We start from the raw sequence: 288,358 nt of genomic DNA, 5'->3' as shown, positions 1-288,358 counted from the left end.
GGCCCCTAATATACACACACCCACATGGGAAAGCATGTGCATGCAGGTTGAGTACAGCGTCCCATTCATCTCAACACACAGGAAGCAATGCCCGGAGACACTACAGGACTGAGTGGACCTAGGGGAGACATTGATGTGTTGCTAAGATTTTGCAGAACAGCAACATGAAGACAAAAGAAATAAACAGAACTGCTGACAGAGTAAGGGTGCTGCTATTATCAGAAATAAAACTTGGCAAGAACATTACAGAAAATTATCTGCTGAAGTACATCTGATCTGAGTGATTAATGGGAGAGCAATTCTGCATAACTTCATACTGTGCTGTTTCTAACCAGTTCCAAGTAGACCCGTGCAAATACTAGAGATGACAAAGTGACAACAAATGATTTCACTGCAAATATATGTATAAACGATATATATATATATATATATATATATATATATATATATATATATATATATATATATATATACATATACAAACACACACACACACGACACAGAGCCACAGAGAGAGATCACAATAAATAACTTACCGAGCAGAAGTGGATTTCACTTACAGATGACACATAACTATTTTATACGCCGCTGAGTTTTTTGGCCTTCTATTTACTAAAGATGGAAGGTTTTTTCTGTACACCGAGCAAGGTCACAGAAAGTGAGATTCACCCAAGAAATTGGCAGGAAAGAAGCAGGGCTGCAAAAAGAGAGTAGACAAACTATCTGGAGATGCTAAAAGATAGATGCTGTCGATTGAGTGTAATGAATATTTTACTTGCTCTTTTTCCATTAGAGCTTTTCAACAGCATTTTTCTATATAAAAAGAGGGGAAAGTTAAAAAATAAAAACACAAACATATAAAAAATAGATTCTATTTTCCACCACCGAGGTGGTCCATATGGTCAGGGGTTCAGAAAATGGCTTGGGCAAGCTGTCTGCCATTTTAGTAGTGACTGGGTGATCGCCTCCTCCCTGCCCCCTCCTCTGCGTTATCTCGCTCAAAGCAGTGCCATCCCTCCATTGTAATAATGCCGCTTCCCAGCAGCCCTTGGAATGACCTTTCTTTAATTAACTGCATTTTGATGAGCAGATCTACATAGAATGTGAAGGTTAATTAATGAAGTATCACTGCTTAGTCTTAAAACCATCACCTAACGGATGACAGCCAGCCCACCACTCTCAATTTTACCCCCCGATCTCATTAGCAATGGAAGACCAATGGACAGCTCAGCTCTGGACACTGGATCTCAAGTAAATTGTATCAAAGACAAGCCCTTTGATATCTCTCATATGGCTACGTAAGACCATATTCTGACTCTACACTTTGAATAATATATGAGGAACGCTCACAAATACATACACACACACGATTTTGCATCACATAATGTGTCTATGTTTTTCTCTAAGGTATGAATCTAGCCAGAACGTACATCAATAATTCAAATGAAGGTAAAATAATATTTCAATTAAGTCCATGTAATCTGTTTCCTGCAAACAAATACTTGACGGATAATTGTTGTATTATTGCACAGTTTCATCTTGATAAGCTTTCGGTTTCCGTCTGATTTTATTTCAGGGCACGTTTTTAGTATTGCTTATCGTTGCAATTGGAGAAAGAAGATCTACATTAGCGAATGTTGACTGACTGCTAGAAAGTGGCTTTGTGTGGCAGCTGAAGCTGGTAAAAGATGGAACAATAAAGATCCCGGGTCTACGGTTACTGTGCGTTTCCTAAAATTGCCTGAACTCACGCAGCAGCCTGTCTGTCCGTGATGGGTCCCTGTGCCGGATGAGAGGAGCTTTCACCTAAGCGTGCTCAACACTTAGTGCACAAAATCCATCACCCTGGAAGTTGTTTTTGTTGCCTCTGATTGCAAAGGTTTCTCTCCTGGGTCCTGTTGGCCGGGAGAGCCACCTGGGCTCATTTACCTCCCAGCCGGGCCGGGACATTGGAAAATTGAACTGAAAGTAACTGTTGAGTAACGTCTGATTTATTTTTTTAACACAACCATTCAAACAGACAAAAGTACAAAATAATCATCTTCAGGCAAATTAAATCAATAAAATAATTTAAAATTAATAAAAACTAAAAAATAGCTAAAAATTAAAATAATCTTAAAGTAAATTCAAGTACTTTAATAAATAATAAAATAAATAAAATAATAACAGAATAAAAAAAATAAATTAAGCACAAGTAGCACAAAATGTCAAGCCTTTGTACTTTTCTTTTTTAACCAGCAGAACTAGAACAAACATGAACTCATAGAAACTCTGTGTGTGTTTGAGTCTGTGTAAATGTGACAAAACATGCATGTAACATTTTTCCCAAAGAATCACCCAGTGATGTCATGAGATTGACGCGTACGTGGATAAAAGGGATAAAAGAAAAGTAACAGTTCAACGTAGCCTAATGTAGCGGAGTAAGAGGAACAGTTTCTTCTTCACAAATCTACTCAAGTAAAAGTAAAAAGTACAGTGATTCAAAACTACTCCTAAAAGTACAACATTTCCCAAAACTTACTCAAGTAAATGTAACGGAGTAAATGTAACACGTTACTACCATACTCTGCTTCTGAGCTGAGTTTTCAGGCTCTTTTACAGCTGATTGAGAGACCAAGTCAGAACATGATAATCGTACAGTTTTTATCCGGGTTTGTGTAAGATTCAGCAGTTTAGGATTCAGCACTTCGGTCATTACGCTTCTTTAAATGTGTCATTTTGCATAATACTGTAGGCACTTGTACTCAGAGCGAAAAATTAATCTGCCTGCCTGTGCACGCGTGCCGCTGAAGAGTACACACGGTAGATTTGCATGTAAATCTCCATCAGGAGGGTCTCCACACTAAAATATGACGGGGCTTCTCGGTGTAATCTTGTTCTGGCTGTAAAGTCATAAGGATTAATGCAAGTTGTGGTAGTACTGGCTTGCAACAAGAGGCCCCGGAACAACTTTTATAGGACGGCAGAGTTTGTCACCCCCTGTTTTATCCTTTTTATCCAATATCTGCTGAACAAAGAATACAGTATGACAGATATGGCTGGCCCATTTGGTTCCAGAAAAAACCCACAAGCACGCTACCAGTCTCTATTTGGGTCTATTAGCACTACAAAGTTATTGATTTTTACTGTTTACCAGTACAACATTCTGACAGCAGAAACAAGCACGTATGTTAAAAGTGACGTGGCTGCCTCCATAACAAGCTAACAAAGAATGATACCCTTACTGTCTCATCGCTGTCAGTGCTGTTATAGAACAACGTACGGGGGAATAAAACCTGTGTTGTACCTTTTTACCTCATCTGTATCTCCACTTCCATTTCTATGCCTTATTCGTGGATCAAGTTGTACGGAAAGACAAAGTAAAACTCCATTTTGTTTCTCATAAATTGTTAAGATGGTGCCAGGGTAAACTAAATCCCTAATTGGTGTAGCGATTTCTGCAACCAGCGGTACGGTGTCACACCTTCAGTGACGACTGTCAGGTTAACTTTCTATACAGAGGTATTTCTCCGTGGAAGCGTCTATCTGATTTCCCTTTCAGCACCTCCAAGTGACACCCCACTAAAAGCTGGCACACATGCTTCCCCGCACACAACGCTGTCACCAAAGACGACTCGGGGAGAAGCCGGGCTTTTTTTTAACAGTTGGAAACAAAATAGCTGGTGCAGCATTTCACCGTTTCCGTCTGAAATTCTCGACACCAGAGGATTTGCAGTGACTGTGTTTCCATGCATCAATAACCCTTTTAAAACCTGAATATTGGCAATAACCCGAATTTGCACGGCCATGTAAACACCAATAACCCCTTTGAATAACCAGAATTTGCTCATACCCTTGGGTTACTCTTTTTAAAACCCGACTATTCGATCATGTAAACGCCAAACGGAATATCCCCATCAAACGGAACATGAATCTGTTTTCTGCACATGCTCTGTTCACAAGGAATCCTGGTCTTTTGAGTCCAGGAAGTTCTTATAAACACGGAGAAACCAAGACCAGGAGGAGACTAATCACTTCATAAATGTAATGAAGGATATGAACATTTCTGCATTTGTAGACGCTAGAAAGTACCGGGATAGAAGATTTACAAGAAGGTGAGAGAAAAGTTGCGTGAAGCAGCATTTGTTTTGAATTTGGATACAGGAAGAAGAAGCAGAAATGACGGGAATTGCGTCATGATGTTCTCCGTGCGTCGCTGGTTTGATCCAGATATCCCAAATGATTAATTACCATGTAAACAGGGATAACTACGGTGGCCGAGACCCGCCATTGCTGCAAATTAAAGAAACGCTGCAAATAAAAACAAACGCTGCTGCAAATATAAAGAAACGACGCAAATAAAAAAGCCACAACGGAAGTGAATTACCGGGGACTGTTTTTGCTGATGCACCGGTGTTTTTTACGTGAGAGGAGAAGAAGAAGACGAAGAGGACGTAAGTGAAAAGGAAGAAATAAGAAGAGCAAGGAATAAGAAGAACAACGAACGAGAAAATAAGTGAAAAGGTTAGTGTTCAACGTCGCTACGTGTCATTTTTAATGTGCAACACCGGTGCGTCGGCAAAAATAGTCCCCGGTAATTCACTTCTGTTGTGGCTTTTTTATTTGCGTCGTTTTTATATTTTATTTGCAGCAGCGTTTATTTTATTTGCAGCGTTTCTTTTATTTGCAGCAGCGTTTGTTTCTGTTTGCAGCGTTTCTTTTATTTGCAGCAATGGCGGGTCTCGGCCACCATAGATAACCCTGTTTGCTCACGCATGTAAACAGATTATTCTGAATGTTTCAGTAACCGGAATATTAGCAATAACCCGGATTGTGACTGCATGAACGTAGTGAGTGAGGTGGAGGGAGCCGGTGCTCCCGTACGGAACAAGCTACGGGGCTTATTTAGCAGGTGTAGAGTAGAGTAGGGACCGCGCTACGATGGTGACAGAGTTCCTCCCTGTAAGCGCGTGGTTTTTTCCCATTAGGTCCTTACCGGCTCTCTTGCCCTCCAGACCCGCAGAGTGAGGGAGATTTAAGTGGCCAGTCAAGTGAGATCCCCAAGGTTTGGCAGGTGTGAGGTCTGGCTTCATTATCTACAGACACCTCTGTCCAATTATGAGCCCTGCTCCCTCCCTGACGTTGATGATGCTCTGTGTGTAGGTGGGCAGGTGTGTGTGTGTGTGTGTGTGTGTGTGTGTGTGTGTGTGTGTGTGTGTGTGTGGAGGGCATGTAAAAGCAAGCCCCATAGTTATCTAACTATCAAGATTTCAACCTTTTGACATCACTGACGATTTCACAGAAAAAGAAAAAAAATTCACATTCAAACTTCACACATGCACCCCGACACGCACGTGTCTTTAGTTTAGATTTATCTCTTTAGATCTCATGTCTTTAGTTTAGATTTATCTCTTTAGATCTGCCCCACGCCCCCAAATACCCAGACCAGGTCGGGGTAATTCCCTTCTGTTTCATCCGGTGGAAGAAATCCACTCCTATAGTTAACCCTGGTACTGTGTTTGGGTCAAAATCACCTCATTCTCCTGTTCCTTCTTTCCTCCTGCTCTCTCCTTCCTTCTTCCTTCCTCCTTCCTTCCTTCCTTCCTTCCTTCCTTCCTTCCTTCCTTCCTTCCTTCCTTCCTTCCTTCCTTCCTTCCTTCCTTCCTTCCTTCCTTCCTTCCTTCCTTCCTTCCTTCCTTCCTTCCTTCCTTCCTTCCTCTTTCCTTCCTTCCTCCCTTCTTTCCTCCTGCTCTCTCCTTCCTTCCTTCCTTCCTTCCTTCCTTCCTTCCTTCCTTCCTTCCTTCCTTCCTTCCTTCCTTCCTTCTTTCTTTTTTCCTCTTTCCTTCCTTCCTTCCTTCCTTCCTTCCTTCCTTCCTTCCTTCCTTCCTTCCTTCCTTCCTTCCTTCCTTCCTTCCTTCTTTCTTTTTTCCTCTTTCCTTCCTTCCTTCCTTCCTTCCTTCCTTTTTTTCTCCCTTCCTTCTTTTCTCCCTTCCTTCCTTCCTTCTTTCTTTCCTTCTTTTCATTCTTCCTTCCTCCCTTCCTTCTTTCTTTCCTCCCTTCTTCTCTTCCTCCTCCAGCACATGGGTTAAGGCAACAATAATGAGGATTCCCGGTGAAGAAAAAGCCAGACTTTTGTAATAAATATCTCCTAACAATCCTGTGATCCAGCGTCTCCCTGGCTCTGATTTCTCTGATATCTCTGATATCTCTCTGATATCTCTGATATCTCTGATATCTCTGATTTCTCTGATGTCTCTGATTTCTCTGCGTGGCGTCTCTGTTTTGCTGACCCACTGGTTCCAAAATGTCAGCTCCACAAACTGGAGCAGTGGTTTGAGAACAGGGGCTGCTGTAGGACACCCCCTGCTGACGCTCCGGCAAAACACACCTCACACAAGGAAACCTCACTAAAAATGGGTTTTTGATCAAAAAAATATTATTTTAAATTGTAGAGAACAAAGTCCAGTCGTTCGGTGTTGACACACACAACCATGGAGCCACTAACATTCATGCATTAGTCCATGTTCCAGACCAGATATCAGACCACTCAAGGTGACCAAACTTACTTATGATTTCTGAAAAGATCCACGTCTATAGATGATATTCTGGTATGATAACCTTCCTGAGTGGCAGCTGGATCAGAGTTATCAGCTCATGAAGTTAAAACCCCCTTCAGGTTCATTGATGATTCTAAATTGGGTTTATTATACATTTTCTGAATCCTTATGGTCCTGTGAGTATTCCAGTTTCTGTATTTTTATTTTTTTTGTATTTTTTGTATTTTGTGTTCTAATGTTGTTTATAAAACTAAGCTGGTTCCTTATCTCATTGTTATGTCCTTTATGTCGTGTATTTGCAGATAAAGACCAGTTTGTGACATTAGTGGCTGTTATAGTTTCATAGGAGCCTAATGATGCTCTTCTAGTTTAAAGCTCACAATGACCTGCAACAATGATATTTTATAAGTGTATTATACATTTCCTGAATCCTTATGGTCCTTTGAGTATTCCAGTTTTTGTATTTTGTTTATTAGTTTTTGTCTCTGTTGTTCCTAGATGACACAGGGATAAAAGATAGTTTATCATTTAGGCAAAAATGGTGTAAAATGTGTGTTGTTTATAGTTTAAAGAGCTGCAGTGACCTCTATGTTGGTCAGAAAGATTCACATCTTAGCTTCAATGAATGCTTAAAAGGTCTCCTTTAAAATGATACCAAAGACAATATAGTGAAACATTAACAGATTTCCTGAACATGAGTCTAAACCAGGATATGCAGCAGCATCTAAAATGTAATTTTCTGAACTTCATGAGCTGATAACTCTGATCCAGCTGTCACTCAGGAAGGTTATCATACCAGAATATCATCTCATATATACCATTTCATCTGTTGAGAAACCGACCCTGGTGATTGGAGACTCTATTGTGAGACATGTGAAGCCGACTCCAGAGACCTTAGTTAGGTGTATCCCGGGGGCCAGAGCGGGCGACATAGAAGCAAATTTGAAGCTACTGGCAAAGGGTAATCGTAAATATGGTAAAGTTATCATCAATGTCGGAGCTAACGACTCCCGTCTTCGCCAGTCGGAAGTAACCAGAATGAATATTGTCTCGGTGTGTAACTACGCCAAGACCATGTCGGACTCCGTAGGTTTTTCTGGCCCCCTCCCCAATCTGACCAGCGATGACATGTTTAGTCGCATGCTCTCGCTCCGCCGCTGGTTGTCTCAGTGGTGTTCAGAAAACGACGTGGACTTTATTGACAACTGGGAGACATTCTGGGGAAAGCCTGGTCTGATTAGAAGGGACGGCATTCATCCCACCCGGGATGGTGCAGCTCTTATGTCTAGAAATCTGGCCAATGTTATTAGACACTCCCCCTGACAATGCAGGGTCCAGGCCAGGATGCAGAGCTGTAGTTTAACACACTTCTCTGCTGCTTCTCGAGGACCAACGCCTGCCAACAAAACTATAGGATTGCATTATGTAATTAGCGACTCTAAAACTGTAGGATTACATGATATTGGCGACTCTGGCCAGGTGCCTAGCAAAATAGAAGTGGTTGCAGTTCCCCGCCCTCCAAAAGTTCACCAGGTGCAGCGTTATAGAGGCGTTAACCAAGATAACCTTGTAAAAATTAAAACCAATGTACATTTGGTACCAATTACAGACCGAAAAATTAGATGCGGACTACTAAATATACGATCATTAAGCTCCAAGTCTCTGTTAGTAAATGATATAATTACAGAGAGCAGGAGTGATATTTTCTGCTTAACAGAAACATGGTTACAGGAGGAAGAGTATGTTAGTTTGAATGAATCAACTCCGCCCGGCTACTTTAATCATCACATTCCTAGAAGCACGGGCCGAGGCGGAGGAGTCGCAGCAATTTATAACTCCGGTCTCCAAACAAAAATTGAACCTAAGTGCAACTATAATACATTTGAAAGCCTCATGCTTGGTCTGAAATTTCCGAGCTGGAAATCAGAGAAGCCAGTTATGTTAGTGGTAGTGTACCAGCCCCCTGCTGGTGCGTATCTAGAGTTTTTGTCTGAATTTTCAGATTTCCTTTCTGGATTATTGATCAGCACAGATAAATTCATCATAGTGGGTGATTTTAACATTCATATGGATGTTGAAAGCGATAATCTTAAATTAGCCTTCGATTCTCTTCTAGAATCAATGGGTATCTCACAAAAAGTGGATAAACCGACGCACTGTTTTAATCATACTCTCGATCTCGTTCTCACCTACGGTGTTGAAACTGATGGTCTGTTGGTGTCACCTGTAAACTCCCTTTTATCCGACCATTACTTAATAACGTTTGAATTTAATTTTGTTGATGTTGAAGTGCAAAATAGGAGGTATTTTTTTAGCAGATGTTTGTCTGATGAAGTTATTGTTAAATTTAGGGAGGCCATTGCTTATCTTACGACAGTGCGAAATAGTGATGTAGTCGAGGCCAGTGACCTGGGTTCTACCTCTGCAGATGTTGATTTCCTTGCTAGTAACACTGCTGATTTGTTGCATTCAGCTTTAGATGAAGTTGCTCCTTTGAAAAGGAGGGTTTCTAGCCACAGGAGCTTAACTCCCTGGTATAATTCAGATATCCGCATGTTGAAACAAAACGTGCGTAAAATGGAAAGGAAGTGGTACTCTTGTAGGTCTGTAGACTCTTATCGTGAATGGAAAGATATTCTAATAGTATATAAAAAAGCCATTCGCAAAGCCAGAACAGCTTATTATTCAACGTTGATAGAGGATAACAAAAGTAACCCACGTTTTCTGTTCAGCACTGTAGCCAGGCTGACAAAGAGTCACAACTCTGTTGAGCCGTGCATTCCTGCAGCTCTCAGTAGTGAGGACTTTATGAGCTTCTTCAACAGTAAAATCGCGAGAATTAGAGAAGAAATCAACCAGCCGGTTGTGGGCGTTTCTTCAGCTTTAGCGACTTCCCTACGCTCTGACTTGCCTCTAGACTGTTTTGATCCTATAGACCTCCCTGAGCTGACCTCACTCGTCAATAGAGCTAAGTCAACCACATGTATGTTAGACCCCATCCCGACTCGACTATTCAAGCATATTTTTTCTCTTATTGGTACGACAATACTGGACCAAATTAACCTATCCCTAAGTTTAGGATATGTACCACAGGTTTTCAAAGTGGCAGTAATTAAACCTTTACTTAAAAAACCTTCTCTTGACCCAGACACCTTAGCTAATTATAGACCAATTTCCAACCTTCCATTTGTGTCTACAATTCTGGAAAAGGCAGTTTCAAGCCAGTTATGTGACTATTTGTATAGAAATGATCTGTTTGAAGTCTTTCAGTCAGGGTTCAGAATGCATCATAGCACAGAGACAGCACTGGTTCGAGTCACGAATGACCTCCTTATGGCCTCAGATAAGGGATTAGTGTCCATACTGGTTCTACTGGACCTCAGTGCTGCTTTTGACACTATAGATCATGGCATTTTACTGCACAGGTTAGAGCATGTTGTTGGGATTAAGGAAATTAAATTAAAGGGACAGCTCTATGTTGGTTTAAATCATACCTATCTGACAGGTTCCAGTTTGTTCATGTACATGAGGTTTCTTCAGAACAGTCAAGGGTCTGTTATGGTGTTCCGCAGGGTTCAGTGCTAGGGCCAATCTTGTTCAGTTTATACATGCAGCCGTTGGGAAGTATAATCCAGAATCACGGCATACACTTTCATTGTTATGCTGATGATACGCAGCTCTACTTGTCTATGAAGCCGGATGAAACAGAACCGTTAGTTAAACTTCAGGCATGTCTTAGGGACATCAAGGACTGGATGTCCAGAAATTTCCTGCTTCTAAATTCAGATAAAACAGAGGTTATCATTCTTGGTCCAGAGCATCTTAGGAAGGGATTAGATGGTGTTGCGATGGCTTCCAGTGCAACTGTGAGAAACCTTGGTGTTATTTTCGATCAGGATTTGTCGTTTAAACCATATGTCAATCAGGTTTGTAAAATAGCCTTTTTCCATCTCCGTAATATTGCAAAGATTAGGAAAATCCTCTCGCAGAGTGATGCAGAAAAACTAGTTCATGCGTTTGTATCTTCTAGACTAGATTACTGTAATGTGTTGTTAGCAGGATGTCCAAGTGATTTGCTGAATAGGCTCCAGCTGATCCAAAATGCAGCAGCACGAGTACTGACAGGAATTAGCAGGAGAGACCACGTCTCTCCAGTGTTAGCGTCGCTCCATTGGTTACCCGTAAAATTCAGAATCCAGTTTAAAATTCTATTACTTGCGTATAAAGCCCAAAACGGCTTAGCTCCGCATTATTTGCAAGACCTGATAGTGCCTTATGTTCCTGTCAGAGCTCTCCGTTCTCAGAGTGCAGGTTTACTCGTAGTTCCTAGAGTATCTAAATGTAGATTTGGAGGGCGGGTGTTCTGCTATCAGGCACCACTACTATGGAACCAACTTCCAATCTGGGTTAAGGAGGCTGACACCACCTCCACCTTTAAAACTAAACTTAAAACATTTCTGTTTAGTAAAGCCTATAGTTAGTGTTTAGTAAACCTCTAGCTGGTGTTGGTAAATCTCTAGGTAGTGTAAACTTTAGTGTGTCAGAGTCGCTCCTGTAGTTTCTTGTGCTGGCCCCCCCTTCTCCTCCCTTTTCTCTCTTTTGTCCATGTTGCAGCATCCTTTGCCGGACACCGGAACCTGCAGGTGGTCGTGGGTGGCTTGTAGCTTGCATTACGGAGCACAAGTCTTTCCCTGACCCTGCACCCCAAACTGGGACTTGCTGATTGGGCCGGAGCTTCGGGAGCTGCATGCTGGCCTGCGGTCCCCACCCCTGGTCATCCCGTTGCTGGCCCCCCCTTCTCCTCCCTTTTCCCTCTTTTGTCCTGCAGGTGGTTGTGGGTGGCTTGTAGCTTGCATTACGGAGCACAAGTCTTTCCCCGACCCTGCACCCCAACCTGGGACTTGCTGATTGGGCCGGAGCTTCGGGAGCTGCGTGCTGGCCTGCGGTCCCCACCCCTGGTCATCCCGTTGCTGGCCCCCCCTTCTCCTCCCTTTTCTCTCTTTTGTCCTGCAGGTGGTTGTGGGTGGCTTGTAGCTTGCATTACGGAGCACAAGTCTTTCCCTGACCCTGCACCCCAACCTGGGACTTGCTGATTGGGCCGGAGCTTCGGGAGCTGCGTGCTGGCCTGCGGTCCCCACCCCTGGTCATCCCGTTGCTGCTTCCACCTGCCTGCTGTGCTGTTGCCGTCCCTGACCCACCAGTCTGGCCCTCGGCAGGAGGGTCCCCCCTGATGAGCCTGGTCCTGCTCAAGGTTTCTTCCTCCTAAAGGGGAGTATTTCCTTGCCACTGTTTGGCTTAAGGTTTTTCTCCCACTAGGGGAGTTTTTACCTGCCATTGTTTATGTAATAACTGCTCGGGGGTCATGTTCTGGGTATGGGTCTCTGTAAAGCGTCTAGAGACAACTCTGTTGTATTAGACGCTATATAAATAAAATTGAATTGAATTGAATTGAATCTACAGACGTGGATCTTTTCAAAAATCATAAGTAAGTTTGGTCTCCTTGAGTGGTGCTGACCAGTGAAATGTTGGGCTCTGGCCCCTGGACTAATGTGGGTCAAAACGATGCATAAGATCAGGTGGGACATAAAAAAAAGAGTTAAAGAAAGAAATAATTCAAATGTGTTAATTTCTCCATCGGCATGCGTGTGTGTTTAGACGGAACACTCTCCTCCTGAGGCGGGGGTTTGTTTTAGTCTCTAAACCACATGTACCCTCTCTCTGGTTAGCCTGTCCTCATCTGCAGCCTCGTCATCTGCATCACTTAGCAGATACAAAGAACAACGCGGAGATTGGCGTGTGAGCATGTGAGCATGCTTTGTGTGCAGAACGGCTGCACTTGCTGCTTTGCACGTGCACGACCGTGTGTGTGTGTGTGCACTTGTGTTCAGTTTCTCTTTCATATGATAAAGTGGGAGTGTCAGAGGCATCTGACGGTTTCCGGGTTTTGGCTCTTTTTTTGTCTGATGCTGAGACAGCAGCTGTTGACCAAAGGAATTCATGCATGTGTGTATAATTTGTACTGTGGCTCCAAACAAATAAGGGACATCTTTTACTCATTCAGTCTGGTATGGCACAAACAAACGCTGCACTGTATCTGGTTCCTGAGTCGGATGCAATTTCAGGACTATATCTATAAATAGATTGATCACACGTGTAAGCGTCTAACATGTATTTTATTATAACTACACAGTATTGAAGCTTAAATAGTCCCGGATAAGGGAGGTCAGAGCTGTGAACACACTGATTTACTTTGTCTTAATAATCATAGCCTTTGTGGTGACTGTGGTGGAATTAGCCCCTCTTGAACTGCAAAGGCAGTTTATATGTGTGTACAAATATATATAGAAATACTCAACTATGGGTATGTTTGTAATAATAATAATACATTTTATTTGTATAGCGCTTTTTGTAGGCACTCAAAGACGCTTTACATGAGTAAAAATCATAAAAGCAGTACACATAGGACAATTACATGACACAGGACATTGATTGTATGCATGTATAAGTATGTGTGTGAGTATAATTACAGTATATAATAATATTAATAATACTGTTATTTAGCAGTGTGAGTACAGTGTGTGAATATTTATAAATACAGGTTAAATGATCAGTGAATGGGGGTAGGACTAAATAAGTTTACACTTCTTCCTACTCCTTTTTTGGCACATGTAAATCAAGATAGCAAGTTTAAAAGATGAAATTCTTTGTTTTGTTGTTTTGCTTTCTTAACCCTTGTGCTGTCTTTAGGTCAAGAGAGGGTGAAGGGAGGAAAGAAGGAATGAAGGAAAGAAGGAAGTAAGGAAGAAAGGAGAAAAGAAGGAAATAAGGAAGGGAGGAAGGAATGGAGAAAAGGAAAGAAAGAAGGGAGGGAAGAAGGAAGGAATGGATAAAATAAGGAAAGAAGGAAGGAAAAGCAAAGAAGGTAATAAAGGAACGAATGACGAAAGGGAGGTAGGAAGAAAAAGGAGTAAAGGAGGGTAAAAAAGGAGGAAAAGAGGAAAGGAAGAAGGAAGGAGAGAGCATGGCAGGAGGAAAGAAGGATAGAAGAATTGGGTCATTTTGACCCAAAGACAGTACAAGGGTTAAACTTCTCATGAAAAATAAAATAAATCAAATCAAAGAAAGAAAGAAAGAAAGAAAGAAAGGAAGAAAGAAAGAAAGAAAGAAAGAAAGAAAGAAAGAAAGAAAGAAAGAAAGAAAGAAAGAAAGAAAGAAAGAAAGAAAGAAAGAAAGAAAGAAAGAAAGAAAGAAAACATGAATTTATTATGAGCAAATGTACTGAAACTGCACCCAGTGACCTGCAGAGAACCAACATTTGATTTGTTGGTCCTGATTCTGAAGTCTGACAATCCGGCCCAGATCATTGCAGCACTTCCATTAAGCCCAGAGGAGACCTGGACCTGGACCTGGACCTGGACCTGGAACCTGGACCTGGAACCTGGACCTGGAACCTGGACGTGTCTCTGGTCTGGACCCAGACGAGAGCCTTGTTTCCTGCAGCAGCAGAGTTGGGAGGTTCTGCCAGGGTTCTGCAGGGCCGTGAGCAGACGGCGTTGTTTGACGGTGCTGTTTGACGGTGCTGTTTGACGGTGTTGTTGGGGTGCCCTCAGGTGGAAGGCTGCTATAATTGCTGTTGACAACCTACAAGTCATTGTGCAATTAAAGCATCTGCCGCTCCTGCGTGGCAGCGGGCCGTGATGCCTTGTGACAGCCCGGAGCCATTAAGCAACTGTAAGCAGCTGGCGAGCCTCGGTGGGGGAAAATAATGTGACAGAGGCAACTCCCCCCTATTGTTGCCCTTGTCTCGTTGGGGAAAAGAGGGACATTGCATCACTCACTGAATACACACATGTCTCAATGAATGGGAAATGGGCATGTCTACAAATTAGGGATCGCACAACAGGACGTCCAAATGATACCTTCTTTCTGAGTGTACGAGTACGACTGAAAAAGATCAGATTGCTTTTTAAGCAGAGGAAAGCCTGCTGGGGGAAAAAAACAGAGAAAAACACTGATCTGCAGATTTTAAAATCAGCAAATATAGTAGAATTTTGATAATAAAGTTAATTAGAAATAAAAAACTTATTGAAAAAATGTAAGAGTAAATTAACAAAAATAATGGCAAAACTATTTTGAGAATGCATAACTTTTTTTTGCAATAACTGCAAACTGCAAAACTGAATGTATAACTTTTTTTTTGTGCAATAACTGCAAACTACAAAACTGAATGTATAACTTTTTTTTTTTGCAATAACTGCAAACTACAAAACTGACTCCTGCTTTTTTTGTGTGACAAATTGTATCTTTTTCTTGTCACGGGTAATTAAACATCATTAGAGTTTAATAAAAAAAAGTATTTTGGATAGCGTAAATGCTATTTTGGGAAGTTGTGATGAAAATGCATAAACACTTTAGATATTCCAGAATCAGACGTTTAGTCCAGTTATTGTAAAGTTAATATTTGGTGACCTTAAGTTTTAAGGTTTTCTCCCCTGGGTGAAAACCTGTCGTAGTTTATGTAATAACTGATCTGGGGTCAAGCTAGATGAACAAAACTGAATTGAACTGAATGAATCTGTAAATAATGAGTGATTGTTATTTTTAGCTGCAGCTGGACTGGATATTTTAAACCATGCAAGCTACTTTAGGTGCAGAAGTTCCTCACACAGTAGATAGTCATTACAAGAAAAAGGAAATCCTAAAGTTAAAGTTATTTTTTTTAAACCACAGATACAGTTTACAAAAGCTGTATAAGTAAAGTTTAAATGAGACAAATCCCATCCAGAACTCCTCTCTGGTGGTAAAGAGGGCGGGGATGGGGTTGATATCCTGAGTTTGAGGGGGATTTGCGTGCATAAGATTATCAGTCTGTGGTCAGTCCTAATTATTTATTTAATTAGCCCCTCATGCTTCTGTGTCATCACATTTTAAAAAAAGCCAAAGGGAGACTGACTTTCTTATTAATATCACCTACACGTTAACCACTAAAGTATCTGAATAAACACGGTGCTATCCTGACAAAATCTGCTTCAAAACAGCAATAATCAACTTGTCACATTAATGTAGGCGGACCATGAAACGTACTGCAACTGTGTGTGTGTGTGTGTGTGTGTGTGTGTGTGCGTGCGTGCGTGCGTGCGTGCGTGCGTGCGTGCGTGCGTGTGCGTGTGTGTGTGTGTGTGTGTGTGTGTGTGTGTCCTGTCTATCTCAGGATATGCTGTTTCAGCAGGGAAGGAATCAGTCCTGTGCCTTTGCCACGCAGGAAAGTGGGAGTAAGGAGATTCCTGAGCTTCACCGTGGCAATCAGGCAGTTAAGGAGCTGCCAGTGAACATGGAGCTGTACGTCACTCACGTTCATGGCTTATTCACGCTGGTCCGACTCCTCTGGCATAACCAGAGGCATTCTTATTCACTCACCCCCACAACCCGGGAAATTGCCCTTCCTTGAAAAGGCTTGAGTTTGTACGTTTCTGTGCCCTACAACAGAACTCTTTTACCTCCAACAGGAAAGTACAGGACTGTCTCAGAAAATTAGAATATTGTGATAAAGTACTTTATTTTCTGTAATGCAATTTCATTTATTCTTTATTTCATTCAAAAAAATAAAACAATCCAATACAAATACAAATGTTCTTAAATTGTGAATGAAAAGGGAGCAGAAAGAAGAAGAATCTTATCTGATCCTTTTTCCAAGAAATAACTTCACAAATAACATGAATTAAAAATTTAAAAAAAAACAACAACTAAGTGAATAAAAAAGTAAAATAAAATAAAATTACCGCTGTCTATGGGTATGTCAATCAAACTTAACTAACATATTTCATTATATTTACTTAACATACAGGCTTTAATTGTTCTTTTGAATGTAATGTTTGATTTGGATTCTTTGTTTTCTTTATTCAGATTGTTCCATAAACTGATTCATTTCAAAAATGTCATACATTCTGGATTCACTACAAATCAACTGAAATATTGCAAGCCTTTTATTATTTTAATATTGCTGATCATGGTTTACAGCTTAAGAAAACTCAAATATCCTATCTCAAAAAATTAGAATATTCTAGGAATCTTAATCTTAAACTGTAAGCCATAATCAGCAATATTAAAATAATAAAAGGCTTGCAATATTTCAGTTGATTTGTAATGAATCCAGAATGTATGACATTTTGGTTTTTTTAATTGCATTACAGAAAATAAAGAACTTTATCATAATATTCTAATTTTCTGAGACAGTCCTGTATAATACTCTAAAATTCCATGATATAGCAGAGCAGAAAACTGTTGTATTTGCCTTTAAAGCCCAGCAGAAACTGCTTCCAAACTACATTCAGGAATTATTCCAAATAAAAGAAACCCGCTCTGATCTGAGGGGGAAACTCATGTTTGAGACGACGACAGTAAGAACTAATATTAAAAAGAGATGGACATCAATTAAGGCTAGAGAAATATGGAATAGTTGTGACAACGACCTAAAAATGTGCAGTTCTATCTTCAAGTTTAAGGAAATGTTTAAAGAAAATATTGTAAATAAATAAAATAAAAAATGGGGGGACTGCCAATGGGAATTAGCCAATAGGCTACATTTGGGTGCATCTGCTTTTATTTTGTAAATGCATAATGATGTGCACTGTCCCTCCTTACCAAATAAATAAAATTGAAATTGAAATATAAAACATTATAATTATAAAGTATATTATCAAAAACATTCTAGAATGTGAAACGTCAATTTTATATTTTGTCTTATTTATTTTTGTCTTCGTTTCTTTCCACAGAGTAAAGCTAATGTCTCATAATTAAGCTGATCTTAAGATAAAAAGCATAGGCACTATAAGCTACAGCTTCAGCTACACCTTTACGGCTAAAGAAATGTTTATTTTACCTTTTCATCTTGTTTTGTAAAAAAGTGTGTACAAGCTGAAATAAAGATTCATTCATTCATTCATTCATTCATTCATTCTTTCTTTCTTTCTTTCTTTCTTTCTTTCTTTCTTTCTTTCTTTCTTTCTTTCTTTCTTTCTTTCTTTCTTTCTTTCTTTCTTTCTTTCATTCATTCATTCATTCATTCATTCATAAATTCATTCATTCATTCATTCAAAGTGTGCTGTTTTAAGTCATAACAATCACACAAAGTGATAAGGCTATATTTTAGCAAACAATACAACCGTTTACTTTTGGACTGTCTGTTCATAATTGAATACTAAATATTCAATTCCATGTATTTATTTGATGACAGGGGCTGTACATGTTGATGAACACATGCATGGTTTTAGCCATAGACTGATTTCCACCATTCGTCCCTGCGGCAAATCAATGCCAAACATGAAACATAAAATCAGACACCAGCAAACAAGGAAGACAAGATATAGCGACGAAAGACAACATTTAAAAACACGACTTAGCTAGATAAAATCAATAAGAAATAATAACATGTTACAATTGATACCAGTAATTGACCGTCATGTTTAAAGTGCTAAGTGCTTAAGTGCAAGACATTTAAAGTGTTAATGCAGATTACACATCCTCCCTTATTTCTTTAAAGTGCTCTTAAATATGAAATATCTTTCCACAATCAAGCAGTGTTAGTTTGCATTTTCAGGAGGATTTGACATTGCAATTCACATTCAATTATTACATGTTTTTGGATGTACAGGACTGTCTCAGAAAATTAGAATATTGTGATAAAGTTCTTTATTTTCTGTAATGCAATTAAAAAAACAAAAATGTCATACATTCTGGATTCATTACAAATCAACTGAAATATTGCAAGCCTTTTATTATTTTAATATTGCTGATCATGTCTTACAGTTTAAGATTAAGATTCCCAGAATATTCTAATTTTTTGAGATAGGATATTTGAGTTTTCTTAAGCTGTAAGCCATGATCAGCAATATTAAAATAATAAAATATTTCCTGTTTGAAAGGGTGTAGGATGAAGTTTCAAAAAACTTTTCTAGTCCTACCCCTTCTAATGTTCTGTTTTTACAGTTTCTTCATTTCACAGAACTCCAAAAGAAAAGTATAAAAGAGAAAGAAAAGGTGGTTCAGCTGAGCAAGGCACTTTGGTAGCTCACATTAAATGTACTTAAAGCAGCACAATGTAACTTTCAGCTTTTGTTGAGTTTGGCGTCTCCTTTGGACAAAAGCGGTAGTGCTTTACCAGTAGTGTGGAAGGGTTCCTACCATGCTCCTCAAAGTTACATAGTGCCAGTGAAGGCGATACAGACCCCTCAGACCATGACAGAGGTTCATTAAACCTGTTGGAAGTTGATGTTCCATCACAATGATGATGATCAAATATTAGATTAAGCTGGAAAAGTTACATAGTGCTGCTTTAAGTATCAAAAGTATCTTGTGAAAAAATATATTCAAGTATCAAAAGTAAAAGTACAAGTATTTTATAGTATGCATGAAAATAAGCAACACGACCAAAAATGATCCTTTCCTTGTTTTTTTTTATTTCACTTTGAGGTGAATGAAATGTGGTATAGAATACAACACCAAAAATAAACTCTTTCTTGCTAAATATAATTCTTTGATTATTTTAATTTGTAATGAGTAACAAGGTGGCAAATGTCAAAGTAATGAAGTAAAAGTATATTTTTTAACTTTTAAATGTAGTGAAGTAAAACTAAAAGTCCTGATTAAAAAAAAAATGCAAGTAAAGTACAAATCCTCAAAAAAAACTACTTAAGTAGTGTAACGAAGTACATCTACTTTGTTACTATACACCTCTGATTAAGAGTATTGATTTAAAAGATTTGTTTAAACTTACTCGGTGATTTGCATGATTTCATTCATTTTTGCAGTTGTTCCACAGATTAACTCCCATCACTGAGACACTATGGGTTGGGATATTTGTTCCTACATGCCGTTTTTTTAAATGACATATTCCCCTGAGATTGTGTTTATTTTCTTTTATTTGAAACAACTTCTGGATGTCTTGTGGCAACTGATGCTGATTCTCTTTGTGCATGATTTGTATAGTTTTGAAGTCGACCAAATCCTTAAATTTGAGAGAGTTCTCAGTTTGATGAAGAGTGGGTTTGTTGATTCTCTAAAGGCCGCTTTATTTACAATTCTTATTGCTATTTTTGGAAGTTTGAATATTGTATCCGTGTTTGTTTTATACGTGTCCCCCCACATGTCCACACAGTAGCTCATATATGGAAGTATGAAGGAGCAGTAGGTGTATAGTGATGATTGATTAATAAGGTGTTTGACTTTGTGTAATATTACAATGTATTTGGATGTTTTAGCTTTAATGTGCTGTATATGTGGCTATTGAGCTATGAGTCTATTATGACTTCAAGAAATGTTATTTAATTTACTCTCTATTTCTATGTCATTTATCATAACCCCAGTTAAAGTACACAAGGAGCCACTCATTGGACGATTGAATGAATAAATGGTCTCATTCAGATAACTCTATCATCCTCTTCTACACTATCATCCTCTTCTACATGCTTTTTAAGCAGAGAGGAAAGTCTGCTGGGAAAAAAAACAGAGAAAAACACTGATATGCAAAATTAAGCAAATATAGAAAAATTTTGATAATAAAGTTCATTAGAAATAAAAAACTTATTGAAAAAAATAATAAATAATGAATAAAAATAAAAATAATGGCAAAACAATTTTTGAGAATGTAAACAATTTTTTTTTGCAAGAAAACTGCAAACTGCAAAACTGAATGTATAACTTTTTTAGCAATAACTGCAAACTGCAAAACTGAATGTATAACTTTTTTTACAATAAATTCTTGTCACGGGTAATTAAACATCATTAGAGTTTAATAAAGAAAAGTATTTTGGATAGCGTAAATGCTATTTTGGGAAGTTGTGATGAAAATGCATAAACACTTTAGATATTCCAGAATCCGACGTTTAGTCCAGTTATTGTAAAGTTAATATTTGTTGACCTTAAGTTTTAAGGTTTTCTCCCCCTGGGTGAAAACCTGTCGTAGTTTATGTAATAACTGATCTGGGGTCAAGCTATATGAACAAAATTGAATTGAACTGAATAAATCTGTAAATAATCAGTGAATGTTATTTTTAGCTGAAGCTGGACTGGATATTTTAAACCATGCATGCTACTTTTGGTGCAGAAGTTCCTCACACAGTAGATAGTCATTACAAGAAAAAGGAAATCCTAAGGTTAAAGTTATTTCTTTTAAACCACAGATACAGTTTACAAAAGCTGTAAAAGTAAAGTTTAAAGAAGCAAATCCCATCCAGAACTCCTCTCTGGTGGTAAAGAGGGCGGGATGGGGTTGATATCCTGAGTTTGAGGGGGATTTTCCCCCGTCTACATTTGTTAAACTGCAATTGAAGGTTTGCTTGGTTTCACAAACTTGTACGATACTTTTTAGTTAACTAATACTGCTAATGGACTGTTCTCTGAGTGTTCTACTGTGTTCATGTAGTTTGGAAACCATTTTCAAGGCCTTTTCTTCTTTTCACAGGTTTGTGCTATTTGTAGCATGGTTGGTTTAAAAATGTGGCGTTCTCTTTGAACACAGAAATGCTCACTTGACTCATCAAACATACTGCCAGTGAATCAGTACTTATCACCAGTAGAGTGGGGATGAGGGGGGATGAGGGGGGATGAGGGGGGACGGCATCCCCCCCTGAAATAAAAACGGTCCAAATCATCCCCCCTGTAAAACTGCCATCCCTCCTTTCCATCCCTTATGTCATTTCATCAATGAATGTGGTTTTACTGCTATTTCAACATTTAGAGTCATCACCAGAAAAATAACACCAGAAAAATAACTTATTTGACCATTTTTACCTGTTTCAAGTACATTTTCACTTGAAATAAGTAGGAAAATCTACCAGTGGGACAAGATTTATCTTCTCATTACAAGCAAAAAAATCTTGTTCCACTGGCAGATTTTTCTACTTATTTTAAGTGAAAATCTACTTGAAACAGGTGAAAATTGTAGTTTTTTCCAGTGATGAGTCTTATTTTAAGTGTAATGAGATTTTTTTTTACTAAATGAGACATTTTAACTAGAAATAAGACAAATATTCTTGTTAAGATTGTGAGTTTTTGCAGTGATCCATTTTACTTATCCTGTGAAGGACAGAGTCATATTGATAAGTTCAGAAAAGTGTTTTTTATTGTTGTGTTTTGATGTATTTGATGTAAGCCCAGTGGATATTTAAAGCTTACAGAAGGCTGCATTTAACTGCTGCTATGTCATTCCTGCAGTATTTCTGCAGGTGTTTTGGTCACTGCTATTATTTGTAATATATTATATTATTTGTAATCAGCACAAATTATCTGTCCCCATATGATCAAATCCACCATCCCTCCTGATTCTTTTTTACAACTCGAGTACTGCTTATGGTGATAAAGCCGTAACATTCTAACTTAACGTAACTTTTCTTTCCTGATCATTCATTACAAGCGGTCCTGCCATCAAAACTACTAGAGACTTTAGTCCTCTATTCTGGTCAGAACATGGATAATTGTTGTCAGGTCACATGAACGTATAAAGTTTGGACCTTGGTTTCAATCTTTCCAAAAGGATTTTAGTTTTTTCAAGAATGTTTGAACTGAATCATTTTAATTTATGGGGGGTTTAAGATTATCCAGATTATACAGCCATCGGGCCAGGTTTTCCCATGTGTAAGTTTGGTGATTAAATGTATATGTTTTTGTGGTCCTTTAGCAACTGTTTTTTTTTTTTACAGCTATTTGTAGCAGAGTTTTGATACATTTACACTCTTACTTGCTTAGTGCATTTAGTCAAAAAAAAAATTTAATTACTTATTTTAATAGATTTAACACCAGTTTGGAGCCATGTCGCATTTTTTAATGAGTGCTTGGTCAACTATAAAAATAGTTTTTTTATATTTGTATTTTGTCTATTGAAAATTGAATAGATGTCGAAATGAATGTGTTTAAACATAACAACGGGGATTGTAAAGTTGAATGAACAAAGTTAACACGAACACTTGGTTGTCATGCAAGGCAAGTTTATTTGTATAGCACAATTCAACACAAGATAATTCAAAGTGCTTTTGATCAACATTAAAAGCATGAAATGAAATAAAATGATAAGAAAAGAGGTAAAATAATAGAAAGCACAAGTTGTTAAAAAGTAAGGGCAGTAGAGTCCAGCAGGTACACAGTGATTTGCAGAATCACCTGCTGAATTTATTTTTATTTTTTTTTATTCTTTATTTAAATCTTTAAATACAATGAAAAATTAAGAACAAGGGTAACTTACAAATACAGAGATTCGAACACCATATTGAAAAGAAATAAAAAAAAGAATAGATAAAGGACAAGACAGTTGAATGTAAATTAAAAGGATAAATAAAAATAAAAACAACATAATGTGCGAGAGTAGGTTTCATGTAGACAAATTGAGCGATTTACAGATGCCGATGGTCTTTTGTGCCTCTGTGTTTTTTGATGAGTAAATTGTCCTTATACAGGACTGTCTCAGAAAATTGTGAAGTTCTTTATTTTCTGTAATGCAATTAAAAAAACAAAAATTTCATACATTCTAGATTCATTACAAATCAACTGAAATATTGCAAGGGTTTTATTATTTTAATATTGCTGATTATGGTTTACAGTTTAAGATTAAGATTCCCAGAATATTCTAATTTTTTGAGATAGGATATTTGAGTTTTCTTAAACTGTAAGCCATGATCAGCAATATTAAAATAATTAAAGGCTTGCAATATTTCAGTTGATTTGTAATGAATCCAGAATGTATGACATTTTTGCATTACAGAAAATAAAGAACCTTATCACAATATTCTAATTTTCTGAGACAGTCCTGTATATTGATCAAGTTATTTTTTTAATACAAGGAGTTCAGGCTTTTACCGCTACCGAATTTTCCTATGACCATAAACGCATCATGTGACGTCATTGTTTACTCCTGCCGTAAACGGGAACAGGTTGCCGTAAAGCCCTCCTGCGCTGGTGCAGTCAGGAGTGAACTGTTTCTGAAACTGATCAGTGAAATGTGCTTCATTTCCCACGCTGAAGTGAGGGATTGGTCTCCTGGCTCCATTTGTGATTCATCGAGCGTAGTCTAACGCCAAATGTGGACGTGATGTGCACACAGAGGAGCTGAGAATGAGCTGATCCCCAGCAGAAGCAGCTCGGACATGGCAGCGATGGAGGGTAAGGTGGACATGGCCGGACCCGGGTCTCCCTGGGGCTGTCCTGTGGTCTGTCCTGTGGTCTGTCCTGTGGTCTGTCCTGTGGTCTGTGTTGATCCCACTGAGCTGCTGTGTTGGTGTGTCCCCCCCCCCAGGGCTGGAGCTGAGCCCGGAGCAGAGCCCGGATCAGAGCCCGGACCTGCACATCTGCGGGTTCTGCCGGCAGCAGTTCCACCAGTACCAGCTGTTCCTGCAGCACAAGCAGGGCCGCTGCTGCGGCCCCAAGGCCCCCGCCCCGCCGGCGGGGCCGCCGGGGCTGCCGGGCCCCCCCGAGGCCCCCCCGGGACCCCCGCCGGCCAACCTCGCGGGTACGCGAATCTACGGTGGCCGAGACCCGCCATTGCTGAAAATAAAAGTAACGCTGCAAACAGAAACAAACGCCGCTGCAAATAAAAGAAACGCTGAAAATATAAAGAAACCCCGCTGCAAATAAAATAAAAACACGACGCAAATGAAAAAGCCACAACGGAAGTGAATTACCGGGGACTATTTTTGCCGATGCACCGGTGTTTTTATGAGACGGTGCGTCTGAAATGCCATACTAAACAGTATATACTAAAAAGTATACTTAAGTTCGGCACACTTTTGAGTAAATATCAGTAGTGTGCATTAATTTGGACGTACTATTAAGAGCGCACACGTCACTTCCTGCCGTTGGGAGGAAGTGACGTGTCACAGCAGCAGTAGCAGATCCGCTCCGCTCTTTCCCGTTTATCCTGGCCGAATAAAGATGATATTATATAATATTATAATATTAATATTGTATAATAATATTATTATACTTATTATACTTTTGACATATGTATATGTCATATCCCTTAGCAACCAAACACCGCTGCATTGCATTGTGGGAAGTTTCTGCTTAGCTAGTGTCCATCAATCCACACTAAAAAATGTCTCCAGAATCAGTATGGATAGTACATACTATTCAGTACGTACTAATGTTTCAGACGCACTAAAAAATCTTGCACACTCATTAGGGTGGAAGTATGCCGTTTCAGACGCAGCCAGAGTGTTACAAGTAACACTAACACTAACCTTTTCACTTATTTTCTCGTTCGTTGTTCTTCTTATTCCTCGCTTTTCTTATTTCTTCCTTTTCACTTACGTCCTCTTCGTCTTCTTCTTCTCCTCTCACGTAAAAAACACCGGTGCATCAGCAAAAATAGTCCCCGGTAATTCACTTCCGTTGTGGCTTTTTTTATTTGCGTCGTTTTTTTTTAAATTTGCAGCGGCGTTTATTTTATTTGCAGCGGGGTTTCTTTATATTTGGAGCCTTTTTTTTATTTGCAGCGTTTATTTTATTTGCAGCGGCATTTGTTTTTTATTTGCAGCGTTTATTTTATTTGCAGCAGCGTTTGTTTCTGTTTGAATCGTTACTTTTATTTTCAGCAATGGCGGGTCTCGGCCACCGTTACAGTCAGGTCCAGTGATCGGAGCAGACACTAACCTCCCTCTCTCTCTCCAGAGTCCAGTGCCGGGGTGGTGTTGGAGGACCAGGGCTGCGTGGGGGGGGCCACCATGAGGGGCCCCAAGAGGGGCCTGAGCAAGGCCCAGAGAGCCCCCCCCAGGAGGGCCCGGCCCGCGCCGCCCTCCAAGAGACACTCCTGCTGCTTTTCAGGTGCAACACTGCCCCAACCCCCAAACCCCCAAACCCTAAACCCCCAAACCTCCAACCTCCAACCTCATCATTCCGTCAACTTATGGCACTTTTCCACTAGTACAGGGGTCGGCAACCCAAAATGTTGAAAGAGCCATATTGGACCAAAAACACAAAAAACTAATATGTCTGGAGCCGCAAAAAATGAAAAGTTTTTTTTTTTTCATTATGGACTTCGAGAAAAATGTCGAGAAAAAGTATAAATTTCGAGAAAAAAGTCGAAATGTCAAGATTAATGTTGAAGTACAATCTTGAGAAAAAAGTCGAAATGTCGAGAAAAAAGTCCAAATTTTGAGGAAAAAGTCGAAATGTCGAGAAAAAATTCGAAATGTCGAGAAAAAAGTTGAAATGTTGAGAAAAAAGTCGAAATGTTGAGAAAAAAGTTGAAATGTCGAGATTAAAAAGGAAAGGAAAAAGGAAGGAAAAAAGAGAAAAAAACAAAAAAAAGAAGGAAAAAAAGGGGGAAAAAAGTTCAAGCATTTTTGAAAATGCTCCATGAGCCACTAGGGCGGCGCTAAAGAGCCGCATGCGGCTCTAGAGCCGCGGGTTGCCGACCCCTGCACTAGTACCTACTCAGCCCGACTCGACTCGTCCTCGTTTCTTTTCAACACCCAGATCAGAAGTAGGAGGTTGGAGAAGCTGCTGTGACGTATTTGATTGTGAATCTAAAGGAAGAAGACAACACTAAAGATGTAGAACCTGGAGGAGATGATAGATGTGCTGCTGGGTCTGTGGCTTTTGTTCGATATAAAGTTAAAAAATTAGAGTGAGAGAAGATTCAAGCGGGGACAGTTTTTTTTTGTTAGGTTGTCTCTGCGCTGCTGAAAAGTCAGCTGGAGCCGTGAGTAGCTATGAAGAGACAGAGCTCCTGGTAGATCTGGTCGTTCCTTATCACCGTCTAGATCCCTTTTTAATTCTCTCCTCAGCACCAGGTTTATGAACATCTGACCCTCAGAGTTGGATCATGAAACAGACTTTTGCTGCCGTTGCCTGTTGAATAAATTGAACCAGAATCCGTCAGAGTCTCTTTCTCTGATTTCCTCCTCCTGACTCAGACTTCTGACTCCAACCCCCCGACCAATCGGTGGTCTGTAGTGTGATGATGTCAGATACAGCCGACTCAGCCGCTTAGAACCTCCGCAGAATAGTTACAGAAAAGTATCTACTCGGCACGTTAGACCCCTAGTGGAGAAGCGCAAAGTCGAGTCGAGCTGAGTAGATACTGGTGTAAAAACGCCATTAGAATCAGCCTTTCCACAAAAAGCACTTTGTCAAAAATGTCTCTCTTCATCTTCAGGTTGCACTTTTAAGACGCAGTATGGCCAGAAACACATGGAGAGGCATCTCAAAACTCACACCGGTACGACACACACACACACACACACACACACACACACACACACACACACACACACACACACACACACACACACACACACACACACAGCTTGTGTGTAGGATAAAAGCAAAACAGGATGCAGTGATTTGCAATAAGATGTTGAAAGTGAAACATTTAGCCTTTTTCATGAAAAATCTTGTCCCATGTTTTAATGTGACGACGGCAACACATCAGAAAGAAGGGTGGGGCTAGCGCAGCGTTGACCACCATGTAGCACCTCTCCTAGTAGAGGGTCTGCATTGACGTCACTTCCCCACTGGACCAGCCCCTTTACTCTCACTGAGTGGTAAAACATCAGCAACTAGTGGAGAAGACAGGATAACAGCTAATTATCAGCTTAAATTAAAGTCAGTTGGACTTGACAGTGACCCGTACAGTTACCCCAAGAACCAGTGGTCCATGGACATTAATATTTGGTACAGTTACCAAGAACCAGTGGTCCATGGACATTAATATTTGGTACAGTTACCCCAAGAACCAGTGGTCCATGGACATTAATATTTGGTACAGTTACCCCATGAACTAGTGGTCCATGGACATTAATATTTGGTACAGTTACCAAGAACCAGTGGTCCATGGACATTAATATTTGGTACAGTTACCAAGAACCAGTGGTCCATGGACATTAATATTTGGTACAGTTACCAAGAACCAGTGGTCCATGGACATTAATATTTGGTACAGTTACCCCAAGAACCAGTGGTCCATGGACATTAATATTTGGTACAGTTACCAAGAACCAGTGGTCCATGGATATTAATATTTGGTACAGTTACCAAGAACCAGTGGTCCAGGGATATTAATATTTGGTACAGTTACCCCAAGAACCAGTGGTCCATGGACATTAATATTTGGTACAGTTACCAAGAACCAGTGGTCCAGGGATATTAATATTTGGTACAGTTACCAAGAACCAGTGGTCCATGGACATTAATATTTGGTACAGTTACCAAGAACCAGTGGTCCATGGACATTAATATTTGGTACAGTTACCAACAACCAGTGGTCCATGCACATTAATATTTGGTACAGTTACCAAGAACCAGTGGTCCATGGACATTAATATTTGGTACAGTTACCAACAACCAGTGGTCCATGGACATTAATATTTGGTACAGTTACCCCAAGAACCAGTGGTCCATGGACATTAATATTTGGTACAGTTACCCCAAGAACCAGTGGTCCATGGACATTAATATTTGGTACAGTTACCAAGAACCAGTGGTCCATGGACATTAATATTTGGTACAGTTACCCCAAGAACCAGTGGTCCATGGACATTAATATTTGGTACAGTTACCAAGAACCAGTGGTCCATGGACATTAATATTTGGTACAGTTACCAACAACCAGTGGTCCATGCACATTAATATTTGGTACAGTTACCAAGAACCAGTGGTCCATGGACATTAATATTTGGTACAGTTACCAACAACCAGTGGTCCATGGACATTAATATTTGGTACAGTTACCAAGAACCAGTGGTCCATGGACATTAATATTTGGTACAGTTACCAAGAACCAGTGGTCCATGGACATTAATATTTGGTACAGTTACCCCAAGAACCAGTGGTCCATGGACATTAATATTTGGTACAGTTACCAAGAACCAGTGGTCCATGGACATTCATATTTGGTACAGTTACCCAGAACCAGTGGTCCATGGACATTAATATTTGGTACAGTTACCAAGAACCAGTGGTCCATGGACATTAATATTTGTCCCGATTTCCATGAGAGTCTGCTCCCTGCATTTCCATTCTGGTAAGTTAAAGATAGTGTACGGTTATCTTTTTATACATTGTCTCTCCTTCAACCGTGACACCACACACACACATAGCAGCGCGCACACGTACAGAAAGTCACAAGGCTAACACTATGTATTACATAGACGTGACACTCCTAATCATGACATGGCACCTGTAATGACTCTTTGATTTCTTACATGTCATGATGTAAGTTAGATAGTGTTAGCCTTGTGACTGCCTTTACGTGTGTTTGTGTGCGCGCTGCTATGTGTGTGTGTGGTGTCACGGTTGAAGGAGAGACAATGTATAAAAAGATAACCGTACACTATCTTTAACTTACCAGAATGGAAATGCAGGGAGCAGACTCTCATCGACATCGGGGTACTGTGGAAGGTTATGTTTGGTTGTCTTACAGCCGCGATCCAAGCGCAGACGACTCTTTTACTCTTTTACTCTGTTATCTCAGATACTTGGCCGGCCTCCGTGGTTCTGACTCCGAGCAGGAAAGCGGTGAAAAGTTACACCATTAGCGATCTTTTCCGTTAATTATCACTATTTTCTCCAAATACCGGTCCCTGGCTTCCTTGTTTAAGGTATCCCGGTAAATACCAGCTCCTTTCCGACATTTTAACATTTCTTTTTTTTGCGTTGCGTGCTACCACACTGCTACTACACTGCTGTGTGTTTACACTCGCGAGGCATCGGAAATGGCCGCCGCGTCCCAGAATGCACCTTGGTGACCAAGCCCTATTAACAGAACTGTTTTCCTCTCCACTGACCAGGCGAGAAGCCGTTTGAGTGTGAGCTGTGCCACAAGCGCTTCAGCCGCCGGGACAAGCTGAACGTGCACAGCCGCTCCCACACGGGGGAGAGGCCGCACAAGTGCAAGCACTGCCCGTACGCCGCCGCCGACAGCAGCAGCCTGAAGAAGCACCTGCGCATCCACTACGACGAGCGGCCGTTCAAGTGTCAGATCTGCCCCTACGCCAGCCGCAACTCCAGCCAGCTCACCGTGCACCTGCGCTCGCACACCGGTAACTAAAGACGCTTTTACACCAGTACCTGCTCACTAGGGGTGTAACGATACACTAATCTCACGATACGGTACGATACACGATATTGAGGTCACGATAACGATACGATATTATAGCAGTATTTTTTTAACAACCTTGAATGAGGAACATATGACTGAAAAAAAATGTCTTATTTGAAAGACACAAAATACAAAACAATACTGCGCATTTGCACTATTGTTACAGTTTGTAATTCTTTATAACTGTTTAAGTTTTAAAGAGAAAGCCAGGCCAACCATTTTCCACAAACTGAACTAAAAGTAAATGTCAGGTTTGCATTATGATCTTCAGTTTCATACAAGTACAAATATTTAGACACAAACTGAATAGTTTCTCTCATGTATGATTTGACTTTTTTCTTTTCCAGAAATTTTACAACTAAAATTAAATAAATAAATGAAAGTAAATAAATACATACAATTTGACATCATAAAAAAGATTGATTCATGCTCACCTTATAAGTGTAAGAGGAGATTTATTTTAGTTAAGAAGGTTATTTTGGTAATTCAGGGTTGATTATTTTATAAATATATTCTTTATATTGTGATGTAAATCAGGGACTATAATGACACTAGTCAGTTTATCTGTAGTGATTAGTCTGTTTTAGATTGGGCGGAGTGATACGCCACAGTACGGCACTAGGTGCTGTGTTGATGTTCTAAAATCCTACACTGTTGAGGGACATTAAAGTACACTGGAACTCAGCAGAAGTTTCCCCGTGTTTATCCTACTCACCACCCCAAAAAGGTTTAATTTAATAAGGTAAGGCTTAACTCTACACCAGCCTTACATCAGTAAAAGTTCAGAGCTCTAAACCCTGCAAGAGTCCCGTGATCGGGACCAAAACGGTACTAGTTTCTTCTGAGGAGGAAGATTTTGATCCGCGGGTCGAGGCGCGGTCGTTACTAGTCAACACAATAGATTAATATTAATAACCCAATATCACGATACAGTTTGTCACCTCCACGACACGTATCGTGACGTTTTTGTATCGAGAAATTTTGTGGCACGATATATTGTAAGCCTCGAGTCTCTCTTTCTCTGATGTCACATCCTGACTCAGACGTCTGACTCCAACCCCCCGACCAATCAGTAGCATGTATTGTGATGATGTCAGATACAGCCGACTCAGCAGCTTAGAACCTCGGCAGAATAGATACAGAAAAGTATCTACTCTGCACGTTAGACCCCTAGAGGAGAAGAACCAAACCGAGGCGAGTTGGGCTGAGTAGGTACTAGTGGAAAAGCACCATAACCCTCCAGCGTTGGTTGTATTCTGCATTGTCTGCATTGAGAACCCTGTCCTCCTCTCCTGAGTTGTTCTGTTCCTCCTCTCCCCAGGAGACGCACCGTTCCAGTGCCAGCAGTGCGACGCCAAGTTCAAGATCAACTCGGACCTGAAGCGGCACGTCCGGATCCACTCCGGGGAGAAGCCGTACAAGTGCGACTTCTGCGAGTACCGCTGCGCCATGAAGGGCAACCTGAAGTCCCACGTGCAGATCAAGCACAGCACGGAGAACTCCCTCCCGTGCGGCCAATGCGACTTCCGCTGCGCCAGCAAGACGGCGCTGCGGCAGCACCAGCGCCAGCACCAGCCGGCCCAGCCCATCCAGTGCTCCAGCTGCACCTACTCCTGCTCCAGCAAGGGGGCGCTCAAGGTGCACGAGCGCATCCACTCGGAGGAACGGCCCTTCAAGTGCGACTTCTGCAGCTTCTCCTCCAAGCAGCTCAGCAACCTGGTCATCCACAAGAAGAAGAGCCACTCGGACAGGCCGGAGAAGAGCGGCGGGGGCGGGGGCAGGAAGGGCCGGGGCGGGAGGAAGCCCGCGGGGGGCGACCCCCCCAAACCGCTCAGCTCCCGGTACCGGGCCAAGCTGGACGCGGCCCGGGCGTTCTGCTGCGACTCCTGCGACGCCTCGTTCGTGCGGGAGGACTCGCTGCGGAGCCACAGGAAGCAGCACCGGGACACGCAGGGCGTCCTGCAGCTGCAGCTCAGCCCGGGGGAGCCCGGCGTCAGCGTGCTTCCCCTCGCCGTTGCCCCCGGCAACGCCCAGCTGGAGCTTCCCGTTCCCTCGGGCTCCGTGGCTCCGTACGGGAACGCCCAGCTCAAGATCATCGTGTCTCACCCGCTGGGCCAGCGCAGCGGGCTGCTCCCTGGGGGGGACGGGGGGAAGAGCAGCGTGCTGCTGCTCAGCGCAGAGAACCAGGACATGGTGGTGAACTCCGTCCTGCAGCAGGTGAACCTGCTGGCCCCCCCGGCCCCCCTGGAGCCCCACACGGTGCTGCTGACGCAGCTCAGCCCCGGGGACGACGGCACCCCCGGGGGCACCACCTTCATCACCACCTGCTCCGACCTGGACGGCATCAGCAGCCTGATCCAGGGGGGGGGCGCGGAGGTGACGGTGGTGACGGAGGGGGAGCCGGCCCTGGCGGGGGGGCCGGGGGGGGAGCCGGGGGGCCTGCAGGGCCGGGACGGAGCTCTGCTGCTGCCCAACATCAGCCTGGGCAGCCAGAACCTGCTGATCCACGGGGTTCCCCTCCTCGTGTCGGCCCAGCCCCCCCCCAGCGCCGGGGAGCAGCTCCCCCCTCACACACTCTACTCACACACACTAGCAGGACTCCCGCCCTGACGGGGCTGGGACTGGACACATTCAGCTGCAGCTAGAACATATTTCTCTAGCAGAAACAACCTGGTGACGTGAAGGAAGACTCATGGAACAAGGACTACGTTTACATGCAGTCAAAACTCGGGTTATTGCTAGTGATGCACCGATTGTTCAGTAACCGAAATTGTTCGGCCGAAAATGGCAAAAAAACACTTTCGGTGTTCGGTGGAATAAGTGGGAAAAAAACCGAACAATTAATAACGGCGTTGTAAAATAAGGAAATAGACTGGCCGCTCCGTAACGTTTGCACCACAAACATAAATCGTTGACCAACCAAAAACTAACCCCATAAGAATTTTACCAACATTCACCAGGAGGTGGAACCAAAACAACGTAATGCTGGAAATTAAAAAATTTTCATTTTTTTATGTTCAATAAATATTTTCTACTTTGTAATTTTGTAAAAGATTTTTTTCTTTGAAAAGCCTAAATCAAATGTATTTGATTTATGCAATGGTGAAAAAATTGGCAAAATAAATGAAAAACTGCTGAAGAACCATGTTCAGTATTGTTCGGTATTCGGCCAAGTGTTTATTATTATTTTCAGTTTCGGCCACAAATTTTCATTTCGGTGCATCACTAGTTATTGCTAATATTCCGGTTACTGAAACATTCAGAATATTCCGTTTACATGGTAATTAATCATTCAGGATATCTGGATCAAACCAGCGACGCACGGAGAACGTGATGACACAATTCCCATCATTTCTGCTTCTTCTTCCTGTATCCAAATTCAAAACAAATGCTGCTTAGCGTAACTTTTCTCTCTCCTTCTTGTAAATCTTCTATCCCGGTACTTTCTAGCGTCTACAAATGCAGAAATGTTCATATCCTTCATTCCATTTATGAAGTGATTAGTCTCCTCCTGGTCTTGGTTTCTCCGTGTTTATAAGAACTTCCTGGACTCAAAAGACCAGGATTCCTTGTGAACAGAACATGAGCAGAAAACAAATTCCTGTTCCGTTTGATGGGGATATTCCGTTTGGTGTTTACATGACCCAATATTCAGGTTTTAAAAGGAGTAACCCAGGGGTCATATTTGGGTTTTAAAAACCGGAATATGAGCAAATTCGGGTTATTCAAAGGGGTAATTGGTGTTTACATGGCCGTGCAAAACCGGGTTATTGCTAATATTCGGGTTTTAAAAGGGTTATTGATGCTGGAAACGCAGTCCATGCTATTAATCTTCATTGTTTCAGCTGTAAGATTTTGGAAGAAAAACTAATTTTTTTAGCTGCACAAGCGTTTCATCCACGGCCTCGTCATGTTCCTCAGTCATTTAAAAGCTAATCCCTGTGATATCTCTCATTCACACTGACTTATTTGTCATTTTTGATCCATCAAAATGTAATAATGAGATAAATCAAACATGGAAAGTGAGTTTTAACTTGAGCAAAAGCCTCGGAATAAGGTTTGCAAATGAACACAAGTTGAAGCTGAATGTGTGGGTCTCCTGCTTGTTCCTAGTGTTGTCCAGTAGGGGGCAGCAGCGCGCCGTGCGCGTCTACTCCCCCACATTTGGTCTGTGCAGCTTTTCAAACTTATATTTTCAAGTCTTTGCTCTGAATCTTGGAAGTAAACATCAATTTTACAGCCATTAGGTCAATTATCAACGTCTTTCTAAAAGCCGAGTTGCTCTCCAAATAGATTTTTCAATAAAGTGCCTGTTTTGCTTGTTGCCGTCTATTATTGGGGCTGTTTTTTACACACGTATCTCTGCACTTAGTATCTCCAGCGAGCGGATGCTTCACCTGGACAGGGGTCTCCGGTGAACAACTGCTCATTGATTTCTTGCTCATCTCTGTGCACTAATGGCCCTGCCGCTGCAGACGGAACATTTCCCTCTCAGCAGGACCACCACCTCAAATACTCTCCACCTCACAGTTCACTTCTCTTTGGGGGCTGGACCTTTTCAACATATTTATTGTTTGAGCCTTTTATAGTTTCCCTGAAGTGCATGTCGATAAATGCAGCTAACTTTGAGAAAGTCAAATATAGTGTGCATTGGCAGTATAAGGGTCAATGACGAATAAGGATTTTCAACAGGTCAGTTTTAAAATAATAAAAAACAGAATATCTGTTGCAGTAGTTCAAACATTAACAATATTGTGTACACATAAATTCATATAAAACTTTTAAATTAAGTGATTTTTGTCAAGCTGAATTGGCACTAGCCTTAAAAAAGTAATGTGGTGCAACCATGATTCATATTAAAAGCCTTCAGTTTTATACAAAAGTGGTTATTTTAATGGTCGCGCCACATGATATTTCATAAAATGGACATCAGTCAAACTTTGTATATTATGATGGAAATATAAATACAAATGTGTTGCAATCTTACACACTGCAAGACAGTTCTGAAATCATGCCAGATAGAAGAAGATTGATTTAAATACATTTAGAGTGATTTCAAAACCAGAGTCCTGGTCGGACGGTCGCACCACATGACATTTTGACGCTTAAAACAACAACAGCAAAATCCCAAATAACTAGTATTTTTTGTAAATTCAAGTGAGTCTATATGTGGGACAGGAAGATCATATATATGCTATTTTTTTATCCATTATAAAAATCCATGCATATCGATGCATAAAAATCTTGTTCCACTGGCAGATTTTTCTACTTATTTTAAGTGAAAATCTACTTGAAACAGGTGAAAATTGTTGTTTTTTCCAGTGATGAGTCTTGTTTTAAGTGTAATGTAATTTTGACTAAAAATGAGACATTTTAACTAGAAATAAGACAAATATTCTTGTTAAGATTTTGAGTTTTTGCAGTGTGGCTGCACCCAGGTACGGGCTGAGTTTTGGGTGGGGATGTTGGCCGTATTCAGGTACCACATACGGGTCAGAGTCGGATCAAAAGCCTCATCAGCTCTGCAGCCAGACCTGCCCCACCGAAGCACGCTGCAAAAACTCAACATCTTAAGAATATTTGTCTTATTTCTAGTTAAAATATCTCATTTTTAGTAAAAAAAAAAAAAAAATTCTTTACATTTAAAACAAGCCTCATTACCAGAAAAATAAGTGTTAGCCGCTAGTTAGCTGCTAGTTAGCCGCTAGTTAGTGCTAGTTAGCCACTAACTAGCGGCTAACTAGCAACAATTTTCACCTGTTTCAAGTAGATTTCCACTTGAAATAAGTAGAAAAATCTGCCAGTGGAACAAGATTGTTTTGCTTGTAATAAGAAGATAAATCTTGTTCCACTGGCAGATTTTTCTACTTATTTCAAGTGAAAATTTACTTGAAACAGGTGAAAATTGTCAAATAAGTTATTTTTCCGGTAATGACTCTTGTTTTAAGTGTAAGATTTTTTGACTAAAAATGAGACATTTTAACTAGAAATAAGACAAATATTCCTGGTAAGATTTAGAGTTTTTGCAGTGCAGGGCCTAATCAAGGGCACGTTCATGCGAGCTCAGCCCAACCTGCACGTTCCAACAGTTCCAGGAGCTTCACTGTCAGTGAGGCCTTTGGGATGTTGCATGTCATTTTAAGGACCAAATGATATCACCTTATGTCTTGGCAAAGTTTTTTTTGGGGGGGGGGGGGGGGGGGTCCATTATTCATGAAGCTGAGGGTTGCAGAGTAAAAGCAAGAGGTCCTCTCTGTATCTCTTTGATCTATTATCACAGACTTCCAGGCCATAATCCTGCAGGCCACGCCCCCCCAGACCGCTCTTGTTCCTCTTCCACATCTGACATCACACCCACCCGGCTTTAGAGAGGCAACCTTTTTATGGCTCAGCATCCAGGGAAGCTTTGAGCTGATGCAAGAAGCTAAAAAAAACATATTTTGTACATGCTTTTGATAGGTATTGAACAGTACTGGAGTTGAGGGGGATGAGGGGGGATGGCACCCCCCCCCTGAAATAAAAACGGTCCAAATCATCCCCCCTGAAATAAAAACGGTCCAAATCATCCCCCTGTAAAACTGCCATCCCCCCTTTCCATCCCTTATGTCATTTCATCAATGAATGTGGTTTTACTGCTATTTCAACATTTAGAGTCATCACCAGAAAAATAACACCAGAAAAATAACTTATTTGACCATTTTCACCTGTTTCAAGTACATTTTCACTTGAAATAAGTAGAAAAATCTGCCAGTGGGACAAGATTTATCTTCTCATTACAAGCAAAAAAATCTTGTTCCACTGGCAGATTTTTCTACTTATTTTAAGTGAAAATCTACTTGAAACAGGTGAAAATTGTTGTTTTTTCCAGTGATGAGTCTTGTTTTAAGTGTAATGAATTTTTTTTACTAAAATCAGACATTTTAACGAGAAATAAGACAAATATTCTTGTTAAGATTGTGAGTTTTTGCAGTGATCCATGTTACTTATCCTGTGAAGGACAGAGTCATATTGATAGTTCAGAAAAGTGTTTTTTATTGTTGTGTTTTGATGTATTTGATGAAAGTCCAGTGGATATTTAAAGCTTACAGAAGGCTGCATTTAACTGCTTTTAACTGCTGCTATGTCATTCCTGCAGTATTTCTGCAGGTGTTTTGGTCACTGCTATTATTTGTAATATATTATATTATTTGTAATCAGCACAAATTATCTGTCCCCATATGATCAAATCCACCATCCCCCTGATGTTTCTTTACAACTCGAGTACTGGTATTGAATATTGGTGAGGAAAAAGCGCCACCTGATGTACTCTGGTTGCTTTGTAGATGGAGGACAGAAAAGGTGCCTCAATGAAGTCTTCATAAATAGAAACATTTTCCTCCCGTTAAAGATGGTCTCCTTAGAAGGCTAGCGGGAGTCTGAAACAAACGTCCGTACGCTGTATGGCCCTCCTCAGTTCCTTCCTTCCTGTGTTTGAGATGTCAGCCTTTGAATGGGGTCATAAATGTCTCCCCAAAAAGCAATTTCCACTCACAGCTGCTTAAAGAAGTGGCAACTTGTGATGCACTCCCTTTTAGACCTGAGACGGTCCTGTAGAGGACGAGGGGACGGAAGGACGTCAACCACTTACATGATATATGAGTATACAGGACTGTCTCAGAAAATTAGAATATTGTGATAAAGTTCTTTATTTTCTGTAATGCAATTAAAAAAACAAAAATGTCATACATTCTGGATTCATTACAAATCAACTGAAATATTGCAAGCCTTTTATTATTTTAATATTGCTGATCATGGTTTACAGTTTAAGATTAAGATTCCCAGAATATTCTAATTTTTTGAGATAGGATATTTGAGCAATATTAAAATAATAAAAGGCTTGCAATATTTCAGTTGATTTGTAATGAATCCAGAATGTATGACTTTTTTGCATTACAGAAAATAAAGGACTTTATCACAATATTCTAATTTTCTGAGACAGTCCTGTATATCACAATGGTAATACACAAATACTCACAATCATGTACAGCTAAATGTAAAGCATTACCAGAAAACTTACAACACATGTTTACTTTCAGTTCAAATAATGAAGATAGTCGTAGAAAATGTAATTTTAAACATCTATTTGTCCTAACAACTTTAAAGCAGATGAGTGTTTCTGTTGTTGGAATTAAGTTATGGAATTCATTACATTATGATTTAAAGGGCTGTATAAACATATTTCAGTTTAAAAAGAAATTTAAAGAGAAAAAAATAGCAATGTATGGATGAAATAGTTAAAATGTATAATATATGCGTATGGAGACAGACAATCTATCTTTGATTTTTTTGTTTTTCTTTCTTTGTGATGTTAACTAAGTAATTGTGCAGACCATCGGTTATTATTGTTCAATTTAGTTTTGAGGGAGGGGCAGGTAGAATAAGATTTTCTTCTTCCTGCTCCTTTCTGGTTATGGAATAAGCTTTTGATTGTGTTGTCATTTTAGTTGTATTGTTTTTTTTTGTTTGCATATTTCCATGATCGGAATAAATCAAAAATGAAATGAAATATATTACTATAGCAATCCCAGGGTTTCCAGCAGTCTGGATGTTGATTTCTGTTTATCCATGGGTGAATAAATCATCTACAGAGTACTAACATATTTTCACACTGCACTCCTCCAGGTACAATCTGCTACTCTTTACGCTTTAACAACACATTTCTGACCTTTGCTTTGTTTGCACACAATTTGTCTATCCCATCAGTAAATGGCATTGAATGCCTTAATGAAATTAACTGATTGGTGAAGTATTGATATGCATCTGTTTTTCCGATGCAGGCATCTTTTCGGTGTGACACTATTGACATCTTAAGTGAGTTTTGATTTGTCAGTGCTTTGGAGGCTTTTATCTTGTCTCTGGTCCATTCTTTTTGGGCGTGTGATAGAAATTCAAGATGATAGAGCTGTTTCATCAGCGGAGTGAAGAAAAGACGATGCCTTTTACCTTCCTGAATGAATGGGATTCTCGGCTGAGGCATTATTACAGGACTGTCTCAGAAAATTAGAATATTGTCATAAAGTTCTTTATTTTCTGTAATGCAATTAAAAAAAAAAAAAAATGTCATACATTCTGGATTCATTACAAATAAACTGAAATATTGCAAGCCTTTTATTATTTTTATATTGCTGATCATGGTTTACAGCTTAAGAAAACTCAAATATCCTATCTCAAAAAATTAGAATATTCTGGGAATCTTAATCTTAAACTGTAAACCATAATCAGCAATATTAAAATAATAAAAGGCTTGCGATATTTCAGTTGATTTTGTAATGAATCCAGAAAGACATTTTTGTTTTTTTAATTGCATTACAGAAAATAAAGAACTTTATCACATTATTCAAATTTTCTGAGCTGGACTCTCTCTCACCAGAGTATATATTCAAATTAAAAGAGATAGGATATTTGAGTTTTCTTAAGCTGTAAACCATAATCAGCAATATTGAAATAATAAAAGGCTTGCAATATTTCAGGTGATTTGTAATGAATCCAGAATGTATGACTTTTTTGTTTTTTAATTGCATTACAGAAAATAAAGAACTTTATCACAATATTCTCATTTTCTGAGACAGTCCTGTATGCAAAGTATGGGTCAAGATAACTATGCCCCGGTCTTTTCTTTGACTTTTCTTGTTCTTTTATTAATGAAAGCTGACAAATTTGATGCTCTTTTTTATGATTTTTCTGCAGCACTTGTCCCTTTTGTGTCACTTAGGTGTTTTGTGTGTGTGTGTGTTTATTTAGGTGATGTTTTTGTGTATGTTAGGTTGTCAGGAAGTGTTATCTGACCGGCTCTTTTGTTGTTATTTCTTTAAGAGTGAAGTGCAGTTTACAGCAGGCCTGTTAGAGGGGGACGGGGGAGGATGGGGGGGGGGATAGTATGTATAGTTTTTGTGGCACAGCTGCAAGTGAGAACACCAAAACCAGATCTTTGGTGGATGCAAGAATGCTACAGTTCCTCCTGTCCCCCGTCACGGCGCTGCTGCCTTTTATTCCTCGATGACAATGTGGGTTTCACTGTTTTGCAGCGAGTGTGATGTTGTGAATGCAAATAACCAGCTATCAGCTTTTGTGGTCCAGTAACAAAGACATTTGCTCATTGTTTTCCTCGTCTTGTTTCTGTGCCACTAACCCTAAACAAATGAATGTTTCGCCTGGTTTGGGCCGTGCACGCCGTGCCATGCATGGGGACACAAACAATCACTCAATTGTTTTCATTATTCCATATTTAGTGGCATGCAAATGATGTGTGGAACTCTAGCTAAGTGTTCATCTTGGGCCGTCAGGTTTGGCTCTGCTACGATGAGGGATTTGTGTTTTTTTTATGCCTGGTTTTGTCACCACCTCTGATCGTTCTCTCACGTCAGCACAGTGCTTTGTGTTTCCTCTACGCTCGTTCTCATAGTTTGCAGAGCAGGACAGTCACTTTTTGTGTGGTTCATCATTTGTTTTCATCACTCTGCTTTTGTAGAGACATTAGATTTTTTTGTAGAGACATTGGGGGAGAACTGACGTAATAAATGCAAACATAGTACAACAGCAATAAGAACAAATACAAAGGGCAGATGTTTATCTGTTTCAGGAGTAAAACTGTGGAACTCATTAGATAACGACCTTAAACTAGCAAACTCAATAAAAGCATACAAGATATTCTTCAAAGCAAAGGTAATGGACACATATATAGGAGCACAATAAGCAAACAAAGAAGAATGTACACATGCATGAGATAAAATGACAACTTAAATTGGTTTTGTCGGTTTCCTTAGTATCTTTTCACTTTCTGTTTTCAGAGCTATTATTATTATTAAGATCATTATTATTACTTTTATTATTATTATTTTATTATTAATACTATTATTACAGTTATTTAAGCTATTATTATTATTATTATTATTATTACTATTATTATTATTATTATTGTTATTATTGTTATTATTATTATTATTATTATTGTTGTTGTTATTATTATTACTATTATTATTATTATTATTATTATTATTATTATTACTATTATTATTATTATTATTATTATTATTATTATTATTGTTATTATTATTATTACTATTATTATTATTGTTGTCATTATTGTTATTATTATTATTATTATTATTATTATTATTATTATTATTTTTGTCGTTGTTATTATTATTACTATTATTATTATTATTATTACTATTATTATTATTATTATTATTGTTATTATTATTACTATTATTATTATTATTGTTATTATTATTATTATTATTGTTATTATTATTATTATTATTACTACTATTATTATTATTATTATTATTATTATTATTATTACTACTATTATTTTGTATAGCCTTATGATAATTTATTTGTTCTTTTTGTATATTCTATTCTGTTAAAAGGTGGGTAGATAATCTTTATGCTTCAAGCCCAGACCTTTTCAGTAAAAATAATCACAATGTTGACCAGGGAAAAACCTGTTATCTTGTTTGTTGATTTTTATGTTTGTGATTGACCGAAATAAATATTAACTAACTAACTAACTAACTAACTAACTAACTAACTAACTAACTAACTAACTAACTAACTAACTAACTAACTAACTAACTAACTAACTAACTAACTAACTAACTAACTAACTTAGGGTGAGTATGAAGCATCATAAGCTCCTTGTAGGAATCATCAAGTACTGATTGAGCTTTGATATGAATCCTCACTCAGAAAGTCAGCGTTAGCTCGTGTGTCCCAGTAAAGCCAGTTCCCAAACCACACAAACCTCCAATTTTAGAAATTCCACAGGTTTCAACAGATGTCTGTGAGTAAGCAAAAAAAAAAGTTTTCTTTGTTCACACATGCCTTATCCTAAAAAAACAAACATGCTGGAAATCTGATCTTTACACATACGGGCCATTGTTGTGTGTGAGTGTGTATGTGTGAGTGTGTATGTGTGAGTGTGTATGTGTGCAAGTGCATGTGCACAAATGCGTGTGTATCTGCTTAACTCTGTGTTTACCTTGCTGGCTTTCAAAGGGCTTAATGCACACACATACTGCTGCCACATTAATGCTTTTACAATGTGGAGAGATAAAAATGGGGTCAGAAAGCAGTTTAACACATCTACACACAAATTACACACACACCCATATATATATATGTATATATGTGTATATATATATATATATATATATATATATATATATATATATATATATATATATATATATATATATATATATATATATATATATATATATACTTTTCTTTTTTAACCAGGCAGAACTAGAACAAGCCCATGAACTCATAAACTCATAGAAAAATAAATTAAAATTAATAAAAAATAAAAAATAGCTTAAATTAAAATAATCTTAAAGTAAATTCAAGTACTTTAATAAATAATAAAATAAATAAAATAATAACAGAATAAAAAAATAAATTATGCACAAGTAGCGCAACATTTCAAGCCTTTGTACTTTTCTTTTTTTAACTCTGTGTGTGTTTGAGTCTGTGTAAATGTGACAAAACATGCAAAAACAAACATTTTTCCCAAAGAATCACCAGTGATGTCATGAGATTGACGCGTACGCTGATAAAAGGGATAAAAGAAAAGTAACAGCTCAACGTAGCCTAATGTAGCGGAGTAAGAGGAACAGTTTCTTCTTCACAAATCTACTCAAGTAAAAGTAAAAAGTATAGTGATTCAAACCTACTCCTAAAAGTACAACATTTCCCAAAACTTACTCAAGTAAATGTAACGGAGTAAATGTAACTCGTTACTACCACCTCTATATATATATATATATATATATATATATATATATATATATATATATATATATATATATTTAATCTTGAAAGAGTTACTTCCATCATAGTTATATAGTGGTTACCGGAGGACTTACTTCTTTTTTCACTTTACCAGTGTAAAACTAAAACCCTCAACTATAAACTCCATCTTTAAATGAAGTTCTCTTTCTGCCACGACGATGTCCACTCAACCTCATGATCCAAGTCCTGGCCTGTCCATATTTGCTGTTTGTTTGACCCCATAAGGGCATGAACCCTGGCTGATCCTTCATCTGAGGACAAAGCTTATGTTTGCAGTGACATCATAAATGCCTGCGCAGAGACAACAATGGCTGATGAATTTAGCGGGAGCCGGGCACAGTGGACGGCAGAGACGTGGCCCAAAAAACTTTTTAGTGTTGTGAAAAGTTTGTTGCAGACGAGGCCTAAACCCACGCCTTGGCCAAACAATGCTGAGTATCTCCCAGAAAGAGAGGTGGGATTGCCAGGGCTGCTTTAGAGACAGTGGCAGGGAGGGACAGAGCATTGCTGGGATCATCAGCTTATAACACTAAATGTCTCTATGAAGCTTTGTGACTGCTGGAGACAGTCAGAGACAGGGCACTGCTCCTTGGGGATGAAAGACGCTTTGTTTTTATAGGGTGCCTGGAATGTGTTGAGGACTGTGGACATCTGCTTTATTAGCATACGTGAATCCACCTCAAGCTATGAATCTGCTGGAGGTCTGATAATGTATCATAATGCTACTGATATCGACAAGTACAGACAATTGGGATGGCTGTATTTTATTTTATTTCATTTCATTTCATTTCATTTCATTTCATTTTATTTTATTTTATTTTATTTTATTTTATTTCATTTCATTTCATTTTATTTGGTTTTATTTTATTTCATTTTATTTTATTGTATTTTATTTTATTTTATTTTATTTTATTTTATTTTATTTTATTTTATTTTATTTTACTTTACTCTACTTTACTGTACTTTACTTTACTTTACTTTATTTTATTTTATTTTATTTTATTTTGAATGAATGAATGAATGAATGAATGAATGAATGAATTTTTATTTCGAACATGTATATAAAATGAAAGTAAAAATAAAAATAAAAAGATAAACATTTACATCTTCATATTCACATATGTTCGAAAAAAAGGAGTAGGAAGAAGTGTACACTTTTTCCTAGTTCCTACCCCTTTATAAGTCTATGGATTTACATTATTGCTATTTTATTTTATTTCATTTCATTTCAATTTTATTTTATTTTATTTTATTTTATTTTATTTTATTTTATTTTATTTTATTTTATTTTATTTTATTTTAATTAATTTAATTTAATTTAATTTAATTTAAAGCCTTCTTACCAATGCATTGTGGTTGAGGATTGCATTTCTTAAATGTCAGCAAGTTACCAGCTAAGGAAGGAAGGAAGGGAACTGTGAAATGCATGTTTTTGAATGCAAAATGTTTTGTTTTTTCAGTTGCACTAGCCCAAGATGACGAGTTGCTGTTTTAGTCTGGCTCTCCTGCAGCTTATTGGTGTGAAAATACCTCCGGAGCATTCTCAGCCATTCTCAGGTCGTTACAGATTCATCCCACCCATGCACTCATACTGGTTCTGTATTACCATTTTCTTTGTGAGGCTAATTGCATTATTGTGGCAAAAAAAAAAAAAAGAAGAAGAAATGGTGGGGGGCATGTGAGACTATGAATGCATGTATAACTTATGGATGGGTTTATTTTTTTCTTCAAATGTAAATTGAATAGTGAGTTTTAACTGGATCCTCAGCATTTTTCTCACTTTTACCGTCTTGGACAAACTCTTGGTTTAAAATAAATAAAATGTTGCAGATTTCTATTGCAATTATAATAATTGTGAACTGGATTGGAGCTGACCTGCATCACAAAGCCCCTGGGTGCCTCCTGTTATCACGTCTTTGTGTCAGAAAATTAATTATTCTATGAATTATGCTCCATTTCTCAAAATTTGAGTGACAAAACTCAAGTGCCAAAGTCCCCTCAGACAGACATCCTCTATTAAGTAAACCAGGCTCGTGTAACCCAACACCTTGGAGGGGAATGCACTCAATCAAAGCCATTGTTTCTGCTCACATACAGTTCCCTCTGTGAGATAAGTATGGCCTGGTCAGAGTGATAACAACAATGCCTTAAAAGCACAGATGAAACGTTGAGTGACAACACCTCGCTTTGTGAGCTTCCCACCAAGATTCATGTGCAGGCGAGCAGCTCAGACGAGCAGCTGCGGCCATCAAAGTTGGAGATAATTTACATTATAAATAACAGTGACTATGGAAAGTGGCCTGCCACTAAGGCTTTGTTTGTAATATCGCATGATTCCAGACTAATATTCTGCTGTTGGTCAGGATGTGATGAGCGGAGCTGGGGGGGGTACCGGTGGCATGTGTAAGGCAGTTTGATGAGAGCAGCTTTGGAATCGGCCACATAAATATGACGGTGCAGAGGATGTGAGTCAGGACGGAGAATCCAGTTCACTGGGCCATTACGGGAGTTGAAAGAGAGAAGAGGAAGTTAGTTTTAAGATTTGTCACCATCAGATCTCTGTTTTAGAAAGGGGGTTGGTTTTGCAGAGCAAAGGAATGTAAGGATGACCCCCCCCCCCCATATGTAACAACAGTCACCAAATCCATTGTGTTCAGATCAATTTTTGAAGACAACACAAGTCGTACTTTTAATTTGTGACTGTAGTTTTTTTGTTTTTACCTTAAGTGATCACGGTCAGAGGTGTCTTCAGTATTCACATTCATTACTCAGGTAGAAGTATAGATACTAGAGTTTAAAAATACTCCTGTAGAAGTTGAAGTATCAACTCAAGTTTTTTACTCAAGTAAAAGTATTAAAGTACTGGTTTCAAAACTACTTAAAGTATAAAACTAAAAGTAATGTAAGGGGGGAAAAGCCATTGAAAATGAATGCATCTTAGTATAATGCAAATATATTAAAGAAGCATATATGTGTACTATTGAGCATTAACATGTGTTTCAGAGAGCAGCAGATATGATGACTAGTATTGTAGTATTGTAATGGTGCAAAAAGTCAAACTTCAGAGGCATGTTATCATTTATCCTAACCTTTATTGGAATGTACATCCAAGTTTAGTTGCAGGAATCTGAGGGAACGGATGTAAGAACAAAACTGGACAAGAACATCTGAAACAACCACAACCAAATTCACTCTATCCGGATGGAGCAATTTAACTGGATAGTTTTTATTAAAGGCCCAAATGAAATAGAGTAACGAGGCTGTTTTTAAAATGTAAGGAGTAAAAAGTACAGATAATTGTGTGAAAATGTAAGGAGTAAAAGTAAAAAGTCCAGAAAAATAATTACTCCAGTGAAGTATAAATAACCAAAACTTCTAACAAAGTAACGAAGTATATGTACTTTGTTACTTGACACCTCTGGTCACGGTTTACTTTGTGTTGGGTGTTTATAATTCTACTTGTTCAAAGATCCATGTTGCAGTTATGAATAAAATACATTATTTCTGACCAAACTTGTAGTTGAATGAATCTTGTACGTCTTGAACAGCAGGTTTTGCCAGAAATCTGCAGAGCAGCCGGTAAATCAGAAACTGACCCTAACTCTTTCATCCTGTTGGTTTCCTTGTTATTTCATTTATCTCTTTATCATCAGAGGTGGAAGCCTGATAAATCCATCTGTGCCTGCGAGGGAGCTCTAATCCCCGACTATCCATTCCTTTACTGCTTGTTTGATACAATAGGGCCCCCTCCTTTGTCCTTGATTTTTTTTCTTTTTAATTAGCCCCTTGGCCGGGGGCTGGGGTCGCAAACATAAGACTGAACTGACTCAATAGGATTGACAAAATCACATGAGCATGATACCCCAGGCATGAAAATAAGAGACATGTTTTAAAAAGCAGGGAGTCATAAAAGTGATAAAAGCACAGATATGGAATCACTACAGCTTTTCAAAGGGCAGCCGAGGACTGGACATCATTGTGAAAGTGCACGAGTTAACTTTGGGACAGTACTCTTGTTTAACAATCCTACAAAAAAAAAGAAAAGAAAAGATTTCAACATTTAAGACAATGAGCTCCCAAAACATTTTTTCACTTGCAGCACTTGTTGCAAAACCTTAAAACCTGTTTTGCCTGCTGACCAAACAAACGCAGCGTGGTCTGTGTGAGTGTGTGGACATGCATGTGGAATGGACGCATGTCTGACACCAGACTGGCAGTACGGACCAGTACGGACCAGTCACACGTCCCAGCACACTGAAGAAAATAAGTCTAAGCACATGTAAATGTAACATATCTAAATCTGTGATATTAACAATTAAAAATGAAGTTTGTTGCTTTACGTGAATAAATCTAGTTTTGAACTTAATCTGCATTTGTTCAAAAAACAAGACATTGTGTATTTTTTCCTTAACAATCAGTATTTATGTGAATCCCAGGCAATCTTTTCATTTACACACAAACAACAAGCAATGATCTTGTTCTATTTACTTTTCCTTTAACAATTTTAATCTATTGGGCAGATTGACCAACGTTTACATGAAACATGCTTTATTTGTTTAAGTAGAAACCACAGTAAAAATATCTTGCTTGATCTACTTTTGCATGAGATTTTTATGTAGATCCAGAAAGACTAGTCTTTGTATAAACTACTTAATTTTTAGTATGTCCAAAATCATTCAATTCATTTTCAATTAAAGTCAACTTAATTTTTGCAAGTAAAGTCAACTTAATTTTGATAAATAAAGTAAATTTAACACAATAAGGTTGACTGTACTTGCTAAATGTATTATTTACATACAAAAAATTAAGTAGTTTATAAAAAAGATAGGGTTTTCTGGATCTACATAATAATCTCATGCAAAAAGTTGACTTATTTTTTTTTAAGTAGATCAAGCACAATATTTGTATCAGTGCAGCCACCCAGCTCTGCCAACAAGAGGTGACTGGTGCCAAAGTCTTGACATGTGACCTCTAAAATACTGCTATAATCCAATATACACTCACTTTCTATTGGGAAGTTAGTTCAAGGAATATCTGTGGAATGCCATCCAAAGCATTAGCATCAGTTCTGGATAAGCAGAAGAAGTGATTTTCAGATAACTGAACAGGGGATTTCAACGGAAAGCAAACTATGATTGGCTATTTATGTAAATGCTCACCCCCCCCTTCCAAATTCTCCTCTCCCAAGTCAAATACCCATCCCCCTCCTGCTCTCCTCCTCCCCTCGCCCCATGGGAGGAGGGGTGGTGGAGAGGCAGAGAGATCCCAAACCATCTGAATCTCTTTTAACTAAGTGGCCAGAGAGGAGTAAGGGCAATTATTCCACCATGACGCATTCCTTTTCAAAAGCGGATACCGTCACTGTTCAGCACATGGAATGCAAACGGTGCTGTGGGCACTGCAGGCACGACAGCCTCCCTCATGAAAACCTGCATTTGTGTTTGCAACAGAAAAGAGCGGAGCAGGTGCTCGCAAAGGTCTCCAGTTCTGTGTGGCTGGTGCAGGGGTCGGAAACCCAACATGTTTTAGAGCCTTATTGGACCAAAAACACAAAAAACTAATCTGTCTGGAGCCGCAAAAAATAAAAAAGTCTTGTGTAAAAAGTCTTGTATCAGCCTTAGAATGAAGACAGCACATGCTGCATGTTTCTATATTAGTTATAAATGGGGGAAGATAATTTTTTTCATTATGCACTTCAAGAAAAAAGTGGAAATGTTGAGAAAAAAGTGGAAATGTTGAGAAAAAAGTTGAAATGTCGAGAAAAATGTCAAAATATTGAGAAAAAAGTCAAAATTTCGTGAAGGGTCAAAATGTCGAGATTATAAAGGAAAGGAAAAAGGAAGAAAAAAGAGAAAATAAGGAAAAAAGAAGAAAAAAGAAAAAAGAAAAAGAGAAGAAAAAAAGGAAAAAAAAAAAAAAGGAGAAATAAAGGAAAAAAAGGTCAAAATTTTTGGAAAAAGCTCCAGGAGCCACTAGGGCGGCGCTACAGAGCCGCATGCCGACCCCTGGGCTAGTGGGAGGTAAACGTACGCAAAAGTGTGCTAAACAAGAATCACATTAAAAACAATGTTTTACTAAAGTACATGCAGTGTAAATGCGAGTGTATTTAAAATTTACTCACTTTAATCACTAAAAGTTTTTCTTCAATGGGATGATTTGAGTTGATGCTCAGCCATTTAATCTTGTAGTGGACTAAATTAACATGAAATTAAGAGATTACCATATGCGTATGTGGAACGCCTAAAGTTACCACCAATTACATTTAAATGGCATGGGGCAAAATTAGCATGGAGCCTTTTACTTGGAGAATGAAGCGGTAACAGGACAGAGTCTTCACAACTGCACGTTTGTAAGTGTTCTGTACGTTCAATAGGATGATAATTAAGGCCACGTTTACACATAGCCGGGTATTTACAAAAACTGATATTTTCCCCTCTACGTTTTCAAAAATATCCTCGCAAGCCCGCATGAAAACGCTGTTAAGGTGCAATGAGCAGCCAAACCTACAGGGGGCAGTGTAACGACAAGCGTAAAGTCATGCTAGCCAATCGGAATCCTGGAAAAAAACATCAACAAATGACACGTGTGAAGCCTGAATAATATGGTTCCGCGTTAAATCTACGGCGTAGCCTACGTACGGTGTGCGTCGCCGCGTACCCTACGCCGTAGGCTCTGCGTTGGTGTAACGCGGAACCATAAATCAGCCTGGACTGCCAGTTACTTCCAAGATGGAACGAGAGTCTTTGGTTTGGAGTGACAGTGAGAAGTGGAGTTACTTTTAAGTGTGACTTTAGAATATAAAACAGGTAAAATAAAAGAAAATATTGACGGTGGCCAAGCATATTGTAAACACAGGTCGCACAAATGATGCTGGTGACGTTTCTGTTGCATAATGAGCCTAAATCTCCGTTTTCCTCCGTTTTCCTCTGTTTTCCTCTGTTTCTCTCCGTTTACAAGCAAACGTAAAAACTGAGTTTTTGAAAATCTCCACTTTGGCCGGAGTTTTCAGAAATGATCGTTTTTGGGGGCTTTGAGCTCCGTTTTCGTGTAAACGAACGGCCAAAACGCATGAAAACACCTCGGTTTTTGCTCCGTGTAAACGGGGCCTGAGACACACAACAGGGCAGAAATACAACTTTCTGTTGCATCTAATCCCAAGTCAAATTTACTTGATTTAATTTATTCTTTTAAATGACTTTTTAATTGGTTTAATTGATTTAGTTTATGTTTCTTTTCATTTTTGAGCAGATAACCAGTATCTATGTTAAATACGTTCTATAGGGTATTCTGCTCTCCTCTGGTACTGAGCAGAGGCCGTTACTTTACTTATCTCTCACTTATATTGTAGGCCAGTTTCCTGCCACTATAAACACAGGCTTAATGATGAAAAATACAGCTGTGGACATTTGAATGAAATAGCCTACAATTAAGTAAGATGAATCACGGCGTGCTGTAATGGAGCCGCTCCTTCCCTCAGGCAACGCTCTGTGAGAACAACTCTGTTTGTTTGTTTTCACGTTTCATAGTCATGCTGATTATAAGAAATGATGGCAACTTAGCATTCTTGTCTGACCAGAATTTGAGACTATTTTTGTGTTTTCTCCCTGTCACCTTGTATTATCTGGAAGAACCAAAGGCGTGCTGGTTGCATGCACATGTCCAAAATCAATCCCTTTACCTTTCTATTCTTCATGTATCATGAAGCTGCTTGTGTTTATTAACTACAATGACATAATAACATTAATGAGTACATCATTCATCTCCCTGTACTTTCTAATGAGCAAAGATGTGTGATTTTAGCAGAGCTGGGTAGTAAAAAGTTACATTTACTCCGTTACATTTACTTGAGTAAGTTTTGGGAAATGTTGTACTTTTAGGAGTAGTTTTGAATCACTATACTTTTTACTTTTACTTGAGTAGATTTGTGAAGAAGAAACTGTTCCTCTTCCTCCGCTACATTAGGCTACGTTGAGCTGTTACTTTTCTTTTAACCCTTTTATCCACGTACGCGTCAATCTCATGACATCACTGGGTGATTCTTTGGGAAAAATGTTTGTTTTTGCATGTTTTGTCACATTTACACACACTTAGGCCCCGTTTCCACATAGCCGGGTATTTACAAAAACGGATATTTCCCCCTCTACGTTTTGAAAAATTCCATCGTTTACACAAGATCGTTTTCAAAATCTCTTCGTTTACACGAATCCGCATAAATAGGCTGTTAACGTCATGCCAGCCAATCAGAATCCTGGAAAAAACATCAACAAATGACACGTGACGTGTAACTTCCAGTTAAGGCTGATTTATGGTTCCGCGTTACACCAACGCAGAGCTACGGCGTAGGGTACGCGGCGACGCACACCGTACGGCGCGCAAGACGGAACGAGAGTCTTTGGTTTGGAGTGACAGAGAAGTGGAGTTACTTTTAAGTGTGACGTTGGAATTTAAAACAGGTAAAATACAAGAAAATATTGACGGTGGCCAAACTAATTGTAAGCACAGGTCGCACTCATGACGCTGGTGACGTTTCTGTTGCATAATGTGACGTTCTGAAGCCTAAATCTCTGTTTTCCTCCGTTTAGACGCAAACGTGAAAACAGAGTTTTTGAAAATCTCCACTTTGGCCGGAGTTTTCAGAAATTATGGTTTTTGGAGACTTTGAGCTCCGTTTTCGTGTAAACGAACGACCCAAACGCATGAAAACGCCTCAGTTTTTGCTCCGTGTAAACGGGGCCTCAAACACACACAGAGTTTCTATGAGTTCATGTTTGTTCTAGTTCTGTCTGGTTAAAAAAGAAAAGTACAAAGGCTTGAAATTTTGTGCTACTTGTGCTTAATTTAATTTTTTATTCTGTTATTATTTTATTATTTATTAAAGTACTTGAATTTACTTTAAGATTATTTTAATTTAAGCTATTTTTTATTAATTTTAATTTAATTTTATTGGTTTAATTTGCCTGAATGTGATTATTTTGTACTTTTGTCTGTTTGAATAGTTGTGTTAAAAAAATTAATCAGACGTTACTCAACAGTTACTCAGTACTTGAGTAGATTTTCACCAAGTAATTATTTGGATGACTACTTTTTACTTGTACTTGAGTCCTATTATCCTGAAGTAACAGTACTTTTACTTGAGTACTCCCCCCCCCACCTCCTCCCACCTGTAGATGGTCCAGTATTGATTGCTCAACAGAACTAAGGTTCCGTTCCTCAGCGTGTTTAATGGACCTCATCGTTCTCTACTAATTCTCTCACCATTTCCTCTGAAACTGGACACTGCTGCCATGTATCATCCAGCAGCACCTTTCTTAGGAAGTGAGTGGAGCATGGGACGGGAGCTTTAACACTTCTTTTAAAGAGTAAGACAAAGAAGACGAGACACATTTCCAGCTGAGCAGCTGTGTGGAGGAAAGCACTTGCCTTTGTCCGGCTCTTCCCACAGCGGCATACGGGCTGTCATATGCTCTGCATTTGTTCAACTCTTTCTGAATGGGTGTTTGATTGCATGTGGGGTGAAACCACACACATTTGTAGACCTGTGAAAGTCACAGGATATAAAAGTGGATGTGAAAAAGCTTGCTCCTACTTATTCTTCTACTTAATCTCTACCAGAGACAAAGTGCATCAGCACTAACACTCATCATACTACCACTCATTGTTTTTAACGCACTCATTTTAATGCCAATCAATTCATTTCTCATACAGGACTGTCTCAGAAAATTTGAATATTGTGATAAAGTCCTTTATTTTCTATAATGCAATTAAAAAAACTGTCATCCATTCTGGATTCATTACAAATCAACTGAAATATTGCAAGCCTTTTATTATTTTAATATTGCTGATTATGGTTTACAGTTTAAAATTAAGATTCCCAGAATATTCTAATTTTTTGAGATAGGATATTTGAGTTTTCTTAAGCTGTAAACCATGATCAGCAATATTAAAATAATAAAAGGCTTGCAATATTTCAGTTGATTTGTAATGAATCCAGAATGTATGACATTTTTGCATTACAGAAAATAAAGGACTTTATCACAATATTCAAATTTTCTGAGACAGTCCTGTATTCTTCTACTTAATCTCTACCAGAGACAAAGTGCATCAGCACTAACACTCATCATACTATCACTCATTGTTTTTAACGCATTCATTTTGATGCCAATCAATTCATTTCTCATATTTGTTATTTTAAAACAAAATGCTGTTAAATTTTCTAAGATACAAGCAGTGAAAGTAGCGAGTGTTACTGTGTCAAAACTGGTTAAAAGTGTGGTAAATTCTTCCTTTGTAAGGATAACTAATTGGCATGTTCCATACTGTTTGATCTGCACAAAAGACAGTGTTCCTTTAAACTGAGGATTATGAGCCTGAACGAATGAGCTGCTGCTAAAGCCTCATATTCACCATCATATACACACGGAAGCATTTAAAATACATCTGTAAAGTTGAATAAAGTCTTAAAGCTGCTCCAGTCCCATTCTCAAAGTTGAATCAGGAGACAGCTGCTAGAAATCCTGGAGCTTTGTGTGACACATAGTGTAGTTTAGTTTAATTTAGCTTAGTTTAGTTTAGTTTAGTTTAGTTTAGTTTAGTTTAGTTGACTTTAGTTTAGTTTAGTTTAGTTTAGTTTAGTTTAGTTTAGTTTAGTTTAGTTTATTGGTCCTTCTCAATTCCCAGTACAGCTGCAATTCGTCGGTGCCATAAAAAAAAAACATATATAATTTTTGGTGTATACATACATATATATATATATATATATATATATATATATATATATATATATATATATATATATATATATACAATCTTTATACAATTCTAGCTAATCACCAAGGACCAGCGGCGTAGACAGAAGCCTAAGCTTATGACGCCTGCCCTTTTCACAAAAAAAGTTAGTTTTATAAACTAGTACAGTGTCATACATTATTTGTATAATCAATAATACAATAGTACATACACATACACACATACACATGTCCATAGGTTCATGCCCATGTGTATTATCCCTTTTTTTTAATATTTAATAATCATTTTGTATTTATAGGTGATTTTGAATTGTAATAACTGTATTTTCATTTCTGTATTTAAACTGTTCCACAGATGAACTCCTGTCACTGAGATCATCGTTGTTTAACGTTGGTTCTTGTTTTCCTGAACATAAATGTTCCCCTGACTTCATATTTCTAACTCTGCTTTGGAAGAGCTGCTGAATACTGTCAGGAAGGGTTTTATTGTTGATTTTGAACCTAAATGGTGCTGTTTTAAGGTCCACTAGATCTCTGAATGTACATATAATCGTCCCCGTGCCTGCAGCGTTGGCAGGTTCTCTGCTGCGTCACGCAGACGGCACTCAGATAAACGCATGTGAGATAAGTCCAAGTCTTTCATCCTGGGGACGTTTGGACGGAGACACAGGCAGGTCAGGGTTAATGACAGGCTGTCATTGCACCTTTAATGTACTAAGTGTTGAGTAAAGGCCGCTCACTCATCCGCACACGGATAATGGTTTTCCACAGACAACAGAAAAGTCCCAGCATATTCAGCTGTAGATTTTGATATTCAGAAAAGAATGATACACTAAAATGTATTTCTTGATGTACACCACCAAATGAAGGTCATATTCTGTATAAACTGTCATCGCTCCTGAACAACATTCCCTTTAAAGTTTAAAGGAATGTTGAGTGTAAAGGAATAGTTGTTTAAAAGAGAAGAATGTGCTTTAATTTGTCAAGAAGATCTGAGTTGACAACTTTAGTAAAGTCCACTATAACAACCTTCCAGGGCCCCTGACCTAGGGAGGGATGACCCCTGACCTTATTTGGGCCTCTTTTATGAGGATTTTTTTAGGCTCTGGCCAGATGGCTAAACTATCAAAGGCTTTTTTATGAGAAAAATCTGCAGGCAAGAGGCCACTGGTATATTTATCTCATTGTGCCTCTGTAACTTCCGATTAGGTGGATCATGAAAGGACAGATATACAGAAGAGAGTCCCCCTCATCGCCGCTAAACATGTACACACAGGCTAAACATGTACACACAGGCTAAACATGTACACACAGGCACTTTATTCACATGTTCATTGTACGTCTTGATCAGATTTTAAGTCTAGATGCTGATTTATTAAACACACCTGAAACACAATCAATTCCATGCTGTCCAACCACAGCCACAGAAATGAAATAAAAAGGAAAGGAAAAAGGAAGAAAAAAGAGAAAAAAAGGAAAAAAGAAAAAAAGGAAAAAAGAAGGAAAAAATAAGAAAGAGAAAAAAAGGAAAAAAGAAGAAAAAAGAAAAAAAGGAAAAAAAGAAAGAAAGAAAAAATAGAAGAAAAAAAGAGAAAAAAAGGAAAAAAGAAAAATACAAGAAAAAGATAGAAGAAAAAAATAATCAAGAAAAAAAATCATTTTCAGAATGATTTGAATCAGCAGAGTATCCCTCAAAAATTAAAGCTGCAAGCAGCGATGAACAGGCCCTCGCGCGTGCAATTTGCACCAATTAAGGTCAAGGACTCAAAACTAAGTCCGATGACACCACCCATGAGTCTTTATGTCAAACATTCAAAAGTTATAGCAGAAAATAGGGACAACCAATCACGATTAATTCAAAATGGCCGACTTCCTGTTGGGTTTCGGCCATGGCGCCAGGAGACTTTTCTTTAAGTTGCGACATGATACACGTGTGTAGTGATTTTCGTGCATGTACGTCAAACCGTATTGTGGGGATTGAGGCACAAAGTTTTCTAGGGGGCGCTGTTGAGCCATTAGGACACGCCCATTAATGCAAACCATGAAATATCACATTTTTCGCCAGGCCTGGCTTGGTGCAAAATTTGGTGACTTTTGGGGCACGTTTAGGGGGAAAAAATGCCCTCATTTCGTCAGAAGAAAGAAAGAATAAAGAATGAAGAAAGAATAATTCCTACAGAGACAATAGGGCCTTCGCACTGTAAGTGCTCGGACCCTAAAAATGTGGATTCATTACAAATCTACTGAAATATTGCAAGCCTTTTATTATTTTAATATTGCTGATTATGGTTTACAGTTTAAGATTAAGATTCCCAGAATATTCTAATTTTTTTAGATAGGATATTTGACTTTTATTAAGCTGTAAGCCATGATCAGCAATATTAAAATAATAAAAGGCTTGCAATATTTCAGTTGATTTGTAATGAATCCAGAATGTATGACATTTTTGTTTTTTTAATTGCATTACAGAAAATAAAGAACTTTATCACAATATTCTGATTTTCTGAGACAGTCCTGTACAGTATCAGTACATAAGAAATAAATAAAAACCAGATGTTGGTTTTGTGACTGAGCAACTCAACACAGCGGGAGTAAATCCCGGTAGAAATGAGTGACAGCTCTCTGGTTTCAGGCATGACAGCCATGTTTATTGGTAATGTAAAAGCTGTGTATGAGCAGAGTTTGTGAAGGCTGCACTGGACCTGTCAATGCTGGAGATAAAGTCAGTGCAGCTCAGTGGGATTTGTGTGTTTGGGAAGAGAAGAGTAGTGTGTCCCAGGGTGCACCATAACCGCTCTGCTCACATCAGTCATGTGTTGCGTTTATGAGGGATGCTCGCTTGTGTCCCACTGAGTTTCTGGCAAAACATTTAGGGCTTCACCACGATGTGCAACACAAGAATGAGACATCAAGTGTTTGGTGTATGTTTGATGCACAGAGCAAATATTTACACATGTTTTTACATTCATTAATTACAGAGGTGGTAGTAATGAGTTACATTTACTCCGTTACATTTATTTTTTGCATGTTTTTGCATGTTTTATCACATTTACACAGACTCAAACACACACAGAGTTTTTATGAGTTCATGTTTGTTCTAGTTCTGCCTGGTTAAAAAAGAAAAGTACAAAGGCTGGAAATGTTGTGCTACTTGTGCTTAATTTATTTTTTTTATTCTGTTATTATTTTATTTATTTTATTATAAATTAAAGTACTTGAATTTACTTTAAGATTATTTTAATTTAAGCTATTTTTTATTAATTTTAATTTATTTTATTGATTTAATTAGCCTGAAGATGATTATTTTGTACTTTTGTCTGTTTGAATGGTTGTGTTAAAAAAATAAATCAGATGTTACTCAACAGTTAATCAGTACTTGAGTAGTTTTTTCACCAAGTACTTTTTTACTTTTACTCAAGTAATTATTTGGATGACTACTTTTTACTTCTACTTGAGTCATATTATTCTGAAGTAACAGTACTTTTACTTGAGTACAATTTTTGGTTACTCTACCCAGCTCTGATTAATTAATTACTAAAAAATATATATTTTGTCATAAAGATAACCATTTACAGAGTCATGCTAGTAGAAAGAAACCCGGTTTGTTTGTTTCCTGTTATATGAGCAGCCCCAGCTGCTGGAAGTATTAATGTTTTGTGTCAGACACCACTTCTCCCTCGGAGCCCACTCATCATACAACTTCCGAACAGGAGCAAAATAATTCCCAGCCATGTTTTCCAAACGACTAGGAAGAGGATGCAATAAAGCTTTGGGCTTGTTACGGTAGCATATACATCATGCACATGCATGTAAAGTCTGAAGGCTTGAAATGATTCATATCTTTTTGGATTCATAACCATGACAGATGCAAACAGAGAGCAGTGTCCAACCTTAGCTGTTGTTTTAAGCGAGTGGCCAGTCCTTCCCCTGATTGCCCTCCGAGGCTGAGGGAGATCTGAAGTAACTGGAAGCAGTTAAAATAATAGCAGCTTACCATGTGTTTGAGGTTAGAAGTAGAGCAGGAATGGCAGTCACTGTGGAGACGGTTGCATCTTGGTTTATCAATTTTTAAATATAGCTGTAACAGTAAAAGGGAATATGTAGGTGTAAATAATAGATGAATTGTAAGAATAGTCAAATGTGTTATAAAAATGATTGGCCTGTATGTAATGTTTTTTTTTAATTTAAATGAAAAGTTGTTTTAGAGTTTAAGTTTATTAATAACCTCTATGTATTTGAATTTTGAAAACAGATGCAGCAGGTGGGGTTCAAGAAAAAAAACTAAAACCATACCAATACCAAAACAGCAAAAACACGGTAGAAAAACATACTAATAACAATAATAATAATAATAATAATAATAATAATAATAATAATAATAATAATAATAATGACAATAATGATAACAACAACAACAATAATAATAATGATAATAATATGGTTAATAATAATGACAATAATGATAACAACAACAACAACAACAACAACAACAACAATAATAATAATAATAATAATAATAATAATAATAATAATAATAATATTATTGTTAATAATAATAACAATAATAATAATATCAATAATAATAATAATAATGACAATAATGATAACAACAATAATAATAATATTGTTAATAATAATAATAATAATAGTATTGTTAATAATAATAACAAAAACAATAATAATAATAATAATAATGACAATAATAATAATAACAACAACAACAACAACAATAATAATAATAATAATAATAATAATAATAATAACACTAATAATAATAATAATAATAATGACACTAATAATAATAATAATAATAATAATAATAATAATAATAATAATAATAATAATAATAATAATAATAATAATAATAATAATAATAATAATAATTTGTATTGCTATATTTCTGGGCACTACAGGGCAACTGCTCAGCACATGGACAGATGCGAGCACACGCCCACTTGCATTTAAAACCCTGATCTGCTCACATGCACCTTCCGTGCATCCGTCTCCACCCACTTTCATTCACAAAGAGAAATGGAGTGAGGGAGGTGGAGCCACTGTTTTTCTACATTTTTGTGTCACCGCTGGAAAAGGCGAAACAGTTACTGGGACACCTCTTTGTGACGTTGAGGTGGAAATTCATGTGACTAAAATATTCACAGTGACAGAAAGTGTTTCATTTGTGTTTTCTTTTCTTTGTCCTGTCATTTCAGCTTCACAGCTTGATTTGTGTGCCTTGCAAATGAGCTAGAACTGGAATTATGAGGGGGATCATTCACCTTAAGACTTTGTTTTCTCTAGTTTTACTCCTAAATCTCCTGAAGTTTAGAGCACAAAGAGCCCTGGGCACTGGCCGGGCCACCCTGCAGATGGCCGGAGGATCACAGGTTGTCAGCACGCTTAGACGAGCCAAGAGTCCAGGCTGCAGCCCTGCAGGGGAGGACGGGGCTTGAATGGGTGTTTCCACCAGCCTCTATAGCCTCCCACTGGGCATTTGTAAAATGATTTGTGGCAAATTTGTATAATCAATATGGATACGGGGGTTTGGATCCCCTGAAGCCGGAGGTCTTTCTTCAGCCTCTCTTTAAACACCTCAGTGGTCACGACACTCTAGGACGACCCAGTGTCCAAGTACAGGTTTGAACTGAAGCATACCTGACAGAAGGGACTTATTGATCAGGACTGGTCTTTCCAAACAGCTCAGGGGCTCAAACAAGTGCTGCAGGTTTCCCCTCATGGCAAAGAGTCGCTCCCTGAAACATCTAGTGCATGTGGGCTCTGAAGGAGGAATCAGAAGATAGAATTTATAGTTTATAGTTTTATTTGGATCCCCATTAGCTGCAGCAAAACTGCAGCTATTCTTCCTGGGGTCCCACACATAATATACAATACAAGACAAAAATTAAAAGCAAACCTAAAGAGGTAGTAAAGGAAAAGAAAAGAAACATAGAAAAGAAAAAAGTAAAAAAAAAAAAAGGAAATTCTACTACAAAATATCAGTCAAACAAGACCAGTGCTCCTTTTTACACTCACATTAAGGTTACAGTCATTCCGTTAAACATTTAGATATAATGCATTACAATACAAAATCATACCTTCTTTAAATAACATCAACCAATTCAAACAATGTTTAGTCATCGACAATGCGTTTAAGTTATAATCACTTATCATAACTTGAACCCATGACCATTTTTAGTAAAACAATAGCCATTTAATAATAATTAAATAAGTTGTATATGTATTTATTTAAGAGATGTTTCTTTACTAATAATTTGAATTATTTCATGCTAATAGTTCGCTCAAAGTGTTTGGGAAGTTAGTTCCATTCATACATACAGTAGCTCTGTACATCACCGTTCTTACTATAGTTTGTCCTTGTTTTTGGCAGCTTGTCTCGTGCTATAGATTTTCTGATTTTCCAAAGAAGAGGCTCTTACTAAACTCTTTTTATCTGAAATAAGGGTGTCTAATATTCTTTGCATATCTCAAAGTGCTTTGAATTAATTAATCTATTAATTAATTCTAATTAATAGAACGATATTTTGGAGGGAAAGGTTTGTTTTGAGATCTTGAAAATGAGATTAAAGAAGGCCCTTGGGAATGTTTGGCACGTAATCCATTAAAAAGCAAATCCTCCATGTATGGAGCTTTGCAGACGTGCAGGTGGTTCAGCTCAATCCGTCCACGGGGAGGGAATCAGAGACAAAGGCTCCGTAGGGTTTCTGATCCTAGTCCAGCTTGAGATTTACAGTTACCTCTCTCTATCCATCTCTTTTTCTGTCTCTCTCTTTATTACACACACTTAAACCTTTGCACATAAAATAAAAGAGACTGTGGTCATATTTACCTTCCTTTGAAAAAATTAATTCAAAACATTTTGTTGAGCAAAACTATTTGGGTCAGCAAATCATCCATCATTCATAAAATCCTGGTTCCTGCACAGTTTTTATTCAGTTGGATGTTCTGGACCTGCCTCTGCCAGGATAACAGAACTTTAGTTCAGCATCATAATCTTCAATACAGGACTGTCTCAGAAAATTAGAATATTGTGATAAAGTCCTTTATTTTCTGTAATGCAAAAATGTCATACATTCTGGATTCATTACAAATCAACTGAAATATTGCAAGTCTTTTATTATTTTTAATATTGCTGATCATGGCTTACAGCTTAAGAAAACTCAAATATCCTATCTCAAAAAATTAGAATATTCTGGGAATCTTAATCTTAAACTGTAAACCATAATCAGCTATCAGTTTTTTTGATTGCATTACAGAAAATAAAGAACTTTATCACAATATTCTAATTTTCTGAGACAGTCCTGTAATCTGTATTTCTCTAAACTAGTCGAAGGAACACATTTTACATTCACTTACACTGAATGTAAGCAGCAATAACTATTGTCCTGCGTGACATTATCAGTTATCAGAATCTTAATCTTAAACTATAAACCATGATCAGCAATATTAAAATAATAAAAGGCTTGCAATATTTCAGTTGATTTGTGATGAATCCAGAATGTATGACATTTTTGTTTTTTTTAATTGCATTACAGAAAATAAAGAACTTTATCACAAAAACAATTTTCTGAGACAGTCCTGTACATTCAGGAAGTATTATTCCTACTTTTTTTAAGTTGGGTGGCTGGACAGATGTTGGCAGGATTCTTCTCTCAGCCTGTCTGTCAGCTCTGAAAGGACAAGCCGGACAGAAAATAATCAGCAGAACATCCCATAATAAGTGTGATTGTGGGAGCAGCAGATGTGGGTGTTGAGATGAGGGGGTTGATACCGGGCCTTCCCCTAAAGCCCGTCCGACTATTGTTCAACACTGGAGCCATTTCTGTGGTCGCCATGACAACCATAATACACTTCTATCCACGTCTCAGCAAAGTGCTCATATAGCGGTATATGATGCTTTGAACTGTAGAAATAAGAAGAATCAATACTTCAAAAATAAAACAAATCAGGAGTTGAATGATTAAAAACATGTTTCAAAGAGGAAAAAGGTAAGAATGGATCCATCTGGTGAAAAATGTGAGATTTTAAGTAGTGAGTTTGGTTGAATACAGTGGAAGAGGGGATTAGGGGTTTCTTTCAGAGCTTGCAGGGGCGGTCAATAGCTGGGAGGTCGGCGGGCGGCGTCGTCAATGCCTGCTGTAAACTATTGAAATCCTGCAAACCCAACAGGTGTCTCTTAGCCTTTCAGTCCCACATGAACGAGCGCATTCACTGTCAAGTGCTACGCTGCGTGTTCCCTTTGTGCTCAGGGATGTTGCCCTCTTTAAACGGATACTATTGAAAGCTTTCAGCTGATGCTTGATTAATTATTTAAACGTTCCACTGCAGTTAATTGAATCATAGACTCACTATCTCACAACAAAAATTCTCTGCTCTTCATTCACACGCTGCTATCGTGTGTAAATAAATGGGTTTTGAAAAAGATGAGTTAAATGATCTGAGGTGACTTTCTCCTTTACTGCATGAAGTGAAAGGCCGGTGTGTATCCGCATGAGATGATGTTAACATGGGAGTGTTACACTCATTAGTTTTTCATCATTCTTTGCTTTAGTCATTTTGCCATCTGGCTGCTCGCCACACAACCTAATCCATCAATGTGAAGAAGAATGATTCTAACATGTGTTCACGCGTCATCAATCAACTACATCTCATTCAAAACATAACTAACAAAATCAAGTCAAATGCATTGATAAAAAAAGACACATTTAATGCTTCAGATGCCACTAACATTGTTTGGAGGATAAATAAAGAGAACGTAACACTCTTTAGTTTTAGGCTCATGTCTTATGAAAGCTGAAGACACAAATCCTTTCTTTTCTTAAACTTTATCAAAGAGGAAGAGGTTTAGCGGCTTTTAGGGGACGGCAGAATATATATATATACATATATATATATATATATATATATATATATATATATATATATATATATATATATATATATATATATATATATATATATATATATATATATATATACATACATATATGCGTGTGTACAAATATATAGAAATATTCAACTATGTGTATGTATGTATGCATGTATAAGTATGTGTGTGAGTATAATTACAGTATAATAATAATAATAATAATAATAATAATAATAATAATAATAATAATAATAATAATAATAATAATAATAATAATAATAATAATAATAAATAATAATAATAATAATAATAATAATAATAATAATAATAATAATACTGTTATTTGGTGTGTGAGTATTTATAAATACAGGTTAAATGATCAGTGAATGAGGGTAGGACTAAATAAGTTTACACTTCTTCCTACTCCTTTTTTGGCACATGTAAATCAAGATAGCAAGTTTTAAAGGATGAAATTCTTTGTTTTCTTGTTTTGTTTTCTTAAACTTCTCATGAAGTGTTGTTTCTTTTTTTTTTACATGTACAAAAATAAAATAAATCAAATAAAAAATAAAAAAAACAACTAAATCCAGTTTGTTAAAAGTGCTAAATCAGCCCCCAGTTAAAGATGAATGTGTGGAGACAACACGAGCAGGAACTACAGTTCCATTCACATAGATAATTAGCAGTGGGAGCACTGATATCCTGCTCCTCTCTGCTCAGCACTTCCCACCCTGTAAATGTTTATGGGCCTGACCCAGATTGCATGTGAAGATTTGAGGGATTGGCCCCCTGTTGACTCACAGCTGGATGGTGACTGCCAAGCTCTCGCTACTTCTTTGTTTATTGTGTCTTGAATTCTTCAAGTTTTACCTCCTCATCTCCCAAACTGCAATTACCTCTGATAAGAGACGTGTGCAAATGAATAACAGCTACAAGACTGTCTCAGAAAATTAGAATATTGTGATAAAAAGTCCTTTATTTTCTGTCATACATTCTGAATTCATTACAAATCAACTGGAATATTGCAAGCCTTTTATTATTTTAATATTGCTGATCATGGCTTACAGCTTAAGAAAACTCAAATATCCTATCTCAAAAAATTTGAATATTCTGGGAATCTTAATCTTAAACTGTAAACCATAATCAGCAATATTAAAATAATAAAAGGCTTGCAATATTTCAGTTGATTTGTAATGAATCCAGAATGTATGACATTTTAGTTTTTTTAATTGCATTACAGAAAATAAAGAACTTTATCACAATATTCTAATTTTCTGAGACAGTCCTGTAAACAGCAGCAGCATTTTCTGTCTAATATCTCTAGAACTGCCTTTCAGAGGAATGACTTGTCGTGTTTTAGGATACTTTCTCTCTCATGTGTGGTTTCATTATTGCGTAGCCTCATCACACACTTATCCAGTGCATGGCTGATTCCAACTGAGAGTGAGAAGTGGACACAGTGGGGTTCTCTTCATACAGTGAGTCCTTGTTTCCCCCAACACTCTTGTTTATTGATGGAGGTAGTTGTCATAGCCATGCAATAACAAAAGCTTGACTATTGCTGTGTTTACCTCTGCACAGGAACTACTGGGCAATTCTCCATTAAATTACAGCCATGTGTGGGCCGGTGATCTGGCCCCTCACCCGCCGGCCACTCCACCACAGACATTCATGGCCATCACACACTCGCAGAGCAGGATATTAGACTGTTACCACGGCCGTAAAGTTAGATGCAAAAGAAAGCACAACTAATCAGTAACTTTCTTTTGTCTCGCTGCCACTTGCAAGGGAATGTTACAAAAAGAAAAGCAAATAAATGACTACAATTTTGTCAATAATTACAATCCCCAAACTAGTGCAGAATTCATGATCGGTGCAGAAGTTGATGGTTGGACTTCGCTGGCGCATAATTTCCTGCAGCATCAAAGCCCAGCCCCTCAGGCAGTGGTGTGAGACAAATAAGTACTCATCTTAGCTCAGGCACAATCCTCTACACTTCCTGTTTTCACCCAGGTGTTACTGCCATTCCGGTTAGATTCTTTACACGTTAATGCTTCTGTTCAAATTGATCAAGCCTGAGTTTCCTGCAGTCACGTTTATGCTTAATGAGCCTTCTCTAAATACAATGATTGCAACAGGCAGTGTACTTTGCTTGGTCTAGATCAGGGGTCGGAAACCCAAAATGTTTTAGAGCCATATTGGACCAAAAACACAAAAAACTAATATGTCTGGAGCCGCAAAAAATGAAAAGTCTTGTATCAGCCTTAGAATGAAGACAACACATGCTGCATGTTTCTATATTAGTTAGAACTGGGGGGAGATTTTTTTTTTTTCATTATGCACAACTTTTTTAGAAAAAAGTCGAAATGTTGAGAAAAATGTCGAGAAAAAAGTCAAAGAATTCGAGAAAAAAGTCGAAATGTCGAGAAAAAAGTCACATTTTTTTAGAAAAAAGTTGAAATGTTGAGAAAAATGTCGAAATGTCGAGAAAAAAAGTCAAAAAATTTGAGAAAAAAGTCGAAATGTCGAGATTAAAAAGGAATGGAAAAAAGAAGAAAAAAAGAAAAAAAGAAAAAGGAAAAAAGAAAAAAGGAAAAAAAGAAAAAAAAAGAGGAAAAAAATAGAAAAAAGGAAAAAAAAGAAAAAAGAAGAAAAAAAGAAGAAAAAAGAAAAAAAAGAGAAAAAAAGAAGAAAAAAGGAAAGAAAAGGTCAAACATTTTTGAAAAAGCTCCAGGAGCCACTAGGGCGGCTCTAGAGCCGCGGGTTGCCGACCCCCGGTCTATTGCTAGATTATCCTTTTAAAAATATTCAGTTACATTGGCATCATCTCACCGATGTCCCAGCATTCTTTCTTTCTAAAGTTCAGCTGATTCATCTGCATCTAAAGAATTTACATGCGTCTTACTACGATCAAATGTGTGTTCTCAGTGTACGTGCACGGGCTATTTCCAGATTTTACATGATGCAAATGGCTACACGACTGAAGCTGAGGATGAGGCTTGATCTTGGAGAAACTCCCCCCCCTTCAGCAGATGAACATTAAAACAACCATTTACAATTCAACATTTGCATCTGTACCTTCCTGCCCTGCGAAGATCATGTGTCCACATCACAGGGAAAACAACGCACTTTTAGAGCAGAAGGAAACTGAAAAAGATTGAATTTTGTAAAAGAAAATGCTCTGTATATGTTATATGCACCTTTTGTGAGCGGGGGTTTAGTTTCTGTACGTGCCAGTCTGTAAGCCATTTACATAATGTTTTTCAAAAGAGAAACGTTCAGTGGGGATGAACAATATTGGAAGAGCAGACAAGCATCCAATACCTTTCACCTCTCTGCCCTCGGTCTTTATTCTAGGCCGATGCTGCAGGACAAAAGAACTAAATACACATGTTCATGAAAAGGAGGACATTATAAAGGGTGTTTGTGGATCAATAATAAAAACCGTCTGACACTATAGTAATTGCAGTGAGCTGCTATACTTGTATTTTCTAGATAATACCATGTTTAGAAAATTGAAAAGCAACAATGGCATGGAAGATTTCTGTATAGTTTGAATGTGCGTTCATAGAAAAAGGCTCATTGATTGTCGATCAAAGCTCATGTTGAGATATGAGTAATATGAATTGGAAGAAAAAACTAAAATGAAAAAAAAACACAGAACGGCGATGATTCAAGTAACGACAAAGGTCAGTGGACCTGTTTTCATTTCTGCACAGGGCCGTTTCTATGGGAATCAAGTCTGGATGAAAAGAAAAAAAAACTTTTCCCATTGTCCTTTGTGTAAGTTTAATGACGTTATTTATGACTACAAGGGAGGAAATGTCTTAAGGGGCACCTGAAAAAAGCCAGGAGAGGATAAAATAATAAAACTGGATCTGGGAAATACACTCATAACAAACCCTGATGTCAGAGAATGAGAAACCTTTCAACCATAAAAACACTATTTGTGATATTGACGTCAATGACGAATGATACCTTTTTTTTGGGGGGGGGGGGGGGGGGGGGGGGGTTGCAAAGACGTTAAGACTGTTAAGCTATTTGCAGTGTTACATGTTATGTTTGTGATGCAAGGGGAGCACAGAAATCTATTCAGTTATCATTGTAAATGCTGGTAAATGTTTAAAAAACATGCAACTTTAAGAAAATATCTGTGTATATATATATATATATATATATATATATATATATATATATATATATATATATATATACACAGGACTGTCTCAGAAAATTTGAATATTGTGATGAAGTCCTTTATTTTCTGTAATGCAATTTTAAAAAAAATGTCATACATTCTGGATTCATTACAAATCAACTGAAATATTGTAAGCCTTTTATTATTTTAATATTGCTGATCATGGTTTACAGTTTAAGATTAAGATTCCCAGAATATTCAAATTTTTTGAGATAGGATATTTGAGTTTTCTTAAGCTGTAAGCCATGATCAGCAATATTAAAATAATAAAAGGCTTGCAATATTTCAGTTGATTTGTAATGAATCCAGAATGTATGACATTTTTGCATTAAAGAGAATAAAGGACTTTATCACAATATTCTAATTTTCTGAGACAGTCCTGTATATATCAGAAAGAAAGAATCATAATCAAAGATCACCGCCATTAATGTCAACCATGTCAAGATACAGGATTGCTTTATTTTCAATAAAGTCATTGCCATCAACACAGAACGTATTATGAGGTAATTTCCAAACTATTCAAGATCCATCACTGTTTTAAGAAAGTTTACTCCCAATTTACAAGACATGATTCAAGACAGTAATGGATTAATCCTGGTGTGAACCAGTTCACCCTAAAGCCATGCACTATTCAGAGAAATAATAAAATAATCATTTAAAAAAGGAGCTGCTTCTCAGCCCCTACAAACATTGGTTACCATGTGGAATGTTGATGTTCATGACAGTGCAATTAGAAAAAGACTTCAAGTGTGGCTGGTATAGAAGCGCTGCAGGGAAAAAGCTTCTGTAAAGAAAGGAAATGACGCATAGCTTAGGTTTGCAAATCAGCGTCTGAACAAACAACAAGCCTTTTGGTACAATGTCCTTTCGGCAGAAAGGGGCACAGAGGAATCGTTAGGAAAAACCAAACAGCATTTCAGAACAAACACCTCATAGCCACTGAAGCACGGCGGTGGAGGGGTGATGGTGTGGGGCCAATCCCAATACACCCCCACTTTCTACCACTACCCCTAAAATTCAAGCCACAAATTTTAGGGTCCTTGTAATCTTCCCAGGGCCCTGTCCCTCTCCCTACTTTTCAGCACCACCCCTAAATTTAGCTTGCTACGTCACTGCGTGGTTTACGTTGGGGTACGTAAGCGACTGCGTAGTTACGTTTGCACATACGTCACACCATATCAGGAAGCCCAGAGCTAAAAGCTGTTTTAATTTCAGCTGTAGCGCTGTTAATATGCCACTTTATTAAGTTTTAATACTTTTTCAGGCGTAAAAGTAACCTTTAAGATCCCCAACCTGGGCTCAGTTTATCCAAATAATGCCTGTTAAGAAATTTGATCTGATGTTTTCAGAGATGAGAAGAGCCGACGGCTCGGGAGCTGATTTATGGTTCTGCGTTAAATCAACGCAGAGCCTACGGCGTAGGGTACGGTGTAGGGTACGGCGTAGGGTACGGCGTAGGGTACGGTGTAGGGTACGGCGTAGGGTACGGCGTAGGGTACGGCGTAGGGTACGGCGTAGGGTACGGCGTAGGGTACGGTGTACGGTACGGCGTAGGGTACGGCGTAGGGTACGGCGTAGGGTACGGCGTAGGGTACGGCGTAGGGTACGGCGTAGGGTACGGTGTACGGTACGGCGTAGGGTACGGCGTAGGGTACGGCGTAGGGTACGGCGTAGGGTACGGTGTACGGTACGGCGTAGGGTACGGCGTAGGGTACGGCGTAGGGTACGGCGTAGGGTACGGCGTAGGGTACGGTGTACGGTACGGCGTAGGGTACGGCGTAGGGTACGGCGTAGGGTACGGCGTAGGGTACGGCGTAGGGTACGGCGTAGGGTACGGCGTAGGGTACGGCGTATGGCGTGCGTCGCCGCGTAACCTACGCTGTAGGCTCTGCGTTGGTGTAACGCGGAACCATAAATCAGCCTTTATTCTGGCGGGGTCTGAAAAAGACTTTGCAACAACGAGCAAGCGAGTGATTATGTACATTCACTGAGTGAATATTATGAAAGTAAAATATATATTTCTCGCTAGAAATGTAATCAAAACACATTTTTATGCAGAAACTAACTCAAAATATTGATTTTATTCACTAAAAATTAGAAATTGCCATGTTTTTTTTTATTCAGTCCGCAAATGATGACGTAAAGCATTCTGGGAAAATTTTCTAGCCCTAGATCAGCTAGGGTGCATCTGAAAACTCTCGCTCTGTAGGGCTAGATTCATACCCCCTAACACTCATTTTCTTCACTCCCCCTAGATGAAAAGAAGAATTGAGACACCACTACCCTCACGGGAACGCGCAAAATGTAGGGGTAGGGATGAAAAGTAGGACTAGGGGGGGATTGGAACTGGGCCTTGGACTGGTTTTGCAGTCACAGGACTTTAGGCCTCTTGCAGTCACTGACTACGCTTACAAGCACAGTTTGGTCCAGCAATAGCTATGGGTCAGTCACAACTAGGGCCGTTTAACTGGACTCCTTTCTTTCTCCCACTATGCATGCACATGAAGGAATCCGTTTATTAGCTGGACATCAAAAGCACGATCTGGGGGTGTTTGTCCAACTATGCCAAATGGGTTTGCATGCATGTTAAAACTACGATTTCAATCAGACTAATACAATGATTCAGTTACTTTGTAACATCATGTAAACACACAGATTGACCATAAACTTTTCCGTGTACCTACCAGAGCATTGGAATGTCCAATCTGAAGCCAGCTGTCAAACATCTAAACTTTGGCTGAAATTGTGTCTTGCAATGAGATAGTGATCCTGACACGCCAGCAAACCTGTAACACGATGGTGAAGGAGAAAAGAATCACGGTGTCGGTCCATTCAAGGTTCAGGGACCTTAAAAGACCTGGGCATAAATGAATAACCGGAAACCTCAGTAAACGGAAGGAATGTTGCAAAGAAGAGTGACCTAAAGTCCTCCACAACAATGTGGGAGACTGATAGTCACGCAGGAAAATAAAAATAATAATAAATTATTGCTGCTTACATTCAGTGTAAGTGAATGTAAAATGTGTTCCTTCGACTAGTTTAGAGAAATACTGATTATAACAAAAGTGTAATGGAGTGTTTCAGTTTATTCTGGTAGATTATTTTATTACAGGACTGTCTCAGAAAATTTGAATATTGTGATAAAGTTCTTTATTTTCTGTAATGCAATTACAAAAACAAAAATGTCATACATTCTGGATTCATTACAAATCAACTGAAATATTGCAAGCCTTTTATTATTTTAATATTGCTGATTATGGTTTAAAGTTTAAGATTAAGATTCCCAGAATATTCTATTTTTTTTAGATAGGATATTTGAGTTTTCTTAAGCTGTAAGCCACGATCAGCAATATTAAAATAATAAAAGGCTTGCAATATTTGAGTTGATTTGTAATGAATCCAGAATGTTTGACATTTTTGTTTTTCTAATTGCATTACAGAAAATCACAATATTCTAATTTTCTGAGACAGTCCTGTATATAAAATTCAAATGTCTTCTGTTCTTGTATCGTATTCTAGTTATTCAGGATCAGGATTTAGAGGCTCTCTCCCCTGATCATCTCTACTATTGAAAACACAAGAACAAGAGAAGCTAAAACTTTCACAAAAATGTGGCTTGTCTTGACTCCAGCGCTGAATGTCACGTTGATGTGAAACTGCTCATCGTTCCCAGGTCGGCTTCTGCCTTTCATCTTTTATTGAGTCCTAAAAAACACATGTTCAATTCACAATTCCAGAGCAAGTGTTGGGCTGTTATTGTTTGTCCACTGGCAGGTCCTCGTAAAGCCCGACACGCCGACACATCTGAGGAGCTTCACGTCTTTCCTCTGCACGTGAAACCTCCAAACACAGAATTAAAATGACACCGAGATACAGAAAATAATGGCTAATGAGTTTCCAGAGGCTGCTCTCAGTCGGCCTTACAGGCGCCTGGAGACTGAAACATCTGCAACTTAGATCCACCAGCGTCAGCCACATCACCTGCTTAGAGACTATTACATTACTGATAATGACCATCGTAAAATGATGGAAATGGATGTACTTGCCAAATACGACTTACAGCGATAATTGCACATGAGATGTAACACTTTTGTCTTTTTTTCTCCTCTTCTGCTCTCATGTTGTTCTTTGTCATAATTCACTGGTTATTATTCTGTATACAGGACTGTCTCAGAAAATTAGAATATTGTGATAAAGTTCTTCATTTTCTGTAATGCAAAAATGTCATGAATTCTGGATTCATTACAAATCAACTGAAATATTGCAAGCCTTTTATTATTTTAATATTGCTGATCATGGTTTACAGCTTAAGAAAACTCAAATATCCTATCTCAAAAAAATTGAATATTCTGTGAATCTTAATCTTAAACTGTAAGCCATAATCAGCAATATTAAAATAATAAAAGGCTTGCAATATTTCTGTTGATTTGTAATGAATCCAGAATGTATAACATTTTTGTTTTTTTTAATTGCATTACAGAAAATAAAGAACTTTATCACAATATTCTGATTTTCTGAGACAGTCCTGTATTTGATATAGTCAGGTCTGTAATTGGTGTGTAAGCCCTTTTTTCCGTGTTATCCATTTTTCCAAACAGGGGTACACCCTATAGTTGACGTCCCTTCTGGTTCCCACAACTGCAGTTTTACAACGTGCACAGTTTGAGTTGTTTAGACTGAACGCAGAAGCAACAGTGTATTCAAGTATGGTTCTTATTGGGGCCGTAAAGCGTCTAGACAGCACTCCCCTCTCTTTTACCTTCAGCTCGGCCTTTAAGGGCATTTGTTTATCTGAATGTATTGGCGAGTCTTTGTCTCCTGTTATCAGCTGTGGTATTATATAACACATGCTGAGGCGTTCCAGCCTGAGAGAGAATAGTGAGGCCGAGCTCACGTATGAGCGGGGTCAGCGACGCATACGGCTCTGCTGCCATGAACACTCTCGTCAACGGGCCCTTTAAATCACACATTTTAGTCCCTTAAACTTCCCCCCAAACAAAACAGTTTTTAAATTAAAGATACTATTGAAATTCCGTCTCCTAAGGCAAAGGTGCGTCGTCAAACACTCATATTTTACATTCAGTTAAAAAAAAAAGCCAAAGCATTTTCAGCTTTAACTCTTGTACTGTGTTTGGGTCAAAATGACCCAATTCTCCTATCCTTCTTTCCTCCTACTCTCTCCTTCCTTCCTTCCTTCCTTCCTTCCTTCCTTCCTTCCTTCCTTCCTTCCTTCCTTCCTTCCTTCCTTCCTTCCTTCCTTCCTTCCTTCCTTCCTTCCTTCCTTCCTTCCTTCCTTCCTTCCTTCCTTCCTTCCTTCCTTCCTTCCTTCCTTCCTTCTTTCCTTCCTTCCTTCTTTTCTCCATTCCTTCCTTCTTTTTCCCTATCTTCCTTCCTTCCTTCCTTCCTTTTTTCCTTCCTTCCTTCCTTCCTTCCTTCCTTCCTTCCTTCCTTCCTTCCTTCCTTCCTTCCTTCCTTCCTTCCTTCCTTCCTTCCTTCCTTCCTTCCTTCCTTCCTTCCTTCCTTCCTTCCTTCCTTCCTTCCTTCCTCCCTTGCATCCTTCTTTTCTCCCTTCCTTCCTTCCTTCTTTTCTCCCTTCCTTCTTTTCTTTCTTCCTTCCTTCCTTCTTCCCTCCCTTCCTTCCTTTTTTTCTTCCTTCCTTCTTTCCTCCTCCCTTGACCCAATGACAGCACAATGGTTAAAAAGCATAAAAGAAAAGGAAATGATGTGATTCTCCAGTTAGGAGACGGATGAGAATCTTAGCGGGCCGCTGTTCTCTGGCGTTTATTTTGATAACTCCTTTTATTGTTTCCTTATAGAAACTTTATTCATTCTTTTAAAGTTTGTCTTCATTTCATATTAATGTTTAAATGTCTGTCAAGCACTTTGATGTGTGAACCGTTCTGTACAAATAAATCTGCAGAATACATTTCTGTTCTGCTCGCATGGACACTTTTCCCCCTCTGTACTCTTCACACTCCTCTGACTTCAGCGTGCGTGTTGTCTTTCTCTAAACCCTAGGAGTTGCTTATTTTTCATAGAGAAAAAAAGTCTCCTGCTCTATCCTACATATCATACATATATGCTCTTTATTCCTCTCTAGCTTTTGTCCAAAATACACATTTCTGGCACTTCTATGATCTTTCCTGAACCCTCGGTGTCTGAACAGCAGCATTTCAACAGCTTGGTATGTCTGTGGTATGGCATGTTCCAAAAATAAATCCACGTCTGCATGGGGTTATCAGCAAATGAGAAAAAGGTAGAGATGAGACAGAGATTACAACCTACTGCAACTCCTGCACACGTGCAATATTCTATAGCATTGTTTTTCTGAACAGAATCATGCAACGCTGAACACACTGGGATTTTTATGGTGTGTGTCTGTGCTGCAGTTGTTGTGAGGTACATGCATGAGGTGCTGCATTGATAAAGGATTTTGCCTTTGTTAATTCACACAAGTGATGTTCAGTGAACTTCCTGGAATGTTTTATGCACACCAACTGAGCCAACAATGTGAACGTTAACATGAAGCCAGCACAATTATTCCAGCATCTTCTACTGAGCCCGACAATGTTTTTAACGCAGGAACACAGCGATACATTGAACATTTTTCTCATAAACAAGCAACCGTAATAAGAAACTGCAAATGGATTATCTTGCAACCGACAAGAAACCATTCTGTAGTGCCTTACAATTCTCTAATTTTTCCATAAATCCGCCATAGTTGAATGGTTTTATTCTCATGAAGGAAGGAGAGACGTGAGCCGCCCCTTTCAGTGGCAAGACAATAGAAAAAGTGTGCATGCTTTGTTTTCTTCTTCACTGAAACATACCAGGTGTCACATTCTCATCATGCTTGAAACTGCTCGTCCTGTCTGAAGTTTATGTAACATTCCAAAAAATCACAGAGCTCTAACTTTTCCCCTTCAGCCTGATTGAGAGGAGCATTTGTGCTCCTGCTGACAAATGACTGACACCATCTTTGTGTAGCGGGAGCGTGAGTGTTTTACCTCAAGCGGCAGTTTTCCTTTCCCCACAGCTCCGTGTTTGCCAGGGCAGCACGAGGACTTCCCTGGAAAGCTACAGGCCGTGAGTGAGCCCATAAATAAACAAAATTCCACAGAGCACATTGAGGTTTCTATTTAAGCCCACTTGGTAATATAATACTAACAGGGGGGATTCTGAAAACTGACTTTGGGAAGTCATCATTTTCCTGTATTGCAATGACTCAATGGAAAACTCTGCCAACAGACATGATTTCATGTACAAGTACAAGTGTGTCGGGGGGAAACCTAGCTTTAAATCTGAGGTGCCAACATCTGACAGATCCCATGCTCTGTTCAATCTGCTTCCATGTTTTTTTATTTATCTATTGTCTCTTTGCTTTGTTCTGCTCTTTTACTTATTTTTTCTTTTTCTACACTCATTTTTATGTAGTATCAACCTGCCCAGGGAACTACAGGTGGAAAATAGCAAGCTGCTGCAACCTGGCACAAATGTAAATGTACTTTATTTATATACTGTAGCACTTAGGCCCCGTTTACACATAGCCGGGTATTTACAAAAACAGATATTTCCCCCTCTACGTTTTGAAAAATTCCATCGTTTACACAAGATCGTTTTCAAAATCTCTTCGTTTACACGAACCCGCATAAATAGGCTGTTAACGTCATGCCAGCCAATCAGAATCCTGGAAAAAACATCAACAAATGACACGTGTAACTTCCAGTTAAGGCTGATTTATGGTTCTGCGTTACACCAACGCAGAGCCTACGGCGTAGGGTACGCGGCGACGCACACCGTACGGCGCGCATCGCCGCGTACCCTACGCCGTAGGCTCTGCGTAGATTTAACGCGGGACCATAATTCAGGCTTTACTTCCAAGACGGAACGAGAGTCTTTGGTTTGGAGTGACAGAGAAGTGGAGTTACTTTTAAGTGTGACTTTAGAATTTAAAACAGGTAAAATACAAGAAAATATTGACGGTGGCCAAACTAATTGTAACCACAGGTCACACACATGACGCTGGTGACGTTTCTGTTGCATAATGTGACGTTCTGAAGCCTAAATGTCCGTTTTCCTCCGTTTAGACGCAAACGTGAAGACAGAGTTTTTGAAAATCTCCACTTTGGCCGGAGTTTTCAGAAACTATGGTTTTTGGAGACTTTGAGCTCCGTTTTCGTGTAAACGAACGACCAAAACGCATGAAAACACCTCCGTTTTTGCTCCGTGTAAACGGGGCCTTACATCCATCCACCCACGGGTGAACCAAAGTGCTTTACATAATAAACATACAATCAAGACAAAAAGTGCTTGCAGAATAAAACAAGAATAAAACATACCATCAAGACCAAAGTATAAAAAGTGTCACCACACTACTGGGTATTAAAAGCCACCATGAATAAATAAGTTTTCTGTTTAGAAAAGGCCCAGGGGCCTGTACTACGAAGCAAGTTCACCATACCCAGGATATCTTTTCCTTATCCAGATTCACTAACCCGGACAATTGCAATCACGCTAAGCGGTCACACGACGGTGGTTATCAACTCGGTATATCAACCCAGGTTTCTCCAATCTGGATATGAGCGCGTGCACATAAAAGGGGCGGTGTTTTCAGCGCATGACCAATCGCAAGCATGGAGAAGTCCGCTGTCAGAGCCGCTTATTTCAGTAGCGAAGAGCAAACAATAATTTTACGGAAATATGATGAGTATAGGCATATAATACAGGCAAAAAGCAACACAGTTGCAGCTGCAAAATGCAGGAAAGACAGCTGGCAAAAGATCGCTGACTGTATAAATGCGTAAGTTCATAGGGATATAAACATCACTGCCCCATCATTAGGGCATAAGTAGATCTGACTATAATTACAGTTGTCTATTCTGTTAAATGCATGTGTTGCTTAGATGTATTCGTATGGCGTGTATGACAATTGTAGCCTCATTCCTTCAGCTGCAACCCCAGCGGAGTGAAACGCACATGGGAGCAAATAAAAAATAAATATAAAAACATAATTCAAAGCGGTAAGTAGGCTCACTTTCATATCTTAGAAGTACAACAAGTACAAGGCTTTAGTGTTTCTATGACTCTCTGTTTTAGGATGATATCAGTATACAAAAGCACAATGAAATAGCATTGACATTACTTGCAGCAAACAGAACAAAAAATGACAAGAAGAAGATCGGAGGGATCCTCTCACGATCCGCGCACCAAGCTCCACTGGATTCTCTTCGAAAGGGCATGCCATTTTCCAAGAGAGCTGATTGGTCAGTGGGCGGTGCTTTTACACCCGGCGATCTGTATCTCAAACATAACCTGCTCCGGAGCAGGTTAGCTGTTCAGCATAAGTTACCATGGCGATGTACCCCGGTAAGAAGTGAACCACCGTCGTAGTCCTGAAAACCCAGGGTTAAACCTGAAGTTACCTCGCTAACCCCAAATCCCGCTTCGTAGTACAGGCCCCAGGTCAGAGATCGCACGTAAGTCACAGGGGAGCTTAGGCACAAGGCATATTCTTTTGTACAAGATTAATGTCTTATTGTGCAGTGTCCCTGTTTTGAAATAAATAAATAAATACATTAAAATGTGGCATGCATTGTGACGTAGAATTGTCAAATTGGTTTGATTCACCGTATGAATTGTTACAGATTACTTTTGTAATACTGTATTTGACCCAGTCTTTGTAGGTTTTGACCGTATAGAAACGTAATTCTTGCCATTGTAAGAATGAGATGAACCTGCTGTATCTACTGCCCTTACTTTTTAACAACTTTTTATTATTTTACCTCTTTTCTTATAATTTAATTTCATTTTATTTGTTATTTATGTTTTAAGTGTGTCTTGCTGCTTTTAATGTTGATGTAAAGCACTTTGAATTACCTTTGTTGAAATGTGCTATATAAATAAACTTTTGCCTTGCCTAAAATTAAATTGGGTTTAACATTTTAAACATGGCATAAGTTTGAAGAACAAACAAAATGTATTTTGGACGAGTCAAGCTGTCTTGTTTTACAGTACAATTTTTCAGGGACTATATATACTTATTAAAGCCTGATTTATGGTTCCGCGTTACACCAACGCAGAACCTACGGCGTAGGGTACGCGGCGACGCGCACCGTACGGTGTGCGTCGCCGCCCACCCTACGCCGTCGATTTAACGCGGGACCATAAATCAGGCTTTCCCCTGCCTCCGACCCGCGGCCGGCCAGTGGCTGCGCCTGCGCGCATGCGTACCGCCCCCCCGGGGGCGCGCCCCCGAGGGGCGGGCGCAGGCGCATCAATAGGGAGCCCCATTTGAATAATGTGTGAGCGCTTTGGACTGGAGCCAATCAGCTGTCAGAGGCCTGCGATAAATCGCAATGCATTATTGATAATAATAATTACGTTGACATGCGCATTTCTAACTCGTAGGGTTCTAATTTCCAGAGCCCTGTAAGAATTAGTTGAAGAAGGGGTTGGGGAAAAATTAGTCTGTGACTGTTTTTGCTCCCGATGGTTGCAGCATGTCGAGGCGCAAGCAAGCCAAGCCGCAGCACCTCCACTCCGACCCCGAGCAGCCCGGCTCCGGCCAGCCCGGCTCCGGCCAGCCCGGCTCCGCGCACGGCGGTGAGTGTTACAGCCTCGCGTACTCCGCTCACACCGGCCAAACTTATCTCTCTTTCACTTCCAACTCTTCACTGCACTTTTTTGATCATTGCCTTTATTATTTGAGGGTCCGACGCGCAGAGCCTCGCGTCCCTTTTGACTCTGCTGGGAATAAACTCAGCATTCCTTGGAATTAACATGCTGAAAAATGATTCTCACCACATACAGGTGCTCGGCACAGTCCGCTTTGAAAAAAAAAAAATGCAACACTGGACGCTTTTTTTCTTCTCCCCAGAGGCTTATATTTAACTCTTTGTGTTATTTAAACGTTGATCTCAACCGATTTCTATTGAGTTTGTAAGCTTTTTGATTTGGTGGTCGTCTCGTGTACTTTATTTTTACTCAGTTTTAGATATTTTTAAATCCGTTTGTTTCAATTGGAGCTCTTTTCCTGGCCTGGCAAGTTGTGTAGTTTAATCTTAACCATTTATTTGATTGATTAATAAAATGGAACTAACATTTTATTTTGGGGGGGAGTGATTTAGTTCAGTTTATTCAGTTTAAAAAGTTATTCCACACGTCTGACTGGCCCCAAACGGGCATTGTTGCATTTCCCACTTATCACTTTATTGTATTGTAATATTTCCCCTCGTTTGGCTCTCACCTTTTTTTTTTTTTTTTTTTTGGTTTAATGGCTGATAATCATTGAGTTTTCTCCTCTCTTCTGTTCTGTGTTGCGCCTCCCTCACCCAAAATGAAAGGTCTCAAACAAAAGGTGTCCCAAAAAACAGTATGAAATGTGACTCTGGGGTAAGCTGACCCAAAGGCAATAAATCCCCCAGTTTAATGCATGACTGTTTCCTTTAGTAGCTGCGTGGCCCTGCCTGCGTGCAGGAGGGTGGGGGATGGAGCCCTGGAGCCCTGGCCTTTCTGTGCACACTGGGTGGGGGGGAGCTCAGGTCCTGCCATATGGAAGCTCCATGCAGGAGCAGGAGAGGACCTCACCTTTAGATGGGTGGATGAAGCTGTCTGGTGTCAGGGGCCAGTCCTGCAGGCCTGGGCCAGGGACGCGGCTGGAGCGCATTTATTCATTATTGGCTCTAACCTCGTGCCATATTGTAGTAAAGGTGATCAGTCATGCGCCTTCAAGTGGTAAGGGTGTGATCTGCATCTGCCCTTTTGGATGTGTTTAATGGACAAGCTTGAGCTCTGGGCTCCGGTGCGTGTGCGTTTTTGCTGCAACCACTTGTTGCGGTTTTATGGTTCTGCGTTAGACCGACGCAGAGCCTACGGCGTAGGGTACGCGGCGACGCACAACGTACGGTGTGCGTCGCCGCGCACCCTACGCCGTAGGCTTAACGCGGAGCCATAAAGCTCTGGAGACAAACCCTCCTGCGTGCGTTTCCGTGGGGATCGGGGCTGTAATGTAGATTTCTGCGTCGGTTCCTCCTTGGTGAGAGCAATTAACAAGGCCAAACGTTTCCTTTGGGCAAATGCAAACAGGTGGTCTGCCCCCTCTCTCTTTCTCTCTCTCCCTCCTCGGCATTTGCATTTAACAATACACCCAGTTGTGAAATGGCCCCTTGGTTGGCAAACAAATTAAAATGCACACTGGGAGCACTCATCAAGCTTTCACAGGCTGTAAAGATGCGTCAAGCTGCTGGCCTTGTAAATGGAGACATCAGAATGAGTCCTAAAAAGTTAATGCTATTCACAGATTTAGTAAAGATTTCTCACATTTGTTGTCAGTTCTAGTTTTAAACCACACTATGACCTCCCGGAACTCTTAATTTGACAAGTAGCTGGTTTTGATAATTTCTTGAAAGATGTATGTGTGACCCTTTCTCTTTGTGGACATTATAGTAAGTGATGTTAAAGGTATATGATTGCCCTCTGCTGGCCCTGAGGACACCGCAGATGTGACCGCATTTACCCTTAATAATGGCAGTAAAGACTACAAATGGAAATCTGAGTTCATTGTCAGGAATAATCGAACATGCCACAATACATTTTTAGTGGGTATTGTATTAAATAGTTATTTGGAGTTTGCATGTTCTCCCCGTGCTTGCGTGGGTTTCCTCCCACAGTCCAAAAACATGCATATTAGGTTAATTGATCATTCTAAATTGCCCGTAGGTGTGAGTGTGAGGCCACGTTTACACGTAGCCGGGTATTTACAAAAACTGATATTTTCCCCTCTACGTTTTTAAAAATATCCTCATTTACACGAACCCCCCGCATGAAAACGCTGTTAACGTCATGCCAGCCAATCAGAATCCTGGAAAAAACATCAACAAATGACACATAAATCAGGCTTTACTTCCAAGACGGAACGAGAGTCTTTGGTTTGGAGTGACAGAGAAGTGGAGTTACTTTTAAGTGTGACTTTAGAATATAAAACAGGTAAAATACAAGAAAATATTGACGGTGGCCAAACTAATTGTAAACACAGGTCGCACAAATGATGCTGGTGATGTTTCTGTTGCATAATGTGACGTTCTGAAGCCTAAATGTCCGTTTTCCTCTGTTTACAAGCAAACGTGAAAACTGAGTTTTTGAAAATCTCCACTTTGGCCGGAGTTTTTAGAAATGATGGTTTTTGGGGGCTTTGAGCTCCGTTTTCGTGTAAACGAACGGCCAAAACGCATGAAAACGCCTCCGTTTTTGCTACGTGGAAACGGGGCCTCATGTGTCTGGTGGTTTGTGGGGACTGCGGGTGGAAACTAGCAATTCTGCTAAAACCTGGTGTATTTACACTGCTTAATGTAGTGTACATGAATATGCATTGTCCTGTCTAAATAAACTTTGAAACTTAGATTTGACTGCTGCTGTTGTTTAACGGGCTTGTTAACACATCACAAAAAAGTTTATTTTAAAAGGTCCCAATTTATCTGTTAAAAGTGTGTGACAGTAACCAGTATATTGATGCTCATCTTGCATTTTCCTTTATTCCAGGAATTCCTCGAGATGACCCAGCGGACGAGGCTGGAAACGCCATAAAGAGGTTCAGGATGGACGAAACCAGAATCTGCAACAAGTGCTGCGCCGAATACTTTGATGAAGCAGAGTTTCTGGAGCATGAAAAAAACTGCACTAAAAGTCAGCAAGTGGTCATCATGAAAGAGGGAGATGGCAACGAAGTGCCAGAAGAATATTCCCAGGGTTCTCCCGACGAGGGCCTGAACAGCGACCAGGACGACGGCCAGTCCAGCGATCACTCCAACACGGAGAGGACAGAGAGGACGGAGGAGGAGGAGTCCGGTCTGAACGCGGAGGATTTCAGACACCGGGATCACAGTCCTGACATCGCTTTCCACCCTTCGCCCAAAATGCAAGATTCAAATGTGACTCCTGAAAGCGTACGTGAAGCTAAAGTGTCCGTCTCCCATCGTTCTTTGGTGTCCTCCCTGTCGTCGCCGCAGGAGGCGCTGCAGGCCATCCCGGCCATCCTGGAACAGCTGGTGTGTCTGCAGCAGCAGCAGCTGCAGCAGATCCAGCTCACAGAACAGATCAGGATTCAGGTGGCCATGATGACCACGCAGGGTCTGCAGTCGTCGGTGGGGGCGGCCATGGACCCCCTGAAAGCCCTGGGTGCTCATCTCTCCCAACAGCTCTCTGCTGCAGCGGCTCTCATAGGAAAGAGGACTGGTAGTCAGAGTCTTTCCATGGAGACGATAAAGCAAGGTAAACTCCCTCTGCCCGCCGGCGTCCCCACGTCTCTGACCGCAGGACTGGGATCGGCCGCTTCTAAATCTGTTCCAGATCTGGCCGGCCGTTTGCCGTCACTCCTCCCCCAATCCCCGGGTGTCCTGGGGTTCCCCGGCACCTTCAACGGAATCCAGGCCGGGATAGAGTCGTCCAAAAAACTCAAGGCCAAGATGCTGAGCCTCGGCTCGGAATCAAAGAGCGTGGAGTCGTTGTACAAGCACAAGTGTAAATACTGCGGGAAGACCTTCGGGAACGACAGCGCCCTGCAGATCCACCTGCGCTCTCACACCGGGGAGAGGCCCTTCAAGTGCAACATCTGCGGCAACCGCTTCACCACCAAAGGAAACCTCAAGGTGCATTTCCAGAGGCACAGAGACAAGTATCCAAACATCGGCATGAATCCTCATCCCGTACCCGAGCACCTGGACAACATTCCCACCAGCAGCGGCATTCCCTTCGGCATGTCTATCCCCATGGAGGAGTCTAATCTGACTGAAATGAAGCCTATCCTAACTCACCCACCTCCCGGGTTCAACACGTCCTCCATGCCGGGGTTCAAAACCTCTTTTGACGGCTTTGGGGCCGACCCCTTCTCCCATCGTCCGTCTCCGTCGACGGGCGACGGCTCCCCGTCCGTGTCCTCCGCCATCGGCCAAGAGACGGGCCCGGAGAGTCAGAAGGATGCCAAGGAGCTGCTGGGAGTGCTGCATCACATGAACGGCGGCGGTGGTCCTCTACCGGGCGATCAGACCTCCGGAACGGCAAAGCTTCAGCAGATGGTGGACGGCCTGGAGAAGAGAACCAACGACCCCAACGAGTGTGTGATCTGCCACCGGGTGCTGAGCTGCCAGAGCTCGCTCAAGATGCATTACCGCACGCACACGGGCGAACGGCCCTACAAGTGCAAGATCTGCGGCCGTGCGTTCTCCACCAAAGGCAACCTGAAGGCCCACTACGGCGTGCACAGAGCTAACACGCCCCTTAAGATGCAGCACTCGTGCCCCATCTGCCAGAAGAAGTTCACCAACGCCGTGGTTCTGCAGCAGCACATCCGCATGCACATGGGGGGGCAGATCCCCAACACCCCCATGCCGGAAACCCAGTTTGAAGCGGCAGAAACCATGGCGTCCTCGCCGCCGCACGAGATGTCTCTGGATTCCAACGGTTTTGAGGCGAGCATGGACGACCACGAGCCGGAGCTGAGCTCTCACAAGCTGAACGATGCGTCCAATTCCCTCCCACTCCCGCTCCCGCTCCCGCCCCCGCCGGCCTCCGAGGAGCCGCTAAAGAACACGCCCCCCGGGGGGTTCTCAAGCCTGGACGTTCTGAAGAACCTCACCTCCGCTCTGGCTCTGAAGCGGCAGAGCAGCACGGCGTCAGACAGCGAGGGGACGGCTAAGGAATCCCCGCCGGCTCAGGGAGAGCAGGAGTATCAGAACGGCCGCAGTCCTCCCGTCTCTGACTCGGCCGTGTCGTTTCATTCGTCTTCTCCGGTAAACACCGGTACCAGGTCGCCTCAGTCGGCTGGTGATGAAGTCTGCCGTAACGGAACCAAACAGGAACCGTTTGACGGCACGCAGGACGTTAGTGAGTCCGGGGGAGCCCTGGACCTCACGGCCGCCAGCAGCTTCACCCCCAGAGTGATTAAAGAAGAACCAGGCATGCCCTTCACAAACGGAGACTATGGTAAAGATGGATTGCAATCATTCCTTTTTTTTTCAAATGTTTGACGGTGTCATAGTAAATGTATATCTAATTTTCAAACATTTGTATCAATAGTTATTGGAAACCTGCCTTTTCTGAAGATCTCCTCCAGTCTGGGTAGTCTGGACATGAAGATTCCTGCAGAGAATCCCCTGGGTCCTCCCGGGCTGTTCAGCTCCCACCTGCCCCAGGGGACGGCCCTGTCCTCGTCCCTGTCCTCGTCCCTGTCCTCGTCCCTGTCCTCGTCCCTGTCCTCTGCACCGCGCCGCTCCACCAAGCAGCACGTGTGCACGGCCTGTGGGAAGAACTTCTCGTCGGCCAGCGCGCTGCAGATCCACGAGCGCACGCACACGGGGGAGAAGCCGTTCGCCTGCAACATCTGTGGCCGGGCCTTCACCACCAAAGGAAACCTCAAGGTGAGTCTGCACACGTGTGTCAGCGCGGTTACATGGGACGTTTAATTCCTCTTCAATTCAGAATTAAAATTAAATCTGATTTAAAATGACCATGTAAACACCTAATTCCAAATGAAATTGGTCATTCTGAATTAAACTTAATTCTGAAGTAAGTGGCTGGTTTATTCTGATTTTAAATCCTGAAGAAGAATAATTCTCATTCCTCTTTAAATTAATTCCGGTCTTTCTTTCTGCTCGTTCCCTCTTTTGCGATGACACTTATATTCTGCGCTGGGCTTGTTTTCAAACAAAGATTACGTTTCCATGCAGTCAAAATTCAGGTTATTGCTAATATTCCGGTTACTGAAACATTCAGAATATTCCGTTTACATGGTAATTAATCATTCAGGATATCTGGATCAAACCAGCGACGCACGGAGAACGTGATGACGCAATTCCCGTCATTTCCGCTTCTTCTTCCTGTATCCAAATTCAAAACAAACTTTTATCTCACCTTCTTGTAAATCTGGCTATCCCGGTACTAGGGCTGGGCGATATGGACCAAAAGTCATATCTCGATATTTTCTAGCTGAATGGCGATACTCGATATATATCTCGATATTTTTTCTGTGCCATAATTGGGGTTTCCCCCAAAGCATTATAGCATAGCATCTTTGTTAGCATCTCTGTTAGCATCTCTGTTAGCATCTCTGTTAGCTTCTTTTTTTTCTGAGGCAAACCCTTAAAAAAACGGTCAGTTTTAATACAAAGCCTCGTGTCAAACGTCACACAGGTACCTTTATTAACAGAGGTCTGCACAATATCAACATGTATAAAACAAATGAAATAAAAATAAACTGCCTGCATATAGAATAAAAATGCTTCTTGAATAAAATAAAACAAATATCCCTTTCCTGCATAACAAGTAAATTAAAATACACTGTAATTAATACAATGTAGACAGTAACAGGCAGACTTTTCCACTGAGGTTGACAGTTGTGCAAATCTCAAATAAAACATTCAAGTCAATTTGTCACAAAATAAGCTATATCAAAATTAAAAAAAAAAAAAAATATATATATATATTTTTTTTTTAAATTGATATAAACGATATTGTCTCGTACCATATCGCGTTTGAAAATATATCGATATATATTAAAATCTCCATATATATATATCGCCCAGCCCTACCCGGTACTTTCTACCGTCTACAAAAACACCGTGTTTAGAAGAACTTCCTGGACTCAAAAGACCAGGATTCCTTGTGAACAGAGCATGAGCAGAAAACTAATTCATGTTCCGTTTTATGGGGATATTCCGTTTGGCGTTTACATGACCCAATATTCAGGTTTTAAAATGAGTAACCCAGGGGTCATATTGGGGTTTTTAAAAACCGGAATATGAGCAAATTCTGGTTATTCAAAGGGGTTATTGGTGTTTACATGGCCGTGCAAATTCGGGTTATTGCCAATATTCTGGTTTTAAAAGGGTTATTGATGCATGGAAACACAGTCAAAGTTTCAAGATGCAGCAGCAGTAAACGCTGGTCAAGAGCAGAGAACATTTATTTAATAAATAGCTTGGACGACCTGGAAATAATTCAAAGAACAGATGGCAAGAAACATAAATAATAAATTGTGAGCTTTTCAAAGTTGTAGCGGCTAAGTTAGTTTTTCTTCCGGTAGTTTAACTTCCGGTCCGCCCCCTATCCAATCAGAACCTTCCCAACCCCCAGACCTGGAGAGGAATTGGAAAAAGACCATCAAACGTGGTTTCCATGTAAACCCCAATTCAGAATTACTATTTCCATGTAAACGCAAAGGAAAATACAGGACTGTCTCAGAAAATTAGAATATTGTGATAAAGTCCTTTATTTTCTGTAATGCAAAAATGTCATACATTCTGGATTCATTACAAATCAACTGAAATATTGCAAGCCTTTTATTTTAATATTGCTGATCATGGCTTACAGTTTAAGAAAACTCAAACATCCTATCTCAAAAAATTTGAATATTCTGTGAATCTTAATCTTAAACTGTAAGCCATGATCAGCAATATTAAAATAATAAAAGGCTTGCAATATTTCAATTGATTTGTAATGCATCCAGAATATATGACATTTTAGTTTTTTAATTGCATTACAGAAAATAAAGAACTTTATCACAATATTCTAATTTTCTGAGACAGTCCTGTAGTTTAATTCTGAATTATTTAATTGGGAATAATTAATTCTGAATTAAAAACCATCCTGTAATCGTGGCCTATGTTGGCTCCACCTTAGACAAGTGTGGCAGATAACAGTTTACACTTTACTTGGTTTGTAATGTAATTTTGTTCCCTGTGTTTTTGCAGGTGCACATCGGTACTCACATGTGGAACAACTCGTCGCGGCGCGGCCAGCGTCTGTCCCTGGACAACCCCATGGCGCTGATGGCCATGAGCTCCGAGGCCAAGCTGCTGCCGGAGATGATCCCGGCGCCCAAGGAGCTGCAGGGCGCGCCGCAGATGAACTTTGACCCGTCTCTGTGGAACCAGTACGCCGCCGCGGCCGCCTTCAGCGGCGGCCTGACTATGAAGACCAACGAGATCTCGGTGATCCAGGGGGGCGGGATCCCCCTGCCCGGGAGCCCCGCCGGGGGGCCCCTGATCGGCTCCACCGGGGGCCACGCCGGGGGGCCCCTGATGGGCTCCACCGGGGGCCTGGTGAAGACGGACGGAGCTCACCACAGCCTGCCCGGCACCATGGCGGAGATAGAGAAGAGCGGCTCTGAAAGCGTGCCAAAGTCCCAGTTCCCGCATTTCATGGAGGAGGGTAAAATTGCAGTTAATTAATTTTTTAAAAATATATATTTAAAAACATCAGAAAATCATCTCCCTCTGTGAATGTTTATTTCCAATGAGGTACAATCAATTTTTTCAAAGAACCGTGTAGAATTTCACTTTGCATTTCCCCAGTAACTCCACTGAAACTCCCCTTCCCGATCGTACTGATTGTCAAGTGTTACGTTTAGTTGAGCTCGATTGTAACTACTGTAGTTGTATTTTATTTTATATGAATATATATGCGGGTATTTTTCGACTTTTTTTTTTTTTTTTTTTTTTTTTTGCTGTCTAATCCAGAAGTTTTGAATGTATAACTTACTTGAAAGTGCTTTAATTCAGATTGTCTCCTTGATAACCTTGAAGGATTTTTGACTTTGCGGGGAAAAGTTTTTCAGGGCATGATTTTTAACGACGCGCGTCTGACTGATCAGGACGTAGTCTTGGTGTTCACAAATAATGTTGTAGTTAACTGTGTTTCTATCGACTACTCTCCCTCCTGATGTGTGCCATAGGTTTTATAACATTGATGTTTATTTGTAGTGGTAAATGTCATTAGGTTTTTCTCAATATAAAGTGGCTTATGACCAGTTTATTAATTGTCATCTGAAATAAAAGTGCTACAGTTCAGTTGGTTTTAAGATCAAGTGAATCCTAACAACATCTTTATTTCATTGGTACCAAGATAGTGCAGTAAATGATACAAGTGCCTACTACGACTGAGTGCTGCTGTTTGCATTTCACGGCACCGCTGGGGTGTCCCCCCTCCGTCAGACTGAAACATCTCTGTGCTCCTCCATACACTTTAGTGTGAATTTCAGATTTTCATCAGTGTGTTCTAGTTTGTCAGTTTTTTCCACCGATATTTATCTTTCAAACTTGCATTAAGTTGGCTGAGCTCAGACGGCGAGCTAACGCCTCCTGTTCTCATGCCTGCACTTTATTTCATGTTTCAGTTGCATTTACATTTCACTGCTTTTATACCGACACCTGGAGTGCACATCAACAGTTGTCTTTTTTTTTTTTCTTTTTTTTTTCTTCGTTTAATCTCAAAAATAACAGTTTGCCATTTTTTTTTTTTTTTTTTAATTTTCTAAATCCATGTTTTCTTAGTTGGTTTATGAACTTGTAGCAGCATTTATTTATTTATAATACACGAAATGCTTGAGTTTAAGGGGTTAGTTCTACCTCATTTAGATCTGAATAGTTTCCTTCTTAACCCCTTACATTCAAGATGATGTTCTGGACGTTTTCTCTGCTATTTCTACACCCTCATCTCCTGCTTGTCGTCAGTTTGCTTTGAATTGTCACTCTCAACCTGCTGAGTTGAACGGTAATGAATGTATCACTGGACACTTTGCACAACTCAGACTGGTCCGAGGACTTTGTAAACTCCTGCTGTTCATTCCTTATCAATATGCATTTGCCAAGCTGTGCCTTTCTTTAGCAAATCATGTCAAAACTGCTTTCAACTTGTCTCCATAGCTCAAGTAATGTTGGGTCAGTTTGATCTGTTTACAGTGTAAATGTGTTCTTTGGTTTTTTTCAAAGGTTTCCTCCGGCTAAATGTTTTCTGATTTTTGAAAAATAAAATCAGGGTGATCTTTTTTTTCCAACACTTTTTTTCTGTCTTTTCTTCACCATCAGTGTCAATTATTTTAGCAAAGAGTGGATGCTTTAAAAAAAAAAAATACAGGACTGTCTCAGAAAATTAAAATATTGTGATAAAGTTCTTTATTTTCTTTAATGCAATTTAAAAAAAAAAAAAAAAAAAAGTCATACAGTCTGGATTCATCACAAATCAACTGAAATATTGCAAGCCTTTTATTATTTTAATATTGCTGATCATGGTTTACAGCTTAAGAAAACTCAAATATCCTATCTCAAAAAATTAGAATATTCTGGGAATCTTAATTTTAAACTGTAAACCATGATCAGCAATATTAAAATAATAAAAGGCTTGCAATATTTCAGTTGATTTGTGATGAATCCAGACTGTATGACTTTTTTTTTTTTTTTTTTTAAAGTCATACAGTTAAAATTAAGATTCCCAGAATATTCTAATTTTTTGAGATAGGATATTTGAGTTTTCTTAAGCTGTAAGCCATGATCAGCAATAATAAAAGGCTTGCAATATTTCAGTTGATTTGTAATGAATCCAGAATGTATGACGTTTTTGCATTACAGAAAATAAAGAACTTTATCACAATATTCTAGTTTTCTGAGACAGTCCTGTATTTGTTTCCCTCTCTTTCTTCCAGGTTAATGATGCTTCATCCCCGGCCAGTCTGTACATGGAAATCTTAATTTAAATTAATTCACCTTCAGATGGCTGTAGTGTAATCCTTCTATTTTCATTTTCCACCATGGAGCTTTTACTTCTGTGGCATTTTGCATTGTCAATGTAAAAAAATTTGCATCCACAACTGAACATCCTGTCAAATCGTGTCCACAATCCATTTCAGCTCAACTGTATATTGGTTGCTTTCTCTGCAATTTTGCCTTGATGTGCTACTTTGCATAATTGTTGTGATAAGACTTAAGGTAGTCCTACAGGGAAACAGTACTTAAGACAACGCCACCAGGTTGGGTTGAGGTTTTTCTGGTTCAGTGGTACGTTTTTAGGGATGACTGTTTTAATTTCTTTCAAAAATAAAAACGTAGGCTCTGGACATATAAAGCACGCACACACAAAGGATCAGAGTTTATGTACAGGACTGTCTCGGAAAATTAGAATATTGTGATAAAGTTCTTTATTTTCTGTAATGCAATTTTAAAAAAAACAAAAAAGTCATACATTCTGGATTCATTACAAATCAACTGAAATATTGCAAATCTTATTTTAATATTGCTGATTATGGTTTAAGAATATTCAAATTTTTTGAGATAGGATATTTTAGTTTTCTTAAGCTGTAAGCCATGATCAGCAATATTAAAATAATAAAAGGCTTGCAATATTTCAGTTGATTTGTAATGAATCCAGAATGTATGACATTTTTGCATTACAGAAAATAAAGGACTTTATCACAATATTAAAATTTTCGGAGACAGTCCTGTATGTTTGAAACAGGGCACCAAATAGAATCGTGAAAGTCAATACTTATTTTCATCGGCCAAATCCTAACAAAAGCCTCAGTGTTCCTCTGCCAATGTCACACACTGAGGTCAAAGTTGTGGCATGCAAATTAAATTATTGTAAGCTCAACAAAGAAAAACCCACAATGGTAATTTAAATAACTTAAAACTGATGAAAGTGTTCATTTACCGAGGAATGGAAATTAGAGTTTGTGATTGAATTATTGTTCAACAGACATTTCAAATATTAAATAAAATAACATATTGAGCTGGCCTGGATAATAAAAATAATGGGACCCTCCTATTGTGTTGCCCAATCTTTTGAGGCAGTCGCTGCAATCAAGGGATTTCCACTTTGCCTCCAACAGTAACCGATGGTGACACTGTACCGCGACCTTAGAGTTCACCTTGGATCTCTTTGGAAGTTGTTCTTAGCTTTTGGTTACAGTTTGGTACTGGGCTCTTCTGGGTTGTAATATAGTTAATATCTCGTGGCCACGAGTTATTAATGCATGGCCCAGCATTATTTTTTTTTTTTCAAATGTCACCAGAGGGGCTCCGTACATTTGAACACTTTTTTTGGATTGAAAATATTCTTTTCGATTTGAAGTGATTTTTTTTAATTGAAAATATATTTTTTGATTGAAGCAATCTTTTTTTTATTGAATAATTAAGACACAAATCTACCTCCATAAACACGGGCCTTTCTGTGTGGAGTTTGAATGTTTTGCCAGTGTTTGTGTGGATTTTCTCTTGGTACTGTGGCTTCCAAAAACCAGTATGCCAGGTTATTTGATGGTTCTAAAGTGCCCGTAGGACTGAGTGTGAATGCGTGGTTTATTGGTGTATGTGTCTCTGTGACGGACTAGTGACCGTCCAGGATGTCCCCTTGCTTTTCACCTGAAGAGAGCTGAGAGAGGCTCCAGCAGACCCCTGACCAGAAATAAGGAAAAGCCTGTCTGTAGATAATGAACTGTTTGGATTATTCATCTCTTCAATTTGTCCATTTTCTTCTTGCAGCCACGCCCACAGAGGCTTAGGACATTTGGAGCCGTAGTCTCAGGAGACCACAGTCCCGTGGAGAAATGATGAAATTAGACAACTCAAAAGAAATTGCAGGAAAACAAACTGTCAAAAAATGATTCAATTCTACAAGGACAACTGAAAATCTACAACACTGAAGGCAAGAAAAAACTTTGGTAAACATTGGTAAACTAATAGCTGAAAATAAAAATAACCCCAAAGTCATATTTTCTACTACTGATAATCTAATCAACCCTGATTTTAATAAACACAGGCATTGTACGAATGACCTCTTATGCCATGAATTTGCAGACCACTTCAAGAGTAAAATTGATCAGAAGCAGCATTTTACGTGACCAAAAAACAGTTTTTACTCAAACTGAGGGTTTGCTTTTACCTGGAGAAACACTGGACAGTTGTCTTGGTTGATTCTAAGATCCCTGGCAGTCCTTTCCCGAGTAACTCCCACTACCTGCCTTTTAGGTCAAATCCCCACTCTGCTTTTAAAAACTTTACATTGAGGGTGAACTTTTAAATATTGTGAATTGCTCTCTTCAGACAGATATTTTTCCTATCTTTCCTGCCTTTAAAATAGCATTGGTGAAAAAACATCCTGAAGAAATGTAATCGGTATCCTGATGTTTTTAATAACTTTCCAATTTGCCAGTTTTAAGCAAAAATTTTGAGAAATTTGCTTTCATTCAGTTTAATAATTCTTTAAATCAAAAATAATGTTTGTCAGATATTTCAAACATGTTTTAGGATTAACCATAGCATAGAGACAGCCTTATTTAATATATTAAAAATCATCAATGATCTTAGATGCAACTTAAACTCACACAAGGTTTTATTCCTGGTACTACTGGATCTAAGTGGGTTGGAGAAAGGATCTTTCTGTGTGGAGTTTGCATGTTCTCCCCGTGTTCCCTTGGGTAGCTAATGTCAGCTACCCTCACAAAAACATGCAGCAGTCCTGGGCTCTACTGCCCCCTCTGGCCAACCGGGGAACAGATGGGGTGGGGAGAAACCCCACCCTGTCTGGTGAAAAGATGCGGCCTGCTCACTCCTCAGGTTAAGGAGGAGACCTGAGCTCAGTGCAGGAACTCCCGGGGTTGGTAGAGGATGGCAATGCACAGGACTGTTAGGTAGGAGCACTGGGTGATGAAATGGGGGAAAAAACCGGGATAAAAAAAAAAAAAGGGGACCTATTACGGGATCTAATACCTATTTTAAACAGGCCTTGAATGTCAAATAAAAACAAGCTTTTGATAGTTTTTGCTAAATAAATTAAAAATTCAGCCTCTGAGCCCTGTCTTTATGTAGCCATTCTTTAACCTCATTATCTATGCGGGATTCTGAGTGGGCGGGGCTATGATAATGAGGCTCTGTGCTGATTGGCTGCCTGAATGACGCGATACACCGCTACGAAAAATGGCGGAAGCTCCGGCCGTTGATTAGATTAATTAATTACACTGCTAATTAACGCGTTATGAAAATTAGTGCAATTAATTAGTGGCAAAATGCCCCATTGAGGGACCCGTAGCTCACTTGGCAGTGGCAGGTCACTTCCCTCCTGCCGCTAGTCAAACTAACAAAGCAGTGACAGACCTGGACGACTCAGGGGAGCGACTCAGAAAATCTTTGCTAGGGCCTTTGAACGGCAAGTTTGGCCCTGTCCCAATACTCCCCTTTCCCCTACTTTTCAACCCTACTCCTAAATTGTGCGTGTTCCCGTGAGGGTAGTGGTGTCCCAATTCCTCTTTGCATCTAGGGGTAGTGAAGAAAACTAGTGTAGTGGCTATGAATCTGTCCCTACGGATCGAGGGATTTCCGATGCTCACTAGTTTGATCTAGGGACAGAAAAATTTCCCAGAATGCTTTTCGTCGTCATTTGCGGACTGAATCCAAAAAAAAAACATGGCGGACATTTCTTATTTTTTAGTGAATAAAATCAATATTTTGAGTTAGTTTCTGCATAAAAATGCGTTTTGATTACATTTCTAGCGAGAAATATATATTTTACTTTCATAATATTCACTCAGTGAATGTACATAATCACTCGTTTGCCCGTTTGCCGAAGATCACGGCAGAATAAAGGCTGATTTATGGTTCCGCGTTACACCAACGCAGAGCCTACGGTGTAGGTTACGTACCCTACGCCGTACCCTACACCGTAGGCTCTGCGTCGATTTAACGCGGAACCATAAATCAGCTCCGGAGCCGGCAGGCAGAAATCTCGAAATTTTCGGAGCAAATTTCTTAACAGGCGTAGCTACAATTGTTAGATTTCATCTGTTAAACCAACATTTATCTTCCTAAATGATTTATTTCAGCCAGCGGTAATTCTCCACAGAGCTGCAGGTTTCTCCCCGGGACGACGGCGCAGGTTGACCCGGGGATCACGTCTGTACTCCGGCTGCTGCTGCTCCGAGCCGGCGGCTCTTATCATCTCTGAAAACATCGGGTCAAATTTCTTAACGCCTGAAAAAATATTAAAACTTAATAAAGTGGCATATTAACAGCGCTACAGCTGAAATTAAAACAGCTTTTGGCTCTCAGCTTCCTGATTTTAGGGGTGGTGCTGAAAGTAGGGGTAGGGGGAGTATTGGGACTGACCTGGGAAGATTTCAAGTGCCCTAAAATCTGTCCCTTCTTTTTTAGGGGTAGTGGTAGAAAGTAGGGCTAGTGAAGAAAAGTAGGGGGTGTATTGGGATTGGGCCTAAGTTTGCTGATGTGCTTGACCTTTTTCTTTTGAAATTCATTTATGAAACACACTTCGCCAATAAAAATGGATTCAAATAGTGTATCCAATTGATTAGTCATGCACTGCAATTTTTTAATATCCTAGAATTTGACATTTTTATTTGGGGATCTCTGGCAGATATGAAATTAAAATGCGATTAATTAGATTAATTCATTATAAATCCTGTAATTAATTACATACATTTTTTTTAATCGCCTGACAGCACTAGTTCAAATCCTACTTCACAGATAGAAGGTTTCTGGTAAGTATGGATACATGCTCCTCAGGGATCCATGAAATCAAATGCGTGGCTCAATTCTAGACCAAATTCTTTTTCATTTATACTCAGTTCCACTTGGGGATGTCAATGGGAGACCTGGCATTGATTTTCACAGCAATGTTGATGACACCCAGTTTTCATTGCCATTTGGCAAACTTTTTAATTGTATTTTAAATATTAAAACATAGATGGCAAAAAACTTCCTGCACCTCAATGACAAAATTGAAGTTTTAGTTGTCGGTCATAAGACTAAGAGAGAAACATTCAGCAAAAGGACATGCACTGTCTTTAAAGACATCTGATCAAGTAAAGATCCTGGACGTCATTCTTGATTCTAAGCTTAGTTTTGTTCCATATATTGACCATCTGGTCAAAACAGGTTTTTATCATCTTAAGAATATGTCCAGAATCTACACGTTTCTCTCTGGAGACATGCATTCATTTAAAGTTGCATTGATTACTGTAATGCCCTGCTGTCTGTACCTCCCCTTCCAAAAAACCCCCAAACCTTTCACACCTTCAGCTTTTTCAGAACTGCTGCTGATGAGATCCAGAAACTGGGCTCACATTACATCGCATTAAATCACTGCATTGGCTCCCTGTGTCTTTTAGGATCGCTTTTAAGGTACTTTTAATGGTTTTTAAAAGTCTTAATGGTCTTGCGCCTTCTCAATTTATTGATTTGCTTCTACCTTTCTCTGAACCCCCGTAGACCCTCAGGTCCTCCGGCACTAGCCTTCTTAATATTCCCATTGTTAAAATGAGGCTCCTTTCCAATACTATGCCACATGTTTATGGAACAGCTTACTGGAGAACCTGAGAGCATGTTAATGTTATTAAAACCAGGCTCAAGACCTGCCTTTTTAATTTTAACTAATGTCCCATTTTTTTAAATCCTGTTTTATACTTTCCATCTTACATTTTCTGTTCAGGGACATGGTGGGGTGCAGCAGGGACATGGTGGGGAGCAGCAGGGACATGGTGGGGTGGAGCAGGGACATGGTGGGGTGGAGCAGGGACATGGTGGGGTGGAGCAGGGACATGGTGGGGTGGAGCAGGGGCATGGTGGGGTGGAGCAGGGGCATGGTGGGGTGGAGCAGGGACATGGTGGGGTGGAGCAGGGACATGGTGGGGTGGAGCAGGGGCATGGTGGGGAGGTGGGTGAAAACGACAGCGTCATTGTTTTTGCTCTCCCTGGAGGCTTTGGGTCTGCCAGGCGCCAGAAGGGAGACTCTTCCTGCGGCCAACACAGCATTGTTTCCTCCCGTTGGAAGTACTCAAGAAGAGTAATCCTCTCTCCTGCTGGGTCCATGCTGGCTGGTCCATTCTGTCACCATTGGGGTGTAGGAGATGGGAGATGCAGGAGATGAAAGCGACAGGAGTCCCAAAAAATGTGATTTATTGACACAAAAAACATTGTTGAGCAGGATACAAAACAAAGAGGCTAAAAGCATGACGACAAACATGAGGATGAGAAGAGACTTCTGCGGAGCTGTTGACTCCGGGTGCTGTAGTGTTGGTTGGAGACCTGCTCTTCCCTGGGTTATGGTAGGGTCCATACGGCCGTCCTACAGAGGTGGTGTTTGGCACTCTACCCCACCTGGGGGTGGGGTGTGGCTCTCTGCATATCATCTTCAGCTAAATCTGTCCAAGGCTGAGCTTATTGTCTGTCCAGCCAGTCATCCCTTACCTCCTCAGATAAGCAGTTGGATTCCACCACACTTTTTATGGACAGGATTTCTAGGCCCAGCCAGGGGCCGGAGGGGATCCGGTTTGGAAACCACAGGATTTCGTCTCTGCTTTTTGCGGACGACGTTGTCCTGTTGGCTTCATCGGACCGGGACCTTCAGCATGTGCTGGGGCGGTTTGAGGCCGAGTGCGACGCGGCAGGGATGAGAATCAGCACCTCCAAAACTGAGGCCATGGTTCTCCACCGGGAAAGGGTGGCGTGCCTTCTCCGGGTGGGTGGAGAAGTCCTGCCTCAGGTGGAGGAGTTCAAGTATCTCGGGATCTTGTTCACGAGTGAGGGAACGATGGAGCGGGAGATTGACAGACGGATCGGTGCAGCATCCGCAGTTATGCGGTCGATGTACCGGACCGTCGTGGTGAAGAAGGAGCTGAGTCGAAAGGCGAAGCTCTCGATTTACCGGTCAATCTACGCACCTACCCTCACCTATGGTCACGAACCTTGGGTAGTGACAGAAAGGACAAGATCGCGGATACAAGCGGCCGAGATGGGTTTCCTCCGCAGGGTGGCTGGACGCTCCCTTAGAGATGAGTTTCCTCCGCAGGGTGGCTGGACGCTCCCTTAGAGATAGGGTGAGGAGTTCGGTCACCCGGGAGGAGCTCGGAGTCGAGCCGCTGCTCCTTCACATTGAGAGGAGTCAGCTGAGAGGGCTTGGACATCTGTACCGGATCGTCCTGGACGCCTCCCTAGGGAGGTGTTCCAGGCAGGTCCCTCCTCCCTAGGGAGGTGTTCCAGGCATGTCCCTCCTCCCTAAGGAGGAGTTCCAGGCATGTCCCTCCTCCCTAGGGAGGTGTTCCAGGCATGTCCCTCCTCCCTAGGGAGGTGTTCCAGGCATGTCCCTCCTCCCTAGGGAGGTGTTCCAGGCATGTCCCACTGGGAGGAGACCCCGGGGAAGACCCAGGACACGCTGGAGAGACTATGTCTCTCGGCTGGCCTGGGAACGCCTTGGACTCCCCTCGGAAGAGCTGGAGGAAGAGCTGGAGGAAGTGTCTGGGGTGAAGGAAGTCTGGGCATCTCTGCTGAGGCTGTTGCCCCCGCGACCCGGGAACGGATAATGGATGGATGGATGGATGTTTGCTGGTTGTCTGTCAATGCATCTGATATATAAACGTTTTGTGCAAAGTACATAACGGATATAGTTCAAATTCATTTCAATTGCTTGCAATCACTGGAAGCGTCTAGTCTAATTCCAATGATGCACTAATACCTGTAAACCAGTTACATCAACTATTACATCACTATCCTACTGGATCTTACAGGCCAGCACGCAGCTCCCGAAGCTCCGGCCTGCAAACATGCACAAAAGAGAAAAAAGGGGGGCCGGCACAAGAAACTACAGGAGTGATGGACAAAAATGATAGCTATGAGATATTTATAATAAATAAAAATGGAACTGGAGAAGAGAGGAAGGGAAGAGGAGAGGAGAAGAAGGGTGAGAGGCACCGCCCAGTGGATCATGTCGGTGCCCCCTTGCAGCATAGGCCTATAGCAGCATATCTACTACATAGCTATGTTTGAGACTAACTATTATAGTCTTGTTCTATAGCTGCAACTATGACTACTGACTCTAACACACTAGAGTTTACACTACCAAGAGATTTACCAACACCAGCTAGAGGTTTACTAAACACTAACTATAGGCTTTACTAAACAGAAAGGTTTTAAAGAGCATATTGCAGGTTAGAATTTTTTCAAAAATGATACCTGACCTTATGTGAAAATGACTATGTGAGAAGTTAATGTAGGATTTAATATGTTTTACAAGACATAAGGGCACTTATTCAGAGGAAAAAGTGGCTGATTTTAGCAAAGCTCCTACAAATGCTTTTTTTTTCGACCACCGCGTCATATGACGTAGCACCAGGGAGACGTCTCCACAGCTGCCCCATCTGACTGCCCAGACTCCGTACACACGTAGCCGGGTATCTGCTAAACCGAAGATATTTTCCTACGTTTGGACCTGTCATCCACATGAAAACGCAAACAAACGAATGTTTAAAAAAACTCCAGGCAAAGGGAAGATTTTTGAAAACTCTGTTTATGTAGATGCATCTAGACCTGGTGTAGACAGAGACAACCGGAGTTTTGCGTTTTTCGAACGTCACATTATGCTCCAAAACAACAACAAATCTGCTCTGAGTCTGACGTCTAACGTGCGACCCAGAACTATGGATGATCCACCATCTGTCCTCCAAGCTATTTATTAAATAAATGGTCTCTGCTCTTGACACTGTTACACCGACGCGGAGCCTACGCCGTAGGGTACGCGGCGACACGCAGCCCGGCTGCAGCAGGGCTGCGTCGGTTTAACACGGCAGCTCCGCGGCGGACACGGGGAAACTCCAGCTTGTTACCCGAGGAGGAGGCGTGGATCCCGGGGAAGCAGCGCAGCTTCCCCAGGGCTGCAGCAGTGCTGCGTCGATTAACGCGGCAGCTCCGCGGCGGACACGGGGAAACTCCAGCTCGTTATCCGAGGAGGAGGCGCGGATCCCGGGGAGCCGGCGCAGCAGAGGCGGCCCGGAGGCTGGAAGACCAGATGATCTACAGGTTTGGAATGCTTATGAAAGTGGTCGAAAACGCATATCTTCGGTTCTGTGTGGAAGGTTTTTTTTTTTAACAACGATGTAATTATTTTATAAACGAAGGGGGGGAAGTATTCGGTTTTAAAAATATCCGGCTATTTCGGATGCTTTAATCAGGAAAAAGAGAAGATAATAAGCTTGTTTTCTGTTTAGAAAGTACAAACGTAGACAGATTACAAGTACTCACCTATTTTTAAGGAGTTATTTTCTGAGTTTCTTTCAGGAGCACGGGCGGGTGCTGTAGTGAATAAAGGCTGATTTATGGTTCCGCGTAAAATCGACGGCGTAGCCTACGCCGTAGGTTACGCGGCGCACGCAGCGTTCTGTGCGTCGCCGCGTAACCTACGCCGTAGGGCTGCGTTGGTGTAACGCGGACACATAAATCAGCCTTTTAAAAAGCGAGTTTCAGCTGTCAATCAAAAGAATGTGGGGGGACTAACGGGTAAGGTAATTATAAGGCTGTGGCCTGTCATATTGGTGTGAATACACATTCACAACCTCTTCAGTGTCACAAATAACATTAAGATCCATTATTTTTCCTATTGTTGAATTCACCGCGCTCCCCTATGCCACGTCACTTCCGGTTCAACTTTTTCAGATGCGGAAGTAAAATACTCTCACAAAAACAACTCCGGAGGTCACTGTAGTATATATTTATGCATATTTCAATGAAAATTCAGTTCCTACATATTTTCCTACACATTGATTCACAGGGGTCTCCTACCTGCAATATGCTCTTTAAGTTTAGTTTTAAAGGTGGAGGTGGTGTCAGCCTCCTTAACCCAGATTGGAAGTTGGTTCCATAGTAGTGGTGCCTGATAGCAGAACGCCCGCCCTCCAAATCTACATTTGGATACTCTAGGAACTACGAGTAAACCTGCACTCGGAGAACGGAGAGCTCTGCCAGGAACATAAGGCACTATCAGGTCTTGCAAATAATGCGGAGCTAAGCCGTTTTGGGCTTTATATGCAAGTAATAAAATTTTAAATTGGATTCTGAATTTTATGGGTAGCCAATGGAGCGACACTAACACTGGAGAGACTCCAGTGTTAGAGAGACTCCTGCTGATTCCTGTCAGTACTCGCGCTGCTGCATTCTGGATCAGCTGGAGCCTATTCAGCAAATTACTTGGACATCCTGCTAATAACACATTACAGTAATCTAGTCTAGAATATACAATCGCATGAACTAGTTTTTCTGCATCACTCTGGGAGAGGATTTTCCTAATTTTTTGCAATATTACGGAGATGGAAAAACGCTATTTTACAAACCTGATTAACATATGGTTTAACGACAAATCCTTATCGAAAACAACACCAAGGTTTCTCACAGTTGCACTGGAAGCCATCGCAACACCATCTAATCCCTTCCTAAAATGCTCTGGACCAAGAATGATAAATGCAGTCTTCTGTAAGCTTTAAATATCCACTGGGCTTACATCAAATACATCAAAACACAACAATAAAAAACACTTTTCTGAACTTATCAATATGACTCTGTCCTTCACAGGATAAGTAAAATGGATCACTGCAAAAACTCAAAATCTTAACAAGAATATTTGTCTTATTTCTAGTTAAAATGTCTCATTTTAGTAAAAAAAATCTCATTACACTTAAAACAAGACTCATCACTGGAAAAAAACAACAATTTTCACCTGTTTCAAGTAGATTTTCACTTGAAATAAGTAGAAAAATCTGCCAGTGGAACAAGATTTTTTTGCTTGTAATAAGAACATAAAGCTTGTGGAAATGACATAAGGGATGGAAAGGGGGGATGGCAGTATTACAGGGGGGGTCTTGGACTCCAGGCAGCCAATGGGAAAATCTCTAGCCTAATAGGTAAATTAGCAGCTATTTATTATTAATATTTATGTTTAATTCATAATAGAGGTAACAAAGGGGCAGGGTTAAATACGTTTTACTTCTACCTGCTCCTTTTCAGACACTGTTTTTTTTCCCCTGTTTGTATTACGTGTTTGTTGCTGTTGCTTTTTTTCTGTATGTTTTGAATTTGTTTTAAAATTTTATATTTTTCCCTTATGTGTTCGAAATAAACAATTCAATCAATCAATCAATCAATCAATCAATCAATCAATCAATCAATCAATCAATCAATCAATCAATCAATCAATCAATCAATCAATCAACTCCAGTACTGCTGACAGCCAGAAGCCCCGCCCACACCGTGTGACTGACAGCCCGAAGCCCCGCCCACGCCGTGTAACTGCCAGCCAGAAGCCCCGCCCACACAGTGTGACTGACAGCACTGGCCCCGCCCCCCAGCTGGCCCTAGCTCCACCACCAACCAGAGGACCCGCCCCCGCCGTGTGAGTGACAGCCCTGGCCCCACCCCTGGCCCCGCCCCCCAGCTGGCCCTAGCTCCACCACCGACCAGGGGCTGCAGGAATGACCGACAACATTCCCCTCCAGCCCGTCAGGCGACAGAAAAGACACGACGGCCAGCACAGGAATGGGTAAGGAAAGGACAAAGGGACGCCCACGGCACCGACATGCTTTTATTTGGGGCTCGGTCCGTCGGCTTTTGCTGTCTGTCGCCATAGTAGCCGTTCACTTCTGTACAGGAGCGAGTAGCCATCGTTTCAAAACCTTCTGGTGTTTTAGTGTTGGAATAATAATACCAATGGTAATAACAACAACACTCCTGACAGACAGGGCCATGTGAATAAAGATGACGAGGCTGTGCTGGTTCCGGGAGCTGCTGGATCACGGCAGTTAACGCCCTGCCAGTGTTTGCTCGGGTTCATCAGCCCAAGCACGATTTATGGTTCCGCGTTAGAGCCTACGGCGTAGGGTACGGGGCGACGCACACGGTACGGTGTGCGTCGCCGCGTACCCTACGCCGTCGATATAACGCAGAACCATAAATCAGCCTTCAGTCCCTCACAAAGAGCAAACAGCACCACGTCCCGTGTCCACACACCACCCACATCATTGGCTGTGTGATTGTTTTTGAGCAGCACATCAGAAAGCTCGAACCACAGCCGACATGATGGAGATGCAATGCTACTGTAGCAGCAGGTTGCTCAAGCCTGATTTATGGTTCTGCGTTAAATCGACGCAGAGCGTACGGCGTAGGGTACGCGGCGAGGCGCACGGTACGCCGTAGCCTCTAACGCAGAACTATAAATCAGCCTTCAGCCTTGACGGGGACTCAGGAATAAAAACAAAGTACCAATTCTTGGCAGCTGCAGACCAGCTATGCTAATTAGTCCATGTTCCAGACCAGATATCAGCACCACTCAAGGTGACCAAACTTACTTATAATTTTTGAAAATATCCACATCTATAGATGATATTTTGGTATGATAACCTTCCTGAGTGGCAGCTGGATCGTAGTTATCAGCTCATGAAGTTACACCCCCTTTAGGTTAATTGATGATTCTAAATTGGGTATATAATACATTTCCTGAATCTTTATGGTCCTGTGAGTATTCCAGTTTTTGTACTTTGTGTCTCTGTTGTTCCTAGATGACACAGGGTTAAAATATAGTATATCATTTAGGCGAAAATGGTGTAAAAATGTGTGTTGTTTATAGTTTAAAGAGCTGCAGTGACCTCTATGTTGGTCAGAAAGATTCACATCTTAGCTTGAATGAATGCTTAAAAGGTTCCCTTTAAAATGATACCAAAGACAATATAGTGAAACATTAACAGATATCCTGTACATGAGTCTAAACCAGGATATGCAGCAGCATCTAAAATGTAATTTTCTGAAGGGGGTGGTAACTTCATGAACTGATAACTGATCCAGCTGCCACTCAGGAAGGTTATCATACCAGAATATCATCTATAGACATGGATATTTTAAAAATTATAAGTAAGTTTGGTCACCTTGAGTGGTGCTGACCAGTGAAATTTTGGACTCTGGCCCGTGGACTCAATGCAGAAACTACTGTACATGAATCAATGACTGAATTGCAGAAAGCAGTGTGACATATAAAAGTAATAATAGCACTAATATATAAGACAGCTATGGTGAGAGTCACCAGACCCAGAGTTCACCTGGAATGCAGGTGTTTATTTGGATTAGTTGCAGCAAATATGCAGTAGCTATTCTTCCTGGGGTCCTAATATTACATTTTCAAACAATATTTTCATCTTAAGACACATATTACAGACAATACACTTCCATAACATTCATACTAACAATCCTGTCATACAGCAGCTCTATTATTTACTTCTTGGTTGAAGAAAAATAAACCAATACTTAAATAAAAATACAAGGAAAAAAAAAGTGGAGAGACAAAACAAAACTCTCCTTACCTTTTGGGATCTCAGATAACTCAACTCAATTCACCAGAAAGAAGCACTTAACATAATTGTCTTCAAAGTAGGGCTGGGCGATTTTGGACAAAAAAAAAATCCCGATTTTTTTTCTCTGAAAACCCGATTTTCGATTTCGATTTCGATTTTTTTGGTAAAACTACAAAAGACAATGGAATAAATTGTTTCAAATATTTTATCTTTATTATTTTATTCCCTATTGGGAATGAAGTGCAATTGAAAGATACTGTAAATCCTCCTTGAGTTTAGTAAAGTGACAACATTTACAATTTTCTTGACCAAACAAAGATGACTAGACGAGCTCTGTCTGTAATGCAGCCAGCTGCAAAAAAGGAAAATCCATTTTCCGATTTTCCTTTTTTTTAACATCGTCTTGATTAATAAATCCAATTTAGATTTAAAATCGATTAATCGCACAGCCCTACTTCAAAGTATCCCATATGTAAACCAATACATTTTCAATTTCTTGTTAAAGCAACTGGTGTAGGAATCCTTGTCCTATGATTACGTAGAACTGGGCTGTACCAGGGTCTGATACGGAAGGGTCCCAGTTTGTGACAGTAGATTGTCAAAATATATAAGGAAAGGCAACCAAACCTTTTTAAATCTGTCCATTATCACCAGAGTGAATTTGATCTTCTCCAATTTGAGATGAAATATAATGTTTGTAATCCACCTGACATGTGAGGGAGGTTTTGAGCTCTTCCAATTCAATAGTATTTGAAAAGTTCCATAATTTAGGGGGGACTTAGGCCCCGTCTACATGTAGCAAAAACGCTGGCGCTTTCATGCGTTTTGGCCGTTCGTTTACACGAAAACGAAGCGTAAAGTCTCCAAAAACCATCATTTCTGAAAACTCACATTATGCCACAGAAACGTCACCACACTGCAAAAAAATCAAAATCTCAACGAGAATATTTGTCTTATTTCTAGTTAAAATGTTTCATCGTTAAAAATCTCATTACACTTAAAACAAGACTCATCACTGGAAAAAAGTGAAAATTTACTTGAAACAGGTGAAAATTGTCAAATAAGTTATTTATCTGGTGATGACTCTTGTTTTAAGTGTAATGAGATTTTTTGACTAAAAATGAGACGTTTTAACTAGAAATAGACAAATATTCCTGGTAAGATTTTGAGTTTTTGCAGTGCAGCGTCATGTGTGCGACCTGTGTTTTGTGGCGTCGGGCCAGCGAGGTAGTAAAGGCCACCACATTATACATGTTTAATGGCCAGTCGCAGTCCTCAGGTTTTACTCCAAATTAGGGCTGGGCGATTTTGGACAAAAATCAAAATCCCGATTTTTTTCTCTGAAAACCCGATTTTCGATTTCGATTTCGATTTTTTTTGGTAAAACTACAAAAGACAATGGAATAAATTGTTTCAAATATTTTATCTTTATTTTTAAAGAAAAATAGCAAACAAATTTCCCTATTGGGAATGAAGTGCAATTGAAAGATACTGTAAATCCTCCTTTAGTTTAGTAAAGTGACAACATTTACAATTTTCTTGACCAAACAAAGATGACTAGACGGGCTCTGTCTGTAATGCAGCCAGCTGCAAAAAAGGAAAATCCATTTTCCGATTTTCCCTTTTTTAACATCGATTGTGATTAATAAATCTGATTTAGATTTAAAATCGATTAATTGCACAGCCCTACTCCAAATACAGATATCAGAGGATGCGGATCAATGATCGTATTGAAAACATCGCTCAAGGAGTTAAATATTGCAAGCTGGAATGTGCCAAGAGTGGGACGTGTCCACAACACGTGTATTAAAGTAGCCGGAGCGTGCTTGCACCGATCACATGTAGGATCAATATTTGGGTAAACTTTGGCCAGTTTGACTTTGGTACAGTGGATACGATGAACAATTTAAAATTGTTTGAGGCCATATCTGGAACATGAAGAGGATGAGTGTAAAACGGCTTTCCACAACTCATCAGAAAGAGGTGTACATGATCGTCCTCCCAGAGAGTTCTAAGAGAGGATCTAACGGTGTCTCTAGGGGTCATTCGGGAAAGGGGTGGTAACCTTTTCGTACAAAGTCCCTGATCTGAAAAAAACGGAAGTGATGCGTCCAGTTGAGCGAATGAGGCAAATAATCCCCTCAAGCACAGACAAATCTCATCTCAACACACACTCTTCAGAACAGCTTTTAATGTGCGATTTCCTTTATCCTATCTTTTTAGCTCAATGTTTTATCTTTTATATCTGTAAAGTGTCTTTGAGATCTTTTAAAAGCGCTTTATAAATAAAATGGATTATTGTTATTATTATTATTATTATTATTATTATTATTATTATTATTATTATTATTATTATTACATAATCAGGCCTGGCGCATCCAATACAAGATGTTTGTCTCAGTGAGGCAAGTAAGAGGAGAGTTTACATGTACAATCCCTTCACTACTTTTGAACAAAAGTATTTGTGTGCAAAACTATTAAAAAAAATAAATAAAAAAAAAATAAAACTCAAGACAGTGACTACGTTTACATGCAGTCAAAATTCAGGTAATTGCTAATATTCCGGTTACTGAAACATTGGGAATATTCCGTTTACATGGTAATTAATCATTCAGGATATCTGGATCAAACCAGCGACGCACGGAGAACATCATGACGCAATTCCCGTCATTTCTGCTTCTTCTTCCTGTATCCAAATTCAAAACAAATGCTGCTTCGCGCAACTTTTCTCTCTCCTTCTTGTAAATCTTCTATCCCGGTACTTTCTACCGTCTACAAATGCAGAAATGTTCATATCCTTCATTACATTTATGAAGTGATTAGTCTCCTCCTGGTCTTGGTTTCTCCGTGTTTATAAGAACTTCCTGGACTCAAAAGACCAGGATTCCTTGTGAACAGAGCATGTGCAGAAAACAAATTCCTGTTCCGTTTGATGGGGATATTCCGTTTGGCGTTTACATGACCCAATATTCAGGTTTTAAAAGGAGTAACCCAGGGCTCATATTGGGGTTTTTAAAAACTGGAATATGAGCAAATTCTGGTTATTCAAAGGGGTTATTGGTGTTTACATGGCCGTGCAAATTTGGGTTATTGCCAATATTCTGGTTTTAAAAGTGTTATTGATGAATGGAAACGCAGTCAGTGTAGAGTGTCTGCTCCTACAGATCCAGCTGAGGAGGTTGGGGGTTCTGGTTAAGATGCTGAAGGCGTTTTCAGGCGTTTCAGGCGTGTCCAGCTGAGGGGAGGCCCGGGGGCAGAGCCAGGACACACTGGGGTGATTATATCTCTCAGCTGGCTAGGGAACGCTCCAGCGTTGCCCCAGAGGAGCTGGACGAGGTGGTGGGGAGACGGAGGGTTAGGATTCTGCCCCCACAACCTGCAATCACATGTGTGGAAGTAAACGGACTGACAGACCGACCACCATGTGGGCCTGCACAATATTAGGATATTATGATTCACTTATGATAATACAGTTGGCAATATTATAGGTGAAAATTGCAATCAAGATATGACTTACAATATATAAACAAATATATACAAATATTTTTGTTTATTTATACTTACAGGACTGTCTCAGAAAATTAGAATATTGTGATTTTCTGTAATGCCATTGTAAAAACAAAAATGTTATACATTCTGGATTCATTACAAATCAACTGAAATATTGCAAGCCTTTTATTATTTTAATATTGCTGATCATGGATTACAGCTTAAGAAAACTCAAATATCCTATCTCAAAAAAATTTGAATATTCTGGGAATCTTAATCTCAAACTGTAAACCATAATCCGCAATATTAAAATAATAAAAGGATTGCAATATTTCAGTTGATTGTAATGAATCCAGAATGTATGACACTTTTGTTTTTTTAATTGCATTACAGAAAATAAAGAACTTTATCACAATATTCTAATTTTCTGAGACAGTTCTGTATGTATATAGATTTTTTACAGATTTCTATTTGAAGTCCTCTGTTTTATTTTATTTTTCTGTCAGTTTCATTGCATCCTAAAAGGGAGAAGTCATCCAATGTTTCATTGTACGCTGCTGATAATAAAGCTTTCTATTCTATTCTATTCTATTCTATTCTATTCTAGTATTTGGACTTAGCATATTTTTTATTTGCACCTAAAATTGATTTCTGACAACTTTGCTTAAGTCTTTCTCACTTGTCTCTTTCCCTTCTGTCATCACAATGCTTGCAACATTCTCTGTGTAAGTTAGCATCTAAATGAGCATAAGGCACTGAGGTTTAATCTGAATATATTACTTTAGAGTGTGAATGCATGGGATTTTAGAACGAATAGAACACCATTTATTACGATATATTTTCTTTTTGCGACGCTGATATTGTGAAGATAATAAAAAGGTTTGCCAGTGTGCTTATGGGGTCATGTCAGGTTCTACTTAAGTACATTAAGACTGTCTGGTCTGGGCTTGGGACCTCACCATTGACCTGCTGAAATTCCTCTAGCGTTTCTCAAATGTTCTTGATATTATTCACTGTAGGACAAATACCCAAATCCTTCAGGATTTTTATGAGGAGTTTGTTTTTAGAAAAATTTAATTGTAGTCTTTTTCATTTATTATGTTTAGAAAATATAATTAAAAAAAGAATGAAAAGCCAAAGTGAATGGAAGGATACCTGCATTTGGTTTATTCTAAATTTACATTTCACACATTGTCCCAACAATTTCTGAGTTAAGGGTTGTATTTTCTGTTTTTAAAAAAATACGTCAGGCATTGCGGCTTTTGAATAGTGAAGAATGGTCAGAGTTGGGTAGAGTAGTCAAAAATTGTACTCAAGTAAAAGTACTGTTACTTCAGAATAATATGACTCAAGTAGAAGTAAAAAGTATTCATCCAAATAATTACTTGAGTAAAAGTAAAAAAGTACTTGGTGAAAAAACTGCTGAAGTACTGAGTAACTGAGTAATGTCTGATTTATTTTTCTAACGCAACCATTCAAACAGACAAAAGTTCAAAATAATCATCTTCAGGCAAATTAAATCAATAAAATAATAAAATTAATTAAAACGAATAAAAAATAAAAAATAGCTTAAATTAAAATAATCTTAAAGTCAATTAAAGTACTTTAATACATAATAAGATAAATAAAATAATAACAGAATAAAAAAATAAATTAAGCACAAGTAGCACACAATTTCAAACCTTTGTACTTTTCTTTTTTAACCAGTCAGAACTAGAACAAACATGAACTCATAGAAACTCTGTGTGTTTTGTTTTTGCATGTTTTGTCACATATACACAGACTCAAACAAAGAATCACCAGTGATGTCATGAGATTGACGCGTACGCGGATAAAAGGGATAAAAGAAAAGTAACAGCTCAACGTAGCCTAATGTAGCGGAGGAAGAGGAACAGTTTCTTCTTCACAAATCTACTCAAGTAAAAGTAAAAAGTATAGTGATTCAAAACTACTCCTAAAAGTACAACATTTCCCAAAACCTCCTCAAGTAAATGTAACAGAGTAAATGTAACTCGTTACTACCACCTCTGAGAATGGTGACATACAGAGAACTGAGTCATTTGTGTTGAAAGTCACATTTTGACAGACGGCATTCTTCCAAAATAGATGACATAATAACACAAGACAAGACAGCAGAGCAGATGCCTTGGTGTATTTAAATGAAACGTTTTGTTTTGATAGAGCGAAGGGAGGTCCTTCCTTCTCCAGGTAAGGTTAATGTTTATGAAAAGCAACACTTTAACAAAGTGTTCAACAGAGCAAGACACTGCAAAACACTTTATGTGAATGAATATGTATTTATCTTCTTTGCGTTTTTTCAACACAAATTTCCCTGAAACAATCAGTATGATATATCTTATTATTCCTTTGCCTCTTCCGTCAGGTGCTGTCCGTGGTCGGGATGCTGTGGCATGGGGGACTTCCGTCCCCGCACCGTGTGGCTCGGCCACCCAGAAAAGAGGGAGCAGAGGTACCCGAAGAATGTTATTAACAACCAGAAGTACAACTTCTTCACCTTCCTCCCTGGAGTAAGTGTCAGTGAAAGGTTCACCTATTCACCTTCCCTCTGTTTAACCCGCCCCCCCAAATAAGCAACACCCACCTCAATGAGGTATGACACCCTATAATGTAATAATTTCCTGAAAATGTAATTACCGCCTGAAAATGTAATACAATTTGCACTTAACTCAATCGAAAATGTAATAAAATCCAATAATGTAATAACTTCACCAATAATGTAATAAAATATCCTGACTGATATTGTAATAACATTTTTACCGATAATGTAATACCGTATTACATTATTGGGAATTTATTACATTTTCATGTGGGTCTTTTTTTTTCTTACAAAACTGATAATGTAATACTTGACAAATAATGTAATATATATGTTCATTTTCAGTCCAGAGTTCTACATTTTGTGTTTTAAGTATCTAAGAATGTTATATACGCTGGATTTGAAACAACTGAATGACTATTGGGTTAAATTGCAGACTTTGAGTACCATGTAATAAATTCCCAATAATGTAATAAGGTGTTAAATTATTGGTAAAAATGTTATTACAATATCCGTGAGGATATTTTATTACATTGTTGGTGAAGTTATTAAATTATTGGATTCTATTACATTTTCTATTGAGTTAAGTGCAAATTTTATTACATTTTCAGGAAATTATTACATTATGGGATGCTACAAGGCTGGCCTGAAATATGTAGCTGCATCCTGGGCACATTTGCCCAGAGTGCTAGTCCTAGAAGTTAGCTTTTTATTTGGTCTTCCTTCCTGCTGGATGTTTTTCTTGTAGTTATAGAGGCACTGATGCTTATTTAATGCTTATTAGCAATGTAACTTCTGTAAGAGTGGTGGGGACCAGAGAACTCAATGCTCAAACTGAGATTCTTTTTTTTTTCTTTCCCAAATGAGCTGTTTAGGCAAACGTTTATGCTAAATTGATCAGTAAGTAAAAAAGGAAATCTAGTTTCAACTACCATAAACTCAAAAAGCTGTCTACAAATCACTTGTCTCATGTATTTGAATGAATGAATGAAGTTTATTCAGTCATGACAACACAAAAACAACACAACACCAAAAACAACACAACACCAAAAAAACATTTTGCACAGCATTAACATTTCACACAAAACCAATAATCATGCGTTGAACAATGACTGAAAAGGCATAGGCTGAAGAAAACTGCTTATAAAAGCCTATCCTTTATTACCAACTTTCTTTTTTTGGCTACCGACCTCCAGAAAACCAAAAAGAGAATAGAAAAGCAAAGAAACAACAGAAAAGCAAAGAAACAACAGAAAAGCAAAGAAACATTAACAGATAGTCAATTGCACTTATAAGCTTCAAAACTAGCTTTACATTTCCTTTATTTCTATATTAATGTGTCATTTATTACAGCCACAAACTCACAGAATAGATGGGACTGGGCGTCAAGTCTACAAAGAAAGAGTTTGTACAGTTTAGGATAAAAAAAAATAATAATAAAAACAGAGAAAAGTCAAAAATAGTTGAATGTTATGAGATACATGAAATTGTTTATGCAACTGAGATGAAGTGTCCCACGCCAATAATCTTTTATTAAACTCTGTCAAATAATTCAGTATTAATATGAAAAATGTCTGATCCAGTCACCTCAAGATGTTTTTATGTTTGTATTATAAATACTATATTTCAGTGTCCCATTTTTAAATGAAGATCACTAAATTATAATAGTAAATTACCGTCTAATTGATTTCAATAGCAGTTGAATGTAAACCTTATTTCTAGGTTTTTATAGTAGGAAAAAAAAAAACAACTAAAAAAATCCCCCTATGCATGTTTATTTGATGAACTGGTGAGGTAAGATCAGCCACATATGGACATGAGTGCTTGCACATCCCCTACTAAGCTGTGTTTTTGATTATAGCATTTTCCCTGCCTTATTTACATATGCATTTGCTTTCTGGGCATCCAGTTGTCTTAAGAACTTCTTTTTGTTTATGCAGACAGACATTGAAAGTAGCTCAGATTTGTTTGGGAAGCAAAAGACAAGAGCAAGGACTTTTTGCATTGCAAATTGGGATGCTGTTTATTTACTTTGGTTAGTTTCAAGAAGTTCTTCTCTTTAGGGCATTAAGCAGGTTTTGTGCTTCTACGTCTTCTACTCAGGTCGCCACCAGTCAAAGGTTTTGGCATTGATATAGCAATGTGAAGACAAATATTTTCTGCGGGTAGTAATCTTGCACAATAGTGGTAATGAAACTGAGCAAAGCTTTAGTATGTGTGTTAAATGTAAGAGTGACACTGGAAAATGAAGAGCAGTTACGGGAATTTGCACATTACTCCGTGTCTATCTTTTCATAAAAACTGGAAAAAATGGGAAAGTTTAGAATAAGGGTAAGTAGTATTGATGCAAATAGACCACAAAAGGCTTTATAAAAGTTAAAGTAGGAGAACAGGCTGGCCAAATGCACCAGAACACTGTCTATCAGGCATATTTGATGATAATTCAACTGATAGTCTGTTCAAGTTGAAGTATAGCGATACATTCAAAGGAAAGTAGTATTGTCAAGAAAACTTTTAAAGCTATTTTACAAAAACTTGTGAAATTGTGAATCAAAATTCTGTGTGCTGTGTATATCAGACGTTAGTCAGAAAGGCCTAAACAGCTTCCTGTGCACAACCCACAAGGACATCAGTTATGTTAAATATCCTTTATTTGACTAAATGAAGTACACTGGAGTTGTACATGTTGGGTATAGTTCTAAGGCAGGGATCAGCAACCCGCGGCTCTAGAATGTGGCTCTTTAGCGCCGCCCTGGCAGCTCCTGGAGCTTTTTCAAAAATGTTTGACCTTTTTTCTTTTTTTTCTTTCTTTTTGTTCCTTTTTTTCTTTTTTTCTCCTTTTTTCTTTTTTTTCTTCTTTTTTTCCTTTTTTTCTCCTTTTTTTCTTTTTTCTTCTTTTTCTTTTTTTTCTCTTTTTTTCTTCCCTTTTCCTTTCCTTTTTAAACTCTACATTTCGACTTCTTCCTCGACATTTTGACTTTTTTCTCGACATTTTTACTTTTTTCTCGACATTTTTACTTTTTTCTCGAAATTGTACTTCAACATTAATCTCGACATTTCCACTTTTTTCTCGAAGTGCATAATGAAAAAAAAATATTCCCCCAGTTCTAACTAATATAGAAACATGCAGCATGTGTTGTCTTCATTCTAAGGCTGATACAAGACTTTTCATTTTTTGCGGCTCCAGACATATTGGTTTTTTGTGTTTTTGGTCCAATATGACTCTTTCAACATTTTGGGTTGCCAACCAACCCCTGTTCTAAGGGAATGCACTTGCCACAAAGTAAATATTTCATACTCTTCCTCTTTTTTGTGTTTTCAGGTGCTTTTCAATCAGTTCAAGTACTTCTTCAACTTGTACTTCCTGCTTCTGGCCTGCTCCCAGTTTGTGGAGGAGCTGCGCTTAGGTGCCCTCTACACCTACTGGGTGCCTTTGGTATGTTGCACTCCACTAATTGTTAATCATTACGGTTTGTCCGCTTCATTTTACCCACTGTATTTAGAATGGTGTCTGCCATGCATTTTTTAAAAATGGATATGGGTCAATGACGTGATGCCTATATTTTCTGAAAAACAGTTTTTTTTTTCAATTCAAAAAAGGTTTAAATGGATAAAAAAATACCAGATATATGACCTTCCTGTCCCAAATATGGACTCACTTGAATTTGACAAAAAATACTAGTTATTTGGGATTTTGTTGTTGTTTTTAGGCGTCATAATGTCATGTGGTGCCACCGTCCGACCAGGACTCTTGTTTTGAAATCACTATAAATGTATTTAAATCAATCTTCTGCCCTATCTGGCATGATTTCTGAACTGTCTTGTAGTGTGTAAGATTGAAACACATTTGTATTTATATTTCCATCATAATATACAAACAAAGTTTGACTGATGTCCATTTTATGACCATTAAAAAAACAACCATTTTTGTATAATACTGAAAACTTGTAAAACAAAAGATGTCATAATGTTAAGGAAATTAATTTATTTTAATATGAATCATGGTTGCACCACATGACTTTTTTTTTAAGGCTAGTGCCAATTCATCTCGACAAAAAAATAAATTTAAAATTTGTATATGAATTTATTATTTATTATTATTTATTTACACAACATTCTTAATGTTTGAACTACTGCAAATAGATATTCTTTTTTTTTATTATTTTAAAATTGACCTGTTGAAAATCCTTATTCGTCATTGACCCATGTGCAGTTTTGGCTATCTGTTTAAACACATACTGGTGTATCATCCGCATGAATTATCTACTTTGTTGAAAATGACTTTTCTTTTCATCTGTGACATTTCACTCTAGGCTCTCGTTTTGATTATAACCATCATGAGAGAGGCCATTGAAGAAATAAGATGCTACGTTCGAGACAAAGAAGTGAATTCTCAGATTTACAGCAAGCTTTCAACTAGAGGTGAGAACTGGAAATTTGAACAGGATCGGACGTTTTTGCCAGTGTTGTTCTTTATGTGTTACTTATCCGTGTCACTTCTATCTCTGGATCAGTGTCTGTTAGTGGTTGGAGGTTGGTCTTATTAAAACTTATTGGGGCAAGGGGAAATGGTGGGTAATTCAAAGCAGAGATGTAAGAGTGTACATAAGAGGCCTCGGTATAAAGTGCTACCAGCAATAAAAAGCAGGGGACCTCTTGTGGTTTCCATCACTCTGCTCCTTTGATGTGGCAGCTTGTTTTACCCATAAACACAATGACTGGTTGCCTCCATGATAGTGACCCCTCTGTATATTTTGTGGCTTAATTTAAACTTTATGGTGTCGGTACTTAGAAGCTGCTTGCCTTTTTTGTTTTTTGAGCCTTGTTAAATTCCATGTTTATCATGTTTAGTTTAATGTAATTCTCTTTAAGCAGAATTGAAGGAATGTTGGGGAGAGTTAAGCCTTTTTCTCTCATTCCACTTGGAAAGAACAGGCAAAATTGTCGGGAAGAGATCACTGATCCTTGAACTGCGTTGTAAAACAGAAAAAAAAAAAAAGTGAAAACATTATAGTTGGTTAAATTTTATTTCAGAAAGCTGTGACATAATGCTGCACTGAATGGCTTTGTATCCGTCTCTTTATAAAACAATGCCTAAAATGTTATTGCATTAATGAAACAGAACACTCATGTGCAGTCCCGTGAAGCCTAACACATAACAATATTAATGTGCTTTAATGTCTTACATATGCAAAGCCGAGAGGTCACAACACAGTTCAAGGGTCAGTGATCTCTTCCAAACAATTTTGCTCGTTCATTCTGAGTGGAATGAGAGAAAAGGCTCAACTCCCCCAGCATTCTTTCAAATCTGCTTTTAGAGCTACTTTCCCAAATACACAAAAGTGACTGGTTAGGCACAAAACAATCACCCCAGGAATGTAAACTGCTAAGATATCTTACATTCAAAATTATGTTTAGCAATTTATGACCAAAATACAAACATTACATTTCAAAGTTGCATTTTAACGTTTGCCATCTACATTCTGGATTCAAGCTTCAAACTCAACAGATCCAAATATATAGCTATATGTTTAATCGACAAACAGTATAAAGACTTCATTAATTTGACATTTTGTTTTGCATTTCAGGCACAGTGAAGGTTAAAAGCAGCGGCATTCAAGTGGGCGATCTTATAATTGTGGAAAAGGTTGGTGAAAGATCATTTCTTAAAGGTTTGATGAACATCTGTAAATAGTTTTGCATTTTTAGGACTGTCAAAGTAGCTTTTATATGACAGCAGATAATGAGAGGGTTGTTAATCATCTCTGCTCCACTGGTGTCTGAGGTGGAGGGAGTTAGTAAAGATTTTGTAATCTTGTGATCAATGCTGAGCTTCAGCCCGTCAAACTCAATACACACACAACAGATGGAAAACTAAGGTGGCTTTAATGAGATTTTTAACATAAATTCAATTTAGCAGGATTGTTTTTTTGAGTACCAATTGTGGTTAGAAGTTTAATACCTCTAAGCTCAAGTTTTCCCAGGGATCAGCTGAATTGGTCCCCTCCGTGTTTTTCGCACATTAAATGTGAAAAGTGAGTTCTGTTCATTGGGGCTTAATTAGCCTCCAGATTAAGAGTGATTTAATGTTATTCAACTACAGACCAACTACTGAGCAGTAATCCATTTAGAGGTTCAGTCTTAGGAAAACTGCAGATGATTTGTAAGGGGTGTTTGTCTCGTGAAGAGGAAGGAGTGCAAAAGCTGACTGAGGTTTCTGTTCCGGCAACACCACAATGATTTACTGGAGGGCATATTATTCTGACTGACTCATTGTTGGTAATGTGACACATGAAAAGCCAGAAGTTTTACTTTTCCCCATTTTAAAGAGAAGTGGAGGAGAGAGGAAAAGTGCACAATCATAAAGCAATGTTGAAGTCAGTTTTTCTTTCTGCCTCTCTTTGTAGAACCAGCGTGTTCCTGCTGACATGATCTTTCTAAGGACCTCTGAAAGAAATGGTAAACATCTGCTGGTCATTCATCCAGATATGCACAACAGGCTGGCCGGGGAAATGACTTGTTTAAAAAGGCGCTGAGGTGCAGGGATTAACCCTGAGCCAAGACAGGAAGCCCTCCAATGTATAAATGTTAACTGGGTCCACTAGTAAATAATGACTCCCAATGTTGTGTGGTGGGAAGTTTGTCCATGCAGGGAAAACATTGCTGTTTCTTGATCTTTGCGTATGTCCAATTTTGTCTTTCAAATGAGAAGATAATTAAAAAACAAAATCAAGGGACACATGAGATTAAATGCACAGACAAAACATGATCCCCCATCTGAATAATCAAATGTGGATAAGGGAAGCAATCTGTCTGCAGCGACACATGCAGGACTCAGAATTTTCTGAGACAGTCCTGTACTTGGTGAACTGCACTGTACATTTTAAACAACCACTGCTGTGGCTAAACAAAAATCTTCATCAAACGCAGCTTTTTATATTTTCAGTCTCTAGTATCACAAATGTGACCCTGTGAGAAATGCAAGATGCCCATTTTGTTGTGTCTTCCTGCTGGAGGAAACTAAAAAACAAAATAAAACAATGTTGTTTTACTGGAAATAGGTCTTGGTTATCTCTTCCATGTGGGGGCCATTAGGTCAATTATGATGATTGGGAGGTTTGGCAGGATGACTCATGTGTACGGGGGTGGGGGTGGGCTGATACGCAGCTCAGCCCCATTAATGACCCCACACTGGAGTCCTTTTATGTCCCCTTTTCAGATACCAGATTTTCTGGACTATAAGCCGCTACTTTTTTCATAGGTTTTGAAACGTGCAGCTTATACGAAGGTGCGGCTATTCTGTGGATTTTTCTTCCACCGCTCGGGGCGCTCTAACCGGAATTAGAATCAAAACTAAGACAAAATAAATGCAAAGAAGAATACGCTACTTCTTCTTTAGCAGGTAGAAGTAGGTAGAAGCAGATTTCAAACAGATAAATACAGGACTGTCTCAGAAAATTAGAATATTGTGATAAAGTTCTTTATTTTCTGTAATGCAATTAAAAAAAACATAAATGTCATACATTCTGGATTCATTACAAATCAACTGAAATATTGCAAGCCTTTTATTATTTTAATATTGCTGATTATGGCTTACAGTTTAAGATTAAGATTCCCAGAATATTATAATTTTTTGAGATAGGATATTTGAGTTTTCTTAAGCTGTAAGCCATAATCAGCAATATTAAAATAATAAAAGGCTTGCAATATTTCAGTTGATTTGTAATGAATCCAGAATGTATGACATTTTTGCATTACAGAAAATAATGGACTTTATCACAATATTCAAATTTTTTGAGACAGTCCTGTAGATAAATAAATACTGGTTATTTTTTCTCTTGGTTTTGTCCTGTTTTAATCAGCAAAGTTGCTGCCGTGTTAAAAGACACTGTTAGGAAAGGATCTATTTAGGTACAAACATGTACATCATTTACAGTTCAAAATCCTTCTGTACATGTAGTAAATATCTAATCTAACAACATAAATATCTGCGGCTAAATATCTTTTTTTTTTAAAAATAGAGCGGGTGCGGCTTGTATGCAGGTGCAGGTTATAGTCCAGAAAATACAGTATATATTTTTTTATATTAGTAACTTGTAAATAAGTGTTTTTATAATAACCTTCAGTATGAAATATAACTTTTGTGATGTGTAGTGCTGAAGAAGAGGTTTTCAGGAGTCCTTTTCTTTTTATTTCTATTCTCTTTATTCAACTAAAAGCCTATCTATTGTTGCCCTCTAGAGGTAAATGCATTTTCGTCTCTGGCATTAAAAGCATTTGATGACTTTCCCAGGCTCGTGTTTCCTCCGAACGGACCAGCTGGACGGAGAGACGGACTGGAAACTACGCCTCCCTGTGGCCTGCACGCAGAGGCTGCCCACCGCCGCCGTGAGTCACCACACGCTGAAAAGTTGATAATTACACCCATTGTTGGCTCTCATCCTTTGTTAACTGATGAACACAGGAGTAATTGTGGATAGAGATTCTGTTCTCAGAGAAGCAAGTCTTTCATCAAGACAAAATGGTCATTAAAGTCAAGTGTAGGGTGGCCAGCACTTCAAAGAATGTCCTAACTAACAGGTTGGACAGTCACGTCAGGCATTTGCTTTTACAACCGTTTGCAGAGTTTGACCAGTTTGACTCAAGCTCATATATATATATATATATATATATATATATATATATATATATATATACGTTTCTTTGATGTATAAAACTGAGATAAACTCAGTTTTCAGTAAGAGTCAGTTACGATGGATATTAATATGTTAGTGTATGTTACTTCATAGTAATTTGTAAATGACTTACTCTTTACCTTCATTTTAATTTTAGCTGTCATCTATGCTTTGACATGATGGTTAGGGGTAAACTACTGGACTGTCTCAGAAAATTTGAATATTGTGATAAAGTTCTTTATTTTCTGTAATGCAATTAAAAAAACAAAAATGTCATACATTCTGGATTCATTACAAGTCAACTGAAATATTGCAAGCCTTTTATTATTTTAATATTGCTGATTATGGCTTACAGTTTAAGATTAAGATTCACAGAATATTCTAATTTTTTGAGATAGGATATTTGAGTTTTCTTGAAAATCACAATTTTCTAATTTTCTGAGACAGTCCTGTATGTGATCTGCAGGTTGAGTAATGAACTTGTAGATATCGTAACAATTGAAAGAATGATTTTCACATTCTTGCACATGGATGGAATAGTAAAAGGCTGATGTATATCGCTGTAGATAAGTAAACACTTTTTTAGTTGATTAGTCAGGTTGCCCATGAATAAAAATCTTATTGCCAACTGTTGTTTAGCTTAAGTAAGTCTAAGCTTAAGTAGAAATGATCCAAATTTACTTTTAAAATGTGAATATTTGCTTATTTTCATATTTCTCTATGCTAATAGATTGAATATGTTCGTGGGTTTTTCTTTGGTCATGAAAAAAAAAGAAAACTGCAATTAAGTTTTTGTCTGTCAACGTCTCATTCAAGTTTAATTTAGTTAAATGTAAACACATTCTTGTACCGAAAGGTTTCTGGCACGTCTGGGTCAAGTAGATCTTAAAATTTGGATGCTTTTAATTTGGCAACTTTTACAAATGTTAATAAACATTGTGTGAAGGGGGTGTAAAGCTTTTTCTTTTTTGTGTTTGACCGTAATCCTTGTTTTCAATTTCTCCCAGGACCTTCTTCAAATCAGGTCTTATGTGTATGCTGAAGAACCAAACATCGATATCCATAATTTTATTGGAACTTTCACCAGGGTGAGTAATCCGATTACATTTCTGCTGAACTCTGAGCTTTTGTCAGACACAGAGCTCTTTATGCTCCACTGACAAGCACATTTGTTTCTTTAAGTTATGGTAACAGACTTGGTCATATTTCTGAAACAAGTAATGAGTATATACTGCCAGATAAATGTCAGGCCAGAAAATATCAACACAAGGTAAAGACTTGCTTGTCTTACCGTACCTCGGCTGCTTCAAACAATAAATGGAAAAAAAAACAACTGAAGATGGAAAAAAAATAAAAACATAACAGTCTAATGGTTAGAATGAAACACTTAGAGAGCCACTGTTAAAGCCTGCATATACTAAGTCAGGGGGTCGGCAACCCGCGGCTCCAGAGCCGCATGTGGCTCTTTAGCGCCGCCCTAGTGGCTCCTGGAGCTTTTTCAAAAATGTTTGACCTTTTTTGTCCTTTTTTTCTTCTTTTTTTTTTTTTTCTTTTTCATTTTTTCCCTCTTTTTTTCTTCCTTTTTCCTTTCCTTTTTAATCTCGACATTTCGACTTTTTTCTTGAAATTTTGCCTTTTTTTCTCTCTCGACATTTCAATTTTTTTCACAAAGTTTTGACTATATCCTCAACATTTCAACTTTTTTCTCGACATTTTCACTTTTTTCTCGGCATTTTGATTTTTTTTCACAAAATTTTGACTATTTCCTCGACATTTTTACTTTTTTCTCGACATTTCGACTTTTTTCTAGACTTTTTTCTCGACATTTCGACTTTCTTCTCGACTTTTTTCTCGACATTTCGACTTTTTTCTTGAAGTGCATAATGAAAAAAAAAATCTTCCCCCAGTTCTAACTAATATAGATACATGCAGCATGTACTGCCTTCATTCTAAGGCTTATACTTTTCATAGACTTTTCATTTTTTGCAGTTCCAGACAAATTTGTTTTTTGTGTTTTTGGTCCAATATGGCTCTTTCAAAATTTTGGTTTGCAGACCCCTGTACTAAGTGATGATGATCCAAAATGATAAAGATTTCTGATGGGAGTGTCCTGTTCTCAGAGTACTGTTCTTAAATATAGCTTATTTAAATACAGCTACAACCAGCTTATTTCAATAATATGTGAAACGTAACAGGAGCAGTGTATGTTAGAGACTTGTTAATGATGAGGCGCAGCTGCTTTTTGGTACAAGACTATGAAGGATGAACTTGTTTACTGAGTAGTTAAAACATTTACAATAGGATATCAAGTTATGTCTTTCAAAAGACAAAAATCAAAGGGACTTTTTGAAATATACTTTAATATTTAAACTCCTTCATGGGTGTCATCGGAGGTCACTGTTCGGCTTTACTTCATTCACATTAGGTTTGATCTCTTTTACAGTTCAGAACTGGACGGCCCAACTGAATTTAAATGCTTATTTTGTCAGGTTTTATAGATAAGCTGGCAGAGTATTCAAATAATAAATAAAAGTCTGTCATCATTGCTTTCATTGTGTTTCAAATCTTAAATTAAGACGTAAATAACTTTTCTCCCACTAGGGGAGTTTTTACTGCCATTGTTTATGTAATAATTGTTTGGGGGTTTATGTTCTGGGTCTCTGGAAAGATCTTAGAGACAACTTTTGTTGTATTAGACGCTATATAAATAAAATTTAATTGAATAGAATAACTGAACATGTTTTAAAATGCACAAGTGAACCATAGTTGGATTCTAATAATGATAATAATGGCAATGTTCTTCTCCTTGACCATCATATTTTAAAATCAGAACACGGTTTTCTCGTTTAATTTCATAGGATTTTGCTTTTTTCCTTTTTGTTTCTTTACCATACACTGGGTGTCAAAAGTGAGAGGAGTTTTAACAGATGGGAACATTAACTGAGGTGGTTTTCTGTGTATCTGCTGCAGGAGGATGGAGACCCACCGGTCAATGAAAGTCTCAGCATTGAGAACACGCTGTGGGCCAGCACTGTCGTTGCCTCTGGTAAATATCTGCCTTTGCTGTACTAAGCCATCATTTCCTATGCAATCTAATCCTACACCAAAATTTATAGTCTAACCCAATTATGCAAAAAGCATTTGGATAGGTAACCATAATCGTGTAGGGGAAAAAAAAAAAAAAGCTGTGTTTCTTCTGAAGAAGACTTAATCGTCTTTAACATGTGTTACCCATTATGCAATTGGAATTGTGACATTCTTCATCTCAAACCTCTATTTGTGTCAGGATTACTAGTCTGGGAAACATCATTGTGACATACTGTGGTTTATGTTGTAGCTGTATTATTGTGAGCTAAGGCAGTTTTTGGTGTTTTTGCCACCCTCCAGGCACGGTGGTGGGGGTTGTGATTTACACCGGCAAGGAGCTGCGCAGCGTCATGAACACCTCCAACCCCAGACACAAGGTACAGTAGCGGAGCAGCAACACACCTCACCTTTAGAATCACATTCATGTTTAGTAGCTTTCTGTATACTTTGTCCTCATTTCATCATTTGATACATTTTAAAATTATGTTACAAATGAATTGATATTTGATTTGATTTGATTTATTTTATTTTTGTACATGTAAAAAAAAAAAGAAACACTTCATGAGAAGTTTATGAAAACAAAACAACAAAAGATTTCGTCTTTTAAAACTTGCTATCTTGATTTACATGTGCCAAAAAAGGAGTAGGAAGAAGTGTAAACTTATTTAGTCCTACCCCCATTCACTGATCATTTAACCTGTATTTATAAATATTCACACACTGTACTCACACTGCTAAATAACAGTATTATTATTATTATTATTATTATTATTATTATTATTATTATTATTATTATTATTATTATTATTATTATTATTATTATTATTATTATTATTATTATATACTGTAATTATACTCACACACATACTTATACATGCATACATACATACACATAGTTGAATATTTCTATATATTTGTACACACATGCCCATATAAATATTTATATAAATATACTTATTTACACTATACTGTATCCGCTCTATATCTATGTATATATCTACTTACACACATAATCACATATATATATATATATACACACATACATACACACACATATAATTAGCTGCCCGTTTCTGTACATAAATATACACAGATCTACCCATTCACCAATAGTGTTACATCAGGCCCCTAAAAGCCGCTAAACCCCTTCCTCTTTGTACCTCGTGAGAATCATGTTTTTACATTTGTTTTTAAACTATTGCCTTTCTTAGAACTATTTCTCCTGTGTTTTGTGTTTAGTTCATTTGTCTCCTGTTTGCTTGTGTGTCTCCTGACAGGTTGGCTTGTTTGACCTGGAAGTGAACTGTTTGACAAAGATCTTGTTTGGAGCGCTGGTCGTGGTGTCTCTGGTCATGGTGGCCCTGCAGCACTTCGCTGGCCGTTGGTATCTCCAAATCTTCCGTTTCCTGCTTCTCTTTTCTCACATTGTGCCCATCAGGTTTGAGTTTAGATGTTCTTGTACGCATTCTACTTTCTTTTTTTGTTTTTTTTTATGTAACTTTAAAAAAATCTTTTCTGCAGTTTGCGTGTCAATCTGGATATGGGAAAGATGGTTTTCAGTTGGATGATCAAGAAAGATTCCAAAATCCCCGGGACGGTGGTGAGGGCCAGCACCATCCCTGAACAGCTCGGACGCATCTCCTACCTGCTGACGGACAAAACAGGTTCCACCGCAAACCCTTTCTTGTTCTGAAGCCAGCAAGTTGAGCACAGAAATAAAAGTCATAGTACTCAGTACTGGAGTTGAGGGGGGATGAGGGGGGACGGCATCCCCCCCGAAATAAAAACGGTCCAAATCATCCCCCCTGAAATAAAAACGGTCCAAATCATCCCCCCTGAAATAAAAACGGTCCAAATCATCCCCCCTGAAATAAAAACGGTCCAAATCATCCCCCCTGAAATAAAAATGGTCCAAATCATCCCCCCTGTAAAACTGCCATCCCTCCTTTCCATCCCTTATGTCATTTCATCAATGAATGTGGTTTTACTGCTATTTCAACATTTAGAGTTATCACCAGAAAAATAACACCAGAAAAATAACTTATTTGACAATTTTCACCTGTTTCAAGTAAATTTTCACTTGAAATAAGTAGAAAAATCTGCCAGTGGGACAAGATTTATCTTCTTATTACAAGCAAAAAAATCTTGTTCCACTGGCACATTTTTCTACTTATTTCAAGTGAAAATCTACTTGAAACAGGTGAAAATTGTTGTTTTTTCCAGTGATGAGTCTTGTTTTAAGTGTAATGAGATTTATTTTTAACTAAAATTAGACATTTTAACTAGAAATAAGACAAATATTCTTGTTAAGATTGTGAGTTTTTGCAGTGATCCATGTTACTTATCCTGTGAAGGACAGAGTCATATTGATAAGTTCAGAAAAGTGTTTTTTATTGTTGTGTTTTGATGTATTTGATGTAAGCCCAGTGGATATTTAAAGCTTACAGAAGGCTGCATTTAACTGCTGCTATGTCATTCCTGCAGTATTTCTGCAGCTGTTTTGGTCACTGCTATTATTTGTAATATATTATATTATTTGTAATCAGCACAAATTATCTGTCCCCATATGATAAAATCCACCATCCCCCCTGATTGTTTTTACAACTCCAGTACTGATAGTACTGAATATAGTGGGGTGTTTGCTCTGTGAAGTGGTTTCTGCTTCCAGGGAGCTGCTACTTATTAGATCCTTTCATCATAAAAAAACTCAAAAGTCCCTCATCCATACACGCATTTAGAGCATAACAACTCTAGCACTGCACTTCCTCAGGTGTGAAGTGTTACACCTCAGATTTACAGCCCTCATGCCCAATAAATGATCAGCCATTTCCCCATCCAGAGTGGGATTAGTCCAGTGAGTCTGCAGGTCGGGCTAATGTACGGGTGCAGCAGCGGAAGTGCTTTTGATTTACTGGCATGAAATGCTTTTAAAGTTAGTGTGAGGATGCAGAGGTTGTGTGTCGTGTCAAAGGCTCCCGGATGTCTTTACAGTGTTTCCAAGCCGCCATATGTGACATACACGCTGTTCCAAATAACTCGTTAAAATCCCAGACTACGTAAGCTAAACGTGTATGTGTGAATGTGAGAATAGTTTAACATCCACTATGAACCATGAAATAAGTGTCACATGTAAAATAGGCTGGTGCTGCTTTAACCCTGGTGCTGGGTGAAGGAAGGAGGGAGAGAAGAAGGGAGGAAGGAAGGAAGGAAGAATGAAAAGGAGGAAAGAAAGAAGGAAGGCAAGGGAGAAAAGAAGGAAGGAAGGGAGGAAAGAAGGAAGGAAGGGAAAAAAGAAGGAAGGAAGGAAGGGAGGAAAGAAGGAAGGAAGGGAAAAAAGAAGGAAGGAAGGAAAGAAGGGAGGGAAGAAGGAAGGAAGGGAAAAAGGAAGGGAGGAAGGAAGGGATGAAAGAAGGAAGGAAGGGAAAAAGAAGGAAGGGAGGGAGGAAGGAAGGAATTAAAGAAGGAAGGAAGGGAAAAAGAAGGAAGGGAGGGAGGAAGGAAGGAATTAAAGAAGGAAGGAAGGGAGAAAAGAAGGGAGGAAGGAAAGAAGGGAGGAAAGAAGGAAGGAAGGGAAAAAAGAAGGAAGGAAGGGAAAAAAGAAGGAAGGAAGGGAGAAAAGAAAGAAGGAAGGAAGGGAGAAAAGAGGAAGGGAGAAGGAAGGAGAGAGCAGGAGGAAAGAAGGAACAGGAGAATTAGGTCATTTTGACCCAAAGACAGTACAAGGGTTAAAAATAACGTCAATTTCATAACTTTTTTATCATTTTGTTTTGTAATTTTACTATTACTATTTCCATGTTTTAAATGTCTACCGTGTGATTTCCACCAGGAACCCTGACCCAGAATGAGATGGTGTTCAGACGGCTCCATCTGGGAACCGTTGCGTATGGAATGGACTCCATGGATGAAGTTCAGAGCCACGTGTTCAGCGCTTACACGCAGGTGAACAACACGAAAAACCCTTCACTTTAACATGACACAATAAACACATACAAGCACAGTTCTAAATAACAGAAAGGTTAGTGGTTTCTGTTTGTTTAAATGCTTCCTGACCTCATATGACACTCTTTGTTCCCCCTTGACACCAGAGGTTAGTGAAGCAGGAAATAGGATCAGCCCACAAGCGAAGCTCTGACAGGACTTCTTTAATGACTCCACCATTAACCCTGGAAACACACAGCCTTCTAAAAATAGCAAAGCCCCCGATGCAAAAGCCAAGCATTCATATTTACGCTACACATCTGGTTATGTTTAGACGGCACCATGGCAACAATGGCTGAAAGATCACTACTGTTTTTGGTTGCAGCAGGGAGATTCTTTTAGTAAAGAAAGACTGTCCCTCCATATCCTTATTTTGATCCCCGTACCTTCTGTTTCTATGTTCAGCCCACCCACGACCTCCCGGCCTCCAGGGCTCCGGCGGCCACTAAAGTCCGAAAGACCATCAGCAGCCGGGTTCACGAGGCCGTGAAGGCCATCGCCCTGGTGCACAACGTGACGCCCGTTTACGAGGCCAACGGTGTGACGGACCAGGCCGAGGCCGAGCAGCACTACGAAGACACGTGTAGGGTCTACCAGGCCTCCAGCCCCGATGAGGTACGAGCCGTTACAAACAACCACTGAAATACACACACACACACACACACACACACACACACACACACACACACACACACACACACACACACACACACACACACACACACACACACACACACACACACACACAATCCTCATGGAAACTATGACTGTGTTTCCATGCATCAATAACCCTTTCAAAACCCGAATATTGGCACTAACCCAAATTTGCACGGCCATGTAAACACCAATAACCCCTTTGAATAACCAGAATTTGCTCATATTCTGGTTTTTAAAAACCCCAATATGAGCCCTGGGTTACTCCTTTTAAAACCTGAATATTGGGTCATGTAAACGCCAAACAGAATATCCCCATCAAACGGAACAGGAATTTGTTTTCTGCACATGCTCTGTTCACAAGGAATCCTGGTCTTTTGAGTCCAGGAAGTTCTTATAAACACGGAGAAACCAACACCAGGAGGAGACTAATCACTTCATAAATGTAATGAAGGATATGAACATTTCTGCATTTGTAGACGGTAGAAAGTACCGGGATAGAAGATTTACAAGAAGGTGAGAGAAAATTTGCGCCAAGCAGCATTTGTTTTGAATTTGGATACAGGAAGAAGAAGCAGAAATGACGGGAATTGCGTCATCACGTTCTCCGTGCGTCGCTGGTTTGATCCAGATGTCCCGAATGATTAATTACCATGTAAACGGAATATATATATCCTTTATTTAACCAGGTAAAAAACTAATTGAGATTAAAACCTCTTTTTCAAGAGTGACCTGGCCAAAATGGCAGCATAAAAAGAATACAACAATACATACAAACACAGACAGTCAGTCACACATTCCGGGGAAACAATAGTAAAACAATGGTAAAATTTACACAACGGGGCAGTCAGGGGCAGTCAGAATATTCTGAATGTTTCAGTAACCGGAATATTAGCAATAACCTGAATTTTGACTGCATGTAAACGTAGTCTATATGACATACAGAACTTAAGCCATTTGAAAGTCTGCTCTAAGGGATGTTTTTATTAGTTCTACTTCAACTTAAATGTTTAGATTTCAGCTAAATTGTAACATGTGCATGAATACGGAGTGGACTCAAAATCAGAATTTCTAATTAGTTCAAATCTAATTAATTAGTTCAAACGTCAACATTTAGATTTTGATGTTCTAACTGGATGGCTAAAGTCAAATACAAGACAAAAAGGTGCAGTGAGATCATTATAAATATGGTGGTGTCCTGCAGCATCTGTTCAGCCTTTAGGTCATTGTAATTATACATGTATAGATATATCCATTAGTCGATAGACTGATTAAGCGGTTAATTCATTAATCTGCCTATATACAGATATTTCAGCTTTGCATGCTGGACTACTCATTCATCTTTAAGATGGGAACACATGTGATCAGTTGTGGCACTTATCTTTAGTGTTTTTATTTCTTGAAGTGGTTGCTTTTCAGAGTTATGTCCTTGAGGGATCAGGATGAAGCCAGCAGAATTAATGTGGGTCCATTTCCTGCAGTATAAATACGGACTTCCTTCATTTTCTCTTAATTCCATTGCACTTACCCTTTTGATTTTCTTCTTTGATTGCACACTTCAAACAACCCAGGACTATAGATTATTTTTAAAGAACAAGGCCATAAAGGGATATTTTCCTGATGTCCTGATGTTTTGCCTCACATTGCATGATAAGTACTACTTTTTTTGGGGCTAACTCTTTCTTTGTTCTTGAAACTGAAACGTTTTGTAGGTTTTACTCATCCCAGAGAGCTTCAGTTGGTCGTACTACATTTGCCAGGAAGAATTAATATAGATCTGGTTTTGACTGTGAGGGCAATGAGAATAATTCCATTCACTGTTGTATATAAAGCTGTTACTACTGTAATAAAAACTGGAATTGTATCCCTTTCTTCAAGAAAATTTCAAATTAGGGTGTTTTTGCCATTATTTATTAATTTCAAAACATTCTTGGTCACCAGTCCAATTTACCAGTTGATGTTTTGAACCATAAAACTTGTTGTCGTTTGGTTAGAAAGGAGCAGCAAAAAAAACTTAAAAGTCTCTCAAATTTTCCTGTCAGTGTTTGAGCATCATTATACAGGACTGTCTCCGTTAAATTAGAATATTGTGATAAAGTTCTTTATTTTCTGTAATGCAATTTAAAAAAAAAAAAAAAAAAAATGTCATACATTCTGGATTCATTACAAATCAACTGAAATATTGCAAGCCTTTTATTATTTTAATATTGCTGATTATGGTTTACAGTTTGAGATTAAGATTCCCAGAATATTCTAATTTTTTGAGATAGGATATTTGAGTTTTCTTAAGCTGTAAGCCATGATCAGCAATATTAAAATAATAAAAGGCTTGTAATATTTCAGTTGATTTGTAATGAATCCAGAATGTATGACATTTTTGCATTACAGAAAATAAAGAACTTTATCACAATATTCTAATTTTCTGAGACGGTCCTGTAAACGTTCCAGCCTGGCTGAAAAGTGTGATGTTGGTCATAACTTTTCTTACATTTAAGTGCTCTTGGCTGTGCATTGTCAGGCTGCATGGCACATATTTACAAAGTAAGGGACTTTCAAATGAGTGTTGAACAAGGCAGCCATTCTTGTTGTTCTCATGTGTGTCCAGACGGCTGCTCTGTTGTTTCTCCTGTCAGGACTTGGTGATGAATTGAGTATGTTTATCAAGCTTCTGGTCTGGCAATTATTTGGCAACTTCATCTCCACTCTACTTCTACACACACACACACACACACACACACACACACACACACACACACACACACACACACACACACACACACACACACACACACACACACACACAACCTACACTACTATTCTATAAATGGATGTCATCTGTTGTGTCCTTCAGAAAGAATCAAGCGAAAACAAAATTTTTCATTTTAGAAAAGGACATCCTTCCCATTTATCAATCAATAGTCTTAAGTGCTGAAAATACTGAGTTATTGATTAAGGCTTGTATAGTCACTGTCCTTTCTGACAAGCCATTCTCTTTCTGCAAATTGAACTTGGCTGTTCTTTGGGAGGGGGGTTCTTTTTTATTTCATTATGCCAATATGATGTTCCATTTATTTGAAAATTCAGATAAATGGAACATCATATTGGCATCAGGGTTCAATAAAAATGATTATAATTATTATAATTATCATCAAAAAACTGGGCACTTTTACTCCCACGTTTTAGAGTTATCATCAAAAATAAATAAGTACCAGCTGTTAAATAATTATTACAGCCCAGCTTTTAGTTTTTTGTTTATCTGACTGCAGTGTTAGTAGTTTATTGGAATGATCCTCTAAGCCCTTCCCCTGTGGTGTGGTAGGTGTCGCTGGTGCAGTGGACTGAGAGCGTTGGGCTGACTCTGGTGGGCAGAGACCAGTCCTCCATGCAGCTAAGGACCCCTACTGGACAAATACTGAACTTCACCATCCTGCAGATATTCCCCTTCACCTACGAGAGCAAGAGGATGGGCATCATCGTGCGAGTGAGTGTCCAAATGAATTTGTTATACAGGATTGTCTCAGAAAACTAGAATATTGTGATAAAGTCCTTTATTTTCTGTAATGCAAAAATGTCATACATTCTGGATTCATTACAAATCAACTGAAATATTGCAAGCCTTTTATTATTTTAATATTGCTGATCATGGCTTACAGCTTAAGAAAACTCAAATATCCTATCTCAAAAAATTAGAATATTCTGGGAATCTTAATCTTAAACTGTAAACCATAATCAGCAATATTAATATAATAAAAGGCTTGCAATATTTCAGTTGATTTGTAATGAATCCAGAATGGATGACATTTTTTTTTTTAATTGCATTACAGAAAATAAAGAACTTTGTCACAATAATCTCATTTTCTGAGACAGTCCTGTAAGTTACCACTTTTCCACTTGTAGCAGGTTACATTGTCAATTTTGCTTTTATAGGTGTTTAAAACAATTGTGCACAATTTAGTAATTTCCTCATGACTTAAATGTGATCACATTGTGATACATGGTTCATATATACACTGTTGCCCATAAAGTTACATTTTTATTTTCTTTCCAGAAACATTCCTCTTTTTGTTTACAATTTTTTCATTAGAAGATGTAAAACATTTTTTATTCCAGCAACAGAACAACAGAAGTCCCTTGTGAGCGAAAGGTATTTAATGTAGCATACGTATATAAACACTATTTTCTAGGATGAATCAACAGGAGAGATCACCTTCTACATGAAAGGTGCTGATGTGGTGATGGCAGGCATCGTCCAGTACAATGACTGGCTGGAAGAGGAGGTACATTTCCCTTTTTTACAGAACATAATGCTAATATACCTATATTTTCACTGGAAGTAACTTCTGGACTAATTGATTTTGTAAATTGCTGAATCCAAATATGTTTTCCTTTGTTCCTAGTGTGGCAACATGGCAAGAGAAGGTCTGAGGGTCCTTGTGGTGTCAAAGAAGTCGCTGACGGAGGAACAATATCAAGATTTTGAGGTAAATACCTCACTTTAATATCCTGAGAACTTCCATTACAAGAGGCCACACTGCAAAAACTCAAAATCTTAACAAGAATATTTGTCTTATTTTTAGTTAAAATGTCTCATTTTTAGTAAAAAGAAATCTCATTACACTTAAAACAAGACTCATCACTGGAAAAACAACAATTTTCACCTGTTTCAAGTAGATTTTCTACTTATTTCAAGTGAAAATCTACTTGAAACAGGTGAAAATTGTCAAATAACAAGCAATTTTTCTGGTACTCTTTTTTTTTTAAGCGTAATGAGATTTTTTGACTAAAAATTAGACATTTTAACTAGAAATAAGACAAATATTCCTGGTAAGATTTTGAGTTTTTGCAGTGCAGCTCTCTTTGCATTTGTTCACTCCTGGCATTAAAGTCCGTACCAAAATGTGTATTGGGTGATCAGATCTGATTTTACCATGCTGTATGCACATGGAATCCACTACAAACAGAAAGAAAAAGTCTAGTGATTGTGGCGTTTCATGTGCAAAACCAGGTGAATGGTTGCCCAAGCTGCTGACGTTAGTTTGTAAGGTGGTCCCTCTAATCATTCAGACGACAAGGAGAATGTGGACGCGGGTCCCAAACCACCTTCACATGTGTCGTGAGGGATCGGATTTGAATCCGTTTTCAAACTTAGCGTTAGCATTGGCCACTTGTGTTTATATTTCCTACCGTGCATTTTAATACAGGGTCTGAAAGGGGTCCAGGTGAAGGGCTGGATCTCAGATTTATTATCTACACTGCAAAAACTCAAAATCTTACCACGAATATTTGTCTAATTTCTAGTTAAAATGTTGCATTTTTAGTCAGAAATCTCATTACACTTAAAACAAGACTCATCACTTGAAAAAACATCAATTTTCACTTGATTCAAGTATCATTTTCACTTGAAATAAGTAGAAAAATCTGCCAGTGGAACAAGATTTTTTTGCTTGTAATAAGAAGATAAATCTTGTCCTACTGGCAGATTTTTCTACCTATTTTAAGTGAAAATCTACTTGAAACAGGTGAAAATTGTCAAATAACAAGTTATTTTTCTGGTAATGACTCTTTTTTTATAAGCGAAATGAGATTTTTTGACTAAAAATGAGAAATTTTAACTAGAAATAAGACAAATATTCCTGGTAAGATTTTGAGTTTTTGCAGTTCAGCATCAGAAGAAAGAGTTGTATAAACTATGTCTAATAAACCAGAAAAAGAAAAACATTAACATTATGATAGATATCTTTCAAACTGCAATGACATAAATATCTGTTATCGGGTGATCAGTGTAAATGCTGGTTGATATTTAGGAAGTCAAGCATGAATGTCGGAGTGTGCTCCCTGGTAATCAGCTCTGACCCGTCCCCCGTCCCCCCGTCCCCCCGTCCCCCCGTCCCCCCGTCCCCCGCCCTCCCACACACAAAGCTCTCCCTCATTGTTCCAGCAGGGCTGGGCCTCCTCCCTGCAGTTGTCAGCCTCAGGCGCATTACTGGAGTGTATAATTGAGTGAGCAGAGATGGTTGGCAGCACTGAGTCACAAACTGAGTCACACACAGTTTGTGTTCCTGTATGAGTCATACTCAGATTGTTTTTGCTTTATCTCACTTTGCAATTTGCCCCAGAGCTGAAGTTGCTAAGATGGGCGTTAACTGTTTGTCTGTGTCTGTTATGCAGGGACAGCGTGGAAAACAGGAGGTTTCACTGCGACATGAAAACAAATCCCTTAAATATACATTCTTCCTGGAACTTAATTCTATTACCATAACAAAGTTGGATGATTATGAATTTAAGATAAATCAATTGAGAAGTGATCACTGTTGGCTTTAAGTTTTAGTTTGACAGGTTTATTAATATGGCATTCACCATTTAGGAATTATAGTTATTTTAAGAAAAGTACCTCCATTTTCGAGGGTTCAAATTTGACAAGGTGATGTAATCGTAGATGTGACCATATTTTTATAATACTCGGATGACAGTCTGAAGTTCGGAGCCCAGACTGACCCAAATATAAGACAAGGTTTTTCCCTTTGAATATATTGGAAAGCTAGACGGTTCCAGCCACATCAGCTGGTGTCCCGGTGCCAGAAACCTGTAGTTGGAGCTTTAAATGTAGCGTCATAACAGCTCCAGGGCTTTGAGAGATGCAGACAGACTCAAACGTCGGGTGAGTGAGGAAACTAATGATGCCAACATTAAGATAATGGTGATATAGCTGCAGAGTTGTCAGACACAGACACCACCAAGTTTAAAACCTGATGAATGCAGCAGCGGAATGGACTGAGTTTGCGGTTTGGGATCAAGGATTTTTCGTAGCAAGGGGGCCATGAAGGAGAAACATTTCTCAGCCCAACATCTTTGCACACTATTTCATTTTGGTGGTGTGTATACAGGACTGTCTCAGAAAATTAAAATATTGTGATAAAGTTCTTTATTTTCTGTAATGCAATTAAAAAAACTAAAATGTCATACATTCTGGATTCATTACAAATCAACTGAAATATTGCAAGCCTTTTATTATTTTAATATTACTGATTATGGTTTACAGTTTAAGATTAAGATCCCCAGAATATTCTAATTTTTGAGATAGGATATTTTAGTTTTCTTAAGCTGTAAGCTTCTGAGACAGTCCTGCACATTTTAACAGACGGACCATGTTTTTTTTTATATAATTACATTTTATGTGATTAAAAAAGAAAAGAGCAATACATCCTTGTACCATTATTAGATCAATTGTTACAGTGTATATACAAAATACTTTTCAAACACACACAGACACTTTCCCTCAGATTTTGGAGAGAAGCCGCTGGCTCTTCATCACTATGACATTGATTTATTGACAGAACTCATTTCGATCAAAAAATTGACTGAATTGATTGAAATTCTTTATTCAGTCACATCACACTAAACACATTAAACACAAACATTATCGAAAAATAGTGAGTGAAAAGCCACAGGCAGAAGCATAGTGCTTATATTAATGCCTGTCCTACATACAAACAAACAATAGCAAAACTAAACCAGAAAGGGAGGACCAATAAGGTTTACATATATAATAGTAAAGACATTTTTTTTCTTTTTTTATATATAAATGTCAGAGAACAGCAGCAAACAAAAACAAATAAATATTAACCTTTGTAGCTTTGAAAGATTGCTCTACAAATCTTTTTTTGTAAACCGAAAATGAGCACATTGGTAAATCTAAGTTAGCGTCATTCCATAGTTTAACTCCCACAACAGATATACGTCTCCTTTCAGTCTCTTTTCTAGCTTTTTGTACAACAAATTTACAAACATCACGCAAATTATATTTTGACTCATGTATTGAGAAAAACCGTTGTACACAGACAGGGAGTAACTTTAATCTTATACATTATTTGCATAATTTTTTATAAGAATTTAAAAAAAAGTCCTCTCTCTTTCTCTCATATGTACGTTCTTTGATCTTATTTATTTATTTATTTGCACAATGATAACACAGTTATTTTAACATACAAAGACAAATAAATTGTGCAGGAGAGGAAAAGAAGCCCGAAGGGCTTATAAAAAAATCCTCCCCCTCAATACAAAATCACCAAAACAAATCAATCAATAGGAAAAGAAAATCTTGCATCCTGCATTAGTTTTCCTCTGTGTATTCTAATTTCATAAGCTTTGCTGCTCCCCAGGCGAGGTACACGCAGGCCAAACTCAGCGTCCACGACCGCTCCCTGAAGGTTGCCACGGTGATAGAGAGTCTGGAGATGGAGATGGAGCTGCTTTGTCTCACGGGGGTGGAGGACCAACTGCAGACGGACGTCAGACCCACCCTGGAGATCCTCCGCAACGCAGGCATCAAGGTACGGGAGGGGGGAGGAATAATAAACATCTGGAACAGATACTCTCCCAGGACTTACATTCAATTAAATCAATCAGTTGGAAGTTAAACACATTTTATTTTAACAACTCAAAAAATATCTAAAATATTGAATAAAAGTCTTGTAATTATTGACATTTTTTTCAGAGCAAGTTGATGAAAAAAACAATAGATTAAATGATAAAGAATAAGTTGTGGAATGACCTCGTATTTCTAAAATCAATACCGGCACAATTATAAATATGCAAATATTTAATTAATAATAATAATAATAATAATAATATAATGCAATAATTAATATAATTAATTGTAATCTATTTAAAAGCTTCCGTACTTTGGTGTTTCCCAGCAACTTTTGAACAGTTGTGAATAAATTCTGGAAAGTTACATTTTTGCTGCATCTTAAACCTTTGTGCGCCGTGAATTGCAGAAATGAAATTCATCACCACTGAATTTGGTTGAGATTTTAACGTGCCAAATTGAATACAGAAATCCCTGGCTATTACATGGTTCACCTTTCACGTCTCGCTGCTTCACAGATTTGCATTGTGCATCGTGTTATGCATTCTGATTGGCTAAACAGTCTCCCCCGCCACAGTTCTCAGATATAATCCATGGTGCATGTCGGTTTATAAGAATCTTTTTGCCCAGAAGAAAAAAGAACAACGACGACGACCCATAACTATGTTCTTCTCTGGAAAAAACACCCCTGCACCGCGGCTTTAGGAGAGAAAGACGCTACAGAGCGAGTCAGGATGCAGCGAGTCACAATTTGTCCTACTGGACTTATTGTATTTTTTTTCATAATAATTTTTTATTTTCTCCCGTTCAGATCCAATTACTCGGGTCGCGGTTGGGCGGGGCTGATCTCCCCAATCTGAAGCCTTGTATAATCACACTTGTTAAATTAAACTGTAAATACTTTTATGATAAAGGACAGTAATGAATGATCAAGTCACGCCCACCAAATGCTCTGCTGGGATGGATCCCAATCCCCCCCTACTTTCTACCACTAGCCCTAAAAATGAAGCCACAGGCGTAGGGCCCTTGTGATGTTCCCTAGGGATTGGGACACCACTTGCTACGTCACTGCGTGGTTTACATTTGGGTACGTAAGCGACTGCGTAGTTACGTTTGCACATACGTCACACCATATCAGGAAGCCCAGAGCTAAAAGCTGTTTTAATTTCAGCTGTAGCGCTGTTAATATGCCACTTTATTAAGTTTTAATATTTTTTTCAGGCGTAAAAGTAACCGTTAAGATCCCCAACCTGGGCTCAGTTTATCCAAATAACGCCTGTTAAGAAATTTGATCCGATTTTTTTTGGGATGAGAAGAGCCTGCTGGCTCAGGAGCTGATTTATGGTTCTGCTTTAAATCAACGCAGAGCATACGACGTAGGGTTCATTATTGGTGTAATGCAGAACCATAAATCAGGCTTTATTCTGGCGACATCTGAACATACAACGGGCAAGCGAGTGATTATGTACATTCACTGAGTGAATATTATGAAAGTAAAATATATATTTCTCGCTGGAAATGTAATCAAAACGCATTTTTATGCAGAAACTAACTCAAAATATTGATTTTATTCACTAAAACTTCTTTGTTTGATTCAGTCTGCAAATGATGACGTAAAGCATTCTGGGAAATTTTTCTGGCCCTCGGTCGCGATGAAAGAAAATCACTAAATTGATTAAGTGCCTCATATCAATCCTACCCTATCTTAGGTATATGTGTAATATTTTATTTTCTATTTGTTTTTATTTCTAGGTGTGGATGCTGACAGGAGATAAGCTTGAAACTGCCACGTGTACTGCTAAGAATGCGCATCTCATCACCCGCAGTCAGGACATCCACATCTTCAGACCAGTAAGTGGAGGATGAGGAACCATCTTCTTCTTTTATGCACGGGAAATGTGGAATAGTTGTTTAACCAGAGCTGGTAGAGTAGCAAAAAATTGTACTCAAGTAAAAGTACTGTTACTTCAGAATAATATGACTCAAGTAGAAGTAAAAAGTAGTAGTAGTAGTAGTAGTCATCCAAATAATTACCTTAGTAAAAGTAAAAAAGTACTTGGTGAAAAAACTACTCAAGTACTGAGTAACTGTTGAGTAAAGTCTGATTTATTTTTTTAACACAACCATTCCAACAGACAAAAGTACAAAATAATCATCTTCAGGAAAATTGAATCAATAAAATAATAAAATAAATTAAAATAAATAAAAAATAAAAAATTGCTTAAATTAAAATAATCTTAAAGTAAATTCAAGTACTTTAATAAATAATAAAATAAATAAAATAATAACAGAATAAAAAATAAATTAAGCACAAGTAGCACAACATTTCAAGCCTTTGTACTTTTCTTTTTTTAACCAGGCAGAACTAGAACAAACATGAACTCATAGAAACTCTGTGTGTGTTTGAGTCTGTGTAAATGTGACAAAACATGCAAAAACAAACATTTTTCCCAAAGAATCACTCAGTGATGTCATGAGATTGACGCGTACGTGGATAAAAGGGATAAAAGAAAAGTAACAGCTCAACGTAGCCTAATGTAGCGGAGGAAGAGAAACGGTTTCTTCTTCACAAATCTACTCAAGTAAAAGTAAAAAGTATAGTGATTCAAAACTACTCCTAAAAGTACAACATTCTCCAAAACTTACTCAAGTAAATGTAACGGAGTAAATGTAACTCGTTACTCCCCACCTCTGTGTTTAACCATGAAGGTCATTTCAGTCCGGTGAAGCCCTGACGGCTTCCTGACACTGTCAACCATTGGGCATCCGTGTTCACCAATCAAAGTCTCTTGGCCGGTGGTCACACAGCCCCAACACAACTATGCATGTTGCCCAAGCCAGCGTCCACAGCTGAATAAATCACCTCCCACTAGTAAAAACATCCAAGCCGCTGTCACAGAGAACAAACAGCCCCTTCACTCACACAGAAAGGAGAAACCAGCTGAACCACTCCCAGAGGGAACATGCAAAGGGCTCACTTCCTAATTTGTTTTGCACGTTTCAGGCTCTCTCGCTGCTTTAAAAGTCCCCCACTGCCTTCCCCTCTGGAGCCGCGCCAGATCAGAAGGAGCGCCTGCCATGTAGGAAGGTTACAACTTGCGTACAACTGTGGTTACTGGAAGGGAATAACAATGGTTGGCAGGAGTTAAAAACCTCCGTCCCAGCGGACAGGGGAGTGCTGACTGGGCCTGCAGCAAACACATCTGGATTAGTTTCCTGGTGGACACCGACGCTCTGATCTGGATTGACGTATGAATAGTCAGCAGTTGAAGGATATTCATACCAGAGCAGAGCTCTCGGTGACAGATTAACGCCGTGCCCCTGTCTCTGCTGCATTTTAAAAGTGTTTTTAATACTATAATTGAACCTGACATGGATGTTAGGAATTCATATAGCGGTATGGTTTCCTGCAGTTTCCCTTTCCCAATCACATTTTAACCCTTTAATACCTCACATCAAATTGTACACAAATCCTATTTTTATTATTAAAAGTGTTTATTATATATTAATACACTCGGTGATTTTATGCACTTTATATACAGGACTGTCTCAGAAAATTAGAATATTGTGATAAAGTCCTTTATTTTCTGTAATGCAAAAATGTCATACATTTTGGATTCATTACAAATCAACTGAAATATTGCAAGCCTTTTATTATTTTAATATTGCTGATCATGGCTTACAGTTTAAGAAAACTCAAATATCCTATCTCAAAAAATTAGAATATTCTGGGAATCTTAATCTTAAACTGTAAACCATAATCAGCAATATTAAAATAATAAAAGGCTTGCAATATTTCAGTTGATTTGTAATGAATCCAGAATGTATGACATTTTTGTTTTTTTAATTGCATTACAGAAAATAAAGAACTTTATCACAATATTCAAATTTTCTGAGACAGTCCTGTATTTGTTTATTTTTTTACCGTATAAAATACTTCTTTTGGTTTATTTTGATTACGGGGATGGTAGAGAAGTCTCAGACATTCATTTATCAATTATGAAGCATCTGGGATTGTAGGGTTAGCTAATTATTTGTCACTGGTTCTAGTTTTCTGTAAGCTTTCTATAGGATGTAGTATATTTATAAAAAAACATATTATTATATTATTGTTTGTGTATATCCCAGTCTTCTAAAAGTACTTAAGTAGGGAAAAAATAATTCAGCAGAATATTAATCATGACTGCAGTGAATTTGAAATACAAGATTAAATCAAAGTGTAGACTTTCACCTTTCGTTCGTTTGTTAAACCAACATCAAAACACATACAGTATTTCAGTTACATGTTGGAAAAGGAGTGAGGGGAAGTATAAACCTATTTAATCCAACCCCCTTTCCACAACTAAACATAAATTATATGTCTGTATTTACTTTTTATACTATACACTAATTTGTATAAATATATATCATTTTTACAAAAATAACCTGTTTAATACAAGATGTAAGCTCTATCATAAATATAATATAACTATGATATAAATATAATATGACTATGATATAAATATAATACGTACATCTATACAAACATACAGAGTGAACATGACTAAATGCAAAAAAAAGTCAAAATGTTGAGATTAATGTTGAAGTACAATTTCAAGAAAAAAGTCAAAATGTTGAGAAAAAAGTCAAAACTTTGTGAATAAAGTTGAAATGTTGAGAAAAAAGGCAAAACTTCAACTTTAGTCACGAAAATTTCGATTTTATTCTTGAAATTGTATTTCAACATTAATCTCGACATTTCGACTTTTTTCTCGAAGTGCACAATAAAAAAAAATCTTCCCCTCTCAAATATTTTTTCTCCTGCCTGGCCCTAATACTCTTCCATATTTAGTAGATGTTATGAAGCTGAAAATAAAGTCCAAGGAGACTTCAGTGTAAGTTAAAGAGACTGTCATTAGGCTTAAAAAAAACATAAAGAGATGGCAAACATGTGATCAAATCAATTTTCTGAAGATTTTTAAGAGGAAAGAAAGCACTGATGAGATCAACAACATGGATAACAGAACATGAATAATGAATACAGTCTATTGTCACAGAATTATACAGTTGAGCTCAGGAAAGCCAAAAAGAAAAAAAAGAGGCTCCCATGTCCTGGTATCAGATTCTCTGGACAGATGAAACCAAGATAAACTTCTATCAGAACAATGGGGCCAGTCTGGAGAAGGAGAGGAACAGCTCATCATCCAAAGCTTTCCACATCAAGTGTCAAACGTCTCCTGGCGTGGACATGCAGGCTGCACAGGGAACAGGCTCGCCGGGGTTTAATGCTGATATGAGTCTTGACACGAGGAGCTAGTTGGTGTGTAGGGCCAAACTCTACTCACATTCACTCATATCATCAACCTTTATTTGAATTTGGAGAAATCATTGAGAGCAAGCCCTCATTTACAATGATGTCGAATGTACAACAACCATATAAAAAGAATAATACAATAAAAATAAAAGAGAAACATTAAAAACAATTACAAACATGAGATATGAATTGACCAAGCTGCACAAACGTTTCCAACTTCAATGCATGTTGCAATATGTTCCAACTGTGAGCCGCGCAGTAGCTAAATGCAGTTTTTCCCAATTCGGTCCGTGGACATGACACTTCCAGCATAAGAAAATCAGAGGAGCGGGTTGAGTATCTGCCATTATGCCACCTCAGTAAGGAGCTAAGGTAATGAGGAAGCTTCCAATTAGGGCTTTAGAAACAAAGAGAAACCAATGCCTGTCACGTCTGACAGAAAGGGGAGTCCACCAAAGTTTTTCGTATAAGATGCAGTGATGAGTAGAATAACTGTCACCAGTGATGAGTAGAATAACCATCACCAGTGATGAATCAGAGCTGAGTTATAAACAGCATCAAGTGGTTTTTAAGGTGGAAGCAGATGCGTGTTGATGAATAACATCACCATAATCCAGAACTGACAGGAAGATTTGCCTCAATAACCCGCTTTCTGCAGGACATAGGAACATTTCCCTGTATTTATAAAAATACCCAATTTTCTTACGCAGCTTTGTAACAGGTACGGTGATATGATGCTTGAAAGTGAGTTTTTGATCCAGCCAAATACCAAGATATTTATATTCTGGAACCCTTTCAATATTTTGACCCTGCTGGGTCCTGATGCCCAGCGGCGTGTCCATGTCAACATCCTTTCTGGAAAAAAACATACATTTAGTCTTGTTTGTATTCAGTAATAATTTTAACTTGAAAAGTGTATCTTGTAGGCCGTCAAAAGCTATTTGAAGGGTTTCAATAGTCAACTGAGCAGTATCAGCAGAACAGTATAGAATTGTATCATCTGCATAGAGATGAGCGCTACTGCTCGCCAAAGCAGATGTAATATTGTTTATAAAGATTGAAAACAGAATAGGTCCCAGGATAGACCCTTGAGGAACCCCTGTTGAGGCCAAAATTGATGTTGGTTAGTTTAAATATACTTTATTTACTTAATCCTTTATTTGAAAGGTGTATATGAATTGGTTTTGTGGGGACATGGTATTGTTTGTGTTAAGGACAGATAAGTTCAGAAAGAATCATTTTTTGTTGGTTTGTTGCGTTGTCTTCGCCCCCCTCCTTTGCATCTGCAGTGATTTAATGCGTGATTATTGACACCTGCAGATGAAAGCCAGAGTGTGAGAGTGGGAAGCGGGACAGTTTTTTGACTGCAAAGGGCAGATCGCAGAAATAAATTAAGAAGCTTTTTTTTGCCTTTTTGATGGATACTTTTTGTAAAAGTTATAATCTGGACTATCATTAAATTGCATCAACTTGGAGGTGACGCTGGATCCGCGTCCGTCTTTTGTTTTGACTGTGTTGACCCGCTCAGAAGCGGCTCACAAAAGTTTTGATAGAGAAGCCGCAACAACCCCTTTTGACAGTGGCAGGAACATTGAACGCTCATTTCCCAAGATCACACATTGTTGTCTATGCTACAAAATGGACAAGATGGAGATTCCCAGTGTAGATGTGTCAAGATCCTAAAGACTCAAAAGCAACTCAAAACTTTAGGAAGATATAGAAGTGGAATATTCTTCCGGGTTGGTGCCTGATGGAAACCCAAAGGAGCTCAGAGTAAACTTTGATCATATCTTCATTGTTTTATTGCAAATCCACTGTGGTGCTTATAGTAAATATAAATAAATGATACACAGTGATACATGTTAATATGAATGATTTAGTATATCAAAAATACTTTGGGTACATTTCTTCAGGTTAGGGTCAAATGCTCATTTGTACTCACGGATGATTAGATGTGACATCTCAGTGTCCTTCTTAAGCACCTTTTTGGACCTTCATTCAGAGCTACAGCTGAGTAAAGCCGGATTCACACTGAACAACAAACCCAGTACCGTTAGATCTTTGTCCTCCAACTTCTGCATTCAGTCATTCTGCATCATATGAATGAAGTAGTTTTAGGAATTATCAGCATAAACGTGACACGGGGATGGAGACGCTTATTTCTTAATGAGTGTGCTGAGCTTAGGGCTGCAAGAATCGGCACCATGCCATAATAAGTTTAGAAAACATGCGTTTACCGATCAAACCGTGGCACGTGCAGACACTCGAGCAGGGTTCATTTCTCTGAGAAATTTTAAATCTAAATTGAAAATACTTGAGGCCGACTCCATTACATGTACCTGTTTTTTGTTATTTGCTTGCTTTTTTAATTTTATTTGAATTGTATTTTATCTGTTGGTGTTTTCCGTCATTTATAACTATATGTTGTAATTTATTGTTGTTATTTTAATATTCGTGTAATTCTAATAAAGTAGTCACTAGTGTTTGCTTGCACTGTGGCTGAAGTGAGTCACACGGAATAACTAAAAGCAACAAACATACAATGGCTGATTGATTGCCATCTCTGATAAGTGTTGAGTGTTTTCTCTTCTTTCCTTTTTTTATCTGTGCTTGCATACGTGTTCACTTCTAAATGTGGTTGTCTTTACCCTAGGTGACAACGCGAGGGGAGGCCCACCTGGAGCTCAACGCCTTCAGGAGAAAACACGACTGCGCTCTGGTCATATCGGGGGACTCGCTGGAAGTAAGTCTGTGTGCTCGGCCCTCACACTTATCTGCAGTACTCCAGTTGTAAAAAAACATCAGGGGGGATGGTGGATTTGATCATATGGGGACAGATAATTTGTGCTGATTACAAATAATATAATATATTACAAATAATAGCAGTGACCAAAACACCTGCAGAAATACTGCAGGAATGACATAGCAGCAGTTAAATGCAGCCTTCTGTAAGCTTTAAATATCCACTGGGCTTACATCAAATACATCAAAACACAACAATAAAAAACACTTTTCTGAACTTATCAATATGACTCTGTCCTTCACAGGATAAGTAACATGGATCACTGCAAAAACTCAAAATCTTAACAAGAATATTTGTCTAATTTCTAGTTAAAATGTCTCATTTTAGTAAAAAAAAATCTCATTACACTTAAAACAAGACTCATCACTGGAAAAAACAACAATTTTCACCTGTTTCAAGTAGATTTTCACTTGAAATAAGTAGAAAAATCTGCCAGTGGAACAAGATTTTTTTGCTTGTAATGAGAAGATAAATCTTGTCCCACTGGCAGATTTTTCTACTTATTTCAAGTGAAAATTAACTTGAAACAAGTGAAAATTGTCAAATAAGTTATTTTTCTGGTGATGACTCTAAATGTTGAAATAGCAGTAAAACCACATTCATTGATGAAATGACATAAGGGATGGAAAGGAGGGATGGCAGTTTTACAGGGGGATGATTTTGACCGTTTTTATTTCAGGGGGGGATGATTTTGACCGTTTTTATTTCGGGGGGGATGATTTTGACCGTTTTTATTTCAGGGGGGGATGCCATCCCCCCTCATCACCCCTCATCCCCCCTCATCCCCCCTCAACTCCAGTACTGCTTATCTATCTCTATGAAACCTTCACGTTTTCTGTGCGATGCATGATAATATCAGATCTGGAAGCGTCTGTGGTTAGAGTCACTTTCTAAACCACGTTAGCGTTAAACTGTAACACCGAAGCATTTAGGAACCACAGCTAAAATCGGTTAAATGTTGTGGGCCCAAATTGCTTATCTGTGCATTTTGTTGGGGTTTTTCCAGGTTTGTCTGAAGTATTATGAGTATGAGTTCATGGAGCTGGCGTGCCAGTGTCCCGCCGTGGTTTGCTGCCGATGTACACCCACTCAGAAGGCTCAGATAGTCCGGCTGCTGCAGGAGCGCACCGGCAAGCTCACCTGCGCCGTAGGTGAGTGGAAAAGAGGAGCCGCCCAACCGCTGCACCACTGGGAAATTTTAGTCTGTGCACTTTCAGTTTTACAGTGCGAAGGCCCTATTGTATCTGTAGGAATTTTTATTTTTTCTTTCTTATTTTTCTGATGAAATGAGGGCCTTTTTTCCCCCTAAACGTGCCCCAAAAGTCACCAAATTTTGCATGCAAGCCAGGCCTGGTGATAAATGTGATATTTCATGGTTTGCATTAATGGGCGTGGCCTAATGGCTCAACAGCGCCCCCTAGAAAACTTTGTGCCTCAAGCCCCACAATACGGTTTGACGTACATGCACGAAAACGTACCTGTATCATGTCGCAACTTGACACCATGGCTGAAACCGAACAGGAAGTCGGCCATTTTGAATTAATCTTTTAATTTTGGCGAAATTTATGCCATTCCTTCGGCAGTTAATACGGCCCGAACCGTAACGTGCACCCAGGTGTGTTATACATCAAAATGTGCGTCTCCATCCTGCGATGACGCGCATTACTTTTCTCATTCAAAAGCGTTACCGTGGCGACGATAGACGCCAAAAAGCGCGCCCCCCTTCATCTGATTGGTCCATATTTGATAGTTCCTACTTTCCATAACTTTTGAATGGTTTGATACAGAGAGTCGTGGGTGGTTTCATCCACTAAATGTCCAGGTCTGAAGAATCTACATCAAGTCATACTGTACAAGCTTCCACTGCAGCCTGAACGTGCACAAGGGTGGAGGACCGTTCATCACTGCTTGCAGCTTTAATTTTATCTTGCATTTGTCACTGCTTTCCTACATCTGTGTCAATGTCAACTGTGAACGGCACATCTGTTTCAGCATAAAAGAGCCATAATCATCCAACCAGCACTCCCAGCAAGCAGACCCCTCAATTCATCTTAATTAGACCTATTATGTTTATATAATTGTCAGGTTGAAAATATTCTTTGGTAACACATTTCTTTTATACGGCAAATTCTAAACAGACACATGATTTTCTGATAGCACTGGTTCGTTAATCAGAACATCAGAACAAATGAAAGTCGGGGTTAAAGTCATGCAGTGTTGTGCAAGTTGCATAGTTGAGTCACCGCTGTGAATCCTGACACCTCCGTGGCTTTTGTACTCTCTTAGGGGACGGAGGAAACGATGTCAGCATGATCCAGGAAGCAGACTGTGGCGTGGGAGTGGAGGGAAAAGTAAGACTGGCTGCATCTCACAGCCTCACATTGACGTGACACTCACAGACGTGCGCTTTGTATTTCCTGTTAAGATCTCCATCACATTCAGAGAGCAGAGAAGACAAAGACACACACGATTTGTTTTATGAGAATCCAGTGTCTGAGTAATGAAAACACAGGAAGATTTTGTGTTGAGTAAAAGTAAAACGCTCTCATTATTCTGCCAATTTTACTTCATGGTTCTGCATATATCCCTGCCCTGTTCCCTTATCATTTTGGAAAGAGTCTAAGTGTTTCCCAAATTCCTTCAGTGTTAAGAGACGGCCATTGGCCGGACAAAGATCCATGTTGTATCAGGCTACACCTATGGCATACCCACAAGTTGTACCTAATTCAAAACTTCCTGCATAGAGTCGGCATGTTTCTACGGAAGAGTATTAGGGCCAGGCAGGAGAAAAATAAAAATAATATTTTAGAGGAGGAAGATTTTTTTTTTCATTATGCACTTCGAGAAAAAAGTCGAAATGTCGTGAATAAAGTCGAAATGTTGAGAAAAAAGTCGAAATGTCGAGAAAAAAGGCCAAATTTCGACTTTATTAACGAAATTTTTACTTTTTTCTCTAAATTGTATTTCAACATTAATCTCAACATTTCAACATTAATCTCAACATTTCAACATTAATCTCGACATTTCGTCTTTTTTCTCGAAGTGCACAATAAAAAAAAATCTTCCACTCTCAAATTTTTTTTCTCTTGCCTGGCCCTAATACTCTTCCGTATGTTTCTGGATTTTCCTTGCACTTTTTAAACTGAAAGTACAACATACTTCATGGGAGTGGGGATTGAAAGATGCAGAGGACTTCAGGTACAGACTGGCAGTAAACCAAAATACCTTGGGGACTGGATTGTTTGTGGGAGAAAAAAACATCAAGTTGTTTTGGCTGTGATGATTGGTATTTTCTGTTTTTAATAGCAGAGCCGATCGGAAGATAAGAAGATGATTCAACATAGTGATGTTGTAACACTGGCTTTTGTGAAACACATGTGGCCCTTCAGGGGATTCTGTGACTACGTTTACATGCAGGGAAAATTCAGGTTATTGCTAATATTCCGGTTACTGAGACATTCAGAATATTCCGTTTACATGGTGATTAATCATTCAGGATATCTGGATCAAACCAGCGACACACGGAGAACATCATGACGTAATTCCCGTAATTTCTGCTTCTTCTTCCTGTATCCAAATTCAAAACAAATGCTGCTTCGCGCAACTTTTCTCTCACCTTCTTGTAAACCTTCTATCCCGGTACTTTCTACCGTCTACAAATGCAGAAATGTTCATATCCTTCATTACATTTATGAAGTGATTAGTCTCCTCCTGGTCTTGGTTTCTCCGTGTTTATAAGAACTTCCTGGACTCAAAAGACCAGGATTCCTTGTGAACAGAGCATGTGCAGAAAACAACTTCCTGTTCCGTTTGATGGGGATATTCTGTTTGGCGTTTACATGACCCAATATTCGGGTTTTAAAAGGAGTAACCCAGGGGTCATATTGGGGTTTTTAAAAACCGGAATACGAGCAAATTCTGGTTATTTAAAGGGGTTATTGGTGTTTACATGCCCGTGCAAAACCGGGTAATTGCCAATATTCGGGTTTTAAAAGGGTTATTGATGCATGGAAACGCAGTCACAGTCTATAGAATGAATTCCTATTACACCGTATGATTTATTTTCATTGTAATGATCCCCAGTCTGTTTTTGTGTTCCCAAATAATTGAACTTTGTCAATCATAACACGTCCTCATCTGTCCTGCAGCGTGTCCTCAGTGTCCTCAGTGTCCTCTGCTCTGTTCTGGACAGGAAGGAAAGCAGGCCTCTCTGGCAGCCGACTTCTCTGTGACTCAGTTCAAACATCTAGGCCGTCTCCTCATGGTCCACGGTCGCAACAGCTACAAGAGATCTGCAGCTCTCAGCCAGTTCGTCATCCACAGGAGCCTGTGCATCAGCACCATGCAGGTACACTGACACTCACACGTTTACGTCAAAATAACTTACAAAATAATATACTCCTTATTTTGAACTGAAAATGTTACCATACTAAATGCCAAAACTTAAATACTGAAAGCTACAACCATAATGTAATGCACAGAAAATAAATTATAACCTCAAACCCTTTTCCATCTGTACTCTATGGAAGAGTATTATGGCCATGCAGGAGAAAAAATATTTGACAGGGGAAGATTTTTTTTTATTGTGCACTTCGAGAAAAAAAGTCGAAATGTCGAGATTCATGTTGAAATACAATTTAAAGAATAAAGTCGAAATTTCAACTTTTTTCTCGACATTTCGGCTTTTTTCTCGAAGTGCATAACAAAAAAAAATCTTCCTCCTCTAAAATATTATTTTTATTTTTCTCCTGCTGGTCCTAATACTCTTCTGCACTACTCCCTTACATGCGTCATGCATGCCTACCTTGGTAAAAAAAAAAAATTAAAAATGACATGTTAGGAATCATTTAATCCAATTATGTGATGTGTATTTATAAGCATTGATTGATTTGTCCTGGTATGAAGTAACTGTGGGATGAAAATGTATTGTGTGATCAACTCGTTTGCATTCACTGCAAAAACTCAAAATCTTAACAAGAATATTTGTCTTATTTCTAGTTAAAATGTCTAATTTTTAGTCAGAAAATCTCATTACACTTAAAACAAGAGTCATTACCAGAAAAATAACTTATTTGACAATTTCCACCTGTTTCAAGTACATTTTCACTTGAAATAAGTAGAAAAATCTGCCAGTGGAACAAGATTTATCTTCTCATTACAAGCAAAAAATCTTGTTCCACTGATTTTTTTCTACTTATTTCAAGTGAAACTGTACTTGAAACAGGTGAAAATTGTCAAATAACAAGTTATTTTTCTGGTAATAACTCTTGTTTTAAGTTAATGAGATTTTTTGACTAAAAATGAGACATTCTAACTAGAAATAAGACAAATATTTTTGTTAAGATTTTGACTTTTTGCAGTGTTTTGGTTTTCAAGAACAGCTTTTAGAAATAAGAATATAGCCCGTCTGTTTGGCCCTTTTGCTATTGTGAATCTATTTAAGCCAAAATCGAAAATATACAACAAAATATCCCATAAAGAGGGGTTGATATTTTTAACAGTTACTCCCTGCACATAAAAGTCCACATGCGAGGGGGAAATGAATTGTTGAGGGCTGAGGGAAGTCTCCGGGAGGATGATGGAATGGCGGGGTGCAGATGACTCAGAGGAGGTTCAGGAGCAGCCGTGACTCACGGCAGCGTGGGCTCGGGGGTTTTACCGGGATCCTCCTCCACACGGCTCAGACCAACTACAGCCGGGACCCGTCTGCTCTGGACCCGTCTGCTCATGACCGGTGTGCTTGGTCGGCTGCAAAAACTCAAAAATCTTTGTCTTATTAGGGCCCGAGCACTGACAGTGCGAAGGCCCTATTGTATCTGTAGGAATTTTTATTATTATTCTTCTGACGAAAGGAGGGCCTTTTTCACCCCTAAACGTGCCCCAAAAGTCACCAAATTTTACACGCCATCCAGGCCTGGCGAAAAAATTGATATTTAATGGTTTGCATTAATGGGCGTGGCCTAACGGCTCAACAGCGCCCCCTAGAAAACTTTTCTCTGTTATAACTTTTGAATGGTTTGACATAAAGACTCGTGGGTGGTGTCATCGGACATGTATTGAGTCCTTGACCTTCATTGGTGTAAATTAGCCCTGCCCCTTCTTCTGATTTGTCGATATTTCATAGTTCCTATTTTCTGCCATAACTTTTGAATGGTCTGACATGGAGAGTCGTGGGTGGTGTCATTTCTGATATGCTTATGGGGGGCGGTGGCCGTGAGTGTGAGGGCCCGTTCATCGCTGCTTGCAGCTTTAATTTCTAGTTGTCTCATTTTCAGTCAAAAAATCTCATTATTTTCACCTGTTTCAAGTAGATTTTCACTTGAAATAAGTAGAAAAATCTGCCAGTGGAACAAGATTTTTTTGCTTGTAAAATAAGTAGAAAATAAGTAGAAAAATCTGCCAGTGGAACAAGATTTATCTTCTCATTACAAGCAAAAAAATCTTGTTCCACTGGCAGATTTTTCTACTTAAATTCTACTTATTTTTACCAGTTATTTTTTTGGTAATGACTCTTGTTTTAAGTATAATGAGAATAATGAGAAATTAGAAATTTTAACTAGAAATAAGACAAATATTCTTGTTAAGATTTTGAGTTTTTGTAGTGTATACGGTCGAAACGTGCAAAGACCGGGTCAAATACAGTATTACAAAAGTAATCTGTAACAATTCGTACGGTGAATTAAACCAATTTGACAATATCATTCAGGTACTGAATAAAAAGAAAATAATTAAAATGGGATGATTGAGTTTTTCCTGCTTTCTCTTTTTCTGCAGGCAGTTTTCTCGTCCGTGTTCTACTTTGCTTCGGTCCCTCTCTACCAAGGATTCCTGATTATTGGGTGAGACACAAGCTCTGAATGGTGATGACTTATCAGCCCAGTATTTGGCTGCCTTATTTCCCTGGAATTTCCTCTGTGTTCAGGCGTTGTAGAAGGGTTAGGGGTTGGGGAAACTAGGAAATTGTGCTGAATCTTGTACACATGCCACCTAATCTTTTTACTTGTTCTGTCTTTGTCTACAGTTATTCCACCATGTACACCATGTTCCCCGTCTTCTCTCTGGTGTTGGATAAAGATGTGAAGTCAGAGGTTGCCATGCTGTACCCAGAACTCTATAAAGATCTGTTAAAGGTATTGATGATTGTTGTGGAGCCGCACACACGCTGTTTGTTACACAAAGAAATATGATGTGATTCTGTGTTTGTTCCTTTCACAGGGGCGGCCACTATCTTTCAAGACATTTCTAATTTGGGTCTTAATAAGTATTTATCAAGGTAAGGGAGAGTTCATTAATGTCATTTCATCAATGAATGTGGTTTTACTGCTATTTCAACATTTAGAGTCATCACCAGAAAAATAACACCAGAAAAATAACTTATTTGACAATTTTCACCTGTTTCAGGTAAGTTTTCACTTGAAATAAGTAGAAAAATCTGCCAGTGGGACAAGATTTATCTTCTTATTACAAGCAAAAAAATCTTGTTCCACTGGCAGATTTTCTACTTATTTATTTAAGTGTAATGAGATTTTTTTTACTAAAATGAGACATTCTAACTAGAAATAAGACAAATATTCTTGTTAAGATTGTGAGTTTTTGCAGTGATCCATGTTACTTATCCTGTGAAGGACAGAGTCATATTGATAAGTTCAGAAAAGTGTTTTTTATTGTTGTGTTTTGATGTATTTGATGTAAGCCCAGTGGATATTTAAAGCTTACAGAAGGCTGCATTTAACTGCTGCTATGTCATTCCTGCAGTATTTCTGCAGGTGTTTTGGTCACTGCTATTATTTGTAATATATTATATTATTTGTAATCAGCACAAATTATCTGTCCCCATATGATAAAATCCACCACCCCCCTGATTTATTTTTACACCTGGAGTACTGGTAGACGCAGTGATGATGCTCCAGCAGACGGAGGGTTAATCCTCTCGTACAGTAAAGAGAAACTGATAATGCGGTTTGGCATCAGTCTTTAACAGCCCACACAGTTTGTCAGAAACGTGAGTGAATTTTCCAACATGGACCGTTTACAATGAAAGGCAGTTTACTAAGTAACACCCTGAAACCTTTAGTTCATATTTCTCATCTTTCCATTTTTAAAACCATCTTAAGCTATTGTATATTGTCAAGTAGCGAGGCTTTGCAAACCCTCCCTGTTTGTTTATGACTTTTCCACTAATCTGTATCTTCAACGACGTCCAGTAGCCCACGAGATTGTTACGACACCGTGCAGCACAGAAACAGAAACAGACTTGTGGGTGTATTTGGTTCGGCATATGACACAAAACATGTTGAACAGGAGGATTTGGGGAGGCAGACGTTTCATCTGAACACCCTGAAAGTGCTGCAGGCAGTCAAAGGGACGTAGAGAAGTTCAGACGCTCAACAAAATACTCTTAATAAGTGTTGCAAATTATTTGAATTGAGGACAGAGAAGAATGATAACATTTCACTCTTAACAAACAAACTTTTTTTTTCTAATTCTTTACACAATAATGAGCAGTCTAACTTTCAACCTACTGTTTAAATCATTGCGTGCCAGCGTTTGACTTTCAAATAACCAGAGCTGGTAGAGGAGCCAAAGATTGTACTCAAGTACAAGTACTGTTACTTCAGAATAATATGACTCAAGTAGGAGTAAAAAGTAGTCATCCAAATAATTACTTGAGTAAAAGTAAAAAAGTACTTGGTGAAAAAACTACTCAAGTACTGAGTAACTGTTGAGTAACGTCTGATTTATTTTTTTAACACAACCATTCAAACAGACAAAAGTAATAAATAATCATCTTCAGGCAAATTAAATCAATAAAATAATAAGATAAATTAAAATTAATAAAAAATAGCTTAAATTAAAATAATCTTAAAGTAAATTCAAGTACTTTAATAAATAATAAAATAAATAAAATAATAACAGAATAAAAAAATAAATTACGCACAAGTAGCACAAAATTTCCAGCCTTTGTACTTTTCTTTTTTAACCAGGCAGAACTAGAACAAACATGAACTCATAGAAACTCTGTGTGTGTTTGAGTCTGTGTAAATGTGACAAAACATGCAAAAACAAACATTTTTCCCAAAGAATCACCCAGTGATGTCATGAGATTGACGCGTACGTGGATAAAAGGGATAAAAGAAAAGTAACAGCTCAACGTAGCCTAATGTAGCGGAGTAAGAGGAACAGTTTCTTCTTCACAAATCTACTCAAGTAAAAGTAAAAAGTATAGTGATTCAAAACTACTCCTAAAAGTACAACATTTCCCAAAACTTACTCAAGTAAATGTAACGGAGTAAATGTATCTCGTTACTACACAGCTCTGCAAATAACAAATATCCAGTTGCTGCTCTGTATACTGCCATTGCATTGCAACTCTTTTGCTCAACTGTTACCGTGGGGGAACGGATAATAAAGCTAAAATAAAGCTATTGTTTTTCAACTTTTGGCCTTTTCCATTTGCAGACCAGCAGCTCTACAGTTTTTAGCTTGATATACAAGTCACCAAGCTCACTGATAGGAATCTCTGATCGGGAGCAAACTGGCAAACCATCAGCACTTTCAGTTGTGGACTCAGAGCCAGGGGACGGGGTGAGGGGTGAGGGGTGAGGGGTGAGGTCGCTGCCTAGACGGTAACCCACGAAGGAAGAGGGAGACATTGGTCGTTTTCTAAACCATACACTACGTACTTCATGAACAGTTGTGTATACGGTACGTGCTGTAAAGCGGCTCGGCGGCTGCCAGTAGTATGTGGGTTTCCATGATAAAAGAAGTACATGTATGCCACAGCACAATGAGATGAGACCGCCAAGTGGTGCATTGCATTATGGGATATACCAGGGGTCAGCAAACCAAAATGTTGAAAGAGCCATATTGGACCAAAAACACAAAAAACAAATATGTCTGGAGCCGCAAAAAATGAAAAGTCTTGTATCAGCCTTAGAATGAAGGCAACACATGCTGCATGTTTCTATATTAGTTAGAACCGGGGGAAGATTTTTCTTTTCATTATGCACTTCGAGAAAAAAGTTAAAATGTCGAGGAAAAAGTCGAAATGTCAAGATTAATGTTGAAGTACAATCTTGAGACAAAAGTCGAAATGTCGAGAAAAAAGTCAAAATTTCGAGAAAAAAGTCAAAATATCGAGATTAAAAAGGAAGAAAAAAAGAAGAAAAAGAAAAAAGAAGAAAAAAAGAGAAAGGAGAAAAGAAAAAAAAGGTCAAACATTTTTGAAAAAGCTCCAGGAGCCACTAGGGCGGCGCTAAAGAGCCGCGGGTTGCCGACCCCTGGGATATACCATGCAAGATAGATTATTCAGATGAGCGTTTTTCCTTAAAGTAACAAACCACCCTGGCATTTCTTGCATACTGAAGCGTGTGAAATAGTTTGCATTTTGCATACCGGTACTTTGTCCTCCAAACTCCGACTCCACTGAGAGTCTCATGCAGTTTCTAAAGGTGTGATTGAACGGGCCCTGCTGCCGGCGTGGGCCTATCTGTTCCTTTACCCGTGTTCTTTGCCTCTTCCTTTTTTCGCTCGTGTTTTGAACACATCAGCGTCCAGAGCTTGCATTACTCGTTTTTTCCTTGGTCCACTTTCAAGTAAACAACTCTCGTTTCATGCCGGCTCTCACATCCTTTCCTGTGCAGCTCTTAGTGGGGCATTTTCTTTTGTTGGCAAATCCTGGTTTTGGTGCTGAGCGACTGTTGCTCCCGGTCCAAACTGGTCATAGTCCTGAGTTAAGTGACAGGAGTCAGATTGAGAATGAAGGAGAGGTCAGATCTTCTTAAATACCTCATTTAAAACAAATGGTGTTAAAGTAATATGTAAGTATTTTTTAAATGCTCACACTTTCTCCTTCCTAAAATGTTACACAAACAGGTTTTGTGTCTGAACAGAGTATCACAAAGTGCAGTTCATCCTTGTATACAAAAGTATACAAATTCCATGATCAAAAATATAGTAATACAATGCAGCTAGAACTTAACTTTGTTATTTATTTGTTTATATCTGTATTCATCAAACAGCAGTACAAAGACATTTATTTTCATTGTCTTCTCTGACAGACTTTATTCTACTCAGAAAAATTCAACAGATCTCAAATTTGATGACACTAAAAAATTGGAAGAAGAAAAAAAGGATGAGGAGGAAAGTTTTTGTTGCACGTAATAAAACATTTCTGGCAGTGGGCTCTGTAAGTCAAAACTCTGCCATTAAAAACAAGATCCAGAAACACAGCTGCCTCCTCTAAGCTGGAGATCACGTTACACCGAGGAGAGGGGGAATATTTTAGTTTGGTCTGGAAAAATCTGAAATTCTCTGTGGATCCTGCATCCTTCAGTTTTCAGTCTGGCTTCCTTTTATCGCTGCACATGGTTCGGATCAATTACTCATTTTAGCATGAAGCTCATATTCATGTTTTTATATTAATAAACTTTAGAACAAAGTCAGTGATAAAGGTAAAGACTTTCCCTCTAAATGTGTTTAGTGGTTGTAAAGGAGAACTTCTCGATTCAGAAACAGAATGCTGAGCAACATTTTCCAAACGTCCCAGCAGCATCTCTTCATACTAACGCAGCCCAGTGTCCAACCGGCCAACAATCAGTCCAATTTCAGAGTTTCATATATTTATTGTTTCATTTTAAATGCAGATTTAGGTTATTTGCAAACAGTTGTATACTGTTTCTGTTGACATTTTACTCTACTTTCCAACTGTTTGAGTACAATGATGATGATGATTATTTTTATTATCAGTTATTCGCTTTTATTATCAGTTACACACACCCCATTTGCAGTCATTTGCACCACATTATAATTGACAGCTCCAGGTCACGTCTATGTTTAGTTTAGTTTAGTTTATTTCGGTCACAAACATCACATCACAGAAAAAGAATAAAAATGACAACAAGGAAATGAATACTCTGTTCAAAGAAAACATTACAAAAAAGTTTCCAAAATACAAATAACATCTAGACCGAAAAAGGTGTCGGCTGAAGCAAAGCTTATTCATTGCCTACCCTCAAAAAAGTTACTTAGAGTAATGAAATAAAAGCAAGAAGTAAGAGATCAGACTGCCAGTAAAACAAATTGCCTCCGTGGGGATAACAAAGATTCCTCGAGAAATAAAAAAAAAAAAAAAAAAAAAAGTAAAAGGTGCAGTCTACATGTTTCCTTCCTCCTTAAATAATCAAATCAAATCACCAATTAAATGAATACCCAAATCAACATAGCAAGCATCACCACTCATTAATTTGATAAAGAGAAATCATCCTTCTTTTCAATGTTTTTTTAAATAAGGTTAAGGTTCTACATAATTTCAATTCCTCCATATCCCGTCCTGGTGTGTCGTGTCTCATAGATGTTCTGAATTTTTTAAAAGAAACAGATTTTTGCAAACAAGTTAATAAAGTTATTAGTTCATCCATTCATTTGAACTGTTTTTTGGGGATGATTTATCCCTGTATAAGACTGTGGTTTACCTCCGAATGAATGTGCATTTGTCATTAATCAAAACAAGATTACAGGACTGTCTCAGAAAATTAGAATATTGTGATAAAGTTCTTTATTTTCTGTAATGCAATTTAAAAAAAAAAAAAAAAAAAAAAAAAAAAAATGAAATATTGTAAGCCTTTTATTATTTTAATATTGCTGATTATGGTTTACAGTTTAAGATTAAGATTCCCACAATATTCAAATTTTTTGAGATAGGATATTTGAGTTTTTTGTTTTTACAGAAAATAAAGGACTTTATCACAATATTCTAATTTTCTGAGACAGTCCTGTATATAACTAAATGCCTTCAGTAATTCCTCGTCTTTCCCAGTGAAGTCACACATGAAGACGTGGTTCTTTGGTCTCTTTCTTCCCCAGGGAGCATCATCATGTACGGAGCGCTGCTGCTCTTCGAGTCAGAGTTCGTCCACATCGTGGCCATTTCCTTCACGTCTCTGATCCTGACGGAGCTGCTGATGGTGGCCCTCACCATCCAGACCTGGCACTGGCTCATGATCGTCGGAGAACTGCTCAGCCTGGCCTGTTACGTCGCCTCTCTCGTCTTCTTGCATGAATTTATAGGTAAGTGAACATAAACATAATGTAAACACTGACTACGTTTACATTCAGTCAAAATTCAGGTTATTGCTAATATTCCGGTTACTGAAACATTGGGAATATTCCGTTTACATGGTAATTAATCATTCAGGATATCTGGATCAAACCAGTGATGCACGGAGAACATCATGACACAATTCCCGTCATTTCCACTTCTTCTTCCTGTATCCAAATTCAAAACAAATGCTGCTTCACGCAACTTTTCTCTCACCTTCTTGTAAATCTTCTATCCCGGTACTTTCTACCGTCTACAAATGCAGAAATGTTCATATCCTTCATTACATTTATGAAGTGATTAGTCTCCTCCTGGTCTTGGTTTCTCCGTGTTTAGAAGAACTTCCTGGAAGGAGTAACCCAGGGCTCATATTCAGGTTTTTAAAAACCGGAATATGAGCAAATTCTGGTTATTCAAAGGGGTTATTGGTGTTTACATGGCCGTGCAAAACCGGGTTATTGCCAATATTCGGGTTTTAAAAGGGTTATTGATGCATGGAAACGCAGTCACTATTTCCGCCACACAAAAGGTCGACTTATCCAGTCCGAGTACGTTTTATTGAGACAAAATGAAAATGTCTGCATTCATTTTAGAGCAGGCTGAAAAATGTTATTGTGTTGTGAACGGCCTTGAAATAGTACGTCAGCATTTAGCAGTAGGGGGGACCTGCTCGTCCACGGCCAGTCTCCGGTGGACAATAAGCTGTGGCATGCTGGGTATCAGGAAGTCTAAAGGTGAGTGTAGTCACAAACTGGAGCTCAGGAATGTTTTAGTTTCAAAGAGGAAATGCCAACAGTTTGGTTAGTTTCCTGTGACCTGCGGAGGTTGATGTAAAGCAAAAAAGGTTTTTAGTGAAAGCAAAAATACACACAAGAACAGAGCTGTCCCCAGAGAGGGAGAGGGATGTTCCTTTACAGCGGAATACAAAGTCAGGTAGGTCAATGACGTGACGGCTATATTTTCTGAAAAACAGATTTTTTTTCAATTCAAAAAAGGTTTAAATGGATAAAAAAATACCATATATATGACCTTCCTGTCCCACATATGGACTCACTTGAATTTTACAAAAAATACTAGTTATTTGGGATTTTGTTGTTGTTTTAAGCGTCATAATGTCATGTGGTGCGACCGTCCCACCAGGACTCTGGTTTTGAAAACTTTTTTTTGAAATCCCTCTAAATGTTTTTAAATCAATCTTCTGCCCTATCTGGCATGATTTCAGAAGTGTCTTGTAGTGTGTAAGATTGCAACACATTTGTATTTATATTTCAATCATAATATACAGGACTGTCTCAGAAACTTAGAATATTGTGATTTTCTGTAATGCAATTACAAAAACAAAAATGTCATCCATTCTGGATTCATTACAAATCAACTGAAATATTGCAAGGCTTTTATTATTTTAATATTGCTGATCATGGCTTACAGTTTAAGAAAACTCAAATATCCTATCTCAAAAAATTAGAATATTCTGGGAATCTTAATCTTAAAGTTTAAGCCATAATCAGCAATATTAAAATAATAAAATGCTTGCAATATTTCAATTGATTTGTAATGAATCCAGAATGTATGACATTTTTGTTTATTTTCTGTAATGCAATTAAAAAAAGAACTTTATCACAATATTCTAATTTTCTGAGACGGTCCTTTAAACAAAGTTTGACTGACGTCCATTTTATGAATTATCATGTGGCGCGACAGTTAAAAAAAACAACTATTTTTGTAAAAAAAAAAAAAAGATGTCAAGATGTTAAGGAAATTGATATATATATATATATATATATATATATATATATATATATATATATATATATATATGCCAATTCATCTTGACAAAAAACTAAATTTTTATATGAATTTATGTGTACACAACATTCTTAATGTTTGAACTACTGCTATAGATATTCTTTTTTTTATTATTTTAAAATTGACCTGTTGAAAATCCTTATTCGTCATTGACCCATGTATTTTTGGTTGTTCTTTTTTCTCCGTTTCACTACGTTTGTCGCTTGGTTTTTTGGACATCTATTTACTTTGACAAATATAAGTGGTTTATACTCCTGCCATATTAAGACTCATGACATGCACAATAGTGTGACCAAGAGCACTCAGGTCTTTATTTTCAGCTTTATGTTGGGTGTGGACTTCCATTTTCAGCCTGCAATCTCCACCACTTACAATCATGACTGGCATGTGGTCAAGTGTAACCTTTTTGGACGTTTTTCTCCCTTTTGCAGCGAGACAGGAATAGACGTTTGAGGCTATTCTGCTGCATGAGCACTTAACATGTTTGGTTGGACATTTGACAAGGTCTTGTTTTTTTGTGTGTGGCATCTAAAAGTGTCTGGAACAATATCACTCCCCCTCAGAAAAACTTAACCTGAGAGGAATTCTCCTGGAATAAACACTTCTGTTGTTGTTCACTTTAGTTTGCTAAGATATGCACTGCAAAAAAAATATTTTCCTCCTTCTCGCCTGTCACAACTTGACCAAGCAGATATGCGTTCTTATATCTCAGGGAATGTCTTTTCCTAGAGAAAGAAAGAAAATAGTTACCCCAACCTAGCCTGAAGGCTATTTATTTTATAAAATGCTTATACACTGCAAAATCTTAACAACAATATTTGTCTTATTTCTGGTTAAAATGTCTAATTTTTAGTCAAAAAAATCTCAATACACTTAAAACAAGACTCATCACTGGAAAAAACAACAATTTTCACCTGTTTCAAGTAAATTTTCACTTGAAATAAGTAGAAAAAAATCTGCCAAAAATTTTTTTACTTGTAATTAGAAGATAAATCTTGTTCCACTGGCAGATTTTTTTCTACTTATTTCAAGTGAAAATGTACTTGAAAAGAGTATGCACTTTTATCATTTCAAATGTGCTAAGAGCTACAGGAGTTACAGGAGCCTCAACTCTTAAGTGACTTGGTTCATAGTGCAGTAGATGTGATGAAGCCTAAAACATTTACTCAGAAATGTAAATTGACACCAAGAAATGTACTGTTACACTGCAAAAACTCAAAATATTACCAGGAATATTTGTCTTATTTCTAGTTAAAATGTCTCATTTTTAGTCAAAAAATCTCATTACACTTAAAACAATAGTCATCACCAGAAAAATAACTTATTTGACAATTTTCACCTGTTTCAAGTAGATTTTCACCTGAAATAAGTAGAAAAATCTGCCAGTGGAACAAGATTTATCTTCTCTTTACAAGCAAAAAAATCTTGTTCCACTGGCAGATTTTTCTATTTATTTCAGGTGAAAATCTACTTGAAACAGGTGAAAATTGTCAAATAAGTTATTTTTCTGTAAAACAAGACTCATCACTGGAAAAAACAACAATTTTCACCTGTTTCAAATAGATTTTCACTTAAAATAAGTAGAAAAATCTGCCAGTGGAACAAGATTGTTTTGCTTGTAATAAGAAGATAAATCTTATTCCAATGGCAGATTTTCCTACTTATTTTAAGTGAAAATCTACTTGAAACAGGTGAAGATTGTCATTTTTTCCAGTGAGGAGTCTTGTTTTAAGTGTAATGAGACATTTTAACTAGAAATAAGACAAATATTGTTAAGATTTTGCAGTGTATATGCATTTTATAAATGTATTTTCTTCATCATTGTGATTCCTATCTTCTTGTCTTTTGCAGACGTCTACTTCATCACCACGGTCTCCTTCCTCTGGAAGGTGACGGCCATCACGCTGGTGAGCTGTCTGCCACTCTACATCCTCAAGTACCTGCGCAGACGCTTCTCTCCCCCCAATTACTCCAAGCTGACCTCCTAAAGACTCGTCTCCGGGCTCCTTTATTATCGGAAAAAAACAAAGATTTTTCTGCCTTCATTTTGCAAAAAAAGCCTGCACCAGGGCCAGAGAATCTCTAGATTTACTCCCTTTACTTTCCTCTGCAAAGCTGTTTGACTGGGCCAGGTTGTTTATTGCGGCTGCAGAGTTTTTGTCAGTGAAAAAGCAGCGTATATTGGTTTGTGTGTTGGATGCAATGAGTGACAGATGATTTCTGACCTGCAGGAACTGTGGTCTGGATTAAACTGACCAGATTCAACCGGTTCTAAGATGCATCTTTATCATTTGTGGTCTTGTTAAGAGCTTCTAAACATCATAAACACAAATGTAAACCCGTCACGCACTGTTTTACCCTGGATGGGATAAAAGAAAATAGCTCAGTAAATGATGCTGCCCCAAATTGTTGAATAATGTGAAAACCACATTAGGCAGACGACTATTAAGAGCTGAAGTTCAGCATTTTTTGTTGTTGAATGTAAACTGATATTTCTCCTATTTCCATCCCAGACTGTAGCTATTTTTATTCTGAAAAGGTGAGTTTGACGTAGGATTCTCTCTCAGAACTTGATTCATATTCTCCTCGTAGAGGGATTTCTAAAAGCAGTTGAGGATTATACAGTTAAAAAGGGTTTATTGGCTAGACTTTTTATAAGACTGCGAGTTTGTGTGTTTGTTGAGTCACCTTAAAGCTACAGCTCAGCACAGCAGAGGCGGTGTGGCCGTTTATTTTAGCACGACTCCTGGCGTCTGACGTTAAATCCGTCCTCGTCTCTTTGTAGGGACCCTGAGTTGTTAGTATTTGGTCAAAACGCCGTTGGTCATTTGCAGCAGAAGCCAGCGGCGGGGCTGCTGGTGAGCTCCGCCAGCCTCTCATGTGGTCACGCAGGCCGGCCGGCGCGGCCAAGCGTTCACCAGCGCATGATGACGCACTGTAACAGTGACCTAAAGCCATAACTGAAAATACCCCGGTGACTGCCGTTCCCCCGCCTCATTTCCCCCGCCTCATTTCTGGCTGCACACTCCACCATCCCCCACACTCCTTACACATTTAACCATTAGAAACAAAAGGGATTGTAGCACCCTATAATGTCATAATTTCCTGAAAATGTAACAAAATTTGCACTTAACTCATTCGAAAATGTAATAAAGTCCAATAATGTAATAACTTCACCAATAATGTAATAAAATATCCTGACGGATATTGTAATAACATTTTTACTGATAATGTAATACCTTATTACATTATTGGGAATTTATTACATTTTCAGGTGGGTCTTTTTTTTTCTTTTCCAAAACTGATAATGTAATACTTGACAAATAATGTAATATATATGTTCATTTTCAGTCCAGAGTTCTACATTTTGTGTTTTAAGTATCTAAGAATGTTATATACGCTGGATTTGAAACACCAGAATGACTATTGGGTTAAATTGCAAACTTTGAGTACCATGTAATAAATTTCCAATAATGTACTAAGGTATTACATTATCGGTAAAAATGTTATTACAATGTCAGTCAGGATATTATATTACATTATTGGGGAAGTTATTACATTATTGGGTTTTATTACATTTTCGATTGAGTTAAGTGCAAATTTTATTACATTTTCAGGAAATTATTACATTATAGGGTGCTACAGGGATCAAACTGATCAATACGTAAATACCATGTGGATATTGTCAATAGCAAGTATTACTGCTGCACAACAGGGAAAAAGATCACACGGTGTTGCACTGCAATTTAATTTCACCAGTAAATACGGCGGTCTAACTTGCAACCTACTAGAATAAGATGTTCACAATTCACTTCATTCAAATAGTTTCAGCTTTTAAAAAGTGATAACTCTAACAACGAGACAATGAACTCAATGCTTCAGTTTGTCCAGGGTGTCATACAATTCATCTCTTTACACTGGATCTTTCATTTTTCCTAAAAAAAACTAAATAATTAAGCTGTTTACACAAAATGTTGTTTTGTGCAGCTATTGAGTGTACTTTTTTATGTTGCAATGGGAATGAAAAGCATAAATGATGCTAAAATGGTTTGCATGGGTGTAAATAACTTATTTTTATTTAACATGTCTATTTAATTTGTTGATTGCACTTAAATGAGCAGAACAAAAAGGGAGAATTGTGCTGATGTCAGTGTTGTGTTAATAAATAACGTGCTTTTTTCTTATCGGTTTTTCTTGTCTTTTTTTAATGTGTGCAGCACTGAAATGATAGATAAATGTCATTTGAACTATAAAACAAGAGTGGCATCATTCTTAGACTTTATCCTTTTGAAGGTTTTTTTTGCAATAGAAATATCTCCTACCTGAATTATTAAAATGTTAAGAATCAAGTCAATGTTAAAAGTTGACTCGTTTTTTTAAAGGTTTCATTGATGTAACTGGCGAAATGGTTGCACAACATTTGTCAACAAAATTTAATTGGGATAAATTCTGTTAGATGTTTAACATGCATTAGTATCAAGGACAAATAAACAAGAGTTCCTGTGAATCCAGGTTGAATGTGAGGCCTGCTATGAAAATCTTGGAAAATCAGATTATCCAAACTATTTTATTAAAAATGATAAACAAACTGCAACCACATCTAAAGAAACAGCAAATGAATGTAATGACTATTTTGTAAATGTAGGCTTTAATTTAGCAAAGGATATTGCTGATCCCTCACTAAGGGACGGGGTAGAGCTGGATATTATTATCACTAGAAACACAAACACCATTTTTCTGAAAAAAGTAGAGGAGAATGAGTTAGTAGATCTGGTTCGCAAGTTTAGAAATAAAAAAAATCCACCGACAGCACTGATATTGACATGGCACTAGTAAAAGATATTATAGAATACAAAGCTAAACCACTTACACATATTTGTAATCAATCATTTTTAACTGGTACTTTTTCCAACTCAATGAAAATAGCCAAGGCCTATCTAAAAAAAATAGAATATTCTGGGAATCTTAAGCCATAATCAGCAATATTAAAATAATAAAAGGCTTGCAATATTTCAGTTGATTTGTAAGGAATCCAGAATGTATGACATTTTTGTTTTTTTAATTGCATTACAGAAAATAAAGAACTTTATCCAGGGGCGTCGCCAGGTGTAATCCCTTATGGGTTCTGAGCCCAAAGGGGCCCCCGCGTAGCGTAGGCCTAAACTGCGTGCGCGCGCAACGCGCGCGCAAAATTTTTGGGATCTTACAGGTCGGATCGGTTAACTTTACATGACTTTAAGTCGTTTAGAAACAGATTGACAGCCACAAGCAGCTTCAATGATTATAACAAAAAAGACCATTCCAGATCAGCAGACGAATGCATAGCACAGGATAATAATAACTGCAGGGTGGTGAATAGTGCAACAGGGCAAAGCTCTGTGTATTCCCCTATTCAATTTTAGACAATATAAGGAGTAAAAACTGAATGAGAAACGAGAAAGCCAAAGAAAGTGTCATGACAACAATTATAATTATTATCCTCCTCATTTTATTGCTGCATTCAGCAAAATACCAATGACCTCCAAGTTCCAACTCACTGCATCATATAGGGCTAAACAAACATCCATCTCAGACTGGTATTTTATACAAAATGGCAAAATAAATAAATACAATAAATAAGAAAAAACACATGACTGACCAACATAGCAGCATATAAATAAAATTCACATTAAACATTTCCAACTCAGTCCCAATACAAAGACATACTCGAATAAAATTACAATAAAACAACTTAAGGTGCCATTACAATGGCTTTTTCTATCTTTTCGTTTCGCACAGATTTCTTCTGTTTTGTTTTAGCCTCCGCCAGTGGCAGAGCGTGGGTTTCAGCACAGAGGGGGCGGAGCATTCTCAATGGGCCCTTATGATCATTATTTTACTATTCAACAACTTAAAGATAACGGACACCTCATCATGCCCAGCAAACAACACAAATGCTCACGTTTACTGAGCCAAGCAAGCCTAGGTGCCTCAGAAAGCCACAAACCAGTTCACACACACACACACACACACACACGCAGCCTGACAGCCGTCAATCTGAGAGCTGTCCTTGGTGCTGGTGTGACCGTGACTCACAGGGTCTGAGCCAAACCATCTTTAATATAACTTAAAATGTAAACTACAATTACACAATCTATTCAGATAGAATATAGACACAATTGTCTATAAGCCATTAATGAGATCTATAAATAGAAAATAGACACGGCGGTCTAAACACAACAAAACGCATAAATGTATCAACTGCACACAATATGCATTCAATAGACTCGGCGGTCTATTACAGTTGACAACAACACAAGGTACATTAAGGTGGTCAAGGCGATAACAACATTCTGATCATTATTTATGTGCTCACCGATTGCTGTATCTGCGCTTGTTGCCGCTGCACCAATTCACAGACTCCGAACTCCAGAACATCATCCTCGGCTCGAACAATATATTCCAAGTAACGTGGAAAACAATGTAACGGCCGCTACAGCTAACACTAGCCTCCTCATCAGCCACCGGCGCCGTTGCAAAATATGAGGAGAGCGGCGGACAGGAAGCAACTAGCCTCTCCTTTCTCTCTTTTACCTTTCTTTTTAACGATCCAGACTGGTGCTTTTTCTTCTCCATTTTTCCTCTTTCAAAGTTCCCTCCAAAATGCCGCAGTTGTTTTATTATAGATCCATGAGTCTCACATACAAGACGAGTTAGTTCAAATGTAAAAAAACGAAACAAGTTAAGTTCCAGCCAATCAGGTTGGCTCACAGCCCTGATGCGTTCAGGACAGTAGTAAAGTAAGAATTAACCTACACTGGCCGCACAATGCACATTTTATCGTTATTATAACCTACAAATTTTACGATTATATATGAACGTATCACACAAAACGGGGCCCTCTCATTGGGCCCCCCTGAACGTGTGGGCCCTGGGGCGACCGCCCCCTTGCCCCCCCTCTGGCTCCGCTACAGGCCTCAGCTGCAGGCACAGAGAGCACGTAATGCCAAAATAAAAGCCTCGAGCGAGTCGAGCCTCGTCGTGAGGGGAGGCGGCGGCGGCCCCTTAGGGCAGAGGGGGGGCCCTCTACTTTGAAATGTTGTTGACATTGGGTTTTTATAACCCGGAAACCCGCGCCAGCGTCGCTAGTGACTTTATCACAATATTCTAATTTTCTGAGCTGGACTCTCTCTCACCAGAGGAGGGAGTCGCTGGTTTCTGCAACATGCCGTTGGGTTTTACATTCACGGCCTCAACCTCCATGTTTTTGGTTCTACATTGTTTACTGCTTTTCTTTTAAACATATCCAGAAAACCACAAACGCAAAAGACTATCTGACTTAATCAGAAATGTAATCTGTTCTTCACAAAGTCCCAACTCCATGGAAAACATTATACACAGGGCTGCACATAAGTGGGCCGCCAGAGCGCATGCGCCGTCAAAATCCACAGTGCGCTGTCAATCTTGTGCTGCAAAGCGCTTTTGCGTACCAACAGCTGGGGCTCATATTATTGGTTGTGGCCAGACCAGAATACTAATATTAAAAAATCTATTGGGAGAGCTTTTCCCCAGAACTGCCACTCAAAGTTGGTACTGGGCTGGCCAATCACAGCGCGTCCGTTGCTGCTGTGGGTTGCGCAGGAAGAGAGGTAAGCTTCAGCTTTACTGAACAAACTCCGACACGTCTCGTCAAAATGTCCAAGAAGCAAGCGCCATTAAGTAATTATTTTGGCGTTCCACCACCACCAACTACAAAGAGACGCCAAACTGAACCACTACCCGTGGATAGAAACAGAAAACGTGTGTTTGCCGAGAAGTGGCTGCATGATGTTACACGGCGACGCGCACCGTATGTTCGCGCTTCCGCGTATCCTACCCCGTAAGCTCTGCGTTGGTGCAACGCAGAACCATAAATCAGCCAGTGTTCGTCACTGCGTGCAGCAGTTACCTGCAAGACGCTGCTCTGATTATGGCTCAAAGTTTATGAAAACCCCAAATAAAAAATTAATTAGAGAATATTTTATGAAATCAATAAACAATTCCATCATAAAAATTATAACAAATAAAGGTTTAACATATCTTGCTTTGCATGTAATAAGACTAGGTAATATATTAGTTTCACCTTTTAAGTTGAATTATTGAAATAGATTAACTTTTACAACATATTCTAGTTGAATTATTGAAATAAATTAACTTTTACACCATATTCTAGTTGAATTATTGAAATAAATTAACTTTTACACCATATTCTAGTTGAATTATTGAAATAAATTAACTTTTACAACATATTCTAGTTGAATTATTGAAATAAATTAACTTTTACACCATATTCTAGTTGAATTATTGAAATAAATTAACTTTTACACCATATTCTAGTTGAATTATTGAAATAAATTAACTTTTACACCATTTTCTAGTTGAATTATTGAAATAAATTAACTTTGTAAAGGACCATATTGAGCCATTCATCTTTATAAGTGAATAAATATCGTTTTGCCTATAACTTATTCCTGCATCCCTCTTTTATCGATCCGGCGAGACGGGTCACCGCGTTTTTGGAGGCCCAAGTCACATATCCAGGGGCTCCTCTGAGCACCAGACCAAAATAATTATGTGCAGCCCTGATTATACATGATTCTTTTAAAGTTAAAAAATGAAAGGTGGAGTTATAGAAAAGACTAATTCTACCATTACAATGAAAGATACAAGATGTTGAGATTAAATTCAACTTTCCGCTGTAACAAGCAGCTTAGTACCGTGTTTGGACTGAAACTAAAACTGCACATTTTCTTTTCTTGTTCCATTGCCCAAATGTGGAAGTTAGGCCATTAAAAGAAGCCGTTTAACTAAATCAGCCCTATGAAAATTGAAATTCCACTCCAGGATCAACAGAGCTGATGGCTAACCTCAACTCCGTCCTCTGTGGAGCTGCTGCTGCTTCACTGCAAAGTCAAAGCATATGTTAAACATTGCTTTCTGTATTACGAAGTTGGGATCAAAAGGGGGGGGAAGGCCGTTTATAGCTGTCATACATTATCCAGCCGGACTGTTTCATCCTCAGTGGATTGTTTCCTGCTTGATTACATCCTATATATGACTCCAGATTAGGACAGATTTGGTTAGTTACAGCTCGAGAGGAGTAAGGCCAACCTGGGAACTCTCAAACCCCTATAAATAATATTAACCCTAACCCTAACCCACTAACTAAATACTTACATCATCCATTTTCTACCCCCACTTAATCCTGTACAGGTCCCGGGGTCTGCTGGAGCCTTTGACCGTATAGAAACGTCATTCTCGTTAGTTGTGTGAAATAAGACCTGGAAACAGGGATTGTGGCATAGAATTGTCTACCTGTAAAATTCAGAATCCAATTTAAAATTTTATTACTTGCATATAAAGCTCAAAACGGCTTAGCTCCACATTATTGGCAAGACCTGATAGTGCCTTATGTTCCTGGCAGAGCTCAGAGTGCAGGTTTACTCGTAACTCCCACTAGGGGAGTTTTTACCTGCCATTGTTTATGTAATAATTGCTCGGGGGTTTATGTTCTGGTCTCTGGAAAGTGTCTAGAGACAACATCTGTTGTATTAGTCGCTATACAAATAAGACTGAATTGAATTGTCAAATTGGTTTAATTCACCGTACGAATTGTTACAGATTACTTTTGTAATACTGTATTTGGCCCGGTCTTTGTACATTTTGACCGTATAGAAACGTAATTCTTGCAATTTTAAGAATGAAATGATTATTAAACTTGTTTAATTATAAACTTGTACTTTTTATTATTTTACCTCTTTTTTTCATCATTTTATTTCATTTTCTTTGTTATTTACTGTTTAATTGTGTCTTGTCGCTTGTAATGTTGATGTAGCCACTGAGCCACCATGCTGCCCATACATTCACTATCAGAGGTGTCTTCAGTATTCACATCCATTACTCAGGTAGAAGTATAGATACTAGAGTTTAAAAATACTCCTGTACAAGTTGAAGTATCAACTCAAGTTTTTTACTCAAGTAAAAGTATAAAAGTACTGGTTTCAAAACTACTTAAAGTATAAAAGTAAAAGTAATGTAAGGGGGAAAAAGCCATTAAGGACAAAAGCCATTGAAAATGAATGCATCTTAGTATAATGCAAATATATTAAAGAAGCATATATGTGTACTATTGAGCATTAACATGTGTTTCAGAGAGCAGCAGATATGATGACTAGTTGCCTATAAGTATTGTAATGGTGCAAAAAGTCAAACTTCAGAGGCATGTTATCATTTATCCTAACCTTTATTGGAATGTACATCCAAGTTTAGTTGCAGGAATCTGAGGGAACGGATGTAAGAACAAAACTGGACAAGAACATCTGAAACAACCACAACCAAATTCACTCTATCTGGATGGAGCAATTTAACTGGATAGTTTTTATTTAAAGGCCGAAATGAAATAGAGTAACGAGGCTGTTTTTAAAACGTAAGGAGTAAAAAGTACAGATAATTGCGTGAAAATGTAAGGAGTAAAAGTAAAAAGTCCAGAAAAATAGTTATTCCAGTGAAGTATAGATAACCAAAATTTCTACTTAAGTAATGTAACAAAGTAATTGTACTTCGTTACTTGACACCTCTGTTCACTATTACATACATAGATAACAGTCAATTAATATAGTATAGCAAAGTTATGAAAATGTGCACTCGTCAGAGTAAATACCAGCCTCATAATACAAGTCAGTGATACTGACTTTTATTTTATTTCTTTTTTTGGACATGTTTTATGTGGTCTATGTTTTTGCAACAGGAGTAAAGCAGAACAAATGGCATCTTCAGTCTGAATGTGAAATGCTAACTCAGCACAGGCAGCTCCAGGGAGGAGAAGGTAAAGACATACAAAAGCCACAACACTATGCAGCAGTTCCACTAACAGCCCGTCCGTACAGAAGCAGAAAAAGCTGCTCTGAAACAACAGAAACCAACGGATAATGAACAAGCCATTGCAAATGAATTGTTTACTACTTAGTGTTACTGCTCTGTGTAAACTCTGGATTTTGGCAGTGACAAGCCTTTACAGAAACACACACCCTACTCCAGCCTATTTATAGATGTGTGGCTCAGGAATGCTTTCATTTGCCTTTAGACCCAAAACTGTTAAAGTAGGAGCATGAATGTGTTGCCCTGCCTCTCCCCTGGTCCTTAATGACGCTGGGTAATTCCTCCAAAACCAACCTCACCAAAACACCCACATCACTTTAAGACTCGCTGGATTAGACACAGGTTTTCCCTTCTGTGTAAGAAAGAAAGAGGGACTGGTGCAACGAGTGATTACTTGTGATTGTGGAGGCGGAAATGCAGTTGGTTGTTGTTATGGATATAGTTGGAATGGGAGGAGTGAGTTTTTCTTTCAGCTGAAATGCTGAATAGGGTTATTCTCGTTTGTTTTGACTACCAAATTTAGCCTTTGTTGCATCCATTCTGTGCAGATTATAGATACAGAGATGCTGGAGTTGTGAAATGCATGTGGGACTGAACTGAAACCCAGATGAGCCAGAAATAGTGTTGACAAGGGGAGGCCATACTACTTTATATCTCATACTGAGGTGGAGGAAAGGAGGAAAAGCCCCACTTTTCCACTGGAGTGAACTCTCTTGAATTTGATTTCAGACATTCGGGTATTGATGGAACAAATTAGATCATTTACACAACTGTTGAGCAAAAGGTTGAAAGATCAATTCCTGCAAAAATGGCCAAGTGAACTCTATAGGACGAACATCATGTGATATTTATGTAGAGATTAAGCAAGAGTTTAACCTAGAACAGTACTTATTATGTCAAAATCTAAAGTATATACAGGCCATTTGTATTTTTAGGATGAATAACAGTATAATACCAAAAGTGACTGGAAGGTTTAAAGGTTATTATTATTATAAAGGTCTGGATAGAAGTCAGAGATTCTGTAACGTCAACCGTATTGAAGATGAGTTTCATATTTTGTTTGAATGTAAAAATGTAAATATAATGAATCTCAGACAAAAATACTTACCAAAGTATTATACAAACCCACCATCTATGTTTAAATTGATTTTGTTATTTCAATCTAATAAGTTAAATGTTATTTATAAATTAGGCGCCTTTTTGAAGAATGTCCTTCCTCTGTTTCAATTATTTTTATTTTTTTCTTTGCCAAATTGAGTATTTTAGTTGAACATGTACAGCCTGCCACTTAATACAAATTTACAAATGTTTGTGAGTTGAAATAAAATATGATTGATGATTGATTGACAAATTGAAGTTTCCCAGAGATTCTGAGTAGTGGGAGAAAGAATCTCAGACGTTATTCCCCGCGGCCGGGGCCGGGGCCGGGGCCGGGGCCGGGGCCGGGGCCGGGGCCGGGGCCGGGGCCGGGGCCGGGGCCGGGGCCGGGGCCGGGGCCGGGGCCGGGGCCGGGGCCGGGGCCGGGGCCGGGGCCGGGGCCGGGGCCGGGGCCGGGGCCGGGGTCGGGGTCGGGGCCGGGGCCGGGGCCGGGGGTCGGCCTTCACCTCGGGTGCCTACAGGACAGTTGCACTGATGATGTCGCTGATTCAGGACAGTCAGGACAAGACAGGATAATAAAATCATTTGTATCATTATTTTATAGCTTCATTTTAATGATTAAAACCTGTAGAAGCGTGCCTGTTGCAGCTGAATCCTCCTTGTCGTCATCCTGACTGAGTCAGCCCCCTCTGGTCTCAGCTAAATACCTGGGGACTCCTTTCCCATTTCCTGTACGACACAAACGCATCACTACTACAAATCCCACTGCACATCCTGTACAGTACGCGTAGTCGCCGGTAAAGTTGGAATAATTGAGATTTCAGAAACATCCCTCATCTTATTCATCTTTTCATTTACAATCATGAAATGAGAAAAGTTCCAACCTCATGAGTGACCATCTATACACAATTCTTCAGGGATTTCCATCGTCCATGTTCAGCCTTATTTACGTGCAAATTCAAAAGACTTTATTAATGCCTGAAGGGAAATGCATGCATGCAGGCAGAGTATGATTAACATGAATAATGCTTATTTTCAGAAAACGGGGGTTGGATATTAAAAAATAAAAAAGACAATCGTGTAAAGTATTTTCCTCAATGCAATTTGAGAGCTGAGATCTACGGTTGCCGACAAGGGCCAAACGCACTGCAACGGCCTAATGCGTCTCAGTTAAGGAAAACGGCTTTAAGTACAGAAACGATTCAAATTCACAAACTCAAAACGAGGAACAAAAAGAGGAACGTGGTGGAAATGAAAAAACCTGCTGCAAAAAACAAAGACAAATGCAGCATCATCAAACGCTGCAAATAGAGAAACGATGCAAAGCACAAAACGATATAAAACAAGAAACCATGTTCAAAAGAAAAACGCTTCATAACCGGTCACTACAACAGGAAGTGCTCCAAACCTGCAGGGGGCGCCGCTGACTGAACCACAGTGTTTACATCCATGGTTTAAACATACAGCAGGAACGGTAATGTGATTTTTATCTGACTATATTTATATACGATGTTTATATCACTGTACAACGCTGCACATTACGAGACGTTTCTTTATTATATTTTAACGTTACAGTCAGCTGTTCGGTCTCTCTCTACATCCCGTGTGTCTGTCCATTGAGCTGTTACGCCGAGAGAGAGCGCCCCCTGCAGGTTTGGAGCACTTCCTGTTGTAGTGACCGGTTATGAAGTGTTTTTCTTTTGAAGATGGTTTCTTGTTTTATATGGTTTTGTGCTTTGCATCGTTTCTCTATTTGCAGCGTTTGATGATGCTGCATTTGTCTTTGTTTTTTGCAGCACGTTTTATCATTTGCACCACGTTCCTCTTTTTGTACCTCGTTTTGAGTTTGTGAATTGGAATCGTTTCTGTACTTGAAGCCGTTTTCCTTAACTGAGACACATTAGGCCGTTGCATGGCGTTTGGCCCTCGTCGCCCACCGTAGAGATCTCACTCCAAATACATCAGTTTCAAATAACGGCAAATGTATTTTAAAAGGTGTGTTCTTCAGCACGTTTGATCTTTTAAATCCTTTTGTTACAGGAATATCGACCCATTTTAATAACCTTTGTTTTTAATTTTTTTCACAGCTAGTTACAGTCTGTCCCAGTGGAGTCAAAGATCCACGCTTTCGTTGCATTTTAAAATTTCTTTGACAATTTTTCCCTTCGATTAAATACTTTCTATCATTTCCATGTGAAAAAAAACTCAGCTGCTTGGATTTAAAAGATAAATTACATGTTACAGTTGGAAAAGTCAAACATGGCAGTAGTCTTCTCTCTAACTCAGGCCAGTCTGCCCCGATGAGCTGTTTCACACTGACGGAAAATACTGCAAGAACTTGGAAAAAGACTCTGTGAAAGAAAATAAGAATAATCAGAGGAGCAAACTGCCGTCTGGACACAAGTGGTTTTCCTTTCTTACGCATGTGCTGGATTCTTAATATGCGTTACATAACAGCTGAGTAATTGTGGAGGAATTTGCATCTGGTAGACAATGCTGCTCGACGGTTGCCCCCGACGACGAACGACGGCCCGGTCGCAGCCGTTTAGAGACTCGTTGCAGTCAGTCACCTTGTTCACACAACCATCGCTGGCTCTGTCACCCAGACCAAGCCATGCTGTAATCCAATAAAGAGTCTGTGCACGCACATTTTCCTCTGGATGGACCGACAGCACCGATGTGAGCGCAGGATCAGTCACTGAGGTCACACTTTGGTTAACCAGAGAAAATGGACTGCAGAAGAATTAAGGCCATAATGACACAAATGGCTTTCACCTTCACTTGAACTGAGTTGCTTTTATTTCTGCGTTATTATGATGATGTCGTATGAATCCATCCATTTTCTTTACGTCATCTTGTTCAGTTGTAATGGTGCAAAATAAGTTTACACTGAGAGCCGTCCCTACACTCGTCTGTCGGGGCAGCCATCAGTTCTTGGCAGAGCTGGGTAGTAACGAGTTACATTTACTCCATTACATTTACTGGAGTACGTTTTGGGAAATGTTGTACTTTTAGGAGTAGTTTTGAATCACTATACTTTTTACTTTTACTTGAGTAGATTTGTGAAGAAGAAACTGTTCCTCTTCCTCCGCTACATTAGGCTACGTTGAGCTGTTACTTTTCTTTTATCCCTTTTATCCACGTACGCGTCAATCTCATGACATCACTGAGTGATTCTTTGGGAAAAATGTTTGTTTTTGCATGTTTTGTCACATTTACACAGACTCAAACACACACAGAGTTTCTATGAGTTCATGTTTGTTCTAGTTCTGCTGGTTAAAAAAGAAAAGTACAAAGGCCGGACATTTTGTAATACTTGTGCTTAATTTATTTTTTTATTCTGCTATTTTATTTATTTTATTATTTATTAAAAGTACTTGAATTTACTTTAAGCTTATTTTAATTTAAGCTATTTTTTATTTTTTATTAATTTTAATTTATTTTATTATTTTATTGATTTAATTTGCCTGAAGATTATTATTTTGTACTTTTGTCTGTTTGAATGGTTGTGTTCAAAAAATTAATCAGACGTTACTCAACAGTTACTCAGTACTTGAGTAGTTTTTTCACCAAGTACTTTTTTACTTTTACTCAAGTAATTATTTGGATGACTACTTTTTACTTCTACTTCTACATATTATTCTGAAGTAACAGTACTTTTACTTGAGTACATTTCTGGCTCCTCTACCAGCTCTGGTTCTTGGCACTGGAGCAGAAATGTTTAACTTGGCTCCTGACGGCTGAACTTCCCTCCTGGGCATTATGTAAACCTGTTAACATGAAATGAGCTTAATGCATTTGCAATTCCATGTTTCTTAACTCTGCCTTATTATATTATACCGCCTTGATTGTGAAACAGCAGACGTGTTTTAACAGTATTACAACTTTCGCTGGTCTCAGTTAAGATTGATTGACAAAGTTGTTAGTATGTGTTAAAAGATGTGGAACCTGAGCAGGAGGATATTAGAGCTCCTTTCCTCTAATTCTTCTTGAAGTGAAAGCACAAACATGGAGATGTGACTCATACATACGTACACACTGAACACAGCAAGCATGGACGGGATTTAAAAGCAAAAGGGGCAGTTAATTGATAAATGCTACTGTGAGAAACAGCAGCTGAAGTCATTCCCAACTGATTCGTTCGAAGACAATCCAAAATAAATTAAATAATTAGTCTGCTGACCTCAACTCCCTGCTCACGACCCTGGCAGGAGATGAAGTGCCTTCAAAAGTCTGTCTTTTCACCAAAAAAAGCAAAACCCAAAGTGTCAATACCACCCCCCATGTCTTGCCATCACCTATTTGAATAAAATATGTTGCAAATCTTTGTTACAGGATGGAGATTTATACTTCCCCCAGAGGAAACAGTGGAATTCCTTTTGTTCTGGTTTTAAAAAAAGCTCTTTCACGTCACAGAAATAACATTTTAGTGCTATGTGAGCTTCCACATGAACACATTCGAGGAGGAGAATCCAGCAAACTGTGTTAAGATCATTTAACGCACCGCATATGATTAAGGTTGAAAAGGGTTTTTCTTTTTCCTCCTGCTCTCCTACACGGTCCTACAGTCATTTCTTCATCCCCACAATGAAGTTCTTGTGTGCTACTGTCTGAGAGAAGCCGCAGAAATGCCTTGGCCCGGGAGCCGGAGACGTCATGGATTCCTGAGTGTGGGGCTTTGCAGGAAAGCCCTGAGTCTCCGACATGGACGCGCTCCAGGTTTCCATGGCAAAGGCGCACAAACAGGAGGAAACACTGAGGGAATCCCGTTATTTTACAGCATTGGAGCATTATAAACACCCAGACCGGGGGAAGGAAGCCGCTCTTGATGCTCAAGTAATATAGAGCTCAAGGAAAGGGGGACTTCATACAGAACTGGAGCTGGACTTGATGCTGCCACATGTTTTTTGAACTGAAAGGGATTTTTACGCGCAGCTGTTGAAGTTTCTGAGCTTGTACAGACTTACTTTTTTTCTTTTTCTTTTCCTCTCTCCTTCCAGTCTTACTGAGGACACTTTCCTCTGCTATGCACCTTTGGAGAGGAGTGATTTAAAACAGATTACTTTTTTCATTTTTTTTTGTCTATTTATTTTTGATCGCTTTCTTGTCCAGATGTTCAGAGAGACTTGGCGGCTGGCGCAGTACCACATGATGAGGTCCATGGATCAAGGTACTGCTGAAGTGTTGTGATTATCTGGTAATCAACCCATTTGATTTTTTAAATGATAAACTATAGCGTTAACGTCTGTGTTTGTCCGACTAAAAATGGTGGAATGTCATTTAATTGATGAGTTGTAAGCCATTGGTTTGGTGTGAGATGCTGCGCGTTTTTCTCAGATCAGTGTCTGAATCAGCGGAATCCCATCAGAAACGGGGCGAGAAAAAGGAGCGGGTCGGACGCATTTTACGCACAATTAAGTGCGTAAAAGGGAAAAAAAAGTGAGAAAAAAAACTAAACAATCTGCATTACATTGTTTTTATCGATTGATAATGAATGAATAAGTAAAAGTAGGGGACTCCTCCACCTCTTGTATGTGTGTGTGCAGCCAGCACCCAGATGTGTCAGACATTTGCGTCGTGCGTAAAGCTGGGATACCCTGAGGAGAACCTGCGCGTTTCCGTCAGGGAGGAGGGCGTTACCGGGGAATCCGAGCCGGGGCTGACAGAGGGTTTGCCTGTCAGACAAACCCCCCCCTCCCTGGATGGAGGACAGAGATACACAGATACACAGATGTGCATGTTTGTGGTTTGTCGTCGCTGCGACGCGCCAGACACCCGGGGGCAGCAGCAGGCTGCTGTCACCGCCGTCACACCCAGCCAGCCCTGCACTCATGCACGCTGTTGTTTCACGGTGGGTGGGTGGATGGGTGGAGGGCGTGATCAGACCCACTGATGCACTCGACAAACTCAGTTGTAAATAGACCCGCCTTCCTTCAGCCCCGAGAATAACCGAAACAGGAAACCATCGCGCGGCGCAGGTCTCTCTCCAGCTCCCCGATGCGCGAGCTGACGCTCGAAAACGCTCGGAAACGCGTCTCCAGCTCCAGCAGCAGCCCGGAGGACAAGATAGGACCCGGTTACGCAGATGAGCTCCTTCTATGAGGACGCGGAGCTGCAGGGGGAGCTGCAGGGGGAGCTGGGGGCAGCTCCCGAGGAGGACCTGCAGTTTGAGTACCTGTTTGAGTATGAGCCGCCCTGCAGCAGCTTTGCTGGGGGACATCAAGGTTGGTCCGATGCGTCTAGTGCGACCTGAGCTGGCCCCATCCTCCTCTCTGGGTTATCTGTTTACTCATCATTAACATATGGCCTGTAAAATGTGTTCATATGAATGAAAAACATCAAACTTAGGAAGCACAGTTGATAAGCTTCTTATAAGACTCTGATATGAAGACACATAAGACAAAACAGTTATTGAGAAGTTTTCTCTAATGTGAAAAATACATTTATACTGAAAATCAACTGAAGGTCAACTTGAAATTTGATAAGTAGACAGTCGGAATGGAAAATTGTAAACTTGTTATTGAGGTTTTAAATGGTAAATGTGGTTATTTTAGGGAGTATGGAAACATCTCTGTCTGTGATGATGTTAAATCTGTTTCTGTCTCCTCATCTTTGTTCCAGATGACCCCAACCTTGCGTCTCACAAAGTGCACAGTCCTGACTCTGAGCAGGCCTTCCCCCTGGACGAGAGCTCGCCCTACAAGAGCAAGTCCTGCAGCCCCCCCTTCACTGGGTACGACCACCCGGAGGCCCAGAGCTACCTGGAGAACATCCGGCCGGCGGGCCTGGCCCTGAGCCCCCGCATCGAGATCACGCCGTCCCGGGAGCACTACAGCCATGGCCGGGACAGCCTGCAGAACCAGCAGGTGAACATCAGCCCCCGGCCCACCCTGACCGTGCCCGGCCAGGACGGCCCGGCCTACCGGGAGCCCCAGTGCCTGAGCCCGGCCAGCAGCAACTCCTCGGCCAGCTGGCACTCGGAGAGCTTCTCCCCCTGGGCGTCCCCCTGCGTGTCCCCCGGCAGCGGCGGCCACAACCCCGGTGACCTCTGCCCCCGGCTGCAGAACATCCACACGGGCTCCCCCCGCACCTCCCCGGGGGCGTCCCCCCGCGCCAGCCTGGCCGAGGACGGCTGCCTGGGCCCCCGGTCCCCGTCCCCCCGGGCCGGCTCCCGCTCCGCCTCCCCGCAGGGGAAACGCACCTACCAGATGTACAGGAACCCAGCGCTGGTATCCGGGCACCGCTCCCGCAGCCCGTCCCCTCACGGCGGCCACGAGGACCCGCTGGAACACCACTACCCCCACGGCCTGGCCGACGGCCTCAACGGCTACGGCCACGGCCAGCCGGGCCTGCTGCCCACCAAGATAGTCAAGACTTCCAACCAGGTCTACACTCTGTACCAGGAGAACCACGGGGACGGGAACTACCTGATGTCCTGTGAGCAGGACGGGAAAGCCAAACCTTCTGCCGAGCCGTTCTTCGTCATCCCCCCAATCTGGCCCAAGCCACTGGTCTCCAGTATCTGCAGGTGAGTTGGCAAGAAAGCACCAAACAAGATACACTGCCTTCCTTCCATGTGTACTGGAGCTAGGGATGGGTTATGGACTAAAAAATGTATCACGATCATTTCTGGCATTTATCCCGATAATGATAAAAATGATGATAGAAAAAATACCAATTCAACTCCACCTTTGTAACTATAAATCTATCACCACATTCAGTCTTTGGAGCCAAAACACTGCTCTAAAAGATACTAAATGCTACTAAACTACACCAATTACATTGAATTACCGTATTTTCCGCACTATAAGGCGCACCTAAAAGCCTTTCATTTTCTCAAAAACCGGCAGTGCGCCTTATAATGCAGTGCGCCTTATAAATGATCATTACGGTAATTTCTGTTACTGTAGTCAGGGGGATTGTGGGTAATGTAGTCAGGGGGATTGTGGGTAATGTAGTTGGTGTCGCTGAAGTAATGGTGCTAAAAACGTCAGGAATCGTCACAGACGTTCAAGACAACAGCAGCGACGCTGACTCTCATAATGGCGACTTTGACGAGATGGAGCAAAGCTGGTTTTTATTTTGTTAATAAAGTTTGACATACGGTACTTTTCCTTTTGTTGTTTTTTTCTTGCATTTGCTGTAGGATTTTGTAGCATTTCCTGTAGCAGCTCCATCAGGTAGATACGTAACTCAACCCCAGCCACTATAGTACGGGATTTTACCAGATATTTAGTGCGCCTTATAAGTTTAAGTTTAAGTTTCAAAGTTTATTTAGACGGGACAATGGATATTAATGCACACTACATTAAGCAGTGTAAATACACCGGGTTTAGCAGAAATGCTAGTTTCCACCCGCAGTCCCCACAAACAACCAGACACACTCACGCTCACACCTACGGGCAATTTTACAATCATCAATTAACCTAATATGCATGTTTTTGGACTGTGGGAGGAAACCGGAGTACCCGGAGGAAACCCACGCAAGCACGGGGAGAACATGCAAACTTATAATGCGGTGCGCCTTATAGTGCGGAAAATAGGGTAATAAAAAACAATTAAATGAGACCACCTGTACTGCAAAACTGTAATGACTCAAATGAAACAAGTTTGAAATGTAAGAACAGATTCAACATTTATTCAAACTGCATGGCTTAAACAGTGGGATAACAGTGCAAACAGTAAAAGTACCAATAAAAAAAATAAATAAAAGCCATCCTTTGCACTCACTGTTTTTTTGCAGACTCTGCATATAATAGATGGTGTTTGCTCCTCGTCTCTTTTTAAATCCAAACCAGTTCCAGATAACGGAGCTGGAGCCTCGTTTAACAACGAGCTCCTCGCTCTCAGATCCGCCTTCAAACATGTTTGTTAAGGCTGATTTATGGTTCTGCGTTAAATCCACGCAGAACCTACGGCGTAGATTTAACACAGAACCATAATTCAGGCTTCACACAAAAACGTCATCAACGGGAATTTATCGTTTTTACCACGAGATGACAAATTCTTACCGTGGGGAATTTTTTTGACGGTTTATCGTGAACGGTAAAATATCGCCCATTCCTAACTGAAGCCCTAACCTTCTGGAATGTGATGGTTTTTCATACCGTATGTTCTTCTTGACCTGTCGCCCTGCAGCATCCCGGTGGCCTCGCTGCCCCCTCTGGAGTGGCCCATTCCCAGTAGCATCAACCAGTACGAGCTCCGCATTGAAATGCAGCCCAAGCCGCACCACAGAGCTCACTATGAGACGGAGGGAAGCAGGGGAGCAGTCAAGGCCCCCACGGGGGGCCACCCCGTCGTGCAGGTACGTTAGAGGCCAGGGGACGCTCAACAAGCACTGCAATGGGAACTTGATGAACCCGTAAAGCAGTACTCGAATTGTAAAAAACATCAGGGGGGATGGTGGATTTGATCATATGGGGACAGATAATTTGTGCTGATTTAGAAATAATATAATATATTACAAATAATAGCAGTGACCAAAACACCTGCAGAAATACTGCAGGAATGACATAGCAGCAGTTAAATGCAGCCTTCTGTAAGCTTTAAATATCCACTGGGCTTACATCAAATACATCAAAACACAACAATAAAAAACACTTTTCTGAACTTATCAATATGACTCTGTCCTTCACAGGATAAGTAACATGGATCACTGCAAAAACTCACAATCTTAACAAGAATATTTGTCTTATTTCTAGTTAAAATGTCTCATTTTAGTAAAAGAAATCTCATTACACTTAAAACAAGACTCATCACTGGAAAAAACAACAATTTTCACCTGTTTCAAGTAGATTTTCACTTGAAATAAGTAGAAAAATCTGCCAGTGGAACAAGATTTTTTTGCTTGTAATAAGAAGATAAATCTTGTCCCACTGGCAGATTTTTCTACTTATTTCAAGTGAAAATTTACTTGAAACAGGTGAAAATTGTCAAATAAGTAATTTTTCTGGTGTTATTTTTCTGGTGATGACTCTAAATGTTGAAATAGCAGTAAAACCACATTCATTGATGAAATGCCATAAAAGATGGAAAGGAGGGATGGCAGTTTTACAGGGGGGATGATTTGGACCGTTTTTATTTCAGGGGGGATGCCATCCCCCCTCAACTCCAGTACTGCCGTAAAGACACGTTGGGTTTGTTTGTGTGGTGCTCCCCTCTCCGCAGGGCTAAGCCAAACCCTGGCTGACACCAGGGTTTGGCTTCCAACGCTTTGTCCTCCATGCGCTGCCCTCAGTGCTCGTGAGCGGTTGAACTATGACTGATATGGCACTTCTCAAATCCGTGTGTAATCACGTCCACGTGGCAGCGCGGCATCGGCCTGCAGTCTCAGGACGGCACACACGTCTGTGTGCTTTCAGCCACACACGCTAAAGTTAATGCACTTCTCAGTTCCTCTTACACAATACTGTGTTTACTCTTTAAATACGAAGCTGACTCGAGGAAACAGCGCTGAAAAACTTGTCTCGGACAGATGGGAAGGCTGTCATTTGATGAAAGGAGAAACATTGTTTGCTTCTTGTTTTTTTACTTCTGTAGCTTTGGCGTCGGAGCAGACGCTGTCAAACAGAACCGTGACACAGTTCCAGCTGGCTGTAGTATCCATAAATAGATTCCACTTCCCTCTCTACGTGTTGCCGTGGCAACCGTTCAATGCTGTTGTTGTTGATGATAGTAGGAGCTTTGTGGAAGTCCGACTTCTAGTGCTCCTTTTCCATTTTCTGCCCATCCCAGAAGCCTCAGCCTGAGGTCAGGTCTGCCCGGGTTTGCAGGCCAATCAGACGCTCAGACCTGGTTAGCTGTGGCTCCACTCCATCTCATCTTTCCTTTCCTCCACCTCTGTTTTTCCTTTCTCCTCTCCCCCTCTCCCTGCCTCTGTCTGAGCCTCGCGCTGTCCACTTTACTTTTCCAACATTGCTGTCTGTCATGACTCACTGCTCCTACGGCTGCCATGACGACCGGCCGGCTGCTCACATGGCTTGTTCAGTGTTTGCGCTGCAGCTTCCTCTCTATTCACATTGTGTGTCATCTACCTGGATACGAGGGGGCGCGTGCTCGTTGGTGTTGCCATAGTTTCTGCTCACTGTGAGCAGCTGCTGCCAAATGTGTTACATCTACTTGGATAACGAGTGACACAAACAGCAGAAACATATCCAACGTTAGCAGCACACACTGGTGCCATCTTGGAAACTACTGGTGGCTTGATGAATGTTTATTCTACTATTTTCTTTCCTTTTCTTTTTCTTTACCATCCGACACGAAGCGGAGGGCGGTTTGCCTCCGCGAAGTCCATATATTTATGTTAATGGCACCTCGAAGGGCATTACCCCGCTTATACCACGGTCACTTACCAAAAAACATAAATATTAAATCAGTGACTACGTTTACATGCAGTCAAAATTGGGGTTATTGCTAATATTCCGGTTACTGAAACATTGGGAATATTCCGTTCACATGGTAATTAATCATTCAGGATATCTGGATCAAACCAGCGACGCACGGAGAACATCATGACGCAATTACCGTCATTTCTGCTTCTTCTTCCTGTATCCAAATTCAAAACAAATGCTGCTTCAATTGGCAATTGGCAGGTACTTACCTTGTAGTTACTTGCCCAGTAATTCTATTTCCTAAGTATTTACCCAATAAGTACAGAAATTTTTACCTGGCTTTTATTCAGTAATTAAAGTGAAACTGGACTGTAAAAGAAAGCGTGTGTTGTTTCCATAATATTACCTGGTAATTGTAGATTCTAATTATAAAGATTTGAACAATTGGCAAAACGTCTGATAATTACCTCCCCTTTACCCCGCAATTAGAAAGTTGGACCACACCCCCTCACATATACCTCCTCACACACACCCCCTCACATATACCTCCTCACACACACCCCCTCACACACACCCCCTCACATATACCTCCTCACACACACCCCCTCACACACACCCCCTCACACACACCCCCTCACACACACCCCCTCACATATACCTCCTCACACACACCCCCTCACACACACCCCCTCACATATACCTCCTCACACACACCCCCTCACACATACCTCCTCACACACACACCCTCACATATACCCCCTCACACACACCCCCTCACATATACCCCCTCACACACACCCCCTCACACACACACCCTCACATATACCCCCTCACACACACCCCCTCACACACACCTCCTCACACACACACCCTCACACACACCCCCTCACATATACCCCCTCACACACACCCCCTCACATATACCCCCTCACACACACACCCTCACATATACCTCCTCACACATCACCTCCTCACACACACCCCCTCACACACACCCCCTCACATATACCTCCTCACACACACCCCCTCACATATACCCCCTCACACACACCCCCTCACACACACCCCCTCACATATACCCCCTCACACACACCCCCTCACATATACCCCCTCACACACACCCCCTCACATATACCCCCTCACATATACCTCCTCACACACACACCCTCACACACACCCCCTCACACACACCCCCTCACATATACCCCCTCACACACACCCCCTCACATATACCCCCTCACATATACCTCCTCACACACACACCCTCACACACACCCCCTCACACACACACCCTCACATATACCCCCTCACACACACCCCCTCACATATACCCCCTCACACACACCCCCTCACACACCACCACCCCCTCACATATACCTCCTCACACACACCCCCTCACATATACCCCCTCACACACACCCCCTCACACACCACCACCCCCTCACATACACCCCCTCACACACACCCCCTCACACACACCCCCTCACACACCACCACCCCCTCACATACACCCCCTCACATATACCCCCTCACACACACCCCCTCACACACACCCCCTCACACACACCCCCTCACACACCACCACCCCCTCACACACACCCCCTCACATATACCCCCTCACACACACCCCCTCACACACCACCACCCCCTCACATATACCTCCTCACACACACCCCCTCACATATACCCCCTCACACACACCCCCTCACACACCACCACCCCCTCACACACACCCCCTCACACACACCCCCTCACACACCACCACCCCCTCACATACACCTCCTCACACACACCCCCTCACACACACCCCCTCACATATACCTCCTCACACACACACCCTCACACACACCCCCTCACACACACCCCCTCACATATACCCCCTCACACACACCCCCTCACATATACCCCCTCACATACACCTCCTCACACACACCCCCTCACACACACCCCCTCACATATACCCCCTCACATATACCTCCTCACACACACACCCTCACACACACCCCCTCACACACACACCCTCACATATACCCCCTCACACACACCCCCTCACATATACCCCCTCACACACACCCCCTCACACACCACCACCCCCTCACATATACCTCCTCACACACACCCCCTCACATATACCCCCTCACATACACCTCCTCACACACACCCCCTCACATATACCTCCTCACACACACCCCCTCACACACACCCCCTCACACACACCCCCTCACATATACCCCCTCACACACACCCCCTCACACACCACCACCCCCTCACATATACCTCCTCACACACACCCCCTCACATATACCCCCTCACATACACCTCCTCACACACACCCCCTCACATACACCCCCTCACATACACCCCCTCACACACCACCACCTTGTAACAAATACGCCAAAACAGGTGATCTGTCAAAGAGTTTTTTTTTCTTCAAAAGGATAAAGAAAAAAATACAAAGTTCTGTATAAAAACATATTGTACAGTGTAAAACATATTGCATAGTTTAAAACATAAAACTAGGCAGTGTTGAAAATATAGGCACATTCAGTCAATCAATGCAACAAATAAAAAATACAGTGCATTCAATAACGATATAACAACATATTTAGATCTCAAACTGGCATGTCAAGGACCCCAGTATTATCTGCATTTGGCCATCACCCTTAATCTCAATTTTTTATTCCAGAGACCCTCACAGAAGCAAAGATTTGACACATGTAAACAACAAAAACACGGGGCGAACCACAATAAAATAACTTTTCATAAGTTTCAACACAAAATATACAAGTACATTTGTTTGCATATTTTACCAACTCTGGAGCAGCGTTAGCATGCTCAGACGGGAACAGGAAGTTAAGCTTCATCAATAACGGAAGTAACAGAGGAAGAACGGTGCTCTTCAAAATAAAAGCATAAAAATAAAACGTAAAATGACAGAAGTGCTTAATTCACTCTGCACGTAATCTGCTGCCATTTACACGCACCACCAGCTGAAAAATAGCAGATCTACCGTCTACAAATGCAGAAATGTTCATATCCTTCATTACATTTATGAAGTGATTAGTCTCCTCCTGGTCTTGGTTTCTCCGTGTTTATAAGAACTTCCTGGACTCAAAAGACCAGGATTCCTTGTGAACAGAGCATGTGCAGAAAACAAATTCCTGTTCCGTTTGATGGGGATATTCCGTTTGGTGTTTACATGACCCAAATATTCGGGTTTTAAACCCAGTAACCCAGGGCTCATATTCGGGTTTTTAAAAACCAGAATATGAGCAAATTGGGGTTATTCAAAGGAGTTATTGGTGTTTACATGGCCGTGCAAAACCGGGTTATTGCCAATATTGGGGTTTTAAAAGGGTTATTGATGCATGGAAACACAGTCAGTGATGTACCTGATAGCTGCAACCGGTGATAAAACGCAAAGCACAATCATACACAGTATCTAATTTCTTTAAATACTGCTCAGGAGCGTTCACCTTCAGAGAGAACCTCGTGTGTGTTTGAGCAGAACAAAGTCCAATCTCCCTGTTTCCTGTCTCTGCAGCTACACGGCTACAGAGGGAAGGAGCCGCTGGGCCTGCAGATCTTCATCGGTACGGCGGACGAACGCGTCCTCAAGCCTCACGCCTTCTATCAGGTCCACCGGATCACCGGCAAGACCGTCACCACCACCAGCTTTGAGAAGGTCGTCAACGGCACCAAAGTCCTGGAAATCCCACTGGAGCCAAAGAATAACATGAAAGCAATGTGAGGGAGGAGGGGGGGACTTTTATATTTCTCTTCATGTTTTAGTATTTCTCACCAAACTTTACGTTTTGAATTTTAACTTGACATTGTGCTTGCACATGTTTGTTTTTTTATATTTTTTTCTTCGTCACACAGAATTGACTGTGCTGGAATTCTGAAGCTCCGGAACGCTGACATCGAGCTGAGGAAGGGCGAGACGGATGTTGGTCGGAAAAACACCAGAGTTCGTCTGGTGTTCCGCGTGCATGTCCCTCAGCCTGGAGGACAGCACATGTCCCTGCAGGTCGCCTCGCATCCCATCGAGTGCTGTAAGCAGCAAACACTTTTGATACGCTTTATTTTATTCATACATACATTTAAAAAAAAACTATTTTATTTTGTTTTTATTTTTAATGTATTAATGAATTAATTATTTTACAAATGGCTTTGTTTGTGTCCTGTAAGCAGTACTCGAGTTGTAAAAAAAAAAATCAGGGGGGATGGTGGATTTTATCATATGGGGACAGATCATTTGTGCTGATTACAAATAATATAATATATTACAAATAATAGCAGTGACCAAAACAGCTGCAGAAATACTGCAGGAATGACATAGCAGCAGTTAAATGCAGCCTTCTGTAAGCTTTAAATATCCACTGGACTTACATCAAATACATCAAAACACAACAATAAAAAACACTTTTCTGAACTTATCAATATGACTCTGTCCTTCACAGGATAAGTAAAATGGATCACTGCAAAAACTCACAATCTTAACAAGAATATTTGTCTTCTTTCTAGTTAAAATGTCTCATTTTAGTAAAAAAATCTCATTACACTTAAAACAAGACTCATCACTGGAAAAAACAACAATTTTCACCTGTTTCAAGTAGATTTTCAATTGAAATAAGTAGAAAAATCTGCCAGTGGAACAAGATTTTTTTGCTTGTAATAAGAAGATAAATCTTGTCCCACTGGCAGATTTTTCTACTTATTCCAAGTGAAAATTTACTTGAAACAGATGAAAATTGTCAAATAAGTTATTTTTCTGGTGTTATTTTTCTGGTGATGACTCTAAATGTTGAAATAGCAGTAAAACCACATTCATTGATGAAATGACATAAGGGATGGAAAGGAGGGATGGCAGTTTTACAGGGGGGATGATTTGGACCGTTTTTATTTCAGGGGGGGATGCCGTCCCCCTCATCCCCCCTCATCCCTCCTCATCCCTCCTCATCCCCCTCATCCCCCCTCACCCCCCCTCATCCCCCCTCATCCCCCCTCAACTCCAGTACTGCCTGTAGGTGCCATAAAGTTAGTCAACAGCTGACAAATGTTTATATAAACAAATGGTTAAAAAATAGGAAGATTCAGAGAAGTCCAAATCCAAACACCTTTGCATAAAGACTTCTTTATGAAAGCAGGACTTCCATCCTGGTGGGAGCTGCATGTTTCCGTGTCTTTGTTTGTCTGTGCACAGTAGTAACGTGTGTGTTTGGGCACATCAGCGTGTACACGTGTACACAGCGTTATTAAAGCGTTCAGCGTAGTCCCCACTCCAACAGAAAGGCCCTTTGTCTTTGATCAACACCTCGTAAAGTGTCACTCTGACCACATGCAATATTAAAACCAGGAAAAATCATGACGCCAAATAAAAGATCGCTTCATAACTGTTGTATCTGCTCACCGTCACCGAGAGGACGGAGCCGTAGCTATAGCCTGTGTTTTGTAGGATGATCTTCAGAAAAACAGCAGTGAGGAGCAGTGAAGCGGAGACGGGTCAGAGATCCAAGGACAAAAAATCTCATTACACTTAAAACAAGACTCATTACCAGAAAAATAACTTGTTATTTGACAATTTTCACCTGTTTCAAGTAAATTTTCACTTGAAATAAGTAGAAAAATCTGCTAATGGGACAAGATTTATCTTCTCATTACAAGCAAAAAAATCTTGTTCCATTGGCAGATTTTTCTACTTATTTTAAGTGAAAATCTACTTGAAACAGGTGAAAATTGTTGTTTTTTCCAGTGATGAGTCTTGTTTTAAGTGTAATGATATTTTTTTGACTAAAAATGAGACATTTTAACTAGAAATAAGACAGATATTCTTGTTAAATTTTTGCAGTGTATCATAATGTTAATGTTAATGTTTTTCTTTTTCTGATTTATTAGACATAGTTTATACAACTCTTTCTTCTGATGCTGCACTGCAAAAACTCAAAATCTTGCCAGGAATATTTGTCTTATTTCTAGTTAAAATGTCTCATTTTTAGTCAAAAAATCTCATTACACTTAAAACAAGACTCATTACCAGAAGAATAACTGGTTATTTGACAATTTTCACCTGTTTCAAGTAGATTTTCACTTGAAATAAGTAGAAAAATCTGCCAGTGGGACTGTTGTTTTTTCCAGTGATGAGTCTTGTTCTAAGTGTAATGAGATTTTTTTGACTAAAAATGAGACATTTTGACTAGAAATAAGACAAATATTCTTGTTAAGATTGTGAGTTTTTGAAGTGACAGGAGTCAGACATCCGTCAGGCGGGAATGATGGCGGGAGTGATGGTGAGCTGTACGACCCTGCTAGTACCATCCTCTCTTTAGAGGCTACAACGCTTTTTCACCCATTATTCTCTTGTTAGGACTCAGGACCCACTTCATTCCAATTCACCGAACTGCTGCTTTAGGATTTCCAGCCTCCTGATGTGCACAATATTTGACTGACTTAATTTGACAAAAATCTTAAAATCAACCTTCATGTATGAGGCTTTGCTATTCTTCTTTCTTCTTCCTCCCTTTACATGACTTTACTGTGGAGAGACCAAAGCTGCTGTGTTGTTATTTGACTCATAATAAATGCTTATCAAAACTGAGAGTGATAGTTGGGATTACGGAATGACTCAGCGGCATAAATGTATTGTAAAGCATTGTCACTTCTTGGTAATAAGTTGTTGTGTACTTGTAAGAAATCTGTGGCCGGGTCGATGTTTCCAAAGTTTAGTTTATGTGTTGAAATCATTTTATTTTTGAATGAATTGGCAGAAGAACTGCAATGTCAAATTAAAACATCCGTAAACTCCTTTAGTCGGGACGTCTCGGGACGTCTTGTTTTATCTGTACGTCATCTTAAAAATGCCCCTTTGATAAAATATATATCAGTAGACATCTCATAACCCCCAGGTAGATCTGTTGGGGTTCTCAGGTAATATACAGGACTGTCTCAGAAAATTAGAATATTGTGATAAAGTTCTTTATTTTCTGTAATGCAATTAAAAAAACAAAAATGTCATACATTCTGGATTCATTACAAATCAACTGAAATATTGCAAGCCTTTTATTATTTTAATATAGCTGATTATGGCTTACAGTTTAAGATTAAGATTCCCAGAATATTCTAATTTTTTGAGATAGGATATTTGAGTTTTCTTAAGCTGTAAGCCATGATCAGTGTTTTCTTATGAGAAAAACATTGAGAAGTTACATTTTGAGAATTCCACATGGGCTTTTAAGGACCTACACTGCAAAAACTCAAGATCTTACCAGGAATATTTGTCTTGTTTCTAGTTAAAATGTCTCATTTTTAGTCAAACATGTCATTACACTTAAAACAAGAGTCGTTACCAGAAAAATTACTTGTTATTTGACAATTTTCACCTGTTTCAAGTACATTTTCACTTGAAATAAGTAGAAAAATCTGCCAGTGGAACAATATTTATCTTCTCATTACAAGCAAAAAAATCTTTCTACTTATTTTAAGTGAAAATCTACTTGAAACAGGTGAAAATTGGTGTTTTTTTCCAGTGATGAGTCTTGTTTTAAGTGTAATGAGATTTTTTTGACAAAAAATGAGATTTTAACTAGATATAAGACAAATATTCTTGTTAAGATTTTGAGTTTTTGCAGTGTAGCTGCTCAAGAGGGACTTCAAACATGAAATGATGAAAAACAGAAAATGCTCCCACTGGACAAAGTGATACCAGTAGACGGGTAAAGCGTTACCCACCCGCCCTGTGTGTCTCCCTGCAGCCCAGCGCTCAGCACACGAGCTTCCCATGGTGGAGAAGCAGGACATGGACGGCTGCTCTGTCCTGGGCGGCCAGCAGATGATCCTGACCGGGCAGAACTTCAGCTCCGACTCTAAGGTGGTTTTTCTGGAGAAAACCCAAGGTGAGTTCCACTGAATCATAATAATAATAATAATAATAATAATAATAATAATAATAATAATAATAATAATAATAATAATAATACCTTTATTTATAAAGCGCTTTTCAAAAACAAGTCACAAAGTGCTTTACATGCAATTAAAAACAGGAAACAAACAATTAGTACAATATTAAGATAAGACACAATTGAGAGATCATAAAAACAGACAAATAATACAGTCAGTTAAACGCAAGTCTAAAATAGTGAGTTTTTAAAAGTGACTTAAAAGAAGACAGTGTGTTATCTCCCTGATCTCCTCCGGCAGGTCCTTCCATCAGCGAGGGCTAAAACAGACAAGGCCCGGTCACCCTTGGTCTTTAAGTTAGACCAAGGAATGGCCAGGAATGAGCCACCAGAGGATCTCAGGGTGAGGTCAGGCTCGTATGAGGTCAGGAGGTCAGCTATGGAATGAGAGGGGACCAAGATGGGAAGCAATATGATTTTGCGATGAGTCTGGACCTATGATGAGGATTTCTGTATTCTCTGAGTTAAGTTGTAAAAAGTTTGATGCCATCCAGTTATTGATATCTGCAATGCACATGTGGAGGTTATTTAGTTGATTGGAGTTGCTATTATCAAAGGAAAGGTATAATTGTGTATCATCGGCATAGAAATGGTATTTAATATTGTTTTGTAATAATATGACCTAAAGGAAGCATGTAAATGGAGAACAGTAATGGACCGAGGACAGAACCTTGAGGAACTCCATAATGTAATGGTGATGAAGATGCCTGAAAATTACTAATTTCTACACAGAAAGACCTTTGGGACAGATAAGAACGGAACCAATCCAAAACCAACCCTGAAATGCCCACCCAATTTTTAAGACGCTCAATTAAAATATTAAGATCAACAGTGTGAAAAGCCGCAGATAGATCCAACAGGAGTAGAACAGAGAGTTGACCACGATCAGCTGCTAAAAGAAGGTCATTTAAAACCTTAAGAAGTGCAGTTTCTGTTCTAAAACCTGCTCTAAAACCCGACTGAAATCTCTCGAAGAGGTCATTACTGTTCATAAAAGAAATAATTTGATCTTCCACTACTTTTTCTAAAACCTTAGCGATAAATGTTAGTTTTGAGATTGGCCGGAAGTTATTGAGGATATCTGGGTCTAGTGAGGGTTTTTTAAGGAGAGGTTGTATGACTGCCATTTTGAAATAATCAGGAACAAAACCAGATGAGAGTGATGAGTTGAATAGTTCCATCAGAATTGGACAGGTTATGGCAAGGGTTTCTTTTAGGAAGTGGGTAGGAATGACATCGAGAGACCAAGTTGAGTTTTTCATTTTGGAAATGTTTTCAGTGATATTTTCTGTTGTAAGCAGGTCAAAGAAATGGACCTGCTCATCATCTGAGAAGCAGATCTGTGACTGAGGCTGTCAAAGGTTTTATGGCCACTTAGCATGTACGATCTGGTATTACACGAGATGCTATCACAGTGACACCACAGTGCTGCGTTTCTGTTCAGTTCTCCACGTTTCTTTCATAACATTGTTTCCACGCCAGTCATTTGCATGATTTGGAGGATAATGCTGCCGCCCGACTTCCTCCTGCCCTTCTCTGCTGTGCTGGCTTCCATGATGTCTTATCACTCAAAGGGGCCTTTTGTGACCTTGTTAATGGTTTTGTCCGTCACGTGTAAAGTTGTTTTAAGTTGGTGACCCAGGTTTCATCTGTTAGCAGGTCTGGATTCATGTGAATGCTTAACACAAGAACAGTGTCCTGTTTTCAACACGGTGATGTCATTATGGTCGGATGTTCTTTGTGTGTCTTGTATTAGGTCAGAGTTTTGTGCGGTTATCCTGATTACAACTGAGCGTTTGTCTGTTTGTTGGTTTGTTTCATTTATCTTTTTGTTTGTTTTGGAGATTGTCCTCAGCTCACATAAACTTTAATGCGCACATATAATAATAATAATAATAATAAACTTTATTTCTATAGCACCTTTCATAGGAAAATCGCAGCTCAAAGTGCTTCACAGTAACAGTACAAACATGTCAAGAACAATGAGAAATAGAGAAACAACAACAGCAAATAAAACAAAAAACACAAAAATTTATAGGTACAGTGATATAATACATAACACTGACAAAATTCAGTTCCAAATTCCTCCACAGAACAACTACTAAGATAGGATAAAAGCAATGTTGATTAAAAAAAGGTAAAAATACTGCAGTCGTAGGCAAATGAAAAGTAAAAAGATAAAAAATCAACAAATAAGAGTACAAGATAAAAATTATCATATAAAAACATTTAAAAGTATAAAAGTAATGCAGACAGTAAAAAACAATGATATATAGATAAAAGGAAAGTGGCAACTAAGGCGCGGTTATCTCATGCTTAAATGCTTGAGTGAAGAGAGAGGTTTTAAGGGTCAATCCCAACACACCCCCTACTTTCTACCACTACCCCTAAAAAAAGAAGCCACAGATTCTAGGGCACTTGAAATCACTTGAAACCAGGGCCCTGTCCCAATACTCCCACTACCCCTACTTTTCAGCACCACCCCTAAATTTAGCTTGCTACGTGGTTTACGTTCGGGTACGTAAGCGACTGCGTAGTTATGTTTGCACATACGTCACACCATATCAGGAATTTCAGCTGTAGCGCTGTTAATATGCCACTTTATTAAGTTTTAATATTTTTTCAGGCGTAAAAGATCCCCAACCTGGGCTCAGTTTATCCAAATAACGCCTGTTAAGAAATTTGATCCGATGTTTTCGGAGAAGAGCCGCCGGCTCGGGAGCTGATTTATGGTTCTGCGTTAAATCGACGCAGAGCCTACGGTGTAGGGTACGGCCCGCGTCGCTGCGTAACCTACGCCGTAGGCTCTGCGTTGGTGTAACCCGGAACCATAAATCAGCCTTTATTCTGGCGAGGTTTGAAAAAGACTTCGCAACAATGGGCAAACAAGTGATTATGTACATTCACTGAGTGAATATTATGAAATATTATGATGGCCCTGCCCCTTCTCAACCTTTCCCCGACCCCGAACCTAACCTTGGACTTGATGATTGGGCCGGAGCTTCGGGAGCTGCATGCTGGCCTGCGGTCCCCACCCCCGGTCATCCCGTTGCTGCTTCCACCTGCCTGCTGTGCTGTTGCCGTCCCTGACCCACCAGTCTGGCCTTCGGCAGGAGGGTCCCCCCTTATGAGCCTGGTCCTGCTCAAGGTTTCTTCCCTCCTAAAGGGGAGTTTTTCCTTGCCACTGTTTGGCTTAAGGTTTTTCTCCCACTAGGGGAGTTTTTACCTGCCATTGTTTATGTAGTAATTGCTCGGGGGTCATGTTCTGGGTATGGGTCTCTGGAAAGCGTCTAGAGACAACTTTTGTTGTATTGGACGCTATATAAATAAAATTGAATTGAATTGAATTGAAAGTAAAATATATATTTCTCGCTAGAAATGTAATCAAAACGCATTTTTATGCAGAAACTAACTCAAAATATTGATTTTATTCACGAAAAAATTAGAAGTGTCCGCCATGTTTTTTTTTTAGATTCAGTCCGCAAATGACGACGAAAAGCATTCTGGGAAATTTTTCTGGCCCTCGGTCATCTGGGGTGCATCTGAAATCCCTCGCTCTGAAGGGCCAGATTCATAAGCACTAGCCCTCGTTTTCAGCACTCCCCCTAGATGAAAAGAGGAATTGGGACACCACTACCCTCACGGGAACGCGCAAAATTTAGGGGTAGGGCTGAAAAGTAGGGGAAGTCGGTGTATTGGGACAGGGCTTTAGTTGTCTTTTGAAGATTTCTACCGACTCGGCTTCCCTGATGTTTTTGGGCCGTGTGTTCCATAGTTTTGGGGCGTAGTTGACAAACGCTGCATCACCGATCTTCTTATGACTGTTTCAAGGAGCTTCTAAATATGGCTATTTCCTCCCCTCCATCTGGGGTTTCCTTGCTATGTTAGTCCATGCACTAAGACAGAAGAAGAAAGCTTCCAGAAGGACTGTTCTTGTATTTATCCCAGAGTTCTGGAGCAGTGGGGAGTGTGAAATCCCTCCCAATGAGAGACAGCTGTGTCTGAACGGTGCTCCCCTCAATCTAGTTGTACGGAGGGAAGGAAAGATTTTCGGGCCAAGCCAAACGGCTCAGGCTCTTTGCCCAGCTCCACCATCTCCCCCCCTTCCATCTATACTCACAATTATCTCCGGAGGGACAAGTCAGGGGTATCCCTTAGAGAAGGATTACAACAAAATGCAAACAATTACAAACTCCAACAAAGCAGTAGTCATCACATTTTGTCGGAAAAGTGGAGGGAGTTAATCATAAAAATAAAATCAAGAAAAAAAGTTGGCATTGCGTGTGGAATCCCCCTTCCTCCTGCTGAGTCATTTAGGCCATGTGGTTTTAATTTGCTGTTTGACAAAGGGTTTCCCACCTCGAGCAGCGCTGCAACGGGGCTCCCTGCAGCACGTCTGGTGTTTGGCCATGTGCAGCCTGCATTCAGGGACCTCAATGGAAGCTTAAGTGTTACCTGATGAGGTGTAATGTGACATAAATCATCAGCACATGGAGGTAGTGCTAATGTCTCCAGATGTCATCATCTCTTTGTTAATGTTCCCAATCAGTCAGCGCAGCGTGCAGGAGCATGTGGGTCTTCTTCGCCACTTGTTATTGTGACTGATGGACAGCTGATAAATGTGCCAGGACTGAACCTGCACGACCTCTGCCTTCATGCACGCTGTTGTTGTTGCAGGAAGTGGTCTAAACGTTTTACATACAGAACCAACTGTTGCTACATGCTTTTAGTTAATCTAGCTAACTCGGTTTGGTTTCATCCTTTATTGAATGCAAAGGCTAAAGTTCAATTCAATTCAATTCAATTTTATTTGTATAGCATCTAATACAACATATGTTGTCTCTAGACGCTTTCCAGAGACCCTGAACATGAACAATGGCAGGTAAAAACTCCCCTAGTGGGAGAAAGCAGGGATTAAAGCAAAAAAAAATTCCAGGACGGAAAGTTTTCAGACCCCCCCCGCCCCCCCGTTGCGATTGAAAACGTAAATTTATAATGAGAGTTCATTTTTTAATCCAGTGGCAATATCCGTGCTAGTAGATACTTTTTATGTAATAATGACAGGGGGTTCTAAACGAGGCACTGCACTACAGACTCGCTACATAACTTTGAACAAAGCATCTGAAATTAAAATGCAGATATACAAGCTCACAGCGCGTCACATTCTTAATGCAACGTAGGCTTGTAGCTCCGCAGTGTTTACATTGCGGCACACCGACATGCGACGAGGTCTAGCGCTGAGTTATGGTTCTGCGTCGATTTAACGCAGAACCATAATTCAGGCTTCACTCACTGCCGCAACGTGTTGCCTCCAGTCATTTCAATGAGAAGCACACGCAAACACTGCATTGCATATTCAGCCCCGCAGAGGCTCCCAAATGGAAATGATTTTTGATTTCTGAATGAATGGATAGATACGTCGCTTATTTTTTGCATATTATGTTTTTCTTTTCTGGCCTGGCGCATCGCGTTTTCGAGTCCGTTGTTTGGGGATTTTTTTTTTTTTTTTTTTTTTCCCGTTCCGCAGAATTTTTTTGCTGAGACCAAAATCCGCGGAAGATTCTGATGCCTGGTGTCAGGTTACGTGCATCTAAAACCAGAGGAGAACTTTACTGTGTGTGCACAGCCAACAGCTGATTGACTGCAGTGGGCGCCGTTCGAGAAGTCACCGCGGCGCTACAGACACCCCGGTGTTCATATTTTTTGTTGGATTTGCGCTGATCTCATAAAAAAATATCCCCAAAAAATCCCCAGGATGGAAATCCGTACCCAGTACGGAGAACTTTAATCCCTGGGGAGAAAGGCAGGTGGAAGCAGCAACGGGATGACCAGAGGGGGGGAGGGGCGCAGGCAGGTGGAAGCAGCAACGGGATGACCGGGGGTGGGGGGATCGCAGGCCAGCACGCAGCTCCCGAAGCTCCGGCCTGCAAACATGCACAAAAGAGAAAAAAAAGAAAAAAAAGTTTACCACGGTGTGTTTTATTTCTAGATGGACAGCAAATCTGGGAAGTGGAGGCAACGGTGGACAAAGACAAGAGCCAACCTGTACGTCTTATCCAAATGACTGATCCTGTCCCACCTGTAAAATATGTCCTCTTTAGCTGCTCAGCTCACACGCAATCATCCTTTTCAGCACATAATAGAGCGCTGTTTTGCAGAACATGCTGTTTCTGGAGGTACCGTCTTACCGGGATGCATCTGTTTGCCATTCTGTCAAAGTCAACTTCTACGTCATCAATGGCAAGCGAAAGCGCAGCCAGCCTCAGCATTTCACCTACACTCCTCTGGCATGTAAGCCCCCCCTCACACTCTCACTCATGTACATAGGAAACTGTAGAATTTCAATCATTTTCACATTTATCTCTTTGTTGACATCTTTTTTCAGCTCCATCCATCAAGACTGAACCTATAGACGAGTATGAGTCGGAGCACATGGGCTTCCCAGTGCCGCAGATCTTTGGCTTACCGCCCCATTCTTACTACCAAAGCCCTCACGGCGTCCTGCACTCGGACAATGGCCTGATCTCTGGCATGGCTTCCTGCCAGCGTCTCGGCTCCAGCCTCCCGGGCCAAGACGCGCGTTTCCGGCAGCAGAGCTCGGCTATCATCTACTCGCGGGGTGGAAAGAACCCGGGCTGCGGCCCTGGCGTCTGGCAGACTGGAGGGGTAATACCTGAAGCTCACTGCTCCGTCCTGGTGCACACGGGCTCACCGGCTCAGGCTGGGGGTCCCGTCGGTGCAGGTCAACACCCCTCCATCATCCAGTTTTCTCCCACTAACCAGCAGCTGCTGCGTGCAGGAGACGCTCAGACTCTCCCTCCCTCCCAGCCTGCTACCCAGCAGGTTCTCTACTGTGATGAATATCCCCCGCAGGGCGCGGCCACTGCCACACACCTGCAGGCGCAGGCTGCAGCCGCTGCCGCTGCCGCCACACACCTGCAGGCCCAGGCTGCAGCCGCCGCCGCCACACACCTGCAGGTTCAGGCTGCAGCCGCCTCCACACACCTGCAGGCTGCAGCCGCCTCCACACACCTGCAGGCTCAGGCTGCAGCCGCCGCCACACACCTGCAGGCTCAGGCAGCGCCGGCCCACCCGCAGCCCTGTCCCACTGTCATCCAGCAGCAGCCCTATGTTCAGAAGGAGCCGCAGAAGGGCCGGGCCGTGCCTGGGGCCGAGCACGTGGAGGCCCCAGGAGACGGACAGAGGACGGTGACGGTCAAAGAGGAGAATTTGGACCAGGCTTACCTCGATGATGGTGAGTGTAAGTTGCTACTTTTACACTTTGAGTGACATACCAAGTTATGCTTTTCCTTTTGGTTCAGTGTAACACTGACTATGTTTACATGCAGTCAAAATTCGGGTTATTGCTAATATTCCGGTTACCGAAACATTCGGAATATTCCGTTTACATGGTAATTAATCATTCGGGATATCTGGATTCAATTTCAATTCAATTTTATTTATATAGCGTCTAATACAACAAAAGTTGTATTAGTTGTGACGCTTTCCAGAGACCCAGAACATAAACCCCCGAGCAATTATTACATAAACAATGGCAGGTAAAAACTCCCCTAGTGGGAGAAAAGTCTTAAGCCAAACAGTGGCAAGAAAAACTCCCCTTTAGAAGGGAAGAAACCTGGACCAGGACCTGGATCATAAGGGGGGACCCTCCTGCCGAGGGCCAGACTGGGGGGTCGGGGACGTCAACAGCACACAGCAGGCAGGTGGAAGCAGCAACGGGATGACCAGGGGTGGGGACCACAGGCCAGCACGCAGCTCCCGAAGCTCCGGCCCAATCAGCAAGCCCCAGGTTAGGTTCAAGGTCGGGGAAAAGTTGAGAAGGGGCAGGGCCAGGGAGAGGAGTCTTGACGGACAAATCTCTCCCCCGCCTGACCGGGCCGTTACCCTCAGCATATCTACCACGAAGCTGATTTGAGACTATTATAGTCTTGTTCTATAGCTGCAACTATGACTACTGACTCTAACACACTAGAGTTTACACTACCTAGAGATTTACCAACACCAGCTAGAGGTTTACTAACACTAACTAGAGGTTTACTAAACACTAACTATAGGCTTTACTAAACAGAAAGGTTTTAAGTTTAGTTTTAAAGGTGGAGGTGGTGTCAGCCTCCTTAACCCAGATTGGAAGTTGGTTCAATAGTAACGGTTCCTGATAGCAGAACGCCCGCCCTCCAAACGCCCTCCCCTACATTTGGATACTCTAGGAACTACGAGTAAACCTGTACCCCGAGAATGGAGAGCTCTGCCAGGAACATAAGGCACTATCAGGTCTTGCAAATAATGCGGAGCTAAGCCGTTTTGGGCTTTATATGCAAGAAATAAAATTTTAAATTGGATTCTGAATTTAACAGGTAGCCAATGGAGCTACGCTAACACTGGAGAGACGTGGTCTCTCCTGCTGATTCCTGTCAGCACTCGGGCTGCGCAACTTTTCGCTCACCTTCTTTTAAATCTGGCTATCCCGGTACTTTCTACCGTCTACAAATGCCAAAATGTTAATTCATTCATTACATTTATGAAATGATTAGTATCCTCCTGGTCTTGCATTTCTCCGTGTTTAGAAGAACTTCCTGGACTCAAAAGACCAGGATTCCTTGTGAACAGAGCATGTGCAGAAAACAAATTCCTGTTCCTTTTGATGGGGATATTCCGTTTGGCGTTTACATGACCCAATATTCAGGTTTTAAAAGGAGTAACCCAGGGCTCATATTGGGGTTTTTAAAAACCCCAATATGAGCAAATTCGGGTTATTCAAAGGGGTTATTGGTGTTTACAAAAGGGTTATTGACTGCATGGAAACGCAGTCTGTGTGTTTGATTGAAAAAATGCTTAGCGAGTGATCAATATCAATTTAATTTTGTGGAATTAACAGACGCTAAGGTGCTGCAGCTAAAATATGAGCTTGTCTTAGAACAATAGGAGGATATTGTCCTTACTATCAATATCTCCTTTTCACACACTCCGGTACGATCCATGCAGTGTAGTATCTGTTTAAACAGTCCTCGCTAAGGAGGTGCAGCTACTGTACGTTCCATTCAAGGTGGAAATAACAGTTGTGCGTAATATGTTTATAGTTAAGCTTGTCAGCCCCGTTACCCTCTGACAGAATTAATGTCAGGCTGCATTCAAAGCAAGCAGGAGGTTGAACCGCTTTTTATTTCTTATTTAGGAGTTAAAGGTTGTCAAAAAGATATTATTCCTTACAGTGAAATAACGGGCTCTTAAAAAGTAAATTTCTTGTCTTGACCACGTTTTATTTCATTTTATATTTTGTAATCTACATGTAGAAGAGTATTAGGGCCATGCAGGAGAAAAAATATTTTGAGAGGGGAAGATTTTTTTTATTATGCACTTCGAGATAAAAAGTCGAAATGTCGAGAATAAAGTCGAAATTTCACCTTTTTTCTCAACATTTCGACTTTTGTCTCGAAATTGTACTTCAACATTAATCTCGACATTTTGACTTTTTTCTCGACATTTCGACTTTTTTCTCGAAGTGCACAATGAAAAAAAAATCTTCCTCCTCTAAAATATATGGCAGGATTTTTTATCTACATTTCTTTTATTTCTCTCACAGTAAAGACAAAGCAGGAGTTAGAAAAAAGTGCCGCTGCTGACCAGTTGGACATGTTGACACTGTTATGAAGTGAAAAACAACATCCATGGCAACCATTGTCAAACAATGGAACGTGCTGCCTGGGAGAACTGGGGAAAGCCTCTTTGTTTGTTGTAGTTGGCCAGAATTTCTCCTTGGCCTTACGCCCCTCGATTTCTGTGGGGGAGCCCACCGGAGGATTAGCTTTTTTTCCGACTACAGTTCTCTGCCAATCTGGCACAAGAAAGTCCTATTTGCAGCTGCTGCCCTGCAGAAATGCAGCCTGATCCCTGTAAGATAGCAGGAGGGTTGAAGGTAGTTCACAGGAAAAGGGAAGGAGCGCTGTGTATCAGTGTGTTTAAATGGAAAAAAGCGGCTAGCATTGGAATTTGTGTTTTTTGGACGGGCCTACAGGCCAGGGCTTCCTTCCACTATAAACAGCAACAGGACTGTGGACTGGTGGCTTAACAAGCTGGAAACAGCCAAACGGGGTCTTCTTTCATCCTCCCGTCTCCAAAACATGGTGGCAGCCTGCCATTTTCCCAGTTTACCTCAGCATTAGTTTGTCTATAAAGTCAAATAATTTTCACACTTTTCATATAAACCTCATGAAAACCATTCATGGGATTAGAAACCACTCGTTTGAAATAGTGCTCTATTTTTCAAATCTGGAAAGTGTGGATTTTACGACAATCTATAATACAGGACTGTCTCAGAAAATTAGAATATTGTGATAAAGTCCTTTATTTTCTGTAATGCAAAAATGTCATACATTCTGGATTCATTACAAATCAACTGAAATATATCAAGCCTTTTATTATTTTAATATTGCTGATCATGGCTTACAGCTTAAGAAAACTCAAATATCCTATCTAAAAAAATTAGAATATTCTGGGAATCTTAATCTTAAACTGTAAACCATAATCAGCAATATTAAAATATTAAAAGGCTTGCAATATTTCAGTTGATTTGTAATGAATCCAGAATGTATGACATTTTTGTTTTTTTAATTGCATTACAGAAAATAAAGAACTTTTTTCTGAGACGGTCCTGTATATAATCCCCATACATAATGCATTAACGATTAAGGGTGGATTGCATAATTATTGTCTTATTACTTGAACAATGATAACTCACCTACTTAAGGCATCATTGCTGCTTTGATGAGAAAAAAGCAGGGACTTCCCACAACTCAAAGCATTTTAGGGGTTTGAAAATATAACTGAGGTTAAAAAAAATCCCTGTTAGTATGAAAGAAGGCTGTTGGAGTCTGATTCTGCCCACAAAACAATCATTTAGGTTAAAAGCATCAAAGGCATCTTAACCCAAGTGAGATTATTAATGTTAGTCATCAAGATGTGTTGCACTTTGTAGTCATTTTTGAAAGAAACTGAGATGCCACATCCTGGTATCATCACAGTTTTGTGGTCCAAAACTGTGACATCTTGTAGGAGTGAAAATTGTAACTTTAGAGACAAGTGCAGTCATGTATTTCATTTGAATCGAAAGTTTCTCAAAAATGTTCTCACCAGAGCTTGTATTGTCAGCCCTCACGTATGTTCCTGTATCTCCTGTAGCTGCTCAGAAAAGATTTCTATTTAGGTGCGTCTGTTGGCTCATTTTATTTAGTCAACCAAACAGAAGAAAAACAATCCTGTACTCCTGACTTACCCTTTAAATGAAATCAAGGATGACTGGCATGGCTCCTTGCATGCAGCAGTTTGAAAAAAAGGGGCAACTGGCAAAGCCTACGAAGTCTGAGAGTGACAGATTTAGTTGTGGTGGAATAAAGCCCGGAGGCAGCGGAGCAGGTGAAATTGTTCCAGCAAGTGGAGATCGGGGCAGGAAAGATAAAGCACACAGCAGCGGCTCGGTGGACGCACATTAGTCTCAGCTCACTTCCATCCTATTTCAGAGACTTTGTCAAGTACACTTCATAGCTGTACCGCCAGCCGTCATAGTGATACGTAAACTGGTTTCTATAACTAATTCTTCCCTCCGAGCTAACAGGCCATCTCTTTCAAAGGAAATGATACTGTAAGACAAATGTAAGTGTTGGCAAAAATCAATTTTCTATGCAACAAGACACAGCCGTGCCGGCAGACGATAGGGATCTGAGCAAACCTGAGGAAAACTCAGCAAAGTTTCTGCAAGTCAATATGAGGGAAGTGTGTTGCTCCCATCTGTCCAGTAGTTTTCACCTGAAAACAGAAATGTAACCCAATTGTAGCTCTTGAGGACAAGCATATCAGCAGGATTTGTAATCATCCCTGTGGCGACATCAGTAAAATGTAGCCTTTAATTCATTTGGGGGTAAATATGATTTAGTCAGATCAAATGCCTGTAAAGTAACTCTTGTTAGCTTGACCCCACCCCGTAGTGTTTCCAAACATAGCTATCCCTTGCAGATAAGAGAGATTGCGCCACAAAAACGTACGTATTCTCCAAAATATTGAGCAGGGAAAGAAAAAAAACATTTAAAAAAATCCAACGATATGAATTTAAACTCAAGACTACAAAAAGGGTTTGATTGGGGGAAAAACGCTCTGTGAAACTTGTGTTTTAAAAAGGTCAATAATGTGATTGGATTTAGAAACAGCACCTCAGAGAAGCTAAATCTTTCAGAAATAAAGACGTGGACTGATCAGAACTCTGTGAAAGACTGTGAAGTCTAATAGTTAATGTAATAATCATGTTTTGCAACATAATTATTTGAGGAATTTGGGGGATTTCCTCATGTACAGTACACAATATAATTAAAAGATTAGGAGAATCTGTTCAAATCTCTGTACACATGTCTGACAACCAGTACTGGATGTTGGTGATCTTCAGTCCCTGTGGTTGAGCTGCATTGAAAACAGACGAGCTCATGCAGGGGAAATCACTGCATGAGTCAAACATTGAAAGCCAGTGTTGGTGAGCACAGATTGTCGCTGCATCCACATGCATTTCCAGCATGCAAAGAAAAAGCCACACATAAATAAGATCCAGAACTGCCAACACTTCCTCTGAGCCTGAGCTCAGTTCAGGTGGACAGGTAGAGAAGAGGACTGATATGGCAGCAGGTTAACTCATTGTTTCAAGACGATACTTCACTTTGGTAAAGAAGCATGAAATTTGGCAGATACTCTCCAAGGTCTACTCTTTAGGAAAAAGGCGCATGCCACTCAAAATTCCAAGATGGCGGCCCCAAAATCTAGGCTGTCCGCCCAAAAGCGTGCTTTTTCCTTTATAACTCGAAATCCCTTGATTTTAAGCCCCATAAATATATCAAAGTTGAATATAAAGTTGGGTATTGTGGATATTTTGGTACCAAGTACATGTCTGTATCCAATACAGTTCTTGAGATACAGCACATAGAAACTTGTATATACCCGGAAAAGTGAGAATTTTGTAAGATTGATTGTTGTTATAGTACTAGTACAGCAGATTAGTGAAACGATACCTCACCTAAAAGTAAAGAAAGCAGCATGAAATTTGGCACAGATACTCTCTTAGGGCTACTCTTTTGGAAAAAGGTGCATGCCACTCAGAATTTCAAGATGTTGGCCTTTTTTTCAACCTTCAACCTGGAGGCCCAGTGCGCTGCTTTGTCTGCCTCCTCCCCTTTGACCTATCTGGCTTAGTTAAACCTGCCAGGGATATAAAGTAAAATCCCCACCGGCACAGATCTCAGGATCACTGGAGTACTCAAGCCTCTCCACCACGGCAATGTGAAGCTTACAGAGAGGAAGGGCCACTCGTTTGGAAATGAATTATGATGAATCAAGAACGTTAATTCTTTTTGGAAATTAGGGGGGCTGTATTCTCCAAACTTTAGAGAAAATGAACCACCAGCCCAGTTCTAAGTTCACAATTCAACCAGCCAGCGTCTGTGATGATATGTGTGTGGTTTAGTGCAGTGTTTCTCATCCCTGGATCTCGGGGGCCCCTGTCCTGCAGGTTTTAGATGCTACCCTGCTTCAGCACACCTGATTCTAATGAACGGTCCTCATTCTCTTATAATCAAGGTCTGCACAGCTCTCTTGATGACACAGCTACTTGTATCGTGGTGTGCTAAAGCAGGGTAGCATGTAAAACGTGCAGGACAGGCCCGGAGGACCAGGGTGGGGAAACACTGCTTTAGTGGACGTGGTATGAGTAACAAGCACATCAGAGAGGACACCGTTAATGCTGACATGTTTTGGAGTAATAATGCTGTTGTCTTCCCTATATTAACAGGATGTTTCCAAACTACTGTGCATCTATTACAATAGAGTGGCTCTGTAGTAAGAGTCCTTGAAAGGAAATCATGTAGTCTCACACAACTACCATGAAGGAAGGAACAACAACAAATCACCATCAAATTAAAAGCGTCAAAATGTCATAGAAAAGCAAAACAATTTAACAGTCTCATCCAGAAATAAAGAACAACAGCAAAATAATGTGTTGGAGAGGGAACAGGAGGAAGCAGAATGCTGATTTAGTCATGTCCCTTCCTCACAATATCATGTCATATGCCATAGAAAATATAAATAATTAAAATTAAAATTAAATAAAATAAGAAAAGAAAGAAAAGACAAAATAATAACAAAAATAAATAATTACAACACAAACACTTAAAGGTATAGTCTGTGATGGTATTCAAAAACATTTATTGTTATACTGGGTGAAATGGTCCTTCCATCCTGAGAGTAGCCAGTGGATAATGTGTTCAGGAAAAGGAAAGAAAAACATCCGACCTCTCTGACAGCTTTAATCCTGTAAAAACTCTGACCAATCTGTTTTTTGCGCTCCGAGTGGCACGGATTGGTCAGAGGACCAGAGGATTGGCAGGGGGGAAAGAACCAATCAGATGCCTTCATTTTAAGTCCCGCCCACACCCCCCTCTGTCCAATGTGCGCACTCGTCACGTCGAAAATCTTGCCGGAAAACTTCACACACTCGAGTCACGTTTGCTTAAGAATGGCGCAGAAAAGGAGAAAACGCAGCCAAAAATACCACCTCCCCAGTATGGGGGTCCGTGGGGATGGAGGGGTCTCCATCCCGGTGAGGGCGGAGAGCGCCGGTGCGGGTGGCGCTGCGCTGCGGTGCCGCGCAGGCTCTGTTGCCACGGCTACGCCGTAGGGTACGCTGTAGCCTACGGCGTAGGGTACGCGGCGACGCGTTGGTGTAACGTGGAACCATAAATCAGCCTTCAGTGTGTGCTCTGTCTGCTGTTCTGAACTTCTCTGTTGTCTCATTTTGCTGGGATGTCGGGTCCCTCCGCCGAGACACAACTTTTGCGGTATGCGTTCATTGTTGTGTCTAAAAATGATGCGCAGTGCCCACCCAATCAGAAACGGTACAGATATTCTGTGATATTTTTTAATAAAAAAATAAAGGCTCCCCATAACTTTGATTGGGTGGGCAGGATGATTGTTTGGGTGGGCACAGCCACCCCTGCCCCCCCCTAAAACCAGCCTCGCTTACAGGTGAATGAGACATGGGGTAGTTTTGTTGAAAATGTGCTGTCCAAAATGTCCTGGAAAACTGGACTCCTGCAAATGCGCGTTCCCCAAAGTTTGTAGGGGCGTGGCTTTGGACGGAGTGCTGACGGGAGGGGGAGGAGGGGTGGGGCTTAGATGAGGGGGCGGGGCTTAGAGGAGGTGCCACTTTCAAATCTTGCTAGCTCTCCAAAATCAGGGACTATACCTTTAATAAACAAAGATCAAGGCATAATGAAACTGGCCTCCTACAATATCCTTAACTCAAAAATTTAATTTCCCAGTCAGTTCTTTGATGATCCATGACCAGCCATGAATGCAGGTAGTTACATTTGTATCATATATATCAGGCGTTCTTAACCTTTCTGACCTCGAGGCCCATTTTTTTCAGTACAGAGCGGCCCAGGGCCCAAGCAAAAACCTTGTCAAATAAAATGATCATCACAGACTTTTATGAAACATGTCAATGTTAACATGCACACGTCAAGCTTGATTTATACTAGGACAAATCAATCAGTTCAGGCTTATTAATAAAAAAGATCAATAATTAGATTTTACTTAAATAAAAAAGGAAGGACTCAGAATAAAAAATATATCTACATATAAATCAATCAATGGATGGCAATAGAGCGGGTCGTACAATGATCGGAAAGTCGGCAGTTCGAATCCCGCTCCGTCCCAGTGGCTGTCATAGTGTCCTTGGGCAAGACACCTTACCCACCTTGCCCCGTGTGAATGTTTTTGAATGTTTGGTGGTGGTCGGAAGGGCTGACTGACGCTTCTGTCAGTCTGCAGGGCAGCTGTGGCTACAAACGTACCTTACCACCACCGGTGAGAATGTGTAGGAATGAATAATGGTGCTGTAAAAAGCGCTCTGGGTGTCTTGAAGGGCGCTATATAAAACCAAGCCATTATTATTAATAAAAAGTAAAATAAATACATTCAAAATAATGTTTTTAAATTAAATAAACTGTAAATAAAATTGAAATAAAGTGCAAATGAAACTATATTTGTGCATAGCAGAACCAGAAGAATCTTTATTTTCTTTCATATACATATTTAAAAAAAAAAAAATACAATTTCCTTTTTATCTGCAGCTCTTAATGAGACACTTGGGCCTCTGAGACACAATCAGGTCCAGTCTGGGAGGAATGGGGGGAAAGGCTCACTCTCAGAGTAGCATCCAGCGTTGCTCTGAGTCTGTTTCGGGCTTTGGGCTTAGTTGTGGCCACGATGGAGAATATAAAAATAAAGGATCACGCCGCGCTCGCTCTCCCCGTTGCTGGGCGCAGACCAAGTAATCAATCCCTGATACTGGCAGATCCAAGCCGACTCTGAGCGCAGACCAAGTAAACGGTCCCTTATCCTGGCGGATTTAAACCTATTTTGTGCAAAACAAAGGATTTTCTCCGTAAATACAGGCCTTAATAGTACACGTGCAGCTAGATGAGTGTCCGAGGTAAATGGAACGTGCCGCGGCATTATTCTCCTCTTTTATAGAGCTCCCCCGCTTCTTCCTCTTGGTTCCCTCCTCCACCGGCTGGCAGTCAGTAACAACTGACTAATGCATTAGCGCCACCACATGGTCGGTATGCAGTCCCGCGGCCCCCGCGGCCCAAACCTACAAAACAGAATTTTTTTCGCGGCCCACTAGGGGGCGCTCGCGGCCCAAGTGTGGGCCGCGGCCCTATGGTTAAGAATCACTGATATATATCATATATAAATATATGTTAGAAAAAAAAGAAAAATGGTATGCTTTCTTAAGACATTAAACGTGCTGTTAAAAAGAAGAGGTTCTCAGACACAGTGGTAAACGTGCCACATTCTCACTTTTCCTACTGGAAATTTGTTTCTGGTAATACATTTTGAAGAAGTATATATCTAAAGAAATCTGCTTACTATAGTGCTGAACATTTCTTTTAATTCAAGTCCCCTTTTTTGGATCTCTGGTTGTTCTTTTTTGTTCTGAAAATAAATTGAAATGTATTTTTTACTTTTTTGCAATGGTACGTGTAGAAGAGAAAACAATCTGATGGGCGAGTTCTACTCCAGCGTACACATATAAATCCTGAACACACGGCTACTAACTTTGTGGTGGATGGGTGGATAGGTGTCTGTCCAGTCTCTGTATTTTCTCCTTTCTTTATGTGCTTTTTAAATGTCTTGCTGTCTCCACAGTCCCACAGCTTCAGCTAAAGCCATACTTTAGTTACAAACACAGGAACACACAAATGCTTATATTGGGCCAGACCAGGGATCGGCAACCCGCGGCTCTAGAGCCGCATGTGGCTCTTTAGCGCTGCCCTAGTGGCTCCTGGAGCTTTTTCAGAAATGTTTGACCTTTTTTTTCCTTTTTTTCGTCTTTTTTTCTTTTTTTTTCTCTTTTTTTCCTTTTTTTCTCTTTTTTTCTTCTTTTCTTTTTCTTCTTTTCTTTTTTCCTCTTTTTTCTTTTTTCTTCTTTTTTCCTTTTTTTCTTCTTTTTCATTTCCTTTTTAATCTCAACATTTCGACTTTTTTCTCGATATTTCGACTTTTTTCTCGAAATTTCGACTTTTTTCTCGACATTTCGATTTTCGCCATTTGCCTTCATTCTAAGGCTTATACAAGACTTTTCATTTTTTGCGGCTCCAGACATATTTGTTTTTTGTGTTTTTGGTCCAATATGGCTCTTTCAACATGTTGGGTTGCCGAGCCCTGGGCCAGACAGACACACACATCGCCAGCTCGCGGGACGCAGAGCGCTGCAAACTGAGTCAGCTACTGTACAGGGTGTCCTTCTCCTCCCACCGTCGGTGGGTAAACAGTGCAGCTCATTGGTCCAGAGCTCAGGAGCCAGACGCTCACCTTCTGAACAGGCTAGTGTTCCCTCAAACGACCCATGTGTGCCAACCCTTCATTAGCATCAGCAGAGCCCTGCTGTGTGTAGCCCCTCTGTGGCGCTCCCGCTGCTTCTCTGAGCTCGCTTTATACTCAGAAAAGGTCCCGTGCCACTGCTAGGGAGATGAAAGTTTCTTTAAGGCATTAGGTGTCGGAGGGAATTCCACTACACACTAAAATAAACAGGAATGCTGACGTTGTGACGACAGCAGAGCATTCCTTCTGGCTGTTCCTGCAGTTTTTGGAGCACTCACATGCTGCCCTTTGGTAATAAAATGTGCCCAGTGTTCAGATGCTGTTTCCCATTTGCGAAGGATGAGAGAGAAACACAGACAGGAGAGATGCTAAGGGACAGAGATTGGTTTATATGGTGAAATAAATGTTCTTCCACCATATTCACTGCCTGTCATCTCCCCAGAAATGCTGCTGCAAGTTTGAGATGGTGTCTAATTTGTGTGAGTTTTAATAGCTGCACCTATTGGCTCTACGATATGTAAGTTAAGGCTTATACAGTACCATATGAGACCACAATTTTAGACTTTTCAAATGAAGTGGAAGTAGCCGCTGTTCTTCTCTCAAACCCAGTTGTTTGTTTTCTCTCACTCACTCATCTTCTCCCGCTTTATCCGTTACCGGGTCGCGGGGGCAGGGATGCAGGGATGCCCAGACTTCCCTCACCCCAGACACTTCCTCCAGCTCTTCCGGGGGGAGTCCGAGGCGTTCCCAGGCCAGCCGAGAGACATAGTCTCTCCAGCGTGTCCTGGGTCTTCCCCGGGGTCTCCTCCCGGTGGGACATGCCTGGAACACCTCCCTAGGGAGGCGTCCAGGAGGCATCCGGTACAGATGCCCAAGCCACCTCAGCTGACTCCTCTCAATGTGGAGGAGTAGCGGCTCGACTCCGAGCTCCTCTCGGGTGACCGAACTCCTCACCCTATCTCTAAGGGAGCGTCCAGCCACCCTGTGGAGGAAACTCATCTCGGCCGCTTGTATCCGCGATCTTGTCCTTTCGGTCACTACCCAAAGTTCATGACCATAGGTGAGGGTAGGGGCGTAGATTGACCGGTAAATCGAGAGCTTCGCCTTTCGACTCAGCTCCCTCTTCACCACGACGGTCCAGTACATCGACCGCATTACTGCGGACGCTGCACCGATCCGCCTGTCAATCTCACGCTCCATTGTTCCCTCACTCGTGAACAAGATCCCGAGATACTTGAACTCCTCCACCTGAGGCAGGACTTCTCCACCCACCCGGAGAAGGCATGCCACCCTTTTCCGGTCGAGAACCATGGCCTCGGTCTTGGAGGTGCTGATTCTCATCCCTGCCGCGTCGCACTCGGCCGCAAACCGCCCCAGCACATGCTGGAGGTCCCGGTCTGATGAAGCCAACAGGACAACATCATCTGCAAAAAGCAGAGATGAAATCCTGAGGTTCCCAAACCGGATCCCCTCCGGCCCCTGGCTGCGCCTAGAAATCCTGTCCATAAAAATTATGAACAGGACCGGTGACAAAGGGCAGCCCTGCCGGAGTCCAACATGCACCGGGAACAAGTCTGACTTACTGCCGGCAATGCGAACCAGACTCCTGCTTCGATCATACAGAGACCGGACAGCCCTTAGTAGAGGGCCCCGGACTCCATACTCACTCAGCACCCCCCACAGAATGGCACGAGGGACACGGTCAAATGCCTTCTCCAGATCCACAAAACACATGTAGACTGGTTGGGCAAATTCCCATGAACCCTCGAGCACCCTGTGGAGGGTATAGAGCTGGTCCAGTGTTCCACGACCGGGACGAAAACCGCATTGTTCCTCCTGAATCCGAGGTTCGACTATCGGCCGTAATCTCCTCTCCAGTACCCTGGCGTAGACTTTCCCCGGGAGGCTGAGAAGTGTGATCCCCCTGTAGTTGGAACACACTCTCCGGTCCCCCTTTTTAAACAGAGGGACCACCACCCCGGTTTGCCACCCCAGCGGTACTGTCCCCTTCCTCCATGCAATGTCGCAGAGGCCTGTCAGCCACGACAGCCCTACGACATCCAGAGACTTGAGGTACTCAGGGCGAATCTCATCCACCCCCGGTGCCCGGCCACCGAGGAGCTTACGAACCACCTCGGTGACCTCGGCTTGGGTGATGGATGAGCACGCCTCCGAGCCCCAACCCTCTGCTTCCTCAGTGGAAGGCATGTCAGTCGGGTTAAGGAGATCCTCAAAGTATTCCTTCCACCGTCCGACAATGTCCCCAGTCGAGGTCAACAGCTCCCCACCAGCACCATAAATGGTGCCGGCAGAGTACTGCTTCCCCCTTCTGAGGCGCCGAACGGTCCTCCAGAATTTCCTCGAGGCCGACCGAAAGTCCTCCTCCATGGCCTCCCCGAACTCCTCCCAGACCCGAGTTTTTGCCTCCAAGACTGCCCGAGCCGCGGCCCGCTTGGCCTGCCGGTACCTATCTACTGCGTCAGGAGTCCCACCGGCCAACATAGCCCTGTAGGACTCCTTCTTCAGTCTGACGGCATCCTGTACTTCCGGTGTCCACCACCGGGTTCTAGGATTGCCGCCACGACAGGCACCGGAGACCTTGCGTCCACAGCTTCGAGCCGCCGCGTTGACAATGGAGGCGGAGAACATGGTCCACTCGGACTCGATGTCCCCCGCCTCCCCCGGGATCCGAGAGAAGCTCTCCCGGAGGTGGGAGTTGAAGATGTCCCTGACAGAGGGCTCAGCCAGACGTTCCCAACAGACCCTCACAATCCGTTTGGGTCTGCCCGGTCTGTCCAACCTCCTCCTCCGCCAGCGCATCCAATTCACCACCAGGTGGTGATCAGTTGACAGCTCAGCCCCTCTCTTCACCCGAGTGTCCAAGACATGCGGCCGAAGGTCAGATGAAACGACAACAAAGTCGATCATTGACCTCCGGCCTAGGGTGTCCTGGTGCCACGTGCACTGATGGACACCCTTATGCTTGAACATGGTGTTCGTGATGGACAAACTGCGACTCGCACAGAAGTCCAACAACGAAACACCACTCGGGTTCAGATCGGGGATGCTGTTCCTCCCAATCACGCCTCTCCAGGTATCACTGTCATTGCCCACGTGAGCGTTGAAGTCCCCCAGTAGAACAATGGAGTCCCCAGTTGGAGCACTATCAAGTACTCCTCCCAGGGACTCCAAGAAGGCCGGGTACTCCCCACTGCTGTTCGGCCCGTAGGCACAAACAACAGTGAGAGACCTATCCCCGACCCGAAGGCGCAGGGAAGCGACCCTCTCGTTCACCGGGGTGAACTCCAACACATGGCGGCTGAGCTGGGGGGCTATAACCAAGCCCACACCAGCCCGCCGCCTCTCACCCTGGGCAACTCCAGAGTAGTGGAGGGTCCAGCCCCCTTCAAGGAGCTGGGTTCCAGAGCCCAAGCTATGTGTGGAGGTGAGCCCGACTATCTCAAGCCGGTATCTCTCAACCTCACGCACAAGCTCCGGCTCCTTCCCCCCCAGCGAGGTGACATTCCATGTCCCCACTGTGAGGGTTGATGTCCAGGGATTGGGTCGTCGAGGCACCCCGCCACGACTGCTACCCAGCCCACAATGCACCGGCCTGCCATGGTCCTTCCTGCGGGTGGTGGGCCAACTGGAAGGCGGACCCGCGTCGCCGTTTCGGGCTGAGCCCGGCCGGGTCCCACGGGCAAAGACCCGGCCACCAGGCGCTCGCCTACGAGCCCCAACCCCAGGCCTGGCTCCAGGGCGGGGCCCCGGTGACGCCGATCCGGGCGACTGTTTGTTTTCTGTCGTATTGAAGTTTAAAATTTGGCATTGTGTGCATCGCTGTCATGGTGACTACGGCTGCTGACGTCCCCCCCCTCCTGGTCATCCCGCTGCTGCTTCCACCTGCCTGCTGTGTGCTGCTGACGTCCCCGACCCCCCCAGTCTGGCCCTCGGCAGGAGGGTCCCCCCTTATGGTCCAGGTCCTGGTCCAGGTTTCTTCCCTCCTAAAGGGGAGTTTTTCTTGCCACTGTTTGGCTTAAGGTTGTTCTCCCACTAGGGGAGTTTTTACCTGTCATTGTTTATGTAATAATTGCTCGGGGGTTTATGTTTATGTTTATGTTCATGTTCATGTTCTGGATCTCTGGAAAGCGTCTAGAGACAACATCTGTTGTATTAGACGCTATATAAATAAAATTGAATTGAATTTAATTTAATTATTAGACGCATGGTCAGCTTTTGAAAAAATTTAAGGCTTTTAGGTGTGCCTTATAGTGCAGAAAATACGGTATACACTGTTTTGAGATGACTGCTGTTGAAGCATTTGTGTGCACTGAAATTGTACTCTCCAAGAAACCACAGGAATGATCAGACAGGCCCATCAGACCCAGTAACCTTTGAAATGCTCAGACCCTCAGACATCAGTAAGTCCCCTAGTGTGCACGGCGTCTGTTACGTTCCAAGTCAGCCCAAAGTTGTCCAGAGTCTTATTCAGGTTTAGTCCCTTCGTCCTGACGGCTGTTCAATTCAATTCAATTCAATTTTATTTATATAGCGTCTAATACAACAGATGTTGTCTCTAGACGCTTTCCAGAGATCCAGAACATGAACATGAACATAAACATAAACATAAACATAAACATAAACATAAACCCCCGAGCAATTATTATATAAACAATGGCAGGTAAAAACTCCCTTAGTGGGAGAAAAGCCTTAAGCCAAACAGTGGCAAGGAAAAACTCCCCTTTAGGAGGGAAGAAACCTTGAGCAGGACCAGGCTCATAAGGGGGGACCCTCCTGCCGAAGGCCAGACTGGGGGAGTCAGGGACGTCGACAGCACACAGCAGGCAGGTGGAAGCAGCAGCGGGATGACCAGAGGTGGGGGGGGGGGGGCGTCAGCAGCACACAACAGTCATGTGGAAGCAGCAGCGGGATGACCAGAGGGGGGGGGGGCGTCAGCAGCACACAACAGTCATGTGGAAGCAGCAGCGGGATGACCAGAGGGGGGGGGGGTGCAGGCAGGCGGAAGCAGCAACAGCAGACATCCACGTAGGCAGGTGGAAGAAGCAATGGGATGACCAGAGGGGGGGGAGGGCCGGGAACACAGGCCAGAACGCAGCTCCTGAGGCTCCGGCCTGCAAACATACACAAAAGAGAAAAAAGGGGGGCCGGCACAAGAAACTACAGGAACAATGGACAAAAATGATAGCTATGAGATATTTATAATAAATAAAAATGGTAATGGAGAAGAGAGGCAGGGAAAAGGAGAGGAGAAGAAGGGTGAGAGGCACCGCCCAGCGGATCATGTCGGTGCCCCCCTGCAGCATAAGCCTATAGCAGCATATCTACCGCGAAGCTATATTTGAGACTAACTATTATAGTTTTGTTCTATAGCTGCGACAATGACTACTGACTCTAACACACTAAAGTTTACACTACCTAGAGATTTACCAACACCAGCTAGAGGTTTACTTAACACTAACTATAAGCTTTACTAAACAGAAAGGTTTTAAGTTTAGTTTTAAAGGTGGAGGTGGTGTCAGCCTCCTTAACCCAGATTGGAAGTTGGTTCCAAAGTAATGGTGCCTGATAGCAGAACGCCCGCCCTCCAAATCTACATTTAGATACTCTAGGAACTACGAGTAAACCTGCACCCTGGGAGCGGAGAGCTCGGCCAGGAACATAAGGCACTATCAAATCTTGTAAATACTGCGGAGCTAAGCCGTTTTGGGCTTTATATGCAAGTAATAAAATTTTAAATTGAATTCTGAATTTTACAGGTAGCCAATGGAGCGACGCTAACACTGGAGAGACGTGGTCTCTCCTGCTAATTCCTGTCAGTACTCGTGCTGCTGCATTTTGGATCAGCTGGAGCCTATTCAGCAAATTACTTGGACATCCTGCTAACAACACATTACAGTAATCCAGTCTAGAAGATACAAACGCATGAACTAGTTTCTCTGCATCCCTCTGCGAGAGGATTTTCCTAATTTTTGCAATATTACGGAGATGGAAAAACGCTATTTTACAAACCTGATTAACATATGGTTTAAACGACAAATCCTGATCGAAAACAACACCAAGGTTTCTCACAGTTGCACTGGAAGCCATCGCAACACCATCTAATCCCTTCCTAAGATGCTCTGGACCAAGAATGATAACCTCTGTTTTATCTGAATTTAGAAGCAAGAAATTTCTGGACATCCAGTCCTTGATGTCCCTAAGACATGCCTGAAGTTTAACTAACGGTTCTGTTTCATCCGGCTTCATAGACAAGTAGAGCTGCGTATCATCAGCATAACAATGAAAGTGTATGCCGTGATTCTGGATTATACTTCCCAACGGCTGCATGTATAAACTGAACAAGACTGGCCCTAGCACTGAACCCTGCGGAACACCATAACAGACCCTCGACTGTTCTGAAGAAACCTCATGTACATGAACAAACTGGAACCTGTCAGATAGATATGATTTAAACCAACGTAGAGCTGTCCCTTTAATCCCAACAACATGCTCTAACCTGTGCAGTAAAATGCCATGATCTATAGTGTCAAAAGCAGCACTGAGGTCCAGTAGAACCAGTATGGACACTAATCCCTTATCTGAGGCCATAAGAAGGCCTCAGATAAGGCCTTCTTATGGCTGTTGTTGTTGTTGTTGTTTTTTATGTTAAAATCACCAACAATCACGGTCAAAATCAACACAGGTCGTAGCAGTTCACTGAGGTCATCAGAAAAGTCAGCCCAGTATTGAGAGGCCTGTACACATTCAGAAACAGGACTCTGGGCGAGCTCTTCAGCTGTATAACCATATATTCAAAAGAAAGCCAATGTTACGGCTGCCATTACTCAAAAGGTTTTAAATAAAATGCTTAGTGCCTCCATATCCTCCCCAACTTTAATGCAACGGCGTGTTGCGTCTGATGTCTTTGTTATTGGTTTTTTTGCGCATGCGGGTCAGTTTGAAAACACAATCAGTTCACTCTGGAATGTGATATAGACCACATTTTAAAAGGTGAAGTGATATTTCAGTCCTGTTTTAGAACAAATCATTTCAGTTGGTGTTTTGGTCCCTGGGGTTGACTGGTGAGCTGTTCACGGTGTAGCTCTCCATCTCCAATATTTACTGGCCTGCTGCCCTAGTCGTGCAAACATCATGCCAAACACGCCATGTCTAACCGTCCCCCACCCCTTGCTCTGCATGGAAATGCCTCATCGGCAGTCACAATTATCCAATGGTAATATTTTCTCTCTTGCGTGAGTTGTGATAACTATAGAATAAATGGCTACTTGCAGCTAAATGCTGAGAATACATGACTGTCTCAGAAAATTAGAATATTGTGATACAGTCCTTTATTTTCTGTAATGCAATTAAAAAAACAAAAATGTCATACATTCTGGATTCATTACAAATCAACTGAAATATTGCAAGCCTTTTATTATTTTAATATTGCTGATTATGGTTTACAGTTTAAGATTAAGATTCCCAGAATATTCAAATTTTTTGAGCCATGATCAGCAATATTAAAATAATAAAAGGCTTGCAATATTTCAGTTTATTTGTAATGAATCCAGAATGTATAACATTTTTGCATTACAGAAAATAAAGAACTTAATCACAATATTCAAATTTTCTGAGACAGTCCTGTAAATGAAAAATGTCTTGCTCAGATAATACTGTAGATTCTTAAGATGAAGCTTCATAAATCAAAGGGTTTTTCAGCAAGATATGTTTTATATCTCTCAATTATCCTTACTCTTCTCAACATGCATGAGTCACATATTGGACAGTGACCCATTTCAGGTTCTCACACAGTTGATATCGTCAAACTATAGATTGTGTTTTGTGAGGAAGTGAAAGCTAAAACATTGAAAAGAAGAAGAAGAACCATTTTTTGTAGAAAACATAAGCAGCGTAGTAAAGAAATGCAATGATGGTGGTTGCATGAGGAAGTGCTACTTGTTGGTTCTAACCATGATTTCAAATCAGGGTTGTTTTCAATAGCTTGGTCGCAGTCCAAAAGCATATTGTAGCATCTCACTGGCATACATAATTAGATGCTGGAAGCGCTGGCAGCAGTCAATAAAGTCTAAGAATACGAGTGTGCACAGACAGACACTTTGTCGCCTTGTAGACTTGTTTTCTAGACGAAGCACAAACCCGTATTGACATGTTACAGGTCCTCATCGTCCGTCTTAGCCTAATGCAAAACTACCAGACCAGGCAAAGTGACTTCAGTAGGAAGAGTTATCATTAAAAAAAAACCAAAACATTTAAAAATGTATTTTACCAGGAAAAAGTTTGACAACAATGTCTCATTTAGAAACAGAACCTTGTCAAGAACAGGAGTACAAAAAACACATCAAAGATCAGTAGATACAGAAAATAGTAATAGACGATTAAAAAGCACATGTGTAGGAATATGGGTAGAAATGACAGGAACAACAGTCGGTAACAATCAGGTGGATATCGACATGCTCGTGGTTCCACTTCCTTTTCCTGTTCAAAACCTCAAGTCATTAACATAAGGGCCACATGTTGGCAAATATAGAACATCTTATACATATTTTATCGTCTTTTATCGCCTCTTCACACTGTGCTTCTAATTTTAGAACTATGGGGTGATAAAGTTTCCACTTTATATCCTTCCTCTTTCGCTGATATGTGTAGCCTACACACATTTGTAACAGACTGACAAACATCAAATCATTGCTTGCTACATCCAGAATTTACTCAATATTAATGCAACTCTTATGTGACTTTTTAGCAAAAGTGTCATACTTGGATGTTTTTTTCAAATCAGTACTATACAGGACTGTCTCAGAAAATTAGAATATTGTGATGAAGTTCTTTATTTTCTGTAATGCAATTAAAAAAACAAACATGTCATACATTCTGGATTCATTACAAATCAACTGAAATATTGCAAGCCTTTTATTATTTTAATATTGCTGATTATGGTTTACAGTTTAAGATTAAGATTCCCAGAATATTCAAATTTTTTGAGATAGGATATTTGAGTTTTCTTAAGCTGTAAACCATGATCAGCAATATTAAAATAATAAAAGGCTTGCAATATTTCAGTTGATTTGTAATGAATCCAGAATGTATGACATTTTTGCATTACAGAAAATAAAGGACTTTATCACAATAATCTAATTTTCTGAGACAGTCCTGTAGGAATATAACAAAGTTACCTTTTTAAAGTTTTCTGAAGGCAAATGTTTTAAGAATATTTTTAAATTTGTTTATAAAACCGATTGACCCTGTCACTTTCTAATCCCCCTCTTTATTTGTATTACAGTGAATGAGATCATAAGAAAGGATCTGACAGGCGTGCAGGCCAGAGGGCAGACATAAACAACGGACATGAGGAGGAAATGACAACACGCCCCCCTACCCCCGTTACACGCAGACACACATGCACACACACAACCTGCAGCCTTCCATTCAGGTGATGCGCTTCCACTGACAATCACATCCTTTCTTTCCTTTTCTTTATGCATTGAAAAAGAAATATCAGTTCCTGACTGCTGTTTTTGCCCTGGAAGTTTTCCTGCAATACACATCTGGTAAATAGAAGGATTTATTTGACTTATAACCAGTACTGGAGTTGAGGGGGGATGAGGGGGGACGGCATCCCCCCCTGAAATAAAAACGGTCCAAATCATCCCCCTGTAAAACTGCCATCCCTCCTTTCCATCCCTTATGTCATTTCATCAATGAATGTGGTTTTACTGCTATTTCAACATTTAGAGTCATCACCAGAAAAATAACACCAGAAAAATAACTTATTTGACAATTTTCACCTGTTTCAAGTAAATTTTCACTTGAAATAAGTAGGAAAATCTGCCAGTGGAACAAGATTTATCTTCTTATTACAAGCAAAAAAATCTTGTTCCACTGGCAGATTTTTCTACTTATTTCAAGTGAAAATCTACTTGAAACAGGTGAAAATTGTTGTTTTTTCCAGTGATGAGTCTTGTTTTAATTGTAATGAGATTTTTTTACTAAAATGAGACATTTTAACTAGAAATAAGACAAATATTCTTGTTAAGATTGTGAGTTTTTGCAGTGATCCATGTTACTTATCCTGTGAAGGACAGAGTCATATTGATAAGTTCAGAAAAGTGTTTTTTATTGTTGTGTTTTGATGTATTTGATGTAAGCCCAGTGGATATTTAAAGCTTACAGAAGGCTGCATTTAACTGCTGCTATGTCATTCCTGCAGTATTTCTGCAGGTGTTTTGGTCACTGCTATTATTTGTAATATATTATATTATTTGTAATCAGCACAAATTATCTGTCCCCATATGATAAAATCCACCATCCCCCCTGATTGTTTTTTTACAACTCCAGTACTGCTTATAAGCCATCATGTTTAAAAGAGAAAAAAAAAACGAGATTGTTGTCAAACAGCAAACAAATGTGCCTTATCCTGTTCATTATCCTTTCAAGATCCGAAACAGTCTTTTACTCAAGGGAATAATGTTTGAATGGGATAAATTAATTCAGTTGCCAAAATAGCTTTATCCAGACCCTTGAAGAAACACTCGTATTTGTTCTCCTCTTTAGCAGGGAATGACAGTTGTAGCACGTACTAGTTTCACCAACTATTTCAAACGGATAACCAAAGCTGAAACCAAACGTTCAGATTCTTATTGTGCCTTTCTATTTTCTCAATTCTGCTTACACAAAGTGTTTGTCTGTGTGTAACTTTTTGTATACTGGTAGTTTGACATTAAAATATTGTCCAAAGCTTACACTCTGATCATCTCATTATAATTACAACTTCCTGACCAAAGACAAACGCACACTGCCGTAATCACATGCAAATGAACTTTTGTGACACCATTAAAATGCACTATTTTCAATAAAGGGGTGTCAATGTCGTTAGTTTTAATTTAATAACCGAGTCATGAATAAGTTTCCATTTTCCTGTTAAATCAGATTCTCGTGCCAAAGTTTCTTGACAGTGAGCTGTGATGACAGCATGGGTCTTCATTTTTATTTTATATCAGGATCTCTCAGTACAACTTCTGTTTTTCACTCTTTGATTGAAAATCAATTCAAATGTTCTGAAGTCTCGCTGTGAAATTCTTTTTTTAAAGGTTTTACTCTTTTAGGTTTTCACTTTTCTGTAAGAGGGGTCAAAACGTCTGTTGTTGTTTCCACAATCTAAAGAGCATATCCACATCTTAAACTGTGTTTTTCTGACTATACATATGCATTTTGAATCTCTCTGTAATGCAATCATTTATACCAAAAGCTGCCTATGCACAACTATCATGTTTGCAAATGTAAAAAAAAAAGTGTGAATATGTTCTGTAACTGCACCGAAATGTAACCGTAATTGATATTCTAATATAGATTATGCTTTGATTAATAAATCTCTAGTTCATGTTATTTTCACTCAATGAATTGGAGTTGATTACAACCGCCAGTTAAGTGTTATTAAAGAAAAAAGTGTGAGTATGAGGAGATAAAAACATGTCAAAGTAAAATATAAGATTGAATCACAGTGTGTAATATTTAATGTGGTCCTACTTGTTTAAAGTATGGTTATAAAATATTAGAAGAGCTAAGATTGCTCTTTGAATGATATTTTTCATTGAGCCAGTTCAGCACAAATGCATTTGACATTTCATGAATGTAATCTGTTATGATTTCCCCTTTTGTGTAAATATTAGATACAGAGTTTTTGACAAAGTCTACAGTTCTATATAGAAGCAGTCATATGTCATGTTGTCCATCATACGTCCCTGATCTGTCTCTTGTGTAAAATGTATGTTATAGTCATTATTATCTTCCGTTTTATTACAAAGTTTAAAAAAGAAAAACTGAAGGGAATTATGCTACGATTATAGTTTATAATATTATTAATTTGTTTAAAATTATTTTACTATCTCAAAATCTTTGCTAATCAATAAATACTGGGCTATTTTATTAGCTGTTTTATAGTTGTTTCTTTTTTATTCTTCGTCTGTAAAAATCTCTTGATACTATTTTTGTATCCTTAAGAGAAGCAATAAATAATAACCATACAATCTGACTGTCCTTGTAGTAATGTGTCAACTCTGCTACTCATGACAAATGTTTACATTTAATCCATTTTTATTTAAGTGTGTGAGCGTAGAGCGTAGATAGTGTTCACAGAACAACATTTCCCTGGTCAGCACCACTCAAGGTGACCAAACTTACTTATGATTTTTGAAAAGATCCATGTCTATAGATGATATTCTGGTATGAAAACCTTCAATTGTGGCAATTTCAGATTCATTACAAATCAACTGAAAAATTGCAAGCCTTTTATTATTTTAATATTGCTGATTATGGCTTACAGTTTAAGATTAAGATTCCCAGAATATTCAAATTTTTTGAGATAGGATATTTGAGTTTTCTTAAGCTGTAAGCCATGATCAGCAATATTAAAATAATAAAAGGCTTGCAATATTTCAGTTGATTTGTAATTAATCCAGAATGTAGGACATTTTTGTTTTTGTAATTGCATTACAGAAAATCACAATATTCTAATTTTATGAGACAGTCCTGTACTATATTTTATCCCTATGTTATCTAGGAACAACAGAGACACAAAATACAAAAACTGAAATACTCACAGGACCATAAGGATTCAGGAAATGTATAATATACTTATTATACTAAAATATCATTGTTGCAGGTCATTGTGAGGCTTAAACTAGAAGAGCATCATTAGGCTCCTATGAAACTATAACAGCCACTAATGTCACAAACTGGTCTTTATCTGCAAATACAGGATGATCCAGCTGCCACTCAGGAAGGTTATCATACCAAAATATCACTTACAGACATGTATATTTTCAAAAATTATAAGCTAGTTTTGTGACTTTGAGTGGAACTGATATCTGGTCTGGAACATGGACTATAAGAGACGGTAGAAAGTTCCCTCTCTGCAGAATCCTGGAAGGGGAAAATCACTAGCCCTCCAGTAGACGTGACTCATCAGTTGCTCCTCTCACGTTCTGTGCCAGAGGCCGACGGGCTCACGGGAGAGATAACTGCTTTATCATTTATACAACATAGTAATATCCAGATCTGCAACCTATGAACGTTTATTGACATCACACATTTGTATTGACATGTGATTTGGGACAGTAGACAGTAGGGTGCACAAATAGTCCTTCAAATAACAAACAAGAGGAGAAATTGCATGTCCAAGGGCTACAGTTGCCATGGGACCGGCTTGTTTGGTGCTCTGTCCTGTGTGTGTGAATGAACCTTGTGTTCAGGAAGTCTTTGGTTATGACATCAGCGTGGGTGAAATAGCATGATGTGGGCGTCTCTGCATGAGCCGTCTCCAGGCCTCGCGTCCAGATATGCCTGGTGACTCATGCAGCCTGCAGCAGTCTGTGCTGTAATTACTTTGGACGGCACACAGATTTACTGTGTGAAATCAGGCAAGAACGTAATACATGACCTTAGCATTTAATTCAGCTTTTTTTGTCATAGAAAAGAAGTATTTACTGACATCAGTATCACCATGTTGACCCACGCGGGAGGTAAACTTCATGCATTATAAGGGATATGAGGAAAAAAACACCAAAACATAAACTTGATATTTGGGATTGCCTAAGCTCAGGGCTCTGTTACATCACAGATTCAGCATCTTCATCCTTCCCTTCACTTCTGATCTTGTCCCACAGCTTCCTTGTTACATTCACTGTACCTCAGATGAGGGAACCATAGACTATAAGAAGAACTGGTCAAGCCCCCTGTGTAGTCCCCGTAGATTGCCCGAAGAGTGAAGTCCCTGTTTGCCTGCACTGCGCTGCAGAAATGGGCAGAATTAACAAACTGGCAGGAACGTGGCCACCTTATATCAGTCACTGTTATTTTGCTTAGCTGACTTAGCTTATGCTAACCAATGATGCTGATTAATATTACTTTACATTATTAAATATGTTGTATGTGTATGTATGTTTTTTTTTTTTTACCTTGTCTGCACACATATTAATGGTTAATACCATGCTGGTATAAACCTAAGGCATATATATGTGCATTATTACTATATTTAATATATATATATACATATATATGCATACATGCGCATACACAAACATATATATACACATACAAACACACGTCGAGCACTGGAAATCTGAGCTCCGATCCGATCACAATCTGAGCTAAACTACCGCTAACTAACCCCAAAACTACAGAGCAAGCATGCAGGTGAACAAGCCAATGTATTTGTGTGTGTGTGTGTGTGTGTGTGTGTGCGTGCGTGTGTGTGTGTGTGTGTGTGTGTGTGTGTGTCTGTGTGTGTGTGTGTGTGTGTGTGTCTGTGTGTGTGTGTGTGTGTGTGTGTGTGTGTGTGTGTGTGTGTGTGTGTGTGTGTGTGTGTGTGTGTGTATATGTATGTGTGGCTATGTGTGTGTGTGTGTGTGTGTGTGTGTGTGTGTGTGTGTATATATATGTGTGGCTATGTGTATGTCTATGTGTGTGTGTGCGTGTGTATGTATATGTCTGTGTGGCTATGTGTGTGTGTGTGTGTGTGTGTGTGTGTGTGTGTGTGTGTGTGTGTGTGTGTGTGTGTGTGTGTGTGTGTGTGTGTGTGTGTGTGTGTGTGTGTACATACATATACATACACATAGCCACACAGATATATACACACACACACACACACACACACACACACTCACACACACACACACACACACACACACACACACACACACACACACACATACATATACACACACACACACACACACACACACACACACACACACACACACGTGTGTGTGTGTGTGTGTGTACGTGAGTGTCATCCCCATTTCAAATGTCACTACCAAATGGAAAAGGGCCTGGCAGAGCTCTGCTGGTTACACAGCCTGCTGCTACTGGGGAAGCAGAATAATAGACCACAGGCCGCAGCAGACTTCTGCTGGGAAGGTCCTGAAATGAGTCGCCAAAAAAAAAACTGGGTTTGTATGTGTATATATAAGTATGTGTATGCATATGTATATGTATATATATGTATATTTATTAATGAGATAAATATAGTAACAATGCACATATATATGTTTTAGGTTCTTACCAGCATGGTATTAACCATTAATATGTGTGCAGACAAGTTAAAAAAAAAGAAAGAAAATGATTCACAGTGGCTCCCAGCTCCCTCAGCTCATTCATGCTGTGCAGCTGCCAGTGAACATCTGGAACGGGACCTCCCATTTGAAATACTGCAGTATACTAAACACTCGATTAAATATAAAGTTTCCTCTTCCTTGGGTAGATAACAAAAAAACACCAAAAGACTCTCCATTCTTACAAAGTGGACTGAATTATACTAACGCTCTCATCCTTTGCTTAAGGCATACGTCTTATTCATCCAATGAAATGGAAAGCTTCAAGGGTGTGAGCAAGATACATCGCTTTGCACTCATTCCAGGTACGGGTCTGGAATCTCCTCAACATCTAAATAAATAAATACAAACAGGAAAACTATAATCATGCTATTTTCTGGACAAACCCTGTATTGTAGGAGTTTCTGCTGATGCCCTGCAGAGGGAGACAAGAACCACGAGTAAGAATCCCAACCTGAGCCGTTCAACAGCAGTCCACAACAGTGACAAGGCAATTACTAAAGAAAGAACAAACGACACCAGAGCTACCTCGACCTCCTTCGGTAAAGTCCTGGGGACACTTCACCGCTGAGTATTTTTCAACAATTAAACTGACCAACTTGGTTATTGTGTAATTGCCATTTGAAGCGAAAGATGCATCTATGAGAATCTTAGAAAAGCTTCTTTTGACAAAACATCTGCTTGGTTCATTCAAGTCTTTTCAACCAATGTAATTGACTTAATTGCCTTTGTGTCAAAATTGTGAACCAGATGAGCTCAGGTGTGTTGAGGCTGCTGGTTCTGGTGCTGGTTCTGGTGCTGGTTCTGGTTGGGAGGAGGTGCAGGTCCCCCTGCAGGGTTCGTCAGCCCGGATTCAGAAAGCCAAGCCAAGAACTTTGGAGATGTGGGCCAAAAGCTGCAGAGGATGTAAACCAACTACCGTCAGAACTTTTGTGACTGGCATCTATGGTAACTCTGTAAGTCACAAAAATATACAGATGAGACACAAAAGCAGAAGATTCAAATTCTCATTCATTCTAAACTCCATAACACAGTTCAACAAAAGCATATTTAGGTAACGGAGCTCTAGAGCTCTGTCTTTTTCCCTCGTAGCCACAAACGGCTGGTTTAAAACTCGGCCTCAAGCCCTGGAGGAGGAGGATTGCTGCTGCTGATTCATTATGTTTTTAAATAGACATTATTACTACTTTTATTATCCTACATTACGCTGATCGTTTTATTGTATGGGTACAACCTAACTTTTGTACTTGCTGTGTTCATTACTGACCTTTCTTTTAATATCTTTTAATGTCTTTTTTATCATTCATTTGCTGTCTCCCTTTTTATATTTATATCATTAACTGCAGCCCAGGCCAAGTCTCCCTTGGGACAAATACAGTTTTTCTTGATGTTGTTTAACAATGGTGTCGTCAGCAGAAAGCAGCACAGAGAAGCCAGCTAGAGAGCCAGAGACAAGGAGGAGTCCCAGGTAAAACGCAGCAGGTGATGGTAGTCAACAGCATGTTTGCTTTAGTGCTGATCCAGGAAAGGCCCCACGACAACAATGTTTGTGCTCCCAACATGGCCATGGGTGTCAAAACTGCTGGCTGGGGGGGGTCATGCTCACTGGACGTAGGCTACTGCGGACAGGAGAGGATGCTGCCCAGCTGTCTCTTCCAATCATCTCTTTTGATTCAGCGTCATTATTGCAATGAATGAAAACACAGCACCCATCTCAGCTAGTTCCATGGTATTATTCAGTTTTGTCTGTGCAACTTGTAGAATGACACTACGTTGTTTTAAACAGATGGTCACATGTATGTATTCCAGGTTTTGTGGTGGGACTGGGTGGGGCAAACGGTAGAGGAATATCTGCTGCCATACGAGCAGAATTTGGAGCCTTTTTTTCTTACAGTGTCTAAATTCACACACTGTAATTTGTACATTTAAATATGGCATTTACTTCACATCAAGTACAGACTACATATTTCATTTTAGTTAGCCTTTTGTACAGACAAAAGTACAAAATAATCATCTTCAGGCAAATTAAATCAATAAAATAAATTAAAGCTGCAAGCAGCGATGAACGGGCCCTCGCACTCACGGCCACCGTCCCCCATAAGCATATCAGAAATGACACCACCCACGACTTCCTATGTCAAACCATTCAAAAGTTATAGCAGAAAAAAGGGACGACCAATCAGAAGAAGGGGCGGGGCTAATTCAGCCCAATAAAGGTCAAGGACTCAATACCGAGTCCCATGACACCACCCACGACTCTCTATGTCAAAACATTCAAATGTTATAGCAGGAAATAGGGACAACCAATCAGAAGAAGGGGCGGGGCTAATTTTCACCAATTATGGTCAAGGACTCAATACCGAGTCTCATGACACCACTCACGACGCTTTATGTCAAACCATTCAAAGGTTATGGCAGAGAAAAGTTTTCCGGGGGGCGCTGTTGAGCTGTTAGGCCACGCCCATTAATGCAAACCATGAAATATCAAATTTATCGCCAAGTCTGGCTTGCGTGCAAAATTTGGTGACTTTTGGAGAACTATCAAATATGGACCAATCAGATGAAGGGGAGGCGCGCGTTTTGGCGTCTAGCATCGCCACGGTAACACTTTTGAAAGAGAAAAGTAATGCGGGTAGTCGCAGGATGGAGACGCACATTTTGATGTATAACACATCTGGGTGCACATTACGTTTCGGGCCGTATTAATTCTCGAAGGAATGGCATAAATTGCGCCAAAATTACACAATTAATTCAAAATGGCTGACTTCCTGTTCGGTTTCGGTCATGGCGCCAAGAGACTTTTCTTTAAGTTGCGACATGATACAGGTGTGTAGCGATTTTCGTGCATGTACGTCAAACCGTATTGTGGGGCTTGAGGCACAAAGTTTTCCGGGGGGGCGCTGTTGAGCCAGTTTGCCACGGCCATTAATACAAACCATGAAATATCAAATTTATCGCCAGGCCTGCCTTGCATGCAAAATTTGGTGACTTTTGGGGAACTATAAAAATATGGACCAATCAGATGAAGGGGGGCGCGGTTTTTGGCGTCTAGCGTCGCCACGGTAACACTTTTGAAAGAGAAAAGTAATGCGGGTAGTCGCAGGATGGAGACGCACATTTTGATGTATAACACATCTGGGTTCACGATACGGTTCGGGCCGTATTAATTCTCGAAGGAATGGCATATATTGCTCCAAAATTACGCGATTAATTCAGAATGTTCAAAATGGCCGACTTCCTGTTCGGTTTCGGCCATGGAGCCAAGAGACTTTTCTTTAAGTTGCGACATGATACAGGTGTGTACCGATTTTCGTTCATGTACGTCAAATCGTATTATGGGGCTTGAGGCGCAAAGTTTTTTCTGTCTGAACCAACCAGATGAAGGGTGGGCGCGCTTTTTGGCATCTAGCGTCGCCACGGTAACGCTTTTGAAAGAGAAAAGTAATGCGTGGTGTCGGAGGATGGAGACGCATATTTTGATGTATAACACACTTGGGGGCACGTTACGGTTCGGGCCGTGTTAACTGCCGAAGGAATGGCATAAATTGCGCCAAAGTGACACGATTGATTCAAAATGGCTGACTTCCTGTTTGGTTTCGACCATGTCGCCAAGAGACTTTTCTTTAAGTTGTGTACTGATACAGGTGTGTAGCGATTTTCGTGCATGTACGTCAAACCGTATTGTGGGGCTTGAGGCACAAAGTTTTCCGGGGGGCGCTGTTGAGCCATTTTGCCACGCCCATTAATGTAAACCATTAAATATCTAATTTTTCGCCAGGCCTGACTTGCATGCAACATTTGGTGACTTTTTGGGCATGTTTAGGGGGGCAAAAAGGCCTTCCTTTCGTCAGAAGAAAGAAAGAAAAAAGAAAAAAGAAAAAAGAAAAATTCCTACAGATACAATAGGGCCTTCGCACTGAAGGTGCTCGGGCCCTAATTAAAATTAATAAAAAATAAAAAAAAGCTTAAATTAAAATAATCTTAAAGTAAATTCAAGTACTTTACTAAATAATAAAATAATAACTAAATAAAAAAATTAATTGAGCACAAGTAGCACAACACTTCAGGCCTTTGTACTTTTCTTTTTTTAACCAGGCAGAACTAGAACAAACATGAACTCATAGAAACTCTGTGTGTGGTTGAGTCTGTTTTAATGTGACAAAACATGCAAAAACAAACATTTTTCCCAAAGAATCACCCAGTGATGTCATGAGATTGACGCGTACGTGGATAAAAGGGATAAAAGAAAAGTAACAGCTCAACGTAGCCTAATGTAGCGGAGTAAGAGGAACAGTTTATTCTTCACAAATCTACTCAAGTAAAAGTAAAAGGTATAGTGATTCAAAACTACTCCTAAAAGTACAACATTTCCCAAAACTTACTCAAGTAAATGTAACGGAGTAAATGTAACTTGTTACTACTACTCATATCTATCTGACAGGTTCCAGTTTGTTCAAGTACATGAGGTTTCTTCAGAACAGTCAGGGTCTGTTATGGTGTTCCACAGGGTTCAGTGCTAGGGCCAATCTTGTTCAGTTTATACATGCAGCCATTGGGAAGTATAATCCAGAATCACGGCATACACTTTCATTGGTATGCTGATGATACGCAGCTCTATTTGTCTATGAAGCCGGATGAAACAGAACCGTTAGTTAAACTTCAGGCATGTCTTAGGGACATCAAGGACTGGATGTCCAGAAATGTCTTGCTTCTAAATTCAGATAAAACAGAGGTTATCATTCTTGGTCCAGAGCATTTTAGGAAGGGATTAGATGGTGTTGCAATGGCTTCCAGTGCAACTGTGAGAAACCTTGGTGTTGTTTTCGATCAGGATTTGTCGTTTAAACCATATGTTAATCAGGTTTGTAAAATAGCATTTTTCCATCACCGTAATATTGCAAAGATTAGGAAAATCCTCTCGCCCCTTCATGCGTTTGTATCTTCTAGACTAGATTACTGTAATGTGTTATTAGCAGGATGTCCAAGTAATTTGCTGAATAGGCTCCAGCTGATCCAAAATGCAGCAGCACGAGTGCTGACAGGAATCAGCAGGAGAGACCATGTCTCTCCAGTGTTAGCGTCGCTCCATTGGTTACCCGTAAAATTCAGAATCCAATTTAAAATTTTATTACTTGCATATAAAGCCCAAAACAGCTTAGCTCCGCATTATTTGCAAGACCTGATAGTGCCTTATGTTCCTGGCAGAGCTCTCCGTTCTCAGAGTGCAGGTTTACTCGTAGTTCCTAAATAGAGTATCTAAATGTAGATTTGGAGGGCGGGCGTGCTGCTATCAGGCACCATTACAATGGAACCAACTTCCAATCTGGGTTAAGGAGGCTGACACCACCTCCACCTTTAAAACTAAACTTAAAACCTTTCTGTTTAGTAAAGCCTATAGTTAGTGTTTAGTAAACTTCTAGCTGGTGTTGGTAAATCTCTAGATAGTGTAAACTCTAGTGTGTTAGAGTCGCTCCTGTAGTTTCTTGTGCTGGCCCCCCCTTCTCCTCCCTTTTCTCTCTTTTTTCTCTTTTGTACATGGTGCAGCATCCTCTGCCGTTGGCAAAGAGCATCTCTGAATGCACAACACCGGAACCTGCAGCGTGGGAGTGAGAGGGGCAGGGTAACGGCCCCTTTTGGGTGGGGGAGAAGGTTTGTCCCTCAAGACTCCTCTCCCTGGCCCCTACCCTTCTCAACCTTTCCCCGACCCTGCACCCCAACCTGGGGCTTGCTGATTGGGCCGGAGCTTCGGGAGCTGCGTGCTGGCCTGCGGTCCCCACCCCTGGTCATCCCGTTGCTGCTTCCACCTGCCTGCAGTCCCCACCCCCGGTCATCCCGTTGCTGCTTCCACCTGCCTGCAGTCCCCACCCCTGGTCATCCCGTTGCTGCTTCCACCTGCCTGCTGTGCTGTTGACGTCCCCGACCCCCAGTCTGGCCTTCGGCAGGAGGGTCCCCCTTTATGATCCTGGTCCTGCTCAAGGTTTCTTCCCTCCTAAAGGGGAGATTTTCTTGCCACTGTTTGGCTTAAGGTTTTTCTCCCACTAGGGGAGTTTTGACCTGCCATTGTTTATGTAATAATTGCTCGGGGGTTTATGGTCATGTTCTGGGTCTCTGGAAAGCGTCTAGAGATAACACCTGTTGTATTAGACGCTATATAAATACAATTGAATTGAATTGAATTGAACTACCCTCTTCTGTGTACAGTATATAACATTTACTCTTCATCCCCAAAAGTGTTTCCACTTTCAATATACAAATGTTTTCATGAAGAACAGGCTTAGTTTACAGCTGAAGAGTAAAAAAAAAAACAAGAAAAAAGTTAAGAGTTAAACAAACTCTTTGATCTGCAATATGATCAGCAGGTGATGAGATGTGCTCGAGCTCTCAGGTGAACTGTGACATCAGCTCTGGAGTGGTCCTGATGCTCATTAAATCAGAGGAAAACAGGCTGCACTGATAAATACAGCTGCCGCCCACCAACAACACCAACAACACACAATCACCACCACTGCATCCTTCACTTCTGTAGTTCCCACAGGCTCCCGGGTCAAAGGTCCGGCTTTACATAATGGTTCCTTCACACAGACAGGGGAGTAATTGGGATAATACTCATAGAAAATCTGTAGATTATATAAAAGGCAAAACTTTTCATGAAAATGTCTCATTGGTAATATTAAAGTTCAGTTATGGAGTTTTTAAAGCAATTTTACATTATGCAAGCGTTCAGCTGAAATACATCACAGGCATTACTAGATTATTCTTGTTACTTTGCCGTTGAAAATGCTTCACTTAACATGCCTCATGTTGCTTCTTCACCTTGTACTCTCATTTCCTGTGTTTCCCACACTGACGTTCTGAAACAGCCAGTGGGTGTTACTTTGTTTCTGTCAGTTAGAGCTGAGCAGATGTGTGGATGCAGGGTAGGTGTTAGGAACCTGTGAATGTGGTGCCATATTTATCATGACACCGCCTGCTCAAAACACACAGTATTCTCATGGCTCAGTTGCACTGTTTATAAAGAAATCAGAACTGCTGCAAGTATCTATGATTGATAATCACGACAAAAGTTGCTCTCTCATTATGAACAGTCTTTTTTTTGTTTGTTTGTAGTTTTTTTTCCCAGCAATGCTAATAAATCTAGGTCATACATATATACATTTTGGTCTTGCGGCAGAGCTTGTTCTTTTCTTTTTTGTGCATAGGTGTGTGTGTGAGTGTGTGTTCTTCACCAGCCCTCTTGACAGTCTATTGTATTTTATTGAAACCTAAAACCCTGATTCTGTCAAGGAGGACTAAAATCACAATGCAATTAAAAAAACTGAAATGTCATACATTCTGGATTCATTACAAATCAACTGAAATATTGCAAGCCTTTTATTATTTTAATATTGCTGATTATGGCTTACAGTTTAAGATTAAGATTCCCAGAATATTCTTATTTTATTAGACAGGATATTTGAGTTTTCTTAAGCTGTAAACCATGATCAGCAATATTAAAATAATAAAAGGCTTGCAATATTCCAGTTGATTTGTAATGAACCCAGAATGGATGACATTTTTGTTTTTGTAATTCTATTACAGAAAATCACAATATTCAAATTTTCTGAGACAGTCCTGTAAATGATTCCCTACACTAAAACAAACACATCACCAAAGAAATCGGCAGTTCACACCTACCCTCCACGATGCATGGCAATTCAACAACCAAGAATACAATGATATATTATATTTAGTTTGTAGTACAGTAATGGCATTGCCGCTGGTGTAAGGAAGGGGGGCGTCTACCATTAACTTATGAAACAAAGAGATATACAGAATACAAACAGAGACAGAGAGACAAAGAAGGAGAGGAGCACTCTGTGTTCACTTCCATAAATGTGTGTGTGCATGTGTGTGTGTGTGCGTGTGCGTGTGCGTGTGCGTGTGTGTGTGTAGGTCTTAGTGAACAGTTGAATCTGGATCTTTCCTCCTGGCCCTGATTTCCTTATCGTCCACACCTGTGTTAATCTGCTGGCAGCTGCATATAGTAAATATAGTAAACCTTCCTGCTCTTTGCCTCACCGTTCACTCCATTCAGCAATATCCTGGCCAAGTTTCAAGTGAATCTCTTGAATCTACCGCTTGTATTCTGGTTCATGATGTTATTTTTGACCCTCTACGAAGTCTGCATCAAGTCTGCCTTGCCAAGTGTCCCCCAGCCTTACGTCAGGAAAGCTGCTCTGCACCACCAGCACAGCCGCCTCTCTGGATTAAGCCACACAATCAAGCCAAAGGAAGGCCTGCAACTCCTCGCCACAAACCCAAACCTGGGAAACTGAGGACCTCCAGCTAGTAAATGGACATCTGTATTTCAGTTTTTTTTTTTACTAAAAATAAATCCATTCTGTTTTACTTGACAGCCTTCAGTCCTCTGTTGGATCCTACCTGCCAATCAGTATGGAAGAATATTAGGGCCAGGCAGGAGAAAAATAAAAATAATATTTTAGAGGAGGAAGATTTTTTTTTCATTATGCACTTTGATAAAAAAGTCGAAATGTCAAGAAAAAAGTTGAAATGTCGAGAAAAAAGTCGAAATGTTGAGATTAATGTTGAAGTACAATTTTGAGAAAAAAGTTGAAATGTATTTCAACTTTATTCTCGAAATTCCGACTTTATTCATGAAATTTCGACTTTATACACGAAATTTCGACTTTATTCTTGAAATTGTATATCAACATTGTCGACATTTCGACTTTTTTCTAGAAATTGTATTTCAACATTAATGTCGACATTTTGACTTTTTTCTAGAAATTGTATTTCAACATTAATGTCGACATTTCGACTTCTTTCTAGAAATTTTGACTTTTTTCTCGAAGTGCATAATAAAAAAAAAATCTTCCCCTCTCAAATATTTTTTCTCCTGCATGGCCCTAACACTCTTCCGTAAATCAGCCACCAATCAGAAGGGAGGAAGGAAAAACCAAAGCGATGTGACGACACCTAAAGGGCCAGGATGGCCCCTGCCCACCACCCATATGCAATATAACCGTAGCGGCAAATGGGGAGACATGACCCAGACCAAAATGCAGCACAAGGTCAACATATCAAGGAATAGCCAGCCAACACACCATCCCCCCCAAAACCCGCTCCCAGGGCCACCCCACGCACACAATCCACCAGCGGAGCCAAATCCTGGACTATCACCACAGCAGGGACTCACACTAGACAACCCAGGGCCTTAGGGCCCCCTGGTCCTTCTGGGCAGATGGCCCAAGCTCAGCTAATAGCCATCCCCCTCTCTATTCTAGCCAACTCCCCATAATAACTCTTTGTTTTTGGTCATTTTTATGCTTATTTTGTTGGTTTGTGCAGTGTGGGAGTGCATGAAAAAAACGTGGCCAGGGTGGAAAACCCCAGCATGATCCACTTTTCCACATAACTAGAATTTGTTTTTGTTCTACGTTGATTTGATTTTTTTTTTTTTTTTTCTGTAGCTGTTTGTCTACGTGTGTTAAAAAAGAAGGTGGGGTGTGCAGGGTGGACAGCCATAGCACGCCCCAGCTTTCCATGTAATGAGTGTTTTTTCTTTTTACGGTGGCCGAGACATTGCTGAAAATAAAAGAAACGCTGCAAATAAAAAGAAACGCCACTGCAACTAAAATAAACGCTGCAAATAAAAACAAACGCCACGGCAAATAAAATAAACGCTGCAAATAAAATAAACGCTGCTGTAAATAAAAAAAATACCGATGCAAATAAAAAAGCCACAACGGAAGTGAATTACCGGGGACTATTTTTGCTGATGCACCGGTGTTTTTTACGTGAGAGGAGAAGAAGAAAACGAAGAGGATGTAAGTGAAAAGGAAGAAATAAGAAGAAGAGCGAGGAATAAGAAGAACAACGAACGAGAAAATAAGTGAAAAGGTTAGTGTTCAACGTCGCTACGTGTCATTTTTAATGTGCAACACCGGTGCATCAGCAGCAACAGCAGACATCCACGTAGGCAGGTGGAAGCAGCAATGGGACGATGGACAAAAATTATAGCTATGAGATATTTTTAATAAAAAAAATGGTAATAATGGTGGCTATTAAGACATGTAGTTCTCAAAAGATAAATGTTGGTATCAATTATAACAATGTGATATAAAAAACCTTTTTGATGTCTTCGTTTTTATAAAATTTGAAAATATAATTTAACTTGTAGGTCGCCATTGTTGTTTACACCGCAATGCACTCTGGGTAGTGACGTCAGTCGGTTGCACCTGCTGGCCCCCGAACACTGTTGTGACTGTTCAACGAGATAATCCAGATGCTAAACATGTCATCTGTTCAGCCATTTCAATTTGAACCCGAGCACAAGGTCAAGGAGGAGGACAACACTGAAAACATATCTCAAAACGAGAAGGGATGAGGCGAGAGGGGGACAAAATCGAGGGCGTCTGTGCAGCAACTGCGTCTCGATGCCAACAGAGAAAGAGAGCTTTTGCTGTCAAGAGCTCATGTTTTTGTCAGCAGCTGTTCACGGTAAACTATTGTGTGATAAAACGTATTCCAATATCAATAATTTTGGAGATTATTAGCATCCACCGCTGTCCCTTTATAAATCATTAGGACAGTGGCGCCGCCAGGATTCAATTTCGTAGTATTTCGTACCTCTTTGGTTAGGGGTCAAAGGTCATTTATACTTGGCTATATGAGAATAAGAAAGAATAATTTAGTGTAATCCTTACGTATTGCTCATGTTACATTACTGCATGCCATTTTGTGCTGTGAATAGATGCTGCCAGGATAAGAAAATTAAAATACTAACATGTAGATGAAGCTAGGCAAGTTTATTTCTATAGCACAATTCAACAACAAAGAGACTCAAAGTGCTTTGCAAAGACTTTAAAACATCACATAGTAGAAATAAAAAGCATGTTTTAAAGTTGAAACAAATAAGCAATAAAATAGAACAAAACAAAAACAACATTTTTTACAAAAACGCACTCAGTATTTTAGCATTTATCTGGATCGGAAACCGAGTAACTCTAACCCAAAGAGAATCAGTAGAACTTAAGCAGTAACTGACTCCTCACCAAGGTTGCCATTATTCTTTAATAACACCTGTAAATGGCAACAAGATCTCCCACCTCCTCCAGTACAGGCGTGAACCACTAAAACTCACCTCCCACGGAAATGCACTACTTTTGTAGAAGTGCTGGCTCCAATGAATAGAATCCACTATTTGTTTCCACCTGGATATATACAGTACATTGATTTAAATGTTTGCCTGTTCCTTGCTTTTCCTGAAACTGAAATTCTACACTTCAAATGCTTTCAGTAACAAGGGTCATTTAGAGATAAGTTATCATATGATAAGTTATCTTGTCCATGTTGCAGCATCCTTTGCCGGACACCGGAACCTGCAGTGTGGGAGTGAGGGGGGCAGGGTAACGGCCCCTTTTGGGCGGGGGAGAATGTTCGTCCCTCAAGACTCCTCTCCCTGGCCCTGCCCCTTCTCAACCTTTCCCCGACCCTGCACCCCAACCTGGGACTTGATGATTGGGCCGGAGCTTCGGGAGCTGCGTGCTGGCCTGCGGTCCCCACCCCTGGTCATCCCGTTGCTGGCCCCCCCTTCTCCTCCCTTTTCTCTCTTTTGTCCTGCAGGTGGCCGTGGGTGGCTTGTAGCTTGCATTACGGAGCACAAGTCTTTTCCTGACCCTGCACCCCAACCTGGGACTTGCTGATTGGGCCGGAGCTTCGGGAGCTGTGTGCTGGCCTGCGGTCCCCACCCCCGGTCATCCCGTTGCTGCTTCCACCTGCCTGCTGTGCTGTTGCCGTCCCTGACCCACCAGTCTGGCCCTCGGCAGGAGGGTCCCCCCTGATGAGCCTGGTCCTGCTCAAGGTTTCTTCCCTCCTAAAGGGGAGTTTTTCCTTGCCACTGTTTGGCTTAAGGTTTTTCTCCCACTAGGGGAGTTTTTACCTGCCATTGTTTATGTAATAACTGCTCGGGGGTCATGTTCTGGGTATGGGTCTCTGTAAAGCGTCTAGAGACAACTCTGTTGTATTAGACGCTATATAAATAAAATTGAATTGAATTGAATTGAATCATATCCAGACCCAGCAAGAGTTTTGGGAGTGGAGAGGGTGACTTGTGGAGCAACAGTTGATTCAATTCCCTCCATTTCTTACACACCTTTCTCGACTTCTTTTCCTTTCAACTGTCCCTTCAAGGATCACCACAGGAAATCATCAGAATCAGAATCAGAAAGGGGGTTTATTGCCAAGTTTGTTAACACACACAAGGAATTTGTTGTGGTGATTGGTGCAATACAGTAAAAATAAAAATAAAAATATAAAAGAGGGGGGATCGGGGCCTTGTTGACGAGGACAGCTGCAGACGGGAAAAAACTGTTTTTATGGCGTGAGGTTTTGGTCCTGATGGACCGCAGCCTCCTGCCAGAGGGAAGAGTCTGAAACAGTTTGTGTCCGGGGTGGGAGGGATCTGCTGCAATCTTTCCTGCACGCTTCAGGGTCCTGGAGGCGTGCAGGTCCTGGAGAGATGGGAGATTGCAGCCAATCACCTTCTCTGCAGAGCGGGTGATACGCTGCAGCTGCTCCTGTCCTTCACAGTGGCAGCAGCGTACCAGACGGTGATGGAGGAGGTGAGGATGGACTCAATGATGGCCGTGTAAAACTGCACCATCATTGTCTTTGGCAGGTTGAATTTCTTCAGCTGCCGCAGGAAGTACATCCTCTGCTCTGCTTTTTTGGTGAGGGAGGTGATGTTCAGCTCCCACTTGAGGTCCTGGGTGATGATGGTCCCCAGGAAGCGGTAGGACTCCACCGTGTCTGCTGGGGAGTCACACAGGGTGATGGGGGCCGGTGGGGCTGCGTTCCTCCTGTAGTCCACTATCATCTCCACTGTCTTTAGAGAGTTGAGCTCTAGATTGTTCTGACCGCACCAGGTCACCAGCTGGTCCACCTCCCACCTGTAGGCGGACTCATCCCCATCAGAGATGAGTCCAATGAGGGTGGTGTCGTCCGCAAACTTCAGTTATGACAGACTGATGACTGGAGGTGCAGCTGTTGGTGTACAGGGAGAAGAGTAGAGGAGAGAGAACGCAGCCTTGAGGGGATCCGGTGCTGATGGTCCGAGGGTCAGAGACATGTTTCCCCAGCTTCACCCACTGCTTCCTGTCAGACAGGCAGACCTCTCATCTCATTCATCTCATGAGCATAGCTCATGAACATCAGAGCAACTGCTCCTGCAAACTTGTTTCCATCTTTTCTGGTGTCATTGATCAAAGACACTTGTAACAAAGTGAGGCTCGGCAGAAGAGAAAAATGCTCAGGTGTGCTTGTGCATCTCCACCAGGATGTGCATGGTGCTAGATATGTCTCTCTAACGTGCCCTCACTTTGCAACAATATGGACAAGCTAACCCTAACTGCTGAACAAACAGAGACCTTTTCTACGTCTTGTGTTTTGTGCTTCACAGAAACATGGCTCTGTGGACTGATAACAGCCTCTGCACTGCTTTTTTTTGTTTTGTTTTTTTTGTTTTTTACCTTGTCTGCACACATATTAATGATTGATACCATGACGGTAGAAACCAAAGGCATATATATGTGCATTATTACTATATTTAATATACTGTATATACATATATATATGCATACATATGCATACACATACATAAATATACACATACAAACCCAGTGATTTTTTTTTTTTTTTAGTAGTTAGTAGTGCCTCTGCACTACTTACTCTACAGAACAGACGTATACACAAAGCTGTTTGTCAAAACAAAAGGTGGTGAAATCTGTTTTTATATCAACACTGGCTGGTGTAACAGCATCGCAGTTACCTGGACCTGGAGGCTTCATTATGTTTTTTTCCCTTGTCTGCACACACACACATATATATATATATATATATATATATATATATATATATATATATATATATATATATATATATATATATATATATATATATATATATATATATATTAATACCAAGTTTGGTAAAACCTAAGCATATATTGTATATGTATTTTAATATATAGTCTAATCTATGATGCTTTTTTTTTTTAAATAATTTTTTCATAATTAATATAAACATATGTCGGGGGGGGGGGGGGGGTGAGGGGTGGCATCCGCTGCTAGTCTGAAATGAGACAACACAGTCTCACTCCGCAGGCGTCGGATTCCGACGAACGGTCAAGAGCCATTGGCGCCATCTACTGACGCAAAAGGTACCCTTCTGCGTCTCTTTCAGACGCAAGTAGGCTCCAATTGACTCCAATGTAATCCCGTCTGCGGCTATATCTGACGCTCAGAGCAGCTGATCACCGCGTCCTCATTCCTCTTTTAAAATGCAAATACGTTTGGTGCAGATCGGACCTGTACTTTTCGATGGGCGGGGCTTTGAAACGTCACCTTTTCCAACATTCGAACGGACACTGTTGCCACAAAATTTGACCAAACCAAGTAAAACTTGATCTGTGGCCTCCATATGGGGCCTAGATTGGGCTTGCCAAGTCTCAACTCTGTGAACCCTCTGCAATGCCAACTAGCTCTGTGGAAGTCGTACAGCCACGGGACCAAAAGATCCTAGCAAAGGGCCTTCTGCATTGCAACATAGTCAAAAATCAGCTTCCCAGCTCAAAGCGTTAGTGAATTATTCAAAAAACATTTCAAAGGCCCGAAAAAGGCACCACACACGGTGACCTTTGGCACTTCCGAAGGTCGCATGGGTCTGCACCTGGGCACAGTGGATGAGAGTCACCTCCTGATACAGAGTCTAGAATTTCAGCCTCTTAGCTCAAAGCATTAGTTAACTATGCAAAAAAAGACACGAAATAGTCTTTGCAGACCGAAAAGCGTGACCTTTGACACTTCCGAAGGTCACACAGATCTGAAAATCCGCACAGTGGATGAAAGTCACCTCCTGATACAGAGTCTAGAATTTCAGCCTCGTAGCTCAAAGCATTAGTGAACTGTTCAAAAATAGACACGAAATGCTGCTGACGCCCCCCCCCGCCCCCCTGATCATCCTGTTGCTGCTTCCACCTGCCTGCTGTGCTGCTGACGTCCCCGACTCCCCCAGTCTGGCCTTCGGCAGGAGGGTCCCCCCTTATGAGCCTGGTCCTGCTCAAGGTTTCTTCCCTCCTAAAGGGGAGTTTTCCTTGCCACTGTTTGGCTTAAGGCTTTTCTCCCACTATGGGAGTTTTTACCTGCCATTGTTTATGTAATAATTGCTCGGGGGTTTATGTTTATGTTTATGTTCATGTTCTGGATCTCTGGAAAGCGTCTAGAGACAACATCTGTTGTATTAGACGCTATACAAATAAAATGTAATTGAATTTAATTGAAATAGGCCTCCTAACAATACATAACACACCTCCTGTGGCTACTGAGCATTAATAACAAGTCATAATCGAAGGAGAACTAATTAAAACGGATGTCCTTAACATGAACCTATTGTATTATTGAATTATCAAGGACACTTTCGTGTTTTTGTGTTTATAAATGTAAAAATAGTTATATATAAATAATAATAAATAATAATAATAATAATAATAATAATAATAATAATAATAATAATAATAATAATAATAATAATAATAATAATAATTATAATTATAATTATAATAATAAATGTAATATTCTAAAGTCACACTTAAAAGTAACTCCACTTCTCTGTCACTCCAAACGAAAGACTCGTTCCGTCTTGGAAGTAAAGCCTGAATTATGGTCCCGCGTTAAATCGACGCAGAACCTACGGCGTAGGGTACGCGGCGATGCGCGCCGTACGGTGTGCGTCTCCGCGTACCCTACACCGTAGGCTCTGCGTTGGTGTAACGGGGGACCATAATTCAGCCTTAACCTGAAGTTACACGTGTCATTTGTTGATGTTTTTCCAGGATTCTGATTGGCTGGCATGATCCGGGTCCCTACCTACTAACAACCAGCCCCGTGATTGGCTGAGACTTACCAAGCGTACAAATCATTACTGGGCTACTCAAACAATTTGTTTCAGTTATCCATAACTGAAACAAATGGCCGGTAACTACTAGCAGGTTAATAGCCCCCCACTAGCCACCTTATGGGACTAAATAAAGCCTCATTCCATGGCCTGATACCAGTCAACGGCACACGATCTGTCACGTTTTTTTTCTTTTTTTTTTTTTTTTTTTTCACGATCTGTCACGTGTCCAGGACCCCCCTCCTCACTATGACGTAGAGGGAATTCCCAGAGGGGGTTCCCAAATCTTGAAAGTCCGTGACTTGGTCGCAAAAGGAATAGTCAGAAAAATGTATTTATACAATTCAAGGGCTATTATTGTAATCCCTCTACGTTTTTGTACTTTGGAACAAGTAGGCAGGGTACGTTTTTATGTGAGAGGAGTCGGGAGTGTAGTGTTTGGTTGTCATGGTGATTTGGTGATTACTTGCCCTGCGCGTCAAGTAGTGCCGCAGCGTAAGCGTCCTTGTGGGACGCATCGGGGGAGGATATAAAGCGAGACGACGGCTACTAGTCCCCTATTTAAGTTTTTAAAATATATATACATCTCCCAAAAATGTCAGACAACTAGTAGGCTACAGCCACATACTATATGGGAATCATAAACGCATGCATGCAATGCATTAAACTAAAAATATATTTTTCAAAAAGGCTGCTGTCGTTTGTTGGTGCCCAATTCCATCCGCATTTCACTCTGGTCAAAGTGGAAAAATGCTTCTTAATAACTGATAAACCATGCATGATACTCACTGAACAGAGATTGTGGGATAAACATTTTTAAATTGAAGTATTTGCATTTTAAAAGAGGAATGAGGACGCGGTGATCAGCTGCTCTGAGCGTCAGATATAGCCGCAGACGGGATTACATTGGAGTCAATTGGAGCCTACTTGCGTCTGAAAGAGACGCAGAAGGGTACCTTTTGCGTCAGTAGATGGCGCCAATGGCTCTTGACCGTTCGTCGGAATCCGACGCCTCCGGAGTGAGACTGTGTTGAATGAGAGAAACACAGGGAAACACACAACGGGCACACAAGCCTTTGGAATATGCAAGAGAGAAAACAAACAAACAAACAGACACGAGAACAGACAGTAAGCAGAACCCGCCAGCAAGCCCCGCCCCCTCCCAGCGGCGACAGAGGGAAGCCCCGGGCGGGACCCCCATGACCAGGGGAGGAGGCAGCCAGGAAGCCCACGGTGATGGACCAGAACCCAGCCGAGCACCAGCCGCCCGGCATGAGCCGATGATGCGGCCAGAAGGTCAACACCGTCCAGGCCCACGACCCCCACTCGTCGAGAGGCCAGCCTGCCCGGAGAGACGGGGCCACCCCGAATGTTGGAGTTTCCAGATTATTGATATTCGAATGATCTATAATATTAATTATTCTACGAATATTAGTAGAAGAATGTCTACCCTAATAAAGCCTGTTTGATACTCGCTCCTTGAGTTCTGTTCACTCCTGCTCGTCGGTGTTTAGGTCCTGTTGCAAGGCAATGTGAGCAAAGCGAAGCGCGCACCGCCTGACGAGATACTGGGTGTGAAAGGGGTTAAACCCGGATCCACTTACAGGGGTGGGAGTGACACTAAATAAGTCTGTAATTAATGAATCGCAATTAACGCACTAATTTGACACCCCTATAAAATAACTTTATAGATTTCATCTTACCAACATGATAGATTATGTTCTACAGTAGATTAATTCAATTAAGTCACACATTCCAGTCTTAAAGTTTCTCATGGAGTTGGGGCTGCTGAAGACCAAGTCGGGTTCTTCTCAAAGTGACAATTTTACGACTGTAGAGTCCTTTGTTCCTTTTTATGCCAGGCTCTGATAGGCCTCCCCCGAATACTTCTCTGGTAGTGCTTTCGACAGGCGATTCCTCCCAGGGTCTAACTTATTCATGGATAGGTTGATGTGGATTCTACTAGTCCTGCTTTGAAGGACTCTCCCAAATTCTTCCTTGGTTTGTTTATGGATAAGATGTGTATCTTTTTGGAGGTAAAGTGTATTTCACTCTCTTTGGATTTGGGGAAAGTGTGTCTGTGACTTGAGGTGTCGTAAACCAGGCCTGGATCACTACATATTCATTACAGCTATGAATTCTATGAAGTCTGCACCAATCCCTACTGTCATCTCTAGCGATACTGTCCGTCACTCCAGACTTTCTCCTTCTTTTTATTTGTATTTATCCTTTATTTATCCAGGAAAGTCCCATTGAGATACAATATCTCTTCTGCCAGGGAGTCTTGGTCAAGATGGCAGCAGAAAAATACATTCAGTTTCATATAAAAGAAAATACATACAAGGACAAGTAACTTTACAAAAAAAATAAAAACGTATCAAAACAAGAAACAAACAAACATAAAACATACAAGGATCAGAAAGCTAAAAATAATTCATGACAAATAATGGCACTCGAGCAGCACGGTGGCTTAGTGGTTAGCACTGTTGCCTGACAGCAAGAAGGTTCCCGGTTCCACTCCCAGGCCAGGCAGGGTCTTTCTGTGTGGAGTTTGCATGTTCTCCCCGTGCTTGCGTGGGTTCTCTCCGGGTACTCCGGCTTCCTCCCACAGTCCAAAAACATGCATATTAGGTTCATTGGTGATTCTAAATTGCCCGTAGGTGTGAGCGTGAGTGTGGTTGTGAGCATGGTTTATGTCTATATGTGGCCCTGTGATGGACTGGTGACCTGTCCAGGGTGTAACCCCTGCCTCTCACCTGAAATGAGCTGGGATAGACTCCAGCAGACCCCCGTGACCCCGCAAGGGATAAAGCGGGTATAGATGATGGATGGATGGATAATGGCACTTGATTAAAAACAATGACATTGTTCTGTGAAAACTGATTTTAACATATGTTTGAACATGTTGAGAGGGTAAATATTTCAAGTTGAGTATGTGTCGTAGCTCATTCCAAGCTTGCGGTGCATAAAAGGAAAAAAAGGCCGATTTACCAACTCTATTCCAGTGCTTGGGACCATGAGGAGAATTGTCTCTGATGATCTAGTGTTTTAGCTACTAGAGTCATATTTTAATAAATTGGATACCCGGTATGTACAGCGGTAGTTTACCCAGTAATGCTTTTGCAATAAATATTAACATATGTGTTTTTCTCCTTAGACTCAGTGAAGTCCATTCAACCATTTGATACAAATTACAATGATGTGTCCGTGCACTTGAACCAGTTACAAACCTCAAGGCAGCATGATAGACTACATCCAGTTTTTCAAAAGAAATGAAGATGTATGCATGTAAATTACATCACCATAGTCTAATACTGACAAAAAGGTACTTTGTACCAATCTTTTTCTAGCAGCAAAAGGAAAACATTTTTTTGCACGAAAATAAAAACCTGAGCTTTTTTTAGGAGGCTTCTTGTCTAAAGCACACCCCACCTGTAAAGCATAACTCCTAACAATGTTGGAAATCACACCTTCAGTTTCTAGCTTCAGACTCACTCTGTCTGACACTCTTCTCACCTCCAGAACATTCCTAACGAGGTCCTCCTTCAAGATGAATCCACTCAATTTATTTTCCCATTCACACCGTGATGAAAACAGCTTGAGCCCTGCTGCTAAGCTGTTGCTAGGTACCTTTCCATCTGGTCTCCTGAACACACAGAATACATACCTTCCTCCTCTGCATCAGATCAGCCCTCGTCTATTGCTTTTCCTCTTTCTATACCTACGTACAATGGGGCAAAAAAGTATTCAGTCAGACAACAGTTGTGCAAGTTCTCCCACTTAAGATAAGAGGTCTGTAATATTCATCACATCTCAACTATGAGACAAAATGGGGGAAAAAAAAAAAAAATCCAGAAAAATCCCATTGTCTGATTTTTAAATACTTTATTTACAGATTACCGGGAAAATAAGTATTTGGTCAATAACAAAAGTTCACCTCAATACTTTGTGTGTCCAAGCAGTACACAAAGAAATAACACCTTTTAATTATGACAATGGTGTTTAAGTGTCCAAACCTCCCATGGATTGGTAAATCATGAGTTTTATTCATATAAATGGTTATTTAGCTTTTGAGATGGTGACAAGAACAACATTGCATTTATATATTTTGACAAACAGGTAAACAATGCTACACTGACTTGAAGAATGTGAAGAGAACAGCAGTAAATGACTGATGATGATTCAATAAACCAGGCAGCTTGAGTAAAGGATCTTGTTATCAATAAGAAAACTAGACACTATCAGAGAAACATCAAAGATACAAAAGCCACCATAAAATAGAACGTTGCTGAGCAGAAAGAGAGTGGCCTGCACCGGTTGGAGATTCTAGGAAAGGAGCTGTTATTTTGCACAGCTATAATCAACGCTCTAGTAATCAACAGGCCTACTGTGTCACAAGCTGACATCTCCTTTATACTGACAGCAGATGCTACAGTAACTCCTCACTCTTCAAGACATACCGAGCAAGAGAGCAAGAAAGCCTGTGGGAGAAAAAAAACAACATATTTGTATTTTCTCTCTCTGTAATCACCATATTTCTCTGAAGTTTAATCACAGAAACAAAAAGGCTTCAGAGAATAAAAGGAGAGGAAATTCTGGAACCAGTCTTTGAAATAATGAAGCCTGACTAATTAGCTATTCAGATTATTTAAGCCCTGTGACAAACAGGTCAGGTTCAGAATTCACTTTAAAGGAAATGGTTGATCCTCATTAATGACTTTAGTCTAATTAGACCTCACATATAAGGTGTGAAATATTTGCAGTAAAACAAGCAATGTATATATAAATAAGTAGAGAAAAATAAATAAATGATAAATATGATCCTCAAATCGTCTGTATTGTGGCAGCAGTTACATCGGGTGTCGTCATGAATGTCTCAACAACTGATTTTTCAAAGGAACTTCTCAGGTATTTTTCAAACGACTATAGTTTGTAGTATCAGTAGTATCAGTTGCCAGACTGACCTTTCATGGCATTTTCAAAAGTGATTATACAATACATGTTTCTCTTTTTCACAACTGCCTCAGTGAGCCGATGACAGTTTCTCAACGAGAGCTCAATGAGAGCTCATAAAATATACATTCGCTATATAAGCTTTGCAAGACGTTTCTCATCTGATAACCGCAACTGTAGGCTATTTTTTTCCTTCTATAAATGAAGTGTGAATATTTAGTTTTTACCTGATTTCTTCTACATCCAAGAGGCTTTTTGAGTTTGGGAAACCACAGAGCTGTATATTAATTTATGATGCGGGATAAGTGTTAAAGGTTACAAAAACATGTGTGTTCTTATGTCTCTTTCTTCCTCCTCCCTTCCTTTTGGTTCCTGAGTCTCCCCCGTCCCTCTGGAGTGACGGTGACTGAACAAATGTGTAGGCGGCCCACCTGGCTGAGTTTGTGACACAACTGAGCCTCATAATGAATCACGTGCTGAAGCTTAAAAACTCGGGTCCTGAGTTGCCACAGAGTGTTCTTGGTGTGTTTTGTCATTTTTGTGTCGAAGTAAACTTTGAAAGTTTTTTTTTTTTTAACTCCAGACATTTATTAGCTTTTTGAATTTCCCTTTGTTCCATTCCCACCTTGCTGTGGACTGTTTTTTGGAGTTCCTTGGAAACGCATGAATAACATTTTCCTCAAAGGTACATCAGAAATTGTCAGAGGAGTCAGGAGAGGAAGGGAGGAGAGGTCAGAGGAGCCATCCCCACGTATGTATGTATGTATGTATGTATGTATGTATGTATGTATGTATGTATGTATGTATGTATGTATGTATGTATGTATGTATGTATGTATGTATGTATGTATGTATGTATGTATGTATGTATGTATGTATGTATGTATGTATGTATGTATGTATGTATGTATGTATGTATGTATGTATGTATGTATGTATGTATGTATGTATGTATGTATGTATGTATGTATGTATGTATGTATGTATGTATGTATGTATGTATGTATGTATGTATGTATGTATGTATGTATGTATGTATGTATGTATGTATGTATGTCTGTCTGTCTGTCTGTCTGTCTGTCTGTCTGTCTGTCTGTCTGTCTGTCTGTCTGTGTGTGTGTGTGTGTGTGTGTGTGTGTGTGTGTGTGTGTGTGTGTGTGTATGTATGTATGTATGTATGTATGTATTTATGTATGTATGTATGTGTATATATATATATATATATACACATTATATGATACCCCCTTATGTAAGCTACCCATACTCCAGGAGACCTCTATGTGCCCAATGTTCTTAATGTATGATTTGAGGAAAGAATAGGGGTGTAACGATACACTAATCTCACGATACGGTACGATACACGATATTGAGGTCACGATAACGATACGATACGATATTATAGCAGTATTTTTTATCAACCTTGAATGAGGAACATATGACTGGAAAAAATAGTCTTTTTTTGAAAGACACAAAATAAAAAACAATGCTGTGCGTTTGCCCTATTGTTACAGTTTGTAATGCTTTATAACTGTTTAAGTTTTAAAGAGCAAATATGTCACAAATATGTTTAAATACTTTCACTATGACTAAGAACCCAAACTTACAACTTATACAGTACAAAGTCTAACATCTGCTCACAGTACACAGAGAACACCCCAGATAATTATATGCATGCTTTATGGTTCTGTACACCGGTACGGAGGTTCTGGACGGAGATTTGTGAGGATTTATCCACATGGATCAACCACAGAATCCCAGTGTGCCCCACGATATGCATACTAGGTCACTTGGGAGATATTCAAATGGAATCTAACCGGATACACCTGGCTCTCACTGCTTTATGTATCGCAAAGAAAACCATTCTAGTGAATTGGAAACAAAAGTCCAGGTTATGTATTAATCACTTAAGGAACCTTTTATCAGACCATATTAGTAGTGAGATAATGTCTGCCTCCACTGAACAACATTCTGCCGAACTGCATTCTCTCTGGTCCCCGATTATAGGCTTCATTACCTAGTGGGGGCGGGGGGGGGGGTGGTGATCCCGTAGCCTTGGGGTTGGGGGTCGGCTTCGGGGGGCTGGGGCGCGGGCCTCTGGTGGCCCCGGGGGGGCAGTGGATGGGGGGGGTGGGGGTCGTCACGGTGGGGCCCTGTTGCTGCCCCGAGGGGGCCTTGGGGGTCTATGGGGGGGGGAGTCCCGGTCCGCTGCCGCGGGATCCCTGGCTGCCTCTTCCATTGGTCGTGGGGGCCCCACCCGCGGGTCCCCTCGGCTGCCGCTGGGGGGGGAGGGCCTCACTGGGGGTGGGTTGCCTCCCGCCCTCTTCTCCCTTCTGTGGGGTTGCTGGTGGCCTGGGTTCCGGGTTCTTCCTTGTCGGCCCCTGCTCTCGCGGGTGGCGGGGTTGCCTCCCCCCCTCCCCCACTATAGATACAGTTCAGGTGGAGCTTTGATAGGATTTGTACACACACAGACACACACACACACACACGCACGCACACACACATAGTCACACAGACATATACACACACACACACACACACACACACGCACGCACGCACGCACGCACACACACACACACACACACACACACACACACACACACACATAGTCACACAGACATATACATATATATATATATATATATATATATATATATATATATATATATATATATATATATATATATATATATACATACATATATATATATATATATATATATATATATATATATATATATATATATATATATATATATATATATATATATATTTAGGCAGCACGGTGGCTTAGTGGTTAGCACTGTTGCCTCAGAGCAAGAAGGTCCCCGGTTCGACTCCCAGGCCCGGCAGGGGCCTTTCTGTGTGGAGTTTGCATGTTCTCCCCGTGCTTGCGTGGGTTCTCTCCGGGTACTCCGGCTTCCTCCCACAGTCCAAAAACATGCATGCTAGGTTAATTGATTCTAAATTGTGGTTGTGAGCATGGTTTGTGTGTTTATATGTGGCCCTGTGATGGACTGGTGACCTGTCCAGGGTGTAACCCCTGCCTCTCACCTGAAATGAGCTGGCTCCAGCAGACCCCCGTGACCCCGCAAGGGATAAAGCGGGTATAGATGATGGATGGATGTATATATTACTAAGATAAATATATATGACAAAAAAAATATATCATATGTATTTTATATTACCAATGCATGGTATTAACCATTAATATGTGTGCAGACAAAAAAAAAAAAAAGTTTTAAAGAGGGCAACCATTTTCCACAAACTGAACTAAAAGTAAATGTCAGGTTTGCATTATGCATCTTCAGTTTCATACAAGTACAAATATTTTGACACAAACTGAATAGTTTCTCTCATGTATGATTTGACTTTTTTTTTTATAAATAAATTAAAGTAAATAAATAAACTATGAAAAGTCCCAAACTCAAAATGCAACATGGTATTTATCTTGTGCCAGAGCTAAGAGCTTCACATGTTCCCAGCCTGAGGCCATAAGGTGAACCCCGTTATCGTTTCATCCTCCCACCTTTGGGGACGACACAATCTTTACATCATTAAAAAGATTGATTCATGCTCACCTTAGAAGTAAAAGTTCGGAAAACTCCCCAAGAGTCTCGTGATCAGGACCGCAAAACGGTACTAGTTTCTTCTGAGCGTAGTCAGATTTTGGTCCGCGGGTCGAGGCGTGGTCGTCACGTGATCCCGCTGCACCGATAGGATGTTACTAGTAAACACAATATATTAATATTAATAACCCAATATCGCGCTACAGTTTGTCACCTCCACGACACGTATCGTAAGTTTTTGTATCGCGAAATTTCGTGGCACGATATATTGTTACACCCCTAGGAAAGAATAATAACATTGCCTATAGTGCAATGAAATTCAAGCTGCAAAAAGCATATTTATAGTTGCTGGAGCCTTATGAGTATCATGTTGAACTGTTAATGTGAAATGTGTCTTTAACCATTCAAGGGCCAGCATTACTCAAAACAAATTTGGACTTTCTACACTGCTGTGGCAAAAACACCAGCAAATACAATTCCGCAGCATTTTTCAACAATTTAAACAGCAGGCTAATAGGAAAACACACATGGGACTGGGGTTTAAAGGAAAATATTTAACAACGACAATCATATTCAGCAACAATGTGCTGGTGTCCTGAGAGTTTGCTGGCACCAGGTATGTGCCCCCAGGAATGATGAAATGTCCTCACATGAAGATCACTTACACTTTTATTCAGTCTGAAAAACGTTGCCAAGAAAGCTCCTGCTCCTTGGCAGCCTTTTATAGGACTTGTTGCTCTATTTCTGCAATGTATGTTGAGCTATTTTTCTATTTTCTATCATTCTATTCGTGGTTTCGGTGCTCGAAACATGATGTTTATATAGATCTGTCGTGAGGAGCCACCTGAAAAAACTCATAGCTGGTGCTCTGGAGCCAACAGCTTAGGTTTCGTGTCTGAAAGCTGTAGAATGAAGAAAACTTATTTTATCCTACCCCTCCCACAATATTCCATAATTACACTTTATATCCATCCGTTTTCTGAGTGTCATGAATTTATAAAAGATAAAAAACAAACATATCCACATATAAAGTAATGCAGAAAGTAATCTAATAACATTTTAATGCTAAATTTTAGCATTGTAAATTGACATTCAGAAAGACATTCACATCCAACTACACACTGATACTCCTATACACATTTAGACCCACATATACAGTGCACCCTGCAGATTCCCTCACCAAACTCCGTCACCAAAACCACCCAAGTCCAGTCTTCCCCCTCCAGCCCCACACCCAGCACCCCAAAATGACGAGAATAGACTCAAGATTCAAAATTCAAGACAACATTATTTATCCCTTGAAGGGCAATTTGATTCGGCAGCTCGCGCCCAAACACACACATAACAAACACATAATACATTCAATAAAAACACAGAGAGAAAGTTGGCAGCTGTGTGCAAAAATCTGCAATTTGTTGCATTAAAAAGTGCTGATACCAATAAATTAATTAATTAAAAACAGTCTATATAAACACCGGATGATATCATTCCTAGAAGGTACACAGTACCTAAATGCACATACCAAACAAATTCATAAGGATAAATTTAATAGCCGGACAGCAGAGGGGATAAAAGACTTGGAAAAGCGATTACCCTTACACACAGGTTGGGAATAATGACATCCTGAAGGAGCAGTGAAAATGATTTTCCTAAGACATGGCCAGAAGTTCCCAGAATACTCTGAGTCTTCCTGAAAACCTGTTGTTCCCATAGGGAGCCAAGGTCTCTCTGCTTGAGTCCAATAATCTTGGAACAGATTTTCCCCACACTGTTAAGACTGTTTCTGTCCCTGAGTGACAGGTTGTTGAACCGTCAAATAAAAGAATACGTTAAAAGGCTTTCAATGAAGGACTGATAAAAACGACAGAGAATCCCTGGACTCACAGAAAAAGAATTCAACATACGCAGGAGATGAATCCTCTGCTGTCCACGTTTGACCAGTGCTTCAGCGTTGAAATCAAATTTAAGCTGGTTGTCAAACACAGTGACCAGGGGCCTCATTTATAAAGCTCGGGTGCGCACAAAACAGGGCTTGAAAGATGCGCACGCCACCTTCTACGCAAAGGTTGGGATTTAAAAAAAAAAAGCTAACGGAAAAATGTGTGCAGGCGGTGAGGTGGTGAAATGAAGCCAGATTCATGTCATACTTTTAATGTCATCACATATCAGACTTAAAGATCCATGTACACCCAAGCCACATAGATCTATGTGTACGACGCTTCGGCGGAAGAAAAAAACCCGTCAAATCACGTTTCCACATAGATATTGGCATTTGACAGATGAAAATACCCTGTCAGATCACGCTTCCACATAGATAAATGTTGATGTCTATGTGGAAGCATATTCTGACTTCCTGCTGTTAAATTGTCTATTTGCATGAAAAAGCCTTTGAAAAAAAAGAAACTGAGATAAAAGAAACGGGGATCGTATGGTAGTATTTTCTGCCGAGGTAGGACACCTCGGCAGAACACCGGCTCGACACACGTCTCATTCATCCTGACGCACAGCAGAAACAGACTGCAGGAAGCCGCTGCGCATGCTCAGCAGGCTCATTTATATACAAATACAGTCATCATGTAGTTTGCATTGCACATACATGGTAAAAAGTGGCGTGTAGAGGGCGGGATATGAGGCGAATTCACATGCGCAAACTTCCAGCTGGAATGTGATTTATAAAGAGAACATTGTGTGCAAGTGTGCCATTTTCGGCTTTTGAGCGCACGTACACTTTTAGTATGAATCCTACGCATTCTTTTATAAATGAGGCCCCAGATATTTATTGGAGCTGACAATAGGTGCGAGAAATAAGTAACCACACCAACACAATCACCCCGACCCCTGACAGCCAACCCAGGCACCACCCACTCACCTCAGCACCCGTCAACAGCACCCCAGCACAGGCATACACCCACCAGGCAGGTAGACATCCCAGCAACGATGAAGAGCAACGAGATGCACCTGAGCCAAACCCCCGAGCATTGCCGCCAAGGGCCCAAACACCCATGGCAGCGCGGCTGGTAAGGTAAGTTGAAGGTAAGTTATCAACACGCTGCTGTTTACTACTGTATTCCATGAGAGAGAGTGAGATGAATACGTACTTTCATCAACAACCGTAACTCTGTAGTCATGGATTCATACTTATTCTCAGTGATAAGTCAGTCAGGAAGCTTTTGCTGCTCTCTTCTTTTCCTTTTCGGAAATACCTTTCATGCCCTGGCTGTACATCACAAATTCAGTGACACAGGTACGATATTACCATATCACCTATGGGCATGAACTTTGGGTAGTGACCGAAAGGACAAGATCGCGGATACAAGCGGCCGAGATGAGTTTCCTCCGCAGGGTGGCTGGACGCTCCCTTAGAGATAGGGTGAGGAGTTCGGTCACCCGGGAGGAGCTCGGAGTCGAGCCGCTGCTCCTCCACATTGAGAGGAGTCAGCTGAGGTGGCTTGGGCATCTGTACCGGATGCCTCCTGGACGCCTCCCTAGGGAGGTGTTCCAGGCATGTCCCACCGGGAGGAGACCCCGGGGAAGACCCAGGACACGCTGGAGAGACTTTGTCTCTCGGCTGGCCTGGGAACGCCTCGGACTCCCCCCGGAAGAGCTGGAGGAGGTGTCTGGGGTGAGGGAAGTCTGGGCATCCCTGCTGAGGCTGCTGCCCCCGCGACCCGGTAACGGATAAAGCGGGAGAAGATGATGATGATGATGAGGTACGATATTTGGACGATATAATAATATCGATATATGGACCAGTTTTTATATTATGTGTGTGTGATGGGTGTGAGGTTGAACCCACGAATAGGCCAGATCGAGGCCGGTGGAGCAATTCAATTTATTCTCCAAATCCCTCGTCAACCAAAAACAAACAGGATTTGAAGCATAAAGATGCACAAAACACAACTGTTAATATAATCAAAAAATCAAAAATAAATTGTCCGGTACAAGAACTGGACTTCAAACGCACAGACAACCAGTCAATGTTCAAAGAGAATGTTTGACGGACCTTTAAAGACCCTGGAGAACTAGTGATCAAAACCAAATAAAATGTTTTGTACCTGTTTGGATGAAGTAATGTCTTGTGACTATTTTCATAGCTTTCTGTGAAACTGTGTGGGTATTTTGCAGGATTTATGTTGTATTAAATATTGTTTGATTAACAGCCGTCTTGTGTTTCTTTATATTTGTGCTAGTCTGTATGTGAGTGTGAGTGGAGTCATGTCTTTTAGCCTTATCTGTTAATAGATACAACCTTCAGATTGACGAAACTCCTCTTATACCATGATCATGATTTCAGATAGAGTATAGTCTTTGTTTGTTTTTGTTTTATATTAGTTTTCTTTAATAAGTACTCCAACTTTGAGTAAGTGTAATGTAGCTGCTTTTTGTTTTTGCTGTTGAACCTACTTTGTGGACATTAGTGTCTCTACAATGCTGATTAATAAGCCACTACTTTGAGAGGAAACACTTCAGAACCAGCTTCTATTAGAAATGTCCAAACTAGTTCGCACAACAGATGGACTGAAACCTGCCAAAAGTATTTTAAAACAGATCCCCAGCAAACTATAGCTTTCAAGCGAATAATCTCACGTCTACATGAACCGAGGCTGCACATTAAACATTTCTATGTCAGTATTCCTATTACAATGTTTCATCACAATAATAACCAACGTTGTTAAAGACTTGGGTGATTTTATTCAAAACTTGGATCACACAATTTCAATGCATTTTAAATGCCTACTGGGATCTACATGCTGTTCCAAGCAATGTAATAATAGGTTTACACATTTGCTGTCAATGTGTAGTTGTTAGTAATAGATTTGTATACAGTGTGTGTGTATATGTGAATAGCTGTGACCTGGCAGCTGTCAGAAATAGGCTGAGGTCACAGACACCTCCCACGCATTCTCACAGTTACAGATCCTCTTCCAACTCTTCAGGTACACGACTGCGCCTCTTTTTTTACTCTATATTCATTCTTAGCTCAGTTGACTGCTGCACATACTCGGAGTTGGAAAATGGAACATTGACAATTATAATTCCCAATCAGCTCAGCTGTAAAGGATTATGACTGATCTCAGCCAGAATGTCACAACTGTGGGTTTTTTTGGCAGCTCAGCTTTATTTTTATATGGATTTTGATTGTCCTAAAAATGTGTATATTTCATGCCTTTATTAACAAAACAGGCCAAAGTTTTTGTTACTCATACTTTAGTTTGATTTTAACAATTTTAGCACTTATGTCATATTTCTGAGTTCATTAATGTGTAGCATTACATAGCATGTGTAGCGCTCCCAATCAACTCTATTTTATTACAGCTTGGTCATGGCAAAATCCCTTATACCTGATGACACCTCGAGCATGGGAGCTGAATTGGAGGGAGTCCACGAAAATATTAACGTTTAACTGGGTTTACTTAAACCTAGAGTGTATGACTCTGACTAGGATGCAGAGAGGCCTGGTTAGCTTATTTTATAGCTACATTGTTATTATAAACCATAATACTCCCATGCATGTACCTTCAACACACTACACCCCTGATAACACCACATCCAAATAAACATTTATGACTGCAAATACACATTTCAACAGGAAGAAGTGTTTTATTACACAAAAAGAAAAAACATAGGCTATCACCCTTTACTTTAACCTGGTGACCCTTGAGTTCATCAAAATAAAATAAAAATTAAAGCTGCAAGCAGCGATGAACGGTTCTCCACCCTTGTGCACGTTCAGGCTGCAGTGGAAGCTTGTATGACTTGATGTAGATTCTTCAGGCCTGGACATTTAGTGGATGAAACCACCCACGACTGTCTATATCAAACCATTCAAAAGTTATGGCAGAAAGTAGGAACTATCAGATATCGACCAATATGATGAAGGGGTGGGGCTAATTTATGCCAATGAAGGTCAAGTACTCAAAACCATGTCCGATGACACCACCCACGACTCTCTACGTCAAACCATTCAAAAGTTATGGCAGAAAGTAGGAACTATCAGATATGGACCAACTAGATGAAGGGGGGCACGCTTTTTGGCGTCTATCATCGTCACGGTAACTGCCGAAGGAATGGCATAAATTGCGCCAAAATTACACTGTTCCAAGCAATGTAATAATTTCTTAATTAAAAATGGCCGACTTCCTGTTGGGTTTCGGCCATGGCGCCAAGAGACTTTTCTTTAAGTTGCGACATGATACAGGTGTATACCGATTTTCGTGCATGTACGTCAAACCGTATTGTGGACCAGGAATGAGGACCACTGCTCTAGAAAAAAGAATAATATTCCTGAAACTTGTCAAATTGTCTTATCCAAAATCCTCTCGGCCAAAAGGGGTAGGAAAGATTTTCTTGACTAGAATTTTAAAAAATAGCAAATAGTCTATAAAGTGGGAATATTTTCTTGAAACCAGGCTTTTTTTTAAACTTTGTCAGATACAGTATAAGTTGTTGCAGTGTATTTGATCCCTGTGACGTTAGAGATTGTTGGTTTTCTCCAACAAGCACTGCTGCCTTCCATGCTTGTTCCACAGCAGGTCAGCCAAATAAGAAAATTAGATTATCGTTCTTATTTTTCCTCCCACTCAGTGTGGATCAGATGATTTGTCTAAATTTGCAATTCAAAAGGGGCCGTTACCCTGCCCCCCTCACTCTAAAGAGAGCACCCTGAACCTTTGTTGAACTTCAAGCAGAAGTCCTTATCAAGAATGCCATTTTGTCAAAACTGAGGCAAAATAGTGCAGCATCAATGAAAATATCATTAGCTTAAAGTCATTTGTGTAATTCATATTTCTTATATTAGTGTCACCAGTGCTGCTGTAAAACAAGCGTCAACCATACATATGCTGATCATTAAAAAGGAAGTGATTTTGGTTACTCTGATGGCAATGGTGCATTAGGGAACAGCAGCTGTTGAAATAATGTAATTATGTGACCAAAAAGCTTGTTTGCCTCTTTAAATGGAATAAAATAACTTTTTTTTTTATTATTCAAAACACAAAGTTTCCCACAAAGTATTCGCCTCCTTTCGTGTTCATTGAAACAACAGAGTCTGAAAGTGCCTGAAAGGCTTTTTGTACTCAACTCTACCGCAGTTCAGTGTTAAAATATCCGGATATTAAAGCTAAGATACATTTAAATCATTACCAGCAAGCTTGGTTAGAGAAAACCACAAGCTTTTATAAAATCAATGTCTAACTGTAAAATCTTTGTGGGTCTCTCTTTGCAATGTTATTACAAGTCTACTGCTAACAAACAGAAACGTATAAATGTTCCTGTCCTCTTCATCGCTTAACACTAAGGTTGACCAAACTGCTGGGCCACAGCTTTTTCTAACCTCAGGATAAAGCACAAGGTCATATTATTGGTCTACAGATGTTCTCTGTATAATTCATAAATTTCGAAGTGCATTGCAACTCAAAAACTCTTTCCCAATAGTTATTCTTCAGAAAAATGGGATTGCAATGGTGTAAAACTGCTCTGAAGGAACTCTGTTGTCAATTTTATATACAACAAGAACATATGTTGCAGTATTATGAATAAAACTGATGTACAGATGAATAAACATGTAACAAAAAGGGACCTGGTTCAAATTTCAGATGGACTCTTTAGTCTGAAAGATAGTTTAAGTAAATATGCCTTACACAACCACAAGCATATTGTCTCTTTTAATCATGATTTTCAAACTGTAATTAAAAGGCATGAACAGGAGGAGGGATGTCACTGAATTTGAGTAAAACCAAATAATCGCTCGCAAAGCAAATAATAATTTTGGTATGGCTGCATTTTTTTATGAAAGGGCTCAATACAACCCTCACTAACCTTATTGCTTTTCTTTTCTTGTCAGGGACGGTTTCCAAGGGCTTGGAAGTACCCAATGTTTCCAGGATTTAAAAAGGGGAAATCAATCTGACATATAACAGGTCAATCAGTATTCTACTTATACAATCAAAGGCTGCAAATCTGAACAGATAATGCATCATATAATGGTTCAAAATTTGTTTTTTCCTGTACCTACCACAGGAACATTTCTTTTCACTGAGTTATTTAGTTGTAATTTACACACAAATGCATATGATAACATTGTTTTGATTCATTTTTGCATGTCAGCAGACAGCATCAAAATAACCAGTACAGCAAGAGGGATCCCAAAAATTGTTATCTAAAAAGTTAACGCGCTTTGAGTCTGTCACGGCTCAAAGACAGGACAGAGAACCCACATGCACAACACCAGGCAGAATCAGAGTCCAAGAGGCTTTATTCGGGTCCAAGGCAGGCAGGGGTCAAAACCGGGCAGACAGGCAGATCAGGCAAACAAGTCCAAGGGGGCAGGCAAAGATCTAAAACTGGGAGTCATACCGGGAGTCATGCAGGGTTACAGGCAGGCAGGAACAGGACAGAAATCAGGAAGGCTGGAAAGCGGAGCAAAAGCACACGACATCTGGCAAACAAGAAGGTGGAAATGGGCCGGTATATGAGGGGAACTGCTGATGAGGGAAACCAGGTGTGGAGCTGGGTGGGGAAGCACAGGTGAAGGGAATGAGTGGATCTCTGGCTGATTAGGGTGGCAGGATCTGGAAAAACAGGGGAGTGAGTAAAACTAAAAAACTACACTGGGAAACCATGACAGAACCCCCCCCCTCAAGGGACAGATTCCAGATGTCCCAAAACCACCCACCCAGGGCGGGAGGAGGGGGTCCGGAGGAGGGCCCCGGCCAAAGCTCCGGGGGCCGTCCTCGGTGCCGGGCAGACCGGTGAGGCAGTTCGGGGGGTCGCCCTTGGGGCGTAACAGGCGGATCCGGGGGTCGGTCTCGGGGCTTGGCAGGCTGGTCAGGGGGTCGGTCTGGGGGCTTGGCAGGCTGGTCCGGGGGTCGGTCTGGGACTGCGGCAGGCTGGTCAGGGGGTCGGTCTGGGACTGCGGCAGGCTGGTCAGGGGGTCGGTCTGGGACTGCGGCAGGCTGGTCAGGGGGTCGGTCTGGGACTGCGGCAGGCTGGTCAGGGGGTCGGTCTGGGACTGCGGCAGACTGGTCAGGGGGTCGGTCTGGGACTGCGGCAGACTGGTCAGGGGGTCGGTCTGGGACTGCGGCAGACTGGTCAGGGGGTCGGTCTGGGACTGCGGCAGACTGGTCAGGGGGTCGGTCTGGGACTGCGGCAGACTGGTCAGGGGGTCGGTCTGGGACTGCGGCAGATCCACCCAGGATCGCCTCAGGAAGGGGAACAGAGACCACCTCCAGAACAGAGACTGGCTGCGGGGCCGCCTCAGGAACCGAGGGCTGCGGGACCGCCTCAGGAACAAGAGTCGGGGCTGACAGGAGGCGGGGAGCCGGAACCGGGGCAGACAGGATGCGGGGGGCCGGAACCGGGGCAGACAGGATGCGGGGGGCCGGAACCGGGGCAGACAGGATGCGGGGGGCCGGAACCGGGGCAGACAGGATGCGGGGGGCCGGAACCGGGACAGACAGGATGCGGGGGGCCGGAACCGGAGCAGACAGGATGCGGGGGGCCGGAACAGGAGCAGACAGGATGCGGGGGGCCGGAACAGGAGCAGACAGGATGCGGGGAGCCGGAACAGGAGCCGGAGCAGGAGCTGGAGCTGGAGCTGGAGCAGGAGCCGGAGCAGGAGCCGGAGCAGCAGCTGGAGCTGGAACAGGAGCCGGAGCAGGAGCTGGGGCTGGAGCAAGCTGGGGCTGGGGCTGACGCCTTCGTCGTTGCCTCCCCTGAGCCTGCAGGCTCCTGGGCCCACCCAGAGCCAGGCGTGTTCCCCAGAAAGGGGGAAGGGACTGGGGTGGGTCTGGGACCACCTCGGGAACAGCAACAGGCCGGAACTGGGGACATGTCCCCGTCCCCTTCACCGTACGGTGGTAGAACGCCACTTGGTCCCCATAAAAAAAATCCCACAAATCCTCTTCCTTACATGGTAGGTCCATGTTGGCTGGGTTCAGTCTTGGCCAGATTGTACTGTCACGGCTCAAAGACAAGACAGAGAACCCACATGCACAACACCAGGCAGAATCAGAGTCCAAGAGGCTTTATTCGGGTCCAAGGCAGGCAGGGGTCAATACCGGGCAGACAGGCAGATCAGGCAAACAAGTCCAAGGGGGCAGGCAAAAATCAAAAACTGGGAGTCATACCGGGAGTCATACCGGGAGTCATGCAGGGTTACAGGCAGGCAGGAACAGGACAGAAATCAGGAAGGCTGGAAAGCGGAGCAAAAGCACACGACAATCTGGCAAACAAGAAGGTGGAAATGGGCCGGTATATGAGGGGAACTGCTGATGAGGGAAACCAGGTGTGGAGCTGGGTGGGGAAGCACAGGTGAAGGGAATGAGTGGATCTCTGGCTGATTAGGGTGGCAGGATCTGGAAAAACAGGGGAGTGAGTAAAACTAAAAAACTACACTGGGAAACCATGACAGAGTCTAGCTGCAAGGGGAGGCTTAGTTCCACCAACTACAAGAGCATTCACACATAGTTTATTTAAAACCTATTTAAAAGGTTTTTTTTAAGACCTATTCAGTTTATAAACCCACCCATACATATTATTTTGGAACCAAATTTCTCTTACTGTCAAATGTTACCGGTGAATGTTTTGTCAAAATGTTTCTGTTTCTTTTATTGACTGAGCAAGAGTTTTATGTGATAGGGATTTTTATTTGAACTCTACATTTGTCTTTTTTTATCATGCATGTGGTAATGATTCAAATATTTCTGTTTAGTGTTATTTATGTTCTGTTATTGGGGTGGCTCTGGAACTCCTGGCCAGCAAATATGGATAATAACCGTTTGGGTTACTTTGATGCAATAGGGTTAGGGTTAGATATTTCTCACTTGTCATTGTGGGCAGTAGGTGGGGGATGCTTTGGTGGTGCGTGCATGCGTGCGTGCGTGCATCACTGGGGCTCCCTGATTGGAGGCTAAGTTAGCGGCGGACCGGCCTGTAACAGCTGCTAGCCGCTCCCCTGCGAGCTCCCGAGCAGCCGTCCAGTCAGGGCGGTTGGGTGACGGTTCGGAAGAAGCGTAGTCCTAAAGGGTGCACGGAACACCAGCACTCGCTTCATGTGTCCCCACTCAGCGACACACCCGTTGGGAAGCCGACCCTGGTGATTGGCGACTCCATAGTCAGGCATGTGAGGCCGGCTCCAGTGACCATAGTTAGGTGCATCCCGGGAGCCAGAGCGGGCGACATTGAAGCAAATTGGAAGCTGCTGGCAAAGAGTAATGGTAAATTTGGTAAAGTTATCATCAATGTTGGAGCTAATGACTCCCGTCTTTGCCAGTTGCAAGTCACTAAAATGAATATTGTGTCGGTGTGTAACTACGCCAAAACCATGTCGGACTCTGTAGGTTTCTCTGGTCCCCTCCCCAATCTGACCAGCGAGGACATGTTTAGCCGCATGCTCTCGCTCCGTTGCTGGTTGTATCGGTGGTGTTCAGAAAACGACGTGGCCTTTATTGACAATAGGAAGACGTTCTGGGGAAAGCCCGGTCTGATTAGAAGAGACGGCGTTCATCCCACCCGGGTTGGTGCAGCTCTTGTCTCTAGTAATTTGGCCAGTTTTATTAGACACTCCCCCTGACAATGCAGGGTCCAGGCCCGGATGCAGAGCTGCAGTTTAACACAATCTCTGCTGCTTCCCGAGGACCAATGCCTGCAAATAAAACTGTAGGATTACATGATGTAATTGGTGACTCTAACCCTGTGCCTAGCAAAATAGAAGTGGTTGCAGTTCCCCGCCCTCCAAAAGTTCACCAGGTGCGGCGTTATAGAGGCGTTAACCAAAATAACCTTGTAAAAATTAAAACCAATGCACACTTGGTACCAATTAGAGAGTTTTTCCTTGCCACTGCTTAAGGCTTTTCTCCCACTAGGGGAGTTTTTACCTGTCATTGTTTATGTAATAATTGCTCGGGGGTTTATGTTCTGGGTCTCTGGAAAGCGTCTAGAGACAACATCTGTTGTATTAGACACTATATAAATAAAATTGAATTGAATTGAATTGAATGGATTGCTAAGACTACTAAGATTACTAAGAGCGGTTCACAAAGCTGATCATGGTGAAGAAAAACCGAAGGACTGTAACGTCGCCCGGATCGGCGTTACCGGGGCCCCGCCCTGGAGCCAGGCCTGGGGTTGGGGCTCGTAGGCGAACGCCTGGTGGCCGGGTCTTTGCCCGTGGGACCCGGGCTCAGCCTAAAACGGCGACGTGGGCCTGCCTTCCTGTAGGCCCACCAACCGCAGGAAGGACCATGGCAGGCCGGTGCCTTGTGATCTGGGTAGCAGTTGTGGCGGGGTGCCTCGACGACCCAATCCCTGGACTAAAACCCTCACAGTAGGGACATGGAATGTCACCTCACTGGGGGGGAAGGAGCAAGAGCTTGTGCGTGAGGTTGAGAGATCCCGGCTAGAGATAGTCGGGCTCACCTCCACACATAGCTTGGGCTCTGGAACCCAGCTCCTTGAAAGGGGCTGGACCCTCCACTACTCTGGAGTTGCCCAGGGTGAGAGGCGGCGGGCTGGTGTGGGCTTGGTTATAGCCCCTCAGCTCAGTCACCCCGGTGAACGAGAGGGTCGCTTCCCTGCGCCTTTGGGTTGGGAAAAGGTCTCTCACTGTTGTTTGTGCCTACGGGCCGAACAGCAGTGCGGAGTACCCGGCCTTCTTGGGGTCCCTGGGAGGAGTACTTGATAGTGCTCCAAATGGGGACTCCTATGTTCTACTGGGGGACTTCAACGCTCACGTGGGCAATGACAGTGATACCTGGAGAGGCGTGATTGGGAGGAACGGCCTCCCCGACCTTAACCCGAGCGGTGTTTTGTTGTTGGACTTCTGTGCTAGTCACAGTTTGTCCATAACGAACACCATGTTCAAGCATAAGGGTGTCCATCAGTGCACGTGGCACCAGGACGCCCTAGGCCGGAGGTCAATGATCGACTTTGTTGTCATTTCATCTGACCTTCGGCCACATGTCTTGGACACTCGGGTGAAGAGAGGGGCTGAGCTCTCAACTGATCACCACCTGGTGGTGAGTTGGATGCGCTGGCGGAGGAGGAGGTTGGACGGACCGGGCAGACCCAAATGGATTGTGAGGGTCTGTTGGGAACGTCTGGCTGAGCCCTCTGTCAGGGACATCTACAACTCCCACCTCCGAGAGAGCTTCTCTCAGATACCGGGGGAGGCGGGGGACATTGAGTCCGAGTGGACCATGTTCTCTGCCTCCATTGTCGACGCGGCGGCTCAAAGTTGTGGTCGCAAGGTCTCTGGTGCCTGTTCGTGGCGGCAATCCTAGAACCCGGTGGTGGACACCGGAAGTGCAGGATGCTGAAGAAGACTGAAGAAGGAGTCCTACCGAGCTATGTTGGCCTGTGGGACTCTTGACGCAGTAGATGGGTACCGGCAGGCCAAGCGAGCCGCGGCTCGGGCGGTCCTCGAGGCAAAAACCCGGGTCTGGGAGGAGTTCGGGGAGGCCATGGAGGAAGACTTTTGGTCGGCCTCGAGGAAATTCTGGAGGACCGTTCGGCGCCTCAGAAGGGGGAAGCAGTACTCTGCCGGCACCGTTTATGGTGTGGGTGGGGAGCTGTTGACCTCGACTGGGGACATCGTCGGACGGTGGAAGGAATACTTCGAGGATCTCCTCAACCCGACTGACATGCCTTCCACTGAGGAAGCAGAGGGTGAGGACTCTGGGGTGTGCTCGTCCATCACCCAAGCCGAGGTCACTGAGGTGGTTCGTAAGCTCCTCAGTGGCAGGGCACCGGGGGTGGATGAGATTCGCCCTGAGTACCTCAAGTCTCTAGATGTCATAGGGCTGTCTTGATTGACACGCCTCTGCGGCATCGCATGGAGGAAGGGGACAGTACCGTTGGAGTGGCAAACCGGGGTGGTGGTCCCTCTGTTTAAAAAGGGGGGCCGGAGAGTGTGTTCCAACTATAGGGAGATCACACTTCTCAGCCTCCCCGGGAAAGTCTATGCCAGGGTACTGGAGAGGAGAATACGGCCGATAGTTGAACCTCGGATTCAGGAGGAACAATGCAGTTTTCGTCACGGTCGTGGAACACTGGACCAGCTCTACACCCTCCGCAGGGTGCTCGAGGGTTCATGGGAATTTGCCTAACCAGTCTACATGTGCTTTGTGGATCTGGAGAAGGCATTTGACCGCGTCCCTCGTGCCATTCTGTGGGGGGTGCTCGGTGAGTATGGAGTCCGGGGCCCTCTATTAAGGGCTGTCCTGTCTCTGTATGATCGGAGCAGGAGTTTGGTTCGCATTGCCAGCAGTAAGTCAGAGTCGTTCCCGGTGCATGTTGGACTCCGGCAGGGCTGCCCTTTGTCACCGGGCATGCTAATGTCTCATAATTAAGCTGATCTTAAGATAAAAAGCATAGGCACTATAAGCCTATGCCATGTCTAGGCGCAGCCAGGGGCCAGAGGGGATCCGGTTTGGGAACCACGGGATTTTGTCTCTGCTTTTTGCGGATGACGTTGTCCTGTTGGCTTCATCGGACCGTGTGCTGGGGCGGTTTGCGGCCGAGTGCGACGCGGCAGGGATGAGAATCAGCACCTCCAAGACTGAGGCCATGGTTCTCCACCGGGAAAGGGTGGCGTGCCTTCTCCGGGTGGGTGGAAAAGTCCTGCCTCAGGTGGAGGAGTTCAAGTATCTCGGGGTCTTGTTCACGAGTGAGTGAATGATGGAGCGGGAGATTGACAGACGTATCGGTGCAGCGTCCGCAGTTATGCGGTCGATGTACCGGACTGTCGTGGTGAAGAAGGAGCTGAGTCGAAAGGCAAAGCTCTCGATTTACTGGTCAATCTACGCACCTACCCTCACCTATGGTCATGAACTTTGAGTAGTGACCGAAAGGACAAGATCGCGGATACAAGCGGCCGAGATGAGTTTCCTCCGCAGGGTGGCTGGACGCTCCCTTAGAGATAGGGTCAGGAGTTCGGTCGCCCGGGAGGAGCTCGGAGTCGAGCCGCTACTCCTTCCCATTGAGAGGAGTCAGCTGAGGTGGCTTGGGCATTTGTATCAGATGCCTCCTGGACGCCTCCCTAGGGAGGTGTTCCAGGCATGTCCCTCCTCCCTAGGGAGGTGTTCCAGGCATCTCCAGGCATCTCCCTCCTCCCTAGGGAGGTGTTCCAGGCATGTCCCTCCTCCCTAGGGAGGTGTTCCAGGCATGTCCCACCGGGAGGAGACCCAGGACACGCTGGAGAGACTATGTCTCTCGGCTGGCCTGGGAACGCCTCGGACTCCCTTCGGAGGAGCTGGAGGAAGAGCCGGAGGAAGAGCTGGAGGAAGTGTCTGGGGTGAGGGAAGTCTGGGCATCTCTGCTGAGGCTGCTGCCCCCGCTACCCGGGAACGGATAAGCGGCGGATGATGGATGGATGGATGGATGAATTGATTGCTTTCTGAATATCACCTGCATCTATCTCTGAACCTTTTTTCTTAGTGCAGAGAGAGGGTGAGGCCAAATTCACTAAACCGCAGTAGTAGAATTATGTTGTGCTCTCGGATATAGCTTGAATCCCTGCATTCCCTTCAAAGTGGCTTTTTTAGATTTTTTAGTCACACTACAATAACTTTAAAATATATTTATTAGATTGAAATAATATAGAAGGTGAAGACAGTTACCGTTGCATTAAACAAATGGTTGTTGTTGCATTATATGTCAAAAACATAACCTGAACGTCTGAGAGGGCAAACCTTGGCCCAACAAGCAACAACTAATTTGATCTGAGTAATTCTGAATGAATGAATGAATGAATGATTGTTTATTTCGTTCAGCAGCAACATCATAAAAAAAGAACAAACTTGAACAAAACAGAAAAAATAAATTAAACTATGGCTGAACGAAAAGGGTTTGGCAGAAGCATAGCTTTTAGGCGCCAAACCCTTGTTTACTATTCAAAATTTGACAAACAAACAAAACTTTGTGACAAAACTTCTGACATAAATAATGGTCAATTAAGCATCCCCGTGTTTGTATGCAGTTTTTAATCAATATATTTACAGTCTCGTTCAAAAAATTGCTTTGGTTAGTATAGTTTGATCCATGACCACTCTGAAGAGGGCCATTATTTTTTGTACCAAATCAGTGGTATATGAGGCATGTACTTTTCATTGACAGTCAGTTCAGCCAATGGCTCATCATTATCACTTCCTCATTAGTCATGTTCTACTACATAGCTAAGGAAGTAATTGGCAATTTATACTAACTCAGCATATGATTTCATAAGGGTAACATCTGAAACCGGATATTCTGCTGGAAATAGCATACAATGGATTTGCTGAATGTTTTCATTAGGTGCCCCGATTTGAGTGAAGTCTAACTAAACCTTTATCCCTCCATCATCTTTACCTACTTGTTCCAATGCAAGATCACAGGGATCCGCCGGAGCCCCTTTTACACTGGTTTAACACTCTGATCTGAATTAATCTTTATTTCGGCTTGTACACACTTTTTTAGAAAACAAGATGAAAAGGTAAAATAAACATTTCTTTAGCCGAAAAGGTGTAGCTGAAGCCGTAGCTTATAGTGCCTTCTCTTTTTATCTTAAGATCAGCTTAAATATGAGACATTAGCATTACTCCGTGGAAACAAACAATACATAAAGAAGATAAAAATAAATAAGACAAAATATAAAATTGACGTTTCACATTCTAGAATGTTTTTGATAGGCTACTATACTTTATAATTATAGTGTTTTATATTTATTTACAGTATTTTCTTTAGACATTTCCTTAAACTTGAAGATAGAACTGCACATTTTTAGGTCGTTGTCACAACTATTCCATATTTCTCTAGCCTTAATTGATGTCCATCTCTTTTTAATATTAGTTCTTACTGTCGTCGTCTCAAACATGAGTTTCCCCCTCAGATCATAACGGGTTTCTTTTATTTGGAATAAATCCTGAATGTAGTTTGGAAGCAGTTTCTGCTGGGCTTTAAAGGCAAATAGAACAGTTTAAGATCTAGCGTGTTACCTGTCCTTTTTACATGAACTGATGTGCGCTGGCGTGTGGAGCTGGCCCATGAATAACTCTCCTCTGAGGGTGCACTTACTCGTGAGTCATGACTAATGTAAACAGAACTGACTAGGGGTTGCAGGTCATGAGTGGGATTTGTTGATAGCAAGCCGGGAACTTTCTTGCAACAAGTATCAGTGCAAACTACTTAACTTACCCAAAGAACCCCTTATTACCATACACACAAACAGTACAATACAAACAGCAGGAGGGGCATCACCAATCATTGGGCATTATTTTTAAATAATCAGCATAACCTATAGAAAAATCTACATATAACCTCAAGATATCTACAGGACTGTCTCAGAAAATTAGAATATTGTGATAAAGTCCTTTATTTTCTGTAACGCAAAAATGTCATACATTCTGGATTCATTACAAATCAACTGAAATATTGCAAGCCTTTTATTATTTTAATATTGCTGATCATGGCTTACAGCTTAAGAAAACTCAAATATCCTATCTCAAAAAATTTGAATATTCTGGGAATCTTAATCTTAAACTGTAAACCATAATCAGCAATATTAAAATAATAAAAGGTTTGCAACATTTCAGTTGATTTGTAATGAATCCAGAATGTATGACATTTTTGTTTTTTTTAATTGCATTACAGAAAATAAAGAACTTTATCACGATATTCAAATTTTCTGAGACAGTCCTGTATATGCAAAAGTCAGACCTCAGGACCCCCTTGTCAGGACCCGATGGCAGAAAAGCTCTCGGACTGTAAGTCGGCTCCCGTCTACCCGAGTTGGTCAAAAAATACACCCGAACGCACCAACCTGACGCCCACTGGAGCGTACGTTCCGCGCGCAAGGCGTAATATATGGAGCTAGAACTGTGCATGTGTGAAACGGTGTGTGTATTTGCAAATCGGTCTGTGCATTTGTAAAACTTGTCCTGTGCATTTGTCAATTATGAGACTGTTCTAGCTCCATAGTAATACCCCATAATTGCAGGTGGCGCTAATCTGTGATGTCGCCCAAAAAGAAATGGAAAGAAGAACAACTGGAAATGACAGATCGCTCTAGTCTGGAGTTCTGAACTGACTTTCATGTCTCAAAGAAGTCAAGAAGGATCGAACATACGACGCTAATAATGAAAATATAATACAATCAAACACAACCCAAATCCAACCGATGCCATGATAGGGTGTAGTGTAGCGCCTGTGCCGTCACTGTTTATCTAGTATGTTTACATTGTCATTTCCGGTTAACTCTGATTCACTAGTCAAAGGCCAGCCCTCCACCAATCAGGTTGGCCATAGAGGGCGACGGCTAGTGGCCGATTCTACATGTTGAATCAGCCAAAATTAATGCAAACGGAAGACTACACAGGACACACCGACCAGACTCGAGTCACTGACCTGGCCCGACTGCCCAACAGCGGCCGATGGCTGATTATCGGGTGTTGTGTGTGTCTTAGAGTTCAGTGTGCACACAAAAGTTACAATGGAGATGTATATAGAATATAGAAAAAAGGAAATGTATATATATATATATATATATATATATATATATATATATATATATATATATATATATATATATATATATATATATATATATATATATATATATATACAGTATATGTGTATATGCATATACATATATGTATGAGAATCTCCCATTCCACCACATCTCCAAAGGTGCTCTTTTGGACTGAGATCTGGAGACGGTGGAGGCCATTTGAGTAGTGAACTACTCAAATGGCCTCCGAGGCTGCATTGCTTGCTGATTGGGTAACGTATTGCGTCACGCATCGCGTCACTTCCTGGTGTTTGCGGTCTGTTGCTGCTGCACGGCGTGCAGCCAGGCTCAGATCTCTCCCGACTTTTTATCTAAAACTTAGACTGTTTTCTGGTAAAATAGCACTATATCTGGTACATTACTGTCTTTATTTCAACACTCGCTCATTTTCATTTTCTCCGTAACTTTCACTGTCACCAATCACCGATACATTTTCTGTCCGTTAGCCTCCGTTAGCATCTTAGCATGGCCTCTCCGGCTCCCACCGCTTCACCGCTTTCCTGCTCAGTGTGTGAAATGTTTAGTTATTCCTCTGCCTCCTTTAGTGAAGACAGTAAGTGCTTAAAGTGTAGTTTATTTGCAGGGCTGGAGGCGAGGCTCAGTCAGTTAGAGGTCCGGTTCGGCCAACTAAACCATAGTCCGAGAGCCTCCTCAGCTAACCAGGCTAAGCTAGCGGCGGACCGGCCCGTAGCAGCTGAGCGTAGCCGCTCCCCTGCAGCTCCCGAGCAGCCGGCCAGGCAGGGCAGCTGGGTGACGGTTCGGAGGAAGACTAGTCTTAAAGGGCTCACGGAACACCACCACCCGCTTCATGTGTCTAACCGTTTTTCCCCACTCAGCGACACATCTGTTGAGAAACCGACCCTGGTGATTGGAGACTCTATTGTGAGACATGTGAGGCCGACTCCAGAGACCTTAGTTAGGTGCATCCCGGGGGCCAGAGCGGGCGACATAGAAGCAAATTTGAAGCTGCTGGCAAAGATTAATCGTAAATATGGTAATGTTATCATCAATGTCGGAGCTAACGACTCCCGTCTTCCCCAGTCGGAAGTAACCAGAATGAATATTGTCTCGGTATGTAACTACGCCAAGACCATGTCGGACTCTGTAGGTTTTTCTGGCCCCCTCCCCAATCTGACCAGCGATGACATGTTTAGTCGCATGCTCTCGCTCCGCCGCTGGTTGTCTCAGTGGTGTTCAGAAAATGACGTGGACTTTATTGACAACTGGGAGACATTCTGGGGAAAGCCCGGTCTGATTAGAAGGGACGGCATTCATCCCACCCGGGATGGTGCAGCTCTTATGTCTAGAAATCTGGCCAATGTTATTAGACACTCCCCCTGACAATGCAGGGTCCAGGCCAGGATGCAGAGCTGTAGTTTAACACACTTCTCCGCTGCTTCTCGAGGACCAACGCCTGCCAACAAAACTATAGGATTGCATTATGTAATTAGCGACTCTAAAACTGTAGGATTACATGATATTGGCGACTCTGGCCAGGTGCCTAGCAAAATAGAAGTGGTTGCAGTTCCCCGCCCTCCAAAAGTTCACCAGGTGCAGCGTTATAGAGGCGTTAACCAAGATAACCTTGTAAAGATTAAAACCAATGTACATTTGGTACCAATTACAGACCGACAAATTAGATGCGGACTACTAAATATACGATCATTAAGCTCCAAGTCTCTGTTAGTAAATGATATAATTACAGAGAGCAGGAGTGATATTTTCTGCTTAACAGAAACATGGTTACAGGAGGAAGAGTATGTTAGTTTGAATGAATCAACTCCGCCCGGCTACTTTAATCATCACATTCCTAGAAGCACGGGCCGAGGTGGAGGAGTCGCAGCAATTTATAACTCCGGTCTCCAAACAAAAATTGAACCTAAGTGCAACTATAATACATTTGAAAGCCTCATGCTTGGTCTGAAATTTCCGAGCTGGAAATCAGAGAAGCCAGTTGTGTTAGTGGTAGTGTACCGGCCCCCTGCTGGTGCGTATCTAGAGTTTTTGTCTGAATTTTCAGATTTCCTTTCTGGATTATTGATCAGCACAGATAAATTCATCATAGTGGGTGATTTTAACATTCATATGGATGTTGAAAGCGATAATCTTAAATTAGCCTTCGATTCTCTTCTAGAATCAATGGGTATCTCACAAAAAGTGGATAAACCGACGCACTGTTTTAATCATACTCTGGATCTCGTTCTCACCTACGGTGTTGAAACTGATGGTCTGTTGGTGTCACCTGTAAACTCCCTTTTATCCGACCATTACTTAATAACGTTTGAATTTAATTTTGTTGATGTTGAAGTGCAAAATAGGAGGTATTATTTTAGCAGATGTTTGTCTGATGAAGTTATTGTTAAATTTAGGGAGGCCATTGCTTATCTTACGACAGTGCGAAATAGTGATGTAATCGAGGCCAGTGACCTGGGTTCTACCTCTGCAGATGTTGATTTCCTTGCTAGTAACACTGCTGATTTGTTGCATTCAGCTTTAGATGAAGTTGCTCCTTTGAAAAGGAGGGTTTCTAGCCACAGGAGCTTAACTCCCTGGTATAATTCAGATATCCGCATGTTGAAACAAAACGTGCGTAAAATGGAAAGGAAGTGGTACTCTTGTAGGTCTGTAGACTCTTATCGTGAATGGAAAGATATTCTAATAGTATATAAAAAAGCCATTCGCAAAGCCAGAACAGCTTATTATTCAACGTTGATAGAGGATAACAAAAGTAACCCACGTTTTCTGTTCAGCACTGTAGCCAGGCTGACAAAGAGTCACAACTCTGTTGAGCCGTGCATTCCTGCAGCTCTCAGTAGTGAGGACTTTATGAGCTTCTTCAACAGTAAAATCGCGAGAATTAGAGAAGAAATCAACCAGCCGGTTGTGGGCGTTTCTTCAGCTTTAGCGACTTCCCTACGCTCTGACTTGCCTCTAGACTGTTTTGGTCCTATAGACCTCCCTGAGCTGACCTCACTCGTCAATAGAGCTAAGTCAACCACATGTATGTTAGACCCCATCCCGACTCGACTATTCAAGCATATTTTTTCTCTTATTGGTACGACAATACTGGACCAAATTAACCTATCCCTAAGTTTAGGATATGTACCACAGGTTTTCAAAGTCGCAGTAATTAAACCTTTACTTAAAAAACTTTCTCTTGACCCAGACACCTTAGCTAATTATAGACCAATTTCCAACCTTCCATTTGTGTCTAAAATTCTGGAAAAGGCAGTTTCAAGCCAGTTATGTGACTATTTGTATAGAAATGATCTGTTTGAAGTCTTTCAGTCAGGGTTCAGAATGCATCATAGCACAGAGACAGCACTGGTTCGAGTCACGAATGACCTCCTTATGGCCTCAGATAAGGGATTAGTGTCCATACTGGTTCTACTGGACCTCAGTGCTGCTTTTGACACTATAGATCATGGCATTTTACTGCACAGGTTAGAGCATGTTGTTGGGATTAAAGGGACAGCTCTATGTTGGTTTAAATCATACCTATCTGACAGGTTCCAGTTTGTTCATGTACATGAGGTTTCTTCAGAACAGTCAAGGGTCTGTTATGGTGTTCCGCAGGGTTCAGTGCTAGGGCCAATCTTGTTCAGTTTATACATGCAGCCGTTGGGAAGTATAATCCAGAATCACGGCATACACTTTCATTGTTATGCTGATGATACGCAGCTCTACTTGTCTATGAAGCCGGATGAAACAGAACCGTTAGTTAAACTTCAGGCATGTCTTAGGGACATCAAGGACTGGATGTCCAGAAATTTCCTGCTTCTAAATTCAGATAAAACAGAGGTTATCATTCTTGGTCCAGAGCATCTTAGGAAGGGATTAGATGGTGTTGCGATGGCTTCCAGTGCAACTGTGAGAAACCTTGGTGTTATTTTCGATCAGGATTTGTCGTTTAAACCATATGTCAATCAGGTTTGTAAAATAGCCTTTTTCCATCTCCGTAATATTGCAAAGATTAGGAAAATCCTCTCGCAGAGTGATGCAGAAAAACTAGTTCATGCGTTTGTATCTTCTAGACTAGATTACTGTAATGTGTTGTTAGCAGGATGTCCAAGTAATTTGCTGAATAGGCTCCAGCTGATCCAAAATGCAGCAGCACGAGTACTGACAGGAATTAGCAGGAGAGACCACGTCTCTCCAGTGTTAGCGTCGCTCCATTGGTTACCCGTAAAATTCAGAATCCAATTTAAAATTTTATTACTTGCGTATAAAGCCCAAAACGGCTTAGCTCCGCATTATTTGCAAAACCTGATAGTGCCTTATGTTCCTGTCAGAGCTCTCCGTTCTCAGAGTGCAGGTTTACTCGTAGTTCCTAGAGTATCTAAATGTAGATTTGGAGGGCGGGCGTTCTGCTATCAGGCACCACTACTATGGAACCAACTTCCAATCTGGGTTAAGGAGGCTGACACCACCTCCACCTTTAAAACTAAACTTAAAACATTTCTGTTTAGTAAAGCCTATAGTTAGTGTTTAGTAAACCTCTAGCTGGTGTTGGTAAATCTCTAGGTAGTGTAAACTTTAGTGTGTCAGAGTCGCTCCTGTAGTTTCTTGTGCTGGCCCCCCCTTCTCCTCCCTTTTCTCTCTTTTGTCCATGTTGCAGCATCCTTTGCCGGACACCGGAACCTGCAGGTGGTCGTGGGTGGCTTGTAGCTTGCATTACGGAGCACAAGTCTTTCCCTGACCCTGCACCCCAAACTGGGACTTGCTGATTGGGCCGGAGCTTCGGGAGCTGCATGCTGGCCTGCGGTCCCCACCCCTGGTCATCCCGTTGCTGGCCCCCCCCTTCTCCTCCCTTTTCTCTCTTTTGTCCTGCAGGTGGTCGTGGGTGGCTTGTAGCTTGCATTACGGAGCACAAGTCTTTCCCCGACCCTGCACCCCAACCTGGGACTTGCTGATTGGGCCGGAGCTTCGGGAGCTGCGTGCTGGCCTGCGGTCCCCACCCCTGGTCATCCCGTTGCTGGCCCCCCCTTCTCCTCCCTTTTCTCTCTTTTGTCCTGCAGGTGGTCGTGGGTGGCTTGTAGCTTGCATTACGGAGCACAAGTCTTTCCCTGACCCTGCACCCCAACCTGGGACTTGCTGATTGGGCCGGAGCTTCGGGAGCTGCGTGCTGGCCTGCGGTCCCCACCCCTGGTCATCCCGTTGCTGCTTCCACCTGCCTGCTGTGCTGTTGCCGTCCCTGACCCACCAGTCTGGCCCTCGGCAGGAGGGTCCCCCCTTATGAGCCTGGTCCTGCTCAAGGTTTCTTCCCTCCTAAAGGGGAGTTTTTCCTTGCCACTGTTTGGCTTAAGGTTTTTCTCCCACTAGGGGAGTTTTTACCTGCCATTGTTTATGTAATAACTGCTCGGGGGGCATGTTCTGGGTATGGGTCTCTGTAAAGCGTCTAGAGACAACTCTGTTGTATTAGACGCTATATAAATAAAATTGAATTGAATTGAAATTGAATTGAACTCATTGTCATGTTCAAGAAACCAGTCTGAGATGATTCTTTATGACATGGCGCGTTATCCTGCTGGAAGTAGCATCAGAAGATGGTCCACCGTGGTCATAAAGGGGTGGACATGGTCAGCACCAACACTCAGGTAGGCTGTGGCGTTGACACGATGCTCAGTTGGTACTAATAGACCCAAAGTGTGCCAGGTATATCCCCCACACCATTACACCACCACCACCTGCCTGAACCGTTGATACAAGGCAGGATGGATTCATGCTTTCATGTTGTTGAAGCCAAATTCTGACCCCACCATCCGAATGTGGCAGTAGAAATGCAGACTCATCAGACCAACGTTTTTCCTTCTTCTGTTGTCCAGTTCTGGTGAGTCTGTGTGAATTGTAGCCTCAGTTTCCTGTTCTTAGCTGACAGGAGTGGCCCAGTGTGGTCTTCTGCTGCTGTAGCCCCATCTGCCTCAAGGTTCCACGTGTTGTTCGTTCAGAGTTCCCCTTCTGCAGACCTATTTGTGTTACTGTTGCCTTTTTATCAGCTCCAACCAGTCTGGCCATTCTCCTCTGACCTCTGTTATCACCAAGGCATTTGTGTACATAGAACTGCCGCACACCGGACAGCCTACCTGAATATTGTTGCTGACCATGTCCATCCTTTTATGACCACGGTGGACCATCTTCTGATGCTACTTCCAGCAGGATAACGTACCATGTCATAAAGAATCATATCAGACTAGTTTCTTGAACATGACAAAGAGTTGACTGTCAATGAAAAGTACATGCCTCATATACCACTGATTTGGTACAAAAAATAATGGCCCTCTTCAGAGTGGTCATGGATCAAACTATACTAACCAAAGCAATTTTTTGAACCAGACTGTAAATATATTGATTAAAAACTGCATACAAACACGGGATGCTTAATTGACCATTATTTATGTCAGAATTACTCAGATCAAATTAGTTGTTGCTTGTTGGGCCAAGATTTGCCCTCTCAGACACAAAATGCAACAACAACCATTTGTCTAATGCAACGGTAACTGTCTTCACCTTTTATATTATTTCAATCTAATAAATATATTTTAAAGTTATTGTAGTGTGACTAAAAAATCTAAAATAGCCACTTTGAAGGGTGTTGTAAAAATAAATCAGGGGGGATGGTGGATTTGATCATATGGGGACAGATAATTTGTGCTGATTACAAATAATATAATATATTACAAATAATAGCAGTGACCAAAACAGCTGCAGAAATACTGCAGGAATGACATAGCAGCAGTTAAATGCAGCCTTCTGTAAGCTTTAAATATCCACTGGGCTTACATCAAATACATCAAAACACAACAATAAAAAACACTTTTCTGTACTTATCAATATGACTCTGTCCTTCACAGGATAAGTAACATGGATCACTGCAAAAACTCAAAATCTTAACAAGAATATTTGTCTTATTTCTAGTTAAAATGTCTCATTTTAGTAAACAAAATCTCATTACACTTAAAACAAGACTCATCACTGGAAAAAACAACAATTTTCACCTGTTTCAAGTAGATTTTCACTTGAAATAAGTAGAAAAATCTGCCAGTGGAACAAGATTTTTTTGCTTGTAATAAGAAGATAAATCTTGTCCCACTGGCAGATTTTTCTACTTATTTCAAGTGAAAATGTACTTGAAACAGGTGAAAATTATCACATTTTTCTGGTGTTATTTTTCTGGTGATGACTCTAAATGTTGAAATAGCAGTAAAACCACATTCATTGATGAAATGACATAAGGGATGGAAAGGGGGGATGGCAGTTTTACTTGGGGGGGGGGGGGGGGGGGGGGGGGGGGGGTTATGTTTTATTTATTTTTATTTCAGGGGGGGATGCCATACCCCCTCATCCCCCCTCATACATATATGTGTGTGTCTGTGTGTATGAAAATGTTTACACATTGCACAAAAAACTATTCTTATTAGAAAACCATTTGTGGCATTTTTTCTGCTGGTGATAAACACTGTGTGTATGAGCCATGCCTTCTTCCTCCTCATCATCATACCTCATGAAAACATTTCCCACCACTCGTCTAAATTTGGACACCCTGATGAGTGTCAGCCAGCCCACAGTGGACCTTCACTCCCTTCCTCCTCCCTCCATCTCCATCTCACATGAGAAACACCCAGGACAAATATAAACCTTCATGTGAATCTACCATTAAAAGGACCGTTATCATCCTCATTCAGAGGTAAAACAGAAACACCACTCTCTCCGTGCTGGTTGCCATGGATCTCTCTCAAAAGCTTTTGGTAAACGGCACATCCCACTTCTGATGTCAGCGCTGGAGAAACGGAGGGAGGAAGGAGTTGGGTGAAAGAGCAAGAGATGAGGGACAAAGCGAAGGGGAGGAGGGAACAAGGGAGGCAGCCTGTTGCTCCTGATCAACAGAAATCCTCCTCATACTCCACAAGCCTTGTGCATGTGCATAGATGGAGCGGAGTTAAAAGATCTCGCTGCAGAAGGTAAAACACATTTTGTTTCTTGTTCATGTGCCTCCTGCTTCTCGCCTTCAGGCTTTCTCAACCACCTAAGAGCTGCTAAGGAACTGATTCAACAGCGCAGTGAGTATTTTTCAAAAACAATCCCTTTATTTTCATACTTGTGTTTTGTTGACAGTCCACCACTGCAAGGGACGCTTTGGGAGTTTGTCATGCATGCAGAAAACACTTGTTTTCCCAACTTAATGACATTGCATCTGACCTGTCATGGTCCGTATGAGGAGCATTGTTTGTATAATATGTTTACTTCCTGAATGATATACAGGACTGTCTCAGAAAATAAGAATATTGTGATAAAGTCCTTTATTTTCTGTAATGCAAAAATGTCATACATTCTGGATTTATTACAAATCAACTGAAATATTGCAAGCCTTTTATTATTTTAATATTGCTGATCATGGCTTACAGGTTAAGAAAACTCAAATATCCTATCTCAAAAAATTGATGATGAATCCAGAATGTATGACATTTTAGTTTTTTTTAAATTGCATTACAGAAAATAAAGAACTTTATCACAATATTCTAATTTTCTGAGACAGTCCTGTATGGGGATCGTGTCTAAAAATAGTCATCATATTTTTAAACCAACTCAAAAGTTAAATCAGATATGTTGATTTTAGAAAGAAATTAAATGTTAGATGTTTCCTGTGAAGACCGCTTTTGATTAAATGAGCTACTATTCATCTATCGTTCAACTCTTTCAGTAACATGTGTTTCACAGATGAGAGAAATTTGCATACTCAACACACTCCGTCTCCACCATGGTAACCAGGCTGCGTCTAAATGACTGTCTGTATGATCCGTAAACAGTTGTTGATATCTCAGAGACAGAGTTTAATGTAAAGACATTGTTTCCTGCCACGTTTTACAGGCAGATACATGTCCAGTATATCTACGTTATGTCTGCAGAAGCATCATAGATAACAAGCACTTCTCAAAATCTAATTTTAAAATGAGCCCTGATGTGAGGGAAATATTTCCATCTGGGAGTCACTCAAGTGCTGAGCAGAGAACCACGGCTAAATTTTCTGTTGCTTCTGTGTAAAAGTAAAAGTAAAACAATCAGTAAAAGATCATTTTTAAAGCACATGGTCTCACTTTTAAGGTGACATTTGGTTTTTAATCTTATCATGAATCCACAATATACATACTTGTCTAAGTCTTTGGACCAGTGATGCATGATATCCGATACTTCATCTTCTCTCCATCCTCAAAGTAATTGTGACCCTAATTAGCAAAGTAATGACTTTTTCCGATTAATGCATGTCTGACTCTTCCAGAAACCATAAGGTAATTACAACCTGCTTCTCCCAGGTGTCTTTATGTGTAAGGTATATAACTATAACAGATACAGCGCAAATGTTACTACTCAAATAAGTAGGATGAATTATTTTTCTGCCATCAAATGTTCTTTTTAATCACATGTGACCTTCATCAGCTGTAGCTTTTACTCATCGTATTCTTTATATTATAGGACTGTAGAAACATAATCACACGGCAGAAATACTCAATTCAATTCAATTCAATTTTATTTATATAGCGTCTAATACAACAGATGTTGTCTCTAGACGCTTTCCAGAGATCCAGAACATGAACATAAACATAAACATAAACATAAACATAAACCCCCGAGCAATTATTATATAAACAATGGCAGGTAAAAACTCCCTTAGTGGGAGAAAAGCCTTAAGCCAAACAGTGGCAAGGAAAAACTCCCCTTTAGGAGGGAAGAAACCTTGAGCAGGACCAGGCTCATAAGGGGGGACCCTCCTGCCGAAGGCCAGACTGGGGGAGTCAGGGACGTCGACAGCACACAGCAGGCAGGTGGAAGCAGCAGCGGGATGACCAGAGGTGGGGGGGGCGTCAGCAGCACACAACAGTCATGTGGAAGCAGCAGCGGGATGACCAGAGGGGGGGGGGGCATCAGCAGCACACAACAGTCTGTTGTGTGCTGTTGTCTGTTTAAAAATACACCAACAATGCTGCACGTAACACTGTTACATGCAGAATATTCAATGGTATATTATTATAGGGCATGACATTTTATTTCTTGTGACAGGATGGCTTTAATTTTACTCCTCCCAGCCATGAAGTAATCTGTTTTGTATCCGTCTTCTTCATCTTCTTCAATCTCACTTCACATCCATCATCTCAGCTCAAATGAAAGCCTTGCGGCTGTTGATCTGGTCCATTTATTCCATCTCATCAACGACAGCACTCACTCACAATCTTTTAGCATTAAAAGTTGAGTTTTTTTTTATGTCTTGCTGATCATTCATCAATCTCTGACTGTCACCCTCGTCACCTTAGCCTGCAGAGATCCTTTGAAAGACAGACAGGACTGTGCACTACACTACGTCTCGTATACACATTTATCACCTGCTTCTGTAACAGGAAAAATGTTTACATACCCCTGAGCCTTTAAGTGGGCAGATGATTGCTCGTCAAGCAGGAAAAATGCATCAAAAGTTGAAAAATGATGGATCTAGACAAAGCAGGGAAGCTAATGTTATGCAGTCTTTATATAATCAAGTTAGATGAGCCCTCAAAATGTTGAGTGTGCAATCATCCACTCAGGCAAGAGGAATACTCGGGATGAAAAAGACTTAATTTAGTTACACACTGAACAAGAGTGATTGGTCTAAGTTTCAGGAGTTGGCGCATTGTTTTGCAGTCAATCTAAATATTGTTTAGTGCTGAGGAAATATATGGAGCACTGATGCAGAAATGTGAGGATCTGGTGGAGAACGATAACCAGGGATAAAGTGCTTTAAGGGGAAGAGCAGATAGAGGACAGACTGGCAAACTTAGGCACAAAATGACAGAAGTGGGATACTTTGCTATTTTATGACATTTTCTTTGAAGAGGCAGATTTATTTTAGAAACCCTTGAATGACATTTCAAAAGGTTACCCTCTACAGGACTGTCTCAGAAAATTAGAATATTGTAATAAAGTCCTTTATTTTCTGTAATGCAAAAATGTCATCCATTCTGGATTCATTACAAATCAACTGAAATATTCCAAGCCTTTTATTATTTTAATATTGCTGATCATGGCTTACAGCTTAAGAAAACTCAAATATCCTATCTCAAAAAATTAGAACATTCTGGGAATCTTAATCTTAAACTGTAAGCCATAATCAGCAATATTAAAATAATAAAAGGCTTGTAATATTTCAGTTGATTTGTAATGAATCCAGAATGTATGACATTTTAGTTTGTTTAATGTCATTACAGAAAATAAAGAACTTTATCACAATATTCAAATTTCTGAGACAGTCCTGTATTTGCTATTTTATGACATTTTCTTTGAAGAGGCAGATTTATTTTAGAAACCCTTGAATGACATTTCAAAAGGTTGCCCTCTATTTTGCTTTTAAAATGACAGCTTGACCGTTGCAGTGACTTTGTAGAGAACAGTTTGTTGAAGTCGATTGGCTAACAGTAAAGAATAAAAACGACCATTTGTGCAAACACAGCTCATTACTGAAACGATTCCTCTCCTCAGTGTGTTTCTCAGAACCTCAGAAACAGGAAGCAGCGCAATGCGGTGGACCACAGGGTTGGGGAGACAATTATTTCCCTGCAGCTATTGCTCTATCCGGGGTTTTCACTGTGCATTAATGCCACCCACTTCCAACACAAAAGAAACGTTTTGTTTACAACTATTCCTGCTGGGATTACTGTAAGAAAAGGTCTTTGAGGGCAGAACTGCTTTTGGCATGCCTGATTGTTTCACTGCTTAAGCAGATTTCACACAGAGAGAAAAGAGGAGAGAGAGACAGCCGGGCCCTGGCAGCTCTTGTCGTCCATTTCTGGAAACACCACACTCTTACAGTCCATTAGAGAACAGAGCTGTTAAGGGAATAGCAAGAGAATGGGTTGCTGCAGAAAAAGGAATAGACACTGTGTGACCTAGAAGGTCGCTGAGGCTGGGAGGAGACGAGGAGGAGATGATTCAGGTGGCACCTGTGATTCTGAAACTTCTTCATCAAAAAAAATTATTTTCAATGTACCTTATTGACTACGTTTACATGCAGTCAAAATTCGGGTTATTGCTAATATTCCGGTTACTGAAACATTTGGAATATTCCGTTTACATGGTAATTAATCATTTTGGATATCTGGATCAAACCAGCGACGCACCGAGAACGTGATGACGCAATTACCGTCATTTCTGCTTCTTCTTCCTGTATCCAAATTCAAAACAAATGCTGCTTCGCGCAACTTTTCTCTCACCTTCTTTTAAATCTGGCTATCCCGGTACTTTCTACCGTCTACAAATGCAGAAATGTTCATATCCTTCATTACATTTATGAAGTGATTAGTCTCCTCCTGGTCTTGGTTTCTCCGGTTTTTAAAAACCCGAATATGAGCAAATTTGGGTTATTCAAAGGGGTTATTGATGCATGGAAACACAGTCACTGGGTGACCTAGAAGGTCGCTGAGGCTGGGAGGAGATGACAGGACTTTTCAGGTGGCACCTGTGATTCTGAAACTTCTTCATCAAAAAAAAAATATTTTTAATGTACCTTATTGATTTACCAATAGAATTGCATCGTTTTTTAGGCTACACACAATAAAATAAGCCACTGCACAGGAAACATAGCTGGATTTTTTTGAAGCTTTAATGTCCAGAAATACTGAATAAAGTCGGAGGATCATTAAACCATGTGTTTGTAATTCTTAGAAAATGCAAATCCCTGGTGAGGCGACATAAAATTTTAATCTGCCTTATACTGTATAACACTTAACATAGGCAGCTAATACAGTACACTCATTAATAATATCCTACATTTGCACTCTGCATATGTTGAGTATATAATGTAAAGATAGTTTTTCTTTCAAGACAGACTTCCATGATGAGCCGAACGCTGACAGGCGTTTAGACAATTAGATGATAAAATAACAACAGTTTGTATATTTATAAAATCTGTAAAAATCTTTCCCAATTTGGCTGTCTTTCTGTTGTAAAGCGATGGTGAACATTATCACACTCATTTCAAATTCAATTCTATTCAAACTTTATTTATAGAGCACCTTTCATGCATATAATGCAGCACAAAGTGCTTTACATAAAAACAATACACAAACACAAAACATATTAATGCCCTGCCCGCCCGCCCACACACACACACACACACACACACACACACAGACAGACAGACACAAGCACGCACACTACAATTCACCCAAGCACACTACAATTCAAAGATGCTCAATTCAGCCATGTCCACACCCAAGATGGGTGCAGACATGGCTGAGCACTGAGGATCCAGGTGAGGAAACTGTATCAGGTATCATCCACGCCAGGAGGTCTCATAGCCTGCAGCTACAAGGGGGGGGGTGTCTCCACAGAGACCATCCCGGCCCGGACGGATAGAGGAGTCCACACCACAGCGGTAAAGCCGTGGTGCAGAGCTCCACAACCATCCAGGCCAGAACCACCCCAGGACAACCCCCAGGACGACCCCAGGACGACCCCCCCTGCAGGCCAGAGTCCACTCCCAGAACCACCCCAGGACGACCCCCAGGACGACCCCCTGCAGGCCAGAGTCACTCCTAGCATGGAGGCTCCCCATGAGGAAACACTGGAGCTAAAAGCTAAAAGAAAGCGGGATAAGATAGGCTATGAAGTGTATGTATGAAGTGTGTTGCAGCGTAGGAGTGAGAGGGGCAGGGTAACGGCCCGGTCAGGTGGGGGAGAGGTTTGTCCGTCAAGACTCCTCTCCCTGGCCCTGCCCCTTCTCAACCTTTCCCCGACCCTGCACCTAACCTGGGGCTTGCTGATTGGGCCGGAGCTTCGGGAGCTGCATGCTGGCCTGCGGTCCCCACCCCTGGTCATCCCGTTGCTGCTTCCACCTACCTGCGGTCCCCACCTCCTGTCATCCCGTTGCTGCTTCCACCTGCCTGCGGTCCCCACCCCCGGTCATCCCGCTGCTGCTTCCACCTGCCTGCTTTGTGCTGCTGTCATCCCTGACCCCCCAGTCTGGTTCTCGGCAGGAGGGTCCCCCCTTATGATCCAGGTCCTGCTGAAGGTTTCTTATAAAGTGTTAGATGAGTCAGTTAAAAGCCTGATTAAAGAGATGGGTCGCGAGTCTCTTTTTAAAATTTCAGTCAGTGTTGGAAATATTGAAACTTATCAAAGACTGTGATAGGGTGGCTCACAACCCAGTGACTCACCAGGCAATCTGGAGCACATGCCCTGTGGCCTCGCTGCGATAGCGCTGGCACAGAGAGAGGCCAGACCTCAGCCCATCTGCTGGAGAGAACAGCCTTCCGACTCCTGACAGTATTTCATCCCTCCTTCGGAGATAGACGTCGTCCCCCAGAGGATGCAACTGAGGCACAACAGAGCAGAGAAGAGAGAAAACAAGAGTTTGCAGAAAGCTCTGTGTCTTTGGACAGGGAAAAGCACAGTCGCTCCAAAGGCAGAGTGAAATCAAACGGCCTCCAGGGGTCAAACGTGATGTAATCCAGGAAATGGGCGTAGGCTTGTACACATTCACAGTGGTGATACGTTGTAGGGGTACGGAGAACCTCAGCTGGGAAGACCAAGGAATGTGGGAAACAGTTGGGACTTCACACTGTAATAACAACTAACTTTCTTTGTTTGTGTTGTGGTGGACCTGATTATAATGAAATTATATATATAAATTGTTGGCCTGTGGGACTCCTGACGCGGTAGATAGGTACCGGTGAGGGTAGGTGCGTAGATTGACCGGGAAATCGAGAGCTTCGCCTTTCGACTCAGCTCCTTCTTCACCACGACGGTCCGGTACATCGACCGCATAACTGCGGACGCTGCACCGATCCGTCTGTCAATCTCCCGTTGCATCGTTCCCTCACTCGTGAACAAGACCCCGAGATACTTGAACTCCTCCACCTGAGGCAGGACTTCTCCACCCACCTGGAGAAGGCATGCCACCCTTTCCCGGTGGAGAACCATGGCCTCGGTTTTGGAGGTGCTGATTCTCATCCCTGCCGCGTCGCACTCGGCCTCAAACCGCCCCAGCACATACTGAAGGTCCCGGTCCGATGAAGCCAACAGGACAACATCATCTGCAAGAAGCAGAGATGAAATCCTGAGGTTCCCAAACCGGATCCCCTCCGGCCCCTGGCTGCGCCTAGAAATCCTGTCCATAAAAATTATGAACAGGACCGGTGACAAAGGGCAGCCCTGCCGGAGTCCAACATGCACCGGGAACAAGTCCGATCTACTGAGACCATACAGAGACCGGACAGCCCTTAATAGATGGCCCCAGACTCCATACTAACTGAGCGCCCCCCAAAAATAAAATTCAATTCAATTCAATTCAATTCAATTCAATTCAATTCAATTCAATATAGTAGATTCATTCCTGTGTATATTTTGGTAATTTTGGGGGGGTTACTGTGATGGACTGCCGGCCTGTCCAGGATGTACGGAGCGTATTCTCTCCTTGTGCCCAAAAAGGACTGGGAACGGATCCAACAGAGACCTGTGACTTTGCAGCAGGTAGATATAGTGGATGATTGGATGTTGATCAAATAAATAAATTTAGAAAACTGTAATGATCTCCGGACTATTCAACATTCCAAGCAGATAGAAACTAAAGCATGGAGTGTAGAGCTGAGCAGATCAGGGCGTGTTCAGTCTAATTTCATGCTGCTAACTGTAATTAGTAGATGACAAAAGTCGACAGTGCAGGTGCCTAATAACCATTCACTAGTCCCATTACATCCCTGTTTTAGATGCCCTGCCCCCCCTCCAGTCCTAGTCCAGAACTGGCTGTGCAGCACTGACAGTCTCATTTCTGACAGGCTGCTCTGCCTCCCCTCAAATTATTGTAATTGATTAAATTAGTTTGGACACAAGCCAGAAGTCCTTTGCTGCAGTACACAGTAAACACATTTGTTTTCTTTTCTCTCTCATACGTGAACGGTGTTGGTTCCTTATGTCTCTTCTATGTGATATCTGTGGGATTTTGGCTGAAGAAACAAACACCTGGCACATACTTCCACCATCACCTAGCTGAAATTTGGATTTGTATAATCCCAGTACCTAAATGCTGACGGTTCTTTAAGGGTGTAATGGTTTCAGATTACACAGTAAATATAGTGTAAATATAAACCCCTGCAGGGTTTGTAAAAAGAAGTTAAATCAGTACATTATCTCACAGGCGATGTAATGTCATGCCATTATTCATAATTCCCAGGCTGCTATGGGTAACAGATGTTTGTGCACGTTGCTTTATCTACATCACTGAACATGTTAATGATGCATAAATGGCATATATGTTGCTATGCTGGTGGCAAACACATGTTACTCCACCAACACGACAAAGTGCCTTTCATGGATGTTTGCATGCTTGTCAAACAGCCGGAACTAAACCTACCAGGCTGGAAAGCATTACATTTTAATCTCACTGTAACCATGCATAGTAACATTAAAGTATTCTATTCTATTCTATTCTATTCTACATTTAAGAAGGGATCCAGATAGCTTTCCATAAAATAGTGAGAAAGACTTTTGGTACTGGCCGAGGACTGTTCTCTGAGTGCACTTTAACTTGATTGCCGGGATTATTTTTCCTGCTTGACATTTGAAATGACTTCCCCTAAAATAACTGGAGTACATTTTCATAAGTATACGGGCTGCATGTATAATACTCTGGGTCTCAAAAGAAAGCTCACATGCCAGAGTACTACAGAAGTGTCAGAATCAAGATATGTGTTACTGTGTCAGTGTAAATTCATGTGGAACTCTTTTCTTTATTCTTATTCTTTTTAATTCCCGGCTTATTTTGGTATGCTGCGTGTTAGTGTTGGTGCTTCCTAGGGGGGGTACTGTACCCACAAGTACCTCGCTTAAGTTTCTCTACTATCCAACCACTACATTCTCATCTCAGTCTCAGTTTTTCTTTACTTGTCCCTGTGAGAATTTCAACATTCATCATTTTTGAGCCATATTTGGGATGAGATGAATGTTTTTCCATTTTTTGTGCCAACTTTGGAGATGGGTTTGATCTGCTGAGCTGACATCAAAGAAATAACTGGCCATATTTCCTCTAACATATCTGTGGCCTATCCTACAGTAGATACTTCAAGTTAACTGGCAATTTCTGACTTTTTTTTTCATTTTCTGTGAAAACTACCTCTTCTGAGAAGAAGTATTTGTTCTCCCAGTTTCAACAGATTTTATTTGATAACTTACAAAACAAAATTAACAATACAAGTGGTGTGTTATTATGGTTTACAGTTTAAGATTAAGATTCCCAGAATATTCAAATTTTTTGAGATAGGATATTTGAGTTTTCTTAAGCTGTAAACCATGATCAGCAATATTAAAATAATAAAAGGCTTGCAATATTTCAGTTGATTTGTAATGAATCCAGAATGTATGACTGTGGCAGGGTGGAGGTGCAGCCACTCAGGTGATTGGGCACAGGTGGGCCCCATCAACCTCCCCACCCTGCCTGCTGCTGCGCTGCCAGCGTCTCCAGCGCAGCGGTCTGCCGCTCCGCCTGGCTCTGGATCAGGGCTGCCAGGTCTGCCAGTTCCTGTGCCAGCACCTCCATCCTGTCGGGCCCCACGTTGGGTGCCAGTGTAGCAGCTCGTTGCCACTGGGGCCGACCGACAGGACAGAGGACACAGGGTTTTGTGCAGGAACCGGTTTATTCACTCCTTCACTGCAGACACACATACACCAGCACCTTCAGCAGAGACCTCTTGCTGCTGTGCAGCCACGCCTTATGAAGGCAGGCAGGGTGGAGAGGTTGATGGGGCCCACCTGTGCCCAATCACCTGAGTGGCTGCACCTCCACCCTGCCACACACCCCCATCGCCAGGCCGGGGTCCATCCGGCCTAGCCAACTCCCCCCAGGAACGGTCGTCTGAACCTCCAGGCCTTCCCTGTTCGGCCGACCCCCGAGGCCGGTCGGGAGGTCGCCCTCGGCGACCTCCGTCCCCGCCTCCGTCTCCGTGACGAACCTCAGGCGTGGCGCCGGGGTGGGTCGCGCTGCGGGTCTCGCCGTCGCTGGGGCCGCCTCGGGAGCCGTCGCTTGGCGGCCCGCAGCCTCTGCCTCACGGCCTGCCGGCTGCTGCGCCACCAGCGCCACCAGCGCTGCGAGCTGCTGCTCCCCCTGGCCCTGCAACAAGGCTGCCATGTCCGCCAGCCCCTGTGCCAGCGCCTCCAGGGCCCGCTCCCCGCATCCCTCCTCCATCCTGTCGGGCCCCATGTTGGGCGCCAGTGTAGCAGGGCTACTGCTATGGAGGCTGACCGATAGGACAGAGGACACCGGGTTTAGTGCAGGAACTCTTTATTTCACTCTTTCACCCAAGACACACGTGCCAACACCTTCAGCAGCTTCCTCCAGCAGCCCTTTGCTGGTGTGCAGCTGCTCCTTATCAAGGCAGGCAGGGTGGAGAGGCAGATTGGGCACACCTGTGCCCAATCTGCTGAGTGGCTGCTCCTCCACCCTGCCACAAGGACATTTTTGCATTACAGAAAATAAAGGACTTTATCACAATATTCTAATTTTCTGAGACAGTCCTGTACACTGTACAGCACTTTGGTCGACCTCAGTCGTTTTCAAATGTGCTATATAAATTAATTGACATTGACATTGACATTACTGACCTTGTTCCTTGTTTCCTCTCTACCTGTCTCCTGAAGGTGGGAGTGTGGTGATGGGAGGTTGAACACAGGGATGTGAGCCGACCAGTAAAGATGACCCTTCTGGCGGGCGATGGCTCCGACTACGACTACAGTGCTCTGAGTTGCGCCTCCGACACCTCCCTCAACGCCCCTCCCCAGCACGAGGAGGAGGCCCAGAAGGGGGTCTTCTACCGGAGGGCCCAGCCCGTCCCCGGGTTCAGCGCGCCCCTGTCCGGGGCCCGTAATCTCCACGCCATCATCAACGTGGGGGGCCTGCGGTACCAGCTGCCATGGAGCACCTTAGAGGACTTCCCCCTGTCCCGCCTGGGCCGGCTGCGTCTCTGCAGCAGCTTCGACGAGATCATGCGTATCTGTGACGACTATGACGTCACGCACAACGAGTACTTCTTTGACCGCAGCCCCGGCGCCTTCCGCACCATCCTGACCTTCCTGCGGGCGGGGAAGCTGCGCTCCCTCAGGGACATGTGCGCCCTCTCCTTCAGGGAGGAGCTGCTCTACTGGGGGGTCCCAGAGGAGAAGCTGGAGTGGTGCTGCCGCCGCCGGCTGCTGCAGCGCGTGGAGGAGTTAGAAGCCATGGAGAGGGAAGAGGAAGAGGAGGAACTCCTGGAAGATCTGCTGGATTCAGAGAGCGGCCCCAGGGAGCACCCAGAGTCCAGATGCAGTTGGTGCATGCGAAAGCTGCGGGACATGGTGGAGAAGCCACAGTCGGGCCTCCCAGGGAAGATCTTTGCTTGTTTGTCAGTGCTGTTTGTTACCATCACTGCCATCAACCTCTCCATCAGCACTATGCCGGCCATGAGGGAAGAAGAAGAGGCGGTGAGGAGAGCACATTGATATTTATTCAAAAGTATATTGCTATATTGTATATAGAGGAAGTAACAAGTTACTTTTTTTTATATATTAAACAATTTATCCATCTTACTTAACATGTTTTATACTCAAAGGGAGTCCAGGTGGTTTGCAAAATGCTTCAAACAGCATGAAACAAGACTACAAGCAACAAAAGCAGGAACACCCTGTAAATACTTTAGTTAAGATTCGTAAAAGCAAGGACATTTCCCATCTTAACAAATCAGTTGACCTTATTTTCTTCAACTATGATGTAAAAAAAGAAAGAGCCAACATAAAAAAAATAAACTGATGCACCCAAAAATGTTTTTCATCAAATTTCAAACAACATATATTTAAAAGAGGCAAAAATTGATGTAAACTGACATGTCATTTTCCCCCAAAAAATGAAGGCTAATAATGACATGTCTCATCTGTCATCATGTCATTTAAAACTTCCCCTCAGTGAGAACGTGCAGGCTGCTGAGAGTCATCAGTTGTTTTTCTGCTCCAATTAGAGAGTATGCTTGTAGACTTGTCAGCATGCTTGGTTTTTATTTTTGGTTTGTTTTTTAATGTGTGACTTCAATCCAAATCATAATTGGCACCCTGGGCATTTTTGTCAAATCAAAGTGAAATTTAATGTTTCAGTCACCATTAATAACTAATGGGTGGAAATAATAATAATACTAATAATACTACTACTACTACTAATTATTATAATAATAATAATAATAATAATAATAATAATAATAATAATAATAATAATAATAATAATAATAACAACAATAACAATAATAGGAAAAATAATAATAATAATCTATTTAATTACTGTCCTTAATATGAGTTACAGTGTCATGTGCCCCGACAGCCTGTTGTTGTGTTCATAGTTCATTTTTCTCAGTAAGTCTGAAAAAAGCTGTTTAATTAAAGGTGTCATCGTTCCAGCAGTCTCTCTGCATCCGATTAGTGGCTGCGAGATTAGCAGCGCTTTAAAACTGTCTGACTGTTCCAGTCTGCAGTGGTTTTGCAAGCATTTCCAGGTCTCTGAGTTTATTCTAGCCCTTTCCGCCAGTGTGGGAGTGCTTTTCATTCTAATGTTTCCTAATCCATTCAGAACCTCTGGTATCTTTGTTAGTTTTCAGGTCTCCAAATTTTGTTATCTTTCAGTTTCATCTTAAAATTTATCAAATCTATATTATTTTTCAAATTATGCGTAATATCCAAGAATAACAAACCAATGCCGGGTTTTGGACATGCCATGGGCTCTGAGTTTGTTGGAACTATTAGACTAATATGTGTGGAAGAATTCAGGCCCATTCCTGGTCAAAGCACTCGCAGTGGCCATGGTGGCCAGAAGGGATGACCTCTTTGGTTGCTTCTATTTGTCTCTACAGAAATGTTCCAACTTCTTTTTATGGAAAGAAAAGCACATCAACTTCCAGGTCTTTCCAGAAATGCTGCTCTGAGATCAGAATCAGAATCAGACTTTAATGACAGGGTTTGAATACATCAAACAGGGAATTTAACTTCGGATACACCGTCGGCGACAGATGTTTATAATGCGCCTGTTTTCCCAAGGATGACACTGGGATAGAGGAGGAAAAAAAGGCATCTGCACACTGTGTATAAATACGCAGTGTCAAGGTGCAAAAAACACCTCAGCACACAAAGCAACAAACATCATCACGAAGACTTGCATCTGGGTATGGGGGGAGGGTTACTGGGGGGGGGGGCGGGGGATCCCGGCACAGTGCATCCAAGTGAGCGCCGCGGGGCCGTGGCGCTCGAACCCGGAGACTGTGTTGGGGGGCTGATAAGAGGGGAGCCAGGGAAGGCGTTGAAAATGAGGGAGGTGTGGTTATCAGCAAATGAGTGTGTGTGAGCGGTAAGTCTGTGAAATTTGCCCCAGAGCTGCTCCTCAGCCATTTTCCTTGATGTTATCAGACGGCCGGTACAGTTCTGATACAGGTCCACAGATGTACTGGGAAGGGGAGGGCTAGTGGGGGCAGAGCATCTTGTTTTTCATTCCTCCAGGGAGATTGTGACTGGAGCGGCTGGCCAAGCCGCTCTGTCAAGGTCAGATTATAGAATCAACAATTGTATTGAAGTCTCTGGTTCATCAATGACGACTCTAATCAGACGAATTTGTGGTCAATTCCCGCCAAGCCAAGGTCTTGCAAATGAGTTCAAAAACCGCTGCCAGCCTGCGATTTAGCTCTCCCAGCGTTAGAGTCTGAGTGTTGGTCGCAGAGCTTATCCCACGTCAAGCAGCTTTGAAAGGGTCAGAACAGCTGTTGACAACTTATGCATTTGTCGATATACCAGGAATCCACCAACTCCAAAAAGCAGATATCCTGTTATCATTAATCCAATTATGAAGCATCTTCAACGTCCTCGACGGACAGAATCGACAGGCACATGATCCTCCAATGTTTCCAGGAGTCCATCACGTATCCGGCAAAAAATGTCCCATCAGGGCAGGAGGGCTCCCTTGTCCCCTGACTTCTCGTCGCAAAAATTTGGTCAATTGTGCTGAGAGACAAGTTAACCAATTCCATGATTGTAGAGAGTTTCGGAGGATGTGAAAAAGAGAGGCTCTAAAAAGACAAGACAAGACAAAAAGCAGCAGCAGGGCAGATAGGGAGGGAGAAGGAGCAGAATAGCGTCCACCTTCACCGAGAGCCGGAAAAAGCCAGAAGAAGATCAGGCCCAGACTACATCCGGGTCAATAAGGAATGAATATTATTTGTAAAGCACTTTTCATAAAATAATCTCAAAGTGCTACAGAAATCAACAAACAAAATAAACAAAAAGGAATAAAATCAAGACACATAAGAACCCAGAAGTAAAAGCATAAAAGCACAGAGACAATAGAAACATCTATGAATACCAGGGAAAGACTTCCTGAACAGAAAAGTCTTCAGCCCCTTTTTAAAAGTGTCCACAGACTGGGGTTGACGTAGCTGTTCAGGGAGGGAGTTCCAGATGTGGAGGTTCAGGGAGGGAGTTCCAGATGTGGGTGTTCAGGGAGGGAGTTCCAGATGTGGGGGTTCAGGGAGGTAGTTCCAGATGTGGGTGTTCAGGGAGGGAGTTCCAGATGTGGAGGTTCAGGGAGGTAGTTCCAGATGTGGGGTGTTCAGGGAGGGAGTTCCAGATGTCGGGTGTTCAGGGAGGGAGTTACAGATGTGGGTGTTCAGGGAGGGAGTTCCAGATGTGGAGGTTCGGGGAGGAAGTTCCAGATGTGGGGGTTCAGGGAGGGAGTTCCAGATGTGGAGGTTCAGGGAGGGAGTTCCAGATGTGGGGGGTTCAGGGAGGGAGTTCCAGATGTGGGGCTTCAGGGAAGGAGTTCCAGATGTGGGGGTTCAGGGAGGGAGTTCCAGATGTGAGGGGTTCAGGGAGGGAGTTCCAGATGTGGAGGTTCAGGGAGGGAGTTCCAGATGTGGAGGTTTAGGGAGGGAGTTCCAGATGTGGGTGTTCAGGGAGGGAGTTCCAGATGTGGGTGTTCAGGGAGGGAGTTCCAGATGTGGGGGGTTCAGGGAGGGAGTTCCAGATGTGGGTGTTCAGAGAGGGAGTTCCAGATGTGGGGGAGAGAGTTCCAGATGTGGGTGTTCAGGGAGGGAGTTCCAGATGTGGAGGGGGGTCAGGGAGGGAGTTCCAGATGTGGGTGTTCAGGGAGGGAGTTCCAGATGTGGGGTGTTCAGGGAGGGAGTTCCAGATGTGGGGGGTTCAGGGAGGGAGTTCCAGATGTGGGTGTTCAGGGAGGGAGTTCCAGATGTGGGGGGTTCAGGGGGGGAGTTCCAGATGTGGGGGTTCAGGGAGGGAGTTCCAGATGTGGGGGGTTCAGGGAGGGAGTTCCAGATGTTGGGGGGTTCAGGGAGGGAGTTCCAGATGTGGGGGTTCAGGGAGGGAGTTCCAGATGTGGAGGTTCAGGGAGGGAGTTCCAGATGTGGAGGTTCAGGGAGGGAGTTCCAGATGTGGAGGTTCAGGGAGGGAGTTCCAGATGTGGGGGTCAGCGGAGCAGAAGGCTCAGTCTCCCATGGAGTCGTGGGGGGGCTGACAGAGGAGGTTGGTGTTTTGTGAGCAGAGGTTCCGGGTGGATGAGTGAGGAGTCAGGAGGTCTTGGAGGTATTGAGGGGCAGTGCTGTAGATGCAGAGGTGGTGATGAGGTCATTGCTGTAGATGCAGAGGTGGTGATGAGGTCATTGCTGTAGATCCAGAGGTGGTGATGAGGTCATTGCTGTAGATGCAGAGGTGGTGATGAGGTCATTGCTGTAGATGCAGAGGTGGTGATGAGGTCATTGCTGTAGATGCAGAGGTGGTGATGAGGTCATTGCTGTAGATCCAGAGGTGGTGATGAGGTCATTGCTGTAGATGCAGAGGTGGTGATGAGGTCATTGCTGTAGATGCAGAGGTGGTGATGAGGTCATTGCTGTAGATGCAGAGTTGGTGATGAGGTCATTGCTGTAGGTGCAGAGGTGGTGATGAGGTCATTGCTGTAGATCCAGAGGTGGTGGTGAGGTCATTGCTGTAGATGCAGAGGTGGTGATGAGGTCATTGCTGTAGATGCAGAGGTGGTGATGAGGTCATTGCTGTAGATGCAGAGGTGGTGATGAGGTCATTGCTGTAGATGGTGGTGATGAGGTCATTGCTGTAGATGCAGAGTTGGGTGATGAGGTCATTGCTGTAGATGGTGGTGATGAGGTCATTGCTGTAGATCCAGAGGTGGTGATGAGGTCATTGCTGTAGATGCAGAGGTGGTGATGAGCCAGTGTAGGTTCTGAAGAATAGGGGTGATATTGTCGTATTTGCGAGTTTTCATCAGAGTTCGGGCAGCACAGTTCTGAATGAATTGAAGTTTCTGGAGGTGATTGTTGGGGATACTGATGAGCAGGCTGTTACAGTAGTAAATACCGATGAGCAGGCTGTTACAGTAGTCGATACCCGATGAACAGGCTGTTACAGTAGTCCAGTACCGATGAGCAGGCTGTTACAGTAGTCGATAACCGATGAGCAGGCAGTTACATTAGTCCAGTACTGATGAGCAGGCTGTTACAGTAGTCCAGTACCGATGAGCAGGCAGTTACAGTAGTCCAGTACCGATGAGCAGGCTGCTACAGTAGTCCAGTACCGATGAGCAGGCAGTTACAGTAGTCCAGTACCGATGAGCAGGCTGTTACAGTAGTCCAGTACCGATGAGCAGGCTGTTACAGTAGTCCAGTGCCGATGAGCAGGCTGCTACAGTAGTCCAGTACCGATGAGCAGGCTGTTACAGTAGTCCAGTACTGATGAGCAGGCTGTTACAGTAGTCCAGTACCGATGAGCAGGCAGTTACAGTAGTCCAGTACCGATGAGCAGGCTGCTACAGTAGTCGATACCGATGAGCAGGCAGTTACAGTAGTCCAGTACTGATGAGCAGGCTGTTACAGTAGTCCAGTACTGATGAGCAGGCTGTTACAGTAGTCCAGTACCGATGAGCAGGCAGTTACAGTAGTCCAGTACCGATGAGCAGGCTGCTACAGTAGTCCAGTACCGATGAGCAGGCTGCTACAGTAGTCGATACCGATGAGCAGGCTGTTACAGTAGTAAATACCGATGAGCAGGCAGTTACAGTAGTCCAGTACCGATGAGCAGGCTGTTACAGTAGTCGATACCGATGAGCAGGCAGTTACAGTAGTCCATTACTGATGAGCAGGCTGTTACATTAGTCCAGTACCGATGAGCAGGCTGTTACAGTAGTCCAGTACCGATGAGCAGGCAGTTACAGTAGTCCAGTACCAATGAGCAGGCTGCTACAGTAGTCGCTACCGATGAGCAGGCTGCTACAGTAGTCGATACCGATGAGCAGGCAGTTACAGTAGTCCAGTACTGATGAGCAGGCTGTTACAGTAGTCCAGTACCGATGAGCAGGCTGCTACAGTAGTCGATACCGATGAGCAGGCAGTTACAGTAGTCCAGTACCGGTGAGCAGGCAGTTACAGTAGTCCAGTACTGATGAGCAGGCTGTTACAGTAGTCGATACCGATGAGCAGGCTGCTACAGTAGTCGATACCGATGAGCAGGCAGTTACAGTAGTCCATTACTGATGAGCAGGCTGTTACAGTAGTCCAGTACCGATGAGCAGGCTGTTACAGTAGTCCAGTACCGATGAGCAGGCTGTTACAGTAGTCCAGTACCAATGAGCAGGCAGTTACAGTAGTCCAGTACCGGTGAGCAGGCAGTTACAGTAGTCCAGTACTGATGAGCAGGCTGTTACAGTAGTCCAGTACCGGTGAGCAGGCAGTTACAGTAGTCCAGTACCGATGAGCAGGCTGTTACAGTAGTCCAGTACCGATGAGCAGGCTGCTACAGTAGTCCAGTACCGATGAGCAGGCTGCTACAGTAGTCGATACCGATGAGCAGGCAGTTACAGTAGTCCAGTACTGATGAGCAGGCTGTTACAGTAGTCCAGTACCGATGAGCAGGCTGCTACAATAGTCGATACCGATAAGCA

At 40.9% G+C, this 288,358-nt stretch overlaps 5 protein-coding genes across 8 annotated transcripts in view; all 5 read left to right on the top strand.

Moving 5' to 3' along the window:
- The first annotated feature begins 23,452 nt into the window (after positions 1-23,452).
- Positions 23,453-33,943, top strand: zfp64 (zinc finger protein 64 homolog (mouse)). Its single transcript, XM_061735186.1, has 6 exons — positions 23,453-23,684; positions 23,818-24,030; positions 25,191-25,343; positions 26,680-26,742; positions 29,312-29,563; positions 30,944-33,943. The coding sequence occupies exons 1-6, from the start codon at positions 23,669-23,671 to the stop codon at positions 32,230-32,232; spliced, it is 1,986 nt and encodes a 661-aa protein (XP_061591170.1). The 5' UTR covers positions 23,453-23,668; the 3' UTR covers positions 32,233-33,943.
- Positions 33,944-76,745: 42,802 nt separating this feature from the next.
- sall4 (spalt-like transcription factor 4) lies at positions 76,746-85,647 on the top strand. The gene is made up of 4 exons (XM_061734689.1): positions 76,746-76,885; positions 79,820-82,258; positions 82,352-82,692; positions 85,024-85,647. Exons 1-4 carry the CDS (start codon positions 76,783-76,785, stop codon positions 85,501-85,503), a joined length of 3,363 nt encoding a protein of 1,120 aa, XP_061590673.1. The 5' UTR covers positions 76,746-76,782; the 3' UTR covers positions 85,504-85,647.
- A 13,641-nt stretch (positions 85,648-99,288) lies between these two features.
- On the top strand, positions 99,289-159,209 carry LOC133456663 (probable phospholipid-transporting ATPase IIA). Its single transcript, XM_061735184.1, has 28 exons — positions 99,289-99,415; positions 107,089-107,233; positions 110,585-110,698; positions 111,576-111,684; positions 112,851-112,909; positions 113,670-113,721; positions 115,556-115,650; positions 116,945-117,025; positions 118,908-118,983; positions 119,325-119,401; positions 120,302-120,462; positions 120,546-120,688; positions 122,851-122,963; positions 123,408-123,617; positions 126,976-127,137; positions 127,841-127,933; positions 128,054-128,137; positions 131,816-131,986; positions 133,777-133,875; positions 139,971-140,060; positions 141,127-141,271; positions 142,407-142,471; positions 144,313-144,468; positions 146,895-146,959; positions 147,142-147,250; positions 147,336-147,393; positions 152,985-153,188; positions 156,877-159,209. The coding sequence occupies exons 1-28, from the start codon at positions 99,348-99,350 to the stop codon at positions 157,011-157,013; spliced, it is 3,141 nt and encodes a 1,046-aa protein (XP_061591168.1). The 5' UTR covers positions 99,289-99,347; the 3' UTR covers positions 157,014-159,209.
- Positions 159,210-171,829: 12,620 nt separating this feature from the next.
- Positions 171,830-214,044, top strand: nfatc2a (nuclear factor of activated T cells 2a). Of its 4 annotated transcripts, XM_061734688.1 has the most exons (11): positions 172,877-173,243; positions 173,641-174,547; positions 176,158-176,326; positions 181,897-182,099; positions 182,235-182,407; positions 186,104-186,244; positions 192,297-192,352; positions 192,466-192,598; positions 192,693-192,973; positions 193,094-193,568; positions 213,546-214,044. In XM_061734688.1, exons 1-11 carry the CDS (start codon positions 173,105-173,107, stop codon positions 213,599-213,601), a joined length of 2,733 nt encoding a protein of 910 aa, XP_061590672.1. In that variant the 5' UTR covers positions 172,877-173,104; the 3' UTR covers positions 213,602-214,044. The 4 variants fall into 4 exon arrangements, with proteins under 4 accessions (XP_061590671.1, XP_061590672.1, XP_061590670.1 ...); XM_061734687.1 differs by lacking the exon at positions 172,877-173,243 and adding an exon at positions 171,830-172,189 and having other exon boundaries at positions 192,693-193,568; XM_061734686.1 differs by having other exon boundaries at positions 192,693-193,562.
- A 56,276-nt stretch (positions 214,045-270,320) lies between these two features.
- Positions 270,321-288,358, top strand: part of kcng1 (potassium voltage-gated channel, subfamily G, member 1) — a 22,069-nt gene continuing 4,031 nt past the window's right edge. Inside the window, exons 1-2 of the mRNA XM_061734684.1 lie at positions 270,321-270,440; positions 281,035-281,853. Of these exons, the coding sequence (XP_061590668.1) occupies positions 281,089-281,853 (765 nt within the window). The 5' untranslated portion in view covers positions 270,321-270,440; positions 281,035-281,088. The remainder of the gene's footprint in view (positions 270,441-281,034; positions 281,854-288,358) is intronic.

Source organism: Cololabis saira, chromosome 12 (assembly GCF_033807715.1).
Source record: "Cololabis saira isolate AMF1-May2022 chromosome 12, fColSai1.1, whole genome shotgun sequence".
Taxonomy (NCBI): Eukaryota; Metazoa; Chordata; class Actinopteri; order Beloniformes; family Belonidae; genus Cololabis; species Cololabis saira.
This window is presented reverse-complemented; position numbering and strand designations above follow the sequence as displayed.

Excerpts from the sequence above, each read along its gene's own strand:
- nfatc2a (XM_061734685.1), top strand. The coding sequence starts at position 173,105 with ATGAGCTCCTTCTATGAGGACGCGGAGCTGCAGGGGGAGCTGCAGGGG. Across the intron at positions 176,327-181,896 it reads GGGGCCACCCCGTCGTGCAG|CTACACGGCTACAGAGGGAA; the intron begins GTACGTTAGAGG and ends CTGTCTCTGCAG. Across the intron at positions 193,569-213,545 it reads TTACCTCGATGATGGTGAGT|TGAATGAGATCATAAGAAAG; the intron begins GTAAGTTGCTAC and ends TTTGTATTACAG.
- zfp64 (XM_061735186.1), top strand. Across the intron at positions 24,031-25,190 it reads CCCGCCGGCCAACCTCGCGG|AGTCCAGTGCCGGGGTGGTG; the intron begins GTACGCGAATCT and ends CTCTCTCTCCAG. Across the intron at positions 29,564-30,943 it reads GCACCTGCGCTCGCACACCG|GAGACGCACCGTTCCAGTGC; the intron begins GTAACTAAAGAC and ends TCCTCTCCCCAG.
- LOC133456663 (XM_061735184.1), top strand. The coding sequence starts at position 99,348 with ATGACCGACAACATTCCCCTCCAGCCCGTCAGGCGACAGAAAAGACAC. Across the intron at positions 107,234-110,584 it reads TCTTCACCTTCCTCCCTGGA|GTGCTTTTCAATCAGTTCAA; the intron begins GTAAGTGTCAGT and ends TTGTGTTTTCAG. Across the intron at positions 128,138-131,815 it reads AACAATATCAAGATTTTGAG|GCGAGGTACACGCAGGCCAA; the intron begins GTAAATACCTCA and ends GCTGCTCCCCAG.
- sall4 (XM_061734689.1), top strand. The coding sequence starts at position 76,783 with ATGTCGAGGCGCAAGCAAGCCAAGCCGCAGCACCTCCACTCCGACCCC. Across the intron at positions 82,259-82,351 it reads CTTCACAAACGGAGACTATG|TTATTGGAAACCTGCCTTTT; the intron begins GTAAAGATGGAT and ends TTGTATCAATAG. Across the intron at positions 82,693-85,023 it reads CCACCAAAGGAAACCTCAAG|GTGCACATCGGTACTCACAT; the intron begins GTGAGTCTGCAC and ends GTGTTTTTGCAG.